The sequence below is a fragment of the Carcharhinus amblyrhynchos genome, chromosome 17, assembly GCF_965287045.1.
Source record: "Carcharhinus amblyrhynchos chromosome 17, sCarAmb.v2.hapA, whole genome shotgun sequence".
NCBI lineage: Eukaryota > Metazoa > Chordata > Chondrichthyes > Carcharhiniformes > Carcharhinidae > Carcharhinus > Carcharhinus amblyrhynchos.
This window is the reverse complement of record NC_137340.1, coordinates 56882127-57088841: the sequence shown is the minus strand read 5'-3', so window position 1 is coordinate 57088841 and position 206715 is coordinate 56882127. Positions and strand designations below refer to the sequence as shown.

General features: G+C 46.1%; 3 protein-coding genes across 6 annotated transcripts; 2 read left to right on the top strand and 1 right to left on the bottom strand.

Annotated features, from left to right (window-relative positions):
• Nucleotides 1-41982: 41982 nt before the first annotated feature.
• aldh18a1 (aldehyde dehydrogenase 18 family, member A1) lies at nt 41983-76895 on the top strand. Of its 3 annotated transcripts, none has more exons than XM_080206014.1 (18): nt 41983-42308; nt 44083-44189; nt 45876-46099; nt 47482-47631; nt 53245-53349; nt 53493-53645; nt 53961-54054; nt 56110-56234; nt 58593-58737; nt 59324-59397; nt 60030-60129; nt 61128-61348; nt 62907-63044; nt 64140-64335; nt 69299-69420; nt 69862-70048; nt 70650-70745; nt 72710-76895. In XM_080206014.1, the coding sequence occupies exons 2-18, from the start codon at nt 44111-44113 to the stop codon at nt 72883-72885; spliced, it is 2385 nt and encodes a 794-aa protein (XP_080062140.1). In that variant the 5' UTR covers nt 41983-42308; nt 44083-44110; the 3' UTR covers nt 72886-76895. The 3 variants fall into 3 exon arrangements, with proteins under 3 accessions (XP_080062140.1, XP_080062141.1, XP_080062139.1); XM_080206015.1 differs by lacking the exon at nt 41983-42308 and adding an exon at nt 42448-42733 and having other exon boundaries at nt 53964-54054; XM_080206013.1 differs by lacking the exon at nt 41983-42308 and adding an exon at nt 42448-42733.
• Nucleotides 76896-81487: 4592 nt separating this feature from the next.
• On the top strand, nt 81488-169189 carry pcgf6 (polycomb group ring finger 6). Of its 2 annotated transcripts, none has more exons than XM_080205353.1 (10): nt 81488-81664; nt 82844-82943; nt 83600-83696; nt 95466-95521; nt 96556-96615; nt 98228-98357; nt 116100-116127; nt 131800-131898; nt 142614-142700; nt 169117-169189. In XM_080205353.1, the coding sequence occupies exons 1-10, from the start codon at nt 81488-81490 to the stop codon at nt 169162-169164; spliced, it is 882 nt and encodes a 293-aa protein (XP_080061479.1). In that variant the 3' UTR covers nt 169165-169189. The 2 variants fall into 2 exon arrangements, with proteins under 2 accessions (XP_080061479.1, XP_080061478.1); XM_080205352.1 differs by lacking the exon at nt 169117-169189 and adding an exon at nt 162736-163025.
• Nucleotides 169190-176438: 7249 nt separating this feature from the next.
• Nucleotides 176439-189992, bottom strand: LOC145354553 (alpha-internexin-like). Its single transcript, XM_080206016.1, has 3 exons — nt 188981-189992; nt 181852-181976; nt 176439-177399 (listed from the first exon to the last, which is right to left on the bottom strand). The coding sequence occupies exons 1-3, from the start codon at nt 189986-189988 to the stop codon at nt 177093-177095; spliced, it is 1440 nt and encodes a 479-aa protein (XP_080062142.1). The 5' UTR covers nt 189989-189992; the 3' UTR covers nt 176439-177092.
• Nucleotides 189993-206715: the final 16723 nt, after the last annotated feature.

Here is a 206715-nt window from a genome sequence, read left to right as displayed (position 1 = left end):
TCCTGCACCCTGCACTGGGGGGTGGGGGAAACCTCACCATTGGCTGCAGTATGAGCATCACAGTGGGTGAGTACTGGTACCTGCGGCATCAGGGGCCTGGGTTCAATTCCCACCTCGGGTCACTGTCTGTGCAGAGTCTGCATGTTCTCCCCGTGTCTGCGTGGGTTTCCTCTAAATGCTCCGGTTTCCTCCCACAGTCCGAAAAACATGCTGGTTAGGGTGCATCAGCTGTGCTAAATTCTCCTGAAGTGTACCCGAAAAGGTGCCAGAGTGTGGGCATCCAGGGGATTTTCACAATAACTTCATTGCAGTGTTAATGTAAGCCTACTTGTAATTAATAAATTTTAAACTGGGATTGGAGTCAATGTCCATTAGCTTTGCTGATTGACTCTGATGCTGGGGACCCGTTACCGTGGACAACTCCAGTGAGAACAGAAGATCCCACCAATGGGAAGGGTGGGAAAACCCTGGGATAGTCTCGGATTGGGCTGGATTTGTACAATTGTGGCTTTGAAAGTTGGAAATGACTGAACTTGCCCCTTTCATCTCTTCCAAACTGTGTTTTGTGTGAGATCGTATCAGAGCCACTTGTTCTCCAACGTGGCATCACTTTATCTTAGAATATCCTTCATTCCACTGCACTGAGAGAATCCTGCAGGGTTTTCTGTTTGGGTTTTCCCAGTGGGATTTATTCCTAGACTACAATCAGTAAGATTTTTCTCACCAACTTCTCATTACATTTCCCTCGGACAGATACGATCTTCAGGTGAACATGAGTTCTATAAATCTCCATTCGGAGAAGGTCAGCTCCCAGACCTGCGCAGTGTGGACACACCTTGATGACGGTGTCAGAGGAGTTGGGGAGTTGAACTCAACAAAATCAAAGTGTTTCCCGGCAGTGACTGCGAAACAATTGAACTAAGTCGCTCAGAAGAAAATGTATCTTTGGGAAAGTGTAGAGCTGTAATCAGACATTGGGCACAGTCTGTATCACAGTGTCTTGCTGGAAGGGGTTGATAGTAACTCTTTCTATCTATAGCTAAACGCTGGATGACCTCAGGATGATTTGTGTTGAAATGTGCAGCTGCATTGGGAGATGGCCTTTGACTCTGGCTATGTTTGGGAGCTCTGAGGGGAAGATTCACTTGCAAATCAATCCCCTGTTTGTGCTAATCTCTCTGTTCCAGGGCTGCTGCTTACATTTTGACATTTCAATATTAAATAGCTAAGGCTTGAAATAAAAACAGAAAATGTTGGGAAAATGCAGCACATCCGGCAACATCTGTGAGAGAGAAAGAGAAACATCCGTTTGTGATTCTCCCAAATCCACTGCCCGATTTTCCAGCATTTTCAGCTTTTATTTCAGATTTCCAGCACCTGCAGTATTTTAGCTCAATATTCAGCAACAGGAAATTCAATATTATCCTGAAAGCTTTTAAATGGTAAATTCAGTAAATCAGGCTCCATCAAAGTGTGAAAATCCTTCACACGTGACTGTGTTTATGAGACACTCTTGTGGGATCAGACCAAGGTTACAATCTCCAGAACAGGCAGAGACTGCTGCTGTGTGTAATCTGTACCCCAGCATCCTGAGGATTACCCACCCCACACCGTTCAATATTTGCATTTTTTCAAGTGTTTTGTACCATTATAAATGTGAGTTTTGAAATAATTGTGAGTGTTGCTGACACAGCCATGACCCTCGATACAGTGGGAATACTGTGAGCAATATTCTGACATTTATTTCAATTTATTTAACCCCTTTAATGTAATAAAACAAAATACCAAATCAAGCAGGGGACACTGGGTTAGAAGATTTTCCATCCATGCCAGAGTCTGGATCTATGGACAGTGATGGGAGAGGCACCATTTTCTCTCCATCACACAGCACATCAGGAATGTCTCCCTCTCTCCCTGCCTGTCACTGACGTTTGTTGGATGGATTTCAGGTCGATTATTAATGTGCAGACACCTTTTAAACACATGTTCCTTGGCCATCAAATCCTGGGGTGGACCTTGAACCCCGAGCTTCTGCCTCACGGTGTAGGATGCTACCAGTTTGTCTTCATTCATTCACAGGATCTGGGCCTCACTGGCTAGGCCAGCATTTATTGCCCATCCCTCACTGCTCTTGAAGGTGCTGGTGAGCTGCCTTTTTGAACCATGGCAGTCCCTGAGGTGTAGGTACGCCATGATGTGGAGACGTCGGCATTGGACTGGGGTAAACACAGTAAGGAGTCTCACAACACCAGGTTAAAGTCCAACCAGCTTATTTAGTAGTAAATACCACTAGCTTTCAGGGTTTGCCTCTTTGTCAAGTGAGTAACCCTGAAAGCCAGTGGTGTTTACTACTGAATAAACCTGTTGGACTTTAACCTGGTGTTGTGAGACTTCTTACTGTGTAGGTACACCCACAGTACTGTTAGGGAATCCTGTTAGCCAGGATGGTGACAGACTTGGAGGGGAACCTCTCGGTGGTGATCTTCCCAGGTATCTGCTGCTGTTTGTCCTTTTAGATGGTGGTGGTGATGGGTTTGGAAGGTGCTGCCTGAGGAACCTCGGTGAATTCCTGCAGTGCATCTTGTAGGTGGTGCACACGGCTGCTTCTGTTCATCGGAGCTGGAGGAAATGAATGTGGACATGGTGCAATGAAATGGGCTGCTTTGTCCTGGATGGTGTCAAGCTTCTTGAGTGTTTTGACACAGCGATGGTAACGTCATTGAATGTCAAGAGCGAAGGTCAGATTCTCTCTCATCGGAGATGGTCATTGCCTGGTGTTTGTGTGGTGTGAATGTTACTGCCACTTATCAGCCCAAGCCTGGATATTGTCCAGATCTTGCTGCATTTGAACATGGACTGCCTCAGTTTCTGAGGAGTCGCGAATAGTGCTGAACATGGTGCAATCATCAGCGAACATCCCCACTTCTGACCTTATGAAGTAGGAAAGGTCATTGATGAAGCAGCTGAAGATTGTTGGGCCTCAGACACTCCCCTGAGGGACTCCTGCAGAGATGTCCTGGAACTGAGATGACTGACCCCCCACAGCTACAACCATCTTCCTATGTACCAGGTCTGACTTCAACCAGCAGAGAGTTTGCCCCTTGATACCCATTGATTCCAGTTTTGTAAGGATTCCTTGATGCCACACTCGGTCGAATGCAGCCTTGATGTCACGGTTATCACTCTCACCTTACCTCTGAAATTCAGTTCTTTTGTCCATGTTTGATATGTATTTTTATTGGAGTTTTAGCAGCTGCAGTCGGCACTGTGTATTAACATATATATATATGGAAGTGATGTGATCGGGTGTTATTGCAGGAAGCTGCCAGAATGAAGAAGCAGTCTGCAGTGAACACCACCTTGTAAATAAAGTTCCGTTATTTTTAACCCTCTGTGCTTCCTAGCATCAATTCTCCACAACACCCACAAGGCTGTAATGAGGTTAGGAGCTGAGTAACCCTGGTGAATCCCAAACTGGGCGTCACTGAGCAGGTTATTGCTGAGCAAGTGCATTTGATAGTGCTGCTGATGGCTCCTTCTAGCACTTGGTTAATGATGAAGGGTAGATTAATGGGGTGATTTGTCTGTATGGGACATACCCAGGCCGTGTGATAGCTGGACTTTAAGAGCTTAGCTTGAGGCACAGGTTTTCAGCACGATTATTGTAACTGGGCATGTTGCCTTTGCAATATCCAGTGTCTTCAACCATTTCTTGATCTTACACGGGGTAAATTAGATTGTCTTAAGACTGACATCTAAGATAGTGGGGACCTCCTGAGGAGGCCGAGATGGATCATCCAGTCGGCACTTCTGGCTGAATCTTTTAGACTGATCGACTGGTCTCCTCCATCTTGAGGACTGGGATTTTTGTGGACCTTCCTGTTATATATTTAAGAAAGGGTGCAGGTTAGTTTAAGAGCTGATCACATGATTTGAAGGTGATGTGATTAGGGTGCGTACAGGCTGCTGTTTTACACTGGGTGGGACGCAGAAAGCAGCTCCTCAATAAAACCCTTTGTATATTTATTTGAAACCATGTGTGCAAACCAAATCATTTTAAAATCCACATCCCCTAACACAGTTAGGACATTACACCTCTTCCTGCTCTGAGTTGTTGAATTATCCACCACCTTTCACAGCTGAATGTGGCAGTACTGAGAGGCTTAGGTCTGATCCGTTATTACTGAGATCACTTTGCTCTGTCTATCATTTGCTGTTTATACTGTTTGGCATGCACGTGGCCCTGTTTGGTAGCATCACCAGTTGACACCCCATTTTTAAGTATGCCTGGTGCTGCTCCTGGCATGCCCTCCTACACTCTCCATTGAATCAGGGTTGATCCCCTGGCTTGATGGTAACGGTTGAATGGGGGGGATACGCCAGTACATTAGGTTACAGATTATGCTGGAGGACAATTCTGCTGCTGTTGACGGCCCACAGCGTCTCATGGATGCCCAGTCTTGAGTTGCTAGAATTGTTCAAAGTCTGTCCCATTTAGCCGGGTGATAGTGCCACACAACACGATGGAGTTTATTCTCAATGTGAAGGCGGGACTTTTATCTCAACAAGAACTGTGCAATGGTCACTCTTACCAATATTGTCATGGACAGATGCATCTGCAGCCGGCAGATTGGTGAGGATGAGGTCAAATATGTCATTTGCTCTTGTTGGCTCCCTCACCACCTGCTGCAGACCCAGTCTAGCAGTAATGTTCTTTAGGACCCGACCAGCTCAATCGGTGATGCTGCTGCCAAGCAACTCTTGGTGGTGGAAACTGAAATCCCCCATCCAGAGTACATTTTGCACCCTTGCCAGTCTCAGTGCTTCCCCCAAGTGTTGTTCAACATGGAGGGGCACTGATTCATCAGCCAAAAGAGGACTGTACATGATAACCAGGAACTGGTTTCCTTGCCCGTGTTTAACCTGAAACCATGAAACTTCATGGGGTCTTGAATTGATGTTGAGGACTCCCAAGGCAACTCCTTTCTGACTGTATGCCACTGTGCCGCCACACTTGCTGGGTCTGTCCTGCTGACGGGACAGGACACATCCATGGATGGCAACGGTGATGTTTGAGGTGTTATCTGTAAGATATAATTCTGTGGGAATGACTATGTCAGGCTGTTGCTTGACTAGTCTGAGACAACTCTCCCAATTTTGGCACTAGCCCCTAGATGTTGGTAAGGAGGACTTTGCAGGGTTGGCAGGGCTGGGTTTGCCATTGTCGTTTCCGGTGCCCAGGATTGACACTGGGTGGCTTGTCCAGTTTCATTTCTTTTATTGACTTGTAACGATTGAATTAAGGTTTGCTCAGCCATTTCAGAGAGCAGTTGAATCACGTGTCGGCCAGACCAGGTAAGGATGGCAGATTTCCTTCCCTAAAGGACATTTGTGACCCAGGTGGGTTTTTATGACGATAGACAATAGTTTCATGGAATTCCAATTCTACAATCTGCCATGGTGGAATTAAACCCCGGTGCCCAGAGCATTACCCGAGCTCTCTGAATGATTGGTCCTGTGCCAATCCCACTACACCACTGTCTCCCCCTTTGGCAAGTAAAAACCCCCAGTTCCCAGCTGATGCTCTGCTGAAACTATTCATTTCAGTAACTTCCTCGAGATCTCTACATTAATGTACATGTTAATTCACTAACCAATACAAAGTTCAAAAGAATATTTAAATTTCCAAACACCTAATTTGGATAAATACCCAAGTTTAGAGAGAAATTAGAGAAATACTCAGCAATCACTTACGTACTTCTCTTTGACATTATTTTGAACACTGTTGGTGGCTTCGGAATCCACACACTCCTCCCCAGTGGCCTCACTCTATCCTCTCATGAAACTGTAGATAAAAGTCATTATCTGGTGGCACAGTGGTTAGCACAGGTTTAAGGTGCTGGGGAGCAGGTACAGAGGAGATGTTAGGGGTAAGTTTTTCACTCAGAGGGTGGTGAGTGAGAGGAATTGGCTGCCATTGGAGGTGAACTCGTTGGGGTATTTTAAAAGACTTCTGGATGAGTATATGGGATTTAATGGGATTGAGGGTTATAGATAGGCCTGGTAGGTATGGATATGATCGGTGCAACGTGTGGGCCGAAGGGCCTGTTTGTGCTGTAGTGTTCTATGTTCTAACACTGCTGCCTCATGTTGCCAGGGATCTGGGTTCAATTCTGGCCTCGGGTCACTGTCTCTGTGGAGTTTGCACGTTCTCCCCATATCTGAGTGGGTTTCCTCTGGATGGTCCAGTTTCCTCCACATTCCGAAGATGTGCAGGTTACACGGAATGGCCATGCTAAATTGTCCCTCAGTGTCAGAGGGATTAGCAGGGTAAATACGTTGTGTAACGGGGACAGGACCTGGGTGGGATTGATCTGATGGGCCCTATCTATAACCCTGTGATTCTATGATCTCAGGTCCTGTGTTGTGGATACTTTCACAAGGGGTGAAACTGAGTTCTCCATTTCTGTATTTGAACCAGAGCGGAGATGATCTGTAAACCACTACAAACTGTTCCTACAGCTAATCTATTATTGATAACAAAGCTTGTTGCCTGATGGTAAATGTGTGGAATTCACTACCACAGAGAGTAGCCGAGGCAAAAACGTTGTCTGATTTCTTTAGCTCTTGGGGCTAAAGGGATGGAGGGATATGGGGGAATCAGGATATAGATTTGGTGATGAAGATGGACGGTGCAGCAAGTTCAAAGGGCTGAACGGAACAAAGGTTTTGATTCAGCTCTGACAAAGGGTCATCCAGACTTGAAACGTTGGCTCGATTCTCTCTCTACAGACCTGCTGAGATTTTCCAGCACTTTCTGTTCTTCCCCCTAGGGATATATCCAGCTTTAGATCTCCTAAAGGAATCTCCAAAATTTGAGCAAACACCAGAAACCCTTCATTCATCGAGCTGAACTAAAGAGTTGACTCAGTGAATTGTGAGCCTTTATGTATTGTACCCGGTGATTTTGATGTGACGAATACCATCACTTCCATGTAATTGCTTCATTATTATTTGGCTCCGGTTGTGATGATTGCGGGGGGGGGGATCAGAAATAGGCAGCTTCAAACTCCAGACTGAACGCGATATTATTCACAATCTATCTGACCTAACCCTAACCCTCAACAAAGACCAACTTCCTTCCCCCTGATGTTGAGATGGAAAGCCCCTTGAATGTTGTGGAAACAAAGCTCTTGTGTTAACCAGTCCCAGTCAGTCTCACAATTGTTCATAGACCATAGAATCCCCACAGTGCAGAGCGGGCCATCGTGTTCACTGAATCTGTGTCGATTCTTCGACAGTGCATCTTATCTAAGCCCGAGCACAGTTAACCACTCATATTTACCCAATACATCTTGGGGCAATACAGGGCAATTTAGCAGGGTCAATCCACCTAATCTGAACATTTTGGGTGGTACAGTAGCACAGTGGGTTAGCACTGCTGTCTCACGGTGCCAGGGACCCGGGGCAGCACGGTGACACAGTGGGTTAGCACTGCTGCCTCAATGCACTAGGGACCCGGGTTCAATCCTGACTTGGGTCACTGTCAGTGCAAAGGCTGCACCGTCTCCCCATGTCTGCGTGGGTTTCCTCCGAGTGCTCCGGTTTCCTCCCACAGTCTGAAAGTTGTGCTGGTTAGGGTGCATTGGCCGTGCTAAATTCCCCCTCAGAGTAACCCGAACTGGCGGCAGAGTGTGGTGACTGGGGGATTTTCACAATAACTTCATTGCAGTGTTAATGCAAGCCTACTTTGACACCAATAAATAAACTTTAAATTTTGGAGTGTGGGAGGAAACCCATACACACAGACAATGACCAAAGCCAAGAACTGAACCCGGGTCCCTGGCACTGTGAGACAGCAGTGCTAATCACTGTGTCACCGTGCTGCCCCGGGTCCCTGGCACTGTGAGACAGCAGTGCGAATCACTGTGTCACCGTGCTGCCCCGGGTCCCTGGCACTGTGAGACAGCAGTGTGAATCACTGTGTCACCGTGCTGCCCCGGGTCCCTGGCACTGTGAGACAGCAGTGTGAATCACTGTGTCACCGTGCTGCCCCGGGTCCCTGGCACTGTGAGACAGCAGTGTGAATCACTGTGTCACCGTGCTGCCCCGGGTCCCTGGCACTGTGAGACAGCAGTGTGAATCACTGTGTCACCGTGCTGCCCCGGGTCCCTGGCACTGTGAGACAGCAGTGCTAATCACTGTGTCACCGTGCTGCCCCGGGTCCCTGGCGCTGTGAGACAGCAGTGTGAATCACTGTGTCACCGTGCTGCCCCGGGTCCCTGGCACTGTGAGACAGCAGTGCTAATCACTGTGTCACCGTGCTGCCCCGGGTCCCTGGCACTGTGAGACAGCAGTGTGAATCACTGTGTCACCGTGCTGCCCCGGGTCCCTGGCGCTGTGAGACAGCAGTGTGAATCACTGTGTCACCGTGCTGCCCCGGGTCTCTGGCGCTGTGAGACAGCAGTGTGAATCACTGTGTCACCGTGCTGCCCCGGGTCTCTGGCGCTGTGAGACAGCAGTGTGAATCACTGTGTCACCGTGCTGCCCCGGGTCCCTGGCACTGTGAGACAGCAGTGTGAATCACTGTGTCACCGTGCTGCCCCGGGTCCCTGGCGCTGTGAGACAGCAGTGTGAATCACTGTGTCACCGTGCTGCCCCGGGTCCCTGGCACTGTGAGACAGCAGTGTGAATCACTGTGTCACCGTGCTGCCCCGGGTCCCTGGCACTGTGAGACAGCAGTGCTAATCACTGTGTCACCGTGCTGCCCCGGGTCCCTGGCACTGTGAGACAGCAGTGTGAATCACTGTGTCACCGTGCTGCCCCGGGTCCCTGGCACTGTGAGACAGCAGTGCTAATCACTGTGTCACCGTGCTGCCCCGGGTCCCTGGCACTGTGAGACAGCAGTGCTAATCACTGTGTCACCGTGCTGCCCCGGGTCCCTGGCACTGTGAGACAGCAGTGTGAATCACTGTGTCACCGTGCTGCCCCGGGTCCCTGGCACTGTGAGACAGCAGTGTGAATCACTGTGTCACCGTGCTGCCCCGGGTCCCTGGCACTGTGAGACAGCAGTGTGAATCACTGTGTCACCGTGCTGCCCCGGGTCCCTGGCACTGTGAGACAGCAGTGTGAATCACTGTGTCACCGTGCTGCCCCGGGTCCCTGGCACTGTGAGACAGCAGTGTGAATCACTGTGTCACCGTGCTACCCCGGGTCCCTGGCACTGTGAGACAGCAGTGTGAATCACTGTGTCACCGTGCTGCCCCGGGTCCCTGGCGCTGTGAGACAGCAGTGTGAATCACTGTGTCACCGTGCTACCCCGGGTCCCTGGCACTGTGAGACAGCAGTGTGAATCACTGTGTCACCGTGCTGCCCATTGAAGAAGAGACTCTGGAATCTGTTGAGAACATTCCATATTTTGTCAGTGATTTCTCTCAGGAAGTTATTGATGAGGAGATCTGATTCCTGATGAGCAACACCCGATCAGCCTTCTGTCAACTCCAGCAGTGGATGGAAACAGAGAGGATCGGAGCAGGAGGAGACCATTTGGCCCTTTGAACCTGCCCTGCCACTCATTACGATCATGGCTGAATTGCCTAATCCTGCTTTCTCCCACTTTGATCCCGTTCGCCCCAAGTGCGATATCCAGCCGCCTCTTGAATACATTCAATGTTTTGGCATCAACTACTTCCTGTGGGAATGAATTCCACAGGCTCACCACTCACTGGGTGAAGAAATGTCTCCTCACCTCCGTCCTAAATGGTCTACCCTGAATCCTCAGACTCTGAGCCCTGGTTCTGGAGTCCCACCATCGGGAACATCCTCCCAGCATCTACCCTGTCCAGTCCTGGTCGAATTGTATAAATCTCTGCGAGATCCCCCCTCATTCGTCTGAACTCCAGTGAAAACAATCCTAACCTGGTCAATCTCTCATAGAACATAGAACATTACAGTGCAGTACAGGCCCTTCGGCCCTCGATGTTGCGCCAACCAGTGGAACCAACCTAATGACCCTCTAACCTAAACTATTCCAATGTTATCCACATGCCTATCCACTGACCATTTGAACGCCCTTAAAGTTGGCGAGTCCACAACTGCTGCAGGCAGGGCATTCCACGCCCTTACTACCCTCTGAGTAAAGAACCTACCTCTGACATCCGTCCTATAATTACCACCCCTTAATTTAAAGCTATGTCCCCTCTCCTGTTACATCAATCCCACCATCCCCGGAATCAGCCTGGTAAACCTTCTCTCCACTCCCTCGAGAGCAAGAACATCCTTCCTCAGAAAAGGAGACCAAAACTGTACACAATACTCCAGGTGTGGCCTCACCAAGGCCCCTGTATAATTACAACACATCCCTGCTCCTGTACTCGAAACCTCTCACAATGAAGGCCAGCATACCGTTTGCCTTCTTTACTGCCTGCTGCACCTGCATGCTTACCTTCAGTGACTGGTGCACAAGGACACCCAGGTCCCTCTGCACACTCCCCTCCCCCAAGTTACAGTCATTCAGGTAATAATCTGCCTTCTTGATTTTGCTTCCAAAGTGAATAACCCTACATTTATCCAAATTATACTGCATCTGCCATTGATTAGCCCACTCACCCAACCTGTCCAGATCATTCTGAATGATCTCTGCATCCTCATCACAGTTCACCCTCCCACCCAACTTGGTATCATCTGCAAACTTTGAGATGTTACATTTTGTTCCCTCATCCAAATCATTAATATATATTGTGAATAGCTGGGGTCCCAGCACTGATCCCTGTGGCACCCCCACTAGTTACTGCCTACCAATCTGAAAAGCACCCATTAATTCCTGCTCTTTGTTTCCTCTCTGCCAACCAGTTTTCTATCCATCTCAATACACTTCACCCAATCCCACGCAGTTTAATCTTGCGCGATAATCTCTTGTGAGAGATTTTGGCAAATGCTTTCTGAAAGTCCAAATATACCACATTGACTGGTTCCCCCTTGTCAATGCTCCTTGTTACATCTTCAAAGAATTCCCACAGATTTGTCAAGCATGATTTCCCCTTCATAAATCCATGCTGACTCTGTCTCATCCTGCCACTGCTTTCTAAATGCTCTGCTATAAAGTCCTTGATAATGGATTCGAGAATTTTCCCCAATACTGATGTTATACTGACTCATCTATAGAGGTTTACAACATGGAAACAGGCCTTTTGGCCCAACTTGTCCCTGCTGCCTTTTTTTTAAACCTCCAAAAATTAATCCCAATTGCCTGCATTTGGCCCATATCTCTCTATATCCATCTTACCCATGTAACTGTCTAAATGTTTTTTACAAGACAATATTGTACCCACCTCTACTACTGCCTCTGGCAGCTTGTTCCAGATACTCACCACCCTCTGTGTGAAAAAATTGTCCCTCTGGACACTTCTGTATCTCTCCCCTCTCACCTTAAACCTCCAGTTTTAGACTCCCCTACCTTTGGGAAAAGATATTGACTATCTCGCTGATCTGTGTCCCTCATTATTTTATAGACCTCTATAAGATCACCCCTCAGCTTCCTACACTCCAGAGAAAAAAGTCCCAGTCTACTCAGCCTCTCCTTATAACTCAACCATTAAGTCCCGGTAGCATCCTAGTAAATCTTTTCTGCACCCTTTCTAGTTTAATAATATCCTTTCTATAATAGGGTGACCAGAACTGTACACAGTATTCCAAGTGTGGCCTTACCAATGTCTTGTACAACTTCAACAAGACGTCCCAACTCCTGTATTCAATGTTCTGACCAATGAAACCAAGCATGCCGAATGCCTTCTTCATCACTCTGTCCACCTGTGACTCCACTTACAAGGAGCTATGAACCTGTACCCCTAGGTCTCTTTGTTCTGTAACTCTCCCCAACGCCCTACCATTAGCTGAGTAAGTCCTGCCCTGGTTCAATCGACCAAAATGCATCACCTCGCATTTGTCTAAATTAAACTCCATCTGCCATTCGTCAGCCCACTGGCCCAATTGATCAAGATCCCGTTGCAATTGGAGATAATTTTCTTCACTGTCCACCATGCCACCAATCTTGGTGTCATCTGCAAACTTACTAACCATGCCCCCTATATTCTCATCCAAATCATTAATATAAATGACAAATAACAGTGGGCCCAACACTGATCCCTGAGGCACACCGCTGGTCACAGGCTTCCAGTTTGAAAAACAACTCTCTACAACCACCCTCTGGCTTCTGTCAAGAAGCCAATTTTGTATCCAATTAGATACCTCACTCTGGATCCTGTGAGATTTAACCTTATGCAACAACTTACCATGAGGTACCTTGTCAAAGACCTTGCTAAAGTCCATGTAAACAACATCAACTGCACTGCCCTCATCTACCTTCTTGGTTACCCCTTCAAAAAACTCAGTTAAATTTGTGAGACATGATTCTTCACTCATAATTCCCTGTTTCTCTCTACCTCCCTTTTTGAATATTGGAGTGACATTAGTTACCCTCCAATCTGCAGGGACTGTTCCAGAGTCAATAGAATCCTGGAAGATGACCACCAATGCATCCACTATTTCTAAAGCCCCTTCCTTATGTGCTCTGGGATGTAGATTAACAGATGGATAAATAGGGGATTTATCCGCCTTCACTCCCATCACCGTTTTCAGCACCATTTTTTTACTAATATTGATCTCCCTCAGTTCTCCCGTCTCACTAACTCTTGTATTCTCCAACATTTCTGGTATCTGATATGTGTCCTGTTTTGTGAAGACAGAACCAAAGTATGTATTCAGTTACTCGGCCATTTCTTTGTCCCCTATTATACATTCCCCCTGTTTCTGTCTGCACCGACCCCTTTCTCTTCCCGTATCTATAAAAACTCTCAGTGTCAGTCTTTATGTTCCCTGCAGGTTTACTTTCGTACTGTGTTTTCCCCGTCTTAATCAATCCCTTTGTCCATCTTTGCTGAATTCTAAACTGCTCCCAATTCTCAGATCTATTATTTTTCTTGGCCAATCTGTGTGCTTCTTCCTTGGATCGGATTCTCTCTCTAATTTTCTTTGTAAGCCATGGATTTGCCCCCTTATCCATTTTGCTTTTGTGTCAGACAGGAACAAACATTTGCTGTAGTTCCCCATGCATTCCCTGAATGTTTGCCAGCGTCTATCCCTTTAAATAACTCTCCCTAATGTTTGAAAATAAAACGTCCCCAAGTCAACAGAAGTCCCAGTGTACAGAGGAGCTGTCATTACCGTTCTCAGGCTCTGTGGTGAAACCTGGGCTGTGTGTTAACAACTCCTAGAATGTTAGAGAACTCCATGGACAATGTCTCCGACACATCCTCCAGATTCAATGGGAGTTCCCTTGAACAAGCACCAGGGTATTTTTAGAAGTTCCATAAGCATTCCGGCAAAAATTCACTTCAGTGGAACTGTGTCCATTCCTGAAAATGATCTCCCCACCCAGGTGCTGATCTCTCCATTCTCAAATGATCCTAATCCCCCCCTGGTGGGACGTCCTGCTCCATGAACCCCATGTTCGGGTGGGTCAAAAATCATCCTGTTGAATCATGAAGACAGGTGGCAAAAATTTGTAACCCTGAGTAAACATTAACCTCAAACTAATGTCAGTTCTGTACTTTCTGGTCTGAGTCACAGTCTGCTGGAGTGTTCATTTAAGATACCCTGTAATCCTTCTGTTTGGGCCTCCAGTGTGTGATTCGATGAAGAGTTTGGTATATATTTAGGTCTAAGCTAGGAATTGTCCCTGTGCTTGCTTTTACACTCATCTCTGTCCATTCCAAGACTGCCCTCTGGACTCAGGTCATGTGTTCCTTTGTATCACCGTGTGAGAAGTGTTGGATACAGCCTCATTCATACTTTCCATTCTCCTACACTGAGCTACTCTGATTTGAATCTCTCCACAATCGATGGTTGTGCATTCAGCTGTTTAGGCCTTAAGCTCTGGAAATTCCTCCCTAAACCTCTCTGCCTCTGATCTTCTTTAAGAAGCTGCCTAAAAACTATTTCTTTGACCGAGCTTTTATATATGCCCTCATGTTGCAGAGTGTCAGATTTAGTTTGATGTTTTTCTATGATTACTACATTCAATCTGCCACAAAAGTACAAGTGGTTCTTTAAGTCTGCACACTGATTAGAGAATTCAGGACATAATGATTAACAAATTCAGTCGTGTAGTGTCTCCAAGGCGGCTTCCACGACACACGACAGCGCAGAGTCGCTGAGCAGAGACTGATAGCCAAGTTCCGCACACATGAGGACGGTCTCAACAGGGATCTTGGGTTCATGTCACACTATCTGTAACCCCCACAACTTGCAACATCTCACTTACTGTCCTGTCTGGAGACAATACACATCTCTTTAACCTGGGCTTAATACTATCTCCACTCACATTGTCTGCACCTTAAAGATTTGATTAGCTGTAAAGATTCACATTCTAATCAGTATTCTGTAAACTGAGTGTGTGTTTATATGCCCTGTTTGTGATCAGAACTCCCCACTCACCTGATGGAGGGGCAGAGCTCTGAAAGCTAGTGGTGTTTGCAACCAAATAAACCTGTTGGACCTTAACCTGATGTTGTCAGACTTCTTACTAAAAAACTCACAAAGCCTTCAAAATGGTAGCTGGGAAGCACATACATTACAAGGTGGAAGTAAACTATCAGCCGTGTCACTAAATACCAAATAAAACCGGTATCCCAGGCCCACACCTGAAACATGTATTAGATCCTTTACAAGTGCAAATAAGAAGCTCAATGTCTGTTGAGGCCTAGTCACAAGATTGGTTTTCCTGAAGGCAGCTGACACCAGGCCGATGTGCAGCTGGACAGGCAGTTCCTGAGGGGGGTGTTCAATCACCACCAAAAAAGGTGAGTTTAAAACTATAATTCCCTGAACGAGTGTCGAGAGGAACAGGAGTTAGAGAAAAGGTATAATTTGGGATGTTCAACGGATATGAATTTCAGGCATTGGATTGTGATAGCTGGGATTTCTTGAAGTGTGCTGACAATGACACAATCTCATTCAAATGTTAAGCTCATTTAGCCAATAATAAAGCTACTGAAAGAATTTGTGTCTCAATTTGCTGAAATATGGTTGAATGATCTCTTTATATTCCACAGAGCAGAATCCTAATTATAGTCAGACTGGAATTGCAAAGGAAAATGACCAAACGCTGGTTTTGAGCAACTGGCAAGAGAGATTGTTGTGAGACTTCTTATAGAGAGAGTACAGACAGAGCTCACGGACTGCCAGGGGACAGGCTTTACTGTGCTGTACGGTTCAGGATAACTGTACACGTTCTGCAAAGCACAAATTACTGTCTTCTCACTTTTTATCACATTGACTGAAGCCTGTGAAATTCCATGTTAAACTGGTTTATTCTGTTCACTGGTGATTTGGATACGTGTACTGGGCCATACACTCTCAATGATTATACACTCTCAATGTACTGGGCCATACACTCTCAATGATTATACACTCTCAGTGTACTGGGCCATACACTCTCAATGATTATACACTCTCAGTGTACTGGGCCATACACTCTCAATGATTATACACTCTCAATGTACTGGGCCATACACTCTCAATGATTATACACTCTCAGGGTACTGGGCCATACACTCTCAATGATTATACACTCTCAATGTACTGGGCCATACACTCTCAATGATTATACACTCTCAGGGTACTGGGCCATACACTCTCAATGATTATACACTCTCAGTGTACTGGGCCATACACTCTCAATGATTATACACTCTCAGTGTACTGGGCCATACACTCTCAATGATTATACACTCTCAGTGTACTGGGCCATACACTCTCAATGATTATACACTCTCAGTGTACTGGGCCATACACTCTCAATGATTATACACTCTCAGTGTACTGGGCCATACACTCTCAATGATTATACAGTCTCAGTGTACTGGGCCATACACTCTCAATGATTATACACTCTCAGTGTACTGGGCCATACACTCTCAATGATTATACACTCTCAGTGTACTGGGCCATACACTCTCAATGATTATACACTCTCAGTGTACTGGGCCATACACTCTCAATGATTATACACTCTCAGTGTACTGGGCCATACACTCTCAATGATTATACACTCTCAATGTACTGGGCCATACACTCTCAATGATTATACACTCTCAATGTACTGGGCCATACACTCTCAATGATTATATACTCTCAGTGTACTGGGCCATACATTCTCAATGATTATACACTCTCAGTGTACTGGGCCATACACTCTCAGTGTACTGGGCCATACACTCTCAATGATTATACACTCTCAGTGTACTGGGCCATACACTCTCAATGATTATACACTCTCAGTGTACTGGGCCATACACTCTCAATGATTATACACTCTCAATGACTATACACTCTCAGTGTACTGGGCCATACACTCTCAATGATTATACATTCTCAATGTACTGGGCCATACACTCGCAATGATTATACACTCTCAGTGTACTGGGCCATACACTCTCAATGATTATACAGTCTCAATGTACTGGGCCATACACTCGCAATGATTATATACTCTCAGTGTACTGGGCCATACATTCTCAATGATTATACACTCTCAGTGTACTGGGCCATACACTCTCAGTGTACTGGGCCATACACTCTCAATGATTATATACTCTCAATGATTATACACTCTCAGTGTACTGGGCCATACACTCTCAGTGTACTGGGCCATACACTCTCAATGATTATACACTCTCAGTGTACTGGGCCATACACTCTCAATGACTATACACTCTCAGTGTACTGGGCCATACACTCTCAATGACTATACACTCTCAATGTACTGGGCCATACACTCTCAATGATTATACAGTCTCAGTGTACTGGGCCATACACTCTCAATGACTATACACTCTCAATGTACTGGGCCATACACTCTCAATGATTATACACTCTCAATGTACTGGGCCATACACTCTCAATGACTATACACTCTCAATGTACTGGGCCATACACTCTCAATGACTATACACTCTCAATGTACTGGGCCATACACTCTCAATGACTATACACTCTCAATGTACTGGGCCATACACTCTCAATGATTATACAGTCTCAGTGTACTGGGCCATACACTCTCAATGACTATACACTCTCAGTGTACTGGGCCATACACTCTCAATGACTATACACTCTCAATGTACTGGGCCATACACTCTCAATGATTATACAGTCTCAGTGTACTGGGCCATACACTCTCAATGACTATACACTCTCAGTGTACTGGGCCATACACTCTCAATGACTATACACTCTCAATGTACTGGGCCATACACTCTCAATGTACTGGGCCATACACTCTCAATGATTATACAGTCTCAGTGTACTGGGCCATACACTCTCAATGATTATACACTCTCAGTGTACTGGGCCATACACTCTCAATGACTATACACTCTCAATGTACTGGGCCATACACTCTCAATGACTATACACTCTCAATGTACTGGGCCATACACTCTCAATGACTATACCAGCAAGATTATGTCTGAGAAATCCAACTCATTTTACAACCCACCTCATCCAGTGGACAATCCACCTGGTGACTATAATAGTTTATTAATCTGCTTTGTACTAAGTTGAAAATAAAAATACTGGTTTTAATTTTGGATTTTATGTCTGTGTGTTTAAGTTACTTGGAACAGAGTTAATTGTACATTGCAAGAAAACTCTGAAAAATTATCCTATTGGATTCTAAATGAGGGAAGTGTGTTGAGGACAGTAGTAAATGCTCTTTAACGAGAAGAGGTAAAGCTTCAGAACGGAGAGTGTAGCGAAAGTCCTCTTATCACCACCATTGTCCAGCCTGGAAAAGAGAGGCTGGTTCCATTAACTGAACAAAACTTAAACATCCTCTGCTGAGTAAACAGGAACGGTCTCCAGTGAAAACTGTACAAAACTCTGTTTATCTTGCTGAATGGAGGTGATGGCTGAGGATAGATTAAAGTAACAAATCATTGTTTCAGCCTCCAACAGGAACTCAAAGCAGTGACTGAAAGCCTTTGTCAGACAGCTGAACTCACCCAGACTCGGAATCAGATGATTAGTTGCACATGGAACTCAAAATCTAAACAGGCTTTTCCAGTGTTTATGTAAGGTTTAAATGTTTGGGAAAATTCTTCTTTAAAACTATATCTGGAGTACAAATATTGTGGAATGACAGATTCCAAAGCGCAAAAACAAAATGTAACCTGGCTGATTGTGTCTGAGTAAACAGGTGATAAAGGCAGCACCTCAATATCACCCACAGTTACCTCCTTTCCTCTGGACACGGTTCAAGTGGGGAGGGAGCTCCTAATGAAACATCAGTGAGATTTTATACAGAGTTTGAATCGCTCACACGTCACCAGGATTGGAATAGTTACCAGAACACTGCACTATCACAGTCTTGGTCTGCTTCTTTGGCTGGACACAATGTTTTATTTGGAAGAAGAGTGAAGGGGTGTTATTCCTGACGCTCTGGGATCGAAGCCACAAAAACAGATTGTCTGCTCCTTATCACATTGCTGTCAATTTGTGGTATACATTTCTTATGTTTTAGAACGATGACTATACTTCAGAAGTACTCCTTGGCTGGAAAGTGCTTTGAGATGTCCATTGGTCACAAACTTTATAAATCTAAGGGCAGAATTTCCCTCAAAGCTGGTAGATGTTGGTATTTGTTTAAAAACAGTGAGATTATGTTGCAGCTGTATAAGGTGCTGGTGAGGCCACACCTGGAGTACTGTGTACAGTTTTGGTCTCCTTACTTGAGAAAGGATATCCTGGCATTGGAGGGGGTGCAGAGGAGATTCACTCGGTTGATTCTGGAGTTGAGAGGGTTGGAGAGTATTTCACTTCCTTCACTTCACACTGGACATTGAGTATAGGAATTGGAAAATCATGTTGCAGCTGTATAAGACTGAATGCCAGAACATCAAGAATGAATTAAAAGTGTGAGGTAATTCACTTTGGTAGGAATAACAGATGTGTCGAGTATAGGGCTAACGGTAGGACTCTGAATAGTGTGGATGAACAGAGGGATCTAGGTGTATGTGTACATAGATCCCTGAAAGTTGGGAATCAAGTAGATAAGGTTGTTAGGAAGGCGTACGGTGTCTTGGCGTTTATTGGTAGGGGGATTGAATTTAGGAGCTGCAGCGTCATGTTGCAACTGTACAAAACTCTGGTGCGGCCGCACTTGGAGTATTGTGTGCAGTTCTGGTCCCCACATTACAGGAAGGATACAAAAGAACAAAGAACAACCCAGCACGGGAAACAGGCCCTTCGGCCCAACGAGCCCGCACCGCCGCATCACCCTACACCTATTCTACCCTGCGTATCTACAAATAGAACCCCTGACTTAGCCAGATTCAGGGGAGAATAGTGTCAATTTGGTAAAACCAATCAGCCTAAGAGCACATCTTTGGGGTGTGGGAGGAAACCGGAGTGCCCGGAGGAAACCCACGCAACCACAGGGAGAATGCACAAACTCCCACAGACACAGGCCCAAATCCATGTATCTGCACAGCCAGCAGTGATAGTCACCGAGCTGTTGCGGCGCCCGTCTACCGGTCCAGGATCAAGCACACACACCGACACGAAGTACTAGGCCACTCCCGGAACCTCCAGGAGCAGCCCACGCACGACCCACCGTGTGCATGCCCCTCGCTTGACACGAGGTGGACCTCCACCTGCGGAGTGAAAAGACAAAAACGTTAATCACAAGCCTGCCTTTCCGGTGTCTCCCGAGGTTCTAACCCTTATTCAATAACCCAACCATAACCCTCCATCCTCGTTTCACTCATGTGCCTATCTAACTGAACCTTAAACGAGTCCAACATTCCCGCCTCCACCACCCTACTCGGTAGCGCGTTCCATACCCCCACTACTCTCTGCGTAAAGAACCTTCCTCTCACTTCCAAATTATACCTCTCCCCCCTCACCCTTAAATCATGACCTCTCGTATTTGTACCCAGTCTAGGGAGCAGTCTCTCACTATTGACCCTGTCTATTCCCTTCAGTATCTTATATACCTCTATCATGTCACCCCTCAATCTCCGTCTTTCCAAAGAGAACAGTCCCAGTTTCTCCAACCTTTCCTCGTAACCCAACCCCTCCATGCCAGGCAACATCCTGGTAAACCTCCTCTGCACCCTTTCCAGAGCCTCCACGTCCTTCCGGTAGTAAGGTGACCAGAACTGGACGCAGTACTCCAAATGCAGTCTAACCAACGTTCTACACAACTGAAGCATTAGACGGCAGCTTTTAAACTCTATACCTCTTCCTATAAAGGCTAGCATTCCATAAGCCTTCCTGACAACATTCTCCACTTGTGTCACAACCTTCATGGATTTGTGAACCTGCACTCCCAGGTCCCTCTGTGTTTCTATACTCCTAATTTGTCTACCTTTAATCACATAGCTCCTCTCTACATTATTCCTTCCAAAATGCATCACCTCACATTTGTCAGGATTAAATGCCATCTGCCACCTATCTGCCCAATGCACCAACCTACCTATATCCTGTTGTATCACCTGACATTCCACTTCGGTACCCGCCAACCCTGCCATCTTGGTGTCATCAGCAAACTTGCTGATCACACCACCTACGCTCTCTTCCAAGTCATTTATGTATACTACAAAGAGGAGAGGTCCCAGTACCGAGCCCTGTGGCACACCACTGGTCACTGGCGTCCAGCCCGACAAGGTACCCTCCACAACTACCCTCTGTCTCCTATTACCCAGCCAGTTCTCAATCCACCTAGCTACCTGACCCCGTATCCCATGCACCTTAACCTTTTCTACCAGCCTACCATGAGGGACTTTGTCAAACGCCTTACTGAAATCCATATAGATGACATCAACGGCTCTCCCATCGTCAACCGTTTTTGTCACCTCCTCAAAGAATTCCACCAGATTCGTAAGGCAAGACCTCCCTCTAACAAAGCCATGTTGCGTATCCCCAATCAGACCGCAACGCTCCAAATGCTCATACATCCTACCCCTAAGTATTTTTTCCATTAATTTCCCTACCACCGATGTCAAACTCACCGGTCTATAATTCCCAGGGTTATCCCTAAAACCTTTTTTGAACAGCGGTATCACATTTGCTACCCTCCAGTCTTCTGGGACCTCACCTGTGTCCAAAGAAGAGACAAAGATTTGCGCCAGAGGCCCAGCAATTTCATCTTTCGCCTCCCTAAGCAGCCTGGGATAAATACCATCAGGCCCCGGAGCTTTATCCGTCCTTACGCTACCTAAAAGCCCTAGCACTTCCTCCCTCGTAATAGATATTTCCTGCAACTGATCCTCCGCTCTCTCTAACAGACCGCACGATTCCGAACCCCTCTCCTTCGTGAATACCGACGCAAAGTATTCATTCAGGAGCTCCCCCATTCCCTCCGACTCAATACATAACTCCCCTCTTTTGTCCCTAAGAGGACCAATTTTCCCTCTAACTACTCTCTTGCTCCTAATATAGGAATAAAATGCCTTTGGATTTTCCTTAATCCTACCAGCCAAAGCCATTTCATGCCCTCTCTTCGCCCTTCTAATTCCCCTTTTTAGCTCCCTCCTACTCTCTCTATATTCCTCCAGCGCACTCTCCGTACCCAGTTGTTTTGATCTAACATACGCCTCCCTCTTCTTCCTGACCAAGTCTTCAATACCCCCTGTAATCCACGGCTCTCTAATCCTATCTTTCCCATCCTTCCGCTTAACCGGAACATACCTCCCCTGCAACCATTTCATTTTGCCTTTAAAAGCCTCCCACTTGCCAACCGTGGACTTGCCAGCTAACAGTCCCTCCCAATCAGTGTCCTGCAGCTCCCTCCTAATCCGGCTATAGCTCGCCTTTCCCCAGTTCAGCACACTCCCGTTGGGCCGGCACTCGTCCTTTTCCATTTTTATCCTAAAGTAGACGGACTTGTGGTCACTGTTAGCCACATGTTCGCCTACCTCTACCTCTCCCACCTGCCCTGGCTCATTACCCAACACTAAATCCAGTATAGCCCCTCCCCTAGTCGGGCTAGTTACATACTGCTCTAGAGACCCTTCCAAAACAGATTTCACAAACTCATCTCCCTCCGTACCCCCAGCTCTAGGCCCCTTCCAATTCACTCCAGGTAGATTAAAGTCACCCACTACAACCACCCTATTCTTCCTGCACCTATCCAAAATGCCCCTGCAAATGCCTTCCTCCACTGACCTCGGGCTGTTGGGTGGCCTATAGTACACCCCTAGCAACGTAATCTCTCCCTTTTTATTCCTCAACTCCACCCACACTGACTCAATCCCTATCTCTTCCATATCGTCCTCCCTCTGCACTACTGTGATGTTCTCCTTTACTAACAGTGCCACCCCTCCACCTCTCTTCAACCCTCTTCTGTCACACCTAAGACACTTGTACCCAGGAACATTCAGCTGCCAGTCCTGCCCTTCCCTTAACCATGTCTCTGTTACAGCCACCACATCTAACTGCCTCACACACATCAAGGCCCTAAGCTCATCCGTTTTCCCTGTCACACTCCTAGCATTGAAACAGACACAGTTCAACCCACGAGTCCCTCGGAACCTCCTTCTCCCTGATACTTTTCCTTTCACCCGACTCTCTCCCAGCCACCTCCCCACCCCCCCTCCATATTAGTTTAAACCCTTCGTAAACACCCCAGCTAACCTCCCTGCTAAGACACTAGTTCCCCTCCCATTCAAATTCTCCCCACCCCTCCTGTACAGTTGCCCTTCTCTCCTAAACACCTCCCAGTGATCCACAAAAGTAAAGCCCTCTACCCTACACCAATCCCTCAACCATGCATTCAGCTGCATGATCTCGTCATTCTTTGCCCTGCTGGTACTGGGCAACAACCCAGACAGTGCCACCCTGGAGGTCCTACTCTTTAGTTTGGACCCCAACTCCCTAAATTGCTTACGTACCTCTACCCTACTCCTCCTTCCTATGTCCCCCTCCCCTACGTGTACTATGACCTCTGCCTGGGTCCCCTCCCCTTTCAAAATTCCCTCTACCCTTTCCATTATATCCTTTACCCCTGCTCCAGGGAGGCAGACCACCATCCTGGAGTCACGCCTCTGCCCACAGAACCTCCTATCAATCCCTCGGACCCTCCCATCCCCTACCACTATCACCTTACCAGCCCCCTTCTGTCCCTCTAAGTTAGTCTCCCCCTCCTGCCTATCTTTCTGTACCCCTGTCAATGAATCTTGGGGGGCCTCCGGGGAGGCCGGGGGACCCTGACTACTCTTCTTCTTCCTCTTTCTCCTCCTAACCGTCGTCCATCCTCCCTGCTCTTCAGCCCTTGAGACCTCCTCCTGCTCATGGTTCCCAGCCATTATCTCCTCGTTCTCCCTGACTAGAAACGCATCTTCCAGTCGCCCCTCGAGTTGCCTGACCCGGGCCCTCAATCGCTGCAGTTCTAAACATTTACTGCAGATGTGGACCTTGGGGACACGTGACACCACCAGGAACTCCCACATGTGGCACCGGACGCAACTTACATTCCTCCCTATATTCCCTACCATGTCCCAACCTCCTGTAAGTGCCCAAAGGTAGAAATCTGACTCTCACCTTCTCTAAGCCTACTCTCTCCTAAGCCCAGCAAGCCAAAGCCCTTCTCACTCAGTTCCCACTCACTCCGCTGCCCGCTCCCGACGCTGCCCGCTCTATACTGCTACCCCTTTTTTATACCCCCCGCTCCCCCTTAACGACAATCCCCTGGCCTAACTTCCGGTACGGAAGTAAACTACTCTCTAACAAGCCCCGAGAACCGGAAGTACAGGAAAAAAGCGGTTTTCACTTTAAATCAGTCACTCACCACAGCCACAGCCACCAGGTTCAATGCTCCGGAGAACAATGAGGTGGGTCCCCGGGTGAGTATCCGATTTATACCCCCCGCTCCCCCTTAACGACTATCCCCTGGCCTAACTTCCGGTACGGAATGTGGATGTGGATAAGGATGTGGAGGCGTTGGAGAGGGTGCAGAGGAGGTTTACCAGGATGTTGCCTGGTATGGAGGGGAGGTCCTATGAGGAGAGACTGAGGGATTTGGGGTTGTTTTCGCTGGAAAGAAGGCGGCTAAGAGGGGATCTTATTGAAACATATAAGATGATTAGAGGTTTAGATAGGGTGGACAGTGATAGCCTTTTTCCTCGGATGGAGAAAGCTAGCACGAGGGGGCATGGCTTTAAATTAAGGGGGGGTAGTTATAGGACGGATGTCAGGGGTAGGTTCTTTACCCAGAGGGTGGTGAGGGATTGGAATGCCCTGCCTGCTGTGGTTGTAAATGCGCCTAGTTTGGGGGCGTTTAAGAGATCCGTGGATAGGTTTATGGATGAAAAGGGATTGGTTTAGGTTAGTGGGTCATTGTTTTGTAACTGGTCGGCGCAACATCGTGGGCCGAAGGGCCTGTTCTGCGCTGTAATGTTCTATGTTCTATGAAACCTGTTGTAATGTCCTCACTATATTAGGAGTTATTGGTTTCAAAAAAAGAAAAAACAAGTGGATTCAAACTAAGATTTATTGAGGACTCTGGCCTGTCCTGTTTGAGTACAAACTGATAAAACCACAGTCTGTGCAACACCCTACTGGCATCACCATCAAAGCACATAATGAGTTCCTAAAGCAACCTGCAGCCATTTAAATATATAACCACTGTGTAACTGTAGAGATATATAAGAACATAAGAACTAGGAGCAGGAGTCGGCCATCTGGCCCCTCGAGCCTGCTCCGCCATTCAGTAAGATCATGGCTGATCTTTTCATGGACTCAGTTCCACTTACCCACCCGCTCACCATAACCCTTAATTCCCTTACTGCTCAAAAATTTATCTATCCTTGCCTTAAAAACATTCAATGAGGTAGCCTCAACTGCTTCACTGGGCAGGGAATTCCACAGATTCACAACCCTTTGGGTGAAGAAGTTCTTCCTCAACTCAGTCCTAAATCTGCTTCCCCTTATTTTGAGGCCATTCCCCCTAGTTCTAGTTTCACCCACCAGTGGAAACAACTTCCCTGCTTCTATCTTATCTATTCCCTTCATAATCTTATATGTTTCTATAAGATCTCCCCTCATTCTTCTGAATTCCAATGAGTATAGTCCCAGTCTACTCAGTCTCTCCTCATAAGCCAACCCTCTCAACTCCGGAATCACCCTAGTGAATCTCCTCTGCACCCCCTCCAGTGCCAGGATATCCTTTCTCAAGTAAGGAAACCAAAACTGTACACAGTAACTCCAGGTGTGGCCTCACTAGCACCCTATTCTCGTGAGGAGAGCTGATAGGTAAGAGTGTCGATTCTTAACTTCTTTTTTCGGAGATTTTCTAGAGAACCGGAAGTAGGCCCGAGGGAGACCTGGGAAGGTTTTTTGTTTTTGCCCAATATATGTGAACAGGAAGGAAACCCAAACCACTACACATGTAGAGTCTCCCACTCTCCCTGCTCCTCTAACCTGGTGTGAGAGCAGGGAAGCTTTTTTATCCCTTTCCCTTCTCAGTAAGGGAAGTTCACAGGGATGGCAGAGCAGACAGTGCAATGTTCGTCCTGTGGGATGTTTGGGGTGAGGGACACTGGTAGTGTCCCAGCTGTGTACACCTGCAGGAAATGCACCCAATTCCAGCTCCTTGAAGATCGTGTTAGGGATCTGGAGCTGGAGCTGGATGAACTCAGGATCAACGAGGTACCAGAGGATTGGAGAGTAGGAAACATTGTTCCATTGTTTAAGAAGAGCAGAAGAGACAATCTAGGAAATTACAGGCTTGCTCTGATTTCCTCCTAGAGATGTGCAGGTTAGGTGGTTTGGTCATGTTAAATTGCCCCTAGTATCGGAGATTAGCAGGGTAAATATGTTGGGTTACGGGAATAGGGCCTGGGTGGGATTGTGGTCAGTACAGACTCGATGGGCCAAATGCCCTCCTTCTACACAGCAGGGATTCTAAAGTGAGGTGATGCGATTTGGAAGGAAAGTATACAGAAATATTAGCACACGGAGGGATCTAGGTACGCAGTTCCCTGAAGGTGACAACTCAGGAGGGCAAGGTGATCACAAAGCGTATGGCATGCTGGTACCTCGTCCATGGCCAAAGAGGGTACAAAGATTTTGGCCAAGGCCTCAGCAATTTCTTCCGCTGCCTCTCTCAGTATTCTGGGATAAATTCTATCTGGCCCTGGGGACTTGTCCACCTTGATGTTTTTCAAAACCCCCAATACTTCCTTACTTTTCATCATAATATGTCTGAGAATGTCAACACCCTCCTCTCTACACTCACCACATCCTTCTCCTTTGTGAATACTGATGCAAAGAACTTGTTAAGGACCTCTCCCACCTCATCTGGCTCCACACACATTCCCTCCACTGACCTGGAGTGGATCCACCCTTTCCTTAGCTACCCTCTTCCTCCTTATATACACTTAAAAAGCCTTGGGATTCTCTTTAACCCTGCTTGCCAAGGAATTTCGTGGCCCCTTTTTGCCCTCCTAAGTCCCCGTTTAAACTTTCCTGCTGCCTTTGTATTCCTCAAGAGCCTTATCCATTTTCAATTTCCTGAAATTTATATATACCTCCTTCTTTTTCACTAAGCTCACAATCTCTCTTGTCATCCAGGATTCCTGAACCCTGCCACTTTTATCCTTTGTTTTTACAGGGACGTAATTGTCCTGACAGATCAGCCATGATCTTATTGAATGGCGGGGCAGGCTCGAAGGGCTAGATGGCCTACTCCTGCTCCTATTTCTTTTGTTCTTATGTTATGTTCTGAATTGTTAACAACAGACTTTTAAAAGACTCTCACATATTGATATGGATTTACCTTCAAACAGCCACATTCCCTAGCTGCAGACTAATATTGATGTAGTTTAGCCTTTCCCCAGTACTTTCACTCTGGGACAGCTTCTGTCCTTTTCTGCAAGTATCCAGAAACTTTTAGAATTGTGATCACTGTTCCCAAACTGGTCTCCCGCTGAGACATCAATCACTTGTCCAGCTTATTTCCCAGAACCAGTCTAAGATAGTCCCTTCCTGGACTATCTACATATTGCCTCAAGAAGCACTCTTGGACACACTGAACAAACTGCCCCATCCAAGCCCCTAATACTAATGGGATCCCAGTCTATGTCGGGGAAGTTAAAACAACCCTGTTGTTTTTATATCTTCCCATAATCTGCTGATATTTCAGTTCCTCCACTTCACACTGGTTGTTGAGAGGTCTACAGTACAACCCCAACAGTGTGATTGCATTGCTCCTGTTCCTGAGTTCTACTCACATGGCCTCACTGCATGATACCACCAAGGTGTCATCCCTCTGTTTAGCTGTGACACTCTCCCCATTCAGTAAAGCAACACCCCCACCTCTTTTGTCAGCCTTTCTATCTCTCCTGAAACATCTAAATCCTGGAATGCTAAACTGCTAGTCCTGTCCCTCTTTCATACAATCTCTGTGACTGCCACAACATCATAGTTCCATGTCATAATCTAAGCTTTAAGTTCATCCTTCTTACCTGTCATATTTCTTGCATTAAAGCAAACACATCTCAGTCCATCTGTCCTGTCATGTTTTGTACACTCTCTCTGTTTTATTTCTCTGAATCTTACTGGACCCATTCACCGAGTTCTCCAGGCTCTCTGTACTCTGGCTCTTTTTGATTTCTGCCAATGGATTCTCTGCTTTTCACTTTTCCCCCCACTGTCTTTTGTTTCTGTCCCCACCTTACTCCCCTCTGACTTCCTGTATCTGTTCCCATCCCCCCGCCACGTTAGTTTAAACTTTCCCCAGCAGCACGAACAAACATTCCAGTCCTGCCTGGGAACAGACTGTCCAATTTGTTCTGGTCCCAGTTCCCCCAGAACCAGCTCCAATGTCCCAGGAATTTGAATCCCTCCCTCTTGCACCGTCCCTGAAATCACATATTCATTACAGCTATCCTGACATTCCCAGACGTGGCACTGGTAACAATCCTTAGATTACTACCTCTGAGGTCCTACTTTTTAGTTTAACTCCTAATTCAGCTTGTAGGACCTTACCTTGTGTTTTGCCTGTATCATTCGTATCTCTATGCAGCATGACAGCTGGCTGTTCACCCCCCTCCCTCCAGAATGTCCTGCAGCTGCCTCGGGACATCCTTGAGCTTTGCACCAAGAAGCCAACATATCATCCTGGAGTCTCACTTGTGTTCACAGAAATGTCTGTCTATTCCATTTACAATCCAATCCCCTATCACTGTAGCTCTGCCACTCTTGTTCCTGCCCTCCTGTGCAGCAGAACCAGCCACGGTGCCATGAACCTGGCAGCTGCCACCTTCCCCTGGTGAACCATCTCCCCCAACAGTATCCAAAACAGTCTATCTGTTTTGGAGGAAGATGACCGCAGGGGACCCCTGCACTGCCTTTCCACTCTTCCCCTGCCTGGTCACCCATTCCCTATGCCCCTCAGTAATTTTTATCTGTGAACCATAGAACCAGAGATCGTTACAGCTCAGAAACAGGCCTTTTGGCCCTTCTTGTCTGTGCTGAACCATTTTTTGCCTAGTCCCACTGACCTGCACTTGGACCACATCCCTCCACACCCCTCTCATCCATGAACCTGTCCAAGTTTTTCTTAAATGTTAAAAGTGACCCCGCATTTACCACTTTATCCGACAGCTCATTCCACACTCCCACCTCTCTCTGCGTGAAGAATCCCCCCCCCTAATATTCCTTTTAAACTTTTCTCCTTTCACCTTTAACCCATGCCCTCTGGTTTTTTTCTCCCCTAGCCTCAGTGGAAAAAGCCTGCTTACATTCACTCTATCTATACCCATCAAAATCTTATACACCTCTATCAAATCTCCCCTCATTCTTTGACACTCCACGACTTCCTCAGCATCGTGGATGCTCCAAAGTGAATCCATCCGCAGTTCCAGAGTCATCAAGCGGTCTAACAGGAGCTGCAGTTGGACGCAATTCCTGCACATGAAGGAACCAGGGACACCGGAAGTGTCCCTGAATTCCCACATCGCACAAGAGAACCTGACATGGGTCTGGGATCTCCTGCCATGACTTAACCCTTAAGTTAACGTCCAACAACTACAATGGCAAAAGAGAAAAAAGGAGGGAAAACCTACTTGCCAGTCACCAGCCAATCACTTACCTGCCAGCTGTGACGTCATGGTTTAATTTCTTTCTACCTCTGACTTGCCCTCGAGTTTCCCTCACAGGTTCCACCTCGCCACTCCTCCCGAAAATAAGCACCTCTCTCCCCTCAGCACTGAATTCCCGATACCCTCATCCTGACTGAATCTCATTCTGGCTGCAGTCTCTCTCCCACTGGCATGCGCAGCCTCACAGATCCTTCATCAACACTTCCTAATCTATTACCATTTAAATAATATGCTGCCATTCTGTTCATCCATCCAAACTGGATAAGAAACATGAGAAACATTCTGGCTGCAGTCTCTCACCCACTGGCATGCATTTGCCAGTTTTATGCTGGTTTGTACACTGGGTATATACAATACAGTGGAAGAGAACCTTGTGCTAACAGGCTTTCGGAACACCATCAGGAATCAGACATTTGCCAAGCTGAGGAGTCTGGTGCAGCTGGAAAGGCCTGGCAGGAATGTCAGACACATTGCAGTGGCTCTGGGAGTTACATGTAGGCCAGACCGGGTAAGCACAGCAGATTTCCTTCCCTAAAGGAGCAGATGTATTTTTAGGGCAATAGTTCCATGGTCACTGTTACTGCGACTATCTCGGGATGTTTTATTACATTCTAGACATTATAGCTGGAATTTTACCATCCGGCCCAGCACGGGAATCGGAGCGGGGGGAGGGGTGGACCATGGAAAGATCCGTTGACCTCGGGCCGGATTTTACAGTTTCCGGATGAGCGAGGCCATAAAATCCCATCCTATCAATTCCTGTTGTTGGTGATGTGAAGGAAACAGAAAGATAATGTGAAGTACATTCCCTGAGCTATCCCTATCCCTATCTGGCTATCCCTATCCCTATCTGGCTATCCCTATCCCTATCCCTGTCTGGCTATCCCTATCCCTGTCTGGCTATCCCTATCCCTGTCTGGCTATCCCTATCCCTATCCCTGTCTGGCTATCCCTATCCCTGTCTGGCTATCCCTATCCCTGTCTGGCTATCCCTATCCCTATCTGGCTATCCCTATCCCTATCTGGCTATCCCTATCCCTATCCCTGTCTGGCTATCCCTATCCCTGTCTGGCTATCCCTATCCCTATCTGGCTATCCCTATCCCTATCTGGCTATCCCTATCCCTGTCTGGCTATCCCTATCCCTATCTGGCTATCCCTATCCCTATCTGGCTATCCCTATCCCTGTCTGGCTATCCCTATCCCTGTCTGGCTATCCCTATCCCTATCCCTGTCTGGCTATCCCTATCCCTATCCCTATCTGGCTATCCCTATCCCTATCTGGCTATCCCTATCCCTATCCCTATCTGGCTATCCCTATCCCTATCCCTGTCTGGCTATCCCTATCCCTATCCCTGTCTGGCTATCCCTATCCCTATCCCTGTCTGGCTATCCCTATCCCTGTCTGGCTATCCCTATCCCTATCCCTGTCTGGCTATCCCTATCCCTGTCTGGCTATCCCTATCCCTATCCCTGTCTGGCTATCCCTATCCCTACCCCTATCTGGCTATCCCTATCCCTATCCCTGTCTGGCTATCCCTATCCCTGTCTGGCTATCCCTATCCCTATCTGGCTATCCCTATCCCTATCCCTGTCTGGCTATCCCTATCCCTATCCCTATCTGGCTATCCCTATCCCTATCTGGCTATCCCTATCCCTATCCCTGTCTGGCTATCCCTATCCCTATCCCTGTCTGGCTATCCCTATCCCTATCCCTATCTGGCTATCCCTATCCCTGTCTGGCTATCCCTATCCCTATCCCTGTCTGGCTATCCCTATCCCTATCTGGCTATCCCTATCCCTATCCCTGTCTGGCTATCCCTATCCCTATCCCTGTCTGGCTATCCCTATCCCTATCCCTATCTGGCTATCCCTATCCCTATCCCTGTCTGGCTATCCCTATCCCTATCCCTGTCTGGCTATCCCTATCCCTATCCCTGTCTGGCTATCCCTATTCCATTCTAACCTTGGCATGAGAAAATCTTCAGGAAATGTTGCTATTGAAAGTGAGAGAGCTGTTATGTGTCGCCCTGATTCCACTCAGTAACGGTAATCACATTTTCTTCTTTGGAGCCTCCTGTTTCCTGTGTTGCCAAAGCTGTGCTCACACCTATTCAGTAGATTTATCCTGAAGGTGCCAGAATCTTTATTGTCTCATTGAATATTTCCTTCTTTCTAATAGGATTCAATTTCCGATGAAATGCAGCCGAGATCCTCACACGGAATTCTTTGACAAGTGACAAAGATGTTTATAAATAATACCAATACTCTGACTTCAGAGTATCACACATTTAAAAATAAATTCTTTGGAAGTGTATTGTTCATTTCCTCCATCTGCCATGGGACTTCCTCTCTGCTGTTCCCACTTGGTGTAAATGTATAAAATTACTCTCCATACGGACACAGAGATGATCGTTTCCAGACTGAACTAAGGGATGAATTCCATCGTCTATCAGAACAGTCCTGATGAGAATTAATCAACCTGAAATGTTAAGCCTCTTTCTCACCACAGACGTTGCTGAGTTAGATCACTAAAATGTCTTACAGCACAGCAGGAGGCCATTCGGCCCATCATGTCCACGTCGTCAACTAAGATCTGACTACACTAATTCCATTTTCCAGTGCTTGGTCCACAGAGCTGGAGGCAAGTGAATATCTAAACATTTTTCAGTGTTACCAGAGTTTCTGACTCAACCACCCTCTCAGGCAGTGAGTTGCAGCCTCCCACTCTTCTCTGGCTGAAGTTTCTCCTCAGCTCCACTTTTAGCATTCTACCTCTTTCCATAAATCCCTGCTCCCTGGTTATTGACCCCACTGCTAATGGAAAAACTACCTTCCTATCCACCGATTTTCCTATGCCCCTCAAATCTTATACACCTCCTATCTGGTCCCTTCTCTACCTTTGCTGCTCTAAGGATAACAGTGCCAGCCTACCCAGTCTCTCTTCATAGCTTAGACCCTCTATCCCAGACACCATCCTGGTGAATCTCCTCTGCACCCCTCTCCAAAGCAATCACATTCTTCCTGTAGTGTGGTGACTAGAACTGCACACATTACTCTAGTTGTGGCTAGCCAGTGTTTTATAATGTTCCAGCATGACCTTTCTCCTCCTGTATTTTATGCTTCAGCTAATAAAGTGTCCCATATGTCTTTACCTGTGCTGCCACCTTCAGGGATGTGAGGACATGCACTCCAACCTCCCTCTGATCATCAGTACATTCCAGGGTCCTACTATTTATCGAATGATCCCTTGTTTTATTGGCCCTTCCCAAGTGCATTAGCTCCGACTTTTCCGGGTTGAATTCCATTTACCATTGCTCTGCTCATGTGACCAGGCCGATGAAATCTTCCTGCAATCTCCAGCTATTCTCCTCACTGTTTACCACTCAACTAATTCTTGTGTCATCTGTGAACTTCTTGATCATATGTCCTACATTTAACACCAAATCATTAATGTACACCACAAACAGTAAGGATTGGTAGACAAGGGTGAGTTCATTGAAGTGATGGCTCCATATTAGAGGGAACATGTTCAGTCACTAACCCAGCCCCATACAGGCGTCTCCTACAGGCCTTGTCTACAGCACACCCATCCAGAGATCTCCCCTCCTAGAGACAGGCTCCCTCCAGAGCACACAGGCCAAACCACTGCCTCAGGAAGAGTGAGTTCTAAAAGTGACTCGCTTCCTCCATCTTCACTGAGTCCCCTCCCCTCCTACCCCTACCCCTTCAGAGGCCACACCATGTTCCCTTCTACCAGAAAGGATGATGCCCCTTCAGCTCCCCCTACTCCCACCCCCTCCAGCACTGACGACCTTAGTCTGCTCACCACACCTGCAGCTCAGTTGGAAGGGCCGACATTCACCAATGATCGCCAGAAATGGGAAGCAGAAGATTTGGTGTCAAGGAGTGGGAAGCCAGAAACACTACATTAATGTTTCCCTGCCTCCCTCCTCCTCTAACAAATAAAACGGCCACTGTGGGAAGCTAAAAGTGAAGGTAAGTGTTTTATAAATTTTCTTAAATAATTCAATTGGTGCTAGAAATGTCGGTCAGTGGGGTTAAGTGCTGCACTTGCGAGATATGGGAGATCCGTAACGCTTCCAGTGTCTCGGATGACTACGTCTGTAGGAAGTGTACCGAATTGCAGCTTCTTATAGATCACTTGGATAGATTGGAGCAGCGGTTGGATACACTTAGGAGCACGAAGGTGATGGCAAGTGTCGTAGGTAGGAGCCTTAGAGAGGTGGTCACACCCAAGATGCAGGCAGATAGCTGGGTGACCACTAGAAGGGGCAGGTAGTCAGTGCAGGAATCCCCTGTGGTCGTCCTCCTCTCTAAAAGGTATACCGTTGGGGGGATGGCCTATCAGGGGATAACCGCAACAGCAGCCAAAGCAGTGGCACAATGGGTGACTCTGTTGTTAAGCAGGGAGGGACAAACAGGACTAGAGCAATAGTTATAGGGGACTGTACAGTTAGGGGTGCAGACAGGCGTTTCTGTGGACGTGAAAGAGACTTCAGGATGGTATGTTGCCTCCTTGGTGCCAGGGTCCAGGCTGTCTCTGAACAGACAGAAAGCATTCTGAAGGTAAAGGGTGAACAGCCAGAGGTTGTGGTACATTTTGGTATTAATGACAGAGGCAGGAAGAGTGATGAGGTCCTGGAGCAGCAGTTTAGGGATTAGGTAGAAAGATAAAAAGCAGGACCTTTAGGGTTGTAACCCAGGATTATTCCCTATGCCACATGCTAGTGAGGCTAGGAATAGGAAGATACTGCAGCTGAACATGTGCCTAAACAGCTGGGGAAGGAGGGAGGGTTTCTGATATCTGGACCATTGGGGTCTGTTCCGGGGAACATGTACAAGAAAGATAGGTTGCATCTAAACTGGAAGGGCATAAATATTCTGGCCGGGGGGTTTGCTAGTGTCACACAGAAGGATTTAAACTAGTTTGGCAGGGGGTTGGGAACCAAAGCAAAGATCAATTAACTGAAGGGGAACGAGAGAGTAGGACCAGTAAGACTCTCAAAAAGAGCAGGTAGGGTGTGGTTGCTAATCAAAGGGGGTCTGGTGGCCTGTAGTGCATTTATTTCAATGCAAGAAGTGTAACAGGTAAGGCAGATGAACTTAGAGCTTGGATTAGTACTTGGAACTATGATGTTGTTGTCATTACAGAGACTTGGTTAAGGGAAGGACAGGATTGGCAGCTTAACATTCCAGGATACAGATGTTTCAGGCAGAATAGAGGGGAATGGAAAAGGGAGTTGCACTACTGGTTAAGGAGAATATCATAGCTGTACTCCAGGAGGACACCTCGGAGGGCTCATACAGCGAGGCAATGTGGGTAGAGCTCAGGAATAGGAAAGGTGCACTCACAATATTGGGGGTTTACTTTAGGCCACCCAACTGCCATGGGGACATAGAGGAACAGATATTGGCAATGTGTAAAAGTAACAGGGTTGTTGTGGTGGGAGATTTTAACTTCCTCTATATTGACTGGGACTCAGTGCCAGGGGCATGGATGGGGCAGAGTTTGTAAGGAGCATCCAGGATGGCTTCCTGAAACAGTATGTAGATCGTCCAACTAGGGAAGGGGCCATACTGGACCTGGTATTGGGGATTAAGCCTGGTCAGATAGACGATGTTTCAGTAGGGGAGCAGCTCAGGAACAGTGACCCCAATTCAGTGAGCTAAGGTACTGACGGATAAAGATAAATGCAGTCCTCAAGTTAAGGTGCTAAATTGGGGGAAGGCTAATTACAACAATATTAGGCAGGAACTGAAGAATGTAGATTGGGGGCAGATGTTTGAGGGCAAATCAACATCTGGCATGTGGGAGGTTTTCAAGTGTAAATTGATAGGGATTCAGGACCGGCACATTCCTGTAAGGATGAAGGATAAGTATGGCAAGTTTTGGGAACCTTGGATAACGAGAGATATTGTGAGCCTAGTCAAAGAGAAAAAGGAAGCATTTGTCAAAGCTAGGAGGCTGTTAACACACAAAGCAAGTGTGGAATACAAGGAAAGTAGAAAGAAACTTAAGCAAGGAGTAAGGAGGGCTAAAAGGGGTCATGAAAACGTATTGTCCAGCAGGACAATCCCAAGGCTTTTTTTTACATATATAAAGACCAAGAGGGTAGCCAGGGAGAGGGTTGGCCCATTCAAGGACAAGGGAGGAATCTATGTGTGGAGCCAGAGGAAATGTATGAGTATTAAATGAGAACTTTGCATCAGTATTCACCAAAGAGAAGGACTTGGTGGATGATGATTCTGGGAAAGGATGTGTAGATAGTTTGAGTCACGTTGAGATCAAAAAGGAGGTATTGGGGCTCTCGAGAAACATTAAGGTAGACAAGTCTCCAGGGCCTGATGGGATATACCCCAGAATACTGAGAATGACAAAGGAGCAAATTGCTGGGGCCTTAAGAAACATAAGAAATAGGAGCAGGAGTAGGCCATCTACCCCTTCGAGCCTGCCCCGCCATTCAATAAGATCATGGCTGATCTGTCGCTGCTCAGTTCCACTTTCCCGCCCTCTCCCCATAACCCTTAATCCCCTCTCTTATCAAAAACCCATCAACCCGTGTCTTAAAAATATTTAGCGAGGCAGCCTCCACCACTTCAACGGGCAGAGAATTCCAGAGATTCACCACCCTTTGAGTGAAGAAGTTCCTCCTCAGCTCCGTTCTAAACCGCCCCCCTTTTATCTTGAGGCTGTGCCCCCTAGTCCTACTGTCTTTTTTGAGTGGGAAGAGTCTCTCCACCTCTATCCTATCCATCCCATTCATCATCTTATATGTCTCAATGAGATCTCCCCTCATTCTTCTAAACTCTAACGAGTACAAGCCCAGTTTATTCAGCCTCTCCTCATAGCTCAGCCCCCTCAACTCCGGTATCAGCCTAGTAAACCTCCTCTGCACTCCCTCCAAGGCCAAAATATCCTTGCGTAAGTGCAGCGACCAAAACTGCACACAGTACTCCAGCTGCGGCCTCACCAGTGCCCTATACAGCTGCAGCAAGACCTCCCTACTTTTATATTCAATCCCCCTCGCTATGAAGGCCAGCATCCCATTCGCCTTCCTGACCACCTGCTGCACCTGCAGGCTGGGTTTTTGCGACTCATGCACAAGGACCCCGAGGTCCCTCTGCACCGTCGCCTGCTGCAGTTTTTCGCCCCGTAAGTAATAGTTGAGAGAAATCTTTGTATCCTCATTGACTACAGGGGACGTCCCAGAGGATTGGAGAATACCCAATGTTATTCCTTTGTTTAAGAAAGGTAGCAAGAATAATCCAGGTAATTACAGGCCGGTGACCCTTAGATCAGTGATAGGGAAATTATTGGAGTGGATTCTTTGAGGCAGGATTTATTCTCACTTGGAAATAAGTGGATGTATTAGTGAGAGGCAACATGGTTTTGTGAAGAGGAGGTTGTGTCTCACGAACTTGATCAAGTTTTTTGAGGAAGTGACGAAGATGATTGATGAGGGTAGGGCAGTGGATGTTGTCTACATGGACTTCAGTAAGGTCTTTGACAAGGTCCCTCATGGCAGACTGGTGCAGAAGGTGAAGTTGCATGGGATCAGAGGTGAGCTGGCAAGGTGGATACAAAACTGGCTCGATCAAAGAAGACAGAGGGTAGCAGTGGAAGGGTGCGTTTCAGAATGGAGGGCTGTGACAAGTGGTCTTCCTCAGGGATCAGTGCTGGGACCTTTGCTGTTTGTAATATATATAAATGATTTGGAGGAAAATGTAACTGGATTGATTAATAAGTTTGCAGATGACACAAAAGTTGGTGGATTTGCGGATAGCGATGAGGACCATCAGAGGATACAGCAGGATATCCTTGGAGATCTGGCCAGAGAGATGGCAGTTGGAGTTTAATCCGGACAAGTGTGAGGTGATGCATTTTGGAAGGTCTAATACAGATAGGAAATATACAGTAAATGGCAGAACCCTTCAGAGTATTGACAGGCAGAGGGAGCTGGGTGTACAGGTACACAGGTCACTGAAAGTGGCAATGCAGGTGGAGAAGGTAGTCAAAAAGGCATACGGCATGCTTGCCTTCATTGGCTGGGGTATTGAGTTTAAAAATTGGCAAGTCATGTTGCAGCTTTATAGAACCTTAGTTAGGCTGCATTTGGAATATAGTGTTCAATTCTGGTCGCCACACTACCAGAAGGATGTGGAGGCTTTGGAGAGGGTACAGAAAAGATTTACCAGGATGTTGCCTGGTATGGAGGGCATTAGCTATGAGGAGAGGTTGGAGAAACTTGGTTTGTTCTCACTGGAGCGATGGAGGTTGAGGGGAGACCTGCTAGAAATCTACAAGATTATGAGGGGCATCGACAGAGTGGATAGTCAGAAGCTTTTTCCCAGGGTGGAAGAGTCAATTACTAGGGGACACAGGTTTAAGGTGCGAGGGGCAAGGTTTAAAGGAGATGTACGAGGCAGATTTTTTACAGAGGGTGGTGGGTGCCTGGAACTCGCTGTCGGGGGAAGGAGTGGAGGCGGATACAATAGTGACTTTTAAGGGGGGTCTTGACAAGTACAGGACAGGAATAGAGGGATATGGTCCCTGGAAGGGTAGGGGGTTTTAGTTCAGTCGGGGCAGCATGGTTAGTGCAGGCTTGGAGGGCTGAAGGGCCTGTTCCTGTGCTGGAATTTTCTCTGTTCTTTGATTGCACAATGTTCAGCACCATTCACCATTCCTCAGATACTGAAACAGTCCATGTCCAAATGCAGCAAGACCTGAACAATACCCAGGCTCGGGCTGACACGTGGTCAGTAATATTCAAATCATACAAGTGCCAGGGAATGACCATCTCCAACAAGAGAATCTAACCGTCTCCCCTTGACATTCAACGGCATTATCATTACTGAATACCACACTTTCAGCATCCCGTGTGTTACCATTGAGCAGAGACTGTGGCTATGAGAGCAGTAAGAAGTCTCTCAACACCAGGTTAAAATCCAGCAGGTTTATTTGGTAGCAAACGCCACTAGCTTTCGGGGCTTTGCCCCTTTGTCAGGTGAGTGGGAGTTCTGATCACAAACAGGGCATATAAAGACACACACTCAGTTTACAGAATACTGATTAGAATGTGAATCTTTACAGCTAAGCAAGTCTTAAAGGTGCAGACAATGTGAGTGGAGATAGTATTAAGCACAGGTTAAAGAGATGTGTATTGTCTCCAGACAGGACGGTAGTGAGATTTTGCAAGCCCAGGCAAGTCATGGGGGTCACAGATAATGTGACATGAACCCAAGATCCCGGTTGAGGCCGTCCTCATGTGTGCAGAACTTGGCTATCAGTTTCTGCTCAGCTATCTCCACTCACATTGTCTGCACCTTTAAGACTTGCTTAGCTGTAAAGACCCGCATTCTAACCAGTATTCTGTAAACTGAGTGTGTGTCTTTATATGCCCTGTTTGTGATCAGAACTCCCCACTCACCTCAGGAAGGGGCAGTGCTCTGAAAGCTAGTGGTGTTTGCTACCAAATAAAGCTGTTGGACTTTAACCTGGTGTTGTGAGACTTCTTACTGTGTTTACCCCAGTCCAACACCGGCATCTCCACATTATGAGAGCAGATCAGAGGCTAGGAACACTCTCCACTTCTCTGCAGCTCCAATAACACTGAAAACCTCAACCCAACCCAGGTCAAAGCACCCGCTTGACTGGCATCCCATTCACCACCTTCAACATTCACTCCCTCTGTCCAGCAGTGACACAGTTACAGCATGTCTCACATCTCCGACATCACTACAGCAACTCACCAGTGACAGCACCTTCCAAACCAGTGACCTCTATCGCTTGGAAGGATTAGGGCACAGGAACAGTTCCAGCTGGAACGTCCCCTCCATCCTGACTTGGAAATATATCATCATTCCTTCATTGTTGTTGGGTCAAAATCCCTGAAATCCCTCCCTAACAGCACGATGGATGTGTTTACAATACATGGACTGCAGTGGTCGCAACGGCAGCTCACCACCACCATTAAAGCAGGAACTACACAGACACCCACACCCTGGGAAAGAATAAAAAATCCTAGTTTAAAATTCATGGCCACTCAGCCAAATCTCCATTCACTGCAGCAAGACAGGAAAATCCCGCTGGAGTGAACGACGGGAGAATCCCGCTGGAGTGAACGACGGGAGAATCCCGCTGGAGTGAACGACGGGAGAATCCCGCTGGAGTGAACGACGGGAGAATTCCGCTGGAGTGAACGACGGGAGAATCCCGCTGGAGTGAACGACGGGAGAATCCCGCTGGAGTGAACATAAGAACATAAGAAATAGGAGCAGGAGTAGGCCATCTAGCCCTTCGAGCCTGCCCCGCCATTCAATAAGATCATGGCTGATCTGTCGTGGCTCAGTTCCACTTTCCCGCCCTCTCCCCATAACCCTTAATCCCCTCTCTTATCAAAAACCCATCAACCCGCGTCTTAAAAATATTTAGCAAGGCAGCCTCCACCACTTCAACGGGCAGAGAATTCCAGAGATTCACCACCCTTTGAGCGAAGAAGTTCCTCCTCAACTCCGTTCTAAACCGCCCCCCCTTTATCTTGAGGCTGTGCCCCCTAGTCCTACTGTCTTTTTTGAGTGGGAAGAGTCTCTCCACCTCTATCCTATCCATCCCATTCATCATCTTATACGTCTCAATGAGATCTCCCCTCATTCTTCTAAACTCTAACGAGTACAAGCCCAGTTTATTCAGCCTCTCCTCATAGCTCAACCCCCTCAACTCCGGTATCAGCCTAGTAAACCTCCTCTGCACTCCCTCCAAGGCCAAAATATCTTTGCGCAGGTGCGGCACCCAAAACTGCACACAGTACTCCAGCTGCGGCCTCACCAGTGCCCTATACAGCTGCAGCAAGACCTCCCTACTTTTATATTCAATCCCCCTCGCTATGAAGGCCAGCATCCCATTCACCTTCCTGACCACCTGCTGCACGTGCAAGCTGGGTTTTTGCGACTCATGCACAAGGACCCCGAGGTCCCTCTGCACCGTCGCATGCTGCAGTTTTTCGCCCCGTAATTAATAATCCTTCCTACCATTCTTCCTACCAAAGTGGACCACCTCACACTTGCCAACATTAAATTCCATTTGCCATTTCCTGGCCCATTCGCCCAGCCTATCTAGATCCTTCTGCAGACTCTCCACACCCTCCGCACAATTTGCCGTTCCCCCAATCTTGGTGTCATCAGCAAATTTCGACACCCTACACTCGGTTCCCTCCTCCAGATCATCTATATAAATGGTAAAAAGCTGAGGCCCCAGCACCGACCCCTGGGGCACTCCACTAGTCACCATCCGCCAATCCGAATAGCACCCATTGACCCCCACTCTCTGCCTCCTATTTGACAACCAATCCTCTATCCACGCTAACACCCTACCCCCAACTCCATGTCCCTCGACCTTCTGCAATAACCTCTTGTGAGGTACCTTGTCAAACGCCTTCTGAAAATCTAGAAAGACCACATCCACCGGCTCTCCTCTATCCACCGCCCCAGACACATCCTCATAGAACTCCAGTAAATTTGTCAGACACGACTTCCCTTTAATGAAACCGTGTTGCGTCCGCCCTATCAAGCAATTCCCTTCAAGATGCCTCGTAATTTCCTCCTTAATGACAGATTCTAACATTTTACGTACCACAGACGTTAAACCAACCGGCCTACAATTCCCCGCCTTTTGCCTGGCACCCTTCTTCAACAACGGCGTAACATTAGCCGCTTTCCAATCTTCCGGCACTTCCCCGGAATCCAGCGACGTCTGGAAAATAACCACCAAGGCATCCACTATCACCTCCGCCATTTCTTTCAGAACCCTCGGATGCATTCCATCCGGTCCTGGGGACTTGTCCACAATCAGCCCCTCCAGTCTGTCGAGCACCGCCTCTCTAGTAACAGTAATGTCATTAAGACCCTCCATTCCTACCACCTTTCCATCTCTAACACCCGGCAAATTATTCACGTCCTCCTCCGTGAAGACAGAAACAAAAAAGTTATTCAAGACCTTAGCCATATCCCCATCCCCTACCACTAGCTCCCCTTTCTCATCCTCTAAAGGACCAACATTCACCCTAGCCAGCCTCTTCCTTTTTATATATTTATAAAAACTCTTGCTATCCTTTTTAATATTAAGCGCAAGCCCAGATTCATAGTTTCTCCTACCCTTCTTTATCATCTTCTTTGTCAATCTTTGTTGACATTTAAACCTCTCCCAATCCTCTTCTCGCCCACTACTCTTAGCTACTCTAAATTCCTCCACTTTCAATTTAACACTTTCCTTCACCTCCTTCGTTATCCACGGCTTATTACCTCTCCTCCTACTATCCTTTTTGACCATTGGAATAAATTTCTGCTGAGCACCAAGAAAGATCTCCTTAAAGATCCTCCACTGCTCCTCAGCAGACCCTCCCTCCAACAATGGGAGTGAACAATGGGAGAATCCCGGCCCTAATCTTTACATTCAAACCTCTTTATGACTTCCTTGCTGTTTCCCACTTTGGTAACTTTCTCCATCCTACAGCCTCCTGAGAACTAACCTCCTCCTAGTTTGTCCTCATGTCTCTTTCTTCAGCTCCTTGTCAATCTCCGCTTTGAAGCAACTGGAGATATCTTACAAGGTTCTTCATTAAAGGATGTGACAGAGTGACCAATATCTGCAGCTGCTAAAGGACACGAGAGAGAGTGAATGGCTGGTGAGCTGGGATAAGGGGGGGGGGGGGGGGGGTTAGTTTTGAATCAATTCAATAAGGGATTGAGCTTGGCTGCCACCTACAGATTTAAAGCAGAAACATTAAGAACAGGAAGGAAACTGCACCAGAAGGCAATGTGGTGGGAAGGCGCGCCAGTCCCATTTCTAAAGGGAAATTTATCTATCTGCTCCAGAACTTCAGCGGAAACAAACTGGCAAAAAGAGCAGAGATCTGAAAATAAGTTTGGGAGGGATTGTGTCTGAGTGAAACAGGAAATCCTGAGATGAACATTTAGAGCCACAGAATTAGTCCCAGTCTGTGTGTGTTTGCTGTTTCTGGATAGTTAAAGTTTGCAGCAGAATTTTGACAAGAAGTTGAAGGTTTCGCTGCAGCTCAGAGAGAGGGAGATATTCCTGCAGGATTTCATTCCGAATGGTTCTGTAACGGTAGGAGTGAATTAGTTGTGTCATTTCCTGGGACTGTCTTTGCTGTTTGCCTGATTTTATTTTGGGGGGTTTTGTATTTGAGAAGAGTTTGTTCCCTGGGAGTTTGGGGGGGGGTCAGTCTGAAATGCAGATGTTTTTCTCTGGGTTGACTCTGAGATCCAGCTGTTGTATTCCAGCGGTGGCCCACGTGGCTGTGTTTGCAATTCCTCTCTGGGATTTCATCAGCTGCTGACAGGGCACTGGGAGGAGGTTCGGGACTGGCTGCTGCCTGACGGTCCGCACACACTTTCCCAGTGACACTTCCTGCCTGAGCCTCACTCCGCTCCAGTACCTGGCGCTGAATGGGAGAGGGCTGCTGGACTAATACATCATTACTGGAGAAACGTCTGCAGAAGAAACACAAACATTTTAGGCCAGAAACTCCGGTAGGTGATGTGGAATTGCTTTAAAAATGCTGATACTCAATAAGCCGCCCCCCCCCCCCCCAGTGGGATTGACAGTAATGTTGGAGCAGTGAGGGTGATGTACAACTCACACTAATATTTGTGCAACAATGTTATTGCTATTTGATACTCAGGATAATGTACAGATCACAGGAATCCTGTATGACCTGTTCCACCTCCTCCTCACTCACAAACACTTCCAACAAGCTGCAAAATAAACTCAGGGACCCCAATCTCCACCCATCTGACAGCTGCTGATTTCAGAAACCTGGATCTGAATCTCTGACCTCTCACCCTCATCTATCTGAAAGTATTGATTCCATTCACTACCTTCAATCCCCTGTCACAGAACCAAAAACATTATCTCCGGAGAATCGACTTTGTACTCAGAAAGGCTCCTTTACTCCAACAGCCCCCCACCCACCACCCTCCCCCTCCCCACCCACCACCCCCCTCACCCTCCTCACCCTCCCCACCCACCACCCCCCTCACCCTCCCCACCCTCCCCCTCCCCACCCACCACCCCCCTCACCCTCCTCACCCACCACCCCCCTCACCCTCCCCACCCTCCCCCTCCCCACCCACCACCCCCCTCACCCTCCTCGCCCTCCCTCACCCACCTCACTCCTCGCCCTCCCTCACCCACCACCCTCCTCGCCCTCCCTCACCCACCTCCCTCCTCGCCCTCCCTCACCCACCTCCCTCCTCGCCCTCCCTCACCCACCTCCCTCCTCGCCCTCCCTCACCCACCTCCCTCCTCGCCCTCCCTCACCCACCTCCCTCCTCGCCCTCCCTCACCCACCTCCCTCCTCGCCCTCCCTCACCCACCTCCCTCCTCGCCCTCCCTCACCCACCTCCCTCCTCGCCCTCCCTCACCCACCTCCCTCCTCGCCCTCCCTCACCCACCTCCCTCCTCGCCCTCCCTCACCCATCTCCCTCCTCGCCCTCCCTCACCCATCTCCCTCCTCGCCCTCCCTCACCCATCTCCCTCCTCGCCCTCCCTCACCCATCTCCCTCCTCGCCCTCCCCACCCACCTCCCTCCTCACCCATCTCCCTCTCCCTCCTTGCCCACCTCCTTCCCCACCCTCCCCTCTCTCCCTCCCCACCCCCACCCCCACCCCCAGACTGTCAAAAAGGAAATTGAAGCTGAATAGTCTCTGGAAACGTCACATTTGATACTCTTGCTGATACAGCAGCTGTGAAGAAAGCCCCTTGGTGCTGGAAGGCTGAATTATTATGTTGAGAATTTCGGGTGTGTTTTCTGTGGGGTGGTCCTGTACCGGACAGTTTGGATAGACGGTGCTGATATTTTGCTTTTACTCTGTTACAGGTGTGGACGTTACTGCCCAATCCTCACCATGCTGTATAAAACCAGCCTCATTAATCGTTTCAAAGCTGCTACACTCAACTCCAAGGGAAGCTGTTGGCCATCTAAATGTGAGCATTAATAGAAAGTTCCGGTGTGTTTTGGGCTTGTGGTTAGAGATCAGACACCATGAGTTCAGAAGAGAAATGTGAATTTGGTTTGACCGATTTTGATTGAGTGACATCAGAACGTTTAAATCTTCTAAAGCATCCCATTGGTTACCTCGGGTTTAAAACTGTAAATGGGGGTGGAAGCTGGGGGGGGCGGGGGGGGCAGGGGGTGGGGGGGGTCAGGTAGAAGGGGCAGCTGGAGGGCAAAGCGGCAGCGAAGGGTGGGGGTGGTCAGGGAATTAAATATCAATTCCTGAAAGTGATGATCATTACAGGGGGATATTTATTATATACATTCACACACATCAGTATAAGATTAGCACAGGGATGTTAACACATTGGTATCGGGGGGGTGGGGGGGGAGTGGGGTGCGCTGGGTAAGAAGTGATGTGAAGAATCAAACACAGCCCAGGTTGGGGGCTGGGGTGGGACTGAGAGGCTGCAGAACTCGGTCAGAGGGTGCTGGGGGGACATAAACACAACTCAGATTGAGAATTCTTGTATCTGCATTGCGGGAGCTCCAATCTTGAATATCTCGGGGGTTTATTTGCTGTTAAGGTTATTCAGCGATGAGAATGTGAACTGGATTATATTTTTCAAATTCAGCAGCATAACATAGATTAATAAATACACAGAGAAATATGTATAAAAACTTAGCAGCTGGATACTGCAGTGAGTTAGATACTAATATTCCAGTATGTGGATCTTATCCATGATAAACCAATGGAACATCCATTGAGGATCTCCACTCAAGACATGTTGTCTTTTCTCTTTTCAGAAACTGAAGCACTTGCTGTGTTTTTAGAATTTTCTGGTTTTTTTCTATCTGTTAGCCTGTAAGAATCTAACAAAAACTATCTTTGAGAAGTTTCACAAACCACTTCCTAAACCACCAGGTGCAAAAGACTGAGAATAACAATCTCATTATTGTTTATAACCAAACGAGAAAACGCTGGAAAATCTCTGCAGGTCTGGCAGCATCTGTGAGGAAAGAGAGAAACACTCTGTTCTCTCTCCACAGGCACTGCCAGATTTTCCAGCATTTTCTTTTTTAGTTTCAGATTCCAGCATCTGCAATAATTTGCTTTTCTCGATTTCAGTTTATGTAAGACAGGAGGCTATTCTAGAAGCAGCCCTGATAAAGGGCACATCCAGACATTACTGAGTGCAGCTGGATGGAGTGAGGCATTTCTCATTCACGCTGGCTGCAGACCTGGGGTTTGTTTTATACAAAGATGATATGTGAAAGGAGGTTAACTCTCGGCCTGCACTGCTCACTCTCCTGTGCTGGTCAGTCCTGTAACCAATGTCTGCAACTTCACTCTATCAGTTGTGATCGAGCGTTACTTAGCACTTTAACTTTTGTTTCCCTAACCTACTGATTTGAATTTGGTTGCAGTTAAGTAATTGTTCTGGTAAATGTTTCAGAGCGTCATTGGTGAAACCAGGCTGAGGTGGGAAGTTTGGTTTCTGTTATTTCTTCCTTTTAGTTGTAAGCATTCATTTTTAGATAGTAGTTTGGATGTTACATTGAACAGAATGGCCCAGAACCGATTATTTCTCACACACAATGATACCCTGAAGGTATTTGTTTGTTGGTTACTGTTTCCAGTTCCTGGTCTGGAAGTTTCTTTCTGTTTTCTCTAGACTGGCAAACCTATGGATCAGCAAACTATCAGCAACCTACTCGGCAATGGAGCACTGTTCCCTTCCTCACTATTCCTCCCCGGCGGACTCCAGGAAAACCATTTGCCCATCGCAGTGAGCTGAAACATGCCAAGCGCATTGTGGTGAAGCTTGGCAGTGCAGTAGTGACTCGCGGTGATGAGTGTGGCCTCGCTCTTGGGCGGCTTGCTTCCATTGTTGAGCAGGTGAATAGGACACGGTATTCAGGACTGGGGAGTTCTGTGAATGTGCAGTACGAGAACAACTTTCTAAAAACCTGTTACTAAGCTGTTGCTGCAAATTGTGAGGTTAGGAGATGCTGGCGCTGGTGGGAGGATGATGTCTAAATATTATCCAGAGGGTGAGACCATTGGTAAAGCTTTCTGCAGAATCATTTTTATTGAGTAGACCATACCTCTCTCTTTTCCTTTAAAACATTCCTTTAAACCTGCCCCTTTGACCAAACCAAACTGGCCTCGTTATCTCTTTTGGCTCAATCTCAGTTTTTTCTGATAACAACATAAAGGAGAAAGAGGGGAGATTGATAAAGGAGAAAGAGGGGAGATTGATAAAGGAGAAGGAGGGGAGATTGATAAAGGAGAAGGAGGGGAGATTGATAAAAGAGAAGGAGGGGAGATTGATAAAGGAGAGGGAGGGGAGATTGATAAAGGAGAAGGAGGGGAGATTGATAAAGGAGAAGGAGGGGAGATTGATAAAGGAGAAGGAGGGGAGATTGATAAAGGAGAAGGAGGGGAGATTGATAAAGGAGAAGGAGGGGAGATTGATAAAGGAGAAGGAGGGGAGATTGATAAAGGAGAAGGAGGGGAGATTGATAAAGGAGAAGGAGGGGAGATTGATAAAGGAGATGGAGGGGAGATTGATAAAGGAGATGGAGGGGAGATTGATAAAGGAGATGGAGGTGTACAGGATTCTGACAGATTTGGATAAGGTAGACCAGAGAAACTTCTTCCCTTGGGCAGCACTGTGGCACAGCCTCAGGTTACTGTATGTGAGGAGTTTGCATGTTCTCCCCATGTCTGCATGGGTTTCCTCTGGGAGGTCTGGTTTCCTCCCACACTCCAAAGGTTTGGTTGATTGGTCTCTTAGTGTCAGAGAGATTATCAGGGTAAATGCGTGAGGGTACAGGGACTGGGCTTAGGTGGGATTGTCGTCAGTGAAGGCTCGATGTCTTCCTGTAGGGATTTGATGAGCTCACGGTACAGGGAGCAGGGGGGACAGATTGAAGGTTTCTGTAGCAAGTGGTTCTGACTCAGACCTGACTAGCCACCAGGGTGGTGGAAGCAGAATTGATATTCCAGGCGTGAGTCCTGTATTTGGCTTCCCGCTTACATTCCCGCTCCACTGGGCTGCTTAACTAACGAGGCAGGTTGGGAAAATCGCACCTCGGGCCTCCCCAATACCTGGTACATTTGCAGCAAGATTCCCCTATTCTTACACTCCAGCTGTTTGAGATAAGGGCCCACATTCCATTGGAATTCCACTAACATTCCTGTACAGATGTTTTATGGAGGTTTTAGAAATGATTAATTAAGAAACAACAGTTTGTGATGTTCTTTGTCTTGTCCAGGTGTCTGTCCTACAAAACCAGGGCCGGGAGATGATGATTGTCACGAGTGGAGCTGTGGCCTTTGGAAAACAACGACTCCGACATGAAATCCTGCTTTCCCAGAGTGTCCGGCAAGCATTGCATTCCGGACAGAACCAGCTGAAAGATATGGTGAGCTGGGAACGGCACTCTAAACACCTTCAGGATGTGGAGAAATGGGGAAATAATGTTGTCTTCTTTCTGACAATTTAGCTTTTGTGTTTTTCTCTCCATTCGCTGCAGGGTTTTGAGAAACAGGAGGAGGATATTGAAGCTGTCTCTAGTCTGTCTGAACTCTCTGCTTTGTGACACACAGTCAGTACTGAGCGTCCCTGTAGACCAGGTTTGTCTGAGATCCGCCTGTTCTCCCAGTGGAGAAGTCTGAGTAGTGTTGAAGAGCAGAAGGATCTTGGGGTCCGGGTCCACAGGACTCTTAAATCGGCCTCGCAGGTGGAGGATGTGGTCAAGAAGGCGTATGGTGTACTGGCCTTCATTAATCGAGGGATTGAGTTTAGGAGTCGGGAGGTAATGCTGCAACTTTATAAGACCCTTGTCAGGCCTCATTGAGAGTATTGTGTGCAGTTCTGGTCGCCTCACTATAGGAAAGATGTAGAAGCTATTGAGAGGGTACAGAGGAGATTTACAAGGATGTTGCCTGGACTGGGAGGCATGCCTTATGAAGTTAGGTTGAGGGAGTTGGGACTCTTTTCCCTGGAGAGACGAAGGTTGAGAGGCGACCTGATAGAAGTTTACAAAATGTTGAGAGGAATAGATAGGGTGGATTCTCAGAGGCTATTTCCCCGGGTTGAAATGGTCGCTACGAGAGGACACAGATTTAAGGTGCAAGGAGGGAAGTTCAGAAGTGATGTTAGGGGTAAGTTTTTCACTCAGAGGGTGGTGAGTGAATGGAATCGGCTGCCGTCAGTGGTGGTGGAGGCGAACTCGCTGGGGTCTTTTAAAAGACTTCTGGATGAGTATATGGGGTTTAATGAGATTGAGGGTTATAGATAGGTCTGTAGGTTGGTAGGTGTTGATGTGATCGGCGCAACTCGTGGGCCGAAGGGCCTGTTTGTGCTGTAGTGTTCTATGTTCTATGTAACGGGGGTGATTCTCCCAGCCCACTGCACTGCTCGGGTAGATCAGCGGGGCTGTGTTATGGGCTTCCTGCTGAGTATCAAGGCCTCTGCTCATCTCCGAGACCAAGATTTTGACCACAATCAGCTCCGGGCTTAAAATCAGCACTGCCTGGGGGTGGGGGGGGGGCCTTACCCTGACGTCCCACAAGAGGGGGCGTGGGGGTGAGGGGGACTCAATGGGCTCTCTTCCCTGCAGTGGGCTTCCCTGTTACTGGAGAGCAATAAATCCCGCTGGAGTGAACATCCCGAACGGGAATGTGGAGGAAATTAAGTCCCAGGCCTGTGAATCGTACAGTCTCGGATGGAAACAATGTGATCCTGGAAATTTGTGAGTATTCCCTGTCCTTTTCCCCATTTTCCACGGTGCTGTGGGTGAATGCTGCCTGCATCAGATTTACACTTTCACTGCATCTGCATTGTGAGCCAGTTCCACAGTCAGCACGGTGACACAGTGATTCACACTGCTGTCTCACAGTGCCAGGGACCCGGGGCAGCACGGTGACACAGTGATTAGCACTGCTGTCTCACAGTGCCAGGGACCCGGGGCAGCACGGTGACACAGTGATTCACACTGCTGTCTCGCAGTGCCAGGGACCCGGGGCAGCACGGTGACACAGTGATTCACACTGCTGTCTCACAGTGCCAGGGACCCGGGGCAGCACGGTGACACAGTGATTCACACTGCTGTCTCACAGTGCCAGGGACCCGGGGCAGCACGGTGACACAGTGATTCACACTGCTGTCTCACAGTGCCAGGGACCCGGGGCAGCACGGTGACACAGTGATTAGCACTGCTGTCTCACAGTGCCAGGGACCCGGGGCAGCACGGTGACACAGTGATTCACACTGCTGTCTCACAGTGCCAGGGACCCGGGGCAGCACGGTGACACAGTGATTCACACTGCTGTCTCACAGTGCCAGGGACCCGGGGCAGCACGGTGACACAGTGATTCACACTGCTGTCTCACAGTGCCAGGGACCCGGGGCAGCACGGTGACACAGTGATTCACACTGCTGTCTCACAGTGCCAGGGACCCGGGGCAGCACGGTGACACAGTGATTAGCACTGCTGTCTCACAGCGCCAGGGACCCGGGGCAGCACGGTGACACAGTGATTCACACTGCTGTCTCACAGTGCCAGGGACCCGGGGCAGCACGGTGACACAGTGATTCACACTGCTGTCTCACAGTGCCAGGGACCCGGGGCAGCACGGTGACACAGTGATTCACACTGCTGTCTCACAGTGCCAGGGACCCGGGGCAGCACGGTGACACAGTGATTAGCACTGCTGTCTCACAGTGCCAGGGACCCGGGGCAGCACGGTGACACAGTGATTCACACTGCTGTCTCACAGCGCCAGGGACCCGGGGCAGCACGGTGACACAGTGATTCACACTGCTGTCTCACAGTGCCAGGGACCCGGGGCAGCACGGTGACACAGTGATTCACACTGCTGTCTCACAGTGCCAGGGACCCGGGGCAGCACGGTGACACAGTGATTCACACTGCTGTCTCACAGTGCCAGGGACCCGGGGCAGCACGGTGACACAGTGATTAGCACTGCTGTCTCACAGTGCCAGGGACCCGGGGCAGCACGGTGACACAGTGATTCACACTGCTGTCTCACAGTGCCAGGGACCCGGGGCAGCACGGTGACACAGTGATTCACACTGCTGTCTCACAGTGCCAGGGACCCGGGGCAGCACGGTGACACAGTGATTCACACTGCTGTCTCACAGTGCCAGGGACCCGGGGCAGCACGGTGACACAGTGATTCACACTGCTGTCTCACAGTGCCAGGGACCCGGGGTAGCACGGTGACACAGTGATTCACACTGCTGTCTCACAGTGCCAGGGACCCGGGGCAGCACGGTGACACAGTGATTAGCACTGCTGTCTCACAGCGCCAGGGACCTGGGTTCAATTCCGGTCTCGGGTCACTGTCTGTGTGGAGTTTGCACATTCTCCCCGTGTCTGTGTGGGTTTCCTCTGGGTGCTCCGGTTTCCTCCCACAGTCCAAAGCTGTGCCAGTTAGGTTGATTGGCCGTGCTGAATTGCCCCTTCGTGTTGGGGGATGAGCAAGGTAAATATGCCGGGTTTTGGGGATAGGGCCTGGGTGGGATTGTTGTCAGTGTAGGCTTGATGGGCTGAATGGCCTCCTTTGGGACATTGAGGGGGTTTTTCACCCCCTGTGGCCACAGAGATGCTCCGCCATTGGCCAGTGACGGGACCTTTTGGTTACACTGCTGTCAACGGGGTTTCCTGTTGTTGATCCCCACGGGGGGGGGGTCACTGGCACTGGATTTGAAATTCCTGCCAGCGGAGTTGGGGCGGGCGGGGGTCCGACGAGGAGTCGGGGCGGGCAGGGGTCCGACGCGGAGTCGGGGCGGGCGGGGGTCCGACGCGGAGTCGGGGCGGGCGGGGGTCCGACGCGGAGTCGGGGCGGGCGGGGGTCCGACGCGGAGTCGGGGCGGGCGGGGGTCCGACGTGGAGTCGGGGCGGGCGGGGGTCCGACGCGGAGTCGGGGCGGGCGGGGGGGGGTCCGATGAGAGAAATCTGGCCTGAGTGAGGCTGTAAAATTGCGGCCGTTCCTCTGCTTCTCTCTGTGTTGACGCTCCCTGGTTACTGAATATTTTCAGGATAATTTGCTGTTGTTTCTCCTCTTTACTCTGACCCCCCTTCACTTCCAGAGCCAACCAGCTCAAACTTCATATCCTTACCCTGGGTTTTCCGAGCTCCTTCATTTATTTTATTAATTTATTTTATTAATGATCTGGATGAGGGTATAGTTGGGTGGATTAGTAAGTTTGCTGATGACACCAAAGTCGGAGGTGTGGTAGATAGTGAGGAAGGGTGTCGAAGTTTGCAGGAAGACTTAGACAGGTTGCAGAGCTGGGTCGAGAGGTGGCGGATGGAGTTTAATGTGGAGAAGTGTGAGGTAATTCACTTTGGTAGGAATAACAGATGTGTCGAGTATAGGGCTAACGGGAGGACTCTGAATAGTGTGGAAGAGCAGAGGGATCTAGGTGTATGTGTACATAGATCCCTGAAAGTTGGGAATCAAGTAGATAAGGTTGTTAAGAAGGCATACGGTGTCTTGGCGTTTATTGGTAGGGGGATTGAATTTAGGAGTCGCAGCGTCATGTTGCAACTGTACACTACTCTAGTGCGGCCGCACTTGGAGTATTGTGTGCAGTTCTGGTCCCCACATTACAGGAAGGATGTGGAGGCTTTGGAGAGGGTGCAGAGGAGGTTTACCAGGATGTTGCCTGGTATGGAGGGGAGGTCCTATGAGGAGAGACTGAGAGATTTGGGGTTGTTTTCGCTGGAAAGAAGGCGGCTAAGAGGGGACCTTATTGAAACATATAAGATGATTAGAGGTTTAGACAGGGTAGATAGTGATAGCCTTTTTCCTCGGATGGAGAAATCTAGCACGAGGGGGCACGACTTTAAATTAAGGGGGGGTAGTTATAGGACTGATGTCAGGGGTAGGTTCTTTACCCAGAGGGTGGTGAGGGATTGGAATGCCCTGCCTGCTGCAGTTGTAAATGTGCCTAGTTTGGGGGCGTTTAAGAGATCCGTGGATAGGTTTATGGATGGAAAGGGTTTGGTATAGATTAGTGGGTTAGTGTTGTTTTTTTTTAAAAGCTGGTCGGCGCAACATCGTGGGCCGAAGGGCCTGTTCTGCGCTGTTATGTTCTATGTTCATGTCATTTCCCTCTCTGTAACCCAGCCCTCCAATCCCATCCTGGTATTCCCCACTCCTCCTGTCAATACCTGTTTTATATCCTTCCTCTCCGTCCCCCAGCACTGACAGTGATGCCTTCAGCAGGCTCTGCACAGCCGGAATGTGTTTCCAAATCCTATCCCTCCGGATTTCACAACTTCCTTAAAATACACTTTCCTGATCACAACAATTGCTCCCCCCTCTCTCTAACTTCTTTGTCTCAATCCTGTTTATTTGATGGTATATTAAAGGTGCTATACAAATGCAAATCCTTGTAGTGACTTGAATAACATTTTGGAATATTTAGTACGGGAGGAGGTCACTCAGCTGCTGAGGCCCGGCTCTGTGTCCAATCAAACTGACCAGTTTATCTTTGATTGATGGGAGATTCAGGAGAGAATATTTAAAATGATGGAGGGAAACGTACCATTGGTTGAAGAATGTGGGATTCACCGAGGGAATTGGGATTTTCTGTTTACGATCAGGATCAGGAAACTGGAATACACAATTGAGACAACCAACACCAGGGTCGACATTCACAAAGAGCTTAGGGTGGGTTTATCTCTGTTGGCTGGTTAGTGATGCGGAGCGATGCCAACAGCGTGGGTTCAATTCCGGTACCAGCTGAGGTTTTACGTGAAGGCCCCACCTTCTCAACATTGCCCCTCGCTTGAGTTGTGGTGACCCCCAGGTTCAATCAGCACCTTCAGCCTATGGGTCACCTGGGAGTGTGGAGGTGACTTCACCTTTAGACAGGTAGCTGGGTGATTGAAACACAGTGAACTTAAAGGCAGTGGATACACAGGATGAAGATGTGTAGTGAGTGAGTGATTTGTACAGTGTGTTAATTAGTGTATGACAGAGTTTGTTTAACGTTACAGACAGTTCCTGTGCTGGAAGCCCGTGCCTGTGCTGCAGCTGGTCAGAGTGGTTTGATGGCTCTGTATGAGGCAATGTTCACACAGTACAGCATCTGTGCAGCTCAGGTTAGTGGGTATCCTGAAATAGGTTTCCTGTTGGAGCAACTTCACAGTTTGAGAATAATCTGTTTCAATCATTTCTGCAATTTGGATTTGTTCCTTTCTAATGATTAGAAAATGAATGTTTACACTTTGCTGTTTATCCCCAGATTCTTGTAACAAACCTCGATTTTCACGATGAACAGAAACGGCAGAATTTGAGCAGCACACTATACGAACTTCTCCGAATGAACATTGTTCCAATCATCAACACCAATGATGCAGTCGTTCCACCTCCTGAACCAAACAGTGACCTGCAGGGGGTAAGCAGAGTCCCAGAACTCGGAACATTTTGGCACAAATCATTCCGGAGTTAATCAAATATTTCCCATTGTTCAGAAAAATTCCATTGCTAGATTCTGTCCACTGAATCCGTCCAATCGGATTGTGGTCTGAGTAGATCCCATTTCCTGAAGTTCTTACAGCGATGGTGAGGTCAGAGCTGTTGAGCTGTGACGAGTGGGAAGTGATGAACACGCTTGGAAAGATTTCTCTTTTGGTTTGAGATGATCTGTCTGAAATTGAGTTTGCTTTTCTTTCTGAGGGAGTGATTTTCATTCCAGTATTCCTGTTTTTAGCAGATGATCAGTGTGAAGGATAATGACAGCCTGGCAGCAAGACTGGCTGTGGAGATGAGAGCGGACATGCTGATTGTCCTGTCTGATGTGGAAGGTGTGTATGGAGCGGGTGATAAGCTCACCAATCGGAGCAGTCTCTGCAGCCTGTGGAGTTAGTCAGTAACATCAGGCACAGCCAGTGGCTCAGTAATTCCAGCCGGCAGGAACAGGGAAGTTACAGTCTGTGCTAAATTAACCAGTTATCATTGGGTGATTTAATAGAGGTGGTTAAAAGAACAAACAAAGACAAGTACAGCACACGGACAGGCCATTCGGCCCTCCAGACCTGTGCCGACCAAGCTGCCCTAACTAAACTAAAAAGCCCTTCTGCCCTTACCCGGTCCGTATCCCTCCATTCCCTCCCTATCCGTGCACACATTGACAAGGGTAATGTTTCTCTCTACACAGATCATGCCAGACCTGATGGGTTCTTCCAGAACTTTCTGACTTTATTCCCAGCCCAGTGCCATTTATTGAAGGCGAGGGTGGGCCCCGGGCGAGGGTGGGCCCCGGGCAAGGATGCCAGCTACTGGTGTTGTGGAACTTTACCTGCCAAGGAGACAAGGGTTGAAATTGGCAAAGTCAGAAGGTGTGGGCATTTACCACAGCAGATAGAATGTGTGATGTGGAGTCTGGTTAGCAGGGAAAGACCATCTGAATTTTCTCCAAGGCATCTTAATCACTATCAGTGGGATTTTGAAAGCAGACACTTAGTTGTGGGATGAATTTGGAAAGGAAATGTGGATCTCTTAGTTTCAACAGAGTCTGGGGAGCTGGGCTTTGAACTGAAAAATGATCATTTTAGATAATTTAGCAAAGACAGGATGTATCTTGGTCTTTTTATAAGCTTCTGACCTGACAATGTCCTGTTTAGTGAGACAAGAGATTGATGGCTTAGTCACAGCATCATAAAGGTTTACAGCAGGGAAACAGGCCCTTCAGCCCTCTTTTTAAACCCCAAAACTAATCCTGATTGCCCGCATTTGCCCCATATCTATAACCATCGTACCCATGTAATTATCTAAATGTTTTTTAAAAGACAGAATTGTACCCGCCTCTACTACTGCCTCTGGCAGCTTGTTCCAGACACTCACCACCCTCTGTGTGAAAAAATTGCCCCTCTGGACACTTTTGTATCTCTCCCCTCTCACTTTAAACCTCTGCCCTCTAGTTTTAGACTCCCCTACCTTTGGGAAAAGATATTGACTATCTAGCTGATCTGTGCCCCTCATTATTTTATAGACCTCTATAAGGTCACCCCTCAGCCTCCTACGCTCCAGAGAAAAAAGTCCCAGTCTATCCAGCCTCTCCTTATAACTCAATCCATCAAGTCCCGGTAGCATCCTAGTAAATATTTTCTGCACTCTTTCTAGTTTAATAATATCCTTTCTATAATAGGGTGACCAGAATTACACACAATTCTGGTAAAGGCTAAGAGGCCTTTGGCCCATTGTGGTAACTGGTGTCTTCATTCAAAAGGTGGAGCTTAGTTACTTTCAGAGACGCTGGTCACCCACTGGAGTTGGGAGTTAATGTGGGGGAGTTAGGAAAAGTTATAATTTACATTTATATAGCACCTTTAGTGCAGTAAAACATCTGAGGCTCCTCCCAGGAGTTTAGTCAATTACACATTGATATCAGACACAAAAAGAGAGATTAGGAGAGGTGAGCAAAACCTTGGTTAAAGATGAGGATTTTCAGGAACATCTTGACAGGGGGACAGAGTCAGAGTGGTTTACGGAGCAACTTCTAAAGTTTACGGCGTAGGCAGCTGAGACAAAGTTAGTGAATCGGGGATGTGTAAACACACAGAGATCTCTGGGTTGTAGGACTTCAGGAGGTCACAGAGATAGTGAGGGGTGGAGATCATGGAGTAATCTGAACACAAGGGGTGAATTTTACTGTCCGACCCCATCACGGGAATCACAGCGAGTGAGGGGAGGAGCACGGAAAGATCCGGTAACCTCGGGGGGATTTTCCAGTTGGAAAATTCCATTCATGGATCAGAATTTTGAAATTAAACTCCAGCGTTGAATCTTGCTTCCACAATTTTTGGATTATTTGTGTTTCTGGATTGTGTGTTTGAATCTGTGGCTTTTCTTTGTTTCAGGGCTCTTTGATAGTCCGCCTGGATTGGACGATGCTAAACTGATTGATATCTTTTACCCCGGAGACCAGCAATCCATCACTTTTGGCACCAAATCCAGAGTGGGCATCGGAGGCATGGAGGCGAAGGTGGGAGAGAGGCTGTTAACAGAGAAATGTTGGAATGACAGTCCGGAGAGACGGATTCAATGATTCAAAAACCTTCCCAATGTTTGTAACCTTCTCACTGCTGAAACCTTTTCCAATCAGCGGGCTGTCAGAAACTCCTTTGTCCCTATTTTCTTCTTCTCTGCCTCTCCCTTTCGCTATCTTCAGGGTTTCAGCTTATTTGTTTATCCTGTCATTCCTAGAGCCTTTCAGATTCAATTTATAGAATCCCTGCAGTGTAGGAGGAGGCCATTCAGTCCATCAAGTCTGCACTGACTTTCCAACAGAGTATCCCATCCAGGCCCTATCCCCATAGCCCTACACATTTACCCCACTAATCCCCCCCGACCTACATGTCTTTGGACATTAGGGAACAGTTTAGTACGGCCAATCCACCTCATCTGCACATCTTTGGAGGGTCACAGCACGGGTGCGGGAGGGTCGGTGCGGGAGGGTCAGTGCGGGAGGGTCGGTGCGGGAGGGTCACGGCGCGGGAGGGTCGGTGCGGGAGGGTCACGGCGCGGGAGGGTCGGTGCGGGAGGGTCACGGCGCGGGAGGGTCGGTGCGGGAGGGTCACGGTGCGGTGCCCAGTTTCAAACCCACTTTCCCACTGACTCCCGGTTATCCGGGGCAGCGCAATTCACCATTGGAGCTCGTGAGCCTGGAGAACCCACCCCTTAGTCTGTGAATATTCCGGAGGCAGAGTTGATAGATTCCCGATGGATGGGGGTGGGGGGGGGTGAAAGGTTATGAGGGGTTGGCAGGAATGTGGGGTGTGGGTTACAGTCAGACTCGCCGTGGTCTTGTTGAACGGCTGGGCTGGAGGAGCCTCCAGGTTGTAATTTACGTGTTTGAATGCACTGATTACTGGTTCTGCTCAACAACACAGCCCGTCACTGAGGAATGAAGTTATTTTCTATCATTGTTGTAGATTGAATTTTAACCCATAAGAATCCACTTGTCGGGGAGTAAATAACTCGGGTGGAATTCTCCGGCTCTGCCCTTCTGCAAACCGGAGATTCCCCCTGAATCCAATCGACCTTCACAACATCCACCCCTCGCTCACCAGAGTTCCCCGATGGGGTAGAGAATTCTGGCCCTGGTATTTTTGACCTTTTTTTGTGTTTTCTTAATTCATTCACGGGGTGTGAGAGTCACTGGCTAGAACGGCATTTATCACTAATCCCTAATTACCCTTCAGATGTTCGTGGTGAGCTGAACTGCTGCAGTCTCTGGGGTGTAGGTACACCCACAGTGCTGTTAGAGAAGGTATTCCAGGATACATTTCCATGTTAGGATGGTGAGTGGTTTGGAGGGGAATCTCCAGCTGGGGCTGTTCCCAGGTAGCTGCTGTTCTTGTCCTTCTGGATGGCGGTGAATGTGGGTTTGGAAGGTGCTGTGGAAAGAACCTTGGTGAATTCCTGCAGGTCACAGAGTCACAGAGGTTTACAGCATGGAAACAGGCCCTTCGGCCCAACTTGTCCATGCTGCCCTTTTTTTTAGAAGCCCCTAAGCTAATCCCAATTGTCCGCATTTGGCCCCTATCCCTCTATACCCACCGTACCCATGTAACTGTCGAAATGCTTTTTAAAATATAAAATTGTACCTGCTTCTCCTACTGCCTCTGGCAGCTGGTTCCAGACACTCACCACCCTGTCTGTGAAAAACTCGTCCCTCTGGACACTTTTGTACCTCTCCCCTCTCACCTTAAACCTATGCCCTCTGGTTTTAAACTGCCCGATGTGTTGTACCAGCTTGTAGATGGTACACACACAGATCCATAGAATAGAACCATTGAATTCCTGCAGTATAGAAGGAAGCCATTCGGCCCATCGAGTCTGCACCAACTCTCAGTTTCTCGCTGGGGTGGGCACCCAGTCCCAGTTCGGAAGAATCATGTTTTCTGCCTCCACCCCCCCACTGCCCAATCTCCAAAATCCCCCCCATTTACCAAGGCCAGTCGTCTGAAGCTGGTGTGAAACTCTCTTTCCCGTTGATTCCCACTGAGTGGGAGTGAATGTTTGTGGACGGGGTCCTGTTTGTTTCTTTGTGCTGTATATCTTGGTTTGTACTTTGTGTCTGGACTCCAGGCTGACTGATGGATTATGCTGAGCCAGTGTGCTGTCAGGTAAAAGGGGTTTGTTTTTAACCTGGTTACCAGGGGATGGTGAGTGGATGATCCACAGTTTGGAAGAAATTTGAACAATGAACCTGTTCTCTGGAAGCAGTGATACCAGTGAGAAGGTGTCTTTAACCTGCTGCTGTTTCACTCGGGTGGTTTATAATGAGTCTGAAGCGCGGTACCCACTGTACCTGGTGATGTGTGTGTGTGTGTTACAGGTGAAGGCAGCTCTTTGGGCCCTCCAGGGAGGGACGTCTGTGGTTATAGCAAGTGGGACCCACCCAAAGGTGACCGGTCATGTGATCACTGACATTGTGGAGGGCAAAAAAGTTGGAACTTTCTTCTCGGAGGTCAAACCTGCAGGTGGGTGTGGAGAGTGTACCGCTGGGGGGGTGGGGGGGTGGGGGAGAGGTTAAATTGACCACTTTCTCTATTACTTCTCGTGGATCTGTCAGTGTATTCCAGATTCAAGAAGGGAATGTTTTCTCCTAGTACTCTCCTTGAGTTTCTGAAAAATGATCATTGAATTAACAAATAAAGTAACAGATGAGAAAGTTACAAAAGATAATTTACCCTCGATAAGCTGTGAGAAAATGATTATCTGCCAAAACATTCTCATGTCTCCTTTTTGCCCTCCTGATTTCTCTCTTTACTCTGCCCCTACACCCTCTATACTCCTCAAGGGATTCACTTGATCCCAGCTGCCAATGCAAGTCATGTTCCTCTTCCTTCTTCTTGACCAGGGTCTCAGTATCCCGAGTCATCCAGGGTTCCCTACTTCTGCCAGCCTTGCCCTTCAGTCTAAGAGGAATGTGTTTACCCTGAACTCTGATTAACACACTTTTGAAAGTCTCCACTTACCAGACCTCCCTTTGCCTTCCCGCTGATCCTGCGCTGGGATCAGCGTTCCGATGGGAATAACAATTATAATCTTTGTCCTTGCTGCCAGGTCCCACCATTGAGCAGCAGGCAGAGATGGCACGCACTGATGGCAGGGTTATGGCTTCTCTGCAGCCTGACCAGGTTAGTCACTTATTCAATTCTTTGTTTCCAGTCTGTGGGGGGTATCCGGTGTGGTTAACTGCACAGGAAGCTCCAATTTCATCTTTGGAAGTTGAATCCCTGATCAGGAACTACTTTCTATAAATCTGCAATTATTTTAAATTGTGAATTTTGTGTTAAATTGTTCTTTAATCCAGTCTTTCACATTGTGGTGTCTGCTGTCAGCACAGTGTTCCTGCTGATGGGAATTGAAGTGAGGTTCCGTCGGGATGCAGAGATAGCTTCTGGAATGCTTCATTAACAGCACCACCGTCAGCATTCCTCCCCCGCCCCCCGGCCATTCCCAGCTTTTGTTGGGAGGAGTGGACTTTGGAAAATACGGTGTTCAGGAATATTGGCTGTGCTGCATTCTGCATCAAACACTAACTGCTGACAGTCAGTCTAATCATTGACCCTGTCCACAGCAGAGTGTTTAATGTTTGGAAATGAATCAGTTGGAGATGTACAGGGTTAATCCAGGAAACACTTGGCTATTGCTGTGCCTCCCACAGTATGTCCAAAATAAGGACCCGTCTGTGTGTGGGATAGTTGGGATGTGCGGAGGTTCTGGGATTCGTGTTAGCTGTATTTTGATTCCTGTTTTTGTTGTGCAGAGAGCTGAGATGATCCATCGACTGGCCGACCTCCTAACAGACAACAGAGACGAGATCCTGAAAGCAAACAAAAGAGACATGGAGAAAGCAGTGGCCTTGGGTCAGAGCAAGGGGCTTATTTTTGGCTTTATTATCTGGGATATAATCTGGGAGATTTGGGAAAGTGTGCGTCTGTCACTCTGAGCATTCCCAAGCTTCAGGTGAATCCATACAATTCTAGTTCATTAACCCATTGAAGTCAGCATCCTGACACTGTGCAGCTTCTAAACTCAGGGTGACTTGTGTTATTCTTGGCCTTTCACCTACACCTCACCTATCGAAGTGTGTAAACAGTGATGCGAGAGTAGAATCATTATCAGACCAATTCTGTAGAAAGAAATCATTTCTAGTTAAACCGAGGAAATTCCTGACTCACAACAAGGATGTACCCCCCGTGGTGAAGAAGGTTTCTAGGAAGGGGATGAATCAACTATGGCTAACCAAGCAGGTTAAGGATAATATTAAACTGAAAGAAAAAACATGTAGCGTTGCAAAAGATTAGTGTAAACCAGAGGATTGGGAATGTTTTGAAAATCAACTAAAGATGACCAAAAAAACAGAGGGAGAAGATAAACTAAGCTAACAAGCAATATAAAAACAGATACCAAGAGCTTCTTTAAATATATAAAAAGAAGAGAGAGGCCAAAGTGAACATAGGCCCTTAGAAAATGAGACTGGGGAAATAATAATGTAAATCAGGGAATGGCAGAGGAGTTAAACAAATACATTTGTCAGTCTTCAAAGTGGAAGACACTCATAGGTATGATAGGGGAGGAAATAAACAAAATATCTATCACTACAGAAAATGTACTGGGAAACTAATGGGGCTAAAAGCCAAAAAGTCCCCTGGACCTGCTGGGATGTATCCTGGGATGGTAAAGGAATTAGCGACAGGTGTAGTGGACAAGTCCCCTGAACCTGTGCTCATTGGAGTTTGGAGGAAGGAATGGTGATTTTATTGAGGTATATTGGATTCTCAGGGAGTTTGACAGGGTAGATGCTGAGAGTTTTTCCCATGAAAACTGACTTTTCCGTATCTTTTCTCTCTCTGTGGGACAGGCCGGCTTTCACAGCCACTATTAAAGCGATTGTCCCTCACTACAGCCAAATTAAACAGCCTGGCCATTGGTCTGCGTCAGATTGCAGCATCTGCTCAGAACAGTGTGGGGCGCGTCATCCAGAGGACCAGAGTCGCAAAAGGACTGGATTTGGAGCAAATAACCGTTCCCATTGGTGTCCTGCTGGTGATTTTTGAATCTCGTCCAGACTGTCTCCCCCAGGTGAAATGATTTAAAGATTGGAATGTGTGCATTGGTGAGTTGGGGTGGTGAAACTAAGGCAGTGGAATGTCAGACAGGAGAAGTTGAAGAATACGGATGGAGCAAGAGTGAAAGATTATTCTGGGGGCAGTTTGTAAAGCAAGACAAAGCAATCAATAGCAGCATCATTCTCATCCTTTTCCATCCTGGGGAATCAATCTCTCAGCAGTTTGATTTATTACACCTTGCCGTCACACCTAAAGGCCTTGGGACTTTCTCAGGTATTTCAGTTACACTTAAGGCAGACCAGGTCAGGAAAGCAGATTTCCTTCCCGAAAGTGACATTAATGAACCAGACGGGTTTTTCTGTGATGGTTTCATGGTCATCATTAAACTTTCATTTCAAGATTTTTATCGGATTCAAATTTCACCGTTTCCGTGATGGGATTGGAAACCTGGTCCTGGGATTTTGCCCTGGTCTCTGGGTTACTGGACCGGTGACAATCCCGTGACGCCACTGCCTCCCCACACAATGTGGCCTTTGCTGGGAAGGTGAACCATGATTGAGATCTCATTGTGAAAGGAAATTAGAGCAGAGGGGATGTAAATTCACCAGGATGGACGAGATGGTGACAGGGACTTAAATACCAAGACTGTTCGCACAAAGGAGATTTAATGGAGGTTTTTAAAATTATGAAAGGATTGAAAGTGGGAAAATCTCTGGGGGTGGGGCTTGGTAATGAGGGTCATACCTTTAAAATGATGACTGAAAATGATGAGAGGGCTGAGGAGAAGTTTTCTTACACAATGGTTTATCGGAGCTTGGAATCATTTACCCACCGGGATTCACTGAAGCAGAGACACGGCATGTTTTCCTGGGAAATGGAGCTGCAAAGAGATGTTATGGTGAAAACACTGTGTGTAGAGCCAGCATAGACACAGACTGGCTGAATGGCCTCCGTTATGCTGTCAAGCTCTGGTTACTGTCCAATCCTGGCAGGTTTGAAAGTCCCAGAAATGAGCTGGAGAATATTTTGCATTCAAATTTCTGTTTTTGAGAGTTTTTTCCCAGTGGGAAGATGCAGTGGAGGAATAGAGAACAGATTATTAGTTGTATTCTTTCTGGGTCGGGAATCCACCTGGAAGCTTCAGGAACAACAAGGATCATTCCACATGTTTAGAATTTTATATTGAGGAATGGAAGAAATAAGAAGAAAATTATATTTATATTACAGCTCAGCCTGTTTCAGAGAGCTTCATGTTAAGCAAGTGAATTCTGAAGAGCAGCTTGTTATTTAGTCAAATAATATTTTAAGAATTTTTCATAATTGATGAAGTTTCAACAACACAAGAATTCCATTCTGTCACAATTTTACTGTAATTAAATCTTCCAAAGTCACTTATACTGAACCCGCAGAAACTGCCTTATTCCCTTTGGAGTTATGGCCAGTGAACAATTTTACAAGTTTATTGATACACTTTATTAGTAAAGTGTTAAACTACATCTGTAGACTGACAGTGACCGATCCGATGTAATGGAACATGATTGGGAATGTGAACATTTCTTTCCATTTTATAGGTCTCTGCATTAGCAATAGCGAGTGGGAATGGCCTGTTATTGAAGGGGGGTAAAGAAGCAAGTCACAGCAATCGTATCCTGCACCATTTGACCCAGGAAGCGCTGTCCCTACACGGTGTGAAGGACGCAGTTCATTTGGTAGGTGCTGGTTGTAGCCTTTGGTTAAGTGACCATGAACTGACCGTGTTGTTGATTCAGGTTCTGTCCCGTCCCATTTAGGAACTCTGTTAATTTAAGATCTTGCGTGGCCGATTCCCAGTGTAGGTCAGGGAGTGAATGGAACCTGCTTAAACAAAGAGCAAAGAACATTATAGCACAGGAACAGGCCATTCGGCCCTCCTCACCTGCATTGACCACGCTGCCTAAACTAAAACCGTACGTGCTCACAGAGTCCAAATCCTTCCCATTCCCATCCTAGTCATGTTTCTGTCAGCATGCTCCTTAAATGCTCCCATCACCTCTCCGGGCAGCACATGCCAGACATTCATCACCCTCGGTGTCAAAAATTTGCCTCGCACATCTCCTCTAAACTTTCCCCATGCACCTTAACCCTATGTCCCCTGGTATTTGACTTTTCTATCCGAGGAAAGAGCATCTGACTATCCACCCTGTCCACACCACTCAATCTTGTAAACCTCCATCAAGTCCCCCCTCAACCTCTGTCGCTCCAGTGAGAACAAACCAAGTTTCTCCAACCTCTCCTCGTAGTTAATACCCTCCATACCAGGCAACATCCTGGTAAATCTTTTCTGTACCCTCTGCAAAGCCTCCATACCCTTCTGATAGTGTGGTGACCAGAATTGAACACAATATTCCAAGTGCGGCGTAACTGAGGTTCTGTAAAGCAGCAACATGACTTGCCAATTTTTAAACTCAATGCCCCGGCCAATGAAGGCGAGCATGCCGTATGCTTTCTTAATCACCTTGGCCACCTGAGTTACTACTTTTAGGGAACTGTGGACCTGCACACCCAGATCCCTCTGTATGTTAATGTTCCTAAGGGTTCTGCCATTTACAGTATAATTCACGCCTAAATCTGATTCTCCAAAATGCAATAAACATCCAGTTATAAAGCACAGTGAGATCAAACTGGGTAACTCGTGGGGAGAGGTGCCAGTGTGTATGTGATGGTTCAGTGTTTCTGTACAGAATATTCTGTGTAATTATTGGGCTAGTTGATGAATCGTGATTTCTGGTGAGTATTTCTTCAAAGGCTTGTGTTCTGTGTCTCAGGTTAGCACACGTGAGGAAGTGGAGGATCTCTGTAGACTGGACAAACTCATCGATCTGATCATCCCTCGAGGCTCCTCCCAACTGGTTCGAGACATCCAAAAAGCATCGAAAGGCATTCCTGTGCTGGGGCACAGTGAGGGGATTTGCCACGTGTATCTGGATTCTGATGCAAATATAGAAAAGGCTATCAGGATTGGTGAGTCTGTGAGCCAGACTGGAAAACAGGATTCTCCCAGGTCAGAGAGCTCCGTGTCACAGTAAGATTGGAGTTTGTCCACAATATCACCACCCTGTCTCCACAGAGAGCCTTTAACTTTCCCCTTGATGCACAGGGCAGCAGTGTGGAAGATTGCTGGTTACACACTGACTGGCGAGTCACTTGCAAACTACAATACAGACGTCCAATTGGAAAGCTCTTTCTCAAAGTCCGGTGCGTTTATAACAACAGCTTACATTATAGATTGAGGAAAACGTCTCATTATATTTCAATAAGAATGTTATCAAATGAAATTAACTTTAAATCACATTAGGGCAGGTGACTGGAAGCTTCTTCAAGGAGGTTTTAAACGAGAGGGAGGACACCAAGATTTCAACCAGTCTGTCTGTCCCTGGAAACAGGAGAGGAACGGAGTGAGTGGCTACACAGCAGGGTTGTGGTTTCCATCGTCCTGATATTGGAAGAAGTTTCTGCTCATTCAGTACAGGATGTCAGATAAGCAGAACTGGGAGACATTGAGGGTGAGGTACAGGGAGATGCTGTGTGATACACAGCAGCAAGTCATCAGTGTTTTACATGAAAATGGGCATTGGGCTTTCAGACAAAGCTGTCACTGGGCAGAATGGACAAGAGTGAGGGGGCCCAGGGTCAACCCCCGGGGAATAGCGGGGGGCCCAGGGTCAACCCCCTTGGTGGTAATTTAGGTACTTGGATCAGGAATTGGTTAGCAGATAGGAGACAGAGGGTGGTGGTTGATGGTAATTATTCATCATGGAGTGCGGTTACGAGTGGTGTGCCTCAGGGATCTGTTTTGGGGCCACTGCTGTTTGTAATCTTTATTAATGATCTGGATGAGGGTATAGTTGGGTGGATTAGTAAGTTTGCTGATGACACCAAAGTCGGAGGTGTGGTAGATTGTGAGGAAGGGTGTCGAAGTTTGCAGGGTGACTTGGACAGGTTGCAGAGCTGGGCCGCGAGGTGGCGGATGGAGTTTAATGCGGAGAAGTGTGAGGTAATCCATTTCGGTAGGAATAACAGATGTGTTGAGTATAGGGCTAACGGGAGGACTTTGAATAGAGTGGAGGAGCAGAGGGATCTAGGTGTATGTGTACATAGATCCCTGAAAGTTGGGAATCAAGTAGATAAGGTTGTTAAGAAGGCGTACGGTGTCTTGGCGTTCATTGGTAGGGGGATTGAATTTAGGAGTCGCAGCGTCATGTTGCAACTGTACACAACTCTGGTGCGGCCGCACTTGGAGTACTGTGTGCAGTTCTGGTCCCCACATTACAGGAAGGATGTGGAGGCTTTGGAAAGGGTGCAGAGGAGGTTTACCAGGATGTTGCCTGGTATGCAGGGGAGGTCCTATGAGGAGAGACTGAGGGATTTGGGGTTGTTTTCACTGGAAAGAAGGCGGCTAAGAGGGGATCTTATAGAAACATATAAGATGATTAGAGGTTTAGATAGGGTGGATGGTGATAGCCAGTTTCCTCGGATGGAGAAATCTAGCACGAGGGGGCATGGCTTTAAATTAAGGGGGGGTAGTTATAGGACGGATGTCAGGGGCAGGTTCTTTACCCAGAGGGTGGTGAGGGACTGGAATGCCCTGCCTGCTGCAGTTGTAAATGCGTCTAGTTTGGGGGCGTTTAAGAGATTGGTGGATAGGTTTATGGACGAAAAGGGATTGGTTTAGATTAGTGGGTCAATGTTTTTTTTTAAAAATAAGACTGGTCGGCGCAACATTGTGGGCCGAAGGGCCTGTTCCGCGCTGTAATGTTCTATGTTCTATGTTCTAACCCCCGGGGAATAGCGGGGGGCCCAGGGTCAACCCCCGGGGAATACCGGGGGGCCCAGGGTCAACCCCCGGGGAATACCGGGGGGCCCAGGGTCAACCCCCGGGGAATACCGGGGGGCCCAGGGTCAACCCCCGGGAAATACCGGGGGGCCCAGGGTCAACCCCCGGGGAATACCGGGGGGCCCAGGGTCAACCCCCGGGGAATACCGGGGGGCCCAGGGTCAACCCCCGGGGAATACCGGGGGGCCCAGGGTCAACCCCCGGGGAATACCGGGGGGCCCAGGGTCAACCCCCGGGGAATACCGGGGGGCCCAGGGTCAACCCCCGGGGAATACCGGGGGGCCCAGGGTCAACCCCCGGGGAATACCGGGGGGCCCAGGGTCAACCCCCGGGGAATACCGGGGGGCCCAGGGTCAACCCCCGGGGAATACCGGGGGGCCCAGGGTCAACCCCCGGGGAATACCGGGGGGCCCAGGGTCAACCCCCGGGGAATACCGGGGGGCCCAGGGTCAACCCCCGGGGAATACCGGGGGGCCCAGGGTCAACCCCCGGGGAATACCGGGGGGCCCAGGGTCAACCCCCGGGGAATACCGGGGGGCCCAGGGTCAACCCCCGGGGAATACCGGGGGGCCCAGGGTCAACCCCCGGGGAATACCGGGGGGCCCAGGGTCAACCCCCGGGGAATACCGGGGGGCCCAGGGTCAACCCCCGGGGAATACCGGGGGGCCCAGGGTCAACCCCCGGGGAATACCGGGGGGCCCAGGGTCAACCCCCGGGGAATACCGGGGGGCCCAGGGTCAACCCCCGGGGAATACCGGGGGGCCCAGGGTCAACCCCCGGGGAATACCGGGGGGCCCAGGGTCAACCCCCAGGGAATACCGGGGGGGCCAGGGTCAACCCCCGGGGAATGGGGGGGCCAGGGTCAACCCCCGGGGAATAGCAGAGGACAGAGTGTGGGAGCAGGAAGACAAGCCATGCCAGATGAATCTCTGGCTATGATTGGATAGGCAAAATGGAAGCAGATAATAGATGTTCTCCCCAGTTTGAAATGATAGAGAGGCATGGTGACACAGTGATTCACACTGCTGTCTCACAGCGCCAGGGACCCGGGGCAGCACGGTGACACAGTGATTCACACTGCTGTCTCACAGTGCCAGGGACCCGGGGCAGCACGGTGACACAGTGATTAGCGCTGCTGTCTCACAGCGCCAGGGACCCGGGGCAGCACGGTGACACAGTGATTCACACTGCTGTCTCACAGTGCCAGGGACCCGGGGCAGCACGGTGACACAGTGATTCACACTGCTGTCTCACAGTGCCAGGGACCCGGGGCAGCACGGTGACACAGTGATTCGCACTGCTGTCTCACAGTGCCAGGGACCCGGGGCAGCACGGTGACACAGTGATTCACACTGCTGTCTCACAGTGCCAGGGACCCGGGGCAGCACGGTGACACAGTGATTAGCGCTGCTGTCTCACAGCGCCAGGGACCCGGGGCAGCACGGTGACACAGTGATTCACACTGCTGTCTCACAGTGCCAGGGACCCGGGGCAGCACAGTGACACAGTGATTCACACTGCTGTCTCACAGTGCCAGGGACCCGGGGCAGCACGGTGACACAGTGATTCACACTGCTGTCTCACAGCGCCAGGGCCCCGGGGCAGCACGGTGACACAGTGATTAGCACTGCTGTCTCACAGTGCCAGGGACCCGGGGCAGCACGGTGACACAGTGATTAGCACTGCTGTCTCACAGCGCCAGGGGCCTGGGGCAGCACGGTGACACAGTGATTTAGCACTGCTGTCTCACAGTGCCAGGGACCCGGGGCAGCACGGTGACACAGTGATTAGCACTGCTGTCTCGCAGTGCCAGGGACCCGGGGCAGCACGGTGACACAGTGATTCACACTGCTGTCTCACAGTGCCAGGGACCCGGGGCAGCACGGTGACACAGTGATTCACACTGCTGTCTCACAGTGCCAGGGACCCGGGGCAGCACGGTGACACAGTGATTCACACTGCTGTCTCACAGCGCCAGGGACCCGGGGCAGCACGGTGACACAGTGATTCACACTGCTGTCTCACAGCGCCAGGGACCCGGGGCAGCACGGTGACACAGTGATTCACACTGCTGTCTCACAGTGCCAGGGACCCGGGGCAGCACGGTGACACAGTGATTAGCACTGCTGTCTCACAGCGCCAGGAATCTGCATTTGATTCCAGCCTTGGGTCACACTCTGTGTGGAGTTTGCCCTTTCTCCCCATGTCTGTGTGGGTTTCCTCCAGGTGCTCTGGGTTCCTCCCACAGTCTGAAAGACGTGCTGGTTAGGGTGCATTGGCCGTGCTAAATTCTCCCTCAGTGTAACCCGAACAGGCGGCAGAGTGTGGCGATTAGGGGATTTTCACAATAACTTCATTGCAGTGTTAGTGCAAGTCTTACTTGTGACACTAATAAATAAACGATGTTTCTTGGGTGTTTGAAGAGGATGGTGTGATAACTGTGTCAAAGAATCATAGAGAATCACTGCAGTGTGGAAGGAGAGACCACTGGGCCCATTGCGTGAGTTCCCTTTTATATTCGCTGCCAGCCTCTCTTCATGCTTCCTCCTTGCTTTTCTTATGAGTTTTTTCACTCCCTGTCTGTCCTCCTGTATTTAGCCCGATTCTCGGTTGTATTTTCTATCTGATATCAGTCACACTCACACTTCTTCCTTTTTATCTTCACCTCGATCCCTCTCGCCCCTAAGGGCTCTCCGGTTTTTCCCCTTCAGGGGAATCTAACTCCAGGTTCCCACAACACCTTTTTTGCTGCATATAAAATATTTCACATTAATCAGTGCTGAATTCTACATCTTTCTGCAAATAAATAACCAGAGTTTCACTTCCTGAGGTTACAGATGTAAATTCATTCAATAAATATCTGAAGGTGTGTAATTGCCACGTGAGCATCCTGAACTGGTCACTGATGTTTCTGGTGTAACACTGCCCAGGCCCCTTATATAGACACACTTCCCAGAGAGCTGCAGGAGTTGAATGCACCAGTACTGACTTTCTGGTGACTGTACAGACCAGCTGCTGTGATGGTCACAGGCTGCGGGTAAAATTCCCACAGTATATTGAATGTTTAATAAAGCCACTTTCTGTTTGCAGTGCGAGATTCCAAATGTGACTATCCTGCAGCGTGTAATGCCCTGGAGACACTGTTAGTCCACAGAGACCTTCTGAGGACACCCTTCTTTGACCAGATTATTGACATGCTGAGAGTAGAACAGGTAAGGATATTATTCCAAACAATTCTTTATATAAATTAAACAGCATTTACTAAAATACTCCGGACTGGGAAATGACGATAAGGCAGAAACAGGCAGGCTGTCTTTATGGAAATTCAATAAGGACAGGGCAGGACTCTGCTGTGATTCACACTATGGCCAAATAGCACCAGTTATGGCTGAAAAATGGCAATGTGGGTAAACTATGGAAGGGACCTTGGCTAATCCTGGAGCTGTGTAATCAGCTGGATGGAGTGGAACAGATATGGAGAAGGAGAAGAGTGTTAGCTGCTGGGTTAGTCACTCAGACTTTTATTACCAACCCTGAGTTTTTTCCAGTGATGCTGAAAATATATTTTCTTCTTTCAGTCAGGGTTTGTGCTGTAAGAGACCTGTAAGCTCAGAATAATGTCATTGTATTGAATGAATGCTTTATATTTCCAGGTAAAGATACACGCTGGGCCCAAGTTTGCATCATACCTGACGTTCAGTCCCTCTGAGGTAAAGTCCCTGCGTTTAGAGTACGGGGATCTGGAATGCTGCATTGAAGTTGTGGACAGTGTGCTGGACGCAATTAGACACATACATAAATATGGCAGTTCCCACACCGACGCAATTGTTACAGAGAATGGTAGGTGCCGTTACTTTATACTAACATTGCTGTGTTTCTCATAACCAACACTAAACCAGTGTAATAACTCAGGAGGTCTGACTGGAAAGGAATATAGTTTATCCACAGAAAGCAGAGTAAAATCACTACCTAGGTATACACACGCTGGTTCTCACCTCCAGTTCAGCAGGCCCAGTCCTGGGCCTGTCTGATAAAAAACTCATGTAATGAATTCCAGCTGGGCAGACCATTGCCTGTTGATCGGGGAACTCGTACTCAGTGAGCCCCAGAGGGAGATTAATTGGTGGTTCCCCATGGATCTCGGGGGGAACCAGCAGATACTGAAGACCTGAAAGAGATATTGAGGATACTAAAGGATACAGTGGATAAAAATAGACAGTCTCTGCTGAGTTATTTAAATTAATGTTACAACCAGGTTCAATGTTTTTGTCTTAAATGTTATTCACTGACAAACTGCTGTATAGTGTTCAAAGAGTGAGAAAGAAATACATTTATCAATTTCACTGCTACCCCTCTGAGTTACAACCAGATTTGGACAAACTCACACACTTCCAGATACAGCTGGGCGAAGTTTATGATTGGAAGTTTATTTGTTTTTAAGAGGAGACAGCTGAATATTTCCTGCAGCACGTTGACAGTGCCTGTGTCTTCTGGAATGCTAGCACTCGCTTCTCTGATGGATATCGTTTTGGACTGGGTAAGTCACACTCACAGATAATATAAATAAATTAAAGCTGTCTGGGCTCATGATTCACACAAAACTTTTACAGTCAGTTTTATATGTTTCCCACTAGCTTACTTTCATACTCCATTTTTCCCATCTTAATCAATCCCTTGGTCCTCCTTTGCTCAATTTTAAACTGCTCCCAATTCTCAGGCTTATTACTTCTTCTTGCCAATTCGTTTGCATCTTCCTCACATCTGATACTCTCTCATATTCCCTTGTAAGCCATGTTTTGGCCATAATTCCCTTACCACTCTTGTGCCAAACAGGAATAAACAGCTTCTGGAGTTCATTCTTTAAATGCCTGTCCATTGCCTTTCCTTTCAGTCATGTTTCCCAGTCCATCATGGCCAATTCACACCTCACATCATCATAGTTCCCTTTACTGAGATTCAGGGCCCTGGTCGCAGAATCAACTACATTATCCACCTCGACAAAGAGTTCTACCATATTATCATCACCAAAGGGTTCTCCACAACTAGATTGCCAACTAATCCCTTCTCATTTTGTAACATCCAGTCCAAGGTGGCCTGCTCCTTGTTGGTTCCTCAATGTATTGCTCCAGAAAACCATACCGTATGCACTCCAGAAACTCTTCCTTTATTGTACTGTGACTAATTTGACCCTCCCAATCTATATGCAGATTAAAGTCACCCATAATTACAGATGTTCCTTTGACATATGCATTTCTGATTTCCCCTCTAATGCTTTTCCCAATATTATCTCTACAGTTTGGTGGTCTCTACACCATCTCCAATAACATTTTTGCCCCTGGTTGCTTCTTAATTCGACCCATACGGATTCCACATCATCTATGCTAATATCTTTCCTCAGTATTATATCAATATCATCTTTGATCAACAATGCATCTCCACCACCTTTCCTTTTCTGTCTGTCCTTCCTAAACACTGAATAGCCCTCAATGTTTAGTTCCCATCCTTGCTTGCCACAGAGCCACATCTCCATATGCCAACTATATCATACTCTTTACATCTATCTGTGCAACTAATTCATCCATTCTGTTTCGAACGCTCTGAGCATTCAGGTAAAAAGCTTAAGGTGGGCATTTTTAACATTACTTTTCCCTTTCCTACTATTTTTTACTTGGTTCTTATCTGACTCTGGCCCTTGATTTCTTTGTCTATCACTTTCCTCATTATCTTTTCCTCTTGTTCTTAATTCCCCAGCTCGGAATCCTTGGAAAGATTCCCACCTGCCTGCCATATTAGTTTAAACCCTCACCAATCACTGCAGCAAGTACCCCCAAGGACACCAGTCCCAATCCTGCCCAGGTGTAACCTGTCCAATTTTGACAGGTCCCACCTCCCGCACAGCCGGTCCCAAAGCCCCAGGAATCGGAGACCCTGCCCCTTACACCATCTTTTCAGCCACATACTCATCCTGTGTGTGCTGCTGTTTCTGCTCTGACTGGCAAGTGGCACCCGGTAATCCCGAGATCATTACCTTTGATGTTGTACTTTTCAGCATATCTTTTACCAACTGAAATATTTAAACATGACTTAGTTTTGTTCTTAACATCTCACTATTTCTATAGTTCGAATGTAAGCAATATTCCCACAGATATAAGTCCTTCTTCAGAATCAGTTAGCACAGATATATACCCTTTTTAAAGACAAATTGTACCCACCTCTATTACTACTCTGGCAGTTTGTTCCAGGCACTCACCACCCTCTGTGTGAAAAAATTGCCCCTTTCACCTTAAACCTATGCCCTCGAGGTTTAGACTCCCCGACCTTTGGGGAAAGATATTGACTCTCTCTGAATGGAAAGGCCCCTATTGCTGGCCCAGTTTAAGGCTGCAGTGTATAAAACAGCCACTAACTTCCTGAGGGGAGGGGGTGTTGTATTCACACAACTCTGAACTGGGAAAATATCAAACTCTTCTTGTCCAAAGCTGTATTTTCTTTGTGTTGCAGGTGCAGAAGTTGGAATCAGTACGGCTCGTATCCATGCCCGAGGGCCAGTGGGGCTGGAGGGCTTACTGACCACCAAGTGGCTGCTCCGTGGGGAGGGTCAGGCAGTGAGTGACTTTGCCGAACAAGGTAGCATGAGCTACATACACGAAAACCAACCTGTACCAAACAGAACATAAGCATTTCCCTGGAGAAGCTATCACACTCTGCAAGCAGCTGATTACCTGTGCTGCATCTCCCTGTCAATGTTACCCGAGGGAACAGTCTGTGATTCTCCATCAGTGTTTTCCAGATTTACTAAGCTAGGTTTAGAAGCCAAACCTCAGAATCTCTGTGTTCCTCACACGCTGGCTCTGGATAAGTCTACATGCAGAGCAGTTTGTTTGGTTGATTGTGAAGTTACTCCTGTATCTGCTCCCACTGCCTCTCTCTGAATTCTCCAATCTGTTTTGAATGGGTTTACCAATTCAGACATTTCCCTCCTTAAAGTGACAAGTGGATTGATTCTGCTGTAGTGAGACAGTATCCAGGGCCAGTTTCATCAAACTGAGAGTCCATGTGTCAAAAACTCCAGAATTACATCTCAAACAAACACTCGAGGAGAATTGAAGAGGAAAATACCAATGACACCAATCAGGTTGTTGTTGACAGGGACACTCCTTCCAAAAGCAGTCCCTGTGAATAAGTCATTCACTCAATTTCTCAAGTTAATTCCATTATTCAGTCTGTGGCATCAGGACTTCCCAACAACGCAGCTGTTGTTTTGTTTGAACCGTACTGCAACCATCCTGACCTCATGGAGGGGTCAGGAGAGGAAGGCCATGTATCCCCAATCTGGCAGGAGACTGGCACACGGCCTTGGTTAGGCACAGATCTAAACCTGTCTGCATCACAAGGAGAATCATTGAGGTACAGCCAGCAATTGGATGGGAAATGTTTGCTTTTATTGCAAATGCTAAGAAAAGGACAATTACTGCAATAAGATTGGGGTTGCTGAAAGCACACGGAGAATGTGAGCAGTGGGCTCCACACACGGGGAAGGATAAGTGTGCCTTAGGGAAGGAGATGTAACAAAGATTCACTCGGTTAATTCCTGGAATAAGAGTTATTTGTGAGTAGAATGGGCTAATATCTCAAGTATTTATAAGCAGTGATCTCATTGAATATATAAACTGAGCAGAGGGATTTGACAGGGTAGATGTTGAGAGGTTGTTTTCCTGTTTATACAACTAGGGACATGTTCTCAGGAGTTTGGTCATTTGGACCTGAATGAGGAGATGTGTCTTCACTCAAAACATTTTGAATTCTCTGCCTTGTAGATCAGTGGAGGCTGAATTGTTGAACATATTCAAGGCTGAGAACATTCAGGGAATATTGAGGGGTTTAAGGAAAAGGAGGAGAGAGTGGCATTGAGGACAAAGAGCATCCATGATGGTATTGAATGGTGGAGCAGTGCTGAGGGGCTGTATAGGCCAATCCTTCTCCTCCTATTGCTTATGTTCATCTTTGGATTAAATGTATCAAAGCTCCTGTGATAAGAGAATAGTACAAAGCTTTGATAACAGCATGTTAGAGAGAAGATTTGAATGGCTTTAAAGCTGGACTGAAGGACTGATAAGAGTCCAATATCAGAAGAAGGAAAGTTAATGGTTCTCTAGAGTTAATCCAGGTCAGTAACCTGCAACTTATCCATTTCCTCTTGGAAGTTGGGGAAATTGGGTTATTACAGGGCAAGTGAAGAGAAAGGACAAAGTACAGATAAACATCCCATTAAATTAGTCTTTGTATTAATGACAATACAGGATGAAACCATAGTTACCCAGAGATTAGAGTGCTGATTAGGTACTTGCAAGAAAGACTTGCATTTCTGTGGTATCTTTCACCTTTGGGGAGGCAGTGTGCACTGGTATTGTCACTAGACTAGTAATCCAGAGTCCCAGGGTACTGCTCTGGGGACCCGGGTTCAAATCCCACCACAGCAGATGATGACATTTGAATTCAATAAAAGTCTGGAATTAAGAATCTACTGATGACCATGAAACCACAGTCAATTGGTGTAAAAAAAAAAATCTGGTTCACTTAAATCCTTTAGGGAAGGAAATCTGCCATCCTTACCTGGCCTGGCCTATATGTGACTCCAGATTCACAGCAATGTTGTTGACACTTAAATACCCTCAGAGATGCCCGAGCAAGTCACTCAGTTGAAGGGCAGTTAGGGATGGGTGATAAATGTTGGCCTAGCCAGTGACACCCATATACGGTAAGTAAGAAAAAGTAAGCCTGGGATTTCCCGGTGAAGTGCTTTCATAGTCTAGTCGGTGTTGTTAATGTAGCCAATTTGTACACAGCAAGATTCCACTAACAGCAATGTCCCAATGACCAGATAATCTCTTTCTGAGATGTTGAGACATCACCAATAGCCAATACACCAAGAATAACCTCTCTCTGACACTCTTCAAATAGTGCTATGGGATCTTTGACACCCACCTGAATGGGCAGATGGGGTCTTGTTTTAACATCTCTTTGAAGTGTGGCACCTCCTATAGTGCAGCACTCCTTCAGTATGGCACAGGAGTCACAGTGTAGAGTTTTATGCTAACATCTCGAGTGTAATTTGAATCAGGTTGTTGTTGACAGGGACACTCCTTCCAAAAGCAGTCCCTGTGAATAAGTCATTCGCTCAATTTCTCAAGTTAATTCCATTATTCAGTCTGTGGCATCAGGACTTCCCAACAACGCAGCTGTTGTTTTGTTTGAACCGTACTGTGACCAGCCTGACTGCTGCTTTGTACAAAGGTGTTCCTTACTGAGCCAAGACTGGTAACTTGGATAGGATTGGAGAAGGACACACATACCGGAATTTTAGCAGCTGGCCTGCCCGAGGCCGTTCTGTACGCCTTTCAGCGGGATTGATAAAATTCCGGCCAGCCTGTTCCTGCTTGAGTCACGTTGTTCTAAACATGGAGAAATTACTCTCCACAGCCAGAGTCCATTCTGATAGTGTAGATAATAGAATTAGTATTTAAATCTCATCCACTAACAGTTCTATTGAAAACTAACAGCTCGTACCTGACAGATACACGACTGCAGCTTGGCAAAGATTCCTTCTGTGGTACCACATTTCAAATAGTCGCCTTGTCTCCAGCAGTTTGGTGAGGAGTTGTTTATTGAAGCTTGTAGGATTGCTGGAATGATGGGGACTGAGAGCGGAGTTTCTGATAGCATTTTGAGGCAGAGGCAGTGAGGAGTTTGAATGAGAGTTGAGTAATTATGGTACAAGGGGTATCACATCTGAGTTTCCAGAGTTTACCCTTCAAAACTGCAACTAGATTTCCCAGAAAACGTAACCAGCCCACATCTGCCAGGAGGAGGTTTTGGTTTCTTTGTTGCCTTCTCCCACTTTATCACGTTGTGAATTTTTGTGCTGTCTGCAGTGAGTTTTGGACATGTCGGGTGGAATTCTCCCATTCTGGGACTAAGTCCTTGGCACAGCAGCAATGTGGAGTGTTTCTAGCTGCAGAGACCAGCAGGAAACAAGCTAAACCTCCAGGTCTCAACCTCATAAACTAGGTTCCCAGGGTTCCATGGCGAGCCAGGCCTGAAGGCAGAGGGTCTGCACCATATTGAAAAGGACCCCAACTGACCCACTGTAAAGTCACCAGGAGGAGCTCCTGGGAAAGATGGATCTCTAGAAATATTCTGAGGCTGGAAGATGGACTCCCTCCAGGACACTCAATCTGGAAGGTCCACCTATAGATGCTCCCCTGACCTACTGGTTTGGTGCCCCACAGACCAGGATCATTGGCAGCCTCCATCCTGAACCCTGGAAGGAGCCCCAGCCATTGCTCTGGTGAGTCCTGACATCTGGATGCCAGGTTGTTCCAGATGTTTCACACCTGTGTGTTTTCCCAGAATCCAGACTGATCTTCATCTGCAGCCATTAACTGAGTTTCACGCTGGTCTCCAGCAGGGTTCCCGAGCCACCGTGACAGGCACCAAGAGGACAATCCCACAGAAAGTTCACACTGGTGTAAAACCGATTTTTGGGTCTCTGGCCAATCTCCTTCCCCTGCCCTGCTGGTGGCAGGGTAGCAGATTTAATTCTCTCGATTACAGGATCAATAAATGGTTTTAGAATATTTTGTATTTCTTATAGAATAAACTTTTTAATAAATGTGAATCAGTTGTATCTGCTTAATCTCTGTATCTGTTTATAAAAAGATCTTATTTATGTAGCACTTTTAAAGGAATAAAATGTTCCAAGGCATCTCACAGGAATGTCAGGAAACAACATTTGACACAAAACCAAAGTGGGTGATACAAATCTCGATTAAAGTGTTAGGTTCGAAGGAACATCTTCAATAGCGGATGTGTTTGTTGTCATCTTCCAAAATTCTGTAGATTCTGGAACAGTCCTGGCAGATTGGAGGGGGTGAAATGTAACCCCGCCATTTAAAAGAGGAGGGAGGGAGAAAACAGGGAATTACAGACTGGTTAGCCTGACATCTGTGGTAGGGAAAATGCTAGTCTATTATGGAGGATGTGATAACTAGACATTTAGAAAATATCAACAGGATTAACCAAAGTCACCATGGATTTATGAAAGGGAAACTATGTTTGACAAACCTACTGGAGTTTTTGAGGGATGTAACTAATAGAATACATCAGGGTGAACCAGAAGTGGTATATTTGGATTCTCAGAAAGATTTTGATAAAGTTCCACATAAGGTTAGTTAGTGTGCAAAACTAAAGCACATGGAATTGGTGATAATATATTGGTACGGATTGAGAATTGGTTAGCAGACAGGAAACAGAGTTGGGATAAATGGGTCTTTTTCAGAGCGACAGGCAGTGACTAATGGGTCCTGCAGGGATTAATGCTTGAGCCAGCTATTCACAATCTATCAATGACTTGGACAAGGGAACCAAATGTAATATTTCTGAGTTTGCTGATAATACAAAATTTGGTGGGAATGTGAGTGGAGAGGAAGATGTAAAGAGGTTTTAAGGTATTTAGACAAGTTGAGTGAATGGGCAAATACATGACAGATGCAGCATAACGTGGATACATGTGAAGTTTTTCACTTCAGATGGAGAAACAAAATGGCAGTGTATTATTTAAATGGTGGTCGTTTGAGAAATGTTGATGTACAAAGTGACCTCGGTGTCCTTGTACACCTGTTACTGAAAGCAAGCATACTGGCACAGCAAGAAGTTTAGAAGGCAAATGGTATCAGCTTCCACTGCAAGAGGGCCTCAGGATAGAACACAGAACACTACAGCACAAACAGGTCCTTCGGCCCACAAGTTACATAAGAACATAAGAAATAGGAGCAGGAGTAGGCCATCTAGCCCTTTGAGCCTGCCCCACCATTCAATAAGATCATGGCTGATCTGTCGTGTCTCAGTTCCACTTTCCCGCCCTCTCCCCATAACCCTTAATCCCCTCGCCTATCAAAAACCCATCAACCCGCTTCTTAAATATATTTAGTGAGGCAGCCTCCACCACTTCAACGGGCAGAGAATTCCAGAGATTCACCACCCTTTGAGTGAAGAAGTTCCTCCTCAACTCCGTTCTAAACCGCCCCCCCTTTATCTTGAGACTGTGCCCTCTAGTCCTACTGTCCTTTCTGAGCGGGAAGAGCCTCTCCACCTCTATCCTATCCATCCCATTCATCATCTTATACGTCTCAATGAGATCTCCCCTCATTCTTCTAAACTCTAACGAGTACAAGCCTAGTTTATTCAGCCTCTCCTCATAGAACATAGAACATAGAACACTACAGCACAAACAGGCCCTTCGGCCCACGAGTTGTGCCGATCACATCAACACCTACCAACCTACAGACCTATCTATAACCCTCAATCTCATTAAACCCCATATACTCATCCAGAAGTCTTTTAAAAGACCCCAGCGAGTTCGCCTCCACCACCACTGACGGCAGCCGATTCCATTCACTCACCACCCTCTGAGTGAAAAACTTACCCCTAACATCACTTCTGAACCTCCCTCCCCGCACCTTAAATCTGTGTCCTCTCGTAGCAACCATTTCAACCTGGGGAAATAGCCTCTGAGAGTCCACCCTATCTATTCCTCTCAACATTTTATAAACTTCTATCAGGTCGCCTCTCAACCTTCGTCTCTCCAGGGAAAAGAGTCCCAGCTCCCTCAACCTAACTTCATAAGGCATGCCTCCCAGTCCAGGCAACATCCTTGTATATCTCCTCTGTACCCTCTCAATAGCTTCTACATCTTTCCTATAGTGAGGCGACCAGAACTGCGCACAATACTCTAAATGAGGCCTGACAAGGGTCTTATAAAGTTGCAGCATTACCTCCCGACTCCTAAACTCAATCCCTCGATTTATGAAGGCCAGTACACCATACGCCTTCTTGACCACCTCCTCCACCTGCGAGGCCGATTCAACCCCCTCAACTCTGGCATCAGCCTAGTAAACCTCCTCTGCACTCCCTCCAAAGCCAAAATATCCTTGCGTAAGTGCAGTGATCAAAACTGCACACAGTACTCCAGCTGCGGCCTCACTAGTGCCCTGTACAGTTGCAGCAAGACCTCCCTCCTTTTATATTCAATCCCCCTCGCTATGAAGGCCAGCATCCCATTCGCCTTCCTGACCACCTGCTGCACCTGTAGGCTGGGTTTTTGCAACTCATGCACAAGGACCCCAAGGTCCCTCTGCACCGTCGCATGCTGCAGTTTTTCGCCACGTAAGTAATAGTCCTTCCTACCATTATTCCTACCAAAGTGGACAACTTCACACTTGCCAACATTAAATTCCATTTGCCAGTTCCTGGCCCATTCGCCCAGCCTATCTAGATCCTTCTGCAGACTCTCCACACCCTCCGCACAATTTGCCATTCCACCAATCTTGGTGTCATCAGCAAATTTCGACACCGTACACTCGGTTCCCTCCTCCAGATCATCTATATAAATGGTAAATAGCTGAGGACCCAGCACCGACCCCTGGGGCCTCAGCTATTGAGAAATTGAGACAGCCGATGTTATGCTGAGAGTTCTCAATGAAAAGATTAAGGGCAAGTAAGAGACTGGAGAGAGGGGACCAGGCAGAGTGAGAATGCTGAAAGCAAGGGAAAGGATCTGTGAATGGGGAGGGGGACAGGGGGTGGAGAACTTCTGCCCCTCTTGACCAAAGACGTAGGCATGGAGACAAAGAAGAGTTCAGCATCACATCGAGCCTGGGATTCATTGACGTGAAGTATAGGAATTGTTCAGGGACCGCATTCCTGGAAGTGGCAGTGAGTTAAACACCAAGTAAAATACTATGAATACTGGAATCTGGAACAAAGACTGGAAATGCTGGAAAAGCTTTGTAGCGTTTTGATATAATTGAGATGTTTCCTCTGCCATTTCAGAGGACACTGAAGAGTCAACCCCATGGTGTGGATCTGGAGTCACGTAGGCCAGACCAGTACTGACAGCAGATTTCCTTCCTGAAAGGGCATTAGTAAACCCCTCTGACAACCATCAATGGTTTCCTCAGCGACATTACAGAGATCAGCTATTAATTGCAGATTTATTAATTGAATTTAAATTCCATCAGTTATAATGGTGGGATTGGAACCTGTGCTCCCAGAGTATTAGAACATAGAACATAGAACACTACAGCACAAACAGGCCCTTCGGCCCACAAGTTGCGCCGACCACATCACCTACCAACCTACAGACCTATCTATAACCCTCAATCTCATTAAACCCCATATACTCATCCAGAAGTCTTTTAAAAGACCCCAGCGAGTTCGCCTCCACCACCACTGACGGCAGCCGATTCCATTCACTCACCACCCTCTGAGTGAAAAACTTACCCCTAACATCACTTCTGAACTTCCCTCCCCGCACCTTAAATCTGTGTCCTCTCGTAGCGACCATTTCAACCCGGGGAAATAGCCTCTGAGAGTCCACCCTATCTATTCCTCTCAACATTTTGTAAACTTTTGTATTGGGCTGAAGTGCTGGATTACTATCAAAGCAGAATAGTGTTAATAATATTGGAAATCTGAATTAAAAACAGTAAGTGATGGAGAAAGTAAGTCAGACAGCATCAGTGGGGGTGGAGAATCCTTCATCACTACCAGCGATTCTGGGCTTTTCCTGCATTTTCTATTTTTACCTGTGAATTATAAGCTTGGTTTTCCTCCCCGGAGTGCCGGCAGTGAACGGTTGGATTATGATGTTATTTGGGACCATTTTGATGCTGTGGCAGAATGGATATGGGCGCAGCACAAGCTCAGCTCTGGATGGAGCTGGTCTGTGGGACCAGACGGAGCATATAACAGCACAGTTTACAGATTACTGATTAGAATGCAAATCTCTACACCTAACCTGCTGTTCAAGTCGAGCTGTTATATGCTCTGTCTGAGGCCAGAACTCTTCAGTCACCTGACAAAGAGGGAAACCTCGAAAGATTGTGAGTTTACTATCAGATAAACCTGTTAGACTTTAACCTGGTGTTGTCAGACTTCTTACTGTGTTTACCCCAGCCCAACACTGCCATCTCCACACCTGTGGGTCCAGTCCAGCTGGTTGCATTGTGCAAGATTGCCAGCAGGAGGCATTGCCACTCCGCTACATGCCGGGAAGTGTAGTCTCCAGCTGAAACTCCAACTCCCAGCAGGCACCGCACAACGCGCATGGGCAGTGTGCACGGTGGAGGCATGCTGGGATATGTAGTCCACCCGCTCCATCAAGACTACAGCTCCCGGCAAGCTGGGGCTCGGGCATGCGCACTGCAGGCGGTTCGGCCCATGGTTGCCTGTGCGGAGGGGGAAGCGCGCGGAGCGATGTCAAGATCTGAGGGGGAAGAAATGGAATTCACTGGATTCCCCACTTCGGACAGTCGCAGCAGCTCAGCCGGGAACAGCGAGTTTGAGTCTTGGCAGGAGGAAGATGAATCTTCTGAGGAAGAAATGGGACAAGATGAGGTAAAGTAAGCTGAAGTGAGTGGCGAGCGGAGCCGCGACCGGAATTAGTCGCGGTCTCGGGCCCGGGTTCACCAGCCGGCGTTTCCCGCACTTTGCTGTGTTTTGGTAAGGACGCGGGGCCTGCCGGGATACAGGAGGAGTTAGCACTGTGCGCATGTGCGAGTAGTCAACCTCCTTGCACGAGGAACCGGTCAATCATCAGGACGCGGCGGTTACCATGGTGAAGGGGCGTGGAGAGATGCGGTGGGCGGGGCCATCATAGCCCCACCCCCATAGGTTTTTGTGAATGACTCAGGTTTGTAGTAAAAGCCCCGCAGATTGCCTTTCATTGGCCACAAATCTCCAGGTTTAAATTCAGTTTCTGCAGCCAATACCACATCTCACTTTGATAACATTATCTGTGGTGATGTTTGTCCCTTTATATTCTGGTTTTTAAAGTCCCACTTCTCCACTTATATTGGGAATTGTGTGGACTTAAGGCTAATTACATTTTCCCTTTTCCACTCGCATCAATGGTGCTGCTGCATTGCCTCTTGGTGAGAGAGGGAGTAATTACAGCATAACAGTTTACTCTGGAAATTTCCATTATAACTGAGAATTATAATGGGATGGGCTGAGTGGAAGTGTGTGCAGACACAAAACTTTAATAAGACACAATCACTCCAAACGGAGTTGCAGCTGAAGAATATTCCCTATTTCTAGCACTAACTAGGAGAGGAATGAGAGAGTTACTGGGGTCACCAGAGAGCTGGGCACCATGCAGCAGCTAAACTCCAAGGCCAGTGTGACTATATGGCATATTTAACTATGGCAGCAAGGCAGGGGAAATGAGTTAGATACAAATCATTAAATAATTTCATCTAAGGATAATGAATGCAATATTTTAAATATAATATTGTTACATACTGCAATCAAAGCAAGGTGTCCAAGAATTTGAAGAGTTGGAAATGAGAGTAGGGTTTGGTGGGTTGTCCAAACTGGCAGTAATTGTCTAAATTCCATTGTTTCTGGACTGTTGTAGAATTGTCCCTAAAGCCAACAGCAATTTGGACATAATAAATGTCCCAAGCAATGCAGTACAAGGCTTCTGTTAAGCAGTAGGTGCGCTGGGCAGGGGATTTTAAATGGTCCTTTGACGTTCTATGAGAAAGGTACTGAGAGGATCTGTTATCTTTACAGCAGAGTATTTGTCTGTCAGACGTGAATCCGTATATTCTGTGTCCTGTCTGTGGAGGCTATTTCATTGATGCAACCACCATCACAGAATGCCTGCACACATGTAAGTACAGTTACCCTGACAGAATCTTCTTCCATAGGTCAATGTCCATCACTACTTTGCCTCTTTTTGTGCCTGTTCGGGTGTATAACATAAAGCTGCTGGGATTTGGTTGCAATGTATCAAGGTTCAGAAACATCCTAAACCATTTCACACGGAGTAGGTTATTTTGTGTGGTTGTTGTGCGGAATGCAGCAGTTGGTTTGTATACATCACCACAAATAGGAAGAGGCCATTCAGCCCTTCAAGCCTATTCTACCATTCAGTTAGATCATGACTGATCCTCAGCAAGATTCCTGCTGTTGTTTCATGACCTTCGACCTTTTGACCCAACAGAAATCACTCATTTTAAAGCTCCTGGCAGCATTCACAGCTTTTTGGGGAGAAAGTTTCAGATTTGGATTTCCCCTCTTGAGAAAAAGACTTCCTGATTTCACTCCTGAATGATCCGGCTGGAATTTTCAGAGCGTGTCCTCTTGCTCTAGATTCCACCTCCCCGAGTTTTTTTCTAACCTGTGTATCTCCAGATCACTGACAGTTATTGAGTTTATAATGTTGAAAACTGGAAGTCTCTGCTAGCAGCTTTGTTTGGAGTTTATTATTTGATTATCAGAATATTTACTGTGCATACTGATAATTTTTCCTTTATGCCTCTGTAGTCTGTAAGAGCTGTATTGTGAAACATTTTGAATACAGCAACCGTTGTCCAAAATGCAACATTATTGTCCATCAGACCCAACCGCTGTACAACATAAGGTGAGTGGAATAAGGGTGGGGTGCAGGGGTGGGGTGTGTGGTGAAGAATGGAGTGGAGAATAGGGTGTCATGAAGAGTGGGGTGCAGGGAGCCATGTGGCAGTGGGGAGAAGGGTGAGATACAGGGAGCAGGAGGAGGGGAAACAGTGTATGGAAAAGGATAAATGTGTGTGCATCAAAACAGGAGAGGGTTATTTGTTCCCTCCAGCTTTCCTGATTGGCCATGATCCTGTTGAATAGTTAATCTGCCACCCACCCCCAAGAAGCCACCATTCCTCATATTACTTCATTCAGTTTTAAAGCCAGCAGCTGATCCACCATTAATGGCCACTGTAGAAGTTCCAAACCTTCATCCTCCTGGAGGGTCTCCCACCAACTGTGTGTTTCCTATTTTCACTCCTGGAGGGTCTAATTTTAAGCCTGTGCTGCTAGTCCTAAACTTACCAATCAGCAGAAATATTTCCATCCTTTCTACACGTACCAACACAAGTATTTGGAGCAGGAACCCCTCATGCTGCTCCCCTTTACAATAACAAATGTACAGATACAGGGTACAGATGCTATAGGAAAGGTAGAACAGGAGGTAAGAGAGGAGGGGGAGTTGCACTTTTGATCAGGGAAAGTATCATTGCTGTGCTGAGAAGGGATATATCCGAGGGTTCGCACACTGAGTTTATATGGGTAGAACTGAGAAATAAGAAGGGGGAAATCATTTTGATAGGGTGTACTATAGGCCCCCAAATAGTCAGTGGGAAATTGAGGAGCAAATATGTAAGGGGATTACAGATAGTGCCAAGAAAAATAGGGTGGTAATAGTCGGAGATTTTAACTTTCCCAGCATTGACTGGGACAGCCAGAGTATTAGAGGGTTGGATGGAGAGAAACTTGTTGTGTGTTCAGGAACTTCTCATTCAGTATGTGGATGGCCTGACTAGAGAGGGGGCAAAACTTGACCTCCTCTTGGGAAATAAGGAAGGGCAGGTGACAGAAGTGTTAGTGAGGGGATCACTTTGGGACCAGTGACCGTAATTCTATTAGTTTTAAGATAGCTATGGAGAATGATAGGTCTGTCCCAAAAGTTAAAATTCTAAATTGGGGCAAAGTCAATTTTGATGGTTTCAGGCAGGAACTTTCAAAAGTTAATTGGGGGAGTCTGTGGGAAGGCAAAGGGAGATCTGGTAAGTGGGAGGCTTTCAAAAGTGTGTTAATCAGGGTTCAGGGTAAACACATTCCTCTTAGAGTGAAGGGCAAGGCTGGTAGAAGTAGGGAACCCTGGATGACTTGAGATATTGAGGCCCTGGTCAAGAAGAAGAAGGAGGAACATGACTTGCATTGGCAGCTGAAATCAAATGAGTCCCTTGAAGAGTATAGAGGGTGTAGGAGTAGAGTGAAGAGAGAAATCAGGAGGGCAAAAAGGGGACATGAGACTTTTGGCAGATACGGCAAAGGAGAATCCAAAGAGCTTTGCCAAATACATAAAGGGCAAAAGAGTAACAAGGGAGAAAGTAGGGCATCTTAAGGATCAACCAGGTCATCTATGTGCAGATCCACAAGAGATGGGTGAGATCCTAAATGAATATTTCTCATCAGTATTTGCTGTTGAGAAAAGCATGGATGTTAGGGAACTTGGGGAAATAAATAGTGATATCTTGAGGAGTGTACATATTACAGAGAAGGAGGTGCTGGAAGTCTTAAAGTGCATCAAGGTAGATAAATCCCCAGGACCTGGTGAAGTGTATCCCAAGAAATTGTGGGAGGCTGGGGAGGAAATTGCGGGTCCCCCAGCCGAGATATTTAGAACATAGAACATTACAGCGCAGAACAGGCCCTTCGGCCCACGATGTTGCGCCGACCAGTTAAAAAAAAAAACAACAACAATGACCCACTAACCTAAACCAATCCCTTTTCGTCCATAAACCTGTCCACAGACCTCTTAAACGCCCCCAAACTAGGCGCATTTACAACTGCAGCAGGCAGGGCATTCCAATCCCTCACCACCCTCTGGGTAAAGAACCTACCCTTGACATCTGTCCTATAACTACCCCCCCTTAGTTTAAAGCCATGCCCCCTCGTGCTAGATTTTTCCATCAGAGGAAAAAGGCTATCACTATCCACCCTATCTAAACCTCTAATCATCTTATATGCTTCAATAAGATCCCCTCTTAGCCGCCTTCTTTCCAGCGAAAACAACCCCAAATCCCTCAGCCTCTCCTCATAGGATCTCCCCTCCATACCAGGCAACATCCTGGTAAACCTCCTCTGCACCCTCTCCAAAGCCTCCACATCCTTCCTGTAATGTGGGGACCAGAACTGCACACAATACTCCAAGTGCGGCCGCACCAGAGTTGTGTACAGTTGCAACATAACGCTACGACTCCTAAATTCAATCCCCCTACCAATAAACGCCAAGACACCGTATGCCTTCTTAACAACCTTATCTACTTAATTCCCAACTTTCAGGGATCTATGTACACATACACCTAGATCCCTCTGCTCCTCCACACTATTCAAAGTCTTCCTGTTAGCCCTATACTCAACACATCTGTTATTCCTACCAAAGTGAATTACCTCACATTTCTCTGCATTAAACTCCATCCGCCACCTCTCGGCCCAGCTCTGCAACCTGTCTAAGTCTTCCTGCAAACTATGACACCCTTCCTCACTATCTACCACACCTCCGACTTTGGTGTCATCAGCAAATTTACTGATCCACCCAACTATACCCTCATCCAGATCATTAATAAAAATCACAAACAGCAGTGGCCCCAACACAGATCCCTGAGGCACACCACTTGTAACCGAACTCCATGATGAATATTTACCGTCAACCACTACCCTCTGTCTCCTATCCGCTAGCCAATTCCTAATCCAGTTCCCTAGATCACCCCCAATCCCATACATCTGCATTTTGTGCAGAAGCCTACCATGGTGAACCTTATCAAACGCCTTACTAAAATCCATATACACCACGTCCACTGCCTTACCCCCATCCACCTCTTTGGTCACTTTCTCAAAAAACTCAATAAGGTTAGTAAGGCACGACCTACCCGCCACAAAACCATGCTGACTATCTCCAATCAACTCATTACTCTCCAAATAACTATAAATCCTATCCCTAATAATTTTTTCCAAAACCTTGCCCACAACAGAAGTGAGACTCACCGGTCTATAATTCCCGGGGAAGTCTCTGTTCCCCTTCTTAAACAATGGGACAACATTCGCTAACCTCCAATCATCTGGTACTATACCAGAGGCCAACGACGACCTGAAGATCAGAGCCAGAGGCTTAGCAATCACTTCTCTTGCCTCCCAGAGAATCCTGGGGTAAATCCCATCCGGGCCAGGGGACTTATCTATTTTCAGACCCTCCAGAATATCCAGCACATCCTCCTTATCAACTGTAACACTGTCAATTCTACTCCCCTGCAACCCAGTGTCCTCCTCAGCTATATCCATGTCCCCCTGCGTGAACACCGAAGAGAAATATTGGTTCAATGCTTCACCAATCTCCTCCGGTTCCACACATAACTTCCCTCTGCCGTCTATAACTGGCCCTAACCTTGCCCTAACCAACCTTGAATCATCGATAGTCAGGGTGAGGTGCCTGAAGATTGGAGAGTGGCAAATGTTGTGCCTTTTTTAAAAAGGGCTGCAGGGAAAAGCCTGAGAACTACAGGCCAGTGATCCTCACATCTGTGGTGGGTAAATTGTTGGAAAGTATTTTGAGAGACAGGATCTACAGGCATTTAGAGATGCAAGAACTGATTAGGGACAGTCAGCATGGCTTTGTGAGTGGAAAATCATGTCTCACAAATTTGATTGGGTTTTTTGAAGGGGTAACCAAGAAGGTAGATGAGGGCAGTGCAGTTGATGTTGTTCTTTAGCAAGGCCTTTGACAAGACGCCACATGGTAGGTTATTGCATAAGATTAAATCCCACAGGATCCAGGGTGAGGTATCTAAATGGATACAAAATTGGCTTCTTAACAGAAGGTGGTTTTAGAGAATCGTTTTTCAAACTGGAGGTCTGTGACCAGCAGTGTGCCTCAGGGATCAGTGCTGGGCCCACTGTTATTTGTCATTTATATTCTCATCCAAATCTTGCATATAAGAGGCATGGTTAGTAAGTTCGCAAATGGCGCTAAGATTGGTGGCATAATGGACAGTGAAGAAAGTTATCGTTGATTGCAATGGGATCTTGATCAATTGGGCCAGTGGGCTGATGAATGGCAGATGGAGTTTAATTTAGACAAATGCGAAGTGATGCATTTTGGTAGACTGAACAGGACAGGACTTACTCAGTTAATGGTAGGGCGTTGGGGAGAGTTACAGAGCAAAGAGATCTAGGGGTACATGTTCATAGCTCCTTGAAAGTGGAGTCACAGGTGGACAGAGTGTGAAGAAGGCATTCGGCATGCTTGGTTTCATTGGTCAGAACATTGAATACAGGAGGTGGAATGTCTTGTTGAAATTGTTCAAAACATTGGTAAGGCCACACTTGGAATACTGTGTGTAATTCTGGTCACCCTGTTATAGAAAGGATGCTATTATACTCGAAAGAGTGTAGAAAAGATTTACTAGGATGCTATCGGGACTCGATGGGTTGAGTTATAAGGAGAGGCTGGACAGATTGGGATTTTTTTCTCTGGAGCGTAGGAGGCTGAGGGATGATCTTATAGAGGTCTATAAAATAATGAGGGGCACAGATCAGCTAGATAGTCAAAATCCTTTCCCAAAGGTAGGGGAGTCTAAACTAGAAGGCATAGGTTTAAGGTGAGAGGGGAGAGATATAAAAGTGTCCAGAGGGGCAATTTTTTCACCCAGAGGGTGGTGAGTGTCTGGAACAAGCTGCCAGAGATAGTAGTAAAGACGGGTACAATTTTGTATTTTAAAAAGCAGTTAGATAGTTACATGAGTACGATGGATATCAAGGGATATGGGCCTAATGTGGGCAATTGGGATTCGCTTAGGGGCTTAAAAAAATAAGGGTGGCAAGGACAAGTTGGGCCAAAGGGCCTGTTTCCATGCTGTAAACCTCTATGACTCTATGACTAAATGGCTGATCAGTTTTTGAACCTCGACCTCCCATTCCTGCCTATCCCTAATAACTTTTACCTGCTCGTTGATCAAGAATCTGTTGACTTTAAAGATATGATGTGGAGATGTCGGCGTTGGACTTGGGTAAGCACAATAAGAAGTCTCACAACACCAGGTTAAAGTCCAACAGGTTTATTCATCTCTCTAATCGTGAGCTTTTGGAGCGTTGCTCCTTCGTCAGGTGATAAAATAAACAAATAAACCTGTTGGACTTTAACCTGGTGTTGTGAGATTTCTTACTGAATCTTAAAGACATTCAAGGATTCAACCACCTTTCAAGGAAGGGAATTCCAAAGTGTCTCAATCTCCTCATCTCTGTCCCAAATATTTATTTAAATATTTATAGAAACTGTTACTATTTGTCTTTATATTTCCAGTTGCCTTTCTCTCACGCTCTAATATTTTCCCTTCTTCCTAATCTTTTAGGTTCTTTTTGCTGTTTTTTATATTTTATGCAATCGTCTGACCTGCCACTCACTTTTGCACAACTACAAGCTTTTCCTTTATGCTTACAACAATTATAATTATAGAGCTTGATAATGTGTTTAACTTCTTTAGTTAACTGCAGAGGATGGATCCTCTCCTTTGAATTTTTATTATGTGTTGGAATGTGTATTCTGAATTATCAATTTAAATATCTGCCACTGCGTCTCCATTGACCTATATCTTAACCTAAATTGCCAATTTGTTTTAGCCAGCTCTGCTTTCATGTCCTTTTAATTGTCCTGATTTAAATTTAAAATACAAATATTAGAGCCAGTTTTCTCTCCCTCAAACTGAATGTAAAATTCAGGCATGTTATGATCACTGCTACCTTTACTATGAGGTCAGTAATGAACCCTATCCCATTGCACAATGAGTGGTCTAGTATAGCCTGCTCTCTGGCTCCAGAATCTGTTGATCTAAGAAATTATCGCAAAAACTTTCGATTAATTTGTTATGTGCACTATCTTTGCTCTTCTGATTAGTCCAGTCTGTTAAATTAAAATTTCCCATTATTACCAAATCTTTCTAACAAGCTCCCACCACATTTTCTTTGACGCCTTGCTCTACCATGTGATTGGGGGTGGTGTGTACACCGGTCCCTCAAGCAATTTCTTGCCTTTATCAATGCTCATTTCAAGCCAGTGGTTTTTATATCCTTGTTTCCCGAATTTAAGTAATCCCTCTTTATTGTGCTAATGTTGTCTTTCCACCCTTCTACCTTTTTCTAACTTCCTAAAGCTCACATACTCTTCAATGTTCAGGTCCCAGTTTATGCCATTCTACAGCCATGTCAGTGTAATGACTACTAGATTGTACTTAATCATCAATTCATCTGTTCTGTTTTGAATGCTACATGCGTTCAGATATAAAGCTTTAGGTTTTGTCCTTTTATTATTTTTGTTATCTCTACCTTATTCTATGGTTTACTCTTAGACTTGTACTCTCTATCCATTCCTCTCATGATCTGTTTATCATTTCCTATATTAATACTTTACTCTGTAAGCTTGTCTCGGTGGCCAAATGACCTCTTTCTGCACTGTAGGGTTTCTATGACTTTCTACTCTTTGATAAACCACATCTTCCTACATTTGACCCTTTGTCCCCACTATTTTGTTTATAACTTATTCTACTTCTCTATTTGCGTGATTCATAAGAACACACGTCCAAGTACAGTTTAGGCGCAGTCTGTCCCAGCGGTACAGCCCTCACTTTCCCAGTACTGGTGTCAGTGCCCTGTGAACCTGAACCCACTTCTCCCTACCTGTCCTTAAATCACACATTCATCTCTCTAATCTTATATGCCCTATGACAATTTGGAGAAATTATTAGCTTTGAGGTTCTGCTTTTAATTTGGTGCCTAGCTTTCCAGAGTGACTATGCAGAATCTCCTTCCTCATCCTGCCAATGTCATTGCTACCCGCAGGGATCACAATTGGATCCCTGAGCAGGCAACACAGCCATCTGGACTCATTCTTTGCTGCAGAGTCATTCCACCTCACTATATCGTCCTCTATACCATTATGTTCCTGTTTATTCCTTCCACTTGAATGGCTTCCTGTATTATGGTGCCACAGCCACCTTCTGGATCAGTCTTTTATGTGTGGCACCTTATCAAATGCCTTCTGGAAGGCTAGATATATCACATCCACAGGTTCCCCAGAGTTCACAAAGAACTCAAGCAAGTTTGTCAAGCATGTCTTTCCCTTTTTAAAACCGTGTTGACAATGGTGGATTGAGCTTTGTCTTTCCAAGTGTTCAGTCACCTCCTCCTTAAGGATTGATTCCAGCAACTTCCCCACCACAGAGATCAAGCGAACTGGCCTATAGTTTCCTACTTTTTGCCTGTCTCCCTTTTTGACTAAGGGCGTCACATTAACGAGTTTCCAATCCACTGGGATCTTACCAGAATCCAAAGAGTTTTGAGATATCACAACCAATCCATCCACTATCTCTGCTGTTACCTCCTTTAATACTCTCAGGTGCAGGCCATCAGCTCCCAGAGACTTATCTGCTTTTAATCCCATTAGTTTATTCAATACACTCTCCCTGGTGATGGTGGATTGAATATAAAAGTAGGGAGGTCTTGCTGCAGCTGTATAGGGCATTGGTGAGGCCGCAGCTGGAGTACTGTGTGCAGTTTTGGGCGCCGCACCTGCGCAAGGATATTTTGGCCCTGGAGGGAGTGCAGAGGAGGTTTACTAGGCTGATACCGGAGTTGAGGGGGTTGAACTATGAGGAGAGGGTGAATAAATTAGGCTTGTACTCGTTAGAGTTTAGAAGAATGAGGGGAGATCTCATTGAGACGTATAAGATGATGAATGGGATGGATAGGATAGAGGTGGAGAGACTCTTCCCGCTCAAAAAAGACAGTAGGACTAGGGGGCACAGTCTCAAGATAAAGGGGAGGCGGTTTAGAACGGAGTTGAGGAGGAACTTCTTCACTCAAAGGGTGGTGAATCTCTGGAATTCTCTGCCCGTTGAAGTGGTGGAGGCTGCCTCGCTAAATATTTTTAAGAAGCGGGTTGATGGGTTCTTGATAAGAGAGGGGATTAAGGGTTATGGGGAGAGGGCGGGAAAGTGGAACTGAGCCACGACAGATCAGCCATGATCTTATTGAATGGCGGGGCAGGCTCGAAGGGCTAGATGGCCTACTCCTGCTCCTATTTCTTATGTTCTTATGTTCTTATGTTATTGCACCAAGTTGTTCTGCATTAATTACAATTTTTGGAAAATTTTCATTATTCTCTACTGTGAAGACAGAGGCAAAATATCAGTTCAGTGCCTATGGCCATCTCTGTATTCCCCATTTCAATAAAAATGACAATAAAACCCAGTCTTTTCCAGGATACATGACACGTCTGTACCTTCACAGGAGACCAACAAGGTTAAGTGTATTGGCAATGCTAAGTTCTCCCTCAGTGTACCCGAACAGCACCAGAGTGTAGCAACTCGGGGATTTTCACAGTAACTTCATTGCAGTGTTAATGTAAGCTTACTTATAACACTAATAAATAAACTAAACAAGGATTCTTTAATCCCAAAGTAACAAAAATATAAAAGTAAAACATGACTTAAAATACTGAGAGAGGCAAGGGAGGAAATTGCTGGGGCCTTGAGAGAAATTTTTGTATCCTCACTGGCTACAGGGGAGATCCCAGAGGATTGGAGAATAACCAATGTTGTTCCTTTGTTTAAGAAGGGAAGCAAGAATAATCCAGGTAATTACAGGCTGGTGACCCTTAGATCAGTGGTAGGAAAATTATTGGAGTGGATTCTTCCAGATAGAATTTATTCCCACTTGGAAATAAGCGGAAGTATTAGTGAGAGGCAACATGGTTTTGTGAAGGGAAGGTCATGTCACACTAACTTTTTGAGGAAGTGACGAAGATGATCAATGAGGGTAGGGCAGTGGATGTTGTCTACATGGACTTTAGTAAGGCCTTTTAACAAGGTCCCTCAGGGCAGACTGGTGCAGAAGGTGAAGTCGGGATCAGAGGTGACCTGGCAAGGTGGATACAAAACTGGCTCGATCAAAGAAGACAGAGGGTAGCAGTGGAAGGATGTGTTTCTAAATGGAGGGCAATGATAAGTGGTCTTCCTCGGGGATCAGTGCTGGGACCTTTGCTGTTCGTGATATATATAAATGATTTGGAGGAAAGTGTAACTGGATTGGTTGGTAAGTTTGCAGATGACACAAAAGTTGGGGGATTTACGGATAGCGATGAGGACCGTCAGGGGATACAGCAGGATATAGATCGGTTGGAGGCTTGGGCGGAGAGATGACAGATGGAGTTTAATCTGGACAAATGTGAGGTAATGCATTTTGGAAGGTCTAATACAGATAGGAAATATACAGTAAATGGTAGAACCCTTAAGAGTATTGATAGGCAAAGGGATCTGGGTGTACAGGTATACAGGTCACTGAAAGCGGCAATGCAGGTGGAGAAGGTAGTCAAGAAGCATGCTTGCTTTCATCAGCCGGGGCATTGCGTTTAAAAATTGGCAAGTCATATTACAGCTTTATAGAGCCTTAATTAGGCTGCACTTGGAATTCAGTTCTGGTCATCACAGTACCAGAAGGATGTGGAGGTTTTGGAGAGGGTACAGAAAAGATGTACCAGGATGTTGCCCTGGTATGGAGGGCATTACCTATGAGGAGAGGTTGGAGAAACTTGGTTTGTTCTCACTGGAGCGATGGAGGTTGAGGGGCACCTGATAGAAGTCTACAAGATTATGAGGGGCATGGAGAGCAGACAGTCAGAAGCTTTTTCCCAGGGTGGAAGAGTCAGTTACCAGGGGGCAAGGTTTAAAGGTGATGTACAATCCAGATTTTTTTACAGAGTGGTGGGTGCCTGGAACTCGTTGCCGGGGGAGGTAGTGGAAGCGGATACGTTAGTGACTTTTAAGAGGCGTCTGGACAAATAGATGAATAGGATGGGAATAGAGGGATATGGTCACCTGAAGGGTAGGGGTATTAGTTCAGTCAGGCAGCATGGTCAGTGCAGGCTTGGAGGGCTGAAGGGCCTGTTCCTGTGCAGTAATTTTCTTTGTTCTTTATTTTTCTATGACACTATTAGTTCTTAAGAGAGTTTCTCTCACCCACTATGAGGCCATACCCACCACCTGTATACCAAACTGCTTACCCATTATCCTGTTGTGGTTACTCATTATCATCCTTAAAGTAAAGGATGCCATTTAATGTAACCTTCATTATAAGTGTCAGGATTACAATACAAAATAAAGCAGATAAATATTACACAACCCTGATATCATACAATCATCCCAGCACGCTCCTCAGCCACCCAACTGTCTCTCCCCTCACGCTGTTTTCACACGCTCCTAATTCCTATGTTCTATGTTGTTGGTGCCTCCAGTGTAACAGGAATTGGGGGAAATACTCAGGCATACGCCTGAGTGGGGTTGGGAATTCTTGGTAGTTTAGCCTTTCTTGGGGATATTTTCTGTTGCTGCGTGGGTTATGATAATGACTACTTGGTCGTCTGACACCTGGAATATACGGAGAGCATATCATCCTGCTGGGAGGAGCAGATTCTTGTTCTTCTCTGAGATACCCTGACTATGGGTATCTGGACGACGATGACATCTGTGGCTAGGGTTTTCCTGATGGGGGGATGGAGGTGGAATCCTGTTGATGGAGCCAGCTGTTTTAATTTCAAGCTATAGCGAGGATATTGGAAAGCCACAGATCAGAGCTGGTAATTGGCCAGTTTCTAGAATTCAGAAATACATGAGCAATTATAGTTTTGAATCTGATTACAAATAATTCGCACATACCAATCAAGGTACAGGAGTTAGCTTTATCCATTCATAGCTATTGATTTAAGGTTACCTTGTTCATAAGGTATAGATACTAAAACTAATCATTATCATCACATACCTGCTTAATTATAATATTCAATCAGGATGAAGACTTACTCATGTTGGCTGATCTAATTCATCACTGTTACAAGTTATCATCGATGTCTGTTTGTGTCTGAGTATGACTCGCTTCCTGCTATGTCCAGATGTATGATTTAATGAATTCTCTCAGACTAAAGGCCTTGGTGCCTATCTTCTCGATTTCTTCTTTTATAAAGATATGTTTTTTTCTCAGAGCAGCTTATATGATTTTTAAAGTTGTGTGATTATTAAACCTTTCAGCCCCGATATCATTCTGCTGATTTCACCTGTGTGGTGCCTAGATTAAATTCAGTTCTCCGGAAGGGGCCTGATCGAGGTTCCTTATATACAAAACATTGCTTCCTCTCCTTTGCTTTCCTACCTTGTTTCAGATAAAAGCTGACAGTTCATTTGTTTTTCAGATTACTTTTTATAACAAAGCACTTTCTCTTAGCGATTCAGCACTCAGACACTCAAATTCATTCAGGTATACACAGCAACCTGTGTCTCACAACTAACAAAGTGATGTCAACTTGACATTAAAATCCAGAGTGGATGAGCTCTCAGTTTCTCACATTGACTGTGCTACTCAGCACTGTGGATGTACCTACAGCACAGGGAATTGCCTCTTGGGGCAATTGGGAATGGACAGTAAATACTGGTCTAGACAGCAATGTTCACATGCCATAATTGAATTGTTAAACTAATTGAACTCCCTGCCATAGTTTTACCCACTTAGTCATTTTTAATTAATGTGTGATACGGTGTGTTTTTTTTTATTCTTCCAGACTGGATAGAAAATTACAAGATATCGTTTACAAGCTGGTGCCCAGCTTAGAAAGCAGTAAGTGATGGTGACCACTGTCAGCAAGTTTTCAAGAATACTGGCTTGTTTTTCTTTGATAGTCAGTGATAGGATGAGTGCCCTGAGCCATAATCTTTACTCTGTCCATTTTGGAGGCAACAGTTCCCAGTTCAGCAAGTTCTGTGTACATGAGAAATGGAAATACCAGAACAATGCTGTAAAGGTTCTCTTTACTGTTTGCTGAGGTAAAAGGTTAACTTGCCAGACAAACAACAGCAAGATTCTGCGTTGTTTCCACAAAATGGCACATCAAATGTAAAGTTTATTTATTAGTCACAAGTAAGGCTTATGTTAATACTGCAATGTAAAAATCCCCTAGAATCAGAGCTGGTTAGCACTGCTGCCTCACAGCCTCAGGGACCTGGATTTGATTCTGGCCTCAAGTGACTCCCCGCGCGTTCTCCCCGCATCTGCGTGGGTTTCCTCCGGGTGCTCAGGTTTCCTCCCACGGTCCAAAGATGTGCAGATCAGGTGGATTGGCCGTGCTAAGTTGTTCCTTAGTGCCCAAAGATGTGTAGGTTAGGCTATGCTAAATACATGTAAGCCTTACTTGTGATGAATAAATAAAATTTACTTTTGATGTGCCATTTTGTGGAAACAACAGAGTCTTTCTGCTGTTTATCTGGCAAGTTAACCTTTTACCTCAGCAAACAGTAATGAGAACCTTTTACAGGGATGAGGTGGAGAGTAAGCCTTGGGTGGAATGGACCAAATGCCTCCTCTTGCACTGTAGGGATTCTATGGGTGTAATGGACATTAACTCCTTAATGTCACTGTCCCAGTCTGTGTGTAATGGGCATTGAGGAGTTAATGTCACTGTCCCAGTCTGGGTTAATGGACATTGGAGGTTAACATCTGCATTCCAGTCAGAGGTAAGTTTTGGCTCTAACCTTCACTGGTGGAATCTTGGTTTACTCACCTCACCAGTCAGTGGATAGCACTGTAAGAATTTAAAAGTTAAATTCTCTCATTCTGATGGTTAATCACTGAGTGGTTAATTTTTTTGTATTCAGATGAGAAAAAGCGGCTTCATGATTTCTACAGAGAGAGGGGACTTGAGGTTCCGAAACCAGGTGAGTTCTCAAAACTCTGTTTCGGGTGCTTAGTTCTTCCTGTTAATGGCTTCTGGATTCTGGTAGCATGTTTTGTGTGTGTAATGTGCTGAAACATAGAAACTACGTACAGGAACAGGCCGTTTGGCCCTTTGGGCCTGCTCTTCCATTCAATATGATCATGGCTGGTCCTCTATCTCAGTGTCATATTCCCACTTTCTCCCCATTCCCCTTGATGCCATTAAAATCTTTTAAAAAATCTATCTCTTTCTTGAATACATTCAGAAACTTGGCTTCCACAGCTTTTTATGGAAGAGAATTCCACAGGTTCACTGCCCTTGAATGAAGAAATCTTTCCTCATCTCAGTCTTAAATAGTCTGCCCCATATCCTGAGGTTATGTGTCCTGGTTCTAGATACACCAAACAGGAAAACATCCTCCTGGCATCTAATCGGTTGGGGACTGGGGGGCCGGTAGTAACAGATCAGGAAGATCAGGGTGCCAGCACAATGGTGTTCCTACAGCTCAACAGCCGGCTTCACCAACTCCCCCTGCTGCTACCAGGTAGAACAAGTGCCCATAATCAGACTGAACTTTTCATGTTGACAGGAGAGATCAGCATCCAGTTGGTGTGAAAGTATCTGATTCAGTCTTGCTAGTTTCAGTGCAACTGTGCTTTACAGGAGCTGGACTGGCCTTGTTGTAGACAGAGAATCTCCTGCACCAACTTCTCTTCTTGCTCCAGTGCCATTAACTGTATTGCTGTAGCTGTGGCTGTGGAGTCACATGTAGGCCAGACTGAGTAAGGACGGCAGATTTCCTTCCTAAAAAACATTGGTGAACCAGATGGGATTTTCCAGCAGTCAACAATGGTTTTGTGGTCATCAATGGATTCTTAATTCCAGATTTTTATTGAATTCAAATTCTACCATCTGCTGTGGCAGGATTCGAACCCTGGTCCCCAGAACATTAGCTGAGTTTCTGGATTAAGTGTCTGACGTTAATACTACTCGTCACTTCCCCAAATTTTCCTCCACTTTTGGTGACAATATCTTCACCTACAGGAACCCCGATTTTGGAATTGCCTCCAAAACCTCTCCACCATCTCTACTCATAGTTGCAGTTAAAGTTTACCTCTTTGTTCGAGCCCTAATATCTCCTTTTGTAGCCTGGTGTTAAATTTTGTTTGGAAGTCCCTCCTTGGGACAATTTACTGTGCTGACCATAAGACATCAGAGCAGAATTAAGCCACTTGGCCCATCGAGTCTGCTCCGCCATTCAATCATGGGTGATATTTTTCTTATCCCCATTCTCCCGCCTTTTTCCCATAATCCCTGATCCCCTTATTAATCAAGAACCTATCTATATCTGCCTTAAAGACACACCAATGGTCTGGCCTCCACAGCCTTCTGCGGCAAAATGTTCCACAGATTCATCACTCTCTGGCTGAAGAAATTCCTTCTGATCTCTGTTTTAAAGGATCGTCCCTTCAGCCTGCGTTGTGCCCTCTGATTCTCGTTTTTCCTACAAGTGGAAACATCCACACCATGTCCAATGACTGTAAAATGCAGGTTGTTTCTGCTGATGAGCTATTTTGACTCGTGATGATTTTGTGTGTTCTGTGGCTGTCCAGTTGTCCAGGTTTCCAGCAATGGTAAAGTGAGCCGTATCCGATCGTTGGGTAAGAAGCTGGCATTACCCATGGTTCCCTTGGACCGTCCTTCACCTCACCTTGAGATCTCATTGGTGCTCGAGTTCATTGGGTAAGCAACAGCTCATAACTAACACTGAGGAGGTTGAGAATAGTGAGGTGATGGATAAGGTTTCTAGGTCGCAGCAGTGTATTGGCAGGTGGGAGAGTAGTTTGAAGTGTGTATACTTTAATGCTAGGAGCATACACGATAAGGTGGATGAAGTTGCAGCCTGGATTGGTGCCTTGGACTTTGATGTTGTGGCCATTTCAGAGACATGGATAGAGCAGGGACAGGAATGGTTGTTGCAGGTTCCGGGGTTCAGATGTTTCAGTCAGAGCAGAGAAGGTGGTAGAAGAGGGGGAGGCGTGGCATTGTTAGTCAAGGACAGTATTACAGTGGCAGAAAGGACGTTTGATGTGGACCTGCCTATTGAGGTAGTATGGGCTGAGATTAGAAACAGGAAAAGGGAGGTCACCCTGCTGGGAGTTTTTTATAGGCCTCCAAAAAGTTCCAGAGATGTAGAGGAAAGGATTGCAAAGATGATCCTGGATAGGTGCGAAAGTAACAGGGTAGTTGTTATGGGGGACTTTAACTTTACAAATATCGATTGGAAAAGCTATAGTTCGAGTACGTTAGAGGGGTTAGTTTTTGTCCAATGTGTGCAGGAAGGTTTCCTGACAGTATGCAGATAGGCCAACAAGAGGTGAGGCCGCATTGGATTTGGTACTGGATAATGAACCAGACCAGGTGTTAGACTTGAAGGTAGGTGAGCACTTTGGTGATAGTGACCACAATTCGGTTACGTTTACCTTAGTGATGGAAAGGGATAGGCATATACCGAAGGGTAGAAGTTATAGCTGGGGGAAAGGAAATTATGAGGCGATTAGGTGAGATTTAGGATGCATTGGTTGGAGTAGGAAACTGCAGGGGCTGGGAACATCTGAAAGCTTGTTCAAGGAGCAGCTACTGCGAGTCCTTGATAAATATGTACCTGGAACAGACTGAAGGATAGCAAATGTCGCCCTCTTGTTCAAGAAGGGGAGTAGAGACTATCCTGGGAATTATAGACCGGTGAGCCTTACTTCTGTTGTGGGCAAAGTTTTGGAAAGAATTATAAGGGATAGGATTTATAATCATCTAGAGAGAAATAATTTGATTAGGGATAGTCAACACGGTTTTGTGAAGGGTAGGCCGTGCCTCACAAACATTATCGAGTTCTTTGAGAAGGTGACCAAGGAGGTGGATAAGAGTAAGGCAGTTGATGTAGTGTATATGGATTTTACCAAAGCGTTCGATAAGGTTCCCCATGGTAAGCTACTGCAGGAAATGCAGATGCATGGCATTGAGGATGATTTAGAACATAACATAAGAAATAGGAGCAGGAGTAGGCCAACTAGCCCTTCGAGCCTGCCCCGCCATTCAATAAGATCATGGCTGATCTGTCTTGGCTCAGCTCCACATTCCCGCTCTCTCCCCATAACCCTTAATCCCCTCGCTTATCAAAAACCCATCAACCCGCGTCTTAAAAATATTTAGCGAGGTAGCCTCCACCACTTCAACGGGCAGAGAATTCCAGAGATTCACCACCCTTTGAGTGAAGAAGTTCCTCCTCAACTCCGTTCTAAACCGCCCCCCCTTTATCTTGAGGCTGTGCCCCCTAGTCCTACTATCCTTTCTGAGCGGGAAGAGTCTCTCCACCTCTATCTTATCCATCCCATTCATCATCTTATACGTCTCAATGAGATCTCCCCTCATTCTTCTAAACTCTAACGAGTACAAGCCTAATTTATTCAGCCTCTCCTCATAGCTCAACCCCCTCAACTCCGGTATCAGCCTAGTAAACCTCCTCTGCACTCCCTCCAAGGCCAAAATATCCTTGCATAAGTACGGCGCCCAAAACTGCACACAGTACTCCAGCTGCGGCCTCACCAATGCCCTATACAGCTGCAGCAAGACCTCCCTACTTTTATATTCAATCCCCCTCGCGATGAAGGCCAGCATCCTATTCGCCTTCCTGACCACCTGCTGCACCTGCAAGCTGGGTTTTTGCGACTCATGCACAAGGACCCCGAGGTCCCTCTGCACCGTCGCCTGATGCAGTTTTTCTCCACGTAAGTAATAATCCTTCCTACCATTATTCCTACCAAAGTGGACCACCTCGCACTTGCCAACATTAAATTCCATTTGCCATTTCCTGGCCCATTTGCCCAGCCTATCTAGATCCTTCTGTAGACTCTCCCCACCCTCCGCACAATTTGCGTTTCCACCAATTTTGGTGTCATCAGCAAATTTCGACACCCTACACTCGGTTCCCTCCTCCAGATCATCTGTATAAATGGTAAATAGCTGAGGCCCCAGCACCGAACCCTGGGGCACTCCACTAGTCACCATCCGCCAATCCGAATAGCACCCATTGACTCCCACTCTCTGCCTCCTATTTGACAACCAGTCCTCTATCCACGCTAACACCCTACCCCAACTCCATGCCCCCTTACCTTCTGCAATAACCTCTTGTGAGGTACCTTGTCAAACACCTTCTGAAAATCCAGAAAGACCACATCCACCGGCTCTCCTCTATCCACCGCCCTAGACACATCCTCATAGAACTCCAGTAAATTTGTCAGACACGACTTCCCTTTAAGGAAACCGTGCTGCGTCTGCTCTATCAAGCAGTTCCCTTCAAGATGCCTCGCTATTTCCTCTTGATGACGGATTCTAACATTTTACCTACAACAGACGTTAAACTAACAGGCCTATAATTCCCCGCCTTTTGCCTGGCACCCTTCTTAAACAACGGTGTAACATTAGCGGTTTTCCAATCTTCCAGCACTTCCCCGGAATCCAGCGACGTCTGGAAAATAACCACCAAGGCATCCACTATCACCTCCGCCATTTCTTTCAGAACCCTCGGATGCATTCCATCCGGTCCTGGGGACTTGTCTGCAATCAGCCCCTCCAGTCTGTCGAGCACCACCTCTCTAGTAACAGTAATGTCATCGAGACCCTCCAGTCCTACCACCTTTCCATCTCTAACATCCGGCAAATTATTCACGTCCTCCTCCGTGAAGACAGAAACAAAAAAGTTATTCAAGACCTCAGCCATTTCCCCATCCCCGACCACTAAGTCCCCCTTCTCATCCTCTAAGGGTCCAACGTTCACCCTAGCCAGCCTCTTCCTTTTCATATATTTACAAAAACTCTTGCTATCCTTTTTTATATTAAGCGCAAGCCCAGCTTCATAGTTTCTCCTACCCTTCTTTATCAACTTCTTTGTCAATCTTTGTTGACATTTAAACCTCTCCCAATCCTCTTCTCGCCCACTACTCTTAGCTACTCTAAACGCCTCCGCTTTTAATTTAACACTTTCCTTCACCTCCTTCGTTATCCACGGCTTATTACCTCTCCTCCTACGGTCCTTTTTGACCATCGGAATAAATTTCCGCTGAGCACCAAGAAAGATCTCCTTAAAGATCCTCCACTGCTCCTCAGCAGACCTACCTTCCAGCGCGCTCCCCCAGTCCACATTCGCCAATTCTTCTCTCATCCTACCGTACTCCCCTCTGTTCAAACAAAGGACGCGTGTCTGGGAACCCACTTTGTCCTCCTCCATCTGCATCAGAAACTCCACCATACAATGATCACTCTCCCCAAGAGGATCCTTCACCACAAGTTCCCTAATTCTACCCGCCTCATTACATAGCACCAGATCCAAGATAGCTCGCTCCGTTGTTGGCTCCAACACACACTGTTCCAGGAAACTATCCCGGCAGCATTCCAAGAACTCCTCCTCAAGCCCACCACGTCCAACATGGGTCGACCAATCAATATGCAGATTGAAATCCCCCATAACTACGGCCGTCGCATTCCTGCACGCCGCACTTATTTGCGCGTTAACAGCCCGCCCCACCTCCAGATCATTATTCAGGGGCCTATAGACGACACCCACCAGCGTCTTCCTCCCTTTGCTGTTCCTAATCTCTACCCACAACGATTCCACGTTCTGCTCCTTGGCTCCAATATCATCCCTTGCTACCACCCTGATGCTATCCTTAGCAGTTTGGATCAGGAATTGGCTAGCTGATAGAAGACAGAGGGTGGTGGTTGATGGGAAATATTCAACCTGGAGATCAGTTACATATCGCAGGGATATGTTTTGGGGCCACTGCTGTTTGTCATTTTTATAAATGACCTAGATGAGGGTGTAGAAGGATGGGTTAGTAAATTTGCTGACAACACCAAAGTTGGAGGAGTTGTAGACAGTGAGGATGGATGTTACAGTTTGCAGAGGGACATAGATAAGCTGCAGAGCTGGGCCGAGAGGTGGCAGATGGAGTTTAATACGAAAAAGTGTGAGGTGATTCACTTTGGAAAGAGTAATAGGAGTACACAGTATAGGGCTAATGGTAGTGGACTCTTGGTAGTGTCGAGGAGCAGAGAGATCTCGGTGTACACGTGCATAGATCCCTGAAAATTGGCACCCAGGTTGATAAGGTTGTTAAGAAGGCGTACAGTGTATTAGCTTTTATTGGTAGAGGGATTGAATTTCGGAGCCGTGAGGTCATGTTACAACTGTACAAAACTCTGGTGCGGCCGCACTTGGAGTATTGCGTACAGTTCTGGTCGCCGCATTATATGAAAGATGTGGAGGCATTGGAAAGGGTGCAGAGGAGGTTTACCAGGATGTTGCCTGGTATGGTGGGAAGGTCTTATGAGGAAAGGCTGAGGGACTTGAGGTTATTTTCGTTAGAAGAAGGTTATGAGGTGACCTGATTGAGGCATACAAGATGATCAAAGGATTGGATAGGGCGGACAGTGAGAGCCTTTTTTCTCGGGTGGTGATGGCTAACACAAGGGGACATAGCTTTAAATTAAGGGGTGATAATTATAGGACAGATGTCAGAGGTAGGTTCTTTACTCAGAGGGTGGTAAGGCCGTGGAATGCCCTGCCCGCAGCAGTTGTGGACTCGCCAACTTTGTCCTGCCATCATTAATGTGTTTTAATGAATGACTTAATAACCATTCGACCCATTGCGTCTGCACTGACCACAATCCCACCAAGGCCTATCCCCATAACCCCACCCTGCTAGTACCCCTGAATCTAAAGGGCAATTTATTATGGCCAATCAACCTAACCCACACATATTTGGAGTGTGGGACGAAACCGGAGCATTTGGAGGAAACCCACTCAGATACAGGGAGAATGTGCAAACTCCACACAGACAGTGACCCAAGGCTGGAATTGAACCCGGGTGCCTGGTGCTTCGAGGCAGCAGTTTGAACCACTGTGCCATCATGCTGTCCGGAAATATTATTTATTTACCTTTTGTTTTATAAATTTTACTAACTTTATCTGCTTAATACTATTTGGAGCAGACCATCATCAATCCCTCAGCTAATGTGAGCAATATCAGTGATTCTATTGTTATCACATTGTTTATGGAGGTTTTTACACCCACATTGGCTGGGATTTGCTGCTCCCTTTCAACTTGGGAGGGTTTGGCAACGAGAGCAAAAAGTGTTGGTGGAAGACCAAACTAGTATTCCAGTTTGGTGTAAAAGCAGGAAGAAGTTGTCCCGTCCCGCTGTCAGTGGCAGGCTGCATTCCCCACCAATCATTGTAAAAATGAGTGTCTCATTATTGGGCCCATACCCCCACACCCACAGGGTGTGATGTCAGAATGGCTCAAAGCACAACAGGTCTCCGAAGGCATGCCGTACTCCCAGGAGATCTGAGGTGGTGGCGGGTGGAGGGTTATGGCAGGAGAGTGCCAGGGGGCCAAGTTAATGCCAATGCTATATGACGGAAATGCTTTTATTGCTATCAGCAGCCCCCACACTGCCTTTCCTGTCCATCATCAGCTTTTGCCCATTGGCTGATGCACTTCCAACAGTAATTACATTTTGCAGGGATTGCAGTGACTGAAGTGCTTTGAAATATCCTGAAATCATGAAAAATGCTACAGAACCATAAATTCTTAGTTCATGTGCCCGTGTACATATAAAACACAAATTCTGCATCTGTGAAATTAATCAGAAAATGCTGGAAACAGCCACCTGCCAGGATATGTCAAGACAGGCCCTTTATACCAGGTGAGGCTCCTTGTTTTCTGCTGATAGCTGCCTAGTTACCTGCTGGGGGACCAGGTTGTTTGATGCTTGGTTGAGTGAATGTGCCTTAATGGAGTTGGACAGGAGGTCATGCTGGATAAACTATTGGCCTCCTGCTAATCATGCAGCAAGCTGTACTCAGGGCTTCAGACTTCGTAAGATGCTGTAAAGGCAAACTCATAGTACAGCCTCCAACGGCAGCTCCAGTCATTATATCTAGAAACAAGGCAGGACATTTGTGAAGGTAGATGAATGGAACCCAGAATATTACTTCACATTAAGCAGGACTGTAGGAACAATTTAAAATTGATAAAAGGGAGAGCTGATTTTCTCCCAAGGCAAGGAGTATTGTGAAGAGATTGTAAGGTGGTTAGCTCCGAATGCAATTGGATGCTACAAAGAACAAAGAAAATTACAGTACAGGAACAGGTCCTTTGGCCCTCCAAGGCTGCACTGACCATGCTGCCTGACTGAACTAAAACCCCCTACACTTCTAGGGACCATATCCCTCTATTTCCATCCTATTCATGTATTTGTCAAGATGGCCCTTAAAAGTCACAAATACATCTGCTTCCACTCCCTCCCCCGACAACAAGTTCCAGGCACCCACCACCCTCTGTATAAAAAATTTGCCTCGTACATCTCCTTTAAACCTTGCCCCTTGCACCTTAAACCTGTGCCCCCTAGTAATTGACTCTTCCACCTTGGGAAGAAGCTTCTGACTATCCACTCTGTCCGTGCCCCTCATAATCTTGTAGATTTCTAGCAGGTCTCCCCTCAACCTCCATCATTCCAATGAGAACAAACCAAATTTCTTGAACCTTTCCTCATAGCTAATGCCCTCCATACCAGGCAACATCCTGGTAAATCTTTTCTGTCCCCTCTCCAAAGCCTCCACATCCTTCTGGTAGTGTGGCAACCAGAATTGAACACTATATTCCAAGTGTGGCCTAACTAAGGTTCTATAAAGCAGCAACATGACTTGTCAATTTTTAAACTCAGTGCCCCGGCCAATGAAGGCAGGCAAGCATGCCGTCTGCCTTTTTGACTACCTTCTCCACCTGCATTGCCACTTTCAGTGACCTGTGTACCTGTACACCCAGATCCCTTTGCCTATCGATACTCTTAAAAGTTCTGCCATTTACTGTATATTTCCCATCTATATTAGACTTTCCAAAATGCATTACCTCACATTAAACTCCATCTGCCATCTCTCTGCCCAAGTCTCCAACTGATCTATATCCTGCTGTATCCTTTGATGGTCCTCATCGCTATCCGCAAATCCATCAACCTTTGTGTTATCCGCAAACTTACTAATCAAACCAGTTACATTTTCTTCCGAATCATTTATATATATTACAAACAGCAAACATCCCAGCACTGATCCCAGAGGAACAACACTTGTCACAGGCCTCCATTCAGAAACACACCCTTCCACTGCTACCCTCTGTCTTCTATGATCGAGTAAGAAGTCTCACAACACCAGGTCAAAGTCCAGCAGGTTTGTTTGGTACTACAAGCCACTAGCTTTCGGAGCGCTGCCCCTTCATCAGGTGAGTGGGAGTTCTAGAACTCAATGGGAGGTCTCGCAATGCCAGTTTGAAGTCCAGCAAGTTTATTTGGTGGCATGGGCCACTGGCTTTTGGAGTGCTGCCCCTTCATTGGGTGAGTGGCAGTTGTTACTGTGTTTACCCCAGTCCAACGCCGACATCTCCACATCGTGGCTCCGATGACTGAGCCAGTTTTGTATCCACCTTGCCAGCTCACCTCTGATCCCATGCGGCACTGATGGTACAGGAATCTGGTGGGATGAATTCTGAATGGTGAAAATGCCCTTTTCTCTCTCCTGACACTGTGTCTAGCTCCCTGTGAATTCTCTAAGGTGAGCTGTTAATGTCAGAATTTAACCGAGTTTAGTGTTTGAATTTGAGCACAGACAATACCTCATGTGCGGTAAATTCTTACTGAGCCCCAGCTGATGATTTTCCCTTGGATTGATTTTGGTGACAGTAATGAACAGTTCAGAGAGGAGGCTGCAGTCTCTGGGATGATGTTTGCCTCTGGTTTGCCAGGCTGTGCATGTCCCCTGCTAGTTACAGCTCCCAGGATGCTGTTCCTAATGCAGTCTGTGATAAGAGGCAGTGTTCATATCACATTGCAGTGTTGCAATTCTGGCTCAAAGAACACGTGATCATCAGGAATTAAATAATGGTTTCATAAACTTAAAAGATTTTTACCCATTGTGCCTCAAAATAAGTTCTTCCATCCGGTTGTGCTAACTTGTCCTGTCTATTCTTTGTTGCTGTGTTTAGATTTCTAGATGCAGTTTTTCTTGGTGTCCAGTAGGTGGCTGCAGACACCATAGGATTTGTCAGAGACTAACATGCAGTCTGCCCAGCCCAGTCTTGGAGAGCTGGGTTTTTTTGGGAACATTAAGTTGTTTGCAACATTTGTGTAGTGTTAATTACAGAAATTGTAGGTAGTTAATCAATTCTTCACAACTACCTGGCTAGCCATTGCCTCACAGCTTTGTACTAGACTGCCGATGTTAGATACAGCTGCCTTCTGTGGGTGTCCTGTCTTTATGGTGGTTCCTACAGATGATAGCCTGAAGTCGATATGATATCAGCTAAGCTCTCAGGCCCTCCACAAGAACACCAACTGCTGCGTACATGGAGTAATTGCCATATTTTCACCAGCACCTTCTCAAGCCACATTAGACCCAAAACTAGATCACTGGGAGCAACAAGGAGTAGGTTTTAGGGGCAGCATGGTGGTACAGTGGTTAGCACGGCTGCCTCACAGCACTAGGGACCCGGGTTCGAATCCCAGCCTTGAGTGACTGTTTGGAATGTGTACATTCTCCCCGTGATGCGTGGGTTTCTTCCAGGTGCTCCAGTTTTCTCCCATGTTCCAAAGATGTGCAGATTAACATAGAAACAAGAAACAATGGCTGATCTGCTGTTAATTTTGATCATGGCTAATCATCAAATTTTAATATCCTGATTCCCCCCTTCCCCCATATCCCTTGAATTCCACACATTCAACACCCCCTGGGTGAAGAAATTTCTCCTCATGTCAGTTCTAAAAGAATTAGCCCTTATCCTCAAACGATGACCCTAGTTCTGGACTCCCCCACCAACGGGAGCATTCTTTCTGAATTTATCCTGCCTAACCCTGTTAGAATTTTATAAGTTTCTATGAGATCCCCTCTCACTCTGCTTAAACCCCAGTGAATATAAACCTAACCTACTTAGTCTCTTATTATGTGACAGAGGACATCCTTCCTCAGGTAAGGACAATGCAGTTAGCTGCATAGTGTCGGGGGGGGATTAGCAGGATAAGGGCCTGTATGGGGACGTTGTTGGTGCAGGCTCGATGGGCAGAATGGCCTCCTTCTGCACTGCAGGGGTTTAGTGATAAGTTTATTACCCCTGGGTTTGGGGGGTGGGATGATGGGTGAGAGTTTAGTTGTATCGGAGTTTGGGTTTAGTTGTATTGGGGTTTGTGGGGGTAAGGGTTTAGTTGTATTGGGGTTTGTGGGGGTAAGGGTTTAGTTGTATTGGGGTTTGTGGGGGTAAGGGTTTAGTTGTATTGGGGTTTGTGGGGGTAAGGGTTTAGTTGTATTGGGGTTTGTGGGGGTAAGGGTTTAGTTGTATCGGGGTTTGTGGGGGTAAGGGTTTAGTTGTATCGGGGTTTGGGAGTGAGAGAGTTGCATCGGAGTTTGTGCGTGGGTGGGGGGTTGGTGGGGTGAGGGTTTAGTTGTATCTGCTGCTCAGTTTGGACTAGCTTTGCTTTGCTGCTTTAAGGAGGAGGTTGTTTTCAGTCAGACTGATGGTACCTCCTCGGTATAGACATGTCTGCACTGTTTGCTGGCACACTGCCCAGTGCCTGGGGTGCAGATGGATGGTCTGCTGTGTGCTGTTCTATTGCATCGTCTGAACAGATCAATCAATTTACTCAATGGCTTAGAAAGTGAATAGACAAAAACTTTGTGAACATAAAAAAACAGAGACAGGGTTCAAAAAAGTTGAGTACATCGAACCAAAGGGGAAAGAAAATTACAGCACAGGAACAGGCCCTTCGGCCCTCCAAGCCTGCACTGACCATGCTGCCCGACTGAACTGAGACCCTGTACCCTTCCGGGAACCAAATCCCTCCATTCCCATCCTATTCATGTATTTGTCAAGACACCCCTTAAAGCTCATTGTTGTATCTGCTTTCACTAACCCCCATCACCCCCAACGTGTTCCAGGCACCCACCACCCTCTGTGTAAACAGAAACTTGCCTCAAACATCTCCTTTAAACCTTGCCCCACACTATATGGAACTCTATATTCCAAGTGGGGGTCAGTGGTAAAACGCTGAGCAGCACACCTACATTTTGCGCATTTATACCTCTTCCTCCTTTTTTATTTAACCACAGTAACTTCATTGCAGTGTTACTGTAAGCCTAGTCGTGACAGTAATAAATAAACTAAACTTCCTCTCACACCAGCACACTATAATCAGCATATTTCCAGTTTCCTGGTCATATGGTCGTCACACAGTCAACTCCATATTTAAGAAAGCCCACCAACGCCTCTACTTTGTCAGTGGACTGAGGAAATTTGTCATGTTACTTACAACTCTCACCAACTTTTCCAATCCACCATAGAAAGCATTCTTTCTATCACAGCTTGGTATGGGCCCTGCTCTGACCAAGACTGTAAGAAACTGCAAATGGTCGTGAATGGAGCCCAGTCCCTCACTCAAATCAGTCTCCCATCCATTGACTCTGTCTACATTTCTTGCTGCCTCGGAAAAGCAGCCACCATAAACAAGGAACCCAAGCATCCCAGATCTTCTCTCTCCCATCTTTTTCCTTCTGAGGTCACATATCAACTGACTCGAGAATAGCTTCTTCCCTGCTGCCATCAGACTTTTCAATGGTCTCACTGTACATCAAGTTGATCTTTCTCTACACCCTAGCTATGACTGTAACACTACATTCTGCACTCTCTCTTTTCCTTCTCTATGAACGGTTGTTTTCTCTGTATCATGTGCAAGAAACAATACATTTCATTGTATACTAATATATGTGACAATAATAAATCAAATCATTGGTGTGCTATAGCAAGTTATCGGAGGCCAAGATTAATAGAAAGTTGTACTCAAGACACAAATGTACCTGTGACTGCTTCAATCAGGGGAAGAGAGAAGATGTATAGGTTAGGTTGATTGGCCATGACAAATTGTCCCTTAGTGTCAGGGGGATTAGCAGGGTAAATATATGGGGTTGTGGAGATAGGAGCTGGGTGGGATTGTTGTCAGTGCAGACTCGATAGGTCCAATGGCCTCCTTCTGCATGTAGGTTCTATGATTCTATGGACGCTGGATGACTCATGGGCACAGATTTAAGGCAATTGGCAAAAGCGGAAGGGGTGACATTTTAATACAAAACTGTAAATGCAATGAAATGGTTTGGATTTGGAATGTGGCACCTTGTAGGATAGTAGATACAGGTTAAATAGTAGCTTCACAAAGGAATTGGATAAATATTGCAGGGAGATGGGCAAAGAACAGGATAGTGGAATTAGCTGCATTACCTTTGTAAGTTTTAACACAAATTTAATGGACTGTATGTGCTTTTCTATAATTGAACAAAAATTGTAATGAGATCTGGAGCCAAGTGGCCCCAGTGGAACCCATACTGAGCCTGGGTGAACAGGCTATTGGCACTGCAGCCTGGATATTGCCAGGGCCCATAGCCTGTGCTGTATGCAGTGTGCTCAGTCATTTCATGATATCCTATGCAGTGAATCAAATAAGCTGAAAACTGGGCCTGTGATGGCTGGGAACCTTAGGAAGAGCCATGATGGTTAGTGTCAGGTGGTTTGGGGAGGGAGGGGGTTGTGCTGTTACAAAGAACAAAGAACAAAATCAGCCCAGGAAACGGGCCCTTCGGCCCAACGAGCCCACGCCGCCATCTCAACACCACCAGTCCCCCTGTCCACCCACGACCCCTGTCTGTTGATTAGTCTGTGTAGCTTGTGTACTGGGGGGGGCGGGTGGGGTTGCGCTGGAGGGCAGAGAGGGTTGTGTGTTGAAGTAAATGCTGTCTGTGGTTTCTAAATTTAGAAAGCTGTTTCTGGAGGATGTTGGTTTGTAACGACATTGATTTTTCACAATACAAATAGTTCTGAATGTCATGACTTTTCTTTGCCTGCAGTTTATTTGTCAGGAGTTGTGAAGCTATTTGAGTAGAGAATCCTTACTGACATTGGTAGATGCTGTAGGTTTAATGTTTAGAGTTGATTTGTCATTTAAATAACTTAGTTGCAGACAGCCTCCTGGACACACCAGCGTCAGTCTCATACCAAGAGTTTACTGCTGGCCTGTGTTTTAAGCGTGTTGGAACTCTCTCCTGTAGAGAATCATGAAGCTGTGCTTTGAGTACTATTGTTCTCGTATTCCATTGGGATTGTTCCTAGTTGTGGAATTTGCACCATCACTCTGTAACTCCTCTCTACAAAATACTGAGGCCGGGATTGCGGGGCCCGGCCCGACGGCCGGGATTGCCTGGTGCCACTGCTGTGAATGGAGATGTCGGAGAGCATCAAATTCTTCATTCTTGCTGGCAGCAGTGGCCGGTCAGAGAATTTGGTCTCAGTGTCTCCCTCCCCCTCTACCTCACCCACTTCTCTCTAGACTCGAGTTCCATGCTGTAGAGTATGAGGTTTCTCACCTCTTCCTGACCTCTTCCTTTAGCTCGGATTCTAGGTGGGAACCAAGCTGTTAACGAGAGCAGATATCAACAAAACATCCTCAGATCAGATACCAAGTTATGTAATGGTATTGTTGCTGGCTGATTAATCCAGAGACCCAGAGTAATGCTCTAGTGACCTGAGTTCAAATCCCACCATGGCAGATGGTGAAATTTGAACTCAATAACTTCCTGGAGTTGGAAGTCCAATGATGATCATGAAATTATTGCCAATTGTTGTAAATCTGGAAATCTGCTGTCATTAAGCTGGTCTGGCCTACAGATGACTCCAGATTATACAGCAGTGTGGTTGACTAAAACATCATGAAATGCCTTCTGAAATGCCACTCAGTTTAAGAGCAATTAAGTACGGACAAAGAATTGCAGCAGGTACACAAAGCAGTTTTGTGTATTGGAAGCACTTTGTAAAGAACCTTTGGTACAGTACTAGCAAAACAACTTCTGAACATAGACAGAAGAATGGTTGGAGAGCAGGGGGAGAGGGCAAATCAAAACCTTGTAGAACTGGGAAATGTGTTGGAACCGCTTACATTTACAGCATACAGTAATATACATAAAATACTTTGAACACAGAAACAGGACACTTGCCCCAGCTGATTCCTTGTCAGTGTTTACACTCCACACAGGTTTCCTCCCAGCCTATTTCAGGTATTCAAACAAAGAACAAAGAAAATTACAGCACAGGAACAGGCCCTTTGGCCCTCCAAGCCTGCACCAACCATGCTGCCCGACTGAACTAAAACCCCCTACCCTTCCAGGGACCATATCCCTCTATTCCCATCCTATTCATGTATTTGTCAAGACACACCTTAAAAGTCACTACAGTATCTGTTCCACTACCTTCCCCGGCAACAAGTTCCAGGCACCCACTACTCTCTGTGTAAAACATCTGCCTCGTACATTTCCTTTAAACCTTGTTCCTCGCAACTAAAACCTGTGCCCTCTAGTAATTGACTCTTCCACCCTGGAAAAAAGCTTCTGACTATCCACTCTGTCCGTACCCCTCATAATCTTGTAGACTTCTATCAGGTCTTCCCTCAACCTCTGTCGCTCCAGTGAGAACAAACCAAGTTTCTCCAACCTCTCCTCATAGCTAGTACCCTCCGTACCAGGCAACATCCTGGTAAATCTTTTCTGTACCTTCTCCAAAACCTCCACATCCTTCTGGCAGTGTGGTGACCAGAATTGAACACTATATTCCAAGTGGGGCCTAAGGTTCTAAAAACACAAATCCATTCTGGCAGCAGTGGGATGCAAACCCACACCTCTGCAGAAACTGAAATCTTAATCCAGTATCTTAGACTGCTGGGCTACACTACCATGTATCAGTATATCCTTCTATTCCTTTCTCCCTCATGTTTATTTAGCATTCTCTTAATCCATACAGCTGGCCTCCTTAAAATAGCAAATCCAATGTTCTAACCACTCTCTGGATAAAGATGTTCCTCTGAATTCCCTATTGGATTCATTATTGAGTATTTTATATTGATAGTCTCTAGTTCTAATCTTGCCTGCAAATGAGAGCCTCTGAATGAAAGGATACATTCATCACTAAAAGCTCACCAGAGGTTTGCATGGTCATTAATAAATGCAAAGCAATAGATTTTACTTCTAAGGGGCTGGAACTGAAAACTGGGAAAGTTGTGCTGAAGCTGTATTGAACTTTGGTGAGATTATATTTAGAGAGTACTGCATGCTGTTCTAGGTCCCCGAGTATAAAAAGCCATTGTAGTGGCTGCAGAGAAAGCTCAAGGTTCCAGGCAGCATTTGTAGTGGAGAAAGTGAATTAATGGCCAGAATTCTCCCACCCCGTCTGCCACAGAATCGGAGCAGGTGAGGGACAGACAATGGACATGTCTGATGTCCTTGGGCAGGATTTTCAGGTCTTGCTCGAGTGAGGCTGTTAAATCCCACCTAATGATTTAGGTCAGTGACCTTTTGCCAGTCAACTCTGTTTCCCTTGCCACAGATGCTTTATGATCTGCTGCATATTTTAGCACTTTTTCTAAAGTCTTCACTTGAAAGATTTGAACACTGATACACTAGTGCAGCACTGAGGGAGTGCTGTACTGTTGCAGGAACTATCTTTCAGATGAGAAGTTGAACTGAGGCTCTGCCTGCTGTGCTCTGTGTACAAGGTCCCATGGCAGTATTGAAGATGAGCAGGTGGGATAGGGTGAGTTAAGTCCATTGGTGTGGCCAATGTTATGCTTCAAATAATAACACAAAACCAGATTATACAGTTGTTTTTCTCTGTGGGATCTTGCTGTGCACAGGGTGATTGCTGCATTTCCAACATTACAACAGTGACTTCAATTCAAAGCCATTTCATTGGTTGGAATATGCTAATCTCAATAAATATGCCATATAAATACAAGTCTTCTTCCTCTCTTTTCCAAAGAAACAGGTTTTTCCAGCCTCTTCAATTTTTCCTGATAGCCCATAGTTTGGTATCATTCTTGTTTGCACTTTCTCCAATGCCTCCATTAACTATTTATATTATAGAGATGAGAACGTTTGCAGCACTCCCAAGTGTTGTCTAACCAAGGCTCTATACAGCTTTCCTACAACATCCTTGATTAAATTCTATCCCTTGAGAAATGACGCAGTGCTTTATTAGCAATTGTTTTTATGGCTTTATGAACCTGTGCAGCTATCTTTAGTGACTGTTTGTTTCTATCAGAACCCTGGATTCCTCAGTTCCTCGAATCCAGTTAGACTCTTGACTCTGAGGCCAGAATTCCAGCCCATGTCCCCCTTGGGTTCTGAGGTAGGTGGAGTGCAATTGCATGGATGGAACTCCCACCATCCTGACCTAGATACAATTTTACCTTGGGATGGGCAGGGCTCAGATAGGAAGCCTGCCCATGCCCTGGCTCAGGACTTTAAGTAGCCTCTTAATGGTCATTTATGACTTTTTCCTGCCCTACCTCAATTTTTAGGCTGGTCGACACCCAATGCCTAACTGAAAATGTTCTCAATTTCAGTTTTGGGCAGCAGTGGGTGGGTTGGGGGACAGCCGGAGCTCAGTCAGTAGCCCCTTCAGACTGGGCATCTTCCCTCAGGAGCCTGGAGCTGTAACTCTCCCTGCTCCCTCCACCTGCCCTGCTCCAGAAGTATGGTCCCGGCACTTTGTCTCAGACATCACATTGCAGTACCTCTTCCAGCCACTGCAGCGCTCTGCCTGGAGGGGCAATCTGATTGGCTGACAGCTCTCCAAGACGGACTTCCATCCAGGGACGGATGGACTGCCCGCTGCTGATAAATACTCAGCTGAGCGGAAAAGAGCCTTGGGCCTCTGAGTTGGCAGCAATGCATTTCCCACTGACTCTCAGGCTGCCAAACATTTGCCAGCCTGAAATTCAGGCCTTATTTTCCAAAGGATATATGACCTTCCTATTTGCACCATTAAAATATATTGCTTCATACTTACCAATAATGTGATTTATTTGCATTTCTTTCTGCAGCTTTGTTAATGATTTCCATTATGTTATTGCAGTCTTCCAGCCATTTCCCAGTTATTTGTCATCTGCAAATTTGGAATTGTAATTCAATTCCAGATCATTTATATATTTTTTAATTAATTCTGTGCGGCGTGAGCATCACTGGCAAGGCCAGCATTTATTGCCCATCCCTAGTTGACCCTCAGAAAGGTGGGTGAGCTGCCTTCTTGATCCATTGTAGTCGGTGAGGTGCAGGTACATCCACAGTGCTGTGTTCCCTGGTATCTGCTGCTCTTGCCCTTCTAGCTGGTAATGGTTGTGGGTTTGGAAGGTGCTGCCTAAGGAGCCTTGGAGTGTTCCTGCAGTGTATTTTGTAGATGGTGCCCACAGCTGCTACTGAGCATCAGTCGTGGAGGAAATGGATGTTTGTGGAAGGGATAGCAATCAGCGGGCTGCTTTGTCCTGGATAGTGTTGAGCTTTACAAATATTGTTGGAGTTGCACCCACCCAGGCAAGTGGAGAGTTATCCAGCATATTCATGACTTGTGGCTTGTAGATGGTGGACAGACATTGGGGAGTCAGCAGATGAGTTACTAGTCACAGCCTTTGATTTGTGGTCTTTGATTTGTTTGCCATCAATCCGCAGGCTCTAAAAATCTTTACAAAATAATTCAAACTCTGACTCGGTCAGCTGAGGTATTGTTTATCAGTGATTCCTGCTTTGCTTCATCTGCTTGTACATTCTTTGCAGCTTTGGGCCTGAAGTTTACATTTGGTTGGGGGGGTACCCAAAGTCAGCGGGGTGGAGTGGACGTGAAACCTGCCCCCTCCTGAGATTGCATTGTTAATGAAATATTCCACTGGCTGGCCAGTTAACTGTTATCCAGTGTGAAACAGGCTCTGTGAATGGCTGAGTGTTGCCAAAGAGAGGGCGGGGGGGCGCGATGAGAAATGGGAGCGTGTGGGTTGGCACTTCCAACATGGCCCTTGGGGGACAGCTGCTGAAGAGCTGTCTGAGGGAGCTGCTGACACTAAAATAAACGTCAGCAGAAAAACTGTACTACATGTGTCTAGGCAGCAGAATCATACACAGACCTTAGTCCCCAGATACACTTGTTCGTTTAATTTGAGCCCTGACTTTCATCTCGCCTTGGATTGAGGTTGCAGCTGAAATGTAAAGGTTGCCTCGATAATTGTAAAGGCAGAGGCAGCATAAAACCCCAGTCAATTGCTGCTTAATTAATTTAATTGACTTTTTTATTGTTAGCGGATAAGTTTCTGACTCTCACCCACCGATTGAAATATCACATGAGAGCACAGTGACATGCACCTGATGTCTTCTTGCACAATTTTACATGCTTAAAATCCTGTCCCCTGTATCTAATGAAAGTGCAACATCAGCCTGCTGTATGTTTCTGAAGTTTTCACATTGACCTCAAATGGATCTCAATCCTGGACCATCACAATCTAATCCTTGTTGTTTTGTTTTTGCAGAGCTGATCTGGGAGTTGGTGACTATAAGGTAAGCATTCTAAGTAGAATCAAACTTATTGATCTAAATCTTCCTTCAGACTGTGAGAGGAAGGGGGGTTTATAGTGTACATAAGAACATAAGAAATAGGAGCAGGAGTAGGCCATCCAGCCCTTCGAGCCTGCCCCACCATTCAATAAGATCATGGCTGATCTGTCGCTGCTCAGTTCCACTTTCCCGCCCTCTCCCCATAACCCTTAATCCCCTCTCCTATCAAAAACCCATCAACCCGCGTCTTAAAAATATTTAGCGAGGCAGCCTCCACCACTTCAACGGGCAGAGAATTCCAGAGATTCACCACCCTTTGAGTGAAGAAGTTCCTCCTCAACTCCGTTCTAAACCGCTCCCCTTTTATCTTGAGGCTGTGCCCCCTAGTCCTACTGTCTTTTTTGAGCGGGAAGAGTCTTTCCACCTCTATCCTATCCATCCCATTCATCATCTTATACGTCTCAATGAGATCTCCTCTCATTCTTCTAAACTCTAACGAGTACAAGCCCAGTTTATTCAGCCTCTCCTCATAGCTCAACCCCCTCACCTCCGGTATCAGCCTAGTAAACCTCCTCTGCACTCCCTCCAAGGCCAAAATATCTTTGCGCAGGTGCGGCGCCCAAAAATGCACACAGTACTCCAGTTGCGGCCTCACCAATGCCCTATACAGCTGCAGCAAGACCTCCCTACTTTTATATTCAATCCCCCTCGCTATGAAGGCCAGCATCCCATTTGCCTTCCTGACCACCTGCTGCACCTGCAAGCTGGGTTTTTGCGACTCATGCACAAGGACCCCGAGGTCCCTCTGCACCGTCGCCTGCTGCAGTTTTTCGCCCCGTAAGTAATAGTCCTTCCTACCATTCTTCCTACCAAAGTGGACCACCTCACACTTGCCAACATTAAATTCCATTTGCCATTTCCTGGCCCATTTGCCCAGCCTATCTAGATCCTTCTGCAGACTCTCCACACTCTCCGCACAATTTGCCGTTCCCCCAATCTTGGTGTCATCAGCAAATTTCGACACTCTACACTCGGTTCCCTCCTCCAGATCATCTATATAAATGGTAAAAATCTGAGGCCCCAGCACCGACCCCTGGGGCACTCCACTAGTCACCATCCGCCAATCCGAATAGCACCCGTTGACCCCCACTCTCTGCCTCCTATTTGACAACCAATCCTCTATCCACGCTAACACCCTACCCCCAACTCCATGTCCCTCGACCTTCTGCAATAACCTCTTGTGAGGCACTTTGTCAAACGCCTTCTGAAAATCTAGAAAGACCACATCCACTGGCTCTCCTCTATCCACCGCCCTAGACACATCCTCATAGAACTCCAGTAAATTTGTCAGACACGACTTCCCTTTAAGGAAGCAGGAGTAGGAGGATTAAGTAGGAGCAGGGGGGATTATATTGTGGTTTGGGCCCATATTGTGGGGGTAGGGGAGTTTATTTTGCGGTTAGGTTTATATTGCAGAGATCTGGGAGTTTACATCGCAGTTAGGGTTTACATTATGGGGGGATAGGAGAGTTTATATTGTGATTATTGTTTGTAGTGTGAGGATAGGGGACTTTATATTGCATTAGGGTTTGTAGTCTTACATCGGTGATAAGAAAATTATTGGAAAAAACTCTGAGGAACAGGATTGATCCACACTGGGAAAGGCAGGGATTTATCAGGGATAGTCGGCATGAGTTTGTTGGTGGGAGATCTTGTCTAACTAACTTAAGGTTTTTGAAAAGGTAACTACATATATTGGTGGGGGTAGCACAGTTGATGCAGTTTACATGGATTTCAAGGTCCCACATTGGAAGGCTGGTCCAAAAGGTTCGAACCCACGGAATCCAAGACAAGTTGGCAAATTGGAATCAAAATCGGCTTGTTATTAGGAAGCAAAGAACGAAGGTGATGGGTTGCATTTGTGATTGGAAGTCTATGACCAGTGGTATACCACAGGGATCGGTGCTGGGACTCTTGCTGTTTGTTGTGTACGTTAATGACTTAGATATGAGTGTAGAAGATATAATTAGTAAGTTTGCAGATGACACGAAAATTAATGGTGTTGTTGATAATGAGGAGGATCATCTGAGGTTACAGATTGACACTGATCAGCTGGTAAATTGGGCAGTACAATGGCAGATGGAATTTAATCCTGGTAAGTGTGGGGTGATGTATTTTGAGAGATCTAATAAGAGCAGGATTTACACAATGAATGGTAGGTCCCCAAGGAGTGCAGAGGAGCAAATGGACTTTGGTGTACAATTCCATAGATTCCTGAAGGTGGCAGTCCAGGTAGACGGTGGATGAAGAAGGCATATGGAATGCTTGCCATCATTAGCTGGGGCACAAAATATAGGAACAGGGAGGTCTTGGTACAAATTTAGCAAACATTGGCTAGGCCATTGATGGATTATGTGCGCAGTTCTGGTCACCGCACTATCAGAAAGACGTGATCACACTGGAGAGAGAGTGCACCAGGGTGTTGCCTGGGATGGAAAGTTTCAACTATGAGGAGAGGCTGGATAGGCTGGGTTTGGTTTTTTTCCTGGAGCAGAGCAGGTTGAGGCAGGATCTGACAGAGGTATACAAAATTATGAGAGGCATAGATAGGGTAGATAATAAGAATCTTTTTCCCATGGCAGAGATGTCATAGGTTTACGGTGAGGAGTAAGTGGTTTAGAGGGGATCTGAGGAAGTTTATTTCACCCAGAGGGTGGTGGAAATATGGAACATGCAGCCTGAGAGGATGCTGGAGGCAGAGAGACTCACAACATTTAAGAAGCATCTGAACGAGCACTCTAATCGCCAAGGCATAGCAGCCTAAGGACCAGTGCTGGTAAATGGGATTAGTATTGATGGTTAGCAGAGACATGGTGGGCCGAAGGGCCTTGTGTCGGAGGAAGCACTGGGATATTTGCACAGCTTCATCCACCGTGAGTTTAAAGTTATTGTCAGTGATGTGTTCCTGGATCCAGTGAGGCATATCCTCACTTATAGTTTTTCCTCGAATACCTCTTCCTAAATATTGAGCAGCGTGCATGATTGCATCAAAAGTCAGGATTTCATTCTCATGGATTTGGAACTGATTCCGTGTGTATTCTAAACGGGCTTTCAAAATTCTGTTCTTGAACCTCCACAGTTCCTGATGTGTGGGTACATCAACAGTGCTGTTAGGGAGGGAGTTCCAGGACAGTGAAGGAATGGCAATTTATTTCCAAGTCACGATGGTGAGTGAGTTGGAGGGAATCAAGTTTGAGTGTTGTTGGAGCTGCACCCATCCATGCACTTGTAGAGTATTCCATCACACTCCTGACTTGTGCCTTGTAGATAGTGAATAGGGTTTGGGGAGTCAGGAGATGAGTTACTCACCACAGGATTCCTATCCTTTGAGTTGCTCTGGTAACTACGGTATTTATACATTGAGTCCAGTTTAGTTTCTGGTTAACGGTAATCCTTAGAATGCTGAAACTGGAGATTCAGCGATGGTAATGTCAATGGGTGATAGTTAGATTCTCTCTTGTTGGAGATGGTCATTGTCTGGCATTTGTGTGGCGCAAATTTCACTTGCCACTTGTCAGCCCAAGCCTGGATATTGTCCAGATCTTGCTGCATTTGAACATGGACTGCCTCAGTTTCTGAGGAGTCGCGAATAGTGCTGAACATGGTGCAATCATCAGCGAACATCCCCACTTCTGACCTTATGATGGAGGGAAGGTCATTGATGAAGCAACTGAAGATTGTTGGGCCTCAGACACTCCCCTGAGGGACTCCTGCAGAGATGTCCTGGAGCTGAGATGACTGACCCTCCACAGCTACAACCATCTTCCTATGTACCTGGTCTGACTTCAACCAGCAGAGAGTTTGCCCCTTGATACCCATTGATTCCAGCTTCGCTAGAGCTCCTTGATACCACACTCACCTGATGTCCAGAGCTGTCACTCTCACCTCACCTCTGGCATTCTGCTCTTTTGTCCGTGTTTGAACCAAGGCTGTAATGAGGTCAGGAACTGAGTGACCCTGGCAAAATCCAAACTGGGTGTCATGGAGCAGGTTATTGCTGGGCAGGTGCTGCTTGACAGCGCTGTCAATGACCCCTTCCATCACTTTACTGATGATCGAGAGTTGACTGATTGGACGATAATTAGTAGGGTTGGATTTGTCCTGCTTTTTGTTTATAGGACATAGCTGGGCAGCTATGTTCTTAAGTTCTTATGTTTCCTGATAGTTATAGCCCATAGTTTGGTATCATTCTTGTTTGCACTTTCTCCAATGCCTCCATTAACTATCATAGAGATGAGAACGTTCGCAGCACTCCCAAGTGTTGTCTAACCAAGGCTCTATACAGCTTTCCTACAACATCCTTGATTAAATTCTATCCCTCAAGAAATAACGCAGTGCTTCATTAGCACTTGTTTTTAAGGCTTTATGAACCTGTGCATCTATCTTTAGTGACTGTTTCTATCAGAACCCTGGATTTCTCACTTCCTCGAATCCATTTAGACTCTTGACTCTGAGGCCAGAATTCCAGCCCATGCCCCCAGTGGGTTCTGAGGTGGGTGGGATGCATTTACATGGATGGAACTCTCACCATCCTGACCGAGATACAATTTTACCATGGGATGGGCATGACTCAGATAGGAAGCCTCCTATCTCACAAAGATGAGTGGAAAAGCAAATTGCGCGGAGGGTGTGGAAAGTCTGCAGAGAGATCTGGATAGGCTGAGCGAGTGGGCGAGGACCTGGCAGGTGGAGTATAATGTTGGCAAGTGTGAAGTTATCCACTTTGGCAGAAATAATAGTAGGAGGGATTATTATTTAAAAGGCAAAAGCTGCAGCATGCTATGGTGCAGAGGGACCTGGGGTCCTTGTGCACGAATCACAGAAACCCAGTCTGCAGGTGCAGCAGGTGATCAAGAAGGCGAATGGGATGTTGGCCTTTATAGCAAGGGGGATAGAATATAAAAGAAGGGAGGTCTTGCTGCAACTGTACAGGGTACTGGTGAGGCCGCAGCTGGAGTACTGTGTGCAGTTTTGGTCGCCGCACTTGCGCAAGGATATTTTGGCCTTGGAGGGAGTGCAGAAGAGGTTCACTAGGCTGATACTGGAGATGAGGGGGTTGGACTATGAAGAGAGACTAAATAGACTGTGTCTGTACTTGTTGGAGTTTAGAAGGATGAGGGGGGATCTTATAGAGACGTATAAGATAATGAAAGGGATGGATAGGGTAGAGGTAGAGAGATTCTTCCCGCTTAAAAAGGATAGCAGGACTCGAGGGCACAGCCTCAAGATAAGGGGGGGTGGGGGGCAATTTAGATCGGAGTTGAGGAACTTCTTCACTCAAAGGGTGGTGAATCTCTGGAATTCTCTGCCCGTTGAAGTGGTGGAGGCTGCCTCGCTAAATATATTTAAGTCACGGGTTGATAGGTTTTTGATAGACAAGGGAATTAAGGGTTATGGGGAGAGAGCGGGAAAGTGGAACTGATCCACTTCAGATCAGCCACGATCTTATTGAATGGCGGGGCAGGCTCGAAGGGCTAGATGGCCTACTCCTGCTCCTATTTCTTATGTTAGTTTTTCACGTTGCTGGAACTATGCTGGAAGAGTTTGGCTAGGGGAATGGCAAATTTTGGAGCACAAGTCTCCAGTACTATTGCTAGAACACTGTCTGGGCCAATAGCTTTTGCAATATCCAGTGCCTTCAGCTTTTCTCTATCACGTGGAATGAATTGAATTGGCTGAAAACTGACATTTGTGATTCTGGGGACCAATGGAGGAGACCGAGATGGATCATCCACTCAGCACTTCTGGCTGAAGGTTGTTGTGAATGCTTCAGCCTTACATTTTGCACTGATGCGCTGAGCTCCTCCATCATTGAGGATGGTGACAAGAACAGAAAATGCTGGAAAATCTCAGCAGGTCTAACAGTATCTGCGGAGAGCCGATGTTTCAAGTCTGGATGACCCTTTGTCAGAGCTCAAAGCAAAGAAAATCAGAAGAGATTTATGCTGTGAGTGTGGTTGGGGGGGGGGGCTGTAGTTGGACAAAGGAAATGTAACTGGTAATGAAGAAACGAGCTAAAAATGATGAGAATAGCAGAACAGAGGTACGGGTTGTTAAGGGACTGCCTGTGGAATGTGGCAGTTTCCCTGAAAGAGGAGGAAGAGGGAGGAAGTGGGGGGTAAATATTGGGGCAAGAAGGGGAGTGAGAATGGAGAAGTGGAAAAATGGAAGTGAGACTGAGGGATGGTAAAAATGAATGCAGCTTTCTTCATCATCATTTACATTCCCTTTGTCCAATTACAGCCCCCTACCCTCACAGTATAAATCTGTTAGCTCTGCGAAGGGGCATCCAGACTCGAAACATTGGCTCTATTCTCTCTCCTCAGATGTTGTCAGACTTGCTGAGATTTTCCAGCATTTTCTGTTATTGTTTCAGATTCCAGCATCCACAGTATTCTGCTCCCATATTGAGGATGGGGCTATTTGCAGGGCTTTTCCTCCAGTAAGTTGTTTACTTGTCCACCGCCATTTGTGATTGGCAGGACTGCAGAGCTTAGATCTGATCTGTTGGTTGTGGAATTTAAACTTGGGGTTTATATCGTGCGGATAAGGAGTTTATTTCACAGTTAAAACGTGAAAAGATTGTGGAGTGGTTCTGGCATCCAGCCAATATTTGGCAATATCAAAATACAAATGTCACTAATCCAGTAGAAATATCAGAGTGTCGATTTATTCAGTGTTGTAGCAAGGGAATATTGCAATCCATCTGTGTTTCTGTTTGAGATATCGCACGTAAATACTTGTCATTATGTTTGAAACATTATAGGATTTTTAAAAATCTGCTTTTGTATCTCCTTGTAATAACGCAGCTGTGGTTCAGTGAATCCAAGAATTCTTGGAAAAATTGAACCTAGCCAATAAATAATTTGAAATGACATTGCCCTTGTATTATGGACAAACTGGCACTTAAGAACATAAGAAATAGGAGCAGGAGTAGGCCATCTGGCCCTTCGAGCCTGCCCCGCCATTCAATAAGATCATGGCTGATCTGTCGTGGCTCAGTTCCACTTTCCGGCCCTCTCCCCATAACCCTTAATCTCCTCTCTTATCAAAAACCCATCAACCCGCTTCTTGAAAATATTTAGCGAGGCAGCCTCCACCACTTCAACAGGTAGAGAATTCCAGAGATTCACCACCCTTTGAGTGAAGAAGTTCCTCCTCAACTCCGTTCTAAAACGCCTCCCCTTTATCTTGAGGCTGTGCCCCCTAGTCCTACTGTCTTTTTTGAGCGGGAAGAGTCTCTCCACCTCTATCCTATCCATCCCATTCATCATCTTATACGTCTCAATGAGATCTCCCCTCATTCTTCTAAACTCCAACGAGTACAAGCCTAGTTTATTCAGCCTCTCCTCATAGCTCAGCTCAATGCCTCTCCTGTTCCCCTCTAACTGGTTCCCCACCCTCACCATCCCAAGTTCGAATTCTCCTCCCCCAGGCTTGCTTTCTCTTTCTCCAGGCTTATGATTTGTGCGATAATCCTGGACAGCTTCATTTACTGTAATCAAGAGCACGAGAGGAATAGGATGATTAGATATAAAAGTGGGTCCTCAGCAGTGCTGAAATAGTGCTCAGTAATAATTATAAACTGACAGAAATATTTGTAAGTAATAAGTGGGGCCAGCTGCAAATCTCTGAACCCTGGCAAAGCTGCCAGCATTAATTTTAAAAATGACAAAGGTGTGCTGATGTACAGAGCAGAAGCAGGCTGGATGGTTCACAGAATTTAGCTGTTGGCTGTCTTGTGCAACAGCTGGAAACAAAGCACTTAGTGAACAGGGTGCTAGTGTACAGAGAGTCAGTGTGCTGAGAGGAAGTGGCAGGTATAAGCATTGAAGAACAGGGGATCTAGTTCCAAAAATGACAGCACTTCCATAAACAGCTGAGTGCACAGGCATACAGGATTGGTGTGGAATTGAGGGAAGCATCCACATGGAATTGATGCCACTCAGGGCAATGTGTACATCCAAGAGGGATTGATGCTGTACCAGGATGGTGAGGGGAGAGGAACATAGAACATTACAGCGCAGAACAGGCCCTTCGGCCCACGATGTTGCGCCGACCAGTTAAAAAACAATGACCCTCTAACCTAAACCAAACCCTTTCCATCCATAAACCTATCCACGGATCTCTTAAATGCCCCCAAACTAGGCGCATTTACAACTGCAGCAGGCAGGGCATTCCAATCCCTCACCACCCTCTGGGTAAAGAACCTACCCCTGACATCTGTCCTATAACTACCACCCCTTAATTTAAAGCTATGCCCCCTCGTGCTAGCTTTCTCCATCTGAGGAAAAAGGCTACCACTGTCCACCCTATCCAAACCTCTAATCATCTTATGTGTTTCAATAAGGTCCCCTCTTAGCCGCCTTCTTTCTAATGAAAACAACCTCAAATCCCTCAGTCTCTCCTCATAGGACCTCCCCTCCATACCAGGCAACATCCTGGTAAACCTCCTCTGCACCCTCTCCAAAGCCTCCACATCCTTCCTATAATGTGGGGACCAGAACTGCACACAATACTCCAAGTGCGGCCGCACCAGAGTTTTGTACAGTTGCAACATGACGCTGCGGCTCCTAAATTCAATCCCCCTACCAATAAACGCCAAGACACCGTATGCCTTCTTAACAACCTTATCTACTTGATTCCCAACTTTCAGGGATCTATGTACACATACACCTAGATCCCTCTGTTCATCCACACTATTCAGAGTCCTACCGTTAGCCCTATACTCGACACATCTGTTATTCCTGCCAAAGTGAATTACTTCACACTTTTCTCAATTTTCACAATCTCACAGGAGATTGTATCTTTATACTAGATTGCTGCTGGGTAGAGGGATAGTGGGTGTTACCTGGGCACAGGATTGGTGCTGGATAGAGGGGTGGTGGGTGATATGTCTGTACAGAGTTGGTGTCGGATAGAGGGATGGTGGGTGTTACCTGCACACACAGGGTTAGTGCTGGGTAGAGGGGATGGTGGGTGTTATCTGTGCCTTGGATTGATGCTTACCCCTGTAAATGTTCCTGTTATAGAAGGATAGTGATCAATTAATAGCGATTGATTGGGACTGAGTTTTGGGCAAGGGATTCAGCACCAACATTGAGAGTTTGTGTGTGTGTGTGTGTGTGTGTGTGTGTGTGTGTGTGTGTGTGTGTTTTTAAAACTTGACTCCCTGTTTTCACCCAGCCCCACCTTTGCTGCTCTCTGCTTCCTCTGTGCAAAAAATGTCTGGAGCAAGCTCTGTTTATGGTCAGGCAGCAGGAATCCTGACTGCCTTTTCCTGCACGATACTCCGCCGGTCGGCATCGTGCCCCCGATTACATTCTGAAACCTAACGTTCCAATGTTGGGTTTAAGGAAAAGCTGTTGTGTAATTTATTGAAGCAGAGAGACTCAGCAAGAAGGCTGAACTGTTCATGGTTAAGTAAGGGTGATATCAAACGGAAAGAAAGGGCATCTAATGCTGCAAGCATCAGCAGTAGGTATTTAAAAAATTTTATAAACCAGCAGAAGATAGGTTTATAAAAAAAGAAAAAAATTATGATATGAATAAACTAGTAAGAAACATAAAATCCTAAGAACTAGGAGCAGGAGTAGGAAACTTAGACCCTGGAGACTGCTCCGCCATTTAATTCTATCATGGCTGATCTTGTCTTAACCTCAATTCCACTTCCCTGCCCATTCATGACAGCCCTTCAACCCCTTAATTAAAAATCTATCCACCTCTTCCTTAACTTTACCAGAAGTCCTGACATCCACCACACTCTGGAGTAGTGAATTCCACAGACTCACCACCCTTTGAGGGAAGTAATTTCTCCGCATCTCTGTTTTAAATCTGCCAATCCCCCATCCTAAAACTATGACCTCTTGTTCTAGACTGCATCTCCACATCGAGTTTGTCAATCCCTTTTTTTATTCATTCGTGGGACATGGGCATCGCTGGCTGCTAGCATTTATTACAACATTTATCTCAACTCTGCTTTCTGTTAATTAGCTGATCCAAGCTAATAACTAGCCCCTAACCTCAGGTGAACTAACCTTGTGTCTGAAACTTTTGTCTGACACTTTCTGAAAGTCCAAATATACTGAATCTACAGGATCCCCATTATCCACCTTGCTTGTTACATCTTTGAAGAACTCTAGCGAATTAGCCAGTCATGGAAACAGGCCCTTTGGCCCAACTTGTCCATGCCACCCTTTTTTTTTCTAAAACCCCTAAGCTAATCCCAATTGCCTGCATTTGGCCCATATCCCACTATACCCATTGTACTCGTGTAACTTATCTAAATGCTTTTTAAAAGATAAAATTGTACCTGCTTCTACTACTACCTCTGGCAGCTTGTTCCAGACACTCACCACCTCCCTGGGTGAAAAAATTGCCTGTCTGGACAATTTTGTATCTCTCCCCTCACCTCAAACCTATCCCCTCTAGTTTTAGACTCCCCTACCTTTGGGAAAAGATATTGACTATCTGGTTGATCAATGTCCCTCATTATTTTATAGACCTCTATAAAATCACCCCTCAGCCTCCTACACTCCAGAGAAAGAAGTCCCAGTCTATTCAGCCTCTCCTTATAACTCAATCCATCAAGTCCCGGTAGCATCCTAGTAAATCTTTTGTGCACTCCTTCTAGTTTAATGATATCCTTTCTAGTTTAATAATATCCTTTCTAGTTTAATAATATCCTTTCTAGTTTAATAATATCCTTTCTATAATAGGGTGACCAGAATTGCACTCAGTATTCCAAGTGTGGCCTTCCCAATGTCTTGTACAACTTCAATAAGACATCCCAACTCCTGTATTCAGTGTTCTGACTGATGAAACCAAGAATACCTTCTTCACTCTGTCCACCTGTGACTCTACTTTCAAGGAGTTATGAACCTGTACCCCCAGATATCTTTGTTCTGTAACTCTTCCAATGCCCTACCATTAACTGAGTAAGTCCTGCCCTGGTTCAGTCTACCAAAATACATCACCACGCATTTGTCTAAGTTGAACTCCATCTGCCATTTGTCAGCCCATTGGCCCAATTGATCAAGATCCTGCTGCAGTTGGCGATACCTTTCTTCACTGTCCACCATGCCACCAATCTTGGTGTCATCTGCAAACTTACTAACCATGCCCCCTATTCTCATCCAAATCATTAATATAAGTGACAAATAACAGTGGACCCTCTCTACAACCATCCTCTGGCTTCTGTTAAGAAGCAAATTTTGTATCCATTTAGATACCTCATCCTGGATCGTGAGATTTAACCTTATGCAACAAGGCCTTGCTGAAGTCCATGTTGACAACATCAACTGCCCTGCCCTCATCTACCTTCTTGAGCTTCAAAAAGCTCAATCAAATTTGAGAGAGATGATTTTCCACTCACAAAGCCATGCTGACTGTCCCTAATCAGTCCTTGCGTCTCTAATTGCCTGTAGATCCTGTCTCTCAAAATACTTTCTGACAACTTACCCGCCACAATGTGAGGCTCACTGGCCTGTAGTTCCCAGGCTTTTCCCTGCAGCCCTTTTTTAAACAAAGGCACAACATTTGCCACTCTCCAGTCTTCAGGCACCTCACCCGTGACTATCGATGATTCAAATATCTCGGCTGGGGGACCCTCAATTTCCTCCCCAGCCTCCCACAATGTCCTGGGATACACTTCATCAGGTCCTGGGGATTTATCTACCTTGATGCACTTTAAGACTTCCAGCACCACCTCCTCTGTAATATGTAGTCAAACATGATTTACCCTTTCTAAATCCATGCTGCCTCTGATGGATTGCATTTTGACTTTCCAAATATTCTGTTATTATGTCCTTAATAATGGATTCTAACAATTTCCCAATCACAGATATTAAGTTGATTAGCCTTTTTCGCCTTCCACTTAAGTGCTTAGATTAGCATTTTTCCAGTCCACTGGAATCTGTTCTGCATTGAGAAAATTTTGAAATATTGTAGGCAATGGATCCACTTCCACCAACGGCACTTCCTTTCAGATCCTAGGATGTTGGTCAATAGGCCCTGGCGATTTGCCTGCCTTCAATCCCAGTAGTTTTTTCCCTAGTGATGATAGCTCTAAGTTCCTCCCTTTCTATAACCTCTGCATTTTCTGTTACTATTGGGATTGTACTTGTGTCCTCCACTGTGGGAAACTCAGGCAAAATATTGATTTTAGTGTCTCAACCATTTCTGTATTCCCAACTATTAACTCCCCAGCCTTATCTTCTAAGGGACCAACATTCACTTTAGCTACTCTCTTCCACTGTATGTACTTATGGAAGCTTTTGCAGTCTGTTTTTATGTTTTGCACTTGTTTTCTTTCATAATTTATATTTGCTCCTTTTTAACACCTTTTTAGTGATCCTTTGTTGATCTTTAAAAGCTTCCCAATATTCTAGTGTGCCTCTGGCCTTTGCAATATGGAATGCCTTTGTTTTTGTCTTTTATGTTGTCCTTGACATCCTTGCTTAGCCATGACAGTCTCTCTTCCGCGACCCCCACTCCCCACCCAACCCGTCCCACTGCTTACCATCTTCCTCTGGAATATATATTTAGTTAGGAGGATTTTAATATCTTCTTAAATATCTAAGCAGAGAGTAAGCGTATAAAGAAGAATGTAGTTCAAGTAAGCAGCCTGCTAGAGGATGAGATTGGAGAATTAATAATGGGAAACATGGAAATGGCAGAGACTTTGAACATGTATTTTATATCTGACTTCACAGAAGAAGGTGCAAAATAAATAGTAAAACAAAATCAAGGAGGGAAAAGGCAGAAGGAACTTAAAATAATTAAAATAATCACGCGCTAGAGAAATGTATTGTGAAAACTAATGGAACTAAAGACCGACAAGCCCCCTTGTTCCGATTGCCTGCATCTTAGGATTTTAAAAGAAATGGCTACAGAGAAAGTGGAATGATTCTAGTGGTTTGGAAAACTGCAATTTAACACCTCTGTGAAGGAGGAAGACAGAAAGCCGGAAATTAGAGATTAGTTAGCCTAATATCTGTCATTGGGAAGTATTAGAATCAATTTTTAAAGAAATAGTAGCAAGACACTTGGAAAATCAGAATACAATTAAGCAGCATCAACAGGGTTTTGTGAAGGGAAATCTGTTTGACAAATGTATTCAAGTTCTTTCAGAATGTAACAAGCAGGGCGGACAGAGGAGAACCTGGATAGAGGTTACCCTATTATAGAAAGGATATTATTAAATTAGAAAGAGCGCAGAAAAGATTTACTAGGGTGCTACCGGGACTTGATGGATTGAGTTATAAGGAGCAGCTGGATCGACTGGGACTTTTTTTCTCTGGAGCGCAGGAGACTGAGGGGTGACCTTAGAGGTCTATAAAATAATGAGGGGCACAGACAAGGTAGATAGTCAATATCTTTTCCCAAAGGTAGGGGAGTCTAAAACTAGAGGGCATAGATTTAAGGTGAGAAGGAGAGATACAAAAGTGTCCAGGGGGCAATTTTTTCACACAGGGTGGTGAGTGTCTGGAACAAGCTGCCAGAGGTGGTAGTAGAGGCAGGTACAATTTTATCTTATAAAAAGCACTCAGCTACTTACATGGTGCGAGGGGTATAGTGGGATATGGGCCAAATGCGGGTAATTGGGATTAGTTTAGGAGTTTTAAATATATGGGCGGCATGGACAAGTTGGGCTGAAGGGCCTGTTTCCATGCTGTAGACCTCTGTGACTGTATGATTCTAGTTGATGTACTGTAGTGATTTTGGATTTCCAAAGGACATTCCACATAAAAGATTACAACACAAAATAAGAACTTGGTATACAGCATAATATATTATCATGAATAAGAGGATTGGTTGGGAACCAGGAAGCAGAAAGTGCCACAAGAATTAGTGCTGGGACCTCAACTATTTAACAAACAATATAAATGACTTGGATGAAGAGACAGAATGTATGAAGGCTAAATTTGGTGATGACAATAAGGTCTGGGTGGTCTGGTACATGAACCACAAAAGTTAATATGCAGAGTACAGCAAATAATTTTTTTATTGCCAGGGGAATTAAATACATTAACAGGGAAGTTATGCTACAGTTGTATGTGACCACAGCCAGAATTCTCCCATCATTCCTGCCAGCGGGAATCTTTGGTCCTCTGGTGGTATGAGGTGGCTTCATTGGGAATTCCCATTGAAAGCGGTGAGATGAAAGGATCCAGCCATCAATGAACAGCACGCCACAAAGGAAAATACCTGAGGGGGGGCTGAAGAACCCACTCAATACCTGGAGCACTTTGATTTGGCCTCCTTACCTGAGAAAGGATATAATAGCATTAGAAACAGCTTAGAGGAGGCTCCCTCAACTGATAGCTAGAATGGCGGTTATCTTTGAAGGAAGGTTGGACAGGTTGGGCCTGTATCTATTGGAGTTTAGAAGAATGATTGGATCTTATTGCAGCATATGAGATCCTGAGGGGAGTTGATGGGCTGGATGCTGAGAGAATGTTTCCCGTCGTGGGAGAGATTAGAATTCGTGGGGGACAATTTAAAAATAAATGGTCTCCCATTTAAGATGAATGCAAGTAGATTTTATTTTCCCTTCAAGGGCTATTGGTCTATGAAATTCTCTTCCCCAGAGAACAGTGGAAGCAGGGTCATTGAATATTTTTAAGGCAGAGTTAGAATCTTGATTAACAAGAGAGTCAAAGAATTTAGGGATAGACAGAAAAGTGGAGTTGAGGCCACAAATCAATCAGCTATAATCTAACCCAAGGGCAGGGCAGGCTTGAGGGGCAGAATGGCCTACCCCTCTTTCTAATTAACAAAAAAAGGTGATTCCTGGGATGAAGGGATTGTCTTTTGAGGAAAGGCTAAGCAGTTGAGCCTATGTTTATTGGAGTTTAGAAGAATGAGAGATGATCTCAGTGGAACATTTAAGATTGAGGGATGTTGACCAGGATGCTGGGAGGAAATTTCACTTTGTGAAGGAATGTGGTATGAAGGGATACAGTTTCAAAATAAGGAGTCTCCCATTTAAGGTAGAGACGAGGAATAATTTCTTCTCTCTCAGGCTTATTAATCTTCAGAGATTTCTTCCCCAGAGAGCAGTGGATGCTATATTGTTGAATATATTCACAGCTGAATTAGATTGATTTTTGATCAACAAGGGCGTCCGGAAGATAGATATGAAAATAGAGCTGAGATCATGATTGCATTATTGAGTTACAGAATTAGCTGGAGGGGCAGAATGGCCTCCTCTGACTTTGATGTGTTTTATGAATATAAACCAGTGCATAATTTTACAAAATGCAAATGACATCTTGTGGCCGCTCTTTACAGACTTGAGCAGGGTATTTTGGATATTGTATTATGCTGAGCTGTAAGTGAGAATTATCTTGGATGATCAGCTTTGATATAATATTGTCCAGCACCAAGATACATTCATGGATCACAGGAGACAGTGGGCTCTGTATGTAAGTGGCTACCCCATTTCTAGAGGGGCTGAGCAGGTACCATCTGCATAATGCTATTGTTGAGTATTCTGTTAATCCTGAAATGAAGCTTCTGGCACCATTTTCATATCAACATAAAAAGGCTATTTTGCCCCTTGAACCTTTACCTCCTCTAATCCCTTGCTGATTTTTCTCTGTTTTTTTTCAGCCTCTGCAGAAGAAATACATCCGCGTGTCAGAGGAGGCAACTATTCGACATGTTGAAAAGTTCATTCGAAAGAAACTGGAATTGGACCAAATCTGTCAGGTAAGCCACGTAAAAATGGTCATAAACCTGAGTGTGGACATGGAAGGGGCCATCACTTCAAAGAGCGCAACTGCTGTGAATCTCAGTACATCAAAAAATGTTATGTTAAAAGGTCATTCTTGGGATATGGTCACCACTGGCAAGGCCAACCTTTACTGATTGTCCCTAGTTGTGCCTGAGAAGGTGATGGTAAGTTTCTTCTTGAATCAGTGTAATCCATGTGGTGATATTCTTGCATGTTGTAATGGAGGAGGTTGCAGCATTTAATCCAGCTTTTTGGAGGAACAGTGATATTATTCCAAGTCTGAGTGATGTGTGATTTAAGGGGAATGTGCAGGTATTGGCAATGTTCCTTTTGCAGTTGCTGCACTTGTCCTTCTCAGTAATGGCGAGTGCAGGTTTCAGAAGAAACCTTGATGCGTTGTAGCTGGCACACGTTGCTGCACTGGTGATGTGACTGAATGTTTAAGGTAGTGTCTGGGGGTGGGGAGGGCAGTCAGGTGGGGCTGCTTTGACTTGGACAGTGTTGGAGCTGCACTCCTCCAGGCCAGTGGAGAATATTGCATCACATTCTTTGAGGTGTGCCTTGTGGGTGATAGAGAGCTGATGGAACAACTCAGCAAGGTTTCTTTTGCAGTACTTCCGAAACCTGCACCACCGTTCCCCCACCGCCCCCTTTCCCTCCCCCCACCACTGCCGCTGCTGCCCAGTGCTTCCCTTTGCCTCTCCGACGAGACGCTGGTATCCTCGCCTTGCGCTATTGGCCGCGCTCCTGCTTTGTGCTTTGCAGCAACAGAGGAAAGCAAAAAATCAAAATGACCAATCCTGAGGCCAGCTTCTGATTGCCCAAATTGATTTTTTGACTGGTTTTGGATTCTGCAGGATGCTCTCTCAAGCAGATCACTCTCCTGGTTACATGTGCATTTCACGTACTTTGTGACTCTTGGTGATGTGCTGATCTTCCATGGAATCCAGTTTGGGAACCGCTGGGATGGGTATAGTACGTTGGAATGGATGGAGAAGTGGGCAGACCATTTCGGTCTGAGATAAGGAGGAATCTCTTCACTCAGAGGACAGTGAAAGCCCAGCCCTGGCTATTTTTAAGACAGTAAGAAGTCTCACAACACCAGGTTAAAGTCCAACCAGTTTATTTGATAGTAAACCCACAAGCTTTCGGAAATGGTGTTCCTTTGTCAGGTGGGTGGGAGGTTCTGCACATGCCTGACAAAGGAACACCATTTCTGAAAGCTTGTGGGTTTACTATCAAATAAACTGGTTGGACTTTAACCTGGTGTTGTGAGACTTCTTACTGTGTTAACCCCAGCCCAACGCCGGCATATCTACATTATGTTTAAGACTGACATTGATAGATTTCCACATTATAAAAACATCAAAGGATACTGGGATAGGGCAGGAAAATAGTGTTGAAGCAAATCATCATTTACCCCAGTGCTGTCTGTGTGTGTGTTACAGTGAGGGGGACAGTGACTGTGTTTACCCCAGTGCTGTCTGTGTGTGTGTTACAGTGAGGGGGACAGTGACTGTGTTTACCCTAGTGCTGTCTCTTACGAATGTCTAAAACTATTGATTTAGGTGCAGCTGTGGAAACCAATCATGTAGAAAACGGAGCTACTCCAATCTGATTAGTTTAATGTAATTAAACATGAGACAGATGGATCCCCTGGGGAGATGCAGGAGGAGGAGAGGATTGTCCAGGACATGAATTTATTCAGGGTCTAGGAGCTGCTATCACACACAGCCATTTATAAACAAAGTATGTGAAACTCTCCAAGAAGAATTTACTTGTTAGTATTTTTCCAGTTGATTTTGGAAATGTAGATCTTTGGATTTGTTCATGGAGGGGCTTGAAGAGGTTTATTTTTTGTTTCTCTTCCTCTATTCTCACACTTCCTTTCTTTTGTTTTATTTCATACCTTCTTTCTTTCGCTCGTTTGACTTTCTTCATTTTCCTTTCTTTTCTTCCTTTCTTCTCTCTTTTCATTTCATTTCACTCTCCTTCCTTCCTTCCTTCTTTTTTCTCTATACCTTATTTTATTTCTTTCTTGCTTTCTTTCTCTTGTTTCGTTCTGTCAGTTCTTTTCCTTTTTCTTTCTCATTCTCTCCTTTCTCTTTTTCTCATTTTCTTTCCCCTACCATCTTGATGTTTATTGCTCCTTCTCTTTCCCTCTTGCTTCCAGTGCATTATTTATAGACTCCAGTCTGTGCAATTGAGGTCGGGAGTTTCCCACTCCCTATTTCATCTGTTGCAGCAGCTGCATTGATTCACTGACTCTTTGCCCAATCTCCAGGTGCCCTTGGCAGCTCCTGCAGTAAACACTCCCAGGTTTTGTAATTAGCTTTCGATCTTCCTCGGTGATTAAGTGCTGCCTCATCTGCAGGCTTGTGCTGCTTTGCAATTACTTGCACAAATCACACATCTGAAGGTTACTTAAAGGCCCAGGAGACCCAGACAGCCACCAGTCTGGTGAGGATAAAAAGAATTACCGTTTTAAAAATGAAAAGCTGCAAACTAACAACACAACAGAATGAGTTCTAAAATATCACAGTATTACCCAGGTACTAAATAAACAGACCCTGAATTTAACAGCTAGTGTACATAAAGTTCCCTATCTACTTCCTCATTGAACTCTCACCAGTGCTGCTGACACTTGTATCTATGCACCATCTTGGAACATTGTTCCCAAAATGAACCAAGCCAATTTTACCATCCATTGAACCTTCCCTCAGTCATCAGTAAAGCCATGGAAGGAGTCGACCAGCAATAACTAGTGATCTTTTTATTCATTTGTGGCACATGGGTGTCGCTGGCTGGCCAGCATTTATGGCCCATTCCTCGTTGTCCTTGTTCAAAGAGCAGTTAAGAGTCAACCACTACAGTGTGGCTCTGGAGTCATATGTAGGCCAGATCAGGTAAGGACGGCAGATTTCCTACCCTAAAGAACATGAGTGAATCAGATGGATTTTTCTGGCAATTGACAAATGGTTTCACAGTCATCAGTTGATTCTTAATTGCAGATATTTTTATTGAATTCGAATTCCACCATCTGTCATGGTGGGATTTGAACCTGGGTCCCCAGAACATTAGCTGAGTTTCTGGATTAATAGTTGAGCGATAAGAGAAGGTTTGACCTCATTGTTCCAGAGGATCAGCTAGAGAGGTGATTCAAGTGAGGAGAGCTAGTAGGTAAGAGGGATTTTTAACTTACTTTTTTTAAGGCAGCCAGGAGTGTAAAACCGGAAGTAGGCCCCAGTGAGACCTGGGAAGTTTTTTTTGCCCAATATATTTTGAACGGGGAGGAAACCCAAGACTTGACATGTGTAGAGTCTCCCACCTCTTTCCCCCCCACCCCCCCAACCCCTAACCTAAAAAAAGAGATTTGGAATGAGAGCAGGTAAGCTCTCTCTTTTTTTTCTCTTCTTCCTCTAACCTAAGAGGGGGTGAGGGAATATCAGGCAAGGTCTTTCTTTCTTTTTATCTAGAGGGAATGACAGGAAAGGCAGTGCAATGTTCCTCCTGCAGGATGTTTGAGGTGAGGGATGCCGTCAGTGTCCCTGCTGATTTCACCTGTGGGAAGTGCACCCATCTCCAGCTCCTCAAAAACCGTGTTAGGGAACTGGAGCTTGAGCTTGAGCTGGAGCTGGATGAACTTTGGATCATTTGGGAGGCAGAGGTGATCATAAATAAAAGCTTCAGGGATTTGGATACTCCAAAAAATGAACATAGATGGGTGACGGTGAGAGGGGCTGGGAGGAAGTAGGCAGTGTGGGGATCCCCTGTGGTCGTTCCCCTCAGCAACAAGTATTCTGCGTTGGATACAGTTGAGGGTGGCGACCTACCAGTGGTAAGCCAAGGTGACCAGATCTTCAGCACTGAGTCCATCCCTGTGCCTCAGAAGGGAAGGGGGGAGAGCAGGAGAGCAATAGTAATTGGGGACGTGATGGTTAGAGGGACAGATAGGTAGCAGCGAGAGAGATTCACGGATGGTATGTTGCCTCCCGGGTGCCAGGGTCCATGACATCTCGGACCATGTTTTCAGGATCCTTAAGGGGGAGGGGGATCAGTCGCGGGTCGTGGTGCACATCGGTACCAATGACGTAGGTAGGAGAAGGGACGGAGATTTAAAACAGGAATTTAGGAAGCTAGGATGGAATCTGAGAGCCAAGACAAAGCATGTTGTCATCTCTGGCTTGTTGCCGGTGCCACGTGCTAATGAGTTGAGGACCAGGGAGAGAGTACAGATTAACATGTGGCTGCAGGGATGGTGTTGGAGAGAGAGTTTCATTTACATGGATAATTGGAGCACATTCTGGGGAAGATGGGACCTGTACAAACAAGACAGTTTGCACCTGAAACAGAGGGGCACTAATATCCTGGGAGGAAAATTTGCTACGGTTCTTCAGGGGGGTTTAAACTAATTTATCAGGGGGATGGGAAAACGAGCTTTGGTCCAGAAGCCAGTGTTGAGGGTTGCGAGGCACTGAGGAAGGTATCAAGGTCGCAGGAGTGTACAGGCAGACAGGATGGTGGCTTTGGAGAGGGTGCAGAGGAGGTTTACCAGGATGTTGCCTGGTATGGAGGGGAGATCCTATGAGGAGAGACTGAGAGATTTGGGGTTGTTTTCGCTGGAAAGAAGGCGGCTAAGAGGGGACCTTATTGAAACATATAAGATGATTAGAGGTTTAGACAGGGTAGATAGTGATAGCCTTTTTCCTAGGATGGAGAAAGCTAGCACGAGGGGGCACGACTTTAAATTAAGGGGTGGTAGTTATAGGACTGATGTCAGGGGTAGGTTCTTTACCCAGAGGGTGGTGAGGGACTGGAATGCCCTGCCAGCTGCAGTTGTAAATGCGCCTAGTTTGGGGGCGTTTAAGAGATCTGTGGATAGGTTTATGGACGAAATGGGATTGGTTTAGATTAGTGGGTTAGTGTTGTTGTTGTTTTTTTTTTAAAAAAAGCTGGTCGGCGCAACATCGTGGGCCGAAGGGCCTGTTCTGCGCTGTAATGTTCTATGTTCTATGTTCTAAAGTGTATCTACTTCAATGTAAGGAACATCAAGAATAAGGTAGGTGAACTTGGAGCGTGGATTGGTACTTGGGACTATGATGTTGTGGCCATTACGGAGACATGGTTAGAACAGGGACAGGAATGGTTGATGGCAGTTCCGGGGTATAGATGTTTCAGTAAGACTAGGGAAGGTGGTAAAAGAGGTGGAGGAGTAGCATTGTTAATCAAGGATAGTTTAACGGCTGCTGAAAGGCATTTCGAGGGGGATTTGCCTACTGAGGTAATATGGGCTGAAGTTAGAAATAGGAAAGGATCGGTCACGTTGTTAGGGGTTTTCTACAGGCCCCCAAATAGTAATAGAGATGTGGAGGAGGAAATGGCAAAGCAGATTATGGATAGGTGTGGAGGTCACATGGTAGTTATCGTGGGTGACTTTAACTTTCCAAATATTGATTGGAACCTTTATAGGTGGAATAGTTCGGATGGGGCACTTTTTGTACAGTGTGTGCAGGAGGGTTTCCTGACACAATATGTGGATAAGCCGACGAGAGGTGGGGCCACATTGGACCTGGTACTGGGTAATGAACCGGGCCAAGTGTTAGATTTGTTTGTGGGAGAGCACTTTGGAGATAGTGACCACAATTCAGTGTCCTGCATTATTGCAATGGAGAGGTATAGAGTCACACAGCAGAGCAAGGTTTATAATTGGAGCAGGGGTAATTATGATGTGATTAGACAAGAATTAGAGAGCATAAGATGGGAACAGAAACTGTCAGGTAAAGGCACAAACAAAAAGTGGAGCTTGTTCACGAAACAAATACTGCATGTCCTTGATAGGTATGTCCCTGTCAGGCAGGGAGGAAATGGCCGAGTGAGGGAACCATGGCTCACAAAGGAGGTTGAATGTCTTGACAAACATAAAGAACATAAGAAATAGGAGCAGGAGTAGGCCATCTAGCCCTTCGAGCCTGCCCCGCCATTCAACAAGATCATGGCTGATCTGTCGTGCCTCAGTTCCACATTCCCGCCCTCTCCCCATAACCCTTAATCCCCTTGCCTACCAAAAACCTATCTACCCGCGTCTTAAATACATTTAGCGAGGTAGCCTCAACCACTTCAACGGGCAGAGAATTGCAGAGATTCACCACCCTTTGAGTGAAGAAGTTCCTCCTCAACTCCGTTCTAAACTGCGCCCCCCCCATCTTGAGGCTGTGCCCTCTAGTCCTGCTGTCCTTTCTGAGCGGGAAGAACCTCTCCACCTCTACCCTATCCATCCCTTTCATCATCTTATACGTCTCAATGAGATCTCCCCTCATCCTTCTAAACTTTAACGAGTACAAGCCCAGTTTATTCAGCCTCTCCTCATAGCTCAACCCCCTCACCTCCGGTATCAGCCTAGTGAACCTCCTCTGCACTCCCTCCAAGGCCAAAATATCCTTGCGCAGGTGCGGTGACCAAAACTGCACACAGTACTCCAGCTGCGGCCTCACCAGTGCCCTGTACAGTTGCAGCAAGACCTCGCTACTTTTATATTCAATCCCCTCGCTGTGAAGGCCAGCATCCCATTTGCTACCATCCCAAGAGGAAAAAGGAATCGTATGTAAGGTTGAGAAAACAAGGTTCAGTTGGGTCGCTTGAGGGTTACAAGGTAGCAAGGAATGAGTTTAAAAAAAGGGCTTAGGAGAGCTGGGAGGGGGCATGAGAAGTCCTTGGCAGGTCAGATCAAGGAAAACCCCAAGGCTTTTTACCCTTATGTGAGAAATAAAAGAATGACCAGGGTGAGGTTAGGACTGATCAAAGATAGTAGTGGAACTTGTGCATGGAGTCAGAAGAGATAGAGGCGTTGAATGAATACTTTTCTTCAGTGCTCACCAAGGAGAGGGGCCATGTTTTTGAGGATGAGAGTGTGATACAGGCTGATAGGAGGAAGTAGATCTTCTGAGGGAAGATGCATTAGCAATTTTGAAAAACCTGAGGGTCAAGTCCCCTGGGCCAGATGGGATACATCCTAGGATACTTTTAGAGGCAAGGGATGAGATTGCAGAACCTTTAGTTTTGATCTTTGGGTCCTCACTGTCCACGGGGATTGTGCCAGAGGACTGGAGAGTGGCGAATGTTGTTCCTCTCTTCAGGAAGGGAAATAGGAATGACCCTGGTAATTATAGGCCAGTTAGTCTTACTTCGGTGGTCAGTAAGTTAATGGAAAAGGCCCTGAGGGGTAGGATTTATGACCATTTGGAAAGATGTAGCTTAATCCGGGACAGTCAGCACAGATTCGTGAGGGGTAAGTCCTACCTCACAAATTTGATTGAATTCTTTGAGGAGGTAACTAAGTGTGTAGATGAAGGTAGAGCAGTTGATGTCATACACGTGGATTTTAGTAAGGTGTTTGATAAGGTTCCCCATGGTAGGCTCATGAAGAAAGTAAGGAGGTGTGGGATAGAAGGAAATTTGGCTGATTGGATAAGTAACTGGCTGTCTCATAGAAGACAGAGGGTGGTGGTGGGGGGAAAATTTTCAGACTGGAGGCCAGTTACCAGCAGTGTACCACAGGGGTCAGTGCTGGGTCCTCTGCTATTTGTGATTTTTATCAATGACTTGGAAGAGGGGGCTGAAGGGTGGGTTAGTAAATTTGCTGATGACACCAAGATTGGTGGAGTAGTGGATGAGGTGGAGGGCTCTTGTAGGCTGCAAAGAGACATTGATAGGATGCAGAGCTGGGCTGAAAAGTGGCAGATGGAATTTAACCCTGATAAGTGCGAGGTGAACCATTTTGGTAGGACAAACTTGAATATGGATTACAGAGTCAACGACAGGGTTCTGAGGAATGTGGAGGAACAGAAAGATCTTGGGGTTCATATCCACAGATCTCTGAAGGTTGCCACTCAAGTGGATAGAGCCGTGGAGAAGGCTTATAGTGTGTTAGCGTTTATTAACAGGGGGTTTGAGTTTAAGAGCCGTGGGGTTATGCTGCAACTATACAGGAACTTGGTGAGACTACATTTGGAATATTGTGTTCAGTTCTGGTCACCTCACTATAAGGAGGATGTGGAAGCATTGGAGAGAATGCAGAGATTTACCAGGATGCTGCCTGGTTTGGAGGGTTGGTCTTATGAGGAAAGGTTGAGGGATCTGGGGCTTTTCTCTTTAGGGCGGAGGAGGATGAGAGGTGACTTAATAGAGGTTTATAAGATGATGAGGGGGATAAATAGAATGGATTTTCAGGGACTATTTCCTCGGGTGGATGTAGCTGTTACTAGGGGGCATAACTATAAGGTTCATGGTTGGAGATATAGGAGGGATGTCTGAGGTAGATTCTTTACTCAGAGAGTGGTTGGGGTGTGGAATGCACTGCCTGCTGTGATAGTGGAGTCAGACACTTTAGGAACTTTCAAGCGGTTATTGGATAGGCACATGGAGCACACCAGAATGATAGGGTTTGGACATAGCTCGGCACAACATTGAGGGCCGAAGGGTCTGTACTGTGCTGTACTGTTCAATGTTCTATAATGCTATTTGGCCATTGCTTCCCCACTGATAATTTGTTTGGCTTCCACTCAAACTACTCGTGCCTTTTGATCCCATCACAATTTTAATTCATTCTGAAGTTACTGCCAGAGGTGGAATAATTGACCTTGATATCAAAGCAGCAAATTTCGCACCAAAATCTCCTGAACAATCTTGGAGTTGAAAGGCAAGCTCTCCACTAGTTGGAGTTATACCTGGTACAAGGGGAGATGATTGTGCTTGTCTGAGGCCAGTCTTCTGTGAAACATCCTCAGCATGGCCACCTTCAGCTGCCTCATTAATGACCTTCCCTCCCACCAGAAAAGCAAAGAGTTGACAATTCCTGTTTTCAGTTTCATTCACAGCAACTCAAACCATAAGCTAGCCTTGACGTTCCTGTGCAGTCCCATCAGAGTGCGGTACTGACAGTGGTGCTGTCTTTGGCTTTGTGCAAATCAGCTGCTTTATTCGCTTGCATAACTGAACTTAAAAGATAATTGATTAGTGTTGTATTCTGAGCTGTCTGCATATAGTTGGTTCTTTCTAAACTCAGTATTTGAACTAATTTCTTTTGCAAATGAGGTGATTGCCATTACTGATGATTATAGACTGGGATTGATTGGAATGATGTTTAATGTGGTGCTGTGGGCCGTGAACAGAATCTGTTTTGGGCTGTAGCTCAGCTGAAAAGTGATGACCTGTCACAGTTTCAATCCTCAGCAGTGAGGTTCTCAGCTGTGGTGAAAGTGCTAAATTGGCGTAATGAACTGTTGGTGAGGAGATTAACCAAGCCTCCCAGTTGCCAGCCAGACTTGCAGGAAAGTGAGGGAGTGTTGATGTGTTCGGGCTTGGGGACAATCCTATCGTAGCCCAATGATCTGCCAACAAATTCAGTGAGGAAGAACATCCAGTTGAGGAAGGTGCAGTGAGCTGGTACTACCTGAGGAGCTGCAGCTACACAACAAGAGGGGAGGAACAGGAACTGCCTTTGAAAATCATTCACTGATGTTCAGAGCAGGATTTTTTTTATTGCACAAAATGAGGAATTAATATACATTGCAATAGTGAGTGGTGTCCACACAGTTTCACCTTCTTCAGTTCTCTGCCTGAATGCAGATGCAACCCGCCACAATCCATTCCACTGGTCTGGAAAGGGGTTGGCTGGCGAATACACCCCATCAAACTGGGGTCAAACTCACGCTGTTTCTACCAATCTGATTTCATTCTGCTTGTGCAGTCAGCTGGCCCTCCAAGGGTGAGGATAAATGCATGGTGTAGCCTGGAGATATTGATAGTGATAGTAAAAGCTCCTATTTATTTTCAACACAGAGCTCAGCAACAATCTGCCCCTCATGTACTTGCTGTGACAGGCAGATGTTTGCAGGATTTACAAGTCGATACTTGATCTGTTTTTCCACATTATGAATGGCCTTTCTTTGGCCAATGGGACGGGACACTATCCATTGCATGACTGCATCTTTCACAAAGAGTCAGGTACAATCAAAATGACAGACATAGTTCCATCACAGACTGACTGTTCTTAGATCCCCTGAATTTCCAATGCTGGATGGACTGGATGCAGAGATTTCCTCTGTCTGAGGGGGTCTCGAACAAGGGGTCACAGTCTCAGGATATGGGGGAGGCCATGTAGAATTGAGAATAGGAGAAACTTCTTGACTCGAGGGTGGTGAACCAATGAAATTCTCTACCACAGAAAGCTGTGGAGGCCAAGTTACTGAATATATTTAAGAAGGAAATAAAAAGATTTCTGGACTCTAAAGGTGTCGAGGGATATGGGGAGAATGAGGGAGTTGGCATAGATGATTAGCCATGATCGTACTGAGTGGTGGAGTAGGCTCGAAGGGCCAAATGGCCTGCTCCTACTTTGAGAGGGTGATGTCTGGTTCCATGTACGGTGCGGAAAGTCAGTCTGGACAGGGAGGAAGGCACTTTTTCCAGGGTTACAGTAAGAATTCTCACAATACCAGGTTAAAGTCCAACAGGTTTATTTGGAATCACGAGCTTTCGGAGCACTGTTCCATCATCAGGTGGAATGAGAATTAACCTGGTGTTGTGAGAATTCTTATCATGCCCCCCCCCAGTCCAATGCTGGCATCTCCACTTGGGGTTATGTTCTGTTTGTAAATGTTTAATCACTGCTTATGTTTTGTTTAATTGACAGGTAGATATCATCTGTGGAGACAAGATTTTAGAACATCACCAGACCTTGAGGCACATTCGAAGCAGCGTCACCCACGGCAGCATACGGGTTAGTGCTGAGGTCCTTGCTTCACCCAATAACAATGGGAAAGAATGGAAAAAATATCACCAAGTACATAGGTATCACTCAGATTGCCCCAGCACTGCCCAAGGGGTAAAGTGCCCATGCCCGGGGGCACCTTGGCACTGCCCACCGTGCATTGGGCAGTGCCAAATGGCAGGATCTGTTGTGGATGGGGCTTAGGGTGTGATCGGTGTGGGTGGGAGGTCCTGCTGCCAGTCTGTATGGGGACTGGTCAAGGCTGGAGGGAGGCCAGCAGTTGGGGGGTGGGGGGGGGGAGCTTGCCTCCCAATGGGGTGAGAGGGGGTGTCTGCTGAGATGAGGGGATCGCCACTGCTGGGTGTGGGGGGCTGGACATTGGGGTGTGCCAGGTTGGGGAAGCGGGGGTTCAAGGCTGGCCTGGGAATTGTCATGTGGGCTGTGATTGAGCCGTGGGGGGGGTGGCTGGAGGGGCAGCATTGTGGGGGTCCTCAGCTGGCCAGCAATTGAACTGGCTAGCAAATGAGGAGACTGACAGATTGGAGTCGCTGCACATGCACAGAGTTCCAGAACTGTCAGAATCTGGCATGAATAGGACCCCCCAATTCACAATTGGGACCCCTACATGGAACAGAGTGTGGGCGATTCGAGTCTGAACTCCCACTGAAAAAACAGTCATGATCTATCCCAGTTTTCTCGCCAATTCAGCACTTTTGAGAGAATCACCCGAATGAATAGGGAGTGGGCAGCGCAGGAGTGAGAAATGTAAGACTGGGTATTCTGTGAGAATATGAGGTGCAAACGCGCATGAATTTTACACTGAATATAAATATTAATATTCTGTGTGATTACTTCCTCATAGTATAATCAACACAACTAAAATATAATTCTGACTGTAACTTTTCTATAAATGATATGTAACTGGATTGATTAGTAAGTTTGCGGACAACACAAAGATTGATGGATTTGCGGATAGTGATGAGGACCATCAGAGGATGCAGCAGGATATAGATCAGTTGGAGACTTGGGCGGAGAGATGGCAGGTGGAGTTTAACTGGACAAATGTGAGGTAATGCATTTTGGAAGGTCTAATACAGATAGGAAATATACAATAAATGGCAGAACCCTTAAGAGTATTGATAGGCAGAGGGATCTGGGTGTACAGATACACAGGTTACTGAAAGTGGCACGCAGGTGGAGAAGGTAGTCAAAAAGGCATACGGCATGCTTGCCTTCATCAGCCGGGGTATTGAGTTTAAAAATTGGCAAGTCATGTTGCAGCTTTATAGAACCTTAGTTAGGCTGCATTTGGAATATAGTGTTCAATTCTGGAATACAGTGTATTCCAGATTCTAATTTTCCAGACCTGTTAGCACAGCTGTTCTGATCCTACTAAAGTTGGCTGTCCTCCAGTTGAATATTTTTACTCTGGATTGTTCCCTTTTTTTAAAAATGCTATCTAAACCTTATATTGCAATCATTGTTCCCTCCAGACACTTAATCCATTTGATCACTGCATTCCCCAGAACAAGATCCACCATTGAGTAGGCAAGAAAAGTAAACTTAGGTCTGAAATCGTAGAATCTACAGTGCAGAAGGAGGGCATTTGGTCCATTGAGTCAGCAACAACAACGATCCTACCCAGGTCCTATCTCTGTAACCCCACATATTTACCCTCCTAGTCCCCCTAACACTAAGGGGCAATTTATCATGACCAGTCAACCTAATCCACACATCTTTGGACTTGTGAGAGGAAACCCATACAGACACAGGGTGAATGTGTGCAAACTCCACACAGACAGTGACCCAAGGACAGAATTGAACCCAGGTCCATGGTGCTGTGAGGCACAGTGCTAGCAACTGTGTTACCATGCCAGTGGCATAGTGGTTAGCATTGAAATCTAGATATTTTTCTTCCCAATGATAGAATGATTAATACATGAAATGGATTCCAAAACTGAGGAATGGAATGAAGAACTCTGGAATCATTTAGGCTAGTCTCATTCAGTTTCTGGTCATTGGAAACCCCAGGATGTTGATAGTGGGGATTCAGCAGTAAAACGCCATTGAATGTCAAGGGGTGATGGTTATATCGTCTCTTGTTGGAGATGGTCATTTCCTGGCACTTACGTGGCACAAGGCTTACTTGCTACATGTCAGGCCAAGTGTGGATATTGTCCGGGTCTTGCTGCATTTGAACGTGGACTGCTTCAGTATCTGAGGAGTGGCGAATGATGCTGAACATTGTGCAATCATCAGCGAACATCCCCACTTCTGACCTTATGACGGAGGGAAGGTTATTGATGAAGCAGCTGAAGACTGGGTCATACAGGTTTACAGTATGGAAACAGGCCCTTTGGCCCAACTTCTTCATGCCACCTGTTTTTTTTTAAAACCCCTAAGCTAGTCTTAATTGCCTGCATTTGGCCTATATCCCTCTATACCCATCTTACCCATGTAACTATCTGAATGCTTTTTAAAAGATAAAATTGTACCTGCCTGTACTACTATCTCTGGCAGCTTGTTCTAGACATTCACCATCCTCTGGGTGAAAAAACTGCGTCTCTCCCCTCTCACCTTAAACCTATGCCCTCTAGTTTTAGATGCCCTTACCTTTGGGAAAAGATATTGACTACTGACCTTGTCTATGCCCCTCATTATTTTATAGACCTCTATAAGGTCATCCCTCAGCCTCTTACACTCCAGAGAAAAAAATCTCAGTCTAGATGGATTCTCAGAGGCTATTTCCCTGGGCTGAAATGGTCGCTACAAGAGGACACAGATTTAAGGTGCAGGGAAGCAAGTACAGAGGAGATGTTAGAGGTAAGTTTTTCACTCAGAGGGTGGTGAGTGAATGGAATCGGCTGCCGTCGGTGGTGGTGGAGGCGAACTCGCTGGGGTCTTTTAAAAGACTTCTGGATGAGTATATGGGATCTAATGGGATTGGGGGTTATAGATAGATCTATGGGTTAGTAGGTATAGATGTGATTGGCGCAACTTTTGGGCCGAAGGGCCTGTTTGTGCTGTAGTGTTCTATGTTCTATTCGGCCTCTCCTTTATAACTCAATCCATCAAGTCCTGATAGTATTCTAGTAAATCTTTTCTGTACTCTTTCTAATTTAATAATTTCCTTTCTATAATAGGGTGACCAGAATTGCACACAGTATTCTAAGTGTGGCCTTACCAATGTCTTGTACACCTTCAACAAGACATCCCAGCTCCTGTATTCAGTGCTTTGACTGATGAAACCAAGCATGCCGAATGCATTCTTTACCACTCTGTCCACCTGTGACTCCACTTTCAAGGAACTACAAACATGTACCTCTAGATCTTTGTTCTGGAACTCTCCCCAATGCCCTACCATTAACTGAGTAAGTCCTGCCCTGGTTCAATCTACCAAAATGCATCACCTCGCATTTGTCTAAATTAAACTCCATCTGCCATTCGTCAGCCCACTGGCCCAATTGATCAAGATCCCCTTGCAATTGGAAATAATTTTCTTCACTGTCCACCATGCCACCAATCTTGGTGTCATCTGCAAACTTACTAACCATGCCTCCTATATTCTCATCCAAATCATTGATATAAATGACAAATAACAGTGGGCCCAACACTGATCCCTGAGGCACATTGCTGGTCACAGGCTTCCAGTTTGAAAAACAATTCTCTGCAACCACCCTCTGACCAATTTTGTATCCATTTAGATACATCACTCTGGATCACATGAGTTTTAACTTTATGCAACAACCTACCATGCAGTACCTTGTCAAAGGCCTTGCTAAAGTCCATTTAGGCAACATCAACTGCACTGCCCTCATCTACCTTCTTTGTTACCCATTCAAAAAACTCAGTTAAATTTGTGAGACATGGTTTTCCACTCTCAAAGCCACGCTGACTGTCCCTAATCAGTCCTTGTACCTCTAAGTGCCTGTAGATCCTGTCTCTCAAAATACCTTTCAACAATTTACCCACCACAGATGTGAGGCTCACTGGTCTGTAGTTCCCAGGCTTTTCCCTGCAGCTGTTTTTAAATAAAGGCACAACATTTGCCACACTCCAATCTTCAGGCACCTCACCCGTGAGCATCAATGATTAAAATATCTTGGCTAGGGGATCTGCAATTTCCTCCCTAGCCTCCCACAACATCCTGGGATACACTCCATCAGGTCCCAGGGATTTATTTACTTTGGGCTTTAAGACTTCCAGCACCTCCTCTAGGATACAAATCCTGAGGGTCTCCTGCAATGATGTCCTGGATTGACCTCCAGTCACCACAACCATCTTCGTTTGTGCAGGGTATGACTCCAACCAGGGGAGAGTTACCCCTGATTCCCATTGATTCCAGTTTTGCTGGGGTTCCTTGATGTCACACTTGGTCAAAAGCTTCCTTTAATTAATATTTCTTCTACAAGACCCCACCTCTGTCAGTGCACACTTCCTCATGGAAGTGTTGGCCTAGATTTTAGTGCTCAGGTTTCTGGAGTGGGACTTGGAGCCATGATGTTCTGACTCAGAGGTGAGAATGTTATACACTGACTCACAGCTGGCATGTCATTGGAAGGCCAGTCACTGCCTGTGACCAGCTCACTGTGTACTGTCAGATAATCAATTTAATGAATCCAATTATTCATCATTCACTCATATCACACAATCCACAGTCGATATAAAGGCACAGCAATTAGCCTGGGGCAGAGGCTGAGGGGAGGTCTGGACAGTCCTGACCCCCAGTCACTCACCATAGAACATAGAACATTACAGCGCAGAACAGGCCCTTCGGCCCATGATGTTGCGCCGACCAGTTAAAAAGCAATGACCCTCTAACCTAAACCAATCCCTTTCCATCCATAAACCTATCCACGGGTCTCTTAAACGCCCCCAAACTAGGCGCATTTCCAACTGCAGCAGGCAGGGCATTCCAATCCCTCACCATGGCTAAATGTACCTTATGCTGTCCTGGTTTCCTTACTGTGCAAAATGGCTCAGACCAATAGAGTCCAGCTGATACTGGCTATGTGCAGCACAGACTATGTCCAAAGATACAGACAGCATAGCCATCCACCGGCCCCTCCCCGCATACCCCCCCCTCCTCCCCCTCCTCCTCCTCCCAAGTGCAGGCTGAGGCAGAGGGGAAGTTCTGCGGTGCAGTCCTGAGCAGGAAGCAAGCGCTGGGTCACATTGGAGTCTAGTTCCTTACAAATAACTAATGCACAGCCAGCAGTTTATACCAATCTCAGAACATCAGCTCATTGCTGCAAAGGAAAATCTCAGCTGCTACAATTTGCTGCTCTTCTCAGGGGATGCTGTAACTTTGATGGATTTGTTCTGAGTAGGCTGTGAATGTCATGCTATAACTAAGTGCATGTGCCTGCTGGGTGACCTGTGAATGATCTTTACAAAGCTCAGCTGCACATGTGCAGTAACCAAGGAAACTGCCTCCTGGGATGGCAAGGCCTAATAAATTTAAATTGTATTTCATGTATTTTTCTCTGAACCTCATTAATGGGAGGTTTATCCTCTGCTCTGTCTGTTTGATTGTGGAGGTAGGCTGGAAATAACTGGTCAGTTTGCAAAATTGCTTTGTGTTTGTGTGTGGCTATGATCTGTGAAATCACACATCTTATTCACAATGAACAGGATTTATCTTTCTTACCCACATAGTTCCCTTGTCTCTGCTGCAGAATTATTGTATTTTTCGAAAGTCAGATTTCTTCTTGATTAGAATCATAGAATGATATAGTTCCTGAAAGAAGCCACTCAGCCCATCGTGCCTGTGTCATTTCTTTGAAAGAGCTATCCAGTTAGATGCAGTGTTCTGCTTTTGTCCAGTAAGAAGTCTCACAACACCAGGTTTAAGTCCAACCAGTTTATTTGATAGTAATCCCACAAGCTTTCAGAAATGGTGTTGCTTTGTCAGGTATGCGGAAGGTTCTGATCAGAGAAAGGCATATATAGACACATACAGTTTACAGAATACTGATTAGAATGCAAGTCTTTGCAGCGAACATAGAACATTACAGCGCAGAACAGGCCCTTCGGCCCACGATGTTGCGCCGACCAGTTAAAAAGCAATGACCCTCTAACCTAAACCAAACCCTTTTCATCCATAAACCTATCCACGGATCTCTTAAACGCCCCCAAACTAGGCGCATTTACAACTGCAGCAGGCAGGGCATTCCAATCCCTCACCACCCTCTGGGTAAAGAACCTACCCCTGATATCCGTCCTATAACTACCACCCCTTAATTTAAAGCTATGCCCCCTCGTGCTAGCTTTCTCCATCCAAGGAAAAAGGCTATCACTGTCCACCCTATCTAAACCTCTAATCATCTTATATGTTTCAATAAAGTCCCCTCGTAGCCGCCTTCTTTCTAACAAAAACAACCTCAAATCCCTCAGTCTCTCCTCATAGGACCTCCCCTCTATACCAGGCAACATCCTGGTAAATCTCCTCTGCACCCTCTCCAAAGCCTCCACATACTTCCTATAATGTGGGGACCAGAACTGCACACAATACTCCAGGTGCGGCCGCACCAGAGTTTTGTACAGTTGCAACATGACGCTGCGGCTCCTAAATTCAATCCCCCTACCAATAAACGCCAAGACACCGTATGCCTTCCTAACAACCCTATCTACTTGATTCCCAACTTCCAGGGATCTATGTACACATACACCTTGATCCCTCTGTTCATCCACACTATTCAGAGTCCTACCGTTAGCCCTATACTCCACACATCTGTTATTCCTGCCAAAGTGAATTACCTCACACTTTTCCGCATTAAACTCCATCCGCCACCTCTCGGCCCAGCTCTGCAACTTGTCCAAGTCCCCCTGTAAACTAAGACACCCTTCCTCACTATCTACCACACCTCCGACTTTGGTGTCATCAGCAAATTTACTAATCCACCCAACTATACCCTCATCCAGATCATTTATAAAAATTACAAACAGCAGTGGCCCCAAAACAGATCCCTGAGGCACACCACTCGTAACTGAACTCCATGACGAATACTTACCATCAACCACCACCCTCTGTCTCCTATCTGCCAGCCAATTCCTAATCCAATTAACTAAATCACCCTCAATCCCATACATCTGCATTTTCTGCAGAAGCCTTCCATGGTGAACCTTATCAAACGCCTTACTAAAGTCCATATATACTACGTCAACTGCCTTACCCCCATCTAACCTGCTATTCAAGTCTTAAAGATGCAGACATGTGATTGGAGATAGCATCAGCATAGGTTAAAGAGATGTGTACTGTCTCTAGCTGCAGCATGCTACGGTGCAGAGGGACCTGGGAGTCCTTGTGCACGAGTTGCAAAATCCCAGTCTGCAGGTGCAGCAGGTGATCAAGAAGGCGAATGGGATGTTGGCCTTTATATCGAGGGGGATAGAATATAAAAGTAGGGAGGTCTTGCTGCAACTGTACAGGGTACTGGTGAGGCTGCAGCTGGAGTACTGTGTGCAGTTTTGGTCGCCGCACTTGTGCAAGGATATTTTGGCCTTGGAGGGAGTGCAGAGGAGGTTCACTAGGCTGATACCAGAGATGAGGGGGTTCGCTTATGAAGAGAGACTAAATAGACTGGGCCTGTACTCGTTGGAGTTTAGAAGGATGAGGGGGGATCTTATAGAGACGTATAAGATAATGAAGGGGATGGATAGGGTAGAGGTACAGAGATTTTTCCCGCTTAGAAAGGATAGCAGGACTAGAGGGCACAGCCTCAAGATAAGGCGGGGGCAGTTGAGAACTGAGTTGAGGAGGAACTTCTTCACTCAAAGGGTGGTGAATCTCTGGAATTCTCTGCCCGTTGAAGTGGTGGAGGCTACCTCGCTAAATATATTTAAGTTACGGGTAGATAGGTTTTTGATAGGCAAGGGAATTAAGGGTTATGGGGAGAAAGCGAGAAAGTGGAACTGAGCCACTTCAGATCAGCCATGATCTTATTGAATGGCAGGGCAGGCTCGAAGGGCTAGATGGCCTACTCCTGCTCCTATTTCTTATGTTCAGCCTAGGGGACTGCAGGCGTGGGCTGCCAATAGCGGATGAAGGGATGAGTGTTGCCTAAGGGGGCAGCATTGAAGACGCTCTGAGGGTCACAGGGCTGGAGAAAATAACAGAGGGATAAGGCCAAGAAAGGATCTAACACCAGGATAAGAATTAAAGTTGGAGGCACTGGGGGGAACATGATTCTGTGTAGGTCAACAAACAGAGGTGTATAGGGACGGAATTACTGCACAAATCTTATAGGAGAGAGTTTTAGAAGAAGACAATTTATGTCAGTGATTATTTAATGTTGGATTTTATAACAACTTGATAAGTAACAGTCAGATAATGCAACTAGTTTGGCTGTACAGAAATCCAAATAGAATTTTTCATAAATTACACGAGCCCTGGAGCCAGGAGAAGATTAGTCTAACACATGACAGATTCCTTTATGGCTTGTGGATTTATGTGTAGTTACACACACAATGCCGTTAATATTTAATCTTCTACGTTCAGATGTGCTGAAAATATTTTGCTCAAAATGAGGTACTGTTTCCTTCAGTGAAGTTTTGGAAGACCTGAATCATTGTCTTTGAGCCTCAGCAAACTCTGTTTCCTTTCTGTTGGTACACTCACTGTGCTTGGCAACGGTCTCGGGCTAAACCAGACTGTCCTGTCGGCTGTCCTTTTAGACCCAGAAGTGGATTTGAAACCCCATTTTCTCTCCATCTCTAAAAGTGCCTGCTTCCCCCTCTGTAAAATCATTTTTTTCTCTGTTTATCTGCTGCAGAAACACTCTCTGTTCTTTTGTCATCTCCAGTCTCCACTATTTCAATGCTTTCAGCCTCCCATCTTCTATTAATGTCCGATTCCCCGTAGCCCATTTCCTAACTTTCACCCACCGTCTCTGCAATGCCGCTCCTGGACTCAGTAAATGGAGGGTGTTGATGCCATTTGGTCTGACAGAAACTAACTTTGCTGATAAACGTGGTTTGAACGAAGAATGTTGATTATTGCACTTTTGGAAATGAAATACAGACTTGTTTTATGGCTGATTTAGACAGTGATTACGATACACAACTGCAGAAGCTGAAAATAGACGCAGCATACAATCTAAAATAAAAGCCGTCTGCTCTCCAAGCTCATCATTGCCAACTCCTGCTATTGGCACCTTCCAGCTGGAGCGGAAGCCTTTCCAGTATTGTCACAAAGCCAAGGTAGATGTGGTAGTTTCCACAAGCATACATCCTGATGCCAGAAGCATGCTGTGTATCGCAGGTGCTATTAAACTACAAAGGAGCTCTTTTTTGGTTTTTTGCAATAAGTGAAGGCAGCTTATCCCAATATTGGCCCTGTTTATAACTGTGCTAAAAATGCCCATATTGGATCTACATGGTATCAGCCAATGGTTCTCCAGCTGCATGAAATTGGGGAACTGCATCAAAGGTGATGAAAATCTCTGCCCTAGTTTTACATTCCCTGTGTTCAGTCTGTTTGCCCACCCTCTGCCCCCTGCTTAATCCTGCTTAGTCAGTGACAACAGCAGCCTTTATCATTATCTGATTTCATACAATTGATCATTACTGTGTCCACAGGCACTTTATTGATTTTTTTTTTTCCCTGGTCTGTGTACAATTACATGAATCAATCAGAAGTTCTGTTTTCCATCCAAGGCTATGCTTTGTTTGACTTTATTAAGAAGAGGTTCATTCTGGAGAAAAAGCAGGCAGGGAGCTGGCAGTAGCAGCAGGGCCACTCATTGTCAGCATTGAGAGCTCGGTGTTGGTTCTGCCACTCAGTGGTATCAGTAAAGACTGATGAAGCAGACAGCTATTAGACAATGCTGAGCTTTGCCCCGCTTTTCTCTCATACTACTCTGCTGACTTTTGTTTCCATCTTTTTTCACATTCTTCACCTCAGTTTATTTCCTCCCTCTGTCGTTCCTCTTCTCCCTGTCTCTCTTCCCCTTTGTCCCTATCTGTCTCTGTCAACTGCAACAACTTATATTCATGTCACACCTTTCGTGTTGGAAAACATTCTAATGTGCTTCACAGGAGTATTGTCGAACAAAACAGGGCCACAGGAATCAGTGCTTGTCTCCCAGCTACTCACAAACTGTATCAATAACTTAGCCGAGGGACTCAGTCTGATGTTTCCAAGTTCTCGTGCAATACAAAGTTATTTGACTTGATGTATTATTGTCACATGTATTAACATATAGTGAAAAGTAGTGTTTCTTGCCTGCTATACAGACAAAACATGGCGAAAAACTGCAGCATGTGACGGTGCAGAGGGACCTCGGGGTCCTTGTGCATGAGTCGCAAAAACCCAGTCTACAGGTGCAGCAGGTGGTCAGGAAGGCGAATGGGATGCTGGCCTTCATAGCGAGGGGGATTGAATATAAAAGTAGGGAGGTCTTGCTGCAGCTGTATAGGGCACTGGTGAGGCCGCAGCTGGAGTACTGTGTGCAGTTTTGGTCGCTGCACTTACGCAAGGATATTTTGGCCTTGGAGGGAGTGCAGAGGAGGTTTACTAGGCTGATACCAGAGTTGAGGGGGTTGAACTATAAGGAGAGGCTGAATAAACTAGGCTTGTACTCGTTAGAGTTTAGAAGAATGAGGGGAGATCTCATTGAGACATATAAGATGATGAATGGGATGGATAGGATAGAGGTGGAGAGGCTCTTCCCGCTCAGAAAGGACAGTAGGACTAGAGGGCACAGCCTCCAGATAAAGGGAGGGTGGTTTAGAACGGAGTTGAGGAGGAACTTCTTCACTCAAACGGTGGTGAATCTCTGGAATTCTCTGCCCGTTGAAGTGGTGGAGGCTGCCTCGCTAAATATATTTAAGACATGGGCTGATAGGTTTTTGATAGGCAAGGGGATTAAGGGTTATGGGGAGAGGGCGGGAATGTGGAACTGAGACACGACAGATCAGCCATGATCTTATTGAATGGCGGGGCAGGCTTGAGGGGCTAGATGGCCTACTCCTGCTCCTATTTCTTATGTCCTTATGTTCTTATGTTCTTAAAACATACCATTCATAGGGAAGGAAATGAGAGAGTGTAGAATGTGGTGTTACAATCATAGCTAGGGTGTAGAGAAAGAATGATGTTTTAGAAGCATAGAATGAGAGTAAAAGGTAGAATTAGACGGTATGCAGGACACAGCTTGCAAGAAGTTGCCTCACTCTGGCATTATCTTGGAAGTTAGATGGGAATATAAGCTGGGAGGGACAATGCAAACATTCTGCAAAGGAATATAGATAAACAGTGTTTGGTCAAACAGAACTTGAATATGGCCATGTCTGTCCTTTCTTTAGGACTTTAGTATGGTATTTGACAAGGTCTCTTACGGCAGGCTGGTGCAAAGGTGAAGTCTCATGGGGTCTGAGGTGTGCTGTCTGGATGGATGCAGAACTGGCTTGGTTCTAGAGGACAGAGGGTAGTGGTGGAAGGGTGTTTTTCAGAATGGAGATCTGTAGCTAGTGGTCTTCCACAAGGATCAGTGCTGGAATCTCTGTTGTTTGTAATATGTATAAATGATCTGGAGAGAAATGTACATGGTGTTTTTAATAATTTTGTGGATGACACAAAAATTAGCACAATTTAAGATCGTGACGAGGATTGTCAAAGGATGCATCAGGATATAGATTGCAGACTTGGGCAGAGAAATGGCAGATGGAGTTTAATCCAGACAAATGTGAGGTGATGCGTTTTGGAGGATCAAATTCAGGTGTGAATTATACTGTAAATTGTTGAAGCTTTTGCTGTATAGTGCACAGTGAAGAAAGTTATCTCCAAATGCAACAGGATCTTGATCAATTGGGCCAGTGGGCTGATGAAGGGCAGATGGAGTTTAATTTAGACAAATGCGAGGTGATGCATTTTGGTAGATTGAACCAGGGCAGGACTTAGTCAGTTAATGGTAGGGCGTTGGGGAGAGTTACAGAACAAAGAGATCTAGGGGTACATGTTCATAGCTCCTTGAAAGTGGAGTCACAGGTGGACAGAGTGAAGAAGAAGGCATTCAGCATGCTTGGTTTCATTGGTCAGAACATTGAATACAGGAGTTGGGACTTATCTGATTGACATTGGTAAGGCCACAATTGGAATACTGTGTGCAATTCTGGTCACCCTATTATGGAAAGGATATTATGAAACTAGAAAGAGTGCAGAAAAGATTTACTAGGATGCTAGCAGGACTTGATGGATTGAGTTATAAGGAGAGGCTGAATAGACTAGGACTTTTATTTTCTGGACCGTAGAAGGCTGAGGGATCACCTTTTAGACGTCTATAAAATAAGGAGGGGTATAGACAAGGTAGACGGTCAATATCTTTTCCCGAAGGTAGGGTAGTCTAAAACTAGAGGACATAGGTTTAAGGTGAGAGGAGAGAGATACAAAAGTGTCTAGAGGGGCAATATTTTCACACAGAGGGTTGTGTGTGTCTGGAACAAGCTGTAGAGAATCATAGAATCCCTATAGTGCAGAAAGAGGCCATCTGGCCCATCGAGTCTGCACCGACCACAATCCCACCCAGGCCCTACCTCCATATCCCTACATATTTACCCCCTAATTCCTCTAACCTACGCATCTCATGATACTAAGGGGCAATTTTAGCATGGCCAATCAACCTAACCCGCACATCTTTGGACTGTGTGAGGAAACCGGAGCACCCAGAGGAAACCCACGTAGGCACGGGTAGAATGTGCAAACTCCACACAGACAGTGAGCCAAGCTGTGAATCGAACCTGGGCTCCTGGAGCTGTGAAGCAGCAGTGCTAACCACTGTGCTACTGTGCTACCCAAGGTTGTAGTAGAGGTGGGTACAATTTTATCATTTACAAAGCATTTAGATAGTTACATGGGTACGATGGGTATAGAGGGATATGGACCAAATGTGGGCAATTGGGATTAGCTTAGGGGTTTTTTTTAAAAAAAAGGGTGGCATGGACAAGTTGGGCCAAAGGGCTGTTTCCATGATTTAAACCTCTATGACTCTATTGACAAGCAGAAGGATCTGGTTGTGCAGTTCTACAAACCTGTGAAAGTGGTAAGGTGGATAACGTGGTCAATACAGCATGCTTGTCTTGATCATCCAGGGCATCAAGTATAAAAGTTGGCAAGAAATGTTACAGCTGTGTAAAGCTTTACCACTGCAGTCCATGTGGTGTTGGGCACACTTACAGTTAGCAGTTGGTCACCTTTTTCAGAGTTAGGGGTTAAGATGAGGAGAAATGTTTTCACTGAAAAGGTTTGTGGGTGTTTAGAGTTCTGTACCCAGTTGGCAGTGAATGATCAGTCATTGAGTAGATTCAGCATATAGGTAGACAATGTTTGAATGCATCCCAGGGTTCTGAAGGAGGTAGTGATGGGAATAGTGGATGCGTTGCTTGTCATTTTCCAAAGTTCTGTAGCTACTGGGACAGTCCTGGCAAACATAGCCCGTTATTTTAATAAAAGGAAGGGAGAAAACAGGGAGTTACAGACCGGTTAGCCTAATACCATTAGTAGTGCAAATGCTAGAGTCTTTTTGATTTGATTGATTATTGTCACATGTATTGGGATACAGTGAAAAGTACTGTTTCTTGCGCACTATACAGACAAAGCATACTATACATAGAGCACATAGGGGAGAAGGAAAGGAAAGGTGCAGAATATAATGTTGCAGTTATGGTTAGTGTACAGAGAAAGATCAGCTTAATATATGGTAGGTCCATTCAAAAGTCTGGCAGGGGAGAAGCTGTTCTTGAGCCAGTTAGTATGTGATCTCAGACTTTTGTATCTTTTATGTGTCCAGGGTGCGTGTTGATTATGCTGGCTGCTTTTCTGAGGCAGCAGGAAGTGTAGTCAGAGTCAATGGATGTGAGACAGATTTGCGTGATGGACTGGGCTACATTCACAACCCTTTGTAGTTTCTTGCGATCTTAGAGCAGGAGCCATACCAAGCTGTGATACATCTGGAAAGGATGTTTTCTATGCTGCATTTGTAAAAGTTAGTGAGAGCAGAATCTCCTTAGCCTCCTAAGAAAGTGGAGGTATTGGTGGGCTTTCTTAACTATATTGTCAGCGTGGAGGGACCAGGTTGTTAGTGGTCCGGGCACCTAGAAACCTGAAGCTCTCGACCCTTTCTACTTCGTCCCCGTTGATGTAGACAGGGGCTTGTCTTCCACTACGGTTTCTGAAGTTTATGACTATCTCTTTCATTTTACTGACATTGAGGGAGAGGTTATTGTCATCAAACCAGTTCACTAGATTCTCAATCTCATTTCTGTACTCTATCTCATGATCGTTTGAGATCTGACCCACTATAATGGTGTCATCAGCAAACTTGAAAATCGAGTTGGAGGGGAATTTGGCCACACAGTCATAGGTATATAAGGAGTATAGCCTTGTGGGGCACCGGTATTGATAATCATGGAGGATGTGCTGTTGCTTATCCTTACTGATTGTGGTCTATTATAAAGATATGATAACAGGACATTTAGAAAATATCAACGGGATTAGACAAAGTCAACAGGGATTTAGGAGAAGGAAATCATGTTTGACAAACTTCTGGGAGATTTTTGGGAACGTAACTAGTAGAATAGATTAGGGTGAACCAGTAGATGTGGTGTATTTGGATTCTCAGAAAGATTTGATAAAGTCCTACATAAGATGTTGGTGTGCAAAATTAAAGCACATGGAATTGGGGATAATATACTGGCATGGATTGAGAATCGGTTAGCAGACAGGAAACAGAGAGATAGGCACAACTAATGGGGTTTCGCAGGATTTAGTTCTTGGGCCTCAGTTATTCCCAGTATATCAATGATTTGGATGAAGGAACCAAATGTAATATTTCTAAGTTTGCTGTTGACACAAAACTTGGTGGCAAGGTGAGGAGGATGTAAAGAAGTAATTTAGACAAGTTGAGTGAGTGGACAATTATATGGCAGTTGCAACATAATGTGGATAAATGTGAGGTTATCCAGTTCAATAAGAAAAACAGAATGAGAGAGTATTATTTAAATGATAGATTGGGAAATGATGATGCAGAAAGGGACCTTTTTTAAAGTTTATTTATTAGTGTCACAAGTAGGCTTACATTAACACTGCAATGAAATTACTTGAAAATCCCCTAGTCAGGCCCCTGTTCGGGTACACTGAGGGAGAATTTAGCATGGCAATGCACCTAACCAGCACATCTTTTGGTTTGTGGGAGGAAACCCACACAGACATGGGGAGAATGTGCAGACTCCGCACAGACAGAGACCCAAGCTGGGAATCAAACCCTGGTCCCTGGTGCTGTGAGGCAGCAATGCGAATCACTGTGCCACCTGTGTGTCTTTGTACATCCGTCACTGAAAACAAGTATTCAGGTACAACAAGCAGTTAGGAAAGCAAATGGAATGTTGGCTTTCATTGCAAGAGGATTTGAGTACAACAACAAGGATGTTGTCCTGCAGCTGTACAGGGTCTTGGGAAGACCACTGCTGGAGTAGTGTGTGCAGTTTAGTCTCCTTATCTAAGAAATGATATACTTGAGGGAAAGCAGCAAAGATTCAACGGGCTGATTTCTGGGATGGCAGGATTGTCATTTGAGGAGATATTTAATCAATTAGGCTTGTGTTCATTGGAATTTAGAAGAATGAGAGGGGATCTCATTGGAACATATAACATACTGACAGGGCTGGACAGACTGAATGCAGGAATATTGTTTCCTCTGGCTGAAGGGTCTACAACATAAGAACAACATAAGAAATAGGAGCAGGAATAGGCCATCTAGCCCTTCGAGCCTGCCCCGCCATTCAATAAGATCATGGCTGATCTGAAGTGGATCAGTTCCACTTTCCCGCTTTCTCCCCATAACCCTTAATTCCTTTGTCTATCAGAAACCTATCTACCCGTGACTTAAATATATTCAGCGAGGTAGCCTCCACCACTTCAACGGGCAGAGAATTCCAGAGATTCACCACCCTTTGAGTGAAGAAGTTCCTCCTCAACTCTGTTCAAAACTGCCCCCCCCCACTTCTTATTTTGAGGCTGTGTCCTCTAGTTCTGGTTTCCTTTCTAAGTGGAAAGAATCTCTCTACCTCTACCCTATCTAGCCCCTTCATTTATCTTGTAAGTCTCTATAAGATCCCCCCTCAGCCTTCTAAACTCCAATGAGTACAGGCCCAGTCTATTTAATCTTTCCTCATAAGCTAACCCCCTCATCTTCGGTATCAGCCTGGTGAACCTTCTCTGTACTCCCTCCAAGGCCAATATATCCTTTCGCAAATAAGGGGACCAAAACTGCACACAGTACTCCAGTTGCGGCCTCATCAGTACCTTGTACAGTTGCAGCAAGACCTCCCTGTTTTTATATTCTATCCCCCTCGCTATAAAGGCCAACATTCCATTCGCCTTCTTGATCACCTGCTGCACCTGCAGACTGAGTTTTTGCAATTCGTGCACAAGGACCCCCAGGTCCCTCTGCACCGTAGCATGCTGCAACTTTTCACCATTTAAATAATGTTCCTTCCTACTATTATTTCTTCCAAAGTGGATAACCTCACATTTGCTAATGTTATACTCCATCTGCCAGGTCCTCGCCCACTCTCTCAGCCTATCCAAATCTCTCTGCAGACTTTCCGTGTCCTCCACGCAATTCGTTTTTCCACTCATCATCTTGTCGTCAGCAAATTTGTTACCCTACACTTGGTCCCCTCCTCCAGATCGTCTATGTAAATGGTAAACAGTTGAGGCCCCAGCACCGATTCCTGCGGCACACCACTAGTCACCAACTGCCAACCAGAAAAGCACCCATTTATTCCGACTCTCTGCTTCCTGTTAGATAGCCAATCCTCAATCCACACTAACACTTTACCCCCAACTCCGTGTACCCTAACCTTCTGCAGCAACCTTTTGTGAGGCACCTTATCGAACGCCTTCTGGGAATCTAAAAACACCACATCCACCGGTTCCCCTCTGTCTACCGCATTTGTCGCATCTTCATAAAAATCCAGTAAGTTTGTCAAACACAACTTCCCCTTCATGAACCCATGCTGCATCTGCTTGATCAAACCATTCTCTTCTAGGTGTTGTGCTATTTCTTCTTTAATGATGGATTCTAGCATTTTCCCAACTATAGACATTAAGCTAACCAGCCTGTAGTTACCCGCCTTTTGTCTGCTATCTTTTTTAAACAGTGGCGTAATAGTAGCTGTTTTCCAGTCCGCCGGCATTTCCCCAGAGTCCAGTGAATTTTGATAAACAATTACTAACGCATCTGCCATTACTTCTGCCATTTCTTTCAGAACCCTGGGATGCATTCCATCTGGTCCCAGGAACTTGTCTACCTTCAGTCCCATTAGTCTACCAAGCACTACCTCTCTAGTAACAGTAATTGTATTAAGGATCTCATCTCCTTACAAACCCCCTATCTTTAATATTCAGTAAGCTATTTGTGTCCTCAACCGTGAAGACCAACACACAAAACTTGTTTAAAGTCTCAGCCATTTCCTCGTTTCCCACTATTAAATCCCCCCTCTCGTCCTCCAAGGGTCCAATGCTCACTCTAGCCAGCCTCCTCCTCTTTATATATTTGTAAAAACTTTTACTATCATTTTTTATATTTAGAGCTAGTTTAGTTTCATACTCTATCTTTCCATTCTTTATCGCTTTCTTAGTCATTCTTTGTTGTTTTTTAAATCCTTCCCAATCTTCTAATTCCCCACTATTTTTAGCCACTCTGTATGCATCAGTTTTTAATTTAATACTCTCCTTTATTTCCTTTGACATCTGCAGCTGGTTATCCCTTTTCTTACTGTCCTTCTTTATCACCAGAATATGTTTTTGCTGAGTACTGAAAAAGATCTCCTTAAAAATCCTCCACTGTTCCTCAGCTATCCTACCAACCAATCTGCGCCCCCAATCTACATTAGCCAATTCCGCCCTCATCTTATCATACTCCCCTCTGTTCAAGCAGAGGACACTGGTTTGGGACCCTACTTTCTCACCCTCCATCTGTATCAGAAATTCAACCATATTGTGATGAGCATCTCATTAGCACTGAGATGAGAAGAAACTTCTTTACTCTGAGGTTAGTGAACTTGTGAAATTCTCTACCACGGAAAGCTGTGGAAGCCAAATCACTGAATATATTTTAAGTAGGGGTATGGGGAGCGTGTGGGAGTATGGTGCTGAGATAGAGGATCATGTTCAATGGTGCAGCAGCTTCGAATGGCCAACTCCTGCTCCTATTCTCTGTGTTTCTACAAATACTAAAAACACCAAGGTACTGATCACAGTGAGGTGGAAGTGAAAAATCCACCAAGATTTTATTGACTGGCTGAGCAGACTCAAAGGGCCGAATGGCCATTTCCAGCTCCTACTGCTGATACTCTTGTAATAAAATATGACAGGAAGCCACATAAGGAACCCCATTGGGACAGGTACCCAAAGCTTGGAAAAAGAGGTAAGTTTTAAAGAGCATTTTCAGAGAAAGAGGAGGAGAGGTTTTGGAAAGGAACTGCAGGTGATTGAAAGCAGAGCAACAAACGTAGCATAATGAACATTGGATTGCTCAAGAGATCAGACTTGGAAGAGCTCAGATTTCAGAGCATTGTAAGATTACAGAAATAAGGAGGTTTGTGGGTGGTGGAATAATTTGAAATCCAGGATGAGGATTTTAAAATTGATGGGGCGGAGTAGGCAGGAGCCAGTGTTGGACAGGGAACACTGTGGTGATGGGTGATGGTGCCACAGTGCATTTCATCCTTTCTTAACTTTGTGTCTTTCTGTTTCCATCTCTCTCTGTCTTAGTCTAACTTTCATTTTATGCCCCTGTCTCTTTCCCTCTATCAATTCTCTCACTATTTGCTATCTCTCGCTTTGCCACCTCTCTCTCATCTGGATATCCCTTTCTTTACCGTGTTTTTCTCTCACTGTTCCCCTCTATATCTAGAGATTCGTAACCATCTGAAATTATGCAACTTAGCAGCAGGTTCAGAGCTTCAAGATTCAGAGGAAAAGGAATGGGAATCTTCAATCCTTATAGATCTACCTCTCTTATTTAATTGGTTTCTAAGCTCCTTATTTATCCTTAGCATCCTGACACTACAAGTACTTTGCCTTTTTGGGGTTTTGCAATATTGGGATTTGGGTTGTTCTGTACCTTTGCAACCACTTTTTTAAAAATGCTGTAAACTTTGTATTATTCACAAAATCAACCAGAGCTTAATACTATTCAGAATTTCTGATGGTCCCAGAATACAAATTATCACCTTACCAACTGCAAGCAGTTACACAAGTACCTGGAATCCATAGCTATAACATTTACTCTTTTCATTGATGTTTTAACATACCGTAGAATATTTGGAAGTAAAGAGACTCCTGGTCTTTACTTTGAGTACCTGTGTATTATGGTACAAGTACTGCACAGTACTGCATTGGTAAATGTAAGGCCTTGTTAACCAGCATTTTAGATTCTCCTCACTTGCTGGATAATAAAGATTTTACTGTTGCTCTTCAATCCAGTGTCAGAGTAAGAAGTCCTGTGTACATTAGTGTCCCATTCCACTTTCGCTACTCATACTTCTCTATTCAAATCTATAGGGGATAATTATAGGGGCTTTGTTATTTCTGCTCATCTCCGAAATCTGACTGCAGATTTCCTCTTTCATTTCCTTCCCATAATTTAATGATCTGTAATACTAATTTATCTAATATCTCTGACTAATGTAGGTTTGAGTTCTGCCCACATTGACTTTCTATTCCCTTCCTTGCCCACAGTCAATTTCTGCACAACATGCTCCCTCTTTAATCAATATTGCCCCAGGTCTCATTCTTTATCTCTCCTGAAATAGATTATGTCCTAATGTTTATTTTCTATTCTTGTCCAGTTTGCTGCAGATTTCCTAAATGCATTAAGTCGAGATAGATTGTGTATCTCTGCTCAGTTCCTAGAGGGCAGGGGTTCAGCGCAAACCATATAACCCAGGATCAATTTCATCATTACTCATGGACATTGGGCAGGGAAGAAATTGAGAGAAAGCCATTTGTATGAATGACACGTTTGTCTTTCCTCTGTTTCAGGACGGTTTACTTATTCTACACTATGGACTCGTGAGATCTCGGAAATGATGGTGGATTCCCTCCCATTATCAAAGTAATGTTATTGGGATCCCTTGTGACACCAAACAAGATGGAGCTGATCTGTGCTCCGTTTGGAAATTGCACAGATCAGCTCCAGTGCAGCTGGAATCAGAGACTGCGCGATCTCACTCAGCTCCAGTGCAGCTGGAATCAGAGACTGCGCGATCTCACTCAGCTCCAGTGCAGCTGGAATCGGGGGCTGTGCGATCTCACTCAGCTCCAGTGCAGCTGGAATCGGGGGCTGCGCGATCTCACTCAGCTCCAGTGCAGCTGGAATCAGAGGCTGCGCGATCTCCCCCGGCTCCTGTGCAGCTGGAATCAGAGGCTGCGCGATCTCGTTCAGCTCCTGTGCAGCTGGAATCAGAGGCTGCGCGATCTCCCCCGGCTCCTGTGCAGCTGGAATCAGAGGCTGCGCGATCTCCCCCGGCTCCTGTGCAGCTGGAATCAGAGGCTGCGCGATCTCCCCCGGCTCCTGTGCAGCTGGAATCAGAGGCTGCGCGATCTCCCCCGGCTCCTGTGCAGCTGGAATCAGAGGCTGCGCGATCTCGTTCGGCTCCAGTGCAGCTGGAATCAGAGGCTGCGCGATCTCGTTCGGCTCCAGTGCAGCTGGAATCAGAGACTGCGCGATCTCGTTCAGCTCCAGTGCAGCTGGAATCAGAGGCTGCGCAATCTCCCCCGGCTCCAGTGCAGCTGGAATCAGAGGCTGCGCGATCTCCCCCGGCTCCTGTGCAGCTGGAATCAGAGGCTGCGCGATCTCCCCCGGCTCCTGTGCAGCTGGAATCAGAGGCTGCGCAATCTCGTTCAGCTCCTGTGCAGCTGGAATCAGAGGCTGCGCGATCTCGTTCAGCTCCTGTGCAGCTGGAATCAGAGGCTGCGCGATCTCGTTCAGCTCCTGTGCAGCTGGAATCAGAGGCTGCGCGATCTCGTTCAGCTCCTGTGCAGCTGGAATCAGAGGCTGCGCGATCTCCCCCGGCTCCTGTGCAGCTGGAATCAGAGGCTGCGCGATCTCCCCCGGCTCCTGTGCAGCTGGAATCAGAGACTGCGCGATCTCCCCCGGCTCCTGTGCAGCTGGAATCAGAGACTGCGTGATCTCCCCCGGCTCCTGTGCAGCTGGAATCAGAGGCTGCGTGATCTCGTTCGGCTCCTGTGCAGCTGGAATCAGAGGCTGCGCGATCTGCCCCGGCTCCTGTGCAGCTGGAATCAGAGGCTGCGCGATCTCGTTCAGCTCCAGTGCAGCTGGAATCAGAGGCTGCGCGATCTGCCCCGGCTCCAGTGCAGCTGGAATCAGAGGCTGCGCGATCTCGTTCAGCTCCAGTGCAGCTGGAATCAGAGGCTGCGCGATCTGCCCCAGCTCCTGTGCAGCTGGAATCAGAGGCTGCGCGATCTGCCCCAGCTCCTGTGCAGCTAGAATCAGAGGCTGCGCGATCTCGTTCAGCTCCAGTGCAGCTGCAATCAGAGACTGTGCGATCTCGTTCAGCTCCAGTGCAGCTGGAATCAGAGGCTGCGCGATCTCCCCCGGCTCCAGTGCAGCTGGAATCAGAGGCTGCGCGATCTCCCCCGGCTCCAGTGCAGCTGGAATCAGAGGCTGCGCGATCTCCCCCGGCTCCTGTGCAGCTGGAATCAGAGGCTGCGCGATCTCCCCTGGCTCCTGTGCAGCTGGAATCAGAGGCTGCGCGATCTCGTTCAGCTCCAGTGCAGCTGGAATCAGAGGCTGCGCGATCTCGTTCAGCTCCAGTGCAGCTGGAATCAGAGGCTGCGCGATCTCGTTCAGCTCCAGTGCAGCTGGAATCAGAGGCTGCGCGATCTCGTTCAGCTCCAGTGCAGCTGGAATCAGAGGCTGCGCGATCTCGTTCAGCTCCAGTGCAGCTGGAATCAGAGGCTGCGCGATCTCGTTCAGCTCCAGTGCAGCTGGAATCAGAGGCTGCGCGATCTCGTTCAGCTCCAGTGCAGCTGGAATCAGAGGCTGCGCGATCTCGTTCAGCTCCAGTGCAGCTGGAATCAGAGGCTGCGCGATCTCGTTCAGCTCCAGTGCAGCTGGAATCAGAGGCTGTGTTTCACCAAAAAGATGATCACTTAAGGATCAGTAGTGCAACATGGCAAAACATTACATCCTGTCAGTTACCCAACTTCTTCCTCTGGACCTCTCTGCCTGTTCCTACTCCATAGCTATTTATGCAACAAAGTTTTTGCATCCTGTTTAGCTTGCACTGTACTGTAGATTACTTAAAAATATTATATGTGGCACCAACACTATGAGGCAGCTTTAACTGCACGTCATGTCACTGTCCGTTGGAATGAGCTGTGATATTGCATCCTAGTACTGACCACTAGTAACATTGAACTATAGTAATGTCACCTCTAAGTACTGGCCTTGACCAGCCACGACATCCTGGCACTGACCGCTGTGATGTCACGTCCTGGCACTGACCACTGTGATGTCACGTCCTGGCACTGACCGCTGTGATGTCACGTCCTGGCACTGACCGCTGTGATGTCACGTCCTGGCACTGACCGCTGTGATGTCACGTCCTGGCACTGACCGCTGTGATGTCACGTCCTGGCACTGACCGATGATGTGAGACTGCTTTGACACCAGTTGTTGGTAGTGATTGGAGCTGATATCAACACTCTGACCTTTTGCCTTTGTACAGAGAACCTTGCTAATTTTTTTAACTGTTCAGGAGAGATTTTAGATATTTTTCACCAGTTTGTTAAATTTTTGCTGATTAATAAACTTGGAATGAAATTGTTTACTATTTGAAAAATGAAACTAATTCCATTTTTTAAAAAAGCTTTGATGCATTCAATTACAATCCAGAAGTTCAGACATTGCTGAAGTTCTTAAACTGTAACAAACAGGAACAGGAGTAGGCCATTCAGCCCCTCAAGCCTACTCCACTATCCACCAATAGGATCATGGCTGACCCTACACACCTCACACCCATTTTCCTGACTTTTCTCTGTAACACGTGATTCCCTTACTGATCAGAAATCTATTCATCTCAGCCCTGAATATACACAAGGACTGTGCTCCCAAAACTCATTGTGGCAAGGGGTTTCAAAGACTCCTAAACCTTAGAGAGAAGAATTTTCTACTCATCTCAGTCTTAAATTGGCATCCCTTCTGAGATTTTGTGCCATCTGGTCTTAGACTTTCCCAACAGGGGAAACATCATCTCCACATCCACTCTATCTAGTCCTCTCAGTTTTCTGTAATTTTCGATTTGATTCCCCCCTCATTGAATATAGGCCCAGACTGCTCAACCGCTCCTCATATCACAAACCCTTCATTCCTGGGATCATTCTTGTGAACCTCCTCTGGACCCTTTCCAAGGCCAGCACATCCTTCCTTAGATACAGGGCCCAAAACTGTTCACAGTACTCCAAATGGGGTCTGAGCAGAGCCTTATACAGCTTCAGCAGTACATCCCTGCTGTTGTATTTTGCCCTATAGAAATGAATGCTAACATTGCATTTGCCTTCCTAACTGCTGATTGAACCTATATGTTAACCTCGAGCGAGTCCTGAACCAGGACTGCCAAGTCCCTTTGTGTTTCAGATTTCCAAAGCCTTTCCCCATTTAGAAAATAGTCTGCGCCTTATTCTTCCTACCAAAAGGCATTACCTCACACTTTCCCACATTGTATTCCATCTGCCACTTCTTTGCCTACTCCCCTAGCCTGTCTAAGACATTCTATAACCTCCCCACTTCCTCAACACTACCTGTCCCTCTACATTTCTTTGTATCATCCACAAATTTAGCAACCATGCCCTCAGTTCCATCTTCCTAATCATCAATGGATACAGTGAAAAGTTGTGGTCCCAACACTGAACCCTGTGGAACACCACTAGTCACCCACTGCCATTCTGAAAAGAACCCCTTTATCCCATTTTCTGCCTTCTGTCTGTCAAGCAATCTTCTATCCATGCCAATACCTTGCCTCTAACACCATTCGCTCTGAGTTTATTTAGCAGCCTCCTGCAAGGCACCTTGTCAAAGGCTTTCTGGAAACCCAAATAAATCACGTCTGCTGGCTCTCTGTCTAACTTTTTTATTACCTCCTCAAAGAATTCTAACAGACTCGTCAGACATGACCTCACTTTGATGAAGCCATGCTAACTCAGTCCTATTTTAGCATGCACTTCCAAGTACTCTGTAATTTCATCCTTAATAATGGATTCCAAGATCTTACCCATGACCGAGGTCAGGCTAACTGGCCTGCAATTTCCCATTTGCTGCCTCACTCCTTTCTTAAACAGGGGTGTTACATTAGTCTTTTTTCAGTCCTTTAGGACCTTCCCTGACTCCAGTGAATCCTGAAAGATCACCACCAATATCTCCACAATTTCCTCAGCTATCTCCTTCAGACCCCTGGAGTGTAGTCCATTCAGTCCGGATGATTTATCCACCTTCAGCAACCTTTCAGCTTCCCTAGCACCTTCTCCTTAGTGAGTCTGCCCCTGAAGTTCTGGCATGTTACTGATGTCTTCCACCATGAAGACTGATACAAACTACCAATTCAGTTTCTCTGCCATTTTTTGTCCCCCAGTGTCACTTCTCCAGCCGTCCAATGTCCATTTTTGTCCCTTCTTCACTTTTATATATCTTAAAGAAAGCTCTTGCGATCTTTTATATTACTAGCTAGCTTACCCTCATATTTCATCTTTTCCACCCATTTTTTAGTTGTCCTCTGATTGCTTTTAAAGGCTTCCCAATCCTCTGGGACTCTCACTCTCAAATGCAGGAAACTATGTCTAACCCACTGACAATACTGCCCTCTACTATTACTCCATTCCTATTAACTTCCTCCATTTGAATGGCTTCCTATAACACAGTGCTATGGTCAGTCTGCTTATCCATCCTGCAGCCATTGCTTTCATCCATAAGAACCTTAAACCTGGTGAATAATTGTAAAGGCGGAGGCTGCTAAATGCTATCTTCTGGACCTCTAAATCTGCCTCACTGCAGTCACATCATGACACTGACCAAATGAGCAAATCCCACCCGTAAGGGCTGTGACTGCCTCTCAGTACAGTGATTCCAGCTAACTTTCCCCTTCCCCAGTGCATTGCAATGGCTGCAGCTCAGCCTCCAGCTAAATAACTCTGCCTCAAACCACAGACAATTATTGTAGATGTGGTTACACTGGATCCCACCAGGTGAAAGGTACAGAATTCTAAAAATATGTTCAGGAAAACGCTCCCCCCCCGGCCAACTATTGTGTAACAAACCCAACAAGAGAGGCAATAGTTCTAGATTTTAGGAAATGAGAGTGAAAGCAGGAAGGATTATCAGTGGGACTGGGCGGGGTTTCAGTGGGTGGGTATTTAGTGGTTAGTGATTATAATTCAGTTTATAGATGTTATGGAAAAAGATAAAATGAGGTCAAATTCAGTCCAACAAAAGAAAAATGTCAGCCTTGTAACTGCAATTGTCAGCTGGCACCGTCACCACCCCCTGCACCATCACTGCCCCCTGGCACTGTCACTGCCCCCTGGCACCATCACCACCGCCCTCCCGCCCCCTGCACCGTCACCGCTCCTGGCACTGTCACTGCCCCCTGGCACCATCACCGCTGCCCGCTCCCCACCCCCTGCCCCATCACTGCTCCCCCCAGCCCCCTGCACCATCACCGCCTCCTGGCACAGTCACTGCTGCCCCCCCGCCCCCTGCACTATCACCACCCACTGCCCCCTACACTGCCCCCTGCTCCCACCCCATCCTGAGGAATGGGTTTAATTTATTTTTATCACATGTATTAACATACAATGAAAATTATTGTTTCTTGCGCACTATACAGACAGAGCATACCATTCATAGAGAAGGAAACAAGAGAGTGCAGAATGTAGTGTTACAGTCATCACTAGGGTGTAGAGAAAGATCAACTTAGTGCAAGGTAAGTCTGTTCAAAAGGGATAGGGGATAGGGATAAGAGATGTCAGAATGAAGGGCCATTGCAGATGAGAATGGTTGGAACTGTGTAATTATTGTTTTTCTCTGGTACAATGCCTCAACATTGCTGTTAATCACACTGTGAAGTTTCCTTCATACTGTTATGTATGTTAACTGGGCTCTAATATCCTGAAAGGTTGCAGAAAGTTTCACAGTAACAGTCAGGAATCCCTGAGAGAGTCAGCTGGAACATTCAGAGTCTCAGAGCTGAACAATAAAGTGTTTACTACAGCTGTGACCAGCAGTGCAACTGTCAGAAGGCAGCAGCTAGGGATCTGCTGAAGCAGTTCTGGCGTCTCACTATCTCAAGGGCCGGCTAGTGTTTTTATTCATTTATTCCCTTTGCTATTGTTTCTGTCTGACTCTAGGATAGAATCACAGAAAGCCTCTGCACTGGGACAAGTGCTTCAGCCTAACCATTTGCCTCCATTCTTAACCATTGACATTCAATAGCATTTTCATTGCTGAATCCCTATTATCATCATTCTGGGGGGTTACTATTGATCAGAAACTGAACTAGCCTAACCATCTAAATACTGTGGCTGTAAGAGCAGGTCAGAGGCTCGGAATCAGGCAGTGAGTAACTCACCTCCTGACTCCCCAAAGCCTGTCCACCATCTACAAGGCACAAGTCAGGAGTGTGATGGAATACTAACCACTTGCCTGGATGAGTGCAACTCCAACAACACTCAAGAAACTTGACACCATCCAGGACAAAGCAGCCCCGCTTGATTGGCACCCCATCCACAAACATTCACTCCCTCCACACCTACCGACACTCGCAACATCTACAAGATGCACTGCAGGAACTCAGCAAGCCTCCTTAGGCAGCACCTTCCAACCCAGCAACCACTAACATTTAGAAGGACAAAGGCAGCAGATACCCTTCAACTCACTCACCACCTGACTTAGAAATATATCGCCGTTCCTTCACTGTCGCTGGGTCAAAATCCTGGATTTCCCTTCCTATCAGCACTGTGGGGGAATCTACACTCCAGGGACTGCAACAGTTCAAGAAGGCAGCTCACCATCACCTTATCAAGGATAATTAGGGATGAGCAATAAATGCTGGCCTTGCCAGTGAACACAGTAAGAAGCTTCACAACACCAAGTTACAATCTAACAGGTTTATTTGGTAGCAAAATCCATGTACCATGGTACATTGGGGAGACCGTGCAGATGCTACGACAACGGATGAATGAACATCGTTCGACAATCACCTGGCAAGAGTGTTCTCTTCCTGTTGGGGAACACTTCAGTGGTCACAGGCATTCGGCCTCTGATCTTCGGGTAAGCGTTCTGCAAGGCAGCCTTCACAACACATGACAGCACAGAGTCGCTCAGCAGAGACTGATAGCCAAGTTCCACACACATGAGGACGGCCTCAACCGGGATCCTGGGTTCATGTCACATTATCTGTAACCCCTACAACTTGCCTGGGCTTGCAAAATCTCACTAACTGTCCTGTCTGGGGACAATACACATCTCTTTAACCTGTGCTTAATGCTCTCTCCACTCACATTGTCTGTACCTTTAAGACTTGATTACCTGTAAAGATTTGCATTCCAATCATTATTCTGTAAATTGAGTTTGTGTCTTTATATGTCCTGTTTATGAACAGAACTCCCACTCACCTGATGAAGGAGCAGCGCTCCGAAAACTAGTGGCGTTTGCTACCAAATAAACCTGGTGTTTAACCTGGTGTTGTGAGAATTCTTACTGTGTTTAACCCAGTCCAACACTGGCATCTCTACATCTTGCCAATGAAGCCTATGTCCCATGAATGAATCAAAAATACAATCACTATCCACATGATACACATAAATGGCTTGCTCCTTATTCTGAGACTGTGTCCCGTGGATCTAGACCTCCAGCCAGGCGAAATATCCTTCCCCAATCTCCCCTGTTAAACTCTGTCAGAATTTTGTACACTTCAATAAGATCACTTCTCATTCTTCTAAACTCTAGAAAATACTGGCTCAGTCTCCTCAATCTTTTCTGACCAGACTATCCTAACATCTCAGGGATTGGTCTGGTGAACCTTCGTTGCACTCCCTGTGTGGCTAGTATGTCCTTCCTTGGGTAAGGAGCCCGAAACTGCACACAATAGTCCAGGTGTGGTTTCACCAAGGTTCTACACAAGCAGACACTCCCTTATTCCTGTACTGAAATCCCCTTCAATAAAGGCTACCATTTGTACCTGCATGTTAGTTTTCAGTGACTTATGAATAACAGCAGCAGGTCCATTGGCCATCGCTTCCCTATCTCTCCTCAGTTAATACTCTATATTCTGTTTTTCCTACTTAGGTAGATAACTTTGTATGCCTAGGGTTCTCCAGGCCACTGTCATGCCCAAGTAGGAAGTCTCTCAACACCAGGTTAAAGTCCAACAGGTTTATTTGGTAGCAAACACCACTAGCTTTCAGAGCACTGCTCCTTCATCAGGTTCACTCACCTGACTTGTTACTGTGTTTACCTCAGTCCAACACCAGCATCTCTACATCATGCCCAAGTAGCCCAGGGTGCAGGGAGACATCAGGTATCCAACCGCTCGAGAGTTCCCCAGGCTATGTTTTTCCACGTAATCAGCTGGAAATCGGTGCAGGGCTGATTAGCATAATGAAATTTCCATTTCAATATGATTAGTGAGCCTGGGACGAAACGCTCCAGGCTCAATTATGTCCCACCGCCCACCGCCCCCCCCCCCCACCCCCCAACCCCACCCCACCCCACCCCCACCCCTACCGGGGGACGTTCCCACCAACATCAACAGAGATTAGGCATGCTCATCCCACTGATGGGGATTGAGGCCCCCCCCACCTTCCGAGGAATCAGGGGAAGGGGGAGTCCTTTGGGCAGTGCCAGCCTATCATTCCCACTGGGCACCCTGGCATTGCCCACCAGACACTGGGCAGTGCCAAGGGGGTGGGACCAGAGAGAGTGGGGTTCACTGGGGGTGCTGATTGGAGGTGATGGGGTACCTGCTGCACACTCTGCAATGGGATCAGTGGAAGAAGGAGGGAGAAGGTGATCAGGGCTGGCCATGGAGAGGGATGGGGCGGGTGGTGCAAGAAGGGGCTGGGCTGCACATTAAGGCAGTGGGGGGGTTTGGGGCTGGCCATGGAGGGCTGGTGATTGGAGCTCGGGGGTGGTGGGGTAGGCCAGCAATTGGTGGGGGATGGGTAGGCTGGCAATGGGAAGGGCAGTGTGCATGTGCTGATCTCCCCACTGGTCGAGCAGCCCATGCACAATGGCCCACTCAACACGTTGATTCCGGCCTTTCTGGCGGGAGAAAGCCCTGCCGCCACTCACCGGCATGAATTCTCCGAGACACTCTGGAGCACAGAGTGCAAGAGATTTGTTCTGGGAAATACACCCAAGAAACAGGCAGGAAAATCTCCCATTTTCCCACCTCTTGGGCACTTAGAATATAATGCGGAAAAAAGTGACAGGATTCTTCCAAAATAAGAACATAAGAAATAAATAAACTATCAGCCTTTGCCCACTCACTCAGTCTGAATTCCCTTGAAGCTTCTTTGCAACCTCTTATTCCACCAAGTTTTATGCCATCAGCAAATTTGGAAACATTTGGTCCCCACATCCAAATCATTGATACAGATTGTGAACAGCAGGGGCCAGAACACTGATTCTTGCCATACCCCACCAACCACTTTGTTGATGAATATATATATAAGAACATAAGGATTAGGATCAGGCGTAGACTGCTCCACCATTCAATAAGATCATGGCTGATCTTTTCATGGACTCAGCTCCACTTACCCTCCCGCTCACCATAACCCTTAATTCCCTTATTGCTCGAAAATTTATCTATCCTTGCCTTAAAAACATTCAATGAGGTAGCCTCAACTGCTTCACTGGGCAAGGAATTCCACAGATTCACAACCCTTCATGTGAAGAAGTTCCTCCTCAACTCAGTCCTAAATAGGCTCCCCCTTATTTTGAGGCTATGTTCCCTAGTTCTAGTTTCACCTGCCAGTGGAAACAACTTCCCTGCTTCTATCTTATCTATTCCCTCCATTATCTTATATGTTTCTATAAGATCTCCCCTCATTCTTCTGAATTCCAATGAGTATAGCCCCAGTCTACTCAGTCTCTCCTCATAAGCCAACCCTCTCAACTCCAGAATCAACCGAGTGAATCTCCTCTGCACCCCCTCCAGTGCCAGTATATCCTTTCTCAAGTAAGGAGACCAAAACTGTACACAGTATTCCAGGTGTGGCCTCACTAGCACCTTATACAGCTGCAACATAACCTCGCTGTTTTTAAACTCCATCCCTCTAGTAATGAAGGACAAAATTCCATTTGCCTTCTTACTTACCTGCTGCACCTGCAAACCAACTCCTTAAGATTCTTGCACAAGGACACCCAGGTCCCTCTGCACAGCAGCATGCTGCTATTTTTTACTATTTAAATAATAGTCCATTTTGCTGTTATTCCTACCAAAATGGATGACCTCACATTTACCAACATTGTTCTCCATCTGCCAGACCCTCGGCCCTCAGTTAGATTGTCTATATCCCTTTGCAGACTTTCAGCGTCCTCTGCACGCTTTGCTCTGCCACCCATCTTAGTTTCATCTGCGAATTTTGACACGTTACACTTGGTCTCCAACTCCAAATGATCTACGGAAATCATAAACAATTGTGATCCCTGAGGCACAACACTAATCACTGATCGCCAACCAGAAAAACACCCATTTACCCCCACTCTTTGCTTTCTGTTAGTTAACCAATCCTCTATCTATGCTAATACATTACCTGTAACACCATGCACCTTTATCTTATGTAGCAGTCTTTGGTGTGGCACCTTGTCAAATGCCTTCTGGAAATCCAGGTACACCACATCCACAGGTTTCCCCGTTGTCCACTGCACATGTAATGTTCTCAAAGAATTCCACCAAATACGTCAAACATTCCCTTCACGAACCCATGCTGCGTCTTACCGTTGGGACAATTTGTATCCAGATGTCTCGCTATTTCTTCCTTGATGTTAGATTCAAGCATTTTCCCTAGTACAGAAGTTAAGCTAACCGGCCTATAGTTACCTGCCTTTTGTTCACATTTTTTAAACAGTGGCATCACATTTGCTGTTTTCCAATCTGCAGGAACCACCTCAGAGTCCAGAGAATTGTGGTAAATTACCAGTAATGCATTTGCTATTTTTCCCCACCATCTCTTTTAGTATCCTGGGATGCATTCCATCAGAACCAGGAGACTTGTCTACCTTCAGTCCCATTAACTTGCCCAACACTAACTACCTGTTTCATGATAATGATCATTTCTAGGTCCTCACCTTATCTCAAAACACCACCTGGGACTGTGTATTGGAGGACAGTGAACAAGAAGTTTATTAAGTTATTAGTCTCATGTAGGCTTACATTAACACGGCAATGAAGTTACTATGAAAATCCCCTAGTCGCCACACTCTGGCGCCTATTCGGGTACACTGAGGGAGACAATTAACCTAACCAGCGCATCATTTGGATTGTGGGAGGAAACTGGAGCACCCGGAGGAAACCCACGCAGACACAGAGAATTTGCAGACTCCACACAGACAATGACCCAAGCTGGGAATCAAACGCAGATCCCTGATGCTAACCACTGTGCCACAAGGTGAGAGAAGGGTAGCTTTGTAGTTTTGTCAGCTGAGCAAATCTCCACATAGTTTTTAAATGTATTGGGACATGACAAGGCCACCCAAGTTTGATTAAACCGAGGGACCATTAAGAGGGCAGTTAACAATGAACCATGATGCTGTACAACCTGAATCACATCTCATCCCAGATTGCAGTGAAAACAGCAAGTTTTCATCTTTACACGGCATTAGTGAAGCGATTGGGTTTAACACTAAACTCCCAGCTTTACAGTCACTGAGACCCACTGTCTCATCTCCAGGATGTCTCATCTCTTTACTAAATTATATTTAAATTTTCAAACTGTGATGGTGCAGCTGGAACTCATTTCCTGTCTATATTGTGTATTCAAAATATCAACTGTTTCTCTCTCCACAGATACTACCAGGCCTGCTGAGTTTATCCAGCATTTTCTGCTTTTATTCTTCTATTAATTAGTAAGAAGTGATTATTTTGGGGCAGCACAATGTCTCAGTGCCAGGGACTCAATTGTTACTTTCAACATTACATTCATGAGGAATTATCTGAGGTGTCTCCTGTCCTACACTGATGTGGTTAGCTATACTGTGACATGGCCAATCAAGATCTGGGATCTGTAATAAATGCCAGTTTGTGCAGACTCACCCTGAGAATGAAGAAACAAACCTAATGTCAGCTCAGTCATTATAAATACAAAGTCTCATTCTCCTCTTCACTACAGCACCCTGGATACTCCAATGTTGCACATTTTCCACAAAAACAATTGTTACTTAAACTGCAAGGTTTCAAATCTGTAGTTATCTTTAATTAGATCCTTGGGTTGTAATTAAACAGTAAACAGCTGATGTGCTGTGCAATCCACAGCCTAGAACAGTCTCTTCCCAACACAAAGATAACTAACCCAGCAGTTTACAGCAGCCTAGAAAAAACCCATGATACTATTCTAGTTCTTTCAGGTCATTTGCACACAACTTGTCCAAATCCCTGCATCCTCCTCACAGTTCACCCTCACACCCAGCTTTATGTCAGTTGCAAATTTAAAAATATTACACCTAAACTGTTTATATAATGAAAAGCTGGGGTCCTGTATTACCCAACCAGTCACTGCCTATCATTTGGAAGACCATTTATTCTTTGTTTCCTGTTTGTCAACCAGTTTTCTATCTGTCTCAATATACCAGCCCCAATCCCATGCACTTCAATTATAGGAATTTAAAAGCCTTCTGAAATTCCAAATAAACCACATCCACTGCTCCCCTTCACCTTGAGTTACATCCTCAAAAATTCCAGATTTGTCAAGCACGGTTTCCCTTTCATAAATCCAATCCTGCTGCTGTTTTCCATGTTTGGCTATAAAATCTTGGATAATGGATTCTAGAATTTTCCCCACTAATACCAGATTTATCTATAATTGTTTTCTCTCAACCTCCTTTAAATAGTGGGATTAACATTAGGTACCCTCCAATCTATAGAAACTGTTCCAGAGTCTAAGAACCCTGGAAGATAACCACCAATACATGCACTATTTCTCCAGCTACTTTAAGAACTCTGGGATGTAGATTACCAGGCTCTGGGGGGATTTATCAGCCTTCAATCCCAATTTCCCCATAACCATTTCTAAAACTGATTTCCTTCAGTTTGTCTCACTAAACTCTGTTCCCCAATATTACTGGCATCTTGTGTCTTCCTTTGTGAAGACAGAACCAATGTATTTAGTTAGTCAGCAATTTGTTCCCCATATAAATTCCCCTGTTTGATTGTAAGGGATCTACATTTGTCTTCGATCTTTTATCCTCTGCATTCACAACTCAGTTACAATGGGGAAATCTAAACTAGGACCTAGATAAATTACAAGTTCTGTCAATATCCAGTAATTAGTGGAAAATTTTGGTCTTTGTTTCCTTGAATTGGATTGAAGTAAAAGGAATATTGGAATTTGAGACACTGACTGGCTTTATACTGCTGAACTATAATTGATCACAAGCTGAGTTTCTTGTATCCCATGATGGTGTTCAAAATAGAAACTTTCAAAACCATAAGAGAACAAGACAGACAAAATTGGGTTAAGTTTTTGGTTTATTTACACAAATCTAGACAGTGGAATGTATGTGAAACTGTTTCCTACTGAGTCAGCAGTGTGACCCTCCACCCTTTAAAACTCACATTTACACAAACACATTCTAATATTTCATTCTGCTTCCTGAGACAACATCTCAGTGACAGGCTCCATCTGGACAGTTGCTGAGCTCATGAAAATGATTGTGTAAGAACAATGTCCAATGGAAGTTGAGAATCTGTCATGATGAGCAGTGAGTGACATGCAGACACTGGGACACATGCAGCTAATTTCTAGACAACACTGACAGAATTAACTACACTCAGGACAGGTCAACTTGATGACAGCAATTCTTCTGCACTTGTTTAATGGGAGGGGAACACTCAGTGTCTATTACCTTTACCCTTGGCCCTTTAGGAATGAGCCAATGTCAGTCCTCCTGCCCCAAATCACAGCATAGGAATGAGGCATCTGATGTTTCAGTGAAATGCTGGACCAATAAAGCTTACTAGACTGCTGCTCAGACACCAGGTTTTGGGAGTGAGTGGACCTTACAGATAGATCACCATTTCAGAGGCTCGGCTAAGGAATTCTGCCATCAGCTTAATTGACCTTCCATCTACCTCAGGTGGAGGGAAGAGGACAAACACCATGACTTATTTTGGAGGATTGGCAAATTCTGTTTTCACACCACTTGTACTCTGCTCTTCTTTCTCAACCTTCTTGGTTGACACAATTGTTTCTTCAATGATCTCCTCATAAGCCTCTGCTTTTTGCTTGGAGGATTTGGATGTCACTTTTGGTCCATCTTCCTTCTGCTCTTTCTTGGAGGTGACGATGGTGGAGGTGTTCAGAGTGGAGAATCGGGGCTGGAATGGGACAGATAGTGCTGGGGTAGCACTGGAAGGTGGCAGGTTGATAATACTGCTGCTGAGCCTGGTTTCTTCACCTTCCAGCAACTTCCTGTTAAAGAAAAAATAGCCAATGTTAAACAAAGTGGCTTCAGTGAGCTTCCACATCCTCTAGCCCTCCAACACTGACTGACCCACTGCTACAACTAGTGGGGCTAGCAAATAGGATGAGCTTTTGGTTCAGGATTACTTCTCTCCCAAGCCTAATTTTCCATTAAACAGCACCTCTAGCCACCATCACTTAACAACCTTAGTTGACCAAATATGAATCAACTACACTTGGCATTGTTATTCTGACACTTAGCTGCCCCACCAATGAACAGCATTTCCAAATTCACTGAACAGTTAAAAGCAAAATACTGGAAATGTTAGAAACCTGAAATAAAATGAAATAAAAATACAAAGTGCTGGATAAACTCAGCAGGTCTGGCAGCATTTGTATAGTGAAGTAGAATTAACAATCCTTCCTAACTCCCACCTTTCACTGACCTATTCCATACCAACTGCTCCATCCCCTCAGTATATAATCCATCACATTCCTTCCTCTTCAATTCTAAAGAGTTTTATGGATTTGGAACATTAACTGTCTGTCACTCTCCACAGATGCAGTAAGTCTCAACACCAGGTTAAAGTCCAACAGGTTTATTTGATAGCAAAAGCCAGTAGCTTTCAGAGTACTGGCTGCCCTTTCGTCAGGTGAGTGGGATTGCCAAGTTCCACACACAAGACCAGCCTCAACCAGGATCTTGGCTTCATGTCACTCTGTAATCCCCACAACTTGCCTGGACTTGCAAAATTTCACTTATTCTCCTGTCTGGAGACAACACACATTTCTTTAACCTGTTTAATGCTATCTCCACTCACATTGTCTGTACTTTAAGACTTGATTACCTGTAAAGACTCACATTCCAATCATTTTATAACTTGAGTTTGTGTCATAAGAACATAAGAAACAGGAGGAGTAGGCCATCTAGCCCCTCGAGCCTGCCCCACCATTCAATAAGATCATGGCTGATCTGTCGTGTCTCAGTTCCACATCCCCGCCCTCTCCCCATAACCCTTAATCCCCTCGCCTATCAAAAACCTATCAACCTGCATCTTAAAAATATTTAGCGAGGCAGCCTCCACCACTTCAACAGGCAGAGAATTCCAGAGATTCACCACCCTTTGAGTGAAGAAGTTCCTCCTCAACTCCGTTCTAAACTGTTCCCCCTGCCCCCCCGCCCCCCCCCCCCCCCCCCCCGCTTTATCTTGAGGCTGTGCCCCCTAGTCCTACTGTCCTTTAAGCAGGAAGAGCCTCTCCACCTCTATCCCATCCATCCCATTCGTCATCTTATATGTCTCAATGAGATCTCCCCTCATTCTTCTAAACTCTAACGAGTACAAGCCTAGTTTATACAGCCTCTCCTCATAGTTCAACCCCCTCAACTCTGGCATCAGCCTAGTAAACCTCCTCTGCACTCCCTCAAGGCCAAAATATCCTTGCGTAAGTGCAGCGACCAAAACTGCACACAGTACTCCAGCTGCGGCCTCACCAGTGCCCTGTACAGTTGCAGCAAGACCTCCCTACTTTTATATTCAATCCCCCTCGCTATGAAGGCCAGCATCCCATTTGCCTTCCTGACCACCTGCTGCACCTGCAGGCTGGGTTTTTGCGACTCATGCACAAGGACCCCAAGGTCCCTCTGCACCGTCACCTGCTGCAGTTTTTCACCATGTCTTTATATGCCCTGTGTGAACAGAACTCCTGCTCACCTGACAAAGGGACAGCCAGCACTGAAAGCTAGTGGCTTTTGCTATCAAATAAACCTGTTGGACTTTAACCTGCTGCTGAGTGACTTTTTACTGTTTACCCCAGTCCAACACCAACATCTCCACATGTCCACAGATGCTGCCAGGTCTGCTGAGCTTTTCCAGCATTTTGTTTTTCCCACTGAACAGTTTCAATGCAAGAACCCAGACATTGGTCCCACAGACAGCCACATCTCCAACTTAATCAGAAAACACAAATTAGTCATCTTAATTCATGGCTGCTGACAAATGTCCCTCCTTCCTGAGGAACTAACTTGGTTCCAGGAGACAAATTTTGAAAATTGCACTCAATTATTTCCACTGGCTGGGAGTTTCAGACTGGAGTCAAAAAATTAAAGCCAAACCTTGAGTGAAATTAGGAAAAGCTTTGAGGGAAAGAGTGGTCAATCTCCAGAAACACATCTATGCTAAATTTGATTTTATTTATTTGTCACCTGTATTAGCATACTGTGAAAAGTAATGTTTCTTATGCACTACACAGACAAAGCATACCATACATAGAGAAAGAGTGCAGAATGTGTTAGTCATAGCTAGGGTGTAGCAAAAGATCAATGCTGATGCTAATTTTGCTACACTATTACTTAATGCTAATAGTAACATTTATTAATTTCTGTTAACCAAAGGTATTACACAATTTGGGACAGAGGTAATTGGATGGAGTTAGTCACAGATCGGTATTGATCTCACCAAATGAAATGGGTTTCTGAAGCTAAATATTGTGCCCCAGGTCCAATGCAGAATAGTGAGGTGACAGCCTGGACCATGTGTCTCATCTGTGACCCAACATTAATGCAGGCAGCTGACCTCACCAGATAAAGCTTCATTAACCCTGCTCCAAGAGACCATTTTCTGAATCAATTTCACTCAAATTCTCCATAATGGAGTATGTACCTGAGAGCCAGCAGTGTGGGTAACACCCAATACCCCACTGTGCCTGATTCAGGCTGTAACTCAGTCACAGAATCATCATGGATCTACCAGCTGGCAGTCAATTGGTGGTTCTTGTTAGCCAAACGAGCAAAACTAACTCAAATTAACTTAGGGACAAATTAAGAGGGGCAGCCCCCCCAAAAAAGGAAGCAGGGGGGACAGCCCAAACAGAAACCAAAGTCCAAAGGAAACAAAACATTAAATCAAAATGTGATTGAGGGGGTCTATAACGCACGCCAGCCCCTACTTGGTTCCACAGCCACCTCGATAGAATTGCCAGATAGTCACATCTGGTCACAATCCAGTGATTTTGCTATCAGCCAAGGGCAGACTTCTGTTTGTCATTTAGTGAAAGAGGCTAACATTCAGGGTCCTCACTGATGAATGGTCACTTGGACAAGATAGCAAAAGCTAGTTAGCTCTTAAGTACCCCACATCCCAAGATTAGAGGAAAGGAATTATTTAGCCACACATCCCTGTGTTTTCTGAAGTGAACAAATCCAATCTCTGAAGCTATGGGATTTTAATTATTTTAACTCATTAACTGGGGAAAGATGACTATCAAAGTACAGCTGAGCTCATTACTGGCCTGTGGTTTTCACTCAGCTTCACTTCCAATGATGCCGAGAGAGCAGCCAAATTTAGAAGCAGCAAACAGGGAATTGACGATGACAAATCACTCAGCTGTCAGAATCCAGCATTAATCTCAGTACACTCAGGAGTAGCTGGTCAGACAGGCATTGGGGCAATGTGGTATCAAATGTGCATTGTTCAGTAAGGCTGCTAATGGTTCACAATCTTCATGCTCAGTAGCTCCAGATCATGTACAAATCAAAAGAACATTCATCTGGTCAAATTTCTTTTGATCCAAGATCAAAGGATTTAAGAAAAACCTTCTCAAGGGAAATTATGATGGACAATAAATGAATGACACCCACATCTTTGGATATCCTGCGAAGTGTTAGTTGAAGTTCAGCACACAGCTGGCCATAGGCTACACCACTCCCTTCAACAGGGACAGAGGTGTAGATAGAAACTTGCAGCCGAAGTAAGCAATTCAGCCCTTCAAGCCTGCTCTGCCATTCAATCAGATCATGGCTGATCTCTTCCTGGTGTAGAGATGCCAGCGTTGGATTGAGGTAGTCACAGTGAGATACACCTGATGAAGGAACAGTGTTTCTGAAAGCTTGTGGGATTACTTTCAAATAAACTGGTTGGACTTAACCTGGTGTCGAGAGACTTCTTACTGTGATCTCTTCCTGGGACAGGGTTTTATGGCCTTGCTTTCCTGAAACCATAAAATCCCACCCAAAGTCAGACCTGTCCATGATCCATCCCTTGCCTGCTCCGCTTCCATGACAGAGATGATAAAATTCCAGCCTTGGTCTCAAATACACCTCCCTACCAGTTCTCTGTACCCTTCTAATCTGTTCTTTAAAATCCGAAATATATTTATCTCCTTCTTGAAGTCAATGATTCACATTCCACCAGGCTATGGACAGTGAGTTCCACAAATTTACCACCCTGAGAGAGTAGTAGTTCCTCCTCATCTCAGTTTTATATCCACCACCTTGCAACCTATACCTGTGAACTCTTGTTCTAATGGTGAAATCATTGTCAGCAACATTATTGCCCACTCTCCAGGAGGGGTTGATCACTACAGAAGAGTCTCACCTCCCTTCTCAGAGGGCCCATTATAGTAATTAAGAGCACAAGGATTTTACAGTTCAGGTTATTGATGTGGGCACTGTCAAACTCTTACCGATAAGCAGCAATCTCTATGTCCAAGGCCATTTTCACATTGAGAAGCTCTTGATATTCCCTCAGGTGTCGTGCCATCTCAGACTTGGTGTTCCTCAGCTCATCCTCCACTTGCGCAATAGTGTCCTGATTGAATAAGAAAGAATTAGTCTTGAATTGCACTCATTAAATCACTTTCCCAACCAAAAACATGTTTCCTTTTTGGGTCAGTGACTTGAATGAACTCATCCCAGACACCTTGCTGCAAAGTCTCATAAGTGGGCAAGTACAAAGAAAATTACAGCACAGGAACAAGCCTTTCAGCCCTCCAAACCTGCACTGAATGCTGCCCGACTGAACTAAAACCCCCTACCCTTCGATGACCTATCTCCATTCCCATCCTACTCATGTATTTGTCCAGATGCTCCTTAAAAGTCACCATCTTATAGAACATAGAACATTACAGCGCAGAACAGGCCCTTCGGCCCACGATGTTGCGCCGACCAGTTAAAAAACAATGACCCTCTAACCTAAACCAATCTCTTTTCGTCCATAAACCTATCCACGGATCTCTTAAACGCCCCCAAACTAGGCGCATTTACAACCGCAGCAGGCAGGGCATTCCAATCCCTCACCACCCTCTGGGTAAAGAACCTACCCCTGACATCCGTCCTATAACTACCCCCCCTTAATTTAAAGCCATGCCCCCTCGTGCTCGCTTTCTCCATCCGAGGAAAAAGGCTATCACTGTCCACCCTATCTAAACCTCTAATCATCTTATATGTTTCAATAAGATCCCCTCTTAGCCGCCTTCTTTCCAGCGAAAACAACCCCAAATCCCTCAGCCTCTCCTCATAGGACCTCCCCTCCATACCAGGCAACATCCTGGTAAACCTCCTCTGCACCCTCTCCAAAGCCTCCACATCCTTCCTGTAATGTGGGGACCAGAACGGCACACAGTACTCCAAGTGCAGCCGCACCAGAGTTGTGTACAGTTGCAACATGATGCTGCGACTCCTAAATTCAATCCCCCTACCAATAAACGCCAAGACACCGTATGCCTTCTTAACAACCCTATCTACTTGATTCCCAACTTTCAGGGATCTATGTACACATACACCTTGATCCCTCTGTTCATCCACACTATTCAAAGTCCTCCCGTTAGCCCTATACTCAACACATCTGTTATTCCTACCAAAGTGAATTACCTCACAGTTCTCCGCATTAAACTCCATCCGCCACCTCTCGGCCCAGCTCTGTAACCTGTCCAAGTCTTCCTGCAACCTATGACACCCTTCCTCACAATCTACCACACCTCCGACTTTGGTGTCATCAGCAAATTTACTAATCCACCCAACTATACCCTCATCCAGATCATTTATAAAAATTACAAACAGCAGTGGCCCCAAAACAGATCCCTGAGGCACACCACTCGTAACCGAACTCCATGACGAATATTTACCATCAACCACCACCCTCTGTCTCCTATCTGCTAGCCAATTCCTGATCCAATTTCCTAGATTACCCTCAATCCCATACACCTGCATTTTCTGCAGAAGCCTACCATGGTGAACCTTATCAAACGCCTTACTAAAATCCATATATACCACGTCAACTGCCTTACCCCCATCCACCTCTTTGGTCATTTTTTCAAAAAACTCAATAAGGTTAGTAAGGCACGACCTACCCACTACAAAACCATGCTGACTATCTCCAATCAATTCATTACTCTCCAAATAACTATAAATCCTATCCCTAATAATTTTTTCTAAAACCTTGCCCACAACAGAAGTGAGACTCACCGGTCTATAATTCCCGGGGAAGTCTCTGTTCCCCTTCTTAAACAATGCGACAACATTCGCTAACCTCCAATCCTCTGGTACTATACCAGAGGCCAACGACAACCTGAAGATCAGAGCCAGAGGCTCTGCAATCACTTCTCTTGCCTCCCAGAGAATCCTAGGGTAAATCCCATCCGGACCAGGGGACTTATCTATCTTCAATCCCTCAAGAATATCCAGCACATCCTCCTTTTCAACTGTAATACTGTCTATTCTACTCCCCTGCAACCCAGTGTCCTCCTCAGCTATATTCTTGTCCCCCTGCGTGAACACCGAAGAGAAATATTGGTTCAATGCCTCTCCAATCTCTTCCGGTTCCACACATAACTTCCCTCTGCTGTCTATAACTGGCCCTAATCTTGCCCTAACCAACCTTCTGTTCTTGACATACCTATAGAACGCCTTAGGATTCTCCTTAATCCTATCAGCCAAAGTCTTCTCATGTCCTCTTTTAGCCCTTAACTCACTCTTCAACTCCCTCCTAGCCAATCTAAAGTTTTCTAGTGCACTACCTGAGCTCTCAAGTCTCATCTGAACATAAGCCTCCTTTTTCTTTTTAACCAACGAATCAACTTTTTTAGTGCACCACGGTTCCCTAGCCCTACCAATTCCTCCTTGCCTGACAGGGACATACCTATCACAGACTCGCAGTAGCTGGTCCTTGAAAAAACTCCACATTTCGGACGTTCCCAGTCCCTGTAATCTCCTAGTCCAACCTATGCTTCCTAATTCTCTCCTAATGGCCTCATAATTACCCATCCCCCAGCTAAAACTACTGGCCTGAGGTTCTTATCTGCTTCCACTACTCCCCAGCAAGTTCCAGACACCCACCATCCTGTGTAAAAAAAACTGGTCTTGTACATCTCCTTTAAACATTGTCCCTTTCACTTAAACCTATGCCCCCTAGTAATTGACTCTTCCACCCTGGGAAAAAGCTTCTGACTATCCACTCTATGCCCCTCAATCTTGTAGATTTCAATCAGGCTGGCCCTCAACCTCCATCACTCCAGTGATAACAAACTGTTTCTCCAACTCTCCTCACAGCTAATGCCCTCCATACCAGGCAACATCCTGATAAATCTTTTCTGTACCCTTTCCAAAGCCTCCACATCCTTCTGGTATGTAGTGACCAGAATTGAATACTATATTCCAGTGCGGCCCAACTAAGATTCTATAAAGCTGCAACATGAGTTGCCAGTTTTTAAACTCAATATCCCAGCTGAAAGCGAGCATGCCATATGCCTTCTTGACTACCTTCTCCACCTGCATTGCCACTTTGTGTACCTATACACCCAGATCCCTTTGCCTATCAATAGTCATAAGGGTTCTGCCATTTACTGTATATTTCCTATCTGTATTAGACTGTACAAAATGCATTACCTCATTTGTCTGGATTAAACTCTGCCATTTCTCCGTCCAAGTCTCCAACTGATCTATATCTGCTGTATCCTCTGATGGTCCCCATCACTATCTGCAATTCAATCAACCTTCATGTTGTCCACGAACTTAATCAAACCAGTTACGTTTTCCTCCAGATCATTTATATTACAAACAGCAAAGGTCTCAGCACTGATTCCTGAGGAACACCACTCATCACAGCCCTCCATTCAGAAACAGTCTTCCACTGCTACTGTCTTCGATGACTGAGCCAGTTTTGTATCCACCTTGCCAGCTCACCTCTGATCCCATGCAACTTCACCTTCTGCACCAGTCTGCCACAAGGGGCCTTGTCAAAGGCCTTACTGAAGTCCATGTAGACAACATTCACTGCCCTACCATCACTCAAGTAAGTTAGAGAGACATGACCTCCCCTTCACAAAATCATGTTGCCTCTTGCTAAGACATCCACTTATTTCCAAGTGGGAACAGATCCTGTCTTGAAGAATCCTCACCAATAATTTCCCTACCACTGACATAAGGCTCACCAGCCTGTAATTGGCCTATTCTTGCTACCCTTTTAAATTGGCACCTATCTTGGCTTTTGCATTAGACGACCACCCAACAACCTGGCTGATTTCTTCTCCATGTCACAGGATGTGAAAACTAAGAGCATTGATCCAACTATTCCACTGTGGAGATCCAGGATCAAAAAAGAGGTGGCCCAGTCACAGCGTGAATGACTTCATCAAGTGCATTCGGCAAACATGGTTTACCAGGCATCACAACAGAAAGGCTGGTTAACAGATAGGAAGCATAGTCAGCAAGATTTTGGAATCCTCATGCATCAGTTCTGAAAGCAAGCATGCAGGTACAGCAGGCAGTAAAGGTGGCAAATTGTATGGACTTCATGAAGCAAGAGGATTTGAGTATAGGAATGTTTCACTGATTGTATAGGGCATTGAAGTGTTGTGTGCAGCTTTGATGTCCTTATTGAAGATGTCCTTGCTATAGAGGGAGTACAGCAAAGGTTTACCAGGCTGATTCTTGGAATAGCAGGTCTGTCGTATGAGGAGACACTAAATTAGTTAGGACTATATTCACTGGAGTTTAGATGGATGAGAGCAGATCTCAAATTTATAAAATTCTAACAGGGTTAGACAGGGTAGATGCAGAAAGAATGTTCCTGATGGTGGAGGAGGGGTCCAGAACTAGAAGTCATAGTTTGAGGATAAGGGGTAAACCTTTTTAGAACTGAAGCAAGGAGAAATGTCTTCACCCAGACAGTGGTGAATGTGTGGAGTTCACTATCACAGAATGTGGTTAAGCCAAAACATTGTGATTTCAAGAAGTTAGACATTGCTCCTGGGGCTAAAGGGATGAAGGGATATGGTGATGGGGAGGGGTTGGAATCAGGATACTGAGTTCAATGATCAGCCATGATCATAATGAATGGCGGACCAGGCTCGAAAGGTCAAATGGCCTACTCCTGTTTCCAGTTTGTGTCTGTTACAACAGAAGTAAGAAGTCTGACAACACCAGGTTTAAGTCCAACTGATTTATTTGATAGTAAACTCAAGCTTGAGGTTCCCCTCTTCATCAGTTGAATGGAGAGTCAGTGAACTCTCCATTCAGCTGACGAAGAGGGGAACCTTGAAAGCTTGTGGGTTTACTATCAAATAAACCGGTCAGACTTAAACCTGGTGTTGTCAGACTTCTTACTGTGTTTACCCCAGTCCAACACCAGCATCTCCACATCATGTTATAACAAAAGAGCAGATGGATCATGGCAGCAGACTAAACTAGCTGCTCAGTTTAGACCACACATCTCAAGTTCCAATAACCCAAATACACTAAACCCCAAATAAAATGTGGCATAAAACTTATTTGAAATTAGACTCCAAGTATTTTCAATATAAACTAAATCTTTTAAAACTCATACTTCCCTTGAGCTGGTGGCAACTTATTACTGCAGCTCACAATCCAGGCTGGCCAGGAAGCGAGAAGGAACTGAATTACACACCATCATAACAGCTGCACATCTTTGGACTGAGAGAGGAACCCACACAGGCATGGGAGAACATGCAGGCTCTGCACAGTGACCTGAGGCCAGAATTGAACCCAGGTCCCTGGCACTGAGGCAGCAGCACTAACCACTGTACCACCGGGGGAGTGTTTGATGGAAACAGTAGCGAGGGGACAGGTGCTATGACACCTCCATAGTGGATCAGATATCAAACAAGACAGTACAGGAATGGGATCAGGCATCTGGTGAACTGGTACAACAATAATCTCTTCCTCAATATCAACAAAACAAAGGAGATTGTCATTGACTTCAGGAAGCATATAGGAGAACATGTCCCTGTCTACATCAACAGGTCAAAAGCTTCAAGTTTTAGGTGGTTCATATCACCAACCTGTACTGGTCCCCCCATGCTGATACTATAGTTAAGAAAGCCCACCAACACCTCTACTTTCTCAGAAGACTAAGGAAATTTGGCATGTTAGCTACAACTCTCAGCAACTTTTACAAATGCACCATAGAAAGCGTTCTTTCTGGTTGTATCATAGCTTGGTATGGCTCCTATTCTGCCCAAGACTACAAGAAACCACAAAGGTCATGAATGTAGCCCAATCCATTACAAATCCATTGATTTTATCTACACCCTGCTGCCTTGGCAAAGCAGCCAGCATAATTAGGGACACCACCCACACCTTCGTCTGTCAGGAAAAGGATACAAATGTCCGAGGTCATGTACCAACTGACTCAAGAATAGTTTCTTTCCTGTTGCAGTCAGACTTTTGAATGAACTTACCTTGCATTAAGTTGCTCTTTCTACACTCTAACTACGACTGTAACACTACATTCTGCTCTCTCCTTCTCTATGAACAGCATGGTCAATAGAGTTCATTAATTAGTCACAAGTAGTTACATTAACACTGATAAAGTTACTGTGAAACTCCCCAGTTGCCACACTCGTGCCTGTTCAGGTACACTGAGGGAGAATTTAGCATGGCCAAGGCATCTAACCAGCACGTCTTTCAGAATGTGGGAGGAAACTGGAGGACCCAGAGGAAACGAGCAGACACAGGGATAACATGCAAACTCCACACTCAGTGACCCAAGCCAGGACTCAAACCTTGGTCCTGGCACCATGAGACAACAACACTAAACTGTGCCGTCCCATTTGTCTGTATAACATGCAATGTTTACTAATAGCAAGAGAGAAAATGCTGGAAAATCTCAAGTCTGACAGCATTTGTAAGGAGAGAAAGAGCTGTCGTTTCAAGTTCAGATGCTTTGACAAAGGGTTGCCAAACTTGCTGAGATTCTCCAGTGTTTTCTCTTTTGGTTTCAGTTTCCAGCATCCGCAGTAATTTACCCTGTAACTGAGCCATGGGATAATAAACCAAAGGCTGCAGGGCCGCTGTCTGCGGTGCTGAAAGTTGCCGCTCCCTGTCCCTAGCCTTGTCTTTCAGAGCATGGAGGAAACTGAAGCACCCAGAGGAAACCTACAGACATGGTGAGAACGTGCAGAGTCCAGTGACCCAGGCCGGGAATTATACCCAGATCCCTGGCACGGAGGCAGCAGCACTAATCACTGTGCGGCCCTGTGTGTATAGCCCACATTCACTGAGTACTGATCAATGAGTGTGTAATGCCACTGTCCGCGGTGCTGAAAGCTGCCCCTCCTTGTGCCTAGCCTTATCTTTCAGAGTGTGGGAGGAAACCAGAGCACCCAAAGGAAACCTACACAGACATGGGGAGAATGTGCAGACTCCACAGTGACCCAGACCGGGAATTGTACCCAGGTCCCTGGCACAGAGGCAGCAGTGCTGATCACTGTGCCGGCCTGTGTACATTCACTGATCGGAGGGTAATGCCGCTGTCCGCGGTGCTGAAGCTGCCTCTCTCTCCCCCCGCCCCGGTACCTGGTAGCCGGCGATCTCGGCGCTGTGCCGCTCCTCCATCTCCCGGAGCTGCCGCTCCAGAGACTCGTTGGTGCCGCGGACGGCCTCCACCTCGATGGTGCGGGACTGCAGCTGGCGCCGGTACTCGCTCAGCTCCTCCCGGTTTGCCCGCAGAGCCTCGCTGCTCTTGGCCGCCGCCTCCGTCATGTCGGCGAACTTGGCCTTGTACCAGTCCTCGGCTGACTGCGTGTTGCGGGCCGCCAGGTCCTCGTACTCGGCGCGGATGTCCCGGAGCGCGGCGGTGAGCTCGGGCTTGGCCACATCCACCTCCACCGAGAGCTGTGCGGCCTGCAGCAGGCTCCGCAGCTCCTGTACCTCCTCCTCATGCAGCTTCCTCACGAAGGCCAGCTCATCCAGCAGCGACTCCAGCTTCTTCTCCAGCTCCAGGCGGGCCAGGCTGGCTCCGTCCACATCGCGCTGGCAGGCCCGGCCCACAGCCTCGGCCTCCTCTCGGGCCCGGGCCTCCTCCTCCAGCCGCTGGCGGACCTGGCGCACCTCCTGCTCCAGGCTGTCCCGCTCCAGCAGCGCCTGACAGCGGCCGGAGCTCAGCTCATCCACCTGGGCCCGCAGCTCCCGCAGCTCCTGCTCGTAGAGCTCGGCCAGGCGGGAGGGCTCAGCCTGCCGCTGCCGGAGGAGGCCCAGCTCGGCCTCCAGGACCCGGTTCTGCTGCTCCAGGCCGCGCACCTTATCGATGTAGAGGGCGAAGCGGTCATTCAGGCCCTGCAGCTGCTCCTTCTCGTTGGTGCGGGTGATGCGGAACTCGTTACCGAGGCCCGGGGCCTGCAGCAGCTCCAGGTCGGCGGAGCGTCGGTACTGAGCCGGGGCCAGGCCGCCGGCCCGCGGCACTGACTGCGACCTGAAGCCTCGGGACGAGGAGACGGACACGGAGCTGCCGAAGCGGGTATTGGAGCGGGGCCCGTCCCCGAACAGGCGGCGGTAGGAGGAGCGGAAGTCCGGCCCGGGGTTCATGGCGGCAGCGGCAGGACTGAGGCCCGGGGGCGGAGCAGAGCCTCTTATACCCCCCCCCGGGATAGACCATCCCAGCCCGGGCAAGGGGGGGAGCAGGGCGGCTCCCAGCATCAAACACTAGCCCGGGCCTCCATCCCCACCGCCCAAACCCCACTCCCCCGCTCACACAGACACACTGTACCCCTCACTGCCATCCCACACCCGGCCCACTGCCCGGGAACTGGGGCCCGGGATCAGCCCGAACTAGGATCCCCACCCCCCCAGTCCAGGAACATAGACCCGGCCGCTGCCGTGAATCAAATATGAATATTAATAATATAATTTACATACCGGCCCCGCCCCGTCTGGGAATCTGAAACATTTCAGCTGCTGGACAGCGACTGGACCCAGAGAGTAACCATCAGGGCAGAGCCTGGACACAGGGACCGGGACCTGGACAATGACCACCCTGACAGAGACCTGGATAGGGACCAGCTGGACAGGGACTGGACGTAGGAGAGGAACCCGGACAGGGACTGGAGACTGGGACAAGCTGCTGGGAAATAGTAGATAGCTCAACAGCAAAAGCTAGAAAATCTCAGCAGGGTTGGGAACATCCCTAGAGAGAGAAAAGTCCACATGACTTCTTCACAACTAAACAGAGCGAAAAATGTGTTGGATTATATAATGTATGAGAGGGAATGTGACAGTCATTGGTGGGTAGAAACCCTGTTACAGCAGGATTTTGGTATTGAATGGGGACAGTGCGGTTTTCAATAGGTTATATGAGAATTGGGAGGATGTCGTGTTGAAGATTTATTTCAGGACTGGACAGCGACTCTGCTATAATATAGTTAACAGACTGAAAACTGAATGTAGAGCAGGATTGTAGACAAGATTGAAACAACGAGTTACACCAGATTATACACAAGACTATGGCAGCACAGTGTTACATGAGGAACACAAATAGTGTTGGGAATCTTCAAGCATTTTCTGTTTTGATTTTGTATTTCCAGCAGCCTCGGTAGTCAGTGCTGGGTCAGTACTGTCTAGTTCATTGTTTCAGCACTGGACAGCGGTAGTCTCATAGCCGATTGCGAACGAAACTGATGATAATCGTTGAATGGAAACGAACTCAGAACATTCTATATCACCTCAGGTTATATAAAGAATGAACATTCAATGCATTGCTTTAAAGGTTTGTCAACATTAGACAACATATGTATTAGGAAAATAGAAATATGCGTGCATATAACATAAGCACATATTATTTATCAACCTGCGTGTATGTGTTAGTGCAGATTCGGTGTGTGTATCTGTGTGTTTGTCTGATTGTGTACTTATGCATGTATCTGTATATGTGTTTATGAGTGTGTGACTGTGTATGTGTGTGTATCTGTTTGTGTGTGTACGTATTTGTGTGTCTATTTGTATGATGTGTGTTTCTGTGTATTTTTTATGGATGTGTACCAGCGTGTGTGCATTTATGTTCAGCTATGCGAATATTTATCTGCATGTGTATCTATTTATCTGCATGTGTGTGTGTGTGTGTGTGTGCGTGTGAGAGAGAGAGAGAGGTAGGTGGTGGATGGTTAATTATCTAGAGAACTAGGACAGTGCTGTGATCATTCTTTTTATATAGATATAGACCAGAACAATACCATGCCTCCCTAGAGATTATAGTGAGGACTATTGGAAAGGCATGGGTTAATTTGGGACATTCAATATGGCTTTGTCAGTGGGAGATCAAGGCTAACAATTTTGATAGAATTTTTTTGAAAAAGTGATTACGTGGATGAGGCAAGTTGATATAGTTTATTTGAATTTTAGCAAAGCCTTTACAAAGGTCCCACATGGAGACTGATTGAGAAGATTGAAGCACATGGAATTCAGGGAAATTTAGCGAGATGGATCTGAAAAGTAGGGCACAAAGGGTGGTGGTAGAAGGCTGTTTGAGTGACTGGAGACTGGTGTCCAGTGGTGTACCACAAGGATCAGTACTGGAACCCTTATTGTTTGTTATATACGTAAATGATATAGATAATGTTGGGGGGGGTAATTAAGTTTGCAGATGACAGTACAATAGGGTGATTAAAAGTGAAGAAGATGGTTGTAGGTTACAGGAAGATATAGGGGGTGATTCTTCTAAGAAAGTTCTAAGTGCTGAATTTGTGGAAAAACTGATGTAAATCACGATTGTTCTTTCAGTGGGAGTTCAGAGTCGAATCTCCCATACTCTGTGCATGGCTGAGATCACAATCAGGAATATCATTAAAAGCTCGGGGAGCTGGGCCTATTCATGCCGGAGTCTGACTATTCTGGAACTCTGCACACGCGCAGAGATCCTGAACTGTCAGTCTGCAGTTTGCTGGCCCCCTGGTAGTGCTGCCCCCACAAACCCCCATGGCCCAATTACAGCCCCCATGAGCATTCCTGGGCCAGCCCCAACCCCACCCCTCCATCCAGGAGCACCCTGATTTCCAGCACCCCCCCCCCAAGTAATGATGACTCCCCCCCATGGCAGATGCCTCCCACTCCCACGGGAGGCAGATGCCCCTGGCAGACCACCCCCCAGCCTGATTGATCAATGCAGAGTAGCAGCAGGACTCCCCCACCCACCAATCATCCCCTAGGCCCCACGCCCTATTCCTGCCCCATTGGCACTCCCCTAGGCATGGACACTTTACCCTTTGGGCACTGACAGAGGCACCCCCCTGTCACCTGAACCCCTAGGGGGCGTCGATTGTCCCCCTTCATTCCAGCAGAGTCTCCCACTGGTTTCACAAAAGTGCAGAACTAGTCTGAGCCCCACCGGAGTGAAATTGCGTGGACGGAGTGGGAGATGCGAGTGGACCCAAAGACTTCAGTCCTGGGCTCAATAAGGACATTTAAATAACATTAAAATAAGATTAAAATTACTTACCTGCTGGTCCTGCCAGTTTCCAGGGTATTTGGGTGGACATTTGAAATATAATATTTAAGGATATGGGACAAGTGCAGGAAAATGGGATTAGCGTGACTTTAATGCAAACATTGTCAGTGCAGACTGGATAGGCCGAAGGGCCTTTTCTACATTGAATGACTCAATGACCAGGAAATGATCATATTGTATTTGAGTGTTGCATTAAAATTGCAGTGTATTTTTTATTATATTAGAGGCTGGAGCTCTTTTAAGGCACCAAACAAGTAAACAAACTCAAATTAACTTAGGGACAAATTAAAAGGGGCAGCCCCCCAAAAAGGGAGGGGGCAATGGCCCGAACAAAAAAAGGAAACTTAAAACATTAAATCAAAATGTGATTGTTGGTGTCTATAATACACCCCAGCCCCTGCAGTGCCCAGCGGGCACAGAAGGATATTAGAGGCTGGATAATGGTCTGCAAAGCATTGTCCAGCAATATAAATTAAATCTATGTTGATATCATTTAAAAGAGCTGTCAATTTGCAAGAAATAGCGTGTCTATAATTTTTTGCAGCCCCACAATTCTGAGAACTGCTATTTCCTGAAACTCTAGCCTCTTGTCCATTTCTCACCTCCTTTGCCATGAGGCAGCACGATGGCACGGTGGTTGGCACTGCTGCTTCACAGGGACTTGAGTTCGATTCTTGGCTTCGGTCACTGTCTCTGTGGAGTTTGGACATTCTCCTCGTGTCTGTGGGGGTTTCCTCCGGGTGCTCCGGTTTCCTCTCACAATCCAAAGATGTGCTGGTAGGTGGATTGGCCATCTAAATTGCCCCTTAGTGTCAGGGTAAATGCATAGGCTTGTGGGGATAGGGCCTGGGGGGGGGCGGGGATTGTGATCGGTGCAGACCTGATGGGCCAAGTGGCCTCCTTCTGCACTGTAGGGGTTCTATGGTATCAGCCTTTTCTTTTGACAACATTCCTGTGAAAGCCTTGGGCTATTTTACGACAACGAAGATATATCAGTGCTAGTTGTTGTGGTAAAATGGGTTAAAATGCTTCTCGTGCCATGTGCTCACTGGTAAAGCCACCCTAGTGACTAATTACAAACTGCATCCAGTCTTTCCGACACCTGATGCCTCGAATCCCAGGGACCCAGACTCTTCCATTCTTAATCCCTCTTGTCTCCTGGTGATTCACCTGGTTTTCTTGTGTCTCAAAACAGAAAATACACAAATTTCCAGTTGTTTAGTGAGGTGCTCAACCGCAAAATAGAGACAGATTTGCTTCATGTGTGAGATCCTCCTGCTGGTGGACAGAGCGAGACAGGAGCTTGATCAGCTGCACAATATCAGATGCTTCACTACTTTTACCAAGAGTAAGAGAAATATTTAAATCACCTGGAAGCATGATTTCAAATCCCAGGATGAGCTGGAAAAGGCTTCACTTTGTACAATTTGCATTGGGAATGATGAGAATTGCAATTCAGCTTGTAAAGGGAACTCAGTCCAATAGGAATGGATAATCAGGATGATTCAGAAGAAAGGCGAGTTCATGTTGAATTATGTGTCACAGAACGGTTATAGCTTGAAGGAGGCTTTTTGGCCCATCTTGTTAATGCCACCTTTCTGCGAGTCCCTTCCCCTCCCTTTTTCACCAGTACTCTGCATAGTTTTTTCCCTTTTGTTTGAAGGACTCGATTGAACCTGCCTTCACTGAACTCTCTGGCAGTGTAGTCCAGATCCTAAACTCTCACTACATAAGAAACCTTCTCTCATGATACCTTTGCCTCTTTTGCCAATCATCTTAATTTGGCATCTTCTGTCTCTGAATCCTTCTACCAATGGGAACAGTTCCTCCTTATCTACTTTTGAACACCTTTATAAAATCTCCCCTTATCCTTCTGAAGGAAAACCACCCCAGCCCCTGTAAGCTATCTATATAACTGACCTCCCTCATTCCCTGAATCTTAGCTGCAATCTCTCCAATGTCTTCATGTCCCTCATGTCCCTTATGCCCAGAACTGGGCATAATGATCAGTTGAGGTTGAGCCATTGAGTTAGACAGGTTGTTTGCTTTCATACTCAATCCCCCTATTTATAAAGCCCAGGATTCTTATTCTTTATTAATTGGTTTCTCAGCCTATTCTGGCACTGTCAATCATTTTGTGCACACATACACCTGGGTGCCACTGGCCCTGCATCCAAGTTACATTTTAACCTTTATTTAATTTTATTTCTCTTCATTCTTTCACCAACATAAATCACATCTGACCAGAAACGGAATTGGACTAGCCATATAAACCCTCTAGCTACAAGAGCAGGGGCAGTGGTTAGCACCACTGCCTCACAGCTCCAGGGTTTGATTCCTGGCTTGGGTCACTCTGTGTGGAGTCTGCACGTTCTCCCCATGTCTGTGTGGGTTTCCTCTGGGTACTCCAGTTCCCTCCCTTGCTCCAAAGGCATGCTGGTTAGGTGCATTGGCCATGCTAAATTCTCCCTCTGTGTACCCAAACAAGTGCCAGAGTGTGGCAACTAGGGGATTTTCACAGTAACTTTATTGCAGTGTTAATGTAAGCCTACTTGTGACACTGTTAAATAAAACTTTAACTTTTCTCTGCCCGTTCCATTATGTCTTTTTGAAATTTAATGTTATTTGCCTCAAGTTCATAATACTTCCAAGTTTTATGTGACATGCAAATTTTGAAATAGTGCTCTGTACACACAATCTAGCTCAAGCAGCTCATGCCTAAATGCCACAACCTGGACAATATCCAGATTTGGGCTGACAATTGGCCAGTAACACTCATGCCATACAAGTGCCAGTCAATGGCCATCTTCAACCATTGCCCCTTGACATTCAATGGCATTTCCATCACTGAATCCCCCACTATCAACTTCCTGGGCATCACCATTGACTAGAAACACAGCTGGACTCACCAGATAAATACTCTGGCTATAGGAGTAGGTCAGAAACTAAGAATTCTGCATTGTGGAATTCTGTGATTCTAATTCACCAAAGCCTGTCCACCATCTACAAGGCACAAGTCAGGGGTGTAATGGAATACTCTCCACTTGCCTGGATGGGTGCAGCTCCAACAACACTCAAGAAGCTCGATACCATCCAGGACAAAACAACCCACTTGATTGGCACCACATCTACAAACATTCAATCCCTTAAATGTTATCAAAAATTGCAACAGGATCTTCATCAGCTGGGGAAGTGGACTGAGAAATGGCAGATGGAGTTCAATACAGGTAAGTGTGAGATGTTATATTTTGGAAAGTCAAATCAAGGTAGGACTTTCACAGTGAATGGTAGGACCTTAGGGAATATCGTGGAACAGAGGGACCTTGGAGTTCAGGTACATGGTTCTCTAAAGGTGGAGTCAAAGGTAGATAGGGCAGTGAAGAAGGATTTTGGCACACTGGCCTCCATCAGTCAGGGCATTGAGTATAGAAGTTGGGAAGTTATGTTGCAGTTGTACAGGACATTGGTGAGGCCGCACTGGAGTACTGTGTTCAGTTTTGGTCACCTTGTTATAGGAAAGATGTCATTACACTGGAGAGAATGAGAAGATATTTACAAGGACTTTGCCAGGACTCAAGGGACTGAGTTATAGGGAGAGATTGGACAGGCTAGGACTTTTTCCTTTGGCGTGTAGGAAACTAAAGGGTGATCTTATAGAGGTGTAAAAGATAATGAGAGCTGGAGTCTAATGTTGCAGTTGTATAGAACGTTGGTTAGGCTGCATTTGGAGTACTGCGTCCAGTTCTGGTCGCCTTACTACCGGAAGGACGTGGAGACTCTGGAGAGAGTGCAGAGGAGGTTTACCAGGATGCTGCCTGGTATGGAAGGATTGGGTTATGAGGAAAGATTGGGCAAATTGGGGCTGTTTTCCCTAGAAAGACGGAGACTGAGGGGAGATCTAATAGAGGTATATAAGATAATGAAGGGTACAGATAGAGTAAACAGTGGTAAGCTTTTTCCTAGATTGGAAACACACATTACGAGGGGCCTCGGGCTTAGGGTGAGGGGGGAGAGGTATAATTTGGATGTTAGAGGGAGATTTTCCACGCAGAGGGTTGTGGGGGTATGGAATGCTCTGCCAAGTAAGGTGGTGGAGGCAGGCACGCTGGAGTTGTTTAAGAGTTACTTAGATAGGCACATGAGCGGGATGGAGATGGAGGGATATAGGAGACTGTTTTAAATAAGGTTCAGGAGCCTTGGGATGTCCCTGGGAATCAATTGATTCCTATGGATCTTCCAACACATTTTCTGGCTCACTTGTTTTACTTTTCAGCTTCTGGGGATTCCCTTGAATGTTTGTATAAGGATGTGCATGTTATTGATGTTTTTCTCTTTTAATCCACAGGTGCCTTGTTGTCCAACGAGGGGCATACACGCGATGGGTCTTACGAGGGCTGCTCTTGGATGTTTCGAGAGTAGCCTAGTACTTCACGTCGTTAGTGTATGCTTAAACTAGACCAGATGCTGGGCAACACAACAGCTCAGTGACTATCACTGTTTGCTGTGCAGAGACATGGATTTGGGCCAGTATCTGTGGGAGTTTGCACATTCTCCCCGTGCTTGCGTGGGTATTCTCTGGATGCTCCAGTTTCCTCCCACACCCCAAAGATGTGCTCTTAGGGTAATTGGTGTGACAAATTGTCCCTAAATTAGTCTCCCCTCAATCTGGTTTCCAATGTGGAATGCCATAAGCATAGACAAGGGTCACGGGCGGAGAGGGGACTCACAATGTTGAAATGGCGGTGCGGGCTCGTTGGGCCAAAGGGCCTGTTTCCTGTGCTGTGTTGTTCTTTGTTCTATGTTCTTTGCAAGGATAGGGTGAATGCACTCAGTCTTTTTCCCAGGGTTGGGGAATTGAGAACCAAAGGGCATAGGCTCAAGTTAAGAGGGGAAAGAATTAATGGAAATGTGAGGAGCAACATTTTTACACAGAGGGTGGTAGGTATGTGGAATGAGCTGCTGGAGGATGTAGTTGAGACAGGAACCTTGACAACATTGGGGCAGCACGGTGGCACAGTGGTTAGCGCTGCTGCCTCACAGCGCCAGCGACCCTGGTTCAATTCCCGACTTGCGTCACTGTCTGTGCAGAGTCTGCATGGTCTCCCCGTGTGGGTGCTCTGGTTTCCTCACACAGTCCGAAAAACATGCTGGTTAGGTGCATTGGCTATGCTAAATTCTCCCTCAATGTATCTGATGGTGATTAGGGGATTTTCACAGTAACTTCATTGCAGTGTTAATGTCAGCCTACTTGTGACTCTAATAAATAAACTTAAATTTAAAAGGCATTTGGTCAGATACATAGATAGGAATGGATTGGAGGGATATGAGGTTAGCTTAGATGGGCATTTTGTTGACATAGACCAGTTTGGGCCAAAGGGCCTGTCTCCTGTGCCATCGATGAGTGTGTTTCATAAATATTTTCTGTTTAACTTTGATTAAAATCCTTAGATTTGCAGAAGTAATTGAAATGTCCAATTTTGTTGCATTGGAACCAATCTGTGCCCTCTGGTAGGTGATCTTGATATTTATACTGGGTTTTCACAACAGTCTGTGAGAATCTTAAAATAAGAACATAAGAACTAGGAGCAGGAGTCGGCCATCTGGCCCCTCGAGCCTGCTCCGCCATTCAGTAAGATCATGGCTGATCTTTTCATGGACTCAGCTCCACTTACCCGCCCGCTCACCACAACCCTTAATTCCTTTACTGTTCAAAAATCTATCTATCCTTGCCTTAAAAACATTCAATGAGGGAGCATCAACTGCTTCACTGGGCAGGGAATTCCACAGATTCACAATCCTTTGGGTGAAGAAGTTCCTCCTCAACTCAGTCCTAAATCTGCTCCCCCTTATTTTGAGGCTATGCCCCCTCGTTCTAGTTTCACCTGCCAGTGGAAACAACTTATCTGCTTCTATCTTATCTATTCCCTTCATAATCTTATATGTTTCTATAAGATCTCCCCTCATTTTTCTGAATTCCAATGAGTATAGTCCCAGTCCACTCAGTCTGTTCTCATTATCCAACCCTCTCAACTCCGGAATCAACCGAGTGAATCTCCTCTGCACCCCCTCCAGTGCCAGGATATCCTTTCTCAAGTAAGGAGACCCAAAACTGTACATAGTACTCCAGGTGTGGCCTCACCAGCACCTTTTACAGCTGCAACATAACCTCACTGTTTTTAAACTCCATCCCTCTGGCAATGAAGGACAAAATTCCATTTGCCTTCTTAATTATCTGCTGCACCTGCAAACCGAATTTTTGTGTTTCATGTACAAGGACACTCAGATCCCTCTGCACAGCAGCATGCTGCAATTTTTCACCATTTAAATAATAGTCCATTTTGCTGTTATTCCTACCAAAATGGATGACCTCACATTTACCAACATTGTACTCCATCTGCCAGACCCTCGCCTACTCACTTAGACTATTTGTATCCCTTTTGTAGACTTTCAGCATCCTCTGCACACTTTGCTGTGCCACACATCTCAGTGTCATCTGTGAATTTTGACACACTACACTTCGTCTCCAACTCCAAATCATCTGTGTAAATCATAAACAATTTGTGGTCCCAACACTGATCCCTGAGGCACACCGCTAGTCACTGATCGCCAACCAGAAAAATACCCATTTACCCCCACTCTTTGCTTTCTGTTAGTTAACCAAACCTCTATCCATGCTAATACATTACCCGTAACACTGTACACCTTTATCTCATGTAGCAGTCTTTGGCGTTTCCCACCCTTTCTTTCAGTTCGGAGGATTTTCTTATTGATGTGGACCTTTCCTGTCAGCCTATCCAATCTATGGAATCATGTGAAGTCTTGGGGGGTTCAGCCCAAATATAGGCCAGTTAAATTCTCTAAACTCATGCTGCCTCACAGACTGGACTGCCTGATCCAACAGAAGATCCTCTTTGGTCAAGGGGGAATTGCACCTTACATTTCCACAAATATAAATGAAAATTCAAAATTTCTCATAAAAGAGCTTGAGGAGTCTGAGAAAGAACTGCCAGGAATGCAATTACAGCAGGTCAGCTTGGAGCTCCATCTGTTACTTTCCTGTGTATTTATAAATAATTTTAAAGGTAAATACAGATTTACACTAAATCTACTTTTGACTACAAAGACTTCTTCAGGTCTACTGAACTGTAACAAATTATAGGCCAGGGTGTCTCACACTCGAAGAATGGAGTGGGGGGGATGCAGGCCAGGCCCTGATGGGAGGAGTTGTGATGGAGTGGTTAGCACTACTGCCTCACAGCAACAGGACCCGCGTTCAATTCTGGCTTCAGTCACTGTCACTGTCTGTGTGGAGTTTGCACATTCTCCCCATGTCTGCGTGGATTTCCTCTGGGTGCTCTGGTTTCTTCCCACAGTCCAAAGATGTGCAGGTTAGGTGGTTTGGCCGTGCTAAATTGTCCCTTAGTGTCAGAAGGATTAGCAGGGTAAATGTGTGAGATTATAGAAATAAGGCCTGGGTGTGATTGCAGTCGGTATAGACTGGATGGGCTGAATGGCCTCCTTCTGCACTGTAGGGATTCTATGATTCTCTCTGAGTTGGGGTTGGGGGAAGGTGACTGATGAACAATTATACAGGAGCCAGTATTTTGGAAAGCAACATTCCAGAGACTTCTTTGGTTAAACTGCCCATTACCTGAGGGTCTGGAAAGGCATCAAGTGGTCTATCTGTGGGCCATTTCTTTAGAACTGTATCATGTTTAGTTTGATGTATATATAAGCTGTTAATTTTGCTGGTTTCCCCTTAGCCTGCCCCCGTGCTGAGGGGCAGACACTCAGCATTCAGCTCAGGAGCAGGGTGAGTGTTTGTCCATTGTGTCTGGGACAAGTCTCACACACGACAAGCTCGAGCCGTTCACAGGCTGAAAAAGCTGAGGTGCTTCCCCATTGCCAAACTGACCCTGCTCAGTCCCTTCTCCCTCTACACTGAGTCGGGGGGAACCAGATATTTCATTGGTATCAGGTGTCAGTTCCTCCACCATTGACCGTTAGTCCAGTATTCAGACCCTGTGGCCAGTACCTAACCAGGGCTGGATCCCTTCACCTTCAGAATCAAAGGCTGAATAATTCCCTGAACCAGGGTTTCTTCCTGCTGTTTAATCTTTCAGAAATAAGCAGCAGAATTTCCCGGTGATAGCGCCAGGTGGCAGTGTTTCAGTACACATCTCCCTCTCAAACTGGGCTGAAGTTTCAGTAAGTCTCACAAAACCAGATTAAAGTCCAACAGATTTATTTGGCAGCATTGGCTTTCAGAGTATCCGAAACCTTGCGCTGCCAAATAAACCTGTTGGACTTTAACCTGGTGTTGTGAGACTTCTTACTGTGCCCACCCCAGTCCAACACCGGCATCTTCACGTCCTGAATTTTCAGAGACAGACAGTGGCTGTAATTCACCCTGTGTGCCAGTTCCCCAGCTCTCTCTTACTTCCAGACAATATTTTGTGGGGAAGGGATCAGGGTTGCAGGGTTACCCTCCCACACATGGCTGGTATCCAATCACACTCTTTGGGGCGGTATGGTGACATGGTGGTTAGCACTGCTGCCTCACAGCACCCGGGACCCAGGTTCAATTCCCAGCTTGTGTCACTGTCTGTATGGAGTCTGCACGTTCTCCCAGTGTCTGTGTGGGTTTCCTCCAGGTGCTCTGGTTTCCTCCCACAGTCCAAAGATGCGCAGGTTAGGTTGACTGGCCATGCTAAATTAACCCTAGTATCAGGGGGATTAGCAGAGTAAATATGAGGGGTTCCGGGAATAGGGCCTGGGTGGGATTGTGGTTGGTGCAAACCTGATGGGCTGAATGGCCTCCTTCTGTACTGTAGGGATTCTATGATTCTATGATTACAGAATACATTAGAGTACAGGAATGAGATAGAGAATCTGGTGAACTGGTGCGGCAACAATAATCTCTCCCTCAATATCAACAAAATGAAGGGAATTGTCATCGACTTCAGGAAACGTAAAGGAGAACATGCCCCTGTCCACGTCAACAGGGACAAAGTAGAAAGGATTGAGAGCTTCAAGTTTTTAGGGGTCCAGATCACCAACAACCTCATACCGACACTATAGTTAAGAAAGCCCCACCAACGCCTCGACTTTCTCAGAAGACTAAGGAAATTTGGCATGTCAGCTCCGATTCTCACCAACTTTTACAGATGCCCCATAGAAAGCATTCTTTCTGATTGTATCACAGCTTGGTCTGGGCTCCTGCTCTGCCCAAGACCGCAAGGAACTACAAAAGGTCGTGAATGTAGCCCAATCCATCGCACAAACCAGCCTCCCATCCATTGACTCTGTCTATAATTCCCGCTGCTTCGACAAAGCAGCCAGTATAATTAAGGACCCCACACACCCCAGACATTCTCTCTTCCACCTTCTTCCTTTGGAAAAAGATACAAAAGTCTGAGGTCCCGTACCGACCGACTCAAGAACAGCTTCTTCCCTGCTGCTGTCAGACTTTTGAATGGACCTACCTCGCATTAAGTTGATCTTTCTCTACACCCTCACTATGGCTGTAACACTACATTCTGCACCCTCTCCTTTCCTTCTCTATGAATGGTATGCTTTATCTGTAACGCGTACAAGCAACAATACTTTTCACTGTGTGTTAATGAAATGATTAACAACAGTATTGAGACCAGTTAAAGGAGCTAGTTGTGAATTCCTTCTCGGTTTGCCGGGTCCACAGGCAAAAATGGTCAGTTATGCGCCCTGGAAGTGGACAGTTGGCAGTAGGCATGCGGACTCACACCCCACACCTCCGGTAGCCTGGCTGCTGAATATAACTTCTAATTAAGGATTTTAAAAGCTGGAGAGTGAAAATCTCCATTTTGAATAGCCAGGGAAGACCTTAATTGGACACTTTACCGCCTATCTGGTCATTAGTTGGACAATCTGGTCATTAGTTGGACAGTTTGTTAAGTTTGTTTTTGCGAGACTCTTCCATCCTTGATACAAAGGCAAAGATTCAAAGATTCTTTATGTAAACTGGCAAGCCTCTGCTTCCACTCAGTGCTGGGAGTCAGGTAGCAAAGGCGCTCCGAACAATGGGACAGTCCCCCTTTATGTAGTTTTACAATCCTTATGATCACACGCGGTCTGATACAATATAGCTATGGTCAGGTTAACCAGATCTAAGGTCGTAATATCGATATGTTGAAAGAAAGAGAACTGTTAATGAGTAAGTTCGTTAATCACAGATGTCTTAAGCTTGTCATTTTGAAATCAACTCAAGGCAGCATGCAATATTTAACCCCATAATATCTCATTCTCTCCTTTTATCATTTCATGATAACTTTAACCTTTAGAGAGGAGTTTGTGCTCTGTTATAGGCCAGGCATCGACAAACACATTGTAGCAACAACAGTAATAAACAAACCACCAAATAAAGATTCCCAAATGCATTATCATTCCTCCCCAGTCCCCAGAAAAGGTTACCAAAGGGCCACCAGCCAGGGGGATTATAGTACTTAAAGTTCTACCCCTCAGTTCTAATTTTGTCAGCCATTTTTTTAATATGCTCAGCTAAATCAGTGATATTGTCGGAGGAGTCTGGAATGTACGTACAGCACTCAGAGCCTATTAGGGCGCACGTGCCTCCGGTTGCTGCCAACATGTAATCTAAAGCCCTTCGATTTTGGAATGCCACCGTCCGTATAGCTACAGCTTCAGCTGAAACTTCGGAGATAGTGGTGCTGACATCCTCTAATCCATCCGCAGTTTCATTAGCTATTTTCTCAAGAGCTGATGCCGTATTGATCAGCTCTCGAGCCACCCTTACTGTCCCATAGGCAGGAAAGACCATCACCCAAAATCACTCAGCTTTGGTGATGGCCCGTTTAGATTTTAACAGGCGTGTCGTGGGGGGAGATGCAGGGAGTCATAATGTCGGGCACAGGGGACCACATACGCTAGATAGCAAGATCCAGACCAGTCCCAGGGAGGCCAAGAATAGGCATTATCTCCACAGACAAAATAGGTGCCATTGTAGCTACCATGTCATTTAATAGGACTGGGTTGAGTCAGAGTGGAGCGCCCACAGTAATCCAAAATGATTTGGCTGTAGGGCAATGGACTTTAGGCCTTAGCTTTTCCATATTACTACTGGGACTGGAGACATTAGACTGCTGAATGCAGCATCTACGGCCAATGGGTTTGGTTCTGTTTCTTATCAGGCAGATGGATCCCCTTTGTTGATTGTTTACACAGAGTGAGGTGGAGAATCTGATCTATTATAGTTGGGCTGATAATGTTTCTTAAAAGTTGATAGAGTGCACCCCCCCTTCTTCATTGTAGAGACATCACTGCCCTTGTTAATTAGCCAATTTCCTCCTGTGGTCTGGGCCTCTTTTCTTATTCTGTCCTTAGTCCTGTTTTGATACAAAATCCACTCTATCATTTCCTTGGTTTTGAGAGGAATAGGGAACAGAGGGATCCCCTCTTTGGCCTGTGGTGCTATGTGTGAGCAGACTCAATACCTGCTTACATTAAACTTTACAGCATACTCATAAGACATGTACAAAAAGGTGTTAAAGTGAAATTGTCCATTAGTCAGTCCATCTTTCAGGCTTCCTTTCCGTTGATCTGGTTGTCCTGGTGCCAGGAAAATAGCCAAAAGGGCGAAGATGGTGAAGATAAACTTCATGATTTATTGGTGAATGTTGGTGTCCACTGTTAACAGTCACTCAGATGTATCCAGCAAGGTTGTCCTTGAACCTTGATTGCAGTTGGAGTCTGGAGGAGAATTTGGAATGTTCCTTTCCACCGTGGCCTGAGTTTGGGTCAATCCCAGTTCTTTATTAGCACGAGGTTTTCTATCTGTAGTCCAGGGAAGTAGTCCTGTGGGTCAGAATTTTGATCCAGTGTCCATGGGGTTGTTTGAAAAGCGCACTGTACCTGTGAATGAAGAAACTTTAAAGACGAGGTTAGCTGTTGGAATTACTTCTGCATTTCGTCTCCCATAATGTGTAAATCTATCTGGGTGGATGGGCTCGTATTTGCATCCCAGGGCGTCCTGCTTCGTTTACCATAGATTATCTCTGCAGCCGATAGTCCCGTGGTAGAGTGGAGTGTAATTCTCATTTACCACATGAGAATGTACTGGTGGCTGGTTTTAAGTTGGTCCGCCTTGTTGTCCAACGAGGGGCATACACGCGATGGGTCGTACTTGGACTGCTCTTGGTTGTTCGAGATTGGCCTAGTGCTTCATGTTGTTAGTGTGTGCCTAAATTGGACCAGACTCTGGGCAAGACGACAGCTCAGTGACCATCGCTGATTGCTGTGCAGACACATGGATTTGGGCCGGTGTCTGTGGGAGTTTGCGCATTCTCCCCGTGCTTGCGTGGGTTTTCTCCGGGTGCTCCGGTTTCCTCCCACACCCCAAAGATGTGCTATTAGGCTGATTGGAGGTAATAAATTGTCCCTAAATCAGTTTCCCTCAATGTGGATGGCCATAATCATAGATAAGGGTCATGGGTGGAGGGGGGACTGGTAATGTTGAAATAGCAGCGCGGGCTCATTGGGCCGAAGGGCCTGTTTCCCAGGCTGATTTTGTTCTTTGTTCTAAGGATAAGACTTTTAACTAATTTAGACTGGTTTCAGATGTTAGCTTGGCTAGCTTAGCTTTAAGGGCTCCATTAGCTCTTTCCACTATCCCTGCTGCCTGGGGGTGGTAGGCACAGTGGAACTGCTGCTGAATGTGTAATATCACATAGTTCCTTATTAATTTTCCCTACAAAACAGGGGCCATTCATCTGTTATCTCATAACAACTAATCTGTTGGGGTGCTCCAATTCTCAGTATTATTTCTGTCAATAACAACTTTACTACTGTCGTGACCTTGTTATTTGTAGTTGGGAAAGCCTATATCCATCTACTAAACACATCAACAATTACAAGACAATACTTATAACACTGCACATGCGGTAATTCGATAAAATCCAACTGAATACAATCAAATGGGCCACCCGGGTGTTTTCCCTGGTGAGCACTTTATTCCTTGACCAGTGTTATTTTGTTGGCAGGTTAAACATGATGCTATGTGAGACTGAGCAGCCTCGGCCAGTCGGGGGTGCCACCAGGTATGAAGCAATTCCCTCCTCCCCAAGGTGAGTGTAGACAATCAATCAGTAAAGGCAGTAATGTGTCTGGTATACAAACTGGGCCAGCTGGAGTAACCCAGAGGCCTGATGATGCAGAATGTGAACATCGAGCCTAGTTGAGTTCTTCGATAATGTGACTGAACACATTGACGAAGGAAGTGCAGTGGACGTGGTGTACATGGACTTCAGCAAGGTGTTTGATAAGGTCCCCCATGCAAGACTTCTTGAGAAGGTGAGAGGGCATGGGATCCAAGGGCCTTTGGCCTTGTGGATCCAGAACTGGCTTGCCTGCAGAAGGCAGAGAGTGGTTGTGGATGGGTCTTTTTCTGAATGGAGGTCAGTCACCTGTGGAGTGCCCCAGGGATCTGTTCTAGGACCCTTGCTGTTTGTCATTTTCATAAATGACCTGGATGAGGAAGTGGAGGGATGGGTAAGTAAGTTCGCTGATGACACGAAGGTCGGTGGTGTTGTGGATGGTCTGGAAGGATGTCAAAAGTTGCAGCAGGACATAAATAGGATGCAGGACTGGGCGGAGAAGTGGCAGATGGACTTCAACACGGATAAATGCGTAGTCGTCCATTTTGGCAGAACCAATGGGATGAACGAGTACACTATCAAGGGCAGGAGTCTTAGTAGTGTTGAAGAGCAGAAGGATCTTGGGGTCCGGGTCCATAGGACTCTTAAATCGGCCTCGCAGGTGGAAG

Coding starts and splice junctions, on each gene's coding strand:
- aldh18a1 (XM_080206014.1), top strand. CDS start 44,111: ATGCTGTATAAAACCAGCCTCATTAATCGTTTCAAAGCTGCTACACTC. Junction 53,646..53,960: donor CAAACAGTGACCTGCAGGGG/GTAAGCAGAGTC, acceptor TCCTGTTTTTAG/CAGATGATCAGTGTGAAGGA. Junction 61,349..62,906: donor GTCCAGACTGTCTCCCCCAG/GTGAAATGATTT, acceptor TCCATTTTATAG/GTCTCTGCATTAGCAATAGC.
- pcgf6 (XM_080205353.1), top strand. CDS start 81,488: ATGGTTGCCTGTGCGGAGGGGGAAGCGCGCGGAGCGATGTCAAGATCT. Junction 116,128..131,799: donor TGGGAGTTGGTGACTATAAG/GTAAGCATTCTA, acceptor GTTTTTTTTCAG/CCTCTGCAGAAGAAATACAT. Junction 131,899..142,613: donor AATTGGACCAAATCTGTCAG/GTAAGCCACGTA, acceptor TTTAATTGACAG/GTAGATATCATCTGTGGAGA.
- LOC145354553 (XM_080206016.1), bottom strand. CDS start 189,988: ATGAACCCCGGGCCGGACTTCCGCTCCTCCTACCGCCGCCTGTTCGGG. Junction 181,977..188,980: donor CCGAGATCGCCGGCTACCAG/GTACCGGGGCGG, acceptor TTATTCAATCAG/GACACTATTGCGCAAGTGGA. Junction 177,400..181,851: donor ATAGAGATTGCTGCTTATCG/GTAAGAGTTTGA, acceptor TTTCTTTAACAG/GAAGTTGCTGGAAGGTGAAG.